Source organism: Sus scrofa, chromosome 17 (genome assembly GCF_054392235.1).
Source record: "Sus scrofa isolate SSC_HxYL_T2T_F1_AM1 chromosome 17, Sscrofa_HxYL_maternal_Yorkshire_Landrace_v2.0, whole genome shotgun sequence".
In the NCBI taxonomy this organism is placed as follows: domain Eukaryota; kingdom Metazoa; phylum Chordata; class Mammalia; order Artiodactyla; family Suidae; genus Sus; species Sus scrofa.
In genome coordinates, this window is record NC_139399.1 from 42245607 (window position 1) to 42496859 (window position 251253).

General features: G+C 47.2%; 6 protein-coding genes and 1 long non-coding RNA gene across 14 annotated transcripts; 4 read left to right on the forward strand and 3 right to left on the reverse strand.

The window, feature by feature from the left end:
* Window positions 1–10083: 10083 nt before the first annotated feature.
* On the forward strand, window positions 10084–16994 carry SRXN1 (sulfiredoxin 1). Its single transcript, XM_003134361.5, has 2 exons — window positions 10084–10320; window positions 14714–16994. The coding sequence occupies exons 1-2, from the start codon at window positions 10111–10113 to the stop codon at window positions 14915–14917; spliced, it is 414 nt and encodes a 137-aa protein (XP_003134409.3). The 5' UTR covers window positions 10084–10110; the 3' UTR covers window positions 14918–16994.
* A 37375-nt stretch (window positions 16995–54369) lies between these two features.
* On the forward strand, window positions 54370–60560 carry TCF15 (transcription factor 15). The gene is made up of 2 exons (XM_003134358.5): window positions 54370–54962; window positions 59866–60560. Exons 1-2 carry the CDS (start codon window positions 54444–54446, stop codon window positions 59938–59940), a joined length of 594 nt encoding a protein of 197 aa, XP_003134406.1. The 5' UTR covers window positions 54370–54443; the 3' UTR covers window positions 59941–60560.
* Window positions 60561–68992: 8432 nt separating this feature from the next.
* LOC110257457 (uncharacterized) lies at window positions 68993–121232 on the reverse strand. 2 transcript variants are annotated; one of them, XR_014832137.1, is made up of 4 exons: window positions 121033–121232; window positions 101938–102298; window positions 70070–70141; window positions 68993–69099 (listed from the first exon to the last, which is right to left on the reverse strand). It is a non-coding gene; the product is annotated as an uncharacterized LOC110257457 (long non-coding RNA). The 2 variants fall into 2 exon arrangements; XR_002340068.2 differs by lacking the exons at window positions 68993–69099; window positions 70070–70141 and adding an exon at window positions 86637–93150.
* A 59-nt stretch (window positions 121233–121291) lies between these two features.
* On the forward strand, window positions 121292–174844 carry CSNK2A1 (casein kinase 2 alpha 1). Of its 2 annotated transcripts, XM_005672820.4 has the most exons (14): window positions 121292–121438; window positions 123639–123883; window positions 150338–150547; window positions 152834–152945; window positions 158121–158222; window positions 158737–158787; window positions 160442–160501; window positions 161895–161978; window positions 166278–166388; window positions 167464–167565; window positions 168737–168837; window positions 170108–170256; window positions 171309–171395; window positions 173451–174844. In XM_005672820.4, the coding sequence occupies exons 3-14, from the start codon at window positions 150447–150449 to the stop codon at window positions 173564–173566; spliced, it is 1176 nt and encodes a 391-aa protein (XP_005672877.1). In that variant the 5' UTR covers window positions 121292–121438; window positions 123639–123883; window positions 150338–150446; the 3' UTR covers window positions 173567–174844. The 2 variants fall into 2 exon arrangements, with proteins under 2 accessions (XP_005672877.1, XP_003134407.1); XM_003134359.6 differs by lacking the exon at window positions 123639–123883.
* A 13865-nt stretch (window positions 174845–188709) lies between these two features.
* Window positions 188710–207596, forward strand: TBC1D20 (TBC1 domain family member 20). 4 transcript variants are annotated; one of them, XM_085002798.1, is made up of 8 exons: window positions 188710–188889; window positions 195661–195846; window positions 198779–201064; window positions 201458–202101; window positions 202256–202357; window positions 203547–203688; window positions 204645–204832; window positions 205098–207596. In XM_085002798.1, the coding sequence occupies exons 4-8, from the start codon at window positions 201917–201919 to the stop codon at window positions 205351–205353; spliced, it is 873 nt and encodes a 290-aa protein (XP_084858924.1). In that variant the 5' UTR covers window positions 188710–188889; window positions 195661–195846; window positions 198779–201064; window positions 201458–201916; the 3' UTR covers window positions 205354–207596.
* Window positions 207597–212360: 4764 nt separating this feature from the next.
* Window positions 212361–229564, reverse strand: RBCK1 (RANBP2-type and C3HC4-type zinc finger containing 1). Of its 3 annotated transcripts, none has more exons than XR_014832138.1 (13): window positions 229534–229564; window positions 228837–228927; window positions 227454–227598; window positions 223831–223924; window positions 223529–223727; window positions 221822–221943; window positions 221568–221741; window positions 220238–221081; window positions 218885–218996; window positions 215410–215589; window positions 214513–214611; window positions 214004–214147; window positions 212361–213043 (listed from the first exon to the last, which is right to left on the reverse strand). XR_014832138.1 is itself a non-coding variant. In XM_021078287.2 (13 exons), exons 2-13 carry the CDS (start codon window positions 228856–228858, stop codon window positions 212963–212965), a joined length of 1533 nt encoding a protein of 510 aa, XP_020933946.1. In that variant the 5' UTR covers window positions 228859–228927; window positions 229534–229564; the 3' UTR covers window positions 212361–212962. The 3 variants fall into 3 exon arrangements, 2 of the variants coding, with proteins under 2 accessions (XP_020933946.1, XP_020933945.1); XM_021078287.2 differs by having other exon boundaries at window positions 220238–220398; XM_021078286.2 differs by having other exon boundaries at window positions 220238–220449.
* Window positions 229565–236621: 7057 nt separating this feature from the next.
* Window positions 236622–247922, reverse strand: TRIB3 (tribbles pseudokinase 3). Its single transcript, XM_013983169.3, has 4 exons — window positions 247649–247922; window positions 244047–244337; window positions 241157–241449; window positions 236622–238917 (listed from the first exon to the last, which is right to left on the reverse strand). The coding sequence occupies exons 2-4, from the start codon at window positions 244335–244337 to the stop codon at window positions 238422–238424; spliced, it is 1080 nt and encodes a 359-aa protein (XP_013838623.2). The 5' UTR covers window positions 247649–247922; the 3' UTR covers window positions 236622–238421.
* Between the last annotated feature and the right edge of the window lie 3331 nt (window positions 247923–251253).

The following is a 251253-nucleotide window of genomic DNA, read 5'->3' on the forward strand; positions in this document are numbered from 1 at the left end:
ATAGTGGAGCCTATGACTGAGAGCAAAGAGCCTGGATCACCTTAAAGAATTGCAATTCAAATTAAAACTACACCTGCCAAACAAATACAACTCTGGGCCAGATGTGTCCCTTGACGGCCAGTTTACAACCTCTATATTCTTACCCACTTCATTCCCTGCTGCTCTGGCCAGGTTTCTGACCAGCCCTATTGGTCATATCTGCAGCAAGTGCATGCATGCGAGAAGGCTGACTCTGGCTCAGTAGACACTATTCCAAAAGTGAGCTGCCCCTAGAGCCTGTGAACTGTCCATCACCAAAGATGTTCAGGAAGACGGTCCACCCTCCTTGCCAGCTGGCTTGGTGATCTTTCAAAATATAAACCAATATAAACCAATCCCTACCTTACCAAAAACTCACCAGGGACCACCAGTACCATGCCCCTTAACTTCAACCCCCAGCACAGACTCGAGGCGAGGAGCAGGGGGGCAGTGAGTGCTGCGTGCTTTGAGCGCCAGATACCAGGCTGGGGGCTGGGGGCTGGGGGTGGGCCTACAGGCTAGAATCTCATCTCCCCTAGGGCCACCTTTCCATTTTCTTCCTTTCATAGGGACTCAACTCGTACACCCTCACCCTGGTACCTGGCCACCTCACCTTTCCTACACCTCTAAACAGGTTGGCTGCAGCCTGAGCTATGTGCTAGGCGTCTCCAGCAGTGCCAGCCATGTGGAAATCTCCCACAAAGTTCCCAAAGGGAGGGGCGGGCCCAGTCACTGGATGCCTTCCCTAGCCATCCACACACAGGTCTCGGTAGCTGCACACTGCTCCTGACTGGCTGCTGCATGAATTACATTTCTTTCAGGTCCAGGAAGTAGAACCCACTCTAGACCAGCGTGTCATGAATGGCTAATCCCCCTGTACTAAATCCCTTTGAAGCAGAACGTATGTAACCCAGGGAATTGACTGCTCACAAACTTGTTGAAAAGGGGTGAGACCTCAGTGGGACCCCCGGAACATCACCACAGAACTGGCCCACCGGGGAAGGACTGCCTCTTCCGCAGCCAGACAGGCAGGAGTCTGGAGGCTGCGCTGCTACTACTGAGTTCAAGAACACAGCATTATAGGTGTGACCCGGGGATCAGGAGGCCCCTGCCTCCCATTAGCTGGTGGCTCAACACTGTTAGAGAAAAACCAAGCACCTCTAAGGCCATCTTGCCAAGAGCAGGAGAGCAGGTGATAAGAAAATGGCCCCTATCCACTTCTGCCATCCAAACCCCAAGGAAGTGCAGAACCTAATTCACGGTGAGTCTCCTTGCTGCAAGGAGGTCTGAGAAATGTAGTGTTTAACTCTCTCACATGCAATACAAAAGACACCCTAGAGAGGTGGATGGATGCTGGGTGCCCATGGACTATATGCAGGCTGTTGCTGTGGTCTGTCACCGCCCCCCGCCCTCTTGATTGCCCACCATGCCATCTGGGGACTGAAGTCAGCTTAAGGGGTGGGCTTGACTGGTCTAAGAGGAATCGCATCCCCCATGGGATGAGAAATGGGCATATGGCTCAATTCTGGTCAATGAGACTTAAGGAAAGGTCCGCTGGAAGCTTATGGGAAACTGCTTCTTCCTCTCTCTTAAGAGAAAGGAAGTCAAGTCTTTCTCTCGCCTAAATGAACAAGGATGTGTGTCATCTCGTGACTGTAAAGGGAACCGCGAAGCCCACCGCCTGGACAGCAGAGCAGGGAGATGGGAAAGCCTGTGTCCCTGTAACCTGCAGCCCAGAGCACCTCAATTCACATGTTGCCAGTCTGCTCTTCACAATCCTCTCAAAGGAAGACCTCCTGCCACCCCCACTCTCCTCCGACCAGTCTGGCTGCTCCACCCAGCCGCTCTGCAGACTCACCTTCCTGTATCCAAGGAAGGAAGCCACTTCCGGTCCCTTCTTATGTCCCAGATTGTGCTCCTCAAAGTGCTCTCCTAGACGCCGCTTCTCACCATGTCCTCCCCTGACGCAATCTCATCACACCCAGGACTTCAACTGCCACCCACATGCGGATGACCCGTAAGTTTACATTTTCAATGTTGACCTCTCCGAGCTGTGAATCCATATCGGCCTGCAAACATCCACATGGATATCCCCGAAGTACCACAGGGCAGCCCGAACCTGAAGCCATGATTGGTCCTTTCCTGCCTCGTCTCCCCATCTTACCATCCAAGTCCGCAGGTTCTATTTATTTTCCCTCTTTGCCTTCTCGGTCTCCACCCTAGTCTCTAGCTCTTATCATCTCTTAGGTGGACAACTGGACCAGCCTGGTTCCATTCTGCCCCCACCACCCCTCCTCCTGTCTCCACAGTGACCAACAGGATCTTTTTTAAAATGCAGATCTGATCATGTCCTTCCCATTCCTCTTCCCTGTTTGAATGCTTCCGTGATTTCCCACTGTGTTTGGGAAAAGAGAAGCCTGCATTGGGTGACTTTTGAAGCCCTCCCTGGTCTGGCTCTTCCCACCACTCCAGATGAATCTTCAGCCATGGGGCCCTTTGCTCTTTGGGTTCCAGCTGCCTCTGTTTAGCAATTTTGTTCCCTCCTGTCACAGGGCCTTTGCATAAGTTGTTCTCACCACCAGTAACACTCTAACTGCACTGCCATCACCACAACTGTTGACTAGTTATTGCCTTTTTAACCTTCATCTCCCAGCTGGATGATCACTTCCTCAAGGACCACATGATCTTGGTTCACAGCACTTACAATCAATGTACACTTTTCCATTAATCTGTGTGATTATTTGGTTATTCTCTGTCTCCCCATAATCTATAAGCTTCATGAGAAAGGAACTGGCAGTGTCTTTTTGCTTATCATTAAATGTCCTAGGTCTAGCACAGCACCTAGCCAAGAGCAGATGACCAGTAAATATTTTCTTAAGTGAACTACGTACATTTAAGTCATAATCAATAATGGTGGTTTATGCTTTTTTTTAAAAAAAAGTCTTTGTCCCTCATGGCCATAGATGATTGGTTCAGATGTGGACATCTGACTAGAACTCGGAAATTTCCTTTCTCCCTCTCTCTGAGTCCTAAGACCTGTAACTTGAGAACTATGGCTCGGATTGTTCATGTCAACATCTATCCTCTCCCTTCTTAGTAAGAGAACTCCATTGTTAGCTGAGCACATTGCCACACAGATGAATACTACATATCCCAGCTGCCCTTGCAGCCAGGGGTGGTCATGTGACCAAGTTCTAGCCAATGACATGCAAGGGAAAGTGTTGGTGGAACTTCGGAGATAGCACCTAAAAAGGAGGAGGTCATATCTTTTTGCCTTTCCATTTCTCCACCCTCTTCCAGGCTGGCAGTTCAGCAGCAGTCTTAAACCAGGAGGTAACCCTGAGAATAAACACCCTACTCTAAAGTGATGGAGTTGACAGATAGAAAGGGCCTGTGCCTCTAGAGACCATGGAGTAGCCACCCCAGGTTCTCTTTCATGAGAAGAAACACATTAGGGTGCCTTAATCCTCTGTCGTCAGGCTTTTTTTACTAAAAGCCAAATATAATCCCTATTGATAGTCACATTCCCGTCATGTGGAGGTAATCCCTCTGCCAAGTGAGAGACAGAAAAGAGTCTCTGAAACCACTTTTCCCTGAGGCCCAGCTTCACCCCACAGTCAAAGAAGTAGCCAAGGGCTCCATTGTCATTAAGCTAATTCATGTTGGCTTTCTTCACTTGCAAACAAGAGTCTTGGCTAACACACTGTGGCTAGTCTGGAAGGGCAAACACAGAGAGACCTTTGAGATCTATTATTAATTTAAAATATAATCAAACAGCTCATATTGATTGAGCACTTACAGTGTGTTGGGCTCTGTTCTAAGGACTTTACCTACATCATCTCTTTTCCTTCTCTCAACAACTCTACAAATTAAGCATCATTGTGATGGCCATTTTGAAGGTTAGGAAACCAAGGCACAGACAGGTGACAGGCCCAAGGCCACACATCTAATAAGATGTGTATAATTTTCACCCAGGCAAGAATCAGAACTACTGGGAATGACCCATGAAACTCCCCCTCTCCTTTAGCTTTGGCTCTCCATTAGCAAAGGCTTGAGTGAAGGTAGTTTATTTGGGAGGTGATTCCAGGAGGCAGAAGTGAAAGGGCAAGAAGAATGAGACAGAAGGTGTGTTAGCGGGGTTGTTGCCACAGCTATGGGGCCAGTACTGGGACTTGAGCTAATGCAATCAGACCGAAGGGTCCAGAAGGGTCCTGGAATGCTTCTCACAATTGCCCAGCTTCTGTCCCCTTCAGTGAACACCTCAACACTTCTGGGATGTGCTTGTGCTAGAGCCTGTGGGTAGAGCTCCCACAGGAATGGAAGACATGGGGAGCTTGGGCTGGGAGGCCAGCAGTGCTAGGTGAGCTTGGGTTTGCACAAAACTTCCCACCACAACTTCAGCTGAAATCAAAAGTGGGCCAAGGGGGGAGTTCCTGCTGTGGCACAGTGGGTTAAGGATCTTGTGTTGTCTCTGCAGTGGCTTGGATCCACTGCTGAGGCGTGGGTTTGATCCCTAGCCCAGTGCAGTGTGTTAAGGATCCGGCATTGCTGCAGCTGCAGCATAGATCGCAGCTACGGCTCAGATTTGACTTCTGGCCTGGGAAATTCCATATGGTGTGGGTGCAGGGAAAAAAAAAAAAGTGGGCCAAAAGAATATGCCACTAACACCCAGGTCTTTGCTCCTCCCTTTCCTTATCAACAAAGTTCACATTTGTTCAGACATCCACCCATGACTTAATCTATCCAAGGGGCTCAAAGGAGGCTGACCTCAGGGGTGTTGCTAATTGGTCTTCTCCAAGCCAATCACGATCATCCCAGTGGGTGACAGGTTCCAGCACCCCTACTTAAGCAGCTCAGCACATGGTATGTTTCTGGAGCATGCTATTAATCCCGAATAGTCATGGGACTCGAGCTAATGCAATCAGACCGAAGAGAAAAGCTTTATTTCCATCCTGCTGTGGGAGAGGTTCTCTCTCTCTTTTCCTGGATGTGAACTGCTCTAGACTGAATGTTTATTCCCTCTAAAATTTATATGTTGAAGCCTAATCCCCACTCTGTTGGCATTTGGAGGCAGGAATTCAGGGAGGTGATTAGGTCATGAGGGTGGCACTTGCACGAAGAGGATCAGGGCCCTGAAGAGATCCCTGAGAGCTCTCTGGCCCCTTCTGCTGTATGAGACTATAGCAGGAAGATGGCCGCCTATGACCCAGGAAGTGTGCTCTCTCCAGACACCAAATCTGTCAGCACCTTGATCTCAGACTTCCAGCCTACAGAACTGCGAGAAATGAATGTTCGCTGTTTACGCCACCTGGTTGAAGGTATTTTGTTATAGCAGCTGGAGCTGACTGACATGAACAAAGGAGGAGGCTGCCCCAGCTGTCACTGGCAGTCATCTGGTGACCATGAGGAAAAACAGTTTAAGTGCAAAGCTGCCTCGAGGCCCCAAAGAGATGCTCAGCAGGTATCAAAACCGCAGAAGAAAAGGGCAGTGCATGAAACAAGAACAAGAACTTAGCAATTGGTAGAGGGGACAAAGAGGTGCTGGAGGAGAAAAGAGAAACTGAGAATGAGACCAAGCAACATGGCAGAACCCTGTAAGCCAAGCCATGGAAATGGACAAGAGCATTCTAGGGGCAGGGAAAGATTTAATGTAATGTTGCTACGATTTATGTCAAAGAGCAATCTGCCTATGTTTTCCTCGAGGAGTTTTACAGTATCTGGCCTTACCTTTAGGTCTTTAATGCATTTTGAGTTTATTTTTAAGTGTGGTGTTAGAGAGTGTTCTAATTTCATTCTTTTGCATGTAGCTGTCCTGTTTTCCCAGCAGCACTTATTGAAGAGACTATTTTTCTTCCACTGTATGTCCTTACCTCCTTTGTCATAGATTAATTGACATTGGTGCTTGGGTTTATTTCTGGGCTTTCTATCCTGTTCCACTGATCCATTTTTCTGGTTTTGTGCCAGTAGCATACTGTTTTGATAATTGCAGCTTTGTAGTATAGTCTTAAGTCAGGGAGCCTATTCCTCCAATTCTGGTTTTCCTTTTCAATATTGCTTTGGCTGTTTGGGGGTCTTTGTGTTTCCATACAAATTTTAAAATATTTTGCTCTAGTTCCGTGAAGAATGTCCTTGATAATTTGATAGGGACTGCAACATCTTTTCTGATCAACCTCCTAGAATAATGGTCATAAAAACAAAAATGAACCAATGGGACCTAACTAAACTGAAAAGCTTTTGCACAGCAAAGGAAACCATTTAAAAAATGAAAAGACAACTCACAGAATGGGAAAAAAAATCTTTGAAAATGATGCAACTGATAAGGGCCTAATCTCCAAAATATACAAACACTTCATACAATTCAACTAAAACACAACCCAATCAAAAAATGGTCAGAAGATCTAAATAGACATTTCTCCAAAGAAGACACACAGTTGGTCAGGAGGCACATGAAAAAATGCTAAACATCACTAATTATTAGAGAAATGCAAATCAAAACTACAATGAGGTACCACCTCACACCAGTCAGAATGGCCATCATTAACAAATCAACAAATAAATGCTGCAGAGGGTGTGGAGAAAAGGGAACCCTCCTTCACTGTTGGTGGGAATATAAATTGGTGCAATCACAATGGAAAAGAGCATGGAGGTTGCTCAGAGAATTAAAGATAGAACTACCATATGATCCAGCATTCTCACTCCTAGGCATATATCTGGATAAAGCTTTCATTCAAAAAGATACATGCACCCCTGTGTTCACTGCAGCACTATTCAAAATAGTCAAAACATAGGAACAACCTAAATGGCCATCAGCAGATGAATAGATTAAGATGTGGTACATATATGCAATGAAATACTACTCAGCCATAAAAAAGGACAAAATAATGCCATATGCAGCAACATGGATGCAACAAGAGATTTTCATACTAAATGAAGTAAGTCAGAAAGGGAAAGACAAATACCATTCGATATCACATATGTGGAATCTAAAATATGGCACATGATCCTATCTACAAAATAAAAACAGATCACAGATGTGGAGAGCAGACTTGTAGTTGCCAAGGAGGAGAGGGGAGAAAGTGGGATGGACAGATAGTTTGGGGTTAGTAGACGCAAACTATTGCATTTAGAATGGATAAGCAATGAGGTCGTACTGTGCAGCACAGGGAACTGTGTCCAATCTCTTGGGGTGGGCCATGATGGAAGACAATATGAGCAAAAGAATATATATGTTTGACTGGGTCACTCTGTTGTACAGCAGAAATTGACATAACACTGTAAATCAACTATACTCTAATAAAAAAAAGATTTAATGTTCCTTTTGTGGCACAGAAATCCTTTCCTCTTTCTACTCGGCAAAGTCCTCTGCATACTGGAAATGCCTGATACATAAGTTTTGTCAAAGATGAAAGCGAAGGGGAGGAGCAGGGCACCCAGGAGCAGTACAAGGAGAGCAGGTAACAGCGCCTTTGGTTGCAACCGACAAACATGGACTCCAGCTGGTTTGGACAGAAAAGAAACTTATTGATGTCCTGCCCCTTATTCCCTTGGGCCACCTCTGAAGCCAGAAGCTTTATCTTCCAGGTCCTCAGACACCTGCTCAGTTTGAGTACAGAGCAGCCCAGAAATGGCAGAGACCTAACATGCTTAGGCCACCCTCAACCAGTGAGGGACAGGAAATCAGTGAATAAAAGTCAGTGCAGGAGTTCCTGTTGTGGCTCAGCAGTAATGAACCCGACTAGTACCCATGAGGACGTGGGTTCAATCCCTGGCCTTACTCAGTGCGTTAAGGATCCGGCATTGCTGTGAGCTGTGGTGTAGGTCACAGACACGGCCTGGATGCCACATTGCTATGGCTGAGATGCAGGCTGGCAGCTGCAGCTACGATTTGACCCCTAGCCTGGGAACAGCCATATGCTGCAGGTGCAGACCTAAAAAGACTAAAAATATAGTTATAAATATCTCTAGCCCCCCACCCCACAGAGGGACAATTCTGATACATGACACTTCCTCACAGAGTCTCCAGCAGAGTGAGCCCCACTTAACCGCCATGTTAACCTGCTCATCCTGTCCCCCCATTAGCACTTCTCCTTTCCCTGGTCCTGCCTGGAATCACCTCCTACAGCAGACCATCTTCCAAAGATGGTCACAATAAAAGCTTCCTGTGGCAACAGGCTCTTTTAGAACCTTGCTACTTCTCTCCTCAAGGGATGGACTCTCTGTCCCTTCCCTTGAGCCTGGCTGGGGGTGGGGGGTGGGGGGATGAGGGTACAATCACTATGGAAAACAGCATGGAGGGGGCATGGAGACCGCTCCCACAGATAGAAATGATGTCACATGACTTCCATGACTAGACTGGAAAAGGCCATGAAGCTTCTGTCAGGTTCTCTTGGGACACTGGTTCTTGGAAGCCAGCTGCCATGCTATGAGGAAGCCCAGGCCGCAGGGAGGCGTTCTGGCTGACAGGTGGTATGGCCCAAGGAATGTGTAGGGAAATCACCTCCAGATGAGTCCAGCTCCAGCCATCAGGTCACCCCTGGATGTTGAGTCACCTCCCCACTGATGGCCCAGACACTGCTGAGAAGGGACAACCAGTCCCCACTTTGCCGTGCCTGATTTCTTGACCCACAAAATCTGTGAGGATTATAAAATGGTTGTCTTATGTTGCTACATTTCCAAGAGGTTTGTGCTACAGTGATAATAACTAGAACAGCTCCCAAATAAAGTACCCGCATACAAGTCCCAGACTTGGGATCTACTTCTGGGAGAATCCAAACTAAAACAAAAGGATATTGCATAGATCCTAGAATGTCTCCAGCTTCCAGTCCCAAACTTACATTAGCCCCAGAGAAAGGTACCTCACCTTAATCTCAACAGGAGGCTTAAGTCTCCATCCTGACATTGTTCAGCTACTTCTTCACCAGCCTTGGATATGCCTACCTCCAGACATCTTAATTATGTGAAAATACAAATCTTCTTAACGCTTATAGCCATTCTGAGTTGAGTCACAGGTATCTCAACATACAAACCAACAGTGGGTACAGAACACACTCTGAAGTCAGGCTGCTAGGATTCAAACCCTGGTCGAGCCACTTACTAGCTCATTACCTTAGGCAAGTCTCTCTCTCTCTCTCTCTCTTTTTTTTTTTTTTTTTTTTTTTGTCTTTTTGCCATTTCTTGGGCCCCTCTCAAGGCATATGGAGGTTCCCAGGCTAGGGGTCGAATCAGAGCCGTAGCCACCGGCCTACGCCAGAGCCACAGCAACGCGGGATCCGAGCCATGTCTGCAACCCACACCACAGCTCACGGCAACGAGGGATCCTTAACCCACTGAGCAAGGCCAGGGATCGAACCTGCAATCTCATGGCTCCTAGTCGGATTCGTTAACCACTGAGTCACGACAGGAACTCCCTGGGCAAGTCTCTTAAACCAAGCTGTGCCTCAGTTTCCCCCGTCTGCAAAATAGGAGTTAATCATACCTAGTTTGCAGAGTTGTTTTGAGGTTTAAATAAACTAATGTACATGCAAAGTGTTTAAGACAGTGCCCGACACAGCACCAGATTCGTCAGACTCGTAATATTACTGTTGTTGGTAGGTATTATTATTACTTCTACCGCTATTACCGCTAAGGCTCCAAAGGCTGGGCTGCCAAGAGCGAGGTTTTGCCAACTCACTCTCGCCGGGCAGATCTGGCCCCTTCCACGCCGCGTCCCCGCCCCCGCCTCCCGCGGACCTGAGTCACCCCGGTGTGTGACGCACAGCCATCGGCGCCCCTCCCGCCCCACGACCTGCAGACTCACCCTGAGTCAGCCTGCCCGGACGCTTCCACTCCCGGGACGCCGAGCGGAAGAGGAGAAGCGGTGCGGCGCCCCCCAGCGGAGAGCCGGAGCCCCGCGTGCATCCCGCGGCGCCGGGCGAGTGGAGCCGAGGTCCCGCGGGGACGCGCGGGGGATGGGCCGGACCACTGCGGGGCCGGGGGAGAGAGACGCACTGGCCGGGCCCCCCGCCGCCTGCGCAGAATGGTACGGCCCGGCCGGGGTTAAAGCCCTTGGGAGGAGGTGCGTCTAGTGGCGGCGGCGGTAGCGACGGCGGCGAGATGGGACTGCGTGCCGGAGGAGCGCTGGGCAGGGCCGGGATGGGCCGGGGGTCGCCCGAGGGACCTGGGCCGAGCGGCAGCGCGCAGGGCGGCAGCATCCACTCGGGTTGTATCGCCGCGGTGCACAACGTGCCGCTGAGCGTGCTCATCCGGCCGCTGCCGTCTGTGCTGGACCCGGCCAAGGTGCAGAGCCTCGTGGACACGATCCGGGTGAGGCCCTGGGGGAAGCTGACAGCTGGGAGGGCTTCAGAGGAGGGAGGATGCGCCGGACGCCAGACGGGACTGGTTCAGTCTCCCCCGCAGCTCAGCATTTGCTGTGTGACCTTGAGCAAGCTGCTGGGCCTCTCTGGACCTCTGTTTCCTCTTTGAGCAAGGAGATTGGAGGAGAGAATAAAAATAACAATCTCTGACTCCTATCAAGATGGTATTTGAAATGGCCCAGGAGCTCTTTTAAGTGCTTAGCTTCTTCATGCCAATCCTGAGAGGTTCTTTTACAGACGAGGAAATAAGGCACAAGAGGATTCAAGCAACTTGTCCAAGGTCAGGCATTTAAGAAAGTGGTACAGCCTGGCCACAGTGCCCAGCTGCATGGCCACCACATTATCCTAAGATAAGATGTGTGGTCACTTCTGGCTGTGGCAGTGGGACTGGGGTGGGGGTGGGGTCCTGTCTGCAGAAAGGGCCTTGTTTGAACTGGAACTGGGAGAGGAACAGGTCAGCCACAGCTCAGAGAGGATGCTGGAGAAGGCTGGTGTGATCCTGGCAGGAATGAGGGGGGAGGGAGGGGCCATAGGTGTCCTGCATGACATCTTGTCCCCCTCCCCCAGACCCTTGGAGGGTGGCCATGTGAGACCCTGAGGCCCCACCAGACACCTCTCCTGCTTCCAGGCATGTCTTTCAGTCCTAGACTTTGCACTGCTGGTAGTTCCTCCTGCCTGGAACTGCTTCCCAGAGAGCCTGCTGCCCCTCTGGGGTTAGGTCCCTGCCTCCCTGTTCTGTGGCTCCCCCCTTAACCCGAGGTATTTCTCCTTGCAGGGTTTGTGTCCCGCTGAGTTATTTTATACATTTGTTTGGGTTTTATTGTCCCTCCTCCCCACCTCGTGTGAACTCCATAGAAGCAGAGACTTGGTCCTATCTTGCTCTTTCCGTGACATGAACACGGTGCCTGGCTGTTGTTGAAGGATCTGGCCCTGTGTGCTCTCTCCCACCACTGGGCCTTTGCACAGACTTTCCACCCCACCCCACCCCTGGAAAACTCTTTCGTGTCTTTTTTACTCTTTCTAACTCCTCCTTGGTCTTCGGGTCAGTATCTTCCCTGACAGCCCCTACTGGGTTTGGGGCCTCCCATGGGCCCCCAGCCATCTGCATGCCTACCAGCAAACCTTTGATCCCACTGGGTTGTAATGGCCCCAGCCACCTGTCTTCTAGGCCAGAAACATATGCTCTGTGAGGGCAAGACCCTGGCTTGCCTTTGCTCACCATCTGCATTCCTTTTCTATAGCTACTGTAACAAATTACCAGAAACTTAGTGACTTAAAATAAAGACAGATTGTATTACTTTATAGTTCTATAGTTCAGAAGTCTAAAATGGGTCTCCCTGGGCTAAAGGCAAGGTATCAGCAGGGCTGCATTCTTTTCTGGAGGCTCAGGGGAGAATCCATTTCCTTGCCTTTCCCAGCTTCTAGAGGCCACCCACATTTTTGGCTCTTGACCTCTTTCCTCCATCTTCAAAGCCAGAAACATCAGACCTCCTCTTGTTCCTCTGTCTTCCACGTTTAAGATCCCTGGTGATTACATGTGGCCCATCTGGATAACAGGATAATCTCCCCATTGCAAGATCCTTAACTTAATTCCATCTGCAAAGTCTCTATGCCATGTAAGTAACACATTCACAGGTTCCAAGGATTAGGATGGGGACATCTCCAGGGGCTGTTATTCTGCCCACCCACCCACACCCCCGGGTGGCCAGCACTAGGCCTGCCAGGCACAGCGGCCCCTCATTCCAGCTCCCCCACTGGGCAGCCTCTGCTCTGTGCCTGGCACACACACATCAGCTCCCTGAGTTCATCAGCAGGATGTCTAAACCCATTTTACAGATGCGGAACAATGCCCAGTGGCAAGGCCAGTTCTTCAGCTCCCCACCCCACCGCCCCACCCAGCCCTTGCTCTTTGGAGGAGCTGAGATTCACATTCATGTCTGCCTGGTTTGGGAGCCCCTGTTCCTAACTGCTGGGCCTTACTGTTTAGTCATCATTTCTGGGATAAATGGATACATGCATCCATTGAAGCAGCCTAATAAGAGACCACCCGTGGGCCAGTGGCGGGAGGCCTTGTAGGCAGCTCACACCTAATTCAGTCTCCCCAGAGCACTCCACCCCCTCCCATCCGGCCCTAGGCCTTCCCTACCTAGAGGACCATCTGGCCGCTCAGGCCCCTCACAGGAAGTCAACTTAGATGCTCCTCTTCCTCTTCTCACGTTCATCCCTCCCGGGGCTCTATCCCCCTAAAGGTGTCCCAGACCTGTCCACCTCTCTCCCTATTCCCCCCCCCAGCCCCCACACACCTTCCCTCGGGCCTGCATCTTCTCCTGAATACCTGATTTGGCCCTGCCTCTGTCCTCCCTGCTCGTGCCTTTGTCCACCCCCCCCCAAGCCTGCTCTCCCATGACTTTCTAGACTGTTCCTCAGATCTTGTCACCCTCCCCTGTTTCAAACGCTCCAGGGCCTCCTAAGAGGTACAGACTTTTTGAGTTAGAAAATAAATGAGTCACGGCTGTGAAATGTCCAGTGCAGGAAATAGAGTCAATAAGTGTGTCATCTCTTTGTAGAATGGCAGATGGTAACTAGCCTTATCATAGGATCGTTTTGAAATGTGCAGAAATATCGAATCACCGTGGCGTGCACCAGGAACTAACATAGTGTGGTAGGTCAATTATCTACCAAAAACAACCAAACAGGGTCATAGAAGAAGAGATCAGATTTGTGGTTAGCAAAGGGTGAGGGGTGGGGGTGGGAGGCATGAGAAGAAGGAAAGGAATTATATGAAGGTGGTCAAAAGGTACCAACGTCCAGGCACAAGATAAATTAGGGATATAATGTATAGCAGGATAAATACAATGAACTCTGCTAAACATTATTTATCAAAGTTGTTAAGGGAATAAATCTGCAGCCTTATCATCGCGAGGAAAAAAAACCATTTTTTACATTTCTTTAATGTCATATCTATATGAGATGATGGATATTCCCTAAACTTACTATAGCCATCACTTCATGATGTATATAAGTCAAATTATGCTGTACACCTTAAACATATACAGTTCTGGGTGGCAATTATATCTCAATTAAACTAGAAGAATAAGATAGATAAATAAAACACTCCAGGGCCTACTCCCTGCTTCCTTTCTGACTTCTTTTATTCCTCAACCTGAGTCCACTCGGGTCACACTGGCCTCCTTGCCACGCCTGCAATACAGTGAACTTGTGCTGGCCTCAGACCTTTGCCCTTGCAGTTCCCTCTGCCTCAAGTGCTGTTCCCACAGGTTATACGCAATGTGTATTATTTTTTTTTTTTGTCTTTATTTTTTTGCCATTTCTTGGGCCGCTCCCATGGCATATGGAGGTTCCCAGGCTAGGGGTCCAATCGGGGCTGTAGCTGCCAGCCTATGCCAGAGCCACAGCAACGTGGGATCTGAGCCGCGTCTGCGACCTACACCACAGCTCACGGCAACCCCAGATTCTTCACCCACTGAGCAAGGGCAGGGATCGAACCTGCGACCTCATGGTTCCTAGTCGGATTCGTTAACCACTGCGCCACGACGGGAACTCCGCAATGTGTATTATTGGGCACTTTCCTGGGCCAGGTGTCTTTTGAAGCGGTTTATATCTATGAGCTCATTCAAACCAACCGTTCTGAGTTCTCTGGGTCTGTCGTGTTTATCCCCATTTGATAGCTGGGGCAGCTGAGGCACAAATAGCAAATTGCCCCGGGAGCTGAGATTTGAACCTGGCAGTTGGGCTCTCTCTCTAAACTATTCCATCTGTCTCTTTCCCAGGGGACTTCCCTGTGTTCAGGTCTTTGCTCCATCATCACCTCAGAGGGGTCTGGTGGACTCCCCTCTCTGTCATGTCAACCTGTGTTACCGTCTTCATGGCATTTCTCACTCTAACGTTCTCTTCTCCATTCCGTCTGCCCCACTAGACTGAAGCTCCAGGAAGGCGGGGACTGGGTCTTGACCTTATTCCCAGAGTCTGAAACGGTGCCAGAGAAGATAATATGCATGTGCTGTGATAATCTGTTAATAGCCTAGTCGGGGCGGGGGCGGGGGGAGCCTGATCTGTAGCATCTGCCCATGTCCCTGGTGTAAATACACTCACCATGGCTGATCTTCCTGCTGCCAAAGTGGTGTCAGCCCCCTCCCAGAACTCCTGACTGTGTGACAGTTGCCTCTCACAAGCCCGCACAAGAAATGAGGAATTGTGTGTCCGTTAGCCTTTGCCGTGCTGTGCGCACCTCAGAGGAGCTCAGCACAGGCTAATAGCATCTGCATTGCACACTGACTGGTGCTGTTCCAAGCTCATGCACCCTACACCCTCTTTCTCTGCAGGAGGATCCAGAGAGAGTGCCCCCTATCGACGTCCTCTGGATCAAAGGGGCCCAGGGCGGTGACTACTTCTACTCCTTTGGGGGCTGTCACCGCTACGCAGCCTACCAGCAGCTTCAGCGAGAGACCATCCCTGCCAAGCTTGTCCAGTCCACCCTCTCGGACCTGAGGGTGTACCTGGGCGCTTCCACACCGGACTTGCAGTAGCAGCCTCCTTGGCACCTGCCACCACTGCCAAGAACCCAGAAGTCACATCCGGCCTCCAGTGGGCTGGGCCATGCAAAGGTGCAACCGGGGTGCATTGTCCTTGTGCCTGGGGGGTGGGTCAGACTCGAAGTACCCTCTTTATTTAACTGCAGTGACCTTGGACTCAGGACTGAACAGCGTGGGAGCCCCACTTCCCACCTCTGTGAAAATGGGGTCGCTTGTGTGCTCTCAAGGGATGATTAAGAGGGTGGAATGAGAAAGGAGATGGTTTTGGGAGCCACATACTGCTGGCTCCAGATTCCCAAGGACAAGGAGCCTTCTGCGTGTCTGTCTTTATGTATCTTATTGTGTAAAGATGTTCATCTGTGAGTAAAGGGAAACCTGGGTCCCAGTGGCTTAAACAAAGAGAAGTTTGTTTTTCCATAGAGCATGAATTCTGGAGGCGGGTGGCTGATGGTATTGGTTCAACAACTCGGTGGAGTTAGGGGCAGGCACACATCTCTGTGATCCTTTTAGCCTTTCCTTCATTGCTTGTCACCCCATGGTCACAAGATGGCTGCTGTGCCTCCGGCAATCGTGGCTGGGTTCAAGGAAGAACGGAGTCGGGGAGGAGGAGGAAGGGCCCAGCCAGCTGGACCCGTCAACCTCTCTCATAAAGTCAGACCTTTTTCCAGGGCCTGTTTCCTGGTCTCTTCCCCTGCAGATTTCCACTTAGGTCTCCTTGGCCCGAACCAGGTACAGTTGCCACCCCTGGTTGCAAAGAAAGCTAATTAAGATGGCAGGAACAGAGTTGTCCCAGCTGAGTAGACCAGTCATATCCCCTCCTGGAACTGGCACACTGCCTCCTAAATAAAATTGGCAGTCCCATTACCAAGAGAGAAATGAGGAATTGTGTGTCCGTTGGCCTTTGCTGTGCAACAAACCATTCCAGAGCTTGGCAGCTGAAAACAGGTTGTTTATTTGCCTACAATATTGTGGGATGACAGTTTGGGCTGGGCTCAGCTGAGCAGTTCTGTTGATCTTGCCTAGGGTCACTCATGGGGTTGCCTGCAAACAGCTGTCACCCCAGATGGGGCTGGATGGTCTGAGAGAGCCTGACTCACTTGTCTGGCAGTAGGTAGGCTGCTGGCTGGGTGACTTGGTTCTTCTCCAGGGGTCTCTCCAGCAGGTTAGCTCAGGCTTAGTCATCTCATGGCCTCGGACCACCAAGAGAAAGAGAAGAAGAGAGAGACAGAGGCAGGGAAGAAGCTGCAAGACTTTTTTGGGTTCTAGGTCAGAATTGGTAGAATGTCACTTCTGCTCTTGATTTGTTCAGAGCAAATCAAAAGTTTGGCCCAGATTCAAGGGCTGGGGAAACAAACTACATCTCTTGGAGAAACTCCAAAAGATTTGTGGCATTTTTTCATCTATCACGAATGTCTTTGGATAAGCAGATAAGAGTGTTTCTCTCTCTCTCTCTTGCACCGAACCTTGCTCTGTCCAGGCCGAAGTCACTAAGATACTGTGCTGGCCCTGCCGAGGCAGGGGGGGTGATGGGGCAGTGGCTGGGTCTCTCCCAGGGCTGGACCCACTCTGGGAGGGGCCTTACTCATCATCTGTACTGGTGGCTTGGGGGAGGTCGGCCAAGTGGGACATTCCAAAGAGGCTTCTGAAATCCTAGAGCCTGGGGGGAAGGGAAGAGGTAGAGGAAGGGCTCAGAGTGAGCCCTTGCTCTCACCACCCTGCTAAGGGAACTCGGTCACTTGGCATTTTTCAAGCTTCCGTTTCCCCAGATCAGTAACGAAGACAACAGTTTCATTCTCTGTCCCAGTGAAAGATGACTGAGGCGACCAATTTAAAAGGGATGTGGTCTGAAATGCAGTGTGTTCTCCTGGATTAGATCTGGGAACAACAACAGTAACAAAAAATAATAACAAAAGGATGTTAGTAGAAAGTCTGGAAATCTGAATAAGTTCTGCATTTTAGTTAATAATATGTGAATGTTGGCTGGGTGCGGAATATATGGGAATTGTACTATATTTGCAACTTTCCTGTACATTTGAAAATCATTCCCAAATAAAAGTTTATTTAATAAAAAGGGAGGTGTAATTGCTTTAGACCAATGGTTCAGGTTCTCAGACGGGTTTGCTAAACACTGGTAGTGGGACCTCACCCCCAGATTTGCCATTTCAGAGGGTCTGGGGTGGAGTCTGAGAATTTGCTTTTTTAACAAGTTCCCAGATGATGCTGATGCTACTGTTCAGGGACCACGGGCTGAGAACCATTGATCTAGACTGTGTCAAGTATTTTTAAATATGAAGACAGCCCCTTCACTCCCAATGGAGAAGAAAGGCCCTAGGGCTGAGTCCCAGGAGATCTGCATTGGCTTATTCACCATTCACCCGTCACCATGCGACATTGGACAGGCCCTTCCCTGGGGCTTTTTCCCTAGCTATCTAACGGACTGTCTACCCCTGAGGTTTGTAGTGAGGGTGAGAAAGCTGAGGACATGCTTTGTAAACTGCCGTCCTGAGCTGCCACTGTCTCATGTTGAGTCATTGTCTCCTGCACTCACTGAGCTAGAGTGACAGAATGGTTGCCCCTTCCTGAAAGGACTTTTTCTTCCTGCAGATAAGGCTCAAACAGGCAGCACCAGGGTACTCCTATGCCGTGGGAGGGGCCTGCAGAACAGACTTGAAGTGGGAAGGGTTGGTCATTCTAAGGGAGAGAGGAGCTGGGTTTTGAAGGGTGAAACCTGGTGGTGGCTCTCAGTGGAGGCTGATAGATGCATTTCCCTCCTAGGACAGCAGGTGGCGCTGCTTTCACAACAGCCCCGCAGAGCAACTGCTGTGGGAAAGGAATGGATAGAAGGCTTTGGCTGTGAGGGAGGCCCATCAGTTGCCCAGAGAAACCAGGGGTCCAAGCAAGAGAAGGGAGACCTGGCTGGAAGACTGGGCTGTACTTGTCTGTTGGTGCTCTGTGGCCTTGCACACATCCTGGCCTCTCCGGATCTGTCTCCTGGTCTCTGCACAAGGGATGCTGGGCTAGAGAGTCTCTAGCTCAGCAAAGGTGACACCTCCTCCAAGAATCTTCCAGATTCTCCAGGCTGAGCTGCGCCTCTTCTGGACTCTCGGATCCTAATGCATGTCCCCTCCCAAACAAACCACTGCCCCTGGGAAGTTGGGTCCAGGGAAAGGCAATGTGTAGGGATCCCTTTATTTCCCTTACCGTCCTGAGATTTCACCATGGTAGATTTTTAAAAATTTTTTTAATTTCACAAGTTATATGTGAGTATATTCATTCACCTTTTAAATATTAAGACGGCAACATGTTAAATAATTAAATATTAACAAAGAAAAATATGAGAGACGGAGTTCCCGTCGTGGCGCAGTGGTTAACGAATCCGACTAGGAACCATGAGGTTGCGGGTTCAGTCCCTGCCCTTGCTCAGTGGGTTAAGGATCCCGCGTTGCCGTGAGCTGTGGTGTGGGTTGCAGATGCGGCTCGGATCCCGCATTGCTGTGGCTCTGGCGTAGGCCAGTGGCTACAGCTCCGATTCAACCACTAGCCTGGGAACCTCCATATGCCGCGGGAGCGGCCCAAGAAATAGCAACAACAACAACAACAAAAAGACAAAAAATAAATAAATAAATAAATAAATTGTTAAAAAAAAAAAGAAAAGAAAAGAAAAATATGAGAGGCAAGCTGAAGTCTACCATGAGCCCTAGTTCTGGTTGTCCCTTTGCCTTCTCCACTCTTGGGGCAAATAACCTTCATGAATTTGGCAGATACCCTTCCAGACCTTTTTCTTTCTTTCTTTCTTTTTTTCTTTCTTTCTTTCTTTTTTTCTTTCTTTCTTTCTTTCTTTCTTTCTTTCTTTCTTTCTTTCTATCTATCTATCTTTCTCTCTTTCTTTCTCTCTTTCTCTTTCTCTCTTTCTTTCTTTCTCTCTCTCTTTCTTTCTTTCTTTTTCTTTCTTTCTTTCTTCTTTTCGTATTGATTTTTTCCAGATCTTTTTCTAACTTTGTGGTGCGTGTGTGTGTAAAAGAGAGATTATGGAATTTAAAAGAATAGATTTTTTTTCTTTTGTAGATCGCATTTCTTCCCTGGTGATGTGCCTCAGCCACCCACGCCATTAGTGTCCTTGCTCTTCTCCCAGAGTCTCCCTCATTCTGGTCACTTCCTTGGAGGGGCCGTCCTGACCATGCTGTCTAAAACAGCCCCTCCCCCATCTTTTTCTCACCTTACTCTGCTTTATTCATAGCTTTTATCACCCTACCTGAAATTATCTTCCCTGTTTATGATTGTCTCATCCACTAGAATGTAAGTTTTTTTTTTTTTTTTTGTCTTTTTATCTTTTTAGGGCTGCACCTGTGGCATATGGAGGTTCCCAGGCTAGGGGTGTAATCCGAGCTGTAGCCACCCGCCTACGCCACAGCCACAGCAATGTGGGATCCGAGCCACGTCTTCGACCTGCACCACAGCTCACGGCAACACCGGATCCTTAGCCTACTGAGTGAGGTTAGGGATCGAACCCGCAACCTCATGGTTCCTAGTCAGATTCATTTCCGCTGCGCCACAACGGGAACTCCTAGAATGTAAATTCTTGATCTGCCTTATCACTGTAGGCCCAGGGCCAAGAACAGTGCCGGACGCATAGTAGGTATTCAATAAATATGTTAAATGGGGGCTCCCGTTGTGGCTCAGCTGGTCAAAGACCCCATGTTGTCTCTGTGAGGATGTGGTTTGACCCCGGCCTCATTCATTGGGTTACAGATCAGGCATTGCCACAAACTGCGGCATAGGTCACAGATGCAGCTTCGATCCCATGTTGCTTGCCAGGGCTGTGGCCTAGGCCTCAGCTGCAGCTCTGATTTGACCCTTATGGCATATGGGAACATCCATATGCCACAGGTGCGGCTGTAAAAGGAAAAAAAACTTAAATGAATAAATTGTATATAGGTCTAGCTCATTCTTTCAATTGCTGCATGGCGTCCCAGGGTCAGAATATAACCACTTATTAGTTATTCCCCTGTTAATGGCCCTTCGAGGGGGTTACTCTTATCTGCTGCTATGAACTCCTTCTGCCCTCACTCTGCACGCTCTCCGCTGTGTACGGAGGAAGGGGACAGCCTGGCCAGCGCACAGCTCAGTTTCCAACTTCTAAGGTGCTGGCAAATTGTTCTCCAAAGCGGGGCCGGGTGGGGGGGGAAGCGGCTTTCCAACTGTTGCTTCGTAACCTGCTTTGGGTCATGAACACAACTGAGAAGCCGAACGAAAGCCATGAGCCCTTTCTCTAGAAACACAGACACATCTTCTGGGCCGTTTCTGGAGATCCCTGGATATGATGGCTCATCCCCCAGCATCATCCCCTTATTGAATGTTTAGAAGCCTAGTTGTCTCATTGTACAGACGGGAATGCCGAGGCACACACAGATGAGGGTGTGAGTGAAGGAATAAATGGGATCTGGTTTTATGAGGTGAGGGTAGAGGAAAGTGTTCAGACCCTGATCTGTCTCCAGTTTGAAAAAACACCTGTCTGGGAGGGGTGGGGGCATCCAGCCCTGCTCTACCCTGGACCAGAGGGCGGGGAAAATGAGCTCCAGAGGCTCCTGGACCAGGTCTGGTCAGCCCCACCTGTCAGCCCTGGCAAAAGGTAGGCCAAATGTGGCATCCAGAGTCAAAGCTGGGAACCAGGGAGAGGCCTTGACTCCCCTGGACCAGACAGGGGCTGCAAAGCGTCCCTCCCTGCCTCCCACATTTGCCTCCATGTTCCCAGGCAGCCGTTGGGTTCGAATCCCGACTCTAGCTCCTCCATAGAGCGGGAGGGAACTGGGGAGTGCTCTTACAGAAAGGCCACCCACACCACCACCACCACCATCTGCGTCATCGTTGCTTCCACACTTGGTGCAGTGTCCCCAGAGAGGACGGGGAGGAAATGATCTTCCCTGTTGGACAGATGGGTAAACTGAGGCCCGAAGCGGAGCAGCGACCCGCCGCAGAGCCCTGGCGAGCGCGGCCCGGTTCATCGGGCCGCACACACGGACCCCCCGCCGGCCCATCCGCCCGCCCTCCCCGGCAGCCCCTTCCCGGGGCCTGACCCCCGGCGCTGCCTGACGGATGACCTCAGCTGCCGCCAATCCATTGGTTCCAGCTCCCGGGGGGAGCGCAGAACAAAGCGCGCTTTGTGGTGGGGCCGTCCCCTCCCCCGGCGCGGCCGCCGCCGGGACCCCCTCCGGAACTCCTCGCGACGCCCCCCGGCCGACAGCCGTGTAATGTCTTCCAGGCCGCGGCTCCTTCTAGAGCCCCCGAGCCGGCTCGCCTGCCCCGGGGGCCTCCCCGGGCGGCGGGATCGGGGGCGCCCCCAGCGGGAGGTTGTGCGGGCAGCCACCTTGTCCCCGGGGGAGAGCGCGGAATGGCAGGAGGGACGGGCGCCAGGGGTCCCGGCTGCGGGCGCGGGGCAGGTGCTGCCACCTGACAACCTTCGAGCTACTGAATGGGGTGGAAAAGGCAATTAGCGTTGCTGGTAGTGTTACTACTATTGTTGTTGTTGCCATTACTATTATTGTTATTATTCTGTGGTTGTGAAGGGGAGCCACTTTGGACAAACCAAGCCAAAGTTCGAATCTCGGCTGTGCCACCTACCGGCGGTGGGATCTTGGCGAGCACCTTCACCTCTCCCAACAACAGCAAGAGTAGCCAACATTTCTTTAGCACCTATGGTGCGCCAGACCCTACTAAGGGCTTAAAGGCTTTATTTATTTGTTTATTTGTCAATCGGCCACACCCGGGACCTATGCAAGTTCCCAGGCCAGGGATTGAATCTGAGCCTGAGCTGTGACCTACGCCGCAGCTGTAGGAACATGGATTCTTAGCCCACTGCACCAGGCTCAGGATCCTCAAACTGGTGCCTCCACAGAGACAAGCCAGATCATTAACCCACTGTGCCATAGCGGGAACTCCTTAAAGGCTTTATCGAACTCCTTTAGTCCTCAGGACAACCTCAAGAGGGAGGAGTTAGCTGCCTTTAACAGAGGAGGAAACCGTGGCTCCAACTGTCCTGGAGATAAATGCACCTCTTGAGCCTCAGTTTCCTTGTCTGTAAAATAGGCTCCCCAAGGGCTGTTCACTTTTTTTTTTTAATGATTATTATTTTTCCTTCATAGCTGGTTTACAGTGTTCTATCAATTTTCTGCTGTTCAGCAAAGTGACCCAGTAGCATATACATGTATGCACTCTTTTTCTCACATTATCCTCCATCGTGCTCCATCTGTTCAATCTTTCGGGTCTTACCTCCTTCCCGTGGGTGGCAGGGGTTTTGCCAGGAGGACCCAGCAGGAGTTCACCCCAAGGCCCTCCGTCTTTTGGGGTCTGCTGAGGCTGGCTCCTGGTGGGGCTTTCAGGGGAGGGAGGAATTGGGGGAGGGTCTGCCTGCAGCTGGAAACCTTTCCCCTGAGAGATAAGCGTCACTGTCCTGTGCTGCCCTTGAGGGTTGAGGGAGAGAGGGAAGCCATGCCCAGAGAGGGGACTGAGGGACCACAGAGGGGGCTGGGAGAGGTTGCCCCCCACCCTTCACACACTCCCTGGACCAATTCCTTCTATGGGCACCTAGTGGGCACCAGGCACTGCTCAGGAGCTGGGGCCATCGGAATACAAAACAAACAGAAACTCTTGTCCTCTTGAAGTGCACTGAGGAGAGGTGAGCAAGAAACACACATGAAACGTGTATAAAGTGTAACCTGCAAGGTCCAATGGTGATAAATGCTATGAGGGAGAAGCAGGGGAAGAAGAAAGTATGAGATGGGAAATATCAGTTTCCTTGAGGTGATGGCCTCTCGAAGGAGGCGGCATTGAGCTGAACAGAATCAAAGACCTGAGGAGAGAAGCCCTATAGGAGTCAGAGGGAAGCGTGTTTCAAGCAGAGGGAATAGCGCATGCAAAAGCCCCAAGGTGGGAGCCTGCTAGGAGTGTCCAAGAAACAGCAAAGGTGGCCAGTGTGGTGGGGTCACACTGGATGGACAGGGTGATGGGCAGGTGATGACGTGGGAAAGGGAGCCACCATCAGCTTGGGACTTTGGCCAGGAGCCTTGTGAGGCTTTGAGCAGAGGAGGGACCTGGTGGCTCTGGCTGCTGAGTGGAGTGGGGATGGGAAGAAGGTGAAGGAGGAGGCTGCCACTGTCACCAGGGCTCCAGGTCATGGTTGCTGGATTGGATCAGGGTGGAGAGAAGTGATCAGAATTGGATGTAATTTCAAGATGGAGCCCCAGAATTTTCCAATAGATGGAATTGGATCTGAGGTATAAGAGCAAGAGAGGGGACCCTGGTGACCCTCACACTTGATAATCCACCAGCTTTTTCTAGAACCTTCACTGGTGGAGTTCCCGTGGTAGCTCGTCGGAAACAAATCCAACTAGTATCAGTGAGGATGTGGGTTCGATCCCTGGCCTTGCTCAGTGGGTTAAGGACCTGGCATTGCTGTGAGCTGTGGTGTAGACTGGCAGCTGTGGCTCCAATTCAACCCTTAGCCTGGGACCCTCCATATGCTGCAGGTGTGACCCTAAAAAGCAATAAATAAAAAAGTTTCCTAAGATCCTGTCAAGAGCCTCCTTCACAATTTACTGTTTTTGAATTGTTAAATCTATCTGCTTTTGTTTTACTTAAATAAAAAAAAAATTTTAAGGAAATTTGAGATAGCCAAACGGAATGGAAAATCATTCAGTGAAATAACATTATGTCCACTGAATAGCATGTGACATAAATAATTCAGGCTGTTCATGTAAACAGTGTAAACTTAACACTGTTACTAACTTCCTCCAGGTCCGACTGAGGCTGGGCAACATCTCTCCCTCTCTCTCTCTCCTTCTCTCTCCTTCTCTCTCTTTCTCTCTCAAGTGCTTGAGAGACTCAGCCCCACCCCCACCCTCCCAATCTGGGACTCTCTGCAGGATTGGAAGACACTGAAAATGGATTAATCCGGGAGTTCCCGTCGTGGCTCAGCGGTAAGAAGCCACTAGTATCCATGAGGACACGGGTTCCATTCCTGGCTTCACTCAGGGGGTTAAGGATCTGGTGTGGCCGTGAGCTGTAGCACAGGCGCACAGGCCGGCTCTGATTTGATCCCTAGCCTGGGGACTTCCATATGCCATGGGCACGCCCTAAAAAGACAAAAAAGAAAAAAAGAAAAAGGATTAATCATCTTTGTGTCCTCACCATCTTTCACTTTATATAACAAACAGAAAGACCTTATGATGTTATTTACATGTTTTAAATATTTCCCCAAATAAAGGCATTTAATCCTCACAACTAACCGCATGAGGTGGGTCCACTTATTATCCCCAATTTGCAGATGAGAAAGCTGAGGCTCAGAGGGATGAGGCCCCATGCCCACAGTCACACAGCAGGGATGATGCAGAGCCAAGATTCAAACTTAGTCAGGCCCATTCTGGAGGCCACTCATTGTTCCTTGAAGGCATATCATTACCACTTTGGAAGCACCGAATTACAGGAACTAGAAGGGCCTTCGGTTCATTTTAATTCAGTACATGTTTATTGAGTGTCTACTAAAATGTAAGTCATGTCATAACACCATTTGCTTAAAAGTATTTGAGGATTGAATTTAGAAAACAATTCCCAGCTCCCCACCATCAATACCCTGCATAACTGCGCTTCCACGCTCATCCCATTCCAGCCAGACGCTGCCTCAGAGCTTCCAATTGCATTCTGACCTCAGGGCCTTTGCACTTGCTCTTGCTTCTATCTGGAATGCCCTTCCTCTGGTTCTTCTGGCTTCTTCACATCCTTCAGGACTCAGCTCAAATATCACATTCTTAGAGAGGCTTCCTTTTCTTCCTTGTTTCCCCAATATCCTCACCCTGTTTTCATCCTTCAAAGCTTGCAATCATTTCATTTATTTGCCTTGTACTTGTTTTTTTTGTCCCGCTGCCCTGCTATGATGTCATCTCTGAGCAAGCTGAACCTAGTGGGCAGAGCAGCTAAGCATCTGGGGTGAAGAGCCCAGAGAAGAGCAGACGGGGAGGGAGCACTTGGGCTGCTCCCCTTTCTGGGAGATGTGTCTGTGCAGCCACAGAGGGCAGGGGGTCACAAGGCAGATCAACTAAATATGAGGAGAGGTTTTTCACCTAGTCCTAGTGTTCGGGCAATGGAAATGTCATCAGGTAGTGAGCTCCCCATTACAGGAGCTATGCAAGTTGAGAAAGGACAATCCCTGATCAAGACCACCTGATATGTTGGGGCTGTATTACCATAAATGGGGTAGATATTCATTCGCTTGCTCATTTACCCGTTCCTTCATTTATTCTTTTTCCTGTCTATCCATTTATTCATTGACTCCATGTTTCTCAAACTGTGCTGGGTAATGGTCAACCTCCATTGACTTGGCCATATCCACAGGGCATCTGTGTTTAATCTCTTAAATATATGTTATGTACATAATATAATGTATATATTACATACAGCCTTGGGAGACTACTGAAATTTAAATATATATGTGTTTTTATTTATTTATTTATTTTTGGCTGTGCCCATGGCATAGGGCCAAGGATTGAATCTGAGCTACCAGCTATGATGGATACCACGCCGTGGCAATGCCAGATCCTTAACCTCTTGAGCCTCAGCAGAAACTATATGTGTTTGTGGGTTGGTTTGTTTCAGGTTTTATTTTTTTTCTTTTTTGGCCACCCCGAGGCATAAGGAGTTCCCAGGCCAGGGATCAGATCCAAGCTGCCTTTGTGACCTATGCAGCAACTGCATTAACACCAGATCCTTTAACCCACTGTGCCAGCCTGGGGCAGAACTTGTGTTCTGGTGCTGCAGAGACACCACCAAGCCCATTGCGCCACAGCAAGAACTGCTATATGTGTTTTTAAATCAACTTTATTCAAGTATAATTTACACATGATAAAATGCATCCATTTAAAGTGTACAATGCAATGCATTTTGACAAATATACACCCCCACATAACCACCACCTCAATCAAAACAGAGAACGTTTCTATCACTTTCACGAGTACCCTTGTGACATCAGGCCCCCAGCACCCCTCTGGCCCCAGATAATCACTTTATCAGAAAGTGCCAGCCCTTCTCCAAACTTTCCCCAGGACCAGTTTGCACTCCCACCAGCAATACCCAAACACAAATGAAAAATCAGAATCCTTTACCACAAATAAGAACTGACCTTGGAGTTCCCTGGTGGATCAGTGGGTTAAGGACCTGGAGCTCTCACTGCTGTGGCTTAGGTTGCTGCTGTGGCAGAGGTTCAGTTCTGACCCAGAGACCTCCGTGTGCCTGGGCATGCCCCCCACTGCCTCCCCAAAGAAGTAATTGACCAAAATGAGTAAAATGGAAAAAAAAAAACAATATTCTCAAATTTTAGCTGGATACCGTTGCCTGAAGTTCTGGGCCCAAGACCAGCTTTATCCAGGTGAGAGAGACAGAGGAAGAGGGAGAGCACACAAGTGATTCACAGCCGTTAGAAAGCTGTTACCAGCATCCTTGGAGACTTTCTCCTTGGCCTATTGGAAAGTCTGGGAGATACTACAAAAGGAATGACTTTCTCATTGTGAATTTTTGTTATTTAATACCTTGATGCTGTTCACCCACATCATCTTTGGCTCACTCCCACCATCGCCCCACCGTCGGGTCCACATTTGGGAAACATGGAAACTTCTCATCTCCCCTTTCATCCACTCACTCATTCATTCATTTTCAAACAGGTTTCTTAGTAGCCCTTCTGGGCCCACTGCTGGAGCTACAGAGAAAAACTCTCAGCCCTGAGGGTAGCATAGTGCCCAGCACACAGTAGACTTGGTAAATATCTGTTGAATAGCCTGTTGTGGAATGAAAGACACAAATACCCATATCCTCTCTGATACTCTAAGTGGTCGCTCTAACAAAGTCTTCCTGGGGCAATCAAGGAAGGCTTTCCTGAGGAGGTGGCCCTTGAACAGAAACTCAACCACCTTCTTCCACCCATTCTCCTTCCACTCATTTGACAGATCAGGAAATGGAGACACAGGGTGGTAAAGTGACTTTCTCAAGGTCACACAGGAAGAAGAGCAGAAATGAGAGATGGACAGAACCCAGCGCTCAGGGCCCCAGCTCACCATTTCTCCCAAGGGCTGGGCCAGGTCCCAGACCAGCAGACAAGAGAGCAGGGCTGGGGAAGGAACTCCTAGGGCCTGAGTCTGGAATCCATTTGCTCTGGCCCAGTAATGTTTTCCCAAGGAGAAGTAGGAGGCCCCGGCCCTGTCCCTCTCTGTCCCCCCCTTTCAACCATCTGCTCCCTGTTTATTTATTTATACTTAAGTCTCACCTCCCAAGCCTGCCGGGGGGCACCAAACATACCGCATCCCTGCGGAGAGGAGAATGAGGGGGGAGAGGCCCCCACAGCCACGGGAAGCTCCTCAGCCCACTACCCCTGCAGGGACCAGGCTGGATGACTGGGTTCAGATCCCAGCTGTGGGGCCTCCCTGTGGGACGGCTTGGTGCTTCTGTCTCCTCATCTGTAAAATGGGGTTAATAATAGCGGTTAATTACCATTTTTAGCAACCCTTCAGGGGTTCGGTAGTGAGGATTCAATAAAATGCTTTGGGCAGTGTCTGGCACAGACACGCTCATGGGTGTTTCTGTTGTACTGTGCCACCTTGAGCCACAGGCTTCCCCTCTCTGGCCCGTTCCTTCGTTTCTGCACTGATGGCTAGCCGCACCACCTAAGGGACTTAAAGTCCTAAGCCTAAAGTCCTAGGATTTGTGAGGACTACAACCCTGGCCCCTTCCCCAGGACTCACACCCCTGGCCCCAGGCGAGACGGGTAATTGATGCCTGCCCTCTGCCTCTAGTGAACACCGCCGTCCAACAATCCTCTGATCCGCAGGGGAGGCAAGACAGCCCCTTCCCCAGCCCTGCACGAGGCCAGGGAAGCCCCTCCTGCGACCGTACCTCGGTTCCCTGAATGTCAGCCTTTGGAAGGCTAGTCCAGGCCGCCCTCCGCAGAGGTGCTGCTGTGCTGATTATCGCTGCAAATGCAAATCCCAGGAAACCGGGACCCAGCTGCTCATTAAAGATAATTAGCTCCCAGCCTGTCAGCCGAGAAGGAGCTGTGGGCCGGGCTGCTCCCCAGGGCTTTGTTCTGGTGCCACCCGCCTCCTCCTCCCTGAGCTGCAGTGACTGTGGGCACCCACCCGCCCCAGAGTGATCCCTCCCTTTTCCCCCCATCCCCTTAGCTGAGTCTTCCCCCCCAGGCCCCATTCTCTTCTCTGAATGTGCAATCCCCGCCAAGCCCCATCTCCCTCTGTTCCGCCAGCCTCTCTCGGAGACACTGTCACCCTCACCAAGTTCCTGTGTGTGTCGCAGAATCCTGGTCCTCTCTCTGTGCTCACATCTGCTTTGAAGCCCCTCGTCTCTCCCTGAGCCCCACTCCTCTGCCCGCATCCCTCCCTCTGAGCCTCTTCCACCCCCAGCCTCTCCCCCCTGAGTCCCCCACCCTCTGGCGCACCACACCCTGCTCAGGCACCCACTTAGCCTGTGCCATCTAAAGGCCTTTGGGCCGGTCACAGTGCATCCCGTCAGACCCCTCCACTCTGAGGACCACACTGCCCTCTGCTAGCCACCGGGCGGCAGATTTCTGCCAAGGAGAAGGGAGGACTCGCTGGCAGGCCTGGCTGAGGGGCCACCACGTCAGGGAGTGAGAACCTGTCACCTGAGCCTCAGGGACAGAGACGGACTCATGGCTGTGTCTGGGCTCCTTCCAATGCAAAGACTCAGTGGCCCCCGGGACCTGTACCAGGACCCTCTGGGTCAGCAGGCCCAGCCCAGTTCCCTTTTCCTTCTGAGAAGGGGAGGTCGAACTGGGGAAGAGGTGGGGGGCTTCCATAACCAGAAAGGGATGATGGGTGTGAGTTTTAAGAAGCTGATGGGGCCTCGGAGACAGTAACCAGCCGGCCTCACTGCCTGGGAAGAGCTGCGGGTCTTTTCACAGGAGGGTCCCAGCTGTTATCAGGCAGGATGCCCTCCCTGTCCCCACTTCTGTCCACACCACCCAGGCCTCCCAGGCCAGAAGGAGAGGAGAGGAGGTGGGGTGAGCCCCGCCCCAGCCCCCTGGGCGGCCCTGCCTTGTGAGAGGAGGCTGGGGGAGCAGCTGCCCCAAGGAGGGAGGGGGAGGGGAGGCAGGTGTCTGTGGGATCCTCTCTCCTGGCCTCGGCAGGCCTCTCCCCCACCCAAGTGGGCCCCTGACCCCCCCCATCACCACCCCATTCTCATCTGGCCTCCATGTGCTCGGCCTGCACCTGAATACACACTCCCCGACGATCTGTCTTGGGCTGTCAGAGGATCAATGGGGCTCCCAAGGCCCAGCCCAGCAGGGAGCTGCCGGGAAGTCCCTAACGAGAGCTAAGAAGGCGAACAGGGACCAGAGCCTGGGTCTGGACTCTTGTTGGGGCAGCCCCTGGAAGGCCGGGCTCCCCACTGGAGAGACCCGGCTGCTCCTTTGCACAGGGGTCTGAGGCTGCTTTCCAGGTCTGCTTCCCTTTTTCACGATGGGGACTTGTCCCTTCCCCACTTTGGACCCTCCTTGTGAACGCATCTCAGGTAGAAATCAGGTTCTCATATCAGCAGGAGTCTCTATGGGCAAATATAAGATTGTCTCCAAATTGCTAAGTGGAAGAAAGCAAGCGCAAAGCAAGGTGTGCATTCAGCCACCGTCTGTGTGCACGTGTAGCTCGCAAAGAGGGGGCGCGTATGTGTTAGCCTGCCCAGTGCATAGCCTGCACCCAACAATTCTGGAAAGGATACGAATAACACCAGGACCAGGGATGGCTCAGGAGAGGATGGGGTGGGGGAGCGCCTCATCTTACCGTCTTTTGTGCTGTTGGATTATCGGTCCATGCTCATGTATTCCTGGGTCCAATAGGAATCACATTTTTGAATGTTTTGTTTGTTTTATTGAAGCGCAGTTAATTTACAAGGTTGTGATAACTTCTGCTGAACAAAAAAGGCACCCAGTAGTACATAGACATGTATCCATTCTCTCTCAGATTCTTCCCCCATGTAGATTGTCACAGATGACTGGGTAGAGTTCTCAGTGCTATCGGCAGGTCCGATCCCTAGCCACTAGGCCACCAGAGAACTTCCACCTTCTCTTCTTCACTCAGTAGCCAGAAGGATGATCTCAAAATCGACATCTGATTGTGTCTCTGCTCAAAACCCCCAGTAAGTGAGTGCCATTGAGGGGCTGGAGGTGGGGGAATGCAGCTCCTTTTTAATGACCTCCAGGTCTCTCAGGATCTGCTTCTCCACTTTTTTTTTTTTCCCTCTCCTCCCCATCCCCTCATTTACTCCACACCTGCCTCTCTGCTGCACCTCCAGCATGCTAGGCACTCTGCCACCTCAGGGCCTTTGCACTGGCCATGCCTCTTCCTTCCAGTCGGTTCTCACTTGCCAACTTCCCAGCGAGGCTTCCCCTGGCCACCCTACCCAAAAGTTGGCACCTTCTCCTCGGAAGTTTCCTCCTGATTTACTTATTTTTCTCACTTGTCTGTTACAAAGAGCCTGCACATTCCTTAGCTGTCAGGATACTTGTCAGTTTTGCTCATGGCTGTGTCCCCATTGCCCAGAACCGTGCTTGGCATGCAGTAGGCCCTCCGTAAGATTTGCTGAATGAATGAAAGGCAGGTCCAGAGCCTGGAACCAAGTCGAGTTTGGAAGAAAATGAACAAATTAAAGGAAGCATGGAAGGCAGCTAGGATGACAGGCTCAGAAGTCATGCAAAGGAACAGCAGAATCCCAAGGTGCCAGGGGCCCTTCGGGACTCATGTTCGGGACTTTCCCCCTAGTCCTTGGGGGGGCAGCCCTCCAAGGAGAGGTGTGATCCATACCCCGGGGCCCCCCATTCTGGATCCCCTGACGCCGAGGCAGATAAGACCACATACCCCCACCCTACAACCTGTCCCAGGGCCCAGGTGTCTAGAAAGACAGACACCTTTTCTTTTTTCTTTTCTTTTCTTTTTTTTTTTTTTTTTTTTAGGGCTGCACCTGCGGCATATGGAATTGCCCAGGCTAGGGGTCGAATCTGAGCTATAGCTGCCAGTCTACACCACAGCCACAGCAACACTGGATCTGAGCCGCATCTGCCACCTACACCACAGCTCACAGCAAAGCCGATCCTTAACCCACTGAACAGGGACAGGGATCCAACACATGTCCTCATGGATACTAGTCCAGTTTATTACTGCTGAGCCATGACAGGAATACCAAGAAAAATGAAGGTATACTGACAGACACCCTTTAGAATTCACCATCTTCCCCTCCTTTCTCTGATGCTCCTGGGGAAATACAAGGTGCTGGTTTGGAAAGACCCTCCTGTCCCATCGCTGGAGCGGGGCTGTGACCCCAGACCTCAGCTTCTGGGGTTTCATAACCAGACACCTGGTAGGAGAGGCAGAGGAGAGTGCTCTGAGCTGCTGAAGCCCAGCGGGACCCCACTGGGGCTGGGAGCTGGGCCAGGAAGCCAAATGGGGGGAGGCAAGACGTCTTGAAGCCATCAGGGCTGCGAGGCAGGGGGCTAGGGAAGGGACAGACGACATCAGGATGCTCTCTTTGGCAAGGCCCTCCAAAGAGTGGCTGTCATCCTCCCCTTTCCCTTCCTCCTGCCCCCGTCTTTCTCATTCTTCCTCCTCCACTCCCCACCCCTTCTCTAAAGCTGGGAGGCTGAGGCAGGGGTCCATGGTTCAATGGTCAGGTTCTGGAGCCCATCTCTGCTGGCTCAGATCGCGTTCCCTCATTCCCTAGTCCCATGATGAGTTACTCAGCCTCTCTTTGCTTAAGTTTATCCCTCTGTAACAAGAGGAGAGTAAGAGTATCTACTCCCGAGGGTTAGCGAGTGGTTAAAGTGAGAAAATGCCCGTGCCAGCTTAGAACACATCTGCTCAGTGAATGGTAACTCTTTCCAAACAAAATCTCCCATGGAGACCAAGCTAGGATGTGGGGAAAGAATGGGGGCTCTGCTGAAACCTGAAGGTCTCTCTACCTTGTGGTGGCCACAGAGGTCCTTCTCAGAAGCTGAATGAAAGTTACCCCAAAATTGATGGAAATTTTTTACCATGCAGATGGGGAAACTGAGGCCCAAAGTGAGGAAGTTATTATCAGCCATTCCTTTGGGGTTTTTTTTTTTTTTTTTTTTTTTTTTTTGGTCTTTTGAAGGCTGCACCCGCAGCATGTGGAAGTTCCCAGGCTAGGGGTGAGATCAGAGCTGCAGCTACCAGCCTACACCACAGCCACAGCAACGCCAGATTTGAGCTGCTGTCTGCAACCTACACCACAGCTCAGGGCAATGCTGGATCCTTAACCCACTGAGCAAGGCCAGAGATCAAACTTGCATCCTCACGGATGCTAGTTGGGTTCATTACCACTGAGCCACAGTGAGAACTCCTCTCAGGCATTACTAATACACCAGTTTTGTTTTTTTGGTTTTTTGGGGTTTTTTTTGGAAGGTCTTACTGTGTTTCAGGTCCTATGGTAGGTGATGGAGTGCAGGGACTGGGAGGAAAGCCCACCTTCTGGAGCTACTCTCCAGCTCAGGGAAAGGACCAGAGAGCTGAACACTGATCAAGCACCCTAGGTACCAGAAGGCAAAGTCAAAGAAACACCAAGAGAGACTGGCTTTGGGGAACCCTGTGGGGACAGAGAGCTTGACAGCTAGGAGGGGTGGAGGGCAAAGTGGCATCACAGCTGAGACTTTGAAGAATAAGAAGTTGCCACATGAAGGGAAGTAGAGGGTGCCTAGAAGTTACCGACACTGTTGTTTGTAATAGCAAACCCCAAATGTCCACCAGCATGGAGTTCTGGACGGTACACTTCGGTATATTAATACAATAGAATATAGCACAGCAGCCACAGACCTGCAGCCACCTGCCTCCACACAGACACATCTCCAAGCACATCATCAAAGAAAAGGTATGTGGGATGGATACATATTAAAAATACAAATTATGTATTATGTCCTAGGCATTTCTACATACTTTTGAGAACAAAAGACAGTCCTATATATTGGATAAGGATGTATGTCAATGTGGTAAAAATTAAAATATTGTTTGAATAATAAATAGCAATAGAGGGGTTCTTTGGGGTAAATAGGGAGACAGTTTATTGGGAAGGGACACCAGGGGCCATCTGTATTAGCTATCTAACCTTCCAGGGGGAAAAAGCCTTGGGAGTTCCCACTGTGGCTCAGCAGTAATGAACCTGACTAGCTTTCATGAGGATACGGGTTCGATCCCTGGCCTTGCTTACTAGGTTATTGATCTGGCGTTGCTGTGAGCTGTGGTGTAAGCTGCAGATGCAGCTGGGATCCCTCATTGCTGTGGCTGTGGCTGTGGCGTAGGCCAGCAGATGTGACCCCTAGCCTCATGGAGGGTAAGTTAATGCTAGTTGTCGGCTGGCTAGGGGTGTGGGGGAGGGGAGAGGAGAGGGACTCAGTTCCTCTCCCTGTGACCTGGATGCCATCACAGCATGATGAGTAGACTCCAAAAGTGAGCACCAACAGACAGACATCTGGGCTGAAGTTATATCCTTTTTTTGACCTAACCTCAAATTTTACTTCCACCCCATTCCCTTTACCAGAAGCAAGTCACCAAGCCCCACCCACACTCAAAGGTGGGGGAATTAGATGCCTTCCCCACCCTCCACCCAGTTCGAAGGAAGGAGTTTCAAAGACTTTGTGGATGTATTTTAAAACCACTACACTCCCCATTGTGTTTGATGTTTTCTTCCTTAAACTGGATGGTAAGAATGTAGGGTTTTATTATATTATTCTCTGTATTTCTTTGACTGTTTAAAAACACAGCTGGACAATCCCACTCCTGGACATCTATCCACAGAAAACCATGACTCGAGAAGACACATGTACTCCAATGTTCGTTGCAGCACTCTATACAATAGCCAAGACATGGAAACTACCTAAATGTCCACTGACAGAGGAATGGATCAAGAACATGTGGTACATATACACAATGGAATATTACTCAGCCATTAAAAGGAGAGAAATAATGGCATTTGCAGCAATGTGGATGGACCTAGAAATGATCATGCTAAGTGAAGTCAGTCAGACAGTGAGACACCAACATCGAATGCTATCATTTACATGTGGAATCTAAAAAAAGGACAAAATGAACTTCTTTGCAGAACAGATACTGACTCACAGATTTTGAAAAACTTATGGTTTCCAAAGGAGACAGATTGGGAGGTGTGGAGATGCACTGAGGGTTTGGGGTGGAAATGCTATAAAATTTGGTTGTGGTGATGATCGTTGTACAACTATAAATGTAATAAAATTCATTGAGTAATTAAAAAAAAAAAACACAGCTGGAGGAGTTACCATTGTGGTTCAGTGGAAACAAATCCATGTAGTAGCCACGAGGATGCAAGTTTGATCCCTGGCCTTGCTCAGTGGGTAAGGATCCGGCGTTGCCGTGAACTGTGGTGTAGGTCACAGATGTGGCTCGGATCCCTCATTGCTGTGGCTGTGGTGCAGGCTGGCAAATGTAGCTCTGATTCGATCCCTAGCCTGGGACCTTCCATATGCCATAAGTGCAGCCCTACAAAGCAAGCAAACAAACAAACAAAATACACCTGGAGATGGGGAGCGGAGAAGGGGAGAAGGGATGGGTGAGTGGTGAAGGCAAGGGAGGTAGCTGGTGAGGGCAGAGGGCGACCATGCAGGGTCTTGTCAGCCAAGGTCATCTCATGGGTGGGGCAGAGTCGGGATGGGTTCTGCTTTCCCTCTGAGCCCCAGCACCTGGCACGGCACTCCCTGCAGAAGATGGTTCCAATATGGGTGGTGATTCCTTCTCTGAAGACACCTCCTGGGTGCCACCTCTTCTGACACCTCCCATCCACTCCTGACACCTGGCTTTTTTCCCCAGAAGCATCCACTTGCATCAGTTTCTGCAATATTCTTCCATAGAGATACCAATTGTTTATAAACATTTATGCAAATACATACACCTGTATCCCCCCAATAGAGGCATATTCTATACATTGTTGTGTATCCCCTTTTCCCCCTTGTCAATACATTTTGATGATTCTAACATATTAGCACATAGCAAGCATCTCCATTCTCTTTCATGGCTTTGTCGTCTTGTCAACGTGTTGTAATTTATTCAACCAATCCCCATTTATAGACATTTACCTATATTATTGTGGTTTAAGCTTTAAATGTAGAGAGATGAGTTAAACCAACCAAACAAACAAAACAAACAAAAAAAACCACTCCTCAGTTCATGGCTGATTGTCAGTGCTGAAGCTTGCGTGCCCCTCCTTCATTTTATTTCTCTCTCTCTCTATTCCCTTTTATCCCATTTTCCCTTCCCATTTTCTGCACCTCTGAAGACCCGCTCTGATGGGTTCCATGTGTGTTCTTTGGGGTGTAAGTCTTCTTGTAGAACGTAGTGAGCCCAGTGCGCTTGTATGTGTATTGTTCCTTTCTATGTGTGCATTTTTAATTTATTTGTGTTCATAGTGTTCATTTTCTGTTTAATATCAATCCAGCTTGTGGATTGACCTGTGGTTTCCAATTGCTGCCTAGGACTCCTTGGTTGGCATCCACCATGTTTTCCTCTCTACTCCCCTGGTGATGGGCACCTAGGTGGTCTCTAAGTCTCCACCACCACAACAGAACTACCATGTCCTTGGATGGGCTGGTAAGAGAATTTTGTCTGGACAAATTGGAGTGCAGTACCCCTATGCTGGGTCATAGGGTATAACTATGCTGGTTATCTTTTGTACTGCAATAAATGACCCTCAGCCTAGAAGCTTAAAACAACACATTGTTTCGTTTGTGATTTTGTGGGTCAGGGATTCACAAAGGATTTGGCTCGGCAGCTCATAGCTGAGCCATGTGGTGTCAGCTGAGACAGCAGGAGCTGGAGGTTCCCTTCCAAGATGGCGTCTTCACTCACATCTGCAACCTTAATCTGCCTGGCTGCCCGAGCTCTCTTGTTCTTGCTCACTTTCTCTCTGCTCCCCTCCCCACCTTGGCATCTCATCCTAGGGGACACCTCTCCATAGCTACCTACACTTCCTCACAGTGGTTGGACTTCTTTCATGACAGCTGGCTTCTCCCCAAGCAATTATTCCAATAAAGAGAAAACGGAAGCCGCTAATCTTTTAAGATCTGGGCCTAGAAACTGACATAGCATCATTTCTGCCATAGTCATTGGTCAAGGCAGTCATGGGCCCGCCCAGATTCAGAGAACAGGTGCATAGACCTCACCTCAATGGGAACAATGTCAAGAAATTGGTGGCCATCTTTTATACACTCTGATACACACACACACACACACACACACACATATATGTATTTAACATGACATATTGCTTTCCAGATGGCAGCTCCTGTCCCCTAGCACTATCTCCACATCCTCACCCACGCTTGGCTCAATCCAGCCTGTTCAGTTTTCCCTTTACACGCAGCTAACACTCTTGTATGTGGGTCGTTTCCCCCATATGCAAGGATGGAGGTGGGATAAAGTCCTAGAAGCAGATCTGTTAGGCAAAGGATATATACACCTGCAATTGTGACAGATATTGCCAACTCTTCAATAAACCCTGAGCTCCATCTCTTCACAACAGATCCAGAATCTGAGCATTTCTCACCACCTCTACTCTCCCCACGCTGGTGCAAGTCGCCCTCCTCCTTGGGCTCCCAGCTTCTGCCCTGACCCCCACATCCATTCTCCACATGCAGCCAGAAGCATCCCCTTAAAACCTGAGTCAGGAGTTCCCCTTGTAGCTCAGTGGGTTAAGAACCCAACAGTATCTCTGTGAGGATGCGGGTTGGATCACTGGCCTCACTCAATGGATTAAGGACCCATCATTGCCACTAGCTGCAGTGTAGGTCATAGACGCCGCTCAGATCCGGTGTTGCTGTGGCTGTGGTGCAGGCCACAGCTACAGTTCCCATTCGACCCCTGGCCTGAGAACTTCCATATGCCACAGGTGCAGCTGTAAAAAACAAAGAAACAAAACCAAAAACACCCCCTGAGTCAGATCCTGTCCCTCCTCTGCTCAGAAGCATCTGCCAATCTCCCCCATGACTCAGAGTAAAACATTCTTGCAATGACTCTGAAGCCCTATGTGTCTGAAGCCATGACCTCTTTCACCTGGTTCCTTCCACCCTCTCCTCCATCCCACAGAGTTTTGAACACACAAGGCATGTTCCCAGGCAGGGCAGGAGTTTGAACCTCCCAGGCATGCTTCCATCCAGGGCCTTTGCTCTTAACGTTGCTTCTACCCGAAATGCGCTCTCCTCTACGTCTCCATGCATGGCTCATCCATCTGTGCCTCAAATCAAACCCCTCCCCTCCCCACGCGGGCTCCCCTCCTCACTCTGCTTTGCTTTCTTCCTGACGTGTTTTCCTTCGACGTGCAGTATATCAAGTTGTACGTTCGTTTATCGTCTGCCTCTTTACAGATCACAAGCGCGGGGCCGGGGCGAATCCTCAGCACCTGCTCAGCACCTGGCTTGTGTAAGGGCTCTACAAATACACCTTGGATATTTGTGGGATTCAACTACTCTCCATAGAGATTTGTGCCAGTTTGCACCCCACCAGCAATGTCCAGACCTCAGTAACTTAAATTAACCCCAATGCATTCTCCGATATATATCTTTCAAGTTCATTCTTCCCTTGCTCAAGAACCTTCAAGGACTCCCTACTACCTTGCTTGGTACATCTCAAGTTGGAACCCGAGACCTTTTAATACCAGGCCAAAATGTTTCCTGAGATCTCTGGAAAAAAAAGTTTGTGGATGAGATTATCTCAATGTTGAGTTGTTTCATTGTCCACTTTTCTAATGTTGTTGGCATGGACTCCCATTTAACTAAAAAAAAAATCCCTAAGAGACAGAAGGGGATAGCTTACAAACAGCAAGTTCGCTAGTTGGAGCTTCTAATGCTGTAACGAAGCTTATTCCAACTCAGCAGCAATAAATATTGCAACTGACAACTTGGACCAAGTGCATTCTCCTGGCTGAGCCTCAATTTACCTATTCATGAAATGAACACAGTAACACTGCCCAGTATGGTCTGCTCGTTGCTTGCTAAGGCCACACACAGTGCCAGGCACTGGACACGTTTTAAGTCACTCAATCCTTGAGGCAACTGTTCAAGAGGCTGATGCTATTATTTAAATTTTTTTTCTTTTATAGCTGTACTCACAGCATATGGAAGTTCCCAGGCCAGAGACTGAATCTGAGCCTCAGCTGTGACCTATGCCACAGCTTCAGCGACACCAGATCTTTAACCCACTGTGCCAGACCAGGGATCGAACCAGGGTCTCCACAGCAACCTGAGCTGCTACAGTCAGATTCTTAACCCACTGCACCATGGTGAGAACCCCAAGGCCAGTAGCACCATTACTCTCCTTTCTCAGATGCAGAAACTGAGGCCTTGAGCCATTAAATAACATGTCTCCATTTCCATAGCTGCAGAGTGGTGGGGCCTGGATTTGAACTCTCCACACCCCACTCCCAGGCAGGACACAAAGTCACGTGACTGCAGGTGTGCTGTGTCAAGTCCACGGTCCTCTCTGGGGTGTGAACCAAGGCTTCTGGGCCCCAAACGGCTTCTCAATAACATTCTGTTCTCTATCATCAGAATAGTTACTGTTAATAAAAGCTAACAACTATGGCATGTCTACTGAACAGGTAACGACTCTTCTATGCCTTCTGGGTGCTAAGGACTTGCTCTACATTTTGAATCTCTCAATAACCCTGGAAGTTAAGGACCTAACCCTCTTTTACAGGTGAAGAGACAGAGCTCAGTGGTGGAGCTGGGATTTGGGTCCCTGTGCCTCTACCCACTAATGGGTTCATGGAACATCTCTTTTGTGCCATGTTCTTTTTTTTTTTTTTTTTTTTTTTTTTGGCTCTTTAGGACCACATTCGCAGCATATGGAAATTCCCAGGATAGGGGTCTAATTGGAGCTAGAGCTGCTGGCCGACACCACAGCTACAGAAACATGGGATCCGAGCCGCGTCTGCAACCTACACCACAGCTCACAGCAACGCCTGATCCTTAACCCACCGAGCCAGGCCAGGGATCGAACCCACAACCTTGTGGTTCCTGGTCGGATTCGTTTCAGCTGCACCACGATGGGAACTCCTCGTGCCATGTTCTCATTTGTCTTCACAGTCACCCCTTGAAGTCCATAGTCCCATCATTCCCATTTGCTGACAAGAAACTCGAGGTGCAGTGCCTTGCTCAAGGCCATGCATGGCTCTTTGCAACCAATTTGCCCTGCCTCCCCTCCCCCAGTGGCATCCAGGATGTCACAGCTGGAAGGGACCCGATTTATCGCCAGGAAGGAGAAAGTCAAGGCCTCTGGGGCACTGGGCAGGATTCTCAGGCAGTTGCCCAGAGATCCTGTTTACTGGCAGGGCCGGAGGCTCAGCAAACCAGGAAGGAGGGGGGCCCAGGAGACGCCCCTTGTTTGCATCTTCAAAGCCTTGCCCTGTGCTCGCCCATCCTCAGGGCTTCCCAGCCAGGCAGCAAGCTGTCACTTCCATGGAATGTCCTCCTGTCCTGACCACACTGGCTCAACCTGGCCTCTCCACTCTGGCTTTTTCCTGAGCCCTGTCTGCCTTCCCCCAGCAGCCCCACGTCTGGGTTCCTGCACCTCAGCCATTCACTCAACAAACCACTACTGAGTAGCAGCTACTATTTTAGGCGCTAGGGATACATTCACAAATAAACAGTGATCCCTGCTTTACAGTAAAATGTGTAATGTGTTTGGCAGTTATAGGCACTGAGGCAAAATATAAAAAGAAAGAAAGGCAAGTGGTTGGGCAGTGGGGAAGGAGGGTCAAGGTGTGAAATAGGGTCAAGGTGTCACCGAGAGAGAGGGTGACATCTGAGCAGAGGCCTGAACCAGACAACCCCTGGAGGAAGTGCTCCAGGCGGTGGTGCATGGTCCACAGCACGTGCAAAGGTCCTGAGGTGGAGGGCGAGGGTTATGAGGAGTACCAAGTGGCCATTGTGGCTGGAAGGGAATCAGGGAGGGGAGAGGGTAGGAGGTAGGGCAAAGGGGTAAGAGGGTAAGAGAGGGGACAGATCACATGGGGCCTGTGGGTCACTGTATGGATTCAGCTTTTGCTCTGAGTGAGCTGGGAGCCACAGAGGGTTTTGAGCAGAGGAGGGTCTGATGTGTGTACTATCGGACATCTCTATTGTGTCAAGAGCGCGTGTCAGAGGGGAAAGAGAGGAACCAAGGAGCCCTTGAGGGGATCCTTGCAATGATCCTGGCAAGAAATGAAGGTGACTTGCCCTGCACAATAGCACTGTTCCAGTTACCATTGCTGCAGAACAAACTTCGCCAAAACTCAGTGCCTTAAAGCAACTACTATCTTATGATGCTCATGAATCCAGAGCTGGTGTGGCAGGGATGGCTTGTCTCTGCTGCATGGTGTCTTGAGCCTAAGATGGGGAAGACTCAAAGGCTGGATGGGAATTAACACCTGAGGCCTGGAATCATCTGGAGGTCCCTGGACTGGGACGACTTGGAGACTAGGACGCCAGCAGGAGCACCTGCATGTGGCCTCTGCACGTGGCCTGGGCTTCCTCATAGGATGGTGGTCTCAGAGCCTTTGGACTTCTCACACAACAGCTCAGGGCTCCAGGAATGGGCGCTCCAGCAAACAAGCTGAAGCTGCATCACCTTTTAGGATCCAGCCCCGGCAGTCACGGGGTCACTTCTGCCATACCTATTGGTTAAAGCAGTTACAGACTCAAGTGGAAAGAGTTACAGACTCAAGTGGAAAGGACATGTCCCCCACCTCTCCCTAGGGCCATGTTCTAAAGCCATCACAAGCATGTAGCATCTTCAAGGCAAATGGAAATTTCACGTGTTGGCTGATGCATGAGGCGCAAGGAAGTGCCACATCAGAATTTGGTTTTGCTCACCTGGGGCTCAAAGCCCAGTGACCAAAACAGTTACTTCTCAGGGCTGTAGCAGCCAGAGAGGAGCCTCAGCCCAGCCCAGCCTGGTTTATCAAGGTAGGCTTCCTGGAGGAGGTAATGCATGAACTGAGGTTTTTGTTTTTTGTTTTTTGGGGTTTTTCCATATGCCACTTCCTGTGGCATATGGAAGTTTCCAGGCTAAGGGTCGAATAGGAACTATAGCTGCCGACCTGCACCACAGCCACAGCAACACAGGATCCAGGCCATGTCTGCGACCTACACCTCAGCTCTTGGCAATGCCAGCTCCCTGACCCCCTGAGCGAGGCCAGGATTGAACCTGCATCCTCATGGATACTAGTCAGGCTCATTACCACTGAACCGTGATGGGAACTCCTGAACTGAGTCTTAAAGAGGGAAGAGGTCAACCAAGAGAAATGGGAGAGGGCGTCTCAGGACAGGGAGAATCGAGAAGCTCACATGGGGAGGCAGCAGCGGGAATGCTTGAGAGATGAGGTCTGGGTTTGAGTCCTGCTCTGCCCTCCTAGTGGGCAGCACTGGGCAGGCCCCCTCCTCTCTTTGAGCCTTGCTTCATTGCAAAATAGGGGTGATGAGAATGCCTTCAGGGAAGGAAATGCATGCAAGGCACCTGCTGGATAGAAAGAACCAACTGTCAGCTCTGACTGGGAAGTCACAGCTCAGGCTCCCTGAGTGCAAAGAAGAGAAAACTGGGCAGAGACTGGCCCAGTTCCAGCCAGCATGGAAGGGGAGGACCCAGGACCCACACACCTGCCACAGCCAGACCCCTCCCTGTTTGCTCTTATTCCTCACCCCCCGTCCAAGTTCACTTGGCGAAGCGGCTGTCACTTCTTCCTTGTAGATGCCCCCATCCAAGGAATCCCGTGAGGCCTTCGGAGGGACTCACCTGATCCAGAGCAGGAGCTTTGACACTGGGGGGTGGTCGTTGCTCTGATAAGGGCTCCCCCCTGCCTGTATTCGCCACATCCAGTTCAGCAGGAATTCCTCACTCCAGCATGGAGTTCCGGTGGGTTTTATGGGCCAGCCACTGCAGACAAATGGAGAAGAAAAACATCCCTCTGGAGCCCTGCTCAGCTCTCAAAATCTGATTTCCGTTCTGCCAGAAGGAGCCTGGGCTGCTTTAACCCTCTGTGGGAGGGGAGGACGGGGTCTGATTCAAGATCCTTCTAGCTGTCCGCCCTGCCTCCTCACCACACTGGCTCCCTTCCTTCGTCCTCAGGCCCCCATCCCACCCCGGGGCTCTGTCTCCACCCTCCCTTTGCAGAAAGGCCCCAGAGGCCCCAGACCCCAGTTCAGGATCATCGGCAGTGCATCCACCGGCTGCGAGCACACCACGAGCCAGGCATCTTATAAACTTGGGCTCAAGAGCTGTCTGGAGCAAGGTGGAGGGAACGTGGGCAGGAGACAGAAATGGGTTTGAGATCCAGCTTTGCCTGTTCTAGTTGCCAAGATCTTGGGCCAAATCCCTTCACCTTGCTGGGTCAGAGTTTCCTCATCTGTAAAATGGGCTTCCTAATAGGATCTATCTCACAGGATTGCTGGGAGGAGTCAATGGGATCAGGCATGCCAGTGCTCCGCATGTGGCCTTCAATAAATAATAGCTGTTGTTGGGGAGATCCCGTCGTGGCGCAGTGGTTAACGAATCCGACTAGGAACCATGAGGTTGCGGGTTCGGTCCCTGCCCTTGCTCAGTGGGTTGATGATCCGGCGTTGCCGTGAGCTGTGGTGTAGGTTGCAGACGCGGCTCGGATCCTGCGTTGCTGTGGCTCTGGTGTTGGCCAGTGGCTACAGCTCCGATTCGACCCCTAGCCTGGGAACCTCCATATGCCGCAGGAGCGGCCCAAAGAAATAGCAAAAAAAGACCAAAAATAAATAAATAAATAATAAATAAATAAATAATAGCTGTTGTTGGGAGTTCCTGTCGCAGCTTAGTTAAGAATCCAACACAGTGTTTATGAAGATGCAGGCTGAATCCCTGGCCTTCAGTGGGTTAAAGATTTGGCCTTGCCATGAGCTGTGGTGTAGGTTGCATACGTAGCTCGGATCTGGCGTTGCCGTGGCTGTGGTGTAGGCCAGCGGTTGCAGCTCTGATTCCACCCCTAGCCTGGGAAGCTCCATATGCCGCAGGGGCAGCCCTCAGAAGAAAAAAAGACAGGAAAGTTGTTGTCATTAGTACTACCCCTTCCCTCCACAAGCCCCGCAGGGTGGGCGTCATCACCCACATTTGACAAACGAAAACAGCAAGGCTCTCAGGACGTGCTTTCACCTGCTGGACTCCTCACTTTCTATAATTACTAATCAAGACAGCAAGTCCTGAACTTGTTACATAATACCATTGATCTTTACTATTTGGAGAGTCCATGTTGTGAATTTGCCTGTCCCCTAAAATTTATCTGTAACCCCCACATGAATACCCTCCAGGGGTTTCATGGTCATTCACGGATACGGACAGAGCAAAAACTTGTGTCACTGATACTCACTTTCCCAGCTGATCACACTGACACTCTGCCTTCTTTTTTCCACTCTCATACTGTAAACAAGAGTCCTGTTTGAGGTCTACTTAGCGCCACACTTTGCACTTTTGGGTGCTTTATTTTATTTTTTTTTTAATTTAATGGTTTTTTTTTTTTTTTCTTTTGAGGGCCTCACCCGCAGCATATGGAAGTTTCCAGGCTAGGGGTCGAATCAGAGCTGCAACTGCCAGCTTACACCACAGCCACAGCAACACCAGATCCGAGCCCCATCTGCAACCTGCACCACAGCTCATGGCAATGCCAGATCGTTAACCCACTGAGCAGGGCCAGGGATCAAACTCACATCCTCTTGGATACAAGTCAGTTTCGTCTCCATTGAGCCACAACAGGAACTCCTAATTTTATTTTTTATGGCTGCACCCACAGCATCTGGAAGTTCCCAGGCCAAGGACAGGAACCTATGCCACAGCTGTGGCAACCCTGGCTCCTTTAACCCACTGGGCCAGGCCAGGGATTCAACCTGTGCCTCCATAGGGACCTAAGTCGCTGCAGTCATATTCTTAACCCAATGGACCACAGTGGGAACTCCTGCACATTTTGGTGTTTTTTGGTTGGTGATGTCACAGTTTATAACGTCATCAAGCACAGTGCTGAAGTGCTGTCTGGTGTTTCTAAGCTCAAGAAGGCTGTGATGTGTCTTACAGAGGAAATACATGTGTTAGACAGATAAGCTTTGCTCAGGTGTGAGTTATAACACTGTTGTCTATAAGTTGACTGTGAAAAGAATCAACAGTATATAGTAAATAAGGTGTTCTTAAGCAGAAACACACATAAAACAAGGTTATGTATTGATCAGTTTGGGAAAATGTGACTGCAGGCTCGCAGGAAATTAACCCTGTATTTTTCTCTAGGAGTGATATGTTCAATATTTACTAATTCGGTGTGGGTGGTAACTTTATGGAATATAATTACAGCAGATAATAAGAAATCAGTGAAATGTTCAGGGTTTTGGTGTTTTCAGGTATGAGGATAACATTTTAGGAGACATTGCAATGAGCTACCGTACAATTAGCACGGCTGTGGGACAACAGACCCTACAAGATGATGCCTTAAAATGACCAGTTTCTCATGTTGACAGGTTCCGCTAGTTCAGGAGTCATGATAATGGGCACAGCAGGGAAGGCTTTTTGCTGCTCCGTGATGTCTGAGGCTTCAACTGGGAAGACTCAAAGGTGGAAGTGACTCAACAGCTGGGGATGGAAGCATATGAAGACCTTTTTGCTCACACATCTGTCCCCTGGGCTGGGAGGATGGGGAGAACAGCGCAGTGGATCAGAAGCCCCTTCGCGTAGCCTGGGCTTCCGCGCGATGTGGCGGTCTCAGGGCATTCGAACTTGTTACCTGGCGACTCTGAGCTCTAGGTAAGAGGGTCCCAGGGAGCAAGGCCCAAGATGTGTCACCTTTAGGACCCTCCTTCAGAAGTCACGAGGGTCACGTCTGTGAAATCCAACTGGTCAAAACAGTCACAAGCCTGTCCAGAATCAAGGGCAGGGGTCATAGACCCTAGCTCTTGCTGGGAAGAGGAGGTGGATATGTTTTCAAACCACCACAGCTAATAACACAGACTTGAGAACATTCGAGACCCAGATCCAAATTTCGCCTCTCCCCCCCTCCCAGCTGGTCAGTTGTGAGCAAGTTTCTTAACTCCTCAGAGCCCTTGAGTTTAAACTGCCCTAGAGTAGAAATCTTCCCTTCTTATCCCCATCATAAGAGATTTATCCAAGAATTCCTATCCACTCCCTAGCTGTGTGACCTTAGGCCAATTACTTAACCTCTCTGTTCCTTACTCTACTCATCTGTTAGATGGAAATATTAATAGTACTTAGCTCAAGGGGCTGCTCTGAGGATTAAATGAGAAAATGCCTGCAAGTGCTTAGAAGAATGGCTGGCATATAGTAACCCCTCAATAATATTATCCTTCCCGTTTTCTTTGCTCTTTCCCTGACAGAAGTGCCAGGAAACATGTTTTTCCCCAACATGTTATATTTCTAATGAAGTTTTGGTATCCCATAGAGAGTGGGGCTCCTGGAAAATGCCTGGAAGCCCCCTCTTGATCCAGCTCTGCCTGGTGACCAGCACCCACCTGCTCACTCTCGCCTCACTCCTATCCAAGAGACAATGGGATACTCATTAACACTGAGGCAGAACTCATTGCTAAGAGCTGGAGAAATGTCTGCCAAACTGTGTTCTCTGCTGGGGTTTATGGGGGGAGAGTCTGTGGTCAATAATCCTAGAAATGATGCTTAAGGAGTTTGTACAGGATTTATCATTTTCAATATAGTTTGTTTTGTTTTTAAGGCCACACCTGTGGCATATGGAGATTCCCAGGCTAGGGGTCCAATTGGAACTACAGCTGCCAGCCTACACCACAGCCACAGCAAGGCCAGATCCAAGCCTCGTCTGCGACCTACACCACAGCTCACAGCAACGCCAGATCCTTAACCCACTGAGCGAGGCTAGGATTGAACCCTCAACCTCATGGTTCCTAGTCGGATTTATTTCCGCTGCACCACAATACGAATGCTACATTTCAGTATACTAATGTCTGAAACTCTCTAGAAGGCAAAGGCAAAATACAGCTTCCCAGACTTTTTCTTATCATGGAACTCTGGGCATCTTCCAGACCAAGAATCCCCAGGAATTCACTCAAAAATGATGGTCTAGAGGGGACAGAGCTCTTCTGATAGAATCAAAGGCACCAGCTCCATGTCCAGAGGAACGACATGGGGTCAGTGAAGCTTTCTCATTAATCTGAACAGAACAACAGAACAAAACAAAACCTGGCATCTCCATGGAAGGACAGTTTAAAAGTTTACTTAACACACTCATTCAACAGACATTTCTGGATGCTTCTTATGTACCAGATACTGACCTAGGTCTTGATCTTGCTCTCTAAGAATTTCAATGGGATGAGGCAAGTGGAAAAAAATTGCTCTCAGGCCAAATTTCCTTCCATCACTTACTTGTTGTGTGATCTTGAGAAAACTTCTTATAAGGATTCAATGATGTTAAGAGCTAACACATACCAAGTACCAAGACTGTTACAAACGCTGTGTATTTTGAGTCATTTAATCCTCACAATAACCCTTTACAGGCAGGCTCTATTACGGTCCCTGTTTTCCAGAGGAGGAAACTGAGGCACAGAGAAAGTAAATTTTCCCAAGATCACATAGATGGTAAGTGGCAGAGCTGAACACAGGCAGGCTCCCGAATCTGCAGCTTTAACCATGTGACACTGTATGACCCCCCCGGAGATAACACCTGCGGCAGGTATCGCTAGCTTGTTCCCAGGGTCTATTCTTCCTGCTATACTAAAAGAAACCCAGTGTGCAGCTGGTGTCAGGCCACCTGAAATGAAGGCTGCATTTCTTAGCCTCCTTTTCAGTAAAGTATGGCTAAAGGACAGTCTCCCCAATGGTATGCGAGCAGAAATAAGGTTGTAAATCCCAGACAAGTGTCCCCAACAGATGACGTGTGACCTTCCTTCTTCTGCCTTGTTCTCCTTTTCACCAGTTGAGATGGAGACAGAATGGCTCCAGCAGCCATACTGGTCCATGAGACAACCTCAGGAGTGGGTCACATACCGTGGAGTGAAAAGATAGATAGAACCTGGGTCCCTGACACCATCTGCTACAGCTGGTTAATTTTACCTAACAAAATACCCTAAAGTTAGGAGCTTACAGCAGTTCCCATCCTGGCACGGCGGAAACAAATCCCACTGCAAACCATGAGGTTGTGGGTTTGATCCCTGGCCTTGCTCAGTGGGTTAAGGATCTGGTGTTGCCGTGAGCTGTGGTGTAGGTTGCAGACATGGCTCGGATCCTACATTGCTATGCCTGTGGCATAGGAAAGCTCTGATTGGACTCCAAGCCTGGGAACCTCCATAAGCCACAGGTGTGGCCCTAAAAAGCAAAATAAATAAATAAATGAATGAATAAATAAATAAATATTGTTGCAATTTTCCCTTAAAATACAAAAAAAAAAGAGCTTACAACATCAATGATTATATATTATCCTTGTATTTCTTTCTTTACTACTTTTCACCGTTCTTATAGGTTAGAAATCAAAGCTCCACATCCAAGGAAGCTCACCAAGTTGGTGCTGGCTGGGGGTGGGGGGGCTCAGTTCCTCTCTACATGGGTCTCTCCACAGGACAACCTGAAAGTCTCATGGCATGGTGGCTGCTATCCCCAGAGTGAGTGATTCAAGAAAACAAGGCAGAAACTCAATGCAGACAGACCTTGTTTTATTGTGCTTGGCTTTACTAGAGATAATGCATTTTTTATAAATTGAAGGTTTGTGGCACCCCTTTATCCAGCAAGTCTATTGGACCCAGCATGGCCATGAGCTGTAGTGTAGGTCGCAGATGTGGCTCGGATTTGGCATTGCTGTGGCTGTGGTGTAGGCAGGCAGCTGCAGCTCTGATTGGACCCCTATCCTGGGAACTTCGATATGCCTCAGGTACCAAAGACCTTAGCAGATACCTCTAAAGAAGGTATACAGATGGCAAATAAACTTATGAAAAGATGCTCTACATCATCAGGGAAATGCAAATTAAAACAACGATGATAGGAGTTTCCGCTGTGGCAAAGTGTGTTAAGAATCCGCATGCAATGGCTCGGGTTGCTGCTGTGGCTCTGGTCTGATCCCTGGCCCAACTCAGTGCGTTAAAGAATCCAGTGTTGCCTCAGCTGCAGGTAGGTCACAGGTGCAGTTCGGAATCAGTCCCTGGCCCCGGGAACCTCCATATGCCACAGGTATGGTGATTAAAAAAAAAAAAGATATCACTACACAATTATGAGAATGGCCAAAACCTGGTACACTGACAACACCAAATGCTCACAAGAATGTGGAATAACAGGAACTCTCATCTTTTGCCAGTGGGAATGCAAAATGGTACAACCGCTTTGAAAGACAGTTAGGCGGTTTCTCATAAAACTAAACATACTCAGAGTTCCCCTTGTGGTTCAGTGGAAATGAATCCGACTAGTAACCATGAGGTTGCTGGTTTGATCCCTGGTCTCTTTCAGTGGGTTGAGGATCCAGCGTTGCCGTGAGCTGTGATATAGACAAGCAGCTGTAGCCCCAATTTGACCCCCAGTCTGGGAACCTCCATATGCTATATGGGTGCGGCCCTAAAAGGTACAACCGCTTTGAAAGACAGTTAGGCGGTTTCTCATAAAACTAAACATACTCAGAGTTCCCCTTGTGGTTCAGTGGAAATGAATCCGACTAGTAACCATGAGGTTGCTGGTTTGATCCCTGGTCTCTTTCAGTGGGTTGAGGATCCAGCGTTGCCGTGAGCTGTGACACAGACAAGCAGCTGTAGCCCCAATTTGACCCCCAGTCTGGGAACCTCCATATGCTATGTGGGTGCGGCCCTAAAAAGCAAAAACAACAACAACAACCACAACAAACTAAACATACTCTTATCATATGGTCCAGCAGTTGCCGTCTTATTCATAATTGCAAAAACTTAGAGGCAACTGAGATGTCCCTCAGTAGATAAATGGATAAACTGGGGTTATATCTAGACAATGGACTATTGTTCTATAGTTAAAAAAAAAAAGAGCTATCTCATGATCGTTGTTGCACAACTATACATATAATAAAATGCATTGAATCGTTTAAAAATGCACTATCAAGCCATGAAAAGGTATGGAGGAACATTAAATACATATTGCTAAGTGAAAGAAGTGAATCTGAAAAGGTTACATACTGCATGATTCCAACCATATGACATTCTGGAAAAAGTAAAACTATGGAGACAATAAAAAGATCTGTGATTGCAGGGATTAGGGGGTAGACGAACAGGCAGAACAAAGGAATTTTAGAGCAGTGAAAATACTCTGTGTGCTACTATAATAATGGATATATGTCAGCACACATTTGTCCAAACCCATAAAATGTACAACACCAAGAATGAATCTAAGGTGAACCCTGGACTCTGGGTGATAATGACATGTCAATGCAGGTTCATCAGTTCTAGCAAATGTTCCACTCTGCTGGGAGGGGCTGATAACAGGGAGATTATTCGTTCATGGGGACAAGGAGTTTATGGGAAATCTCTTACTTCTCAATTTTGTTTGAACTTAAAATCACTCTTTTAAAATTGTCTTTTTAACACAACATTATAGATCAACTATACTTTACTCTTTTTTTTTTTTTTTTTTTTTTGCTTTTGTTAGGACCAAGGCATGTGGAAGTTTCCAGCCTAGGGTTCAAATTGGAGCTTCAGCTGCCAGCCACAGCCACAGCCACAGCAATGCGGGATCCAAGCTGCATCTATGACCTACACCACAGCTCACGGCAATGCCCGATCCGTAACCCACTAATCGAGGCCAGGGATCGAACCTGCAGTCTCAGGGATACTAGTCAGATTCTTAGCCCGCTGAGCTGCAGCTGGAACACCCAACTGTACTTTAATTTTTTTTAGATTGTCTTAAAAATAAAGTACTTTGGGGGGGAGGTCCTCCTGTATAGTACAGGCAACTATATTCAGTATCCTGTGATGGGGTTCCTGTTGTGACTCAGCAGGTAAAAGACCTAACATTGACCCTGTAAGGATGCGAGTTCGATCCCTGGCCTTACTCAGTGGGTTAAGGATCTGCCATTGCCAAAAGCTGTGGCATAAATCACAGAGGCAGCTGGGATCCGGTGTTGCTGTGGCTGTGGAGTAAGCCTTAGCTGGATTCCCCTAGTCCAGGAATCCCTATGCAGCAGGTGCGGCCGTAAAAAGAAAAAAAAAATAGAGTATTAAAAAAAGGGGGGGTCCTACTGTATAGCACAGGGAAATATATTCAATATCCTGTGATAAACCATAATGGAAAAGAATATGAAAAAGACTATATGTTTGTATAACAAATACTTTGCTATACAGCAAAAATCAACACAACTTTGTAAATCAATTGTAATTCAATAACATTTTTTAAAAAATAGAGTGGGTGCCCTGCGGGGAGAGGGAAAGGGGAGTGGGGAGTCAGGGACGGAAGCGACTTAGCACCAAGGTGGGGGAGGAGCCAAAAAACTAGGCTTCATTGAGAAATTACACTCAACTTTGGTGGAGGAGGGGGGTTTCTGTCTGGTCAGACCCGAAGGCATGGTCACTCCAGAAGACACGGGCAGATGGAGCGAGTGTTTCCACGTGGACAGATGGAACTGTAAGCGTTTCCACGGGACCGAAGGCCAGGGTGCCCTGGTCAGGAAGGCAGAAGGGCCAGCTGCTGTTCTCTCAGCCTGTTCTTCCCTCCTCCTCATATTGGGCAGATTCCTACTCAGCCTTCACACGCCTCTAGGCTGCCGGAGAGGCCACGTGGCTGGGGAAGACTGAGCGGAGCTCCTCTGCTGGCCCCTGTGTGACCTCAGAAGAGTCCCTTTTCCCTCCCTGAGCCTCAGTTTCTTCATCTGTAAAATGGGAATAGCAATACGTACCCCAGAAGGTTGTGATGAGGAACAAGTGAGATGAGCAAAATACAAAGTCCCTTCCCCAAGAAGCTTGTGTTCTCGTGGAGAGAGACGGCAGCTGGCAGACAGATAAATATGTAGCCATGTTTACTGCTGTATTCCTGGTACTCGGAATTGTGCCTGGCACATAGTAGGTAGTCAACGAACATTTGTGGATGATCGACAAAATGAATGAATGAAAGCAATGATAAATACTCTGGAAAGAGGGGTTCCATTGGTGGCGCAGCGGGAACGAATCCAACTAGTATTCCTGAGGGTTCTGATTTGATCCCTGGCCTTGACCAGTGGGACGGGGATCCGGTGTTGCCATGAGCTCTGGTGTCGGTAGCAGACACAGCTTGGATCCCACGTTGCTGTGGCTGTGGCATGGGCCGGCAGCTGCCGCTCTGATTCGACTCCCAGGCTGGGGACCTCCATATGCCACACGTGTGGCCTTAAAAATAAAAAAAAATATATCTGGGAGTTTCCGTCGTGGCGCAGTGGTTAACGAATCCGACTAGGAACCATGAGGCTGTGGGTTCGATCCCTGCCCTTGCTCAGTGGGTTATGGATCTGGCGTTGCTGTGAGCTGTGGTGTAGGTCGCAGACGTGGCTCAGATCCCGCGTTGCTGTGGCCCTGGTATAGGCCCAAGGCTACAGCTCCAATTTGACCCCTAGCCTGGGAACTTCCATATGCCGCGGGAGTGGCCCAAGAAATGGCAAAAAGACAAAAAAAAAAAAACATTCTGGAAAGAAGTAAAGCAGGGGAAAGAGGGGTGCTGGGGGTAGAAGGGGCAATTGCTGCTTAAGTCCCAGTGATCAGGGAAGGCCTCCCGGAGGAGATGAGATTTGAGGGAAGATGGGAAGGAAAGAAGGGAATGAGCTGTGGAAATTCTGGGGACAGTGGGTACCAGGCAGAAGTGGGCTCCAGGAAGAGGCCCGCGTGGCTGGAGCAGGGTGTGCAACAGAGGAGGGGAGGGGCTGAAGGTCTGGCGTGGGTGGGCTGAGAATGTGGCCGGAGCCCCCTCCCCGCTCCCAGGGACAAGGCCTAGGACAGAGTCCAAGCTGCTCCATCCCTTCCCAGGCAGGGTGCTCCTGGGCGGTGGGGGACACCCTCAGGTGCCGTGCGCCCTGTATGCCAGGCCCTGGCTTTATTGGCATAAACTCAGGGAACCATCCTCACCTCTAGGAATAGTACTATTATTGCTGCTCCGTTTTCAGAGCAGGAAGCTGGGACTCCAAGAGGCAGCTAACCTTGGGGCCGGAACCGGGTCTCTCTGATGCCAGGCCCTGGCTTGCACCGTCCACATTGTCCTGGAATTCTTTGTTTACAGCTCACCTTCCCCTCTGGGCTGCAGAAGGTCTGGCGTCTCATTCATGGTTTTATTTTACTCCCAGGGTCCCCCGTGTCAAAAGCTGCCCGAGGAGTGAATGAATGAACACGTCTTCCAAGGAAGGCCCTCCCCACCTTCCGGGCCCAGTTCACGCCCTATTTGGCTCCTCTGGGTCGTGCTGGAAGGGGAGGGGGCTGGACAGAGGAATTTCAAGCCGCCTGAGGGTCCAGAGCAGAAGAGAGGGGGAGAAGGGGGGGAAAAGTGAAAGTGAAGGGAGCCGGAGCCCCTGTGAGGAGGCGCAGACAGGGAAGGAAATCTCCCGGTAATAATTCATCGGCTCAGGAAGCAGCAGCCTGGCCTGGGGCTGCGTGTGGGGCTGGCCCTGCAGGGAGGGGGCTGCTCAGGCTCCTTCTCCTCCTCCCCAAAGCCCAGCCTGGCTGGGGTCACGGTCAAGTGAGGGGGGGTGGGGGGACAGCCAGGTGTGGCAACACCCTTTCCCGGAGCCCGGAGCCTGAGGATGTCAGGGACGGCTCTCCCAGCAGCCAAGGGAAACCCTCTGGCTCCCCGCCTCCCCCCTATTCTGGCCTGGATCCGGGAAGACAGGAAAGCGCAGCATGGCCAAGCGGGGAGGCATGGTCAAGAGAACGGACGCCCAGAAGGAAGATGGGGCCCAAATGCACCTCGAAACCTTCCCACTCCACTCCCTGTGCTCTCTCTGCTGCACAGGCTGGCTGCCATTTGGGCTGAAGAGAAAGTTATTTTCAAGGCCAAGTGAAGATAGGCTTGGCTGGTCCCCAGGATGGAGCTGGGAAGGGGGCATGGGGAACATGGGGACCCCGGCAGCCTTCATCAGCTCAGTAACTCTTCCCAGTGCCTCTGAGGACATGTCAGATGTCAGGCTGAACAATCCAAATTTTCCATGAGGAAGTCAGGCAATGAGGGAAGGCAGTTCCCCCCATTCTCCCCCCTCGGCTTTTGGGGGTGTGGGTTGTTGGCATTTCAAGCACCGGGAAAGGGACGGTGTGGCTTTGGAGCCAGGGAGGCTGCAGCAGTCCAGGATGGCATTGTGAGGAGTGAGGGAGCGAGGCTTGCATTTTATTGGGGTGCAGACAAGACAGGGGTGATAGTGAAGAGGAACAGTGGCGCCCAGTGTCCTCACTCACCCTGAAGTCCAGAGCTCTCTTAGCTGTAAATGATGGGTGCTTTCCCACAACTTCAGCCTGGCACAGTAAAGATCAGCAAAGTACCACCTCTGTCTGACACAACCATTTTGATGGTAGGACCTCAACCAAAATGTCAACCATGGGAAGGCAAATGTTTTGTTGTGTTCACATCTCTATTCTCACCTAAAATCATGCCTCGTCTAGCAGCGACTCAATAAATATTTGTTGAATGAATGGAGCCACTGGCAGTTGTGTGTGTGTGTGTGTGTGTGTGTGTTTTGTTTTGTTTGTTTTGTCTTTTCAGGGCCGCACCCTGGCATACGGAGGTTCCCAGGTTAAGGGTCTAATCGGAGCTGTAGCTGCCCGCCTACGCCAGAGCCACAGCAACCCCAGATTCCAGCTGTATCTGCAACCTACACCACAGCTCACGGCAACGCCGGATCCTTAACCCACTGAATGAGACCAGGGACCAAACCTGCAACCTCATGGTTCCTAGTCAGATTCGTTTCCACTGTGCGACGACGGGGACTCCTTGTTTTAAGTTTATGTCAGGGATGTGACACTATTGAGTCCTTATTTGGAAAGATGATAGTGTTTCTCCAACACTTCTCCGTGGACACCACCACCAAAAAAAAAAAAAAAGCTTGTTTCTCTTAGAATCCTCTTTCCGAAAGAGCAAACTCAAGGCAAGGGAGAAGAAGGGACTGGCCCGCAGTCCCCCTGTGGTCTAAGCTGAGGATAAGGGGTCCGGATCTGGGCAGAGCCCACCCCCTGGCGTTTGCTCTGCTCGTCCGCGGGGACCAGGAGCCTTCAGGGCGGGCCACCGGCTCGCGGGCCTCTTTCAACCTGAGGGAACGGGGGTGGCGGGCGCGTCACCATTGGCCCGCGCGCGGCGGAGGCCTTCCCATTGGCCGGGACGGAGCCCTCCGCCCCGACTGGGGCGGCCCCGGGACTGGCCCCTCCCTCGGCTATAAGGCGGCGGCCAAAGGGGCCGTGGGAGCGCGCGGGAGCGCACGGCGGGGCGCGGCCAACGCTGGGACTCCGCGCATCGCTGGACGCGGCCGGGCGCCCATGGCGTTCGCGCTACTGCGCCCCGTCGGTGCGCACGTGTTGTACCCGGACGTGAGGCTGCTGAGCGAGGACGAGGAGAACCGCAGCGAGAGCGACGCCTCCGACCAGTCGTTCGGCTGCTGCGAGGGCCTGGAGGCGGCGCGCCGCGGCCCGGGCCCCGGGGGCGGGCGGCGGGCGAGCGGCGGCGCGGGCCCGGTGGTGGTGGTGCGACAGCGGCAGGCGGCCAACGCGCGGGAGCGGGACCGCACGCAGAGCGTGAACACGGCCTTCACGGCGCTGCGCACGCTCATCCCCACCGAGCCGGTGGACCGCAAGCTGTCCAAGATCGAGACGCTGCGCCTGGCGTCCAGCTACATCGCGCATCTGGCCAACGTGCTGCTGCTGGGCGACGCGGCCGACGACGGGCAGCCGTGCTTCCGTGCGGCTGGCAGTGCCAAGAGCGCGGTCCCCGCCGCCCCCGACGGCGGCCGCCAGCCACGCTCCATCTGCACCTTCTGCCTCAGCAACCAGCGCAAGGGGGTGAGTGCGCGGCCCTCCAGCACTGCGGCCTCGGGGTCAGGGAACGGGCCGCTTAGGGAGCCAAAGAGGGGCAAAACCCCAACGAAGGGGCGGGGGGACGATGTGGAGTCGTCAGCGGTGCGTTCTTCCAAGCCCAGGGTTTGGTGCGAAACAGAACCGCTCACTTAAGGGCCCCCAAACAAGGGGCACAGGGAAGCCCAGAGCTGGGGCGTGATTGAGAGGATGGCGAGCGCTCATCGAGGAACCCCTCCTCCAGCTGAAGGTGTGTGTGAGGAATCATTACAAAGGCCATCATTTACTGAAAGCTTCGACATCCTGGCGCGTTCCTCGTCCTCTTTCTTTCTACCTTCACGAGAACCCGATCAGGCAGGTCATTCTGCTGGATTTATCACTCGTGAGAATCTGGGGCTTAGCGGGGTACCCACATGTATTCAGTTGGGAAGCCAGAATGCAGACTCTGGGTTTGCTGGGTATGTGTTGCCCTGAGCTGCGGGTACAGTAAAATAATTGTCCCACATCCTCTGATTGACTCAAGGTCAGGACAGGAAAGAAAAGGAAAGAAAGAAAAGAAAGAATACACAGCCCCCCAACCAAGATCCGGGGGTACCCAGCTGATGAGCAGCAGGAGTGAAGGGGGGGTCCCTGAGGACACCCAGCCCCTAAAGGGATGGAATGTTGGGGAAGGGCACTGTTGAGCCAGCAGGGCAGAGCTGGAGGTAAACTTCCCTGACCTGTTGTAAGTAAGGATGAGAACCGGGCTGGTAGGGGATGGAGGGGGCTGGGTAGCAGTTGCTGGAGGTGAGGGTGGGTGCGCTACTGGCTGAAAGCTCATTCTCCTCCTGCCCAGCCCCCAAGGAGCCTGCTTCACCCCCAAGCCTTTACTCCTTCTGGCCTGGGCTTTTCTCAGAGTGAGGAGGCTTGTCGGTGCCAGCTTTGGATTCCAGCAGCTACCATTTACAGCCGGACAAACTGAGGCTGAGAGTCCCTGACCTACATGGCCTTTTGGAAAATGAAGGGGTGGGGGGATTGGGGTCAGGCCTCTGGGTCCCCCGTCTTTGAGTCTCACCACTGCCCCAGCTCCCCTCTTCACTCTGTTCTTGGAGGCCTCTGTGTCCTGGCCTCAGACTGCCTGCTTCTGGCTCACCAGATTCCCATCCTGGCCTCTCAGCCCCATGGCTGCTTCAGTTTCCCTAAGTCAGAGCTCTGACCTGAACTCTCTCCAGGGTCCCTGTTAGTCCCATCTGTGGGCCCCAGTCATTGCTCCAGGCTGGGCTGGGAAGCTGGGGTTGCGGGGCACCGGGGTGGGGCGGGGGGAGCTGCTGGTGTCCAGCCTAGGGTGTGAAGGGAAGACTGGCTCTCGGTGATGCTCCTTGACTGCCTTTCACCCATTCACTCAATTCAGCAAACCTTAACTACTCAACAGCTGCTTTTTGTCGGCTCTGAGACCCTCCCAGAGGAGGTCGTAGGCCACCATCCGCCACAGTCAGGAACCCCCAGTGCAGGGCCAGGGCCAGGACCAGGAGGTGCAGACAGGGATGCTGGGGTCTGATGGGGTGGGGGCAGGGGCATAAAGGGACTGTCAGGGCCAGAGGAAGCCCCTGACTCAGGGGCTAAAGTCCTGATAGATGCTTGGGGACAAGGGAGGCAGATGAAGAAAAGGCGTTCTGGGAGCAGGGCACAGTAAGACCTGGGGTCAGAAAATGTGACACAGAGGGGAGTTTCCATTGTGGCTCAGCAGTATCCACGAGGATGTGGGTTCAATTCCTGGCCTCGCTCAGTGGGTTAAGGATCCAGCGGTGCCGTGAGCTGTGACTCGGATCCTGCGATGCTGTGGCTGTGGTGTAGGCTGGCGGCTACAGCTCTGATTGGAACCCTGCCTGGGAACCTCCATATGCCGTTGGTGCGGCCCTAAAAAGCAAGAGAGAAAGGAAGGAAAGAAGGAAGAAAAAAGAAAACATGACACAGAGAAGAAAAGGGAAGAGGTTGAAGGCGGCAGCACACAGAGGGGAGGCGACGATGGCCAGTGACAGCAGTGTCAGCAGCATTGATGATCACTGATCTCCTGTGCGAATGAATTGCTCTCCAAGTGTTATCGCTGAAATCCCCCAGGAGCTGGGGAAGGATGCGATGGTCTCCCTGCCTGCTTACCGATGCCGTCAGTGGTTCAGAGACCCCTCTCGTGATGGAGCCAGGATTTGAACTCAGGCCTGCCTGATTGGGAAGTGGGAAAGGTTACTGTGGGAGCGCCTGTAACAGCGGGCTTGAGGGAGAAGGTGTGTCTCTCACAGGTCCATTCCCACCGCAGGTAGGCTTGGGTTGGGGGGCTTCTCTGCCGGTCTTGGGCCTATCCCACTGATCACAAGGCCTCACCAGGGACTGGCTGCTTCCCTTGGATCTGTCTGCGAGACCTAGAACCTAACCAAATTTGGCTGCAGAAGCCCTGCTCTCAAGCCCACAGGCTCCTCTGGGAACAGGCGGAAGGGGTGATCCTGGCCGCCTCTGGCCCCTCAAAGACTCAACTGGAATAAAACTGGCCATGTTGGGGAGCTGGTGGGGGGCTTCCTTCTGAGCTTTGGGGACCAGAGAGTTCCAAGGCCCCAGACCCTATCCCTTCCCTCTGACCCACCACCTCCCTCCCAGGTGGCTGGTCTGGGGCTGGGGGTCACCAAGGAAACGGCTCCCTGCAGCATCGTCCCGTTTAAGGAGAGGTTAGACATGGCCCTCGGTGGCAGAGAGGGCAGGCGGAAAAGGTGTTCTTGCCTCTGCCATGTTTTCCTGGGCAGTGGAGAGGGATAGGAGTACCCAGCTTGGGCGCAGAGGGCAGTGGGGCCAGGAGGCACCATCACCAGAAGATGCTAGTGCTAATGTGTGTGAACATTCATTGGACACTTACTGTGTCCCTCACCCCGGGCTGAAGGCTCTGCTGCTCTTCACCTGTGTCATCCTCACGGTAACTCCCCTCTGTGGGAAACCAAGGCTCCATGACCTGAAGTCCCTTGCCTGAGGTCCAACAGGTAGTCCAAGACAGAGCAGGGATTGAAGCCTGGATCCACTTGACTCAACCACCCCTGAACCACGGTGCTTGCCAGAGCCGTTGGGACAAAGAAACGTACCTCGCCAGGGCCTCTTCAAGTCCTTTTGGCAGTTTACAGGCCTCTTTCACAGCTTCACTTGCATTGGACTGCACCCTGGGGTGGCAAGTAGACTCCTTTTGTCCCCATTTCATAGATGAAGAAACTGAGGTTCGGGGAGGTGAACAGTCCCAGGGTTCGCAGGGGACCCAGGTCTCACAATGACTGCCAGACTTGGGGTGGAGGTGGCTGTCCCTGACCCTGACGATTTAGAGTGACAAGGTGGGAGGCTGGTTTTCTGTCCTCCAGCCTCAGCACTCCATCCCCCGCCACCCCCATCCGCCCTTCTCAGCCACTGCTGCCAGAGTTTGTCTGAGAAGCCCAAGCCCCAGGCTCTGCTGGGACTGTGGCCTCAGCCCTCAAAATAGCCCTGCCTGTGAATGAACACGCTGTCCCTGGGCCTGGAGAGCCTCAAGGGAGGCTGGGCTCGCATCTGGATGGGATCTGCCCCAACCTGGGCCCAGGAGCGGAGGGGGGGCAGGGGGCAGAGCTCCCAGATGGTCGGCTATTTCTCCCTCGATGGCTGAGAAAAATGCCGGTCCCATCACCGCCTAGCCATGCTCGGGTGGGGGGCGGGGAGCATTCATGGTGGGATTTCAGACACCGTTGTGTCCTGGAAACAGGACAGGCTGTTGGACAACATGGATTTCTAGCCCAGCTCTTTTACCAACTGGCTGGGTGCCTCTCACCAGTCATGCAAGGCGGGGTGCTCTAATGTCTTTGACCTTGCCGGCTTACAGTGAGGATGAAACCCATGTGTCAGACCTTAGAATAGTGGGTAGAGACTTGCCCTGTGGCATGAGGGACAGGTGCCTCCCGGAGCTGCCACCATTAGCTCGTCTTCTAGTGGATGCACCTGATCCAAGCAGCGCTGGTTGGCAGCTGTTCCCTGGGCTGGGACTGGGGCTATAGGGTAAAGGGCCACCCTCTCACCTGAGAGCCCAGCCTGAAGGGGGAACACAGAGGAACCCCATCTTCCCTTCTGGGCTTTATCCTGGCGAAATGGCCCCAGAAAGGCAAGGAATGCTAGACAATTGTAGGAATAAAGAGATCTTCCCACAGTAGGACCAGAGAACATATTCCTGGCAGAGGGAACATCCTGAAAGAAAGCAGGGAGGCTAGAATTCCAGAATCCACTTTCGAGGTCTGTGAGGAGGCCAGGTGTGAGAGAACCACTGTAGGGGGTGTTCTGCCCTTTAGAGTAAAATAGTATGGAGTTCCCTTGTGTCACAGTGGGTTAAGGACCTGGCATCATAACTGCTGCAGCTTGGGTCGCTGCAATGGTGCGGGCTCACCCTCCGGCCAGGGAGCTTCCACATGCTGCGAGTGTGGCCCAAAAAAAGAGAAAAAAGTTAGAGTAAAATAGTATGACTTAAACTGTACTGGATTTTTTGAAGCAATAAATTACGTGGGGAAGAAATGAAAAAGGTAAAAAAAGTATATAGAGTAAAAAACCTGCCTCCCATCCTGTCTCCTCATCACAGTCCTCTCCTCTGAGGAAGCCCACCAGCGGCTCCGCGTGCGCCCTTCTCCGTGGACATCTCAGAGCACAGGAACACATGCTCGGTCCTCGCTTTTGCCCTTAAACATGTTATCTCAACATCACCCCCTGTTAGTTCATACAGAGCTTCCTCTACCTTCTGCTGCAAGAACTTGATTGTGGGGCTAACTGATTTGTCTATCAGGTCCCCTATAGCTGGACGCAGAGGTTAGTTCCAGTGTTTGTGGTGACCTGATCGAACCCCCTCTTACCTCTCTCTCCCTTCCTGCAGGGTAGCCGTCGTGACCTGGGGGGCAGCTGCTTGAAGGTGAGGGGGGTGGCCCCGCTTCGAGTGCCACGGAGATGAGCCTGGACCCCTGTGTCATTTGCTGCAAGCAGGACCCTGAGAAGGAGGCGAGAGGCCAGCCACTGGGAGAACAGGGGAGAAGACCCCAGGAGCCAAACCCAGGTCTCTTCTTCGTGTAGGGACCGGAGGACAATGGCCTGGGCCCATGACCCACTGAGCAGGACCCCTGGGACATCTCCATCCCACCCTGGAGAGCTGTGAGGACCCACCCAGCCGGCCCCAGCCCTGGCTGGTCAGAGACAAGGCAGAACTTTTGGAAAAACAAAGACTCTTGGTGACAAAGGTTGTGTGCGCATCTGTACGTGAGTGTGGATGTGGGTGTGTGTGTGTGAGACAGAGAATTGATGGGTTTAAAATAAAAGGTATTTTTAAGTAAAACATGTTGCCAGCTGAAGAAGGAAGGAGCCTGGGGACATCAGCGGTCAGAGGTGGCCCCTCTGCTGGACCTTGGAAGAGACACAGGTGTCACAGATGCTCCTGTGCCATGGAAGGGGTGGGGCTGGGGGAAGACAGGGGACCCCCCTCTCAAGAAGTCAAGATAACCAAACTTTCCTCACCATCTTGAGCAACTGTTGGGTGTCTGGTGTGGTTGGTTAAAAAAAAAAAAAATCTTAATTTTATTTATTTTTGAATAAGGAATATATTCATCCACATGGTTCAGAATTCAAAAGGTACAAGAGGGTGTGTGGTAAAAAGTCTTTCTCCCTCCTGCCGTCCAGCCACAGTTCTCCCGCTGCACGCAGGCTCGGCCACTAATTTTTTGTGACATCCCTATCCCCCGTGAAAAACCGAGCAAATACAAAAATATCCATATGTGTTTCCTTCCACTCTTTACACACACCGTAGCACATTGTACCTGCGTTCTCTGCTCCTGGCATTTTTCCCCCCTTTAATCTAGCTTGGCTGTCATCCCAAGTCAGTACATAAAGGTAAAGGGTATCTTCATTCCTGTAGTAGCCGTCTATTCTGTTTTGCAGATGTACCATACTTTAACCCGTTCCTTATCCGTGTCCTTACAGACAGGGCTGGGTAGGCCTGTGGTTTGCCACGTGTGCAAATGAGTGTGTGCTAACAGGAGGTACTCTTACCCCGGTTGTAGCTGAGATAATTTGAAGGAACAACGACACCAAAAGGCACATGGTGGGGTGACAGCATGACGTCTGCCCACCTGTAAAGTCCAAAGGGAGCCCCTTTCTTGCCCTGGATGTGCCCCAGATGGGGTGCCAGCCCCTGTGATCCTGATTATTCTCCCAGCAGCTGTGGGAGGTGGGGGCTGGCGTTTCCCCATCTCACCTGAGAAGGGAAATGGGGAAAGACAGGTCATCAGTGGAGCCAGGAGTTTGGGGCTCCCTCTGTGGGACCCTGTCCCTGTGGCACCAGGATCAAAGAAGCTGGGGAGGCAGGGAGAGGACCCAGGAGAGGTGGCAGAGCCAGGCAGCCACCCTTTCCTCCAGGTATATCCATATGTCTCTTTTTTTCATTTATTTTTTTAACAGACTTTTTCTTTTTTTTTTTTTTTTTTTTTGGTCTTTTTAGGGCCATACCCACAGCATATGGAAGTTGCCAGGCTAGGAGTCTAATTGGAGCTATAGCTGCTGGCCACAGGCACAGCCATAGCAACACCAGATCCAAGCCAAGTCTGTGACCTCCACCCCAGCTCACGGCAATGCAATGCTGAATCCTTAACCCAATGAGCGAGGCCAGAGATCGAACCTGCATCCTCAGGGATACCAGTCAGATTTGTTACCGCTGAGCCACGACAAGAACTCCTTGACAGACATTTTTATTTAGTGTTTACCAGCTGAAGCCTGGCTCCAGAATCCAGGCTTGTATCCATTCCGCTCTGTCACCCCCTGTATTTGACCCTCAGACTGAGCCTGAAGTGGCCCATTTTGCAGATCAACAAAAAAATCCCCCTTCAGGAGCTAATTAGGAAAGCATATTGTGCTCCCCAAACCTACCCAGGTCCCAGTCCAGGCAGCCCATGCCAAAGCCACAGGAAAAGGACTGTGACCTTGTCAATGGCAGGAAATCTGGGAGTGGGGACAGAGCAGACACTTGGGTGCTCTGGACTGGAGCCCCACTTCTGCCACCAGATTTGCTGTGCAACCTCAGAGAAGTTGCTTGACCCCTCTGGTCCTCCCTGGCCTAAGCCCTAACCAGCAAGAACAGTTAGGACAGAATAATAACTATTTGTTTTGCCTTGTTTAATAGACCATTTACGCACTGAGTAAATGACGCGAGTTGTATCCAGTTGTGTGCGGTGTAAAGTCTGCACCTCCCTCAGGCTCCTCCCCAAAGGCAACTGCTGTTAGCAGTTTCCTGTGTGTCCTTCGGGAAATGCTCTATACTGATTCCTGGTTCTGAAAAACTATTTATAGGTTTCTCTGCTTAGGTTTTCATTGTATAAACTAAATACATATGCTGACACTATAAGACCCTAGTAATCACCCATCCCAGAGACAACCAGTTATTCCTGTAATAATCTTGGAGTTTTTGTAAAACATCCACTTAAGTAATCTCTTGCAGCACACTAAATTAAAACTTTGTCAGAGTGTAACATGTGCAGGACAGTGCACAGGCTAAGTGTGCTTTCACAGGCTGAGCACACCTGCGCACCCAGCGTGCAGATTAAGAAATGCAATTAGGGAGTTCCCGTCGTGGCGCAGTGGTTAACGAATCCGACTAGGAACCATGAGGTTGCGGGTTCAGTCCCTGCCCTTGCTCAGTGGGTTAACGATCCGGCGTTGCCGTGAGCTGTGGTGTAGGCTGCAGACGCGGCTCGGATCCCGCGTTGCTGTGGCTCTGGCGTAGGCCGGTGGCTACAGCTCCGATTAGACCCCTAGCCTGGGAACCTCCATATGCCGCGGGAGCGGCCCAAGAAGTAGCAAAAAGACAAAAATAAAATAAAATAAAATAAAAAATAAAATAGGCTTTACCAAAAAAAAGAACGAAATGCAATTAGCAGCATCCTGGAAACCCCTCTTGCACACCTCCTCATACTGGGTTCCATCAGTTCTGTTACCTTTGAGGTAGATAATGCATTTACAGAGTTCACAGTTCAAAAGACATAAGAGCTAGGGGAGTTCCCGTTGTGGCTTAGCGGAAACAAATCCAACTAGGAACCATGAGGCTGCGGGTTCGATCCCTGGCCTCACTCAGTGGGTTAAGGATCTGGCATTGCCATGAGCTGTGGTGTAGGTCGCAGACATGGCTCGGATCCTGCATTGCTGTGGCTGTGGTATAGGTCAGCAGCTACAGCTCCGATTAGACCCCTAGCCTGGGAATCTCCATATGCCACAGGTGCGGCCCTAAAAAGATGAAAAAAATAAAAGACACAAGAAAGAAGAAACTGACAATGAATCTCCTTCCCCCCGACCAGCCACTCAGTGCCAGTTCTCAGAGGCAGTCCTGGTAAACAGTCTTAGGGATTCCTGCAGGGATAGTCTGAGACAACAGCAAATCACATCTATCTTGTTCTTCCATGCACGAGATAGCATTTTACACACTGTTCTGCTTTTGGATTTTTCTCTTAACACCTTGGAGACCCTTCATGCTTTTTCAAAGCTGCATAGTGCTCTGTTCTGCACATTTCGATGCTTGCCGTCTTCCCTGAGCCTGGTCCCTGGGTAATGGACAGTTAATGTCTCAGAGCCCTTATGAGCTACAAGGCCAGCCGCACCCACGTGACTCGGGAGAGGCACAGCTGTAGGCCAGTACCTCTGGGGCCATTTGCCTAACATCCCTGCCCCAACACGTAAACTTCCCACCTTCAGGATGGGCCAGCCCAGCCAGGCTTCTCCAGGCTGCCTGAGTGAGGGCCCACTTGGGGCCAGAGGAGTAAAGGAGCCCAAGGAGAGGAAACCCAGGGCTGAGGCAGGTGGAATGAGCAACTTTAGCCAGGCCACTGGGGACCCTGAAGGGGGGGCTTAAATATCCAGTCGCACCCTCTACTCAAACCTTCTTAGACACAAGAAGCATCAGCGCAAGAAGGATCTTGGCATCCATCATCTCACAATGAGAAGCTGAGCCAGAATAGAGGACGCCACCTGCCTGAAGTCCCTCAGGGAGTCCCCAGCTCTGCGGGGCTGCCAGGAACCCAGGTCTTCCCACTGGCCCCTCAGGGCTCTCTTCCCTAGTTCCACACTTGCAAGTGGGAATGGGGAAACCGAAGCCAAGAGGGGGGGCAGCAATGGGCCAGAGTAACACAGCATGTGAGGTGAGCGGGGCTGAGAAAGCAAAGCTGCTGCCTCCAGCCTAGGATCCTCCACCACACTGAGTTCCTCTCATTAGCCCCGGGGCACTTCCAGTTTATGAGGCTCCTAGTCGATTAAAAAAACCAAAAACACCATGGAATAGAATTCCCAGAACTCTGACATATTTAGCAATTAACTCTTTTGAAAAAAAAATTATTTCATCAAAGTATAGTTGCTTTCCAATGTTGTGCTAATTTTAGCAAGTTAACTCTTTTTTTTTTTCCTGCCACCCCCACAATATGTGCCTGGGCCTGGGATCGAACCCATGCCACAGCAGAGACCTGAGCAACTGCAGTGACAATGCCAGATCCTTAACCTGCTAAGCTACATGGGAACTCCATAGCAAGTCAACCCTTAGGCATCCACATGCCATCACAAGTAGGAGGCATTATCGTGAGAAGGCGAGAGGATTTACAAAAACACCAATCCATGGGACACCCATGTAACATTGAATATCTTCGTTCAATTGCATCTGCATCTCCTGCTACTGTGTGTTTTACTTCGTGTGGACCTGGTTTCAAAGGTCTAGACCTGGACGGTCACATGCAACATGCCTCTGGGCTCAATCCTGTCCTGCAGGAGGCTAATGCTGCAGAGGACATTACTGGGTGGTTGACAATATCGGAATAAGAACAACAGATTAAAGTAGTGTATCAATGTTACACTTTTTTTTTTTTTTTTTTTTTGTCTTTTTGCCATTTCTTTGGGCCGCTCCCGCGGCATATGGAGGTTCCCAGGCTAGAGGTCTAATCGGAGCTGTAGCTGCCAGCCTATGCCAGAGCCACAGCAACGCAGGATCCGAGCCGTGTCTGCGACCTACACCACAGCTCACGGCAACACCAGATCGTTAACCCACTGAGCAAGGGCAGGGACCGAACCCGCAACCTCATGGTTCCTAGTCGGATTCGTTAACCACTGCGCCACAACGGGAACTCCCTCAATGTTACACTTAACTGAATTTGCCAAGAGTTTGATTATGTAAGAGGATACCCTTGTGCTTCAGAAATACACCCCGAAGTATTAAGGGGTAGAGGACCACGAGGTAGGGGACACACGCTCAAATGGCTCAGAAACAAATCCTATGTGTGAGTGAGAGACGGCTAAAGCAAATGGGGCAAGCTGTGAAAACTTGGTGAATCCGGGGGAAGAGTATGTGGGAGTTCCCTGCACGGCTTTTGTCACTTGTCTGCATGTTTGTAAATGATTGCAGAGCGAAAAGTTAAAGTCGAGACCTTGGCCGGCTAGGATGTGAGGCCTGCCAGATGGGCTCCCGGCCCCCTCTGACCTGCCCTGCTTCAGCTGCCCCAGCAGAGGACAGAACACACCCCCAGTGGACCCAGGCAGCCCTGCCCATGACCCTCAGGCCCCTGTGCCCTTCAGGAGGCTAAGGTGGTCCCAGCACTGGAGCCTCCTGCCACCGTGATTTATGTCCCTGGGAGCCTCAGCAGCTGCGAGCTCGGGTCCCGCCAGGCGGCCTGCTGGAGGGGTGGGGGCAGCGTTTGCTTCTCAGCGTGTCTAATCCGGACCAGACTTGCAGACCCCACGGGCCTGGGATCAGGCTCCCAGGGGGCCAGGGTCAGAGGGTAGGCCGGCAGGGCCTGGAAATCGGGGAGGTGCTGAGGACGAAGTGGCTGGAAAGCAGGAGACCCCGCCTGGTCTAGCTCGGCCACTGCTCCTGTGGGACCCGGGGTGGGTGTCTACCTCCCTCTGGGCCTTGCTCTTTCCCTATCTCAGCACAGCCCTCACAGAGTAGAGCAGAAGGGCTCTGTACACTGAGACTGACCAGCCGTGAGGGAAGGAAGGCTGGTAAAACTTAGGAGTGGGTGTTTTCTTCTCTTTTCTTTTCTTTTTTTTAGGGTTGCACCTGTGGCATATGGAAGTTCCAGGCTAGGGGTCAAGTTGGATCTGTAGCTGCCGGCCACAGCCACAGCAATGTGGGATCCAAGCCACATCTGTGACCTACACCACAGCTCGAAGCAACACGGGATCCTTAATCCACTGAGAGAGGCCAGGAATAGAACCTGCATCCTCATGGATACTTGTCAGGTTCCTAACCCACTGAGCCACTATGAGAACTCCCTATGAGTTGGTGTTTCATGAACACCCAGACCCTCCAGGCTTAGAAAAGTGCCTGGCTTTTGCGAGGGCCTACTATGTGTCAGGCCTTGGCCGATGCACTTTACATGAGTACATACATAAGTTTATTAATGTAGCCTCTTCAGCAAGTGATTGCTTCATTTCATTTCATTCCTAGATGAAGCAACTAAGGCACGGGAAGTTAAAGAGCTTGCCAGCGTCCACTTGGCCCTTGGTAAGCGAGTTGATTTGAACTTAGTGCTCTGGCCACAGAGCTCCCACGGGGCTCTCAACTGCTGGCCCACGTGGCCTCAACAGGTACGTGCCCAGTCCTATAAGGGCCTGACTGAACCTGGCCTTCCAGAACAAGATAGAAAAGGTCATCCCCTTCTCAGCCCTGCCCAGACCCAGCCTGCACCGAGGGAATTGGAGCCTGTGTTTGGCTCCAGGAACCTACATCTTGCATGGGCTCCCAGCATTGCTGACTCTCCCAAAACTGGAGAGGCTCAACCACGGGCTCTTGGAGGGTTTAAACAGAAGGGCCTAGAGTCTATCTCCTCAGAACCCCTGAGGTATCAGTGGAGACCCCAAGGCCCAGAGCAGACAAGATGCATCCCCAGTGTCATGACACAGCAGGTCAGACATGAGCCAGAGCCCCATGGCCCTGGTCCCTGTTGTCATTGCTGGTGACACCACCCAGAGCAGCAATAAGCATGAGAGTTGGAGACACCGCTCTAGGTGACTTACAAGAACAGCCTCACTTAACCTTGTAACAACTCATGAAAGTAGGTACTGTTGTCATTGCCATTTCACAGACTAGAAAACCAGTTTCAAGGTCATCCAGCCCAGCAATGGCATAGCCATGATTCGAACCCAGAGGGTCTGGCTCCAGATCCCATGGCCTCAGCCACAGCAAGGAGATAAAACTCAGTAGGATGGCGTTTCTGTTGTGGCTGAATGGGTTAAGAACCCACCATAGTGTCCATGAGGATGCGGGTTTGACCCCTGGCCTTGCTCAGGGAGTTAAGGATCCAGCATTGCCACAAGCTGCAGTGTAAGTCACAGATGCAGCTCGGATCTCGTGTTGCTGTGGCTGTGGTGTAGGCCAGCAGCTGCAGTTCTGATTTGACCCCTAGCCTGGGAACTCCCATATGCTGCAGGTGTGGCCATAAAAAGAAAAAAACCCTCAGCAGGAGACATAAAAGAGAGTTTAACAGCATAGACCAATTTATGGTGGATGGCTTAGCCTGTCAGTCAGTCAGTCAACAAATGTGTATTGAACTGTTCTGTGGACCACATGAGGCTCTAGAGATCATCAGAGAATAAGATGGATGTGGTGCCTGTTCTCACAGAGACCGTGGTCTATCAGAGCAGCAGGCTCTGAACAAATAGTAAAAACATGACAGGTCCTTCCAAGGCACATGGGGATGCGTGAGGGGGCGAGAGTAGCGGAAACGTGAGGATGATGACTCTGAGGCAAGAAAAGGCTTTGCCAAGTGTCAAAGGTTCTGCAAAGTTATCTGGGCCACCCCTGTATGTTTGCATGATGGAGCACCTGTGGGTCCCTGGATCTCCCCTGAATATAACATCCCTGACACATCTCCTCTGAGTGCCCAGAGCTGCTCTGCAAAGTAGTCAAAGCAAGGTGCACCTCTGCCGAGAGAGGAGAAAGTAACAGCAAAAGTTTACAGAGCCCCGCGTCTGTGTCGGGCATGGTGCGAGCCCTAAAACTCACTTACTCCTCCCCATCTCCATGAGGCCGGGGCTGTTAGCATCCTCACTGTTCCCCCAGGTCATGCAGCCAGCTAATGGCAGGCCAGGATTCAGACCCAGGCACGCAGGGTCCAGAGCCCACCCACTTAAGCTTCCTCCTCGGCTGCCCATGCGCTCAGTGTTGAGGTTCCAAGGCAGGAGGACACAGACCCAGGCCAGAGCCTCCCAGGGCCTCCCACGGAGCCAGCAGAGCAAGACAGGAAAGGTCATCCCCCCAGCCTGGGGCTTTACCCCTGCCCAGAGCCCAGCCTGCAGCGAGGGAATCAGAGTCTGGGTTTAGGTCCAGGAACCTGTATCACATGGTGCTGTCTTGTATCCACTCTGCAAGGTGGATTTTACCCATTTCACGGACGGTTCTCAAAACAGGAGCAGGGGCTGGCTGGCCTGAGGTCGCATAGCCAGAAGTGCGTTTAGACCTCGAACCCAGCTCTGTGGTTCATCCCATCTGGAGAAACCCACGCCTAGAAGCGCAAAAGATACTGGCAACGGGCCTTCAGCCATAGAGGAGAGAGGGATGGGCCCAGAGCTTAGGGAAGTGAGAAGGCGCTGACCAGCTGGGAACTCCGTGGGAACATCTCTTGCCCCCAACCCCACCCCACCCCAGTGCATCCACCCCGGGCAGCAGCCAGGGCAGGGCGAGGAAAGGGTCAGGGAGGCGGGCCTTGGATTCCCAAGGAACACACCCCCTCCTGTCCCCTGTGGGGTGGTTAAGAAGCCAACCCTGAGCTGGGCCTGTCTGCAGCTCGAGACCCTGGCTCTTCTCCTTGACTCGGCCCCCTCCCCCCACCTTCCCCGCCTCCCCCCCTTCTCAGCCCAGACCCATCACCTCCCCCTCCCACCCCCCCACCCCCGCCCCAGCTCTCAGAAAGCCCTGGAAAGGCTGCTTTCTTTGAGACAGGAAGGTGTCCTCAAGTCTCAGGAAGGAAAAACAGTCAAGCTGAACCCACCAAGACCGTCTCCAAGGGGCCGGGGCTGGCACGGGGCCAGGTCTGACATCACCTGGGAACTGCCACGGCCGCAGCTGCAACACGCCTCCTGGGGGGACGAGCTTTTGCTATTAAAAAAAAGTAATAATAATAATAAAAAAAAAAACTGTTTCCAGTCTGGTGTTTTTAACTGTGCTTTTTATAGTGGGCCCTGGGGCGTGGGTGTTTTGGTGTCCACCCCCCCCTTTTTCCTCACGCCCTGATTTTCACGCCACACAATGTAGCCTTTGACCAATTCTAGCTAATTCCCGGGGGATTCTGGGTGGGACTCCTTCCAGTCTCTGATCCCCTCAGATTATCTTTTATCTATCTAGAGACATTTAATTTTAACTTAATATATATATATTTATATAAAAAATATATATATATAATATTTGCCCACAGTACCAAATTCAAAAGGTACCTAAGCTCATGGGATGAAAGTAAGTCTCTCCTCTGCTCCCCACCCCAATCACCTCCTTCCCATCCCCTGAAGCCATCCCTCTCTTATTTTATTCAACAAAATCTCCTCTAGTTATTACTATGCACCAGGCACTCTTCTAAGCAATTACCTAATATTAACTCATTTAATCTTCCTAAAAACCTTTTGAGATAGAGCTTTCATTGGCTATTTTCTTGTGAATATTGCCAAAGATATTCTATGCATATAGAAGAAAATCTATATGTATAATCTTACCCTCCTCCCTTTAAAAATAGAAGCTAATTATACAACCAGGTCGGCACTTCGCTTCACGTACTGAAAACTGTATCTTGGAATCATCCACATTGGTGTGTAAAGAGACTCCTCATTCATTCATCTTTACAGCTGCATGGTATTCCCTTCCATGGAATGATGTGCCATAGCATAATGAATGTGTCCACTCTTGGCGGACATAAAAAATATTTCCAACTTTTTCTCTTATGAATTATGCTGCAATGAATTGCCAAAGTGATCTTTGCCAAGCATAACGTGGACCTCATCCATCCAATATTCAAAAATTCTCCATCTTTATCTTTTATGCAGAAGGGCATCTTAAATGCAGGTGTTATCAGAGTTACCTGGTGGCCTAGCCATTAAGGATTTGGTGTTGTTGGCGTGGGGTCCATCTCTGGCCCAGGAACTTCTGCATCCTGTGGGTGTGGCCAAAAAAAAAAGAGTATTAAATGCAGGAGTTATCAAGATCCCTGGTGAGACTCTGATGAAAGCAATGAACCTGCTGTCTAAAAATAACTCATGGGCATCTGAGTTTCATATGAAGTTCAGAGACTCCTGGAAACCCCACTGTGGACACAACAATGCCAGGACACCTCCCCTGGCTGTGTGATGTGTCTATGGTTTTGAAGTGGGTACTCTGCACTGCCAGCTTCCTGGCTGCTGAGTTACAGAGAGCTATGAGAAAATTGCTGAATCTGCCAAGCCTTGGTTTTTCTCATCTCTAAAATGGGGCTAATTGGAGTTCCTGTCATGGCTCAGTGGTTAACGAATCCAACTAGGAACCATGAGGTTGGGGGTTCGATCCCTGGCCTTTCTCAGTGGGTTAAGGATCTGGCATTGCCATGAGCTGTGGTGTAGGTTGCAGAAGCGGCTCAAATCCCACGTTGCTGTGGCTGTGGTGTAGGCTGGTGTCTACAGCTCTGACTGGACCCCTAGCCTGGGAACTTCTGTATGCCAAGGGAGCAGCCCTAGAAAAGGCAAAAAAAAAAAAGACAAAAATAAAAAAATAAAAATAAAATGGGGCTAATTAAAGTGGTTTCCTCCTGGGATTATGAAAAATAAATTAGATGCAGACTCTGAAGTGTTTAGCTCGGCACATAGACGTCCTTAACCCAGGTTAGCTGTTATTGTTTCTGCAAGGTACATTCCAAATCCATTCATTTATTCAACAAACATTTATTGAGAACATACTATGGGCAGGGAACTGGAGGGAGTTCAGAGCGGTGAGGAAAAGAGACTGTGAAAAATTAAACCAAACCAAACAGTCATGCGTGATTGCTCTCTGGGCTCTGAAGGTGGAAGAGGCGCCAGGGGGTTGGGGAAACAGCAGAGGAGGCAGCCTGCGGGGGTTATGGTCGGGGAGTCTCTGCAGAGAGTGGTGCTGGGGTGGCTTTGGAAGGATTACGGGGGAGATTTGGTAGGTAAAGAGGAAGCTGTGTAGGAGAGGGTACATACAGCAGCCTTGAGGAGAGACAGTCCGAGGCAGCAGGGGGACCTCACGGGAGGCTCAAAGTGGCTGAAGTGGGGGCGGTGAGGGCGAGGAGAGAGGAGATTGGAGGGCTGGGAAGTGGGAAGTTGCGGCTTTTGCCAAGGGAAGGACTGGTCAGAGGGGCAGGTAGAAAAACACCCCAGTGACCATGCAGAGGTCCGGTTGGCAGAAGGCATGAAGGCCGCTGGAAAGTCAGTTGGGTCATCCGTGTAAAAATGATAACCTTGAGAGTTCCCATGGTAGCTCAACGGGTTAAAAACCCAACTAGTAGGAGTTTCTGTTGTGGCTCAGCAGTTAACGCACCTGGCTAGTATCCATGAAGATGTGGGTTCCATCCCTGGCCTCACTCAGTGGGTTAAGGATCCGGTGTTGTCGGGAGCTGTGGTGTAGGTCGCAGACATGGCTCAGATCCTGCGTTGCTGTGGCTGTGGTGCAGGCCAGCAACCGTAGCTCCAATTAGACCCCCAGCCAGGGAACCTCTACATGCCGTGGGTGTGGCCCTAAAAAGACAAAAAAAAAAAAAAGATAACCTCAACTAGGTAGTGTTGGTGAAAGGAGGCAGAGGAGGGCAGCAGCCCAGGAGAGAGAGTCAGGAACCAGAGGTGAATAACTGCTCCAATTAAGAGACTGCTTGACGTTAGCAGACATTTCTCCAAAGACATGCAGATGGCCAGTAAACACATGAAAAAATGCTCAACATCACTCATTATTAGAGAAATGAAAATCAAAACCACAGTGAGATACCACCTAATTAGTCTACAAGTAGCAAATGCTAGAGGGTGTGGAGAAAACAGAACCCTCCCACACTGTTGGAAGGAATGTAACGGATATAACCTCTATGTAAAACAGTATGGAGGTTCCTCAGAAAACGCTATGCAGAACTACCATATGATCCAGGAGTCCCACTCCTGGGCACACATCCAGACAAAACTATAATTCAAAAAGATCCATGCACCCCTATGTTCACAGCAGCACTATTCACAAAAGCCAAGATGTGGAAACAGCCTAAATGTCCATCAACAGATGCATGGATTAAGAAGCTGTGGTACATGTACACAATGGAATACTACTCAGCCATAAAAAAGAATGAAATAATGCCATTTGCAGCAACATGGAAGAAACTAGAGATTCTCATACTAAGTGAAGTAAGCCAGAAAGAGAAAGACAAATACCACATGACATCACTTATATGTGGAATCTAAAATATGGCAAAAATGACCCTATCTACAAAAGAGAAACAGACTCACAGACATAAGAGAACAGCCTTGTGGTTGCCAAGGGGGATGGGGGAGGGAGTGGTGTGGACTGGGAGTTTGGAGTTAGTAGATGCAAACTACCACATTTAGAATGAATAAGCAACGTGGTCCTGCTGTATAGCACAGGGAGCTATATCCAATCACTTGTGATAGAACATGATGGAAGATAATATGAGAACAAAAAAGTATATACATGTATGACTGGGTCACTTCACTGTACAGCAAAAATTGGCACAATACTGTAAATCACCTATGTTTTAATTAAAAATAAGTAAATAAAAGATTGGAGTTCCCATTGTGGCAAAGCAGAAACAAATCTGACTAGAAACCATGAGGCTGCAGGTTCGATCCCTAGCCTCACTCAGTGGGTTAAGGATCTGGCGTTGCCATGAGCTGTGGTGTAGGTCGCAGACGTGGCTCGGATCTGGTGTTGCTGTGGCTGTGGCATAGGCTGGCGGCTATAGCTCCAATTACTCCCATAGCCTGGGAACCTCCATATGCTGCAGTAGCAGCCACAAGACAAAAAAAGACAAAAATAAATAAATTAATAAATAAATAATTTTTTAAAAAAAGAAAGAGAGAGAGACTGAATAGAAGAGGGAAAAGTTGAGTAGAAAGGGCCAATTTGGAGTTCTTGTTGTGGCTCAACAGGTTAAGAACCCAACATAGTGTCTGTGAGGATGTGGGTTTGATCCCTGGCCTCACTCAGTGGGTTAAGGATTCTGCCCCTTCCCTGCCCAAACCTGCAAGGGTTCCTATCGCTCTTATAACCAAATCCAAAGTTCTCTCCCAGCCCATCAGCTCCTGCCAGTATGTGGCCTCATCTCCTTTGCTCTCTCTCTCTGGACCTCAGGCACACACCTCCCTGCAGTTTTTAGTTATACCAGGCACACCTCAGCCTCATGGCCTTGGCCTTTGCCATTCCCTCTGCCGGGACTGCTCTTCCCCCATGTATCCTCAAGGCTGGATAATTTCCTTCATTCAAATCTTTGCTCAAATGTAGCTCCTCAAGGAGGCCAGCCCTGACTAACCTCACCAAAATAGCACCCCTCTGCCCATCTATTTCTCTTTTTTTTAATCTTTCATTTATATATATATATTTTTTCTACTGTACAGCATGATGACCCAGTTACGCTTACATGTATACATCCTTTTTCCTCACATTACATATTCCACCATAAGTGACTAGACAGAGTTCCCAGTGCTGCACAGATCTATTTCTTTTTTATTGTGGTAAAACAGACATTACAGAAAAGTCACCATTTTAGGAATTTTAAGTGGACCATCAGTGGCATTAAGTACGCTGTGTACCATCATCAGCATCTGTTTTCAGAATATTTCATGATCCCAAACAGCTCTCCACCAACCTTCATCCACTTCCTTTACCCTAGTATTTCTTTGTAAGTTATTCCTACCCGACTTCATGAAACTCGTTTATCTATTTATCACATTGACCACCTGTCTCCTTGGACTAGAACTGAAGCTACCAGAGGGCATGAACTTTGCCTGTGTTGTCCACTGCTACCTCGCCAGCTCCTCATAACGTAATAGGTGCTCATGAAACTGTTATGGGCAGATTAACTTCTCTTCCAGAGAAGGAGGACACAGGCAGAGGAGGGGACTGAAACTGTGCTGGATTTGGGTACATTCCTCTTTGCCAGCCCCTCGACTACCCCTTCCCTAGTGCCCTCCTCTCTCCGGCCACGCCGACCGAGCCGTTCCCCACCCTCTTCCACAGCCTGAGTTGCCCCCCTCACTGCAAAGATCGCTTCTTCTTCATGCATCAAGAGCCTCTTCCCTCTTGAAAACTCTGCTCAAAGTCACCTCCACAGGAAAGAATTCCCAGACAAACCTTCATCACGCTCCCCAACCCCCAACAACTCTCCCCTTCCAACTTGCCCATGATGCTGTACTTCTGCCTGGAATTTGCCTGGTCTCTCTTGAGTGAAAGAGATCGAAATCTAGCTCAGGGTAGCTAGTGGAACAAACAAATAAAAAAGGTAAATTATTGGCTTCCAGAACTGAGTCCAGGGCATGGATTTCATGGCTAAATCCAGGTGGTATGATATCATTAGAATGTTCTCTCTCCATCTCTCATGCCTGCTTTCCTGGATGTCAGCTTTATTCTCGGAAAGTCTCTCCTCTTTGGGTGGCAAAGATGGCTGCCAGCAACTCTGAATTCTGACTTATCCTTTTATTTTATTTTATTTTATTATTATTGGTTTTTAGGGCCTCACCCGAGGCCCGTGGAACTTCCCAGGCTAGGGGTAGAATCGGAGCTGCAGCTGCTGGCCTACACCACAGCCACAATAACGTGGGATCCGAGTCATGGATGTGAACTTCACAGCTCACAGCAACGCCAGATCCCCAACCCCCTGAGTGAGGCCAGGGATCGAACCCACAGCCCTTTCCCTAGTAGTTCCAGCTAAAGTCCCAGAGAAGGCCCTCCATTGGCCTGCCTTGGGTCACATGTCCAATCTTGTGCTAATTCCTATGGCTAGAGAGACAAACTGCTCTGATTGGCAAGGCCTAGTCCTGTGCCCGTCTCTGAAGTGGGTGTGGGGTTTGCCTGGCCTGAGCTGTAGAACCAAGAGTGAGGGAGGGGTGGTTTCCAAAAAGAAATTGCCACTCGGTGGGCAAAAGCCCCAGATGTCACTAGCTGTAGATGTAACAACTGTGCCTCTGTTGGCGTACTCGCCACGTGGCCACAGGAACTTGAGTTATCTTTGTAGGCTGTGTCTTCCTCCTGAACCTGTGAGTTCCCTTGGGGCAAAATCCTAGCACAGGGCCTAGCTCATGGCCTCTGCTTGATGGACACCAGCGTGCTTCCCTCCTCTCCTTGAGGATCCAAATCCTCTCTGCGCTCAGTCTGTGATTTGGCCGGCATTAGAAAGACCTTGCCCCTGGCCAGTGCGGTGGCCAGATCCGTGGGAGTGCACATACTCCCTGACCTCTGCCCTACATCTCTGGCCCAGAACGTCAGGGGTCAGGAGGTCCAGTTCTCAGTCACCGTCATCTACGTGACCTTGAGCAAGTCCCTTCCTCTTACTAAGCCTCAGTGGTCCTTTCTGTTCAATAGGGGCCGGGAGAGGCCTTTGACCTGAGAAGCATTTCCTCCTTTTCAGCCCATCACGTCCCTCTTTACAATTTGTTCCATGTCTGGGTACCACCTGGGCTCCCAGTTACATAATATTTTTTCTTTAAATGAGCCATCTTTTAAAAACATAAATATATTCATTTCATAAGGGAACTTTAGATCCCTCCATAAATGGAAAACCCGTATCTTGCACCATAAATAGAAGGTAACCATAAAAATAAGTACAATGAAAACAAAACAATGTCATTAAATTCTTGCCAGATCCGGCTGCCTGCCCAGGGCTTGGAGGCAGAGGCCTGCTCTCTGTTAAAAAGGGAAGTAAGTGTTAAGAGAGGTGTTAAAAACACACCAGCATTCAACAGACTTTCTCCTTAATAACAAGCTGAGGGAAAATGAGAAAGGGAGGAAAATTCTGCTCTGGGCTCTGTGGTTCCTAAGCTGGGAGTGGCTCCACCTGGCAGCAGCTCAGGTGGGACCTGTCCCACTGAGCCCACTCTTAGAAAGAGGTGGACCTGGCCATGCCTTCCATGGAGGGGCTGCACCTCCTCTGCACACAGGCCAGGCTGGGGGCTCAGAGCCCCAGCCAGGATGGAGCCCAAGTGTGGGGCTCTGGTTCATGTTTCAGGGTCAGTGAGGGCTGGACAGACGAGTCATACTCAGTCCCCACTACCCCCACCCAGCATGGCCTGGGGGATACCAATATAATTTTTATTTGCATAAATTTTCTAATCTGGAAAGATCAGAAACTAATGAAAGTGATGGGAACCAGACAGATGGGAGAGGGAGTGGGAATGAGACTCTGCAGTTATCCTTTTTTATACTTTTTGAACCATATGAATATATTACTGACTCAAATTTTATAACCATAAAAACAGATTTTATTAGCACCTGTTACATAAGCAGACTTTGTGGTAGCCATTGAGTTAATTCATTCACTCATTCATTCAGCCTTTTATCACTGTGCTTCTGCCGCTGGCCCCTTTACTCGTCCTCAGAGACGCCTAACTCTTTTCTAACTCATCCTGTCCACTCTTCTTATAATGCTAGCTTCTTCTCATTCTTCAAGCTTCCTCTTTAATATCATCTTCTCAGGAAGGCCTTGCAAGACCACATTATTTAAAACAGAGATTAGCAAACAATGGTCCAAAACTGGCCCACCACTTGTTTTTATAAATAAAGTTTTATTAGAACACAGCCATGCATATTCGTTTACATATTGTCTATGGTTGCTTTCCCACTGCAGAGTGGTGACAAAGACTGGATGTCCCTCCAAGCCTAAAATATTTAATATCTAGTCCCTGACAGAAAAGTTTGCTGACTGCCATGTCTAAGCAATCTTTCCCTCTTTCCAAGTTCATCTTGAATGTATCAGTACAATTCTTTTTTTTGGTCTTTTTAGGGCCACACTCACAGCATATGGAGGTTCCTAGGCTAGGGGTCTAACTGGAGCTGCAGCTGCTGGCCTACACCACAGACACAGCAACACAGGATCCAAGCCATGTCTACGACCTACACCACAGCTCATGGCAATGCCAAATCCTTAACCCACTGAGTTAAGGCCAGGGATCAAACCTGCGTCCTCACGGGTCCTAGTCAGGTTCATTAACCACTGAGCCACGAAGGAACTCCCACACTTTTTTTTTTTAATTTCATGGCACCTAACAATAGTTTATAATTATCCCGGTTATCGTGTGTGTGTGTGTGTGTGTGTGTGTGTGTAATTGTTGTCTCAAAGAAAATTGAGAGACAAAAATAAAAAGCAAACAAAAATTTAAACTGAAAAGAAGTTTTACAAGAGGGTCCAGGTTTTAGAATGATAAAACACCAAATAAAAAACACAACAGAGGGTTCCTGTCGTGGCTCAGTGGTTAATGAACCCGACTAGTATCCATGAGGACGCGGATTCGATCCCTGGCCTTGCTCAGTGGGTTAAGGCTCCGGTGTTGCCATGAACTGTGGTGTAGGTCGAAGACACAGCTTGGATCCCGTGTTGCTGTGGCTGTGTTGTAGGCTGACAACTACAGCTCTGATTTGACCCCTAGGCTGGGAACCTCCATATGCTGCAGGTGCGGCCCTAAAAAAAAAGAAGAAAAAAAAAAGACAACAAAAAAACAAAAACCAGATAGTTCAAGGGAAAAAATTACCAAGGATTGGTCTGTCCAAGGTAGAAAAAAATATTTTCTCACTTGGTTATTGTATCTGCAAAGGTAATCACATATTTTCCGATGCAGATTTGAAGAAGTAAGACATAAAGTTGTTTTTGTTAGGGAGTCCGCAATTCTCAGGAAAGCCTCAAGGCTTGGCTTGTTTGGGGATTTAGAACTAGAGAGAGGAGCCCTGGTTTTCCTCAAGGTACAAAGTGCTTTCATAATCTATTAGGAAAAAAAAAAATGCAAAGACTCCATTTGGCTTCCAAAAACTGTCTGTTCCTCAACCCTCTGCCCCACTATTAAGACATAAGGGACCAACATTATAACATTCTCCCTGAGGGAGATACTGTGTCTGCATGGTTTACCTCTGCGTCACCAATACCTAGTACAGGTCTGCCTCACATCAAGGAAAACTCTTAGACTTTGAAATGACAAAAACAAAACAAAACAAAACAATAAAACCCACAAAGATGACTGGCTGTCCTACGGAATGCTAAGCCCAGTCGTCACCTCAAGTTAACGGATTCTATGGGGGTAGATGCCTTTCCTTACCTTTGAGTTATCCTACATCGATGTATGTGGTAACCAGATGATAGTGATACAAATAACTTGTTAATAGAGATGCAAAGAAGTTTTATCTGCTGGAGGCACAATAGATCTCCTCCCCCCACCTTTCCCATTCCTCTTGGAATTTGCATCTTCAGCAAATTAATTTCAGCATCTACATGCATCTGTATTCTCATGTGGAAGTTCCCAGGCTAGGGATGGAACCTGAGCCACAGCAGTGACAATACTGAATTCTTAACCTCTAGGCCACCAGGGAACTCTATGAATTAACAAACAAAAACTCTGATACATGTTCATTTTATTTTATTTATTCATTTGCTTTTTAAGGCTACACCCACGGCATATGGAAGTTCCCAGGCTAGGGGTCGAATCGGAGCTACTGCTGCTGGCTTAGGCCACAGCCACAGCAACACGGGATCCAAGCTGTGTCGGAAACCTACACCACAGCTCACAGCAATGCTGGATCCCCCACTCACTGAGCGAGGCCAGGGCTCGAACTCGCATCTTCATGGATATAGTTGGATTTGTTTCCACTGTACCACAATGGGAACTCCATTTTATATCTAAACCAGAGGCGTGATTTTATTCTTTTGCAAAAATTATCTTTTGACATACATAATCTCTCTTGTTACATTCTTTATATAATGAATGCTGGTGTGAACAGTGAATATGCTCTCATAGCATTCTGTACTTCTTGTAGCACCAATTTAATAAGTATAATTATTTGTGCATTCATCTGTGTATTAGCTGTTTCTCCTAACCATAAGCTTCATGGGGCAAAGACCTTATCTGACTTGCTTGCTACTGTGTTCCCCAAAGACTAGCATTGTACCTGGAAATAACACAGACTAGGTGATTATATAGACATATACATGTATGTTGTATGTGTGTATATATATATATATATGTATGTACATGTATACGTCCCGTGTGTGTGTATGTGTGTGTGTGTGTGTGGAGAGAGAGAATGGATTATTTGCTCATTTGATGCCCAGTTTAGAACAGACCTGAACTCCTCTTTAAAGCTCTCAATGCAAGATGGAATCCTTTCAAATTTCCAGGATAAACTGAATAAAAAGAAGAGAAGGAAGGAAGGAAAGGAGGGAGGGAGGGAGGGGGAGCGGGGGAGAAGGAGGAGAGGGAGGGGAGGGAGGAAAGCAGTGCTGGTTCCCTCAGACAGGAACAGGAGGGGCTGGTGGCATTCCAGATGCACCACACATCCCTCGCTCAACTTCAGGCACCATCTATCTTCACTGATGAAGTAGCAGAGGCCAAGATGCTATGAGGGCAGCTGAGCATGCTGCTGAGGAAGAGCTGCAATTACTACGCCGTTCCTTCCTCCCACCACACTGCCTCCTCCTTCCCAGACTCTTCTCTGCCCCTTCACCTAATCCAGCCTCTTGTAAGTCACCTTCCTGAGTCCCTCTATTGTTGCTGGCTGCCTCCCAGACGCCAGGCTTACCTTTCGTCCGCCCCATTTGGATCATCACCAAGCAGAAGCCCTCTAACCCACTTGTTCTGATTCCATCATATCATCAAAACTCTATCCAAGGTTGACAGGTCCTCCTTCTTAAGTCTGAGCTAGAAGCTGCCAGGGATATCAGGCCGTTTAACTGTAACCCCCTGCCCTCAGGTAGCTTGCAGTCTAGGGAGAGAGATAGGATCGCTCCCTAGGGAGTCTTCACATCATGAATACCGGTGCCCAGGAAGGAGATCCCACGCTCCTGGACTTTAACATTGTTAAAATGGCCATACTACCCAAAGCAATCTGCAGATTTAATGTGATCCCCATCAAATTCACCATGACATTTTTCACAGAACTAGAACAAATAACCAATAATCTTTATGGTTATAAAAGACCCAGAATTGCCAAAGCAATCCTGAGGGGTAGAGAAAAAAAAAAGCAAGAGGCGTAACTCTCCCAGACTTCAGACAATATTCCAAACCTACAGTTATCAAGATAGTGTGGTACTGGTATGAAAACAGACATACGGACCAATGGAACAGAAGAGAGAGCCCAGAAATAAACCCAGACACCTGTGGTCAATTAATCTTCAGCAAAGGAGGGGAGAATATAAAATGGGGGAAAAGACAATCTCTTCAGCAAGTAGTGCTGGGAAAACCGGACAGCAGCATGTAAATCAAAGAAACTAGAACAGACCCTTGCACCATGCACAAAAATAAACTCAAAATGACTTAAAGATTTAAACACAGGACATGACACCATAAAACTCCTAGAAGAGAACATAGACAAAACATTTTCTGACATCAACTGTACAAATGTTTTCTTAGGTCAGGCTCCCAAGGCAATAGAAATAAAAACAAAAATAAACAAATGGGACCTAAAGAAACTTACAAGCTTTTGCAAAGCAAAGGAAACCAAAAGAACAACAGAAAGACAGCCTCTGAAGGAGAGAAAATAGTTGCAAATGATGCAACTGACAAGGGCTTAATCTCCAAAATACAACTCATACAACTCAACAACACAAAAACAACGCAATCAAAAAATGGGCAGAAGACCTAAACAGACCTTTCTCCAAAGAAGACATATGCATGGCCAGTAGGTACATGAACATATGCTATACATCCCTAATTATTAGAGAAATGCAAATCAAAACTACAATGAGGTACCACCTCACACCGATCAGAATGGCCATCATTAATAAGTCTACACATAATAAATGCTAGAGAAGGTGTGGAGAAAAGGGAACCCTCCTACACTGTTGGTGGGAATGTAAATTGGCTTAACCACTATGGAAGAGTATGGAGGTAGCTTGATCCAGCAGTCCCATTCCTGGTCATATAGCCAGACAAAACTACAATTCAAAAAGATCCATGCACCCCAATGTTCACTGCAGCACTATCCACAATGCCAAAACATGGAAACAACCTAAATGTCCATCAACAGATGAATGGATTAAGAAGATGTGGTACATATACACAATGGAATACTACTCAGCCATAAAAAAAGAATTAAACAATGCCATTGCAGCAACGTGGATGCAACTAGAGATTCTCATACTAAATGAAGCAAGTCAGAAAGAGAAAGATAAATACTACGTGATATCACTTTTATATGGAATCCAAGATATGGCACAAATGAACATACCTACAAAGCAGAAACAGACATAAAGAACAGAGTCATGGTTGCCAAGGGGGAGAAGAGGGAAGGGAGGGGCATGGACTGGGAGTTTGGAGTTAGTAGATGCAAACTATTACATTTAGAATGGATAATCGATGAGGTCCCACTGTATAGTACAGGGATAGACCATGACGGAAGATAATATAAGAACGGGAATGTATGTATATATATGTATGACTGGGTCACTTTGCTGTACAGCATAAACTGGTACAACATTGTAAATCAACTATACTTTAACTTAAAACTTTTATAAAAGGGAGTTCCCATTGTGGCGCAGTGGTTAACGAATCTGACTAGGAACCATGAGGCTGCGGATCTGACCCCTGGCCGCACTCAATGGGTTAAGGATCCAGCATTGCTGTGAGCTGTGGTGTAAGGTGCAGACATGGCTCAGATCCCACATTGCTGTGGCTGTGGTATAAGCCAGCGGATAGAGCTCCGACTCAACCCCTAGCCTAGGAACCTCCATATGCCGCGGGTGCGGCCCTAGGAAAAAAATAAATAAATAAAACTTTTTAAAAAGGAAAACTGGTGCCAACACATCTACTCCTCATCTGTGGCAGAGACCACTGATTACCCCTCATACTCATTCTCCCCTTTTCATGTGGAAATAAAATCTCTGACTTATAGCTGGGTGCTTAACCACACAAAATAAAGACTCATACCCAGCTTTCCCCTTGCAGCTAGTCCTAGGCATGTGACTAAACAGTGACCAGTGGTATGTAAAAACAGTGCCGGCCACATCTTCTAAGTCTGGCTGCCCCTGGCCTCTCTCCCAGCCCACTAGCTATGGTCTAGATACAGGGGAGCCATCTGAGACCACAGGGACCAGGCAACACCCTAGGAATGGCAGAGGTACAGACAGGACAAGGCTGGGACCCCACCTCCATTGAGCTAGTCCTGGGTTATTTATAGCCAGACCTGAGAGAAACAAAATTCTATCTTCTTTTTTTTTTTTTTTTTTTTTCTTTTTAGGGCCGCACCCACAGCCTATGGAAGTTCCCAGGCTAGGGGTCAAATCAGAGCTGCAGCTGCCGGCCTACACCACAGCCACAGCCTCGCAGGATCCTCCACCTCCGCTCACAGTAATGCCAGATCCTTAACCCACTGAGTGAGGCCAGGGATTGAACCCACGTCCTTATGGATACTAGTCAGGTTCATTACCACTGAGCCACTATAGGAACTCCCAAAATTCTATCTTCTTGATGTTATCATGACTTAGGATTTGCCTTGGAATAGAGGAGCCTATATGCTCTATATTCTAGTTGGTCATTCATTTTCTTTGCAATAGAAATCAAGCCAGAACAAATGTTTATTGCCTACTATGTTCCAGGCACCGTTTAAACATCTGGGGATGCAGAGAGAACCTCCAATATGGTGGCACATACGTTTTGGTACATGAGTGATTTTGTCTGTCATGTATGATTCTCCTCTTCCTACTGCCCTTCCTCCTTCCCTACCCATTGCCATACTCATGACTGGCATAACTATGTACCGCGCCCAGAGAACAATGAGACAGCAGCAGCAAAGAGGAGCGGGAAAGACATGGCATTTTTAGTCATATGAACTAGACTTACATCCTAGCTTAACTTCTCAGAGACTCAGTTTCGTCACCTGTGAAATGGTACTAAAAGTAATAACTACTTCTTAGGGTTTCCGAGGGTGAGGAACAAAATGAGATAATGCATGGAAAGCTGAACACATAGTCTGTGCTGAATACAACATGCCTGTGAGAGTGTAACAGTTTTAGCAATTACCTGAGGAAAGGCAACGAGGAAGGGGTCTCTTTCCTGATCCAGCTTCATCTAAGACGGTAATGACTAAGCGTTCCTCCCTTCACCAGCTCCCAGTCTCCTTCCTCCCTCCCAAGGCCATTCTTTTCTTCCCTTTGTCAAATCTGTGCCAGGTCCTGGGATTTCTGCTGTCACCCCTCCCTGAATGGAGAGCTGAGGTCTGAGGCGATCCCCTTCTCCACCCCGTCTGCAGCCAGAAGCAAAACAGCAGCCTCTCCTCTGCTTTGAGATGGGTTTTCTTCACTTACATGTCTTCCTGGATTTGGGAAGTGAAAACAGCTAGTCCAGGAGACTTCAGGCCTCCTTACAAGTCTCTGCCCTGTTAATCTCAGCAAAATTTTGCACTCATTTCTCTGCTTCAGGACTCAGGTTTTCCACCACAAAAACTCCAGTTGAACTTCTACGCATCCTTCAAGACCCAGTTCAGGAGTTCCCACTGCAGCTCAGTGGGTTAAGGACCCAAAGATGTCTCTATGAGAAGACATCTCACGCAGTGGGTTAAGGATTTGGCACTGCTGTAAGCTGCAGCATAGGTTGCAGATGCGACTTGGATCCAGGCTTGCATTGCTGTGGCTGTGGGTTGTGGGCGTAGGCCCCAGCTGCAGCTCCAATTCAACCCCAAGCCCAGGAACTTCCATATTTGGGGAAAAAAAAAAAAAAAAAGCTCAGCCTCCTTTGTGACTCCTTCCCTCATTCCCTCATACAGAGCTCATGGCTCTCTCCTCAGTGTTCGCCCCCACAGTGCTTAGTATAACCATTCTGCTATTATAGCAGCCATCATGTTATGTCTAACTACTTCCTGCTGGCTTGTCTGTCTTTCTCTACTAGACTCTGAGCTATTTGAGGACAGGTTGTAGCTTATTTAGTCTGTATCCCTAGTGCAGACCACCAGGCAGGTAACATGGAAAATGAAACTTAAATGGACGGATAACTGGATGGATGGATACAAACGGATGACGAAATGTTTTGATTTATCGTGTATGGTTTTGTAGATGTCCATTGCATAGATGATGATAGACATGGCTCATAGATGATAGATATTTAGTAAAAGAAAGAATGAAGGATGGATGGTAGATGGAAGAGGAATGGATGAAAATAATCTGGCAAGTTGATGACTGGCTTGTGAATGACAGATGTGAGGAAATGAATGAGGACTTACATTGGATGAATATTTGATGCATGAGAAACAGTGGAAAGGCAAGTGACAAATGGAATAATGGATGGATGGACGGATGGATGAGGGATAAATAGATGCATAGGGAATGAGTGGATGAGGAACTAGTGAATGCATGAAAGATGGTGGATGGCTACTAATAGCTAGTGAATGGTGGGCAGATGAGTGATAGAAGGATGGTAAGTGGAAAGATGGAATTATGATGTCTGGCTGGGTGGCTGGCTGAAGGAATATATGGATGATAAATAGATTGATGAAGGATGGATATAGAATGGATGATAGGTAGATGGATAGTGGGTTGGTGGTGAATGCATGAAGATGGATCAGGAATAGACCGTGGGGGAAAGATGAATGGACATTTGTCTAGATGGACAGTGGAAGAGTGATAAATGAATTGTTTGAATTGGTTATGAAAATGGATGAATGATAGCTGGATAGATTGACGGATGATGAGTGAACAGTTCATGAATGGGTGTGTGTGTTACCATGGGTATTTTTTGAGGGTCCTTCAAGCCCTGTTATTCTGTGACTCCCTCTCTCCTGGGAGATAATGAAACTGATTATTTGATAATCTTCCATGAACTAGGCCTCTATATGCGTGCTTGACTTATGTCATCTCCAGTAATCATTGCCACAGCACTGCAGGGCAAGTATGGTTATGTTCCCTTCACAAATGAGGAAAATGAGGCCCAGGGAGAGGAAGAGATTTTCTCAAGCATGGCTCCACCTTGCTCCTGTGTCTCTTTTCTCCTTCTCCTTCCAGTGTTACCTCATCCCCTTTGCTAATTATCTTACACATCCCTGCACCATTCATGGCTTGCCACTTCCAAGTGTCTCCCCACAGGAGAGAAAAAGATCCTTCGGGGATTTTTCTATTCTACACTTGAATAGACTCCTCACTCTGCTCTTTTCTACATCTCACTGTTTCCCACCATGATTCACAATTCTCATCAATACAACCATTTATTGAGAGCCCCACATGGGCTTGGCATTGAGTTTGACACTCTACATACTATTTCCGTGAGGACTCTAAAGGTACGTATTGGAGTTCCCATCTTGGCACAGTGGAAAGAATCCAACTAGGAACCATGACGTTGCGGGTTCGATCCCTGGCCCTGTTCAGTGGGTTAAGGATCTGGTGTTGCTGTGAGCTGTGGTGTAGGCAGCAGCTGTAGCTCCGATTAGACTCCTAGCCTGGGAACCTCCATATGCTATGGGTGTGTCCCTAAAAAGACAAAAGACCAAAAAATAAAAATAAAAAATAAATAACATAAAATAAAGGTAGGTATTATTATCCTCTTTTTTTTTTTTTTTTTTTGTCTTTTTGTTGTTGTTGCTATTTCTTGGGCCGCTCCGGCGGCATATGGAGATTCCCAGGCTAGGGGTTGAATCGGAGCTGTAGCCACTGGCCTACGCCAGAGCCACAGCAACGCGGGATCCAAGCCGCGTCTGCAACCTACACCACAGCTCACGGCAACGCCGGATCGTTAACCCACTGAGCAAGGGCAGGAACCGAACTCGCAACCTCATGGTTCCTAGTCGGATTCGTTAACCACTGCGCCACGACGGGAACTCCTATTATCCTCATTTTAAATGTGAGGAAGTCAAGACTCAGAGAAGCACACTGACTTGCCCAAGGTCAGCAGCTAGTTAGTGATGAAGATAGGGATGAAACCCCAGTCTGTTCAATTCCAAAGCTTGTGGTAAACCTTGATCCTTTATTTCCTCTTGGCTACTGTGATGTTGGTTACCCACGTTCATGCAAGTGTATATATGTGTTTGTATGCCCATGTGTTTTTGTCTTGTTTTGTCATGAATTGGAACACAGTCACTTTATCATGCTTTTCCTGAATCCCTTCAGTATCAGACACAGAGAAGAACCATAGAACATGAATCATTGTAGAAAGAGCCACCTTGGATGTCCTGGCGTTCAACTCCTTTATGTTCCCAGTGTGATCAACCTGGGTCAGAGAAGTGATGCAACATGCTTGAGGCCATGCAACAGGTGGATGGCTGGGCTGGGACCTGACCTGGAGCCTTGGTGCTCAGCAAAAATGTACTGATGAAACTGCTGGAGAAATTTAGAAGAAGAAGGAGGAGGAGAAGATGAAGATGAAGACGGAGGAGGAAGAGTAAAACAGGTGTGTAACTCTCAGGCCACATTCAAAATAAATAGCCTCCATTCTTTGGAGTGCTAGAAACTTAATTGTGGTCAAATTTGGATCGTCTTTCACTTTTCTATATATATTTTTTTCTTTTTTTTATTATTCAAATGAATTTATCACATCTGTAGTTGTATAATGATCATAACAATCTGATTTCACAGGATTTCCATGCCACAGCCCAAGCACATTCCCCCCACCCTCGTCTTTCACTTTGCTCTCAGGTCACCTACTCCCCGACCTCCTTGTGTGTGCAGAAAGGCTCCTGGTCCAGGCGGCCTGCACACCTACTCAGGCGTCTAGGTTCATGGCTTCCTTAGGTTTAACCCAGGAGTGAGACTGTAAGTCCTGATCTCTGATCCCTCAAGGTTACCTGAGGTTTCCATATTGTTTTTTCAGAGTCACACACCAGTAGCTATACAGTCCGTAGTTTCCTATATCTGACCCTCTGTATTATTTGGGACGCTAATTCAGCTACGGTGATGCAGGCTAAACTATGACCTAAACAAGACAGAAGTTGATCTCTCTCTCACTAACCAGCGGATGGTAAGACATGCAGCTAATAGGGAGTCCCATGGTGTCAGAGACCCTGGCTTCTTCCATTCTGTTGTTCTGACACCCTTCACATGTGCCTTCCATCCTGTGGTCTGAGACAGCTGCTCCAGCTTCTGCCACCCTGTCAACCTCCAGCTGGCAAGAACAGAAGAGGAGTGGTGGGAGAATGACCCTTTTTCCTTTAAATACCTGACCCAGAAGTTGCACACACCATTGGGTCCACACATCCTTTGCCACAACCTGGTAATGCGGCCGCATCTAACCGCAAAGGATACTGGGAAATGTAGTCTTCAGTTGCATGGCCATCTGCAGCCACATAAGAAGGGGAAGTCCAATAATTGCATGAGGACTAAATATCTTTGCTACACTTCCTTTCTCCCCACCACCCAGATAATCTTTATCTCATTTCCTAAAGAGGAAAACCTCCAATTTTGACTCATGTACTCATCTCACTCTAGTAGTTATAGCATAAATTGTATATCCTCTAACTCCTGGGGCTTTTGACTATATTTCCATGATTCTTCCAAACCAAACACTTTGGGCTTGAGGCTCAGAAAAGAATTTCTTCCATTTCTGCCTCACTATCACCTCTCTATCTCTATCTATCTACGTCTAGGTGATGGAGGCCACAACAAACAGGGAAACGGGAAAGTTTAAAAGACATACAGGAGATCTCAACATTACAAAATGTTCACAGCTACAGACACAACCCACACATCTCCTGATGGGTCTTTTGGTGGCTTCTCCTGACCCGAGACTCTTAGTTTTGGCTTAAAGGATAACTCCCCAAAGAGCTGTTCTCTGCCTGCCCTATTTGTTTCCTTCATAACAGACTTCACAATATGTAAGTTCTAAGTATACACACATTTAATTTGTGAATGACACAAAGAAAGGGACTATGTCTGTCTTTTCAGCTGTGTGTCCCCAGTGCCTGGCAAAATGCCCAACACAGTAGATGCTCAACAAATATATTAGCTTGAATGATGAATATGTGTACCAGGCCCTTGCAAGGTGCAAAAAAATGCTCACATCTTTTGCCAGGTGATTGAAAGTGGAATGGCTGTGACTCTAGTTATAGTTAGTGGCCCAGGAGGAACGATACCTCTTTGATCCTAGCAGTGAAAGTACCAATGTGGGTGGGGATTTTCCCAGTGGATGCCAGTGAGGGAGGCATGCTGGAGGGCCAGATGGGCTGCTACACCTTGAGAAACACCAGACACGGATCCCACCTTGACCCCCGGCCAAGAGCAGGATGCTCCCACCCATCTAGGACTTAAATCAACACAGGAAAAAAGGGAGGAAGGGGAAAGCTTGACTCAATTTCATTCAAATCTGAAATGACTACTTTTTTCACCTCGATTTGATTGAAGTTTGCATTTTGGGGCACCAGGAAAAGCAGAAGCTCAGGAAAAGCAAAATCCTTATAGAAAATGGCATGTTACATTTCTTGCATGTCTGAGTACACGGCTGAGAGGTGTGTTTTGACCACGTTACAAGGATGCCATTCTGGAATCACAGATGGGTTCACTTATAAGAACTTGTAAGCAGCGTTAAAGTCATTCAATCTTAGAATCACATTAGGTTTTACAATCAAAAACAGTATTCAGAAAGAACGTTAGAGATTGTCTTAATTTGGATTCCCCTGAGAGCAGAACCTGAGACAAGGATTTGGGTGCCAAGGAGCCCAGGAAGCAAGATGGATCTGGGAGAATGAGACGAGGAAGGGAGGAAAAGGAATAAAAAGGGGAGTGACTGAGCCAGTGTTCAACAAGGGCGACAGGTGCCCTATCTCACTGCTGACTTGCTGAGTGGCCAAGGGGAATCACCTCCAGTGGATAAGCGGCTGAGACATTTCTCCACCAACTCCCACTCCCGTTCCCCCACCCCCACCCCATGGAGGGCTGCCCTTGGGGGTGTCAGCTCCTCCCAAGTCTTGGCTGAGAGTTCCCAAGGCTTCAGAAAAGCCAAATGACTGACAGGGCTTGAAATGGGATGCCAATCAGTGTGCTGGGAAGTGCCTGCTACAGCTCCAGGTAAAGTCTGTGGTGGGGATGAGGCATGGAACACCAACAAAAACTAATGACCCAATTTCACGCCAGAACAAGAAATCTCTTCTAAAGGTCTAGACCGTGGAGTTCCCGCTGTGTCTCAACGGGATTGGTGGTGTCTTGGGAGCACTGGGACATAGGTTCAATCCCCACCCGGCACAGTGGGTTAAGGACTGGCATTGCCGCAGCTGTGACTTAGGTCACAACTATGGCTCGGATCTGATGCCTGGTCTGGGAACTCCATATGCCGTGGGGAGGCCAAAAAAGAAAAAAAATAAAAGCAATAAAAGTCTAGACTGGGAATCTGCAGGTGACACCCGCTTGGGGGGTTTCACTTTGTTTCATCAGCACCTTGTTAAAATGAAATCAGAATCTAAAGGCTGCGAGGAGATGCGTGCAGTCTTCATTTTGCCATATACCCCTCCACTCCCCATTGCCCCATGCCTTCAGATTTCTGTTTCTGCCCAGCCCTCAGAGGCTCTTAACCTCAAGAGCCCTGCACAGCACCTCTCATTAGCTACCATGTCCTTAAGAAGATCTTTGTCTCACATCGGTATCTCCAGTTCCCTGACATAGCCTGGCTCAGGATAGGGCCTAATAAACCTTTGCCAGGGACTGGAGCCTCTGCTTGCATTTTTTCCCTGCCTGGAAGCTCACTCCTTTCAAGACTGCCTGTTGTATTGTCCACTACCTGCCCCCACCCCCTCCTGCCCGCCCCAGGCATTCCCAGTGGGGACTGGGGGTGAAACTCCCTGCTTGGGGTGAGCAGCAGGTTAATTTCCTCCTGGAGCTTCCCTCGGCAAACAATGAGACAATGGCGAGCCGGAGGTGGCCTGCGTAAGACAGCCACGGAGGGGAAGTTGTAATCTGTGCGTGAAGCCAGCGGGCGGGCAAAGGGGCGAGAAAAGCAGCCTGGGCCAGACCGGGCCCTCCACCCAGCCGGCCCCTGGGACCAACCTGAAGGTCACCTGAGTCGCCCTTAGGAAAACAGCCGCAAACCACCATAGCGAGGAGAAAACACGGATGGGTGGGGCTCGCCCCCACATCCCTTCCCTGTCCAGATGATTCTAGCTCCTCTCCACATCACCCCATCTGCCCACCTTCCCAGCCCTGCTGGCAGGGGGACGTCCCCAGACAGACACCCTCTTGACTCTGGCTGTGCTCTGGCGATGTGACCTTGGGGCGTGTTACTTAACCTCTCTGCGCTGGCGGTTTCTTATCTGTAAAAGGGGATTAATACTACCTCCTTCCTCCAGTTGTCAAGAGGATTCCTTTCCTCCATCATCCAACAGGCATTTACTGGGCATCAGCTATGGGCAGATATGGTGCTGGATGCTGGGGACACAGCTGTGAACGTGACAGCATCCCTGCCCCCATGGGACACACGGTCTTAACACGGAGACGGTCAATAAGCAGGTGATCGCACCATGAAATTACAGAAGTGACGGGTGTTATGGGGAGAGGAGGCGGCACCATTAGGACCGAGCAACATGAGACCCAACCTACTTTGTAGGTCAGGGTGGGCTTCCTCTGGGAAGAGGCAGTTAAACTGAGCTGAACAGTACGTGGAAGTTTACTGGGCCAAGGGGGAAGGGAATAAGGATCAATGCAGAGGCCAGGATGATGGAATAAAACTGGCGTTGCTGAATAAGAGCCAGGAGGCCTATGCACCTGCTATGGGAGTTTGCTCTTCATCTGGAGAGCAAAGAATGTCACTTAAGGTTCCAGTGGAGTGGAAGTGGCTTTACACGCTTCCACTGGCTTTACACTAATGCGTAGAAGGGCTGAGAATGGTGCCCAGGCAGGTGGGGTCCCTCCTCCTCCACGAGGGTCCTGTCCAAGCACCTCAGGGACAACAAACCCCTGCCTTTGAACCCTCCCATCACCACCAGGGCTGGGATGGGCTGTACTCACCTCACAGATGAGGAAACCGAGGCTGAGGGTGGAGGAGATGGGTCCCAGCCCCCTCTAGGGAGGGGAGAGAGTTGGGAAGGGCATCCTGAGACTGCTCAGATACTCAGGGCGGGGGGGGGGGGGGGGGCTAGCCTCCTCCACCCGTGCATCTCAACCCTCTTCCCTGCCCCCCAGAAAGGGACCAGGGCTGCAGACAACTCAGGGATCTCCCCATCCCAGGTCATGACCCCCCATATCCCCAGGAGCCGAGCAGCCTCATTCAAAGCCACACCCAACATACCCAAGTTCAAAGCCAGCCCTCATTACCGCCCAAGCAAGTGGCTTCAGACTCACAGAAAGAGCAGCTCCAGGGTGGAAAGCTGGAGCTACACCCTTCATGGTCCTTCCTCTTAGCCGCCTAGTGCCATGAGCACCCCCTCCACTCAGGAGGAAGCTGAGGCTTGAGGAAGAGAGCTCCCCACCCTCACTTGCAGAGTTGGGAAGGGGCTGTGCCCGGTCTCAAAGCCTATGCTCCATGGGCACTTCTCCTGAAGTTCCCCTCACCCCACCCCCAAGCCCTGTGGTTTATTTTATAGACATGACACTAAGCATGTCAGAGCCCTTGGTGACTTTCCATGAATGGAGCCAAAGCCCTTGCCTCGGCTACAAGCCCCCAGCATCTCTCTGCCCATCTTGCCACCCATGCAGGTGTTTCCCTCTTGGCCTCCCCTGCTCACACCTCCAGGCCTCCTGCACCCACTGCTTGCTCTGCAGCCAGGCCTGTGTCATTCACGTCTCAGCTCACTTCCCCCAGCAGAGCCCCTCCCTCAACTCTCGCACCCTGCTTTGCTTCCCCCATAGTACTCATCCCCTGCTGACCATACGGGGGCCTTCATTTCTTTACTGTCTGTGAGCCCCAAGAAGGTGACACAGACCTGGTCTCTTGTGTTCACCACTGAGCCCCAGTGCTTGGCACGATGGTCAGCGCTCAACAAATATTTGTCACATGAATGAAGGAAGGACGACAGAGGGTACCACACCTGCCGCAACGTGACCCCCAGACCTGCATCCCCAGCTTCCCCCCACACCTCACTTGCTGATACTAGTCTCTTGGTCTGAGAAGGGCTGGTGCACAGCCTTCGCCTCAGTGGACTTGGCAGGTGCTGATCACAAGCCCCACACCAAGGAGTGAGGAGACCAGAGCTCTGCAAGAACGTGTGGCTTGTCCAAGGTCACAGAGCCCCAAATGTCACAGAGCTGTGATTCCCTAGGGGGGCGACCCACTACCCCGACCTCAGCAGACCATCACTGAGGCAGTAGGTGCCTGTGCTGGGAGGGCCCGGCGGAGGGGGAACACTGAGGCTCTGGCCCACCCCCGTTCTCCAAGGAACCCGATTATGTTTGGGGGCGGGGTGCTGCTCTGCTGCCAGCAGCTTCCCTCCTCCCAGTGCTGGGACTCCAGCTCCGCATGTTCCAGGAAATCCAGGCCGCATTTCCCTCCAGGAGCCGCCGCCCAAAGGGACCCTCTGGGGAGAGATGGAGCATTTTTGAGGAAAAGGGGGGTGAGGGCTGCGGGTGTGGGAGAACGAGTCACAAAAAAATAAATAAAAAATAAAAAAAAAATAATAGTGGCTGGGCCAGGAATGTGCCTGAGTGAATCGGAGCCAAGCCTCCTGTCACATCCACAGCTGTGCCGGCCAAGGCGGGGTGCAGGCCACAGGCGGGGCCAGGTCACTCTGGGGACAGGACACCAGCTGCCAACCTGCTCCTGGAGGTCTCCCTGCCACCAGCCTGGTGGGGGAGCTGGGCAAGTGTCAGGACCCGGGGCTCTGCACCCCAGTCAGAGTTTCCCCATCTGTGCAATAATGGGGTTGGAGAAAATGCTGAGACAGGGTGACTTTTCAATAAGAGACGAGTGGAATAAAATAAGAGAGACAGCCGTACTTTTTAGCAAGGGTTCTGAACTTGGGTCCAGAACTCAGGGGCTCTATGAACTTGGATGGAAACAAAATAACTATATTCACTAACCTCTGACTGAAATGCAGCATGTCCTCCAAGTAGGGACGTGGACCGTGAGCCGTGCCAGGGTCCGCAGTGACCTGGTCACAACAGAAATTGAAGACACTTGCATCTGACATCGCAGGGCTTGCAGACCTTCGCACATATTGTTTAAGTTCTCTGAGACCCCAAACCTGCCTGCACACCTTTTATTTATCGTGGTGATGCAGAAGCTTGTCTATTACTGCAGCACAAACCCTTGCTGCTACTGTGCTAATAGCATTTCGGTATGATTGGCTTCCATTGTCATCCTCTGCACTTTATTTTATGTGCTTAAAAAACATGATTATGATGGGAGTTCCTGCTGTGGCACAGTGGGTTAATGATCCAGCTTGTCTCTGTGGCGTTGCCAGTTCAGTCCCTGGCCCCAGCTCGGTGGGTTAAGGATCCAGTGTTGCCACAGATGTGGTGAAAGTCACAGATGGAGCTCAGATTCGAGCCCTGGTCTGGAAAGTTCCTTATATCACTGGTGTGGCCGAAAAAGGAGAAAAAAAGCCCAGAAGTTCCCGTCACGGCTCAGCAGAAACGAATCTGACTAGCATCCATGAGGATACAGGCTCAATCCCTGGCCTCACTCAGTGGGTTAAGGATCTGGTGATGCCGTGAACTGTAGTGTAGGTCACAGACATGGCTCGGATCTGGCATTGCTGTGGCTGTGGCATAGGTCAGCGGCTACAGCTCCAGTTGGACCCCTAGCCTGGGAACCTCCATATGCTGTGGGTGTGGCCCTGAAAAGCCAAAAAAAAAAAAAAAAAAAAAAAAAAAACCAACCAAACAAACAAACAAAAAAAGGAAAAGGAAAAAAAAACCAAACAAACCATGATTATGAGAAGGGGCCCATCCCATTATCAAATGCCAAAAGGATCCATGACACAAAAAATTTAAAAGTCTCTGCTTGATATGAAGCCATTTTCATTTTTAAATGAGTTGAGCTTCTGGGATATTCTCAGATCCTCACATCCAAATCTACAGGGCAGCCAGGTAGCACACCTGAACCCCATGGACAAGGTTTACAACAAAACTAGGTGACAAGACAGCCCCACGAATCTCCAGGTACAAGTGGATGGAGACAAACCTGCACAAGAACAAGGTCTGCCTGGGAGGACCCTCCCACTGTACTTGTCTCGGGGATGCATGGATTAATAATAAAGTCTCAGTCCCTGCCCTAGGGCCAAGGGTCAGTGGGGGACAGAGATTGTTACAGAATATCAAATTGCAACTGTGACAAGAGTAATTCTAAGAGTGTCAGACTCTAAAATTATACAGCAGAAGCTGTCTGAAATATTTCGTGCTTAAAGAAAAAAAAAAAACACAAAGGAAGAAAGAGCTTGGTAGACTGGTAGACAGACAGAAGGACACACTGATAACTCCTCCTTTGCAGGCCCAGCTCAGTGGCCATGGTGGCAGCTGAGGGCAGCTGTCCACCCCCGTGGGCTGGAGGGGAGCTTCCCAGCCCGGAGCCCAGGCCTCAACACCCACTGCCCCCGTCTTCCTTCACGATGAATCACATGTTTGTGGACTGAAAGACAAGGTGATCCGGCCAGGAAGTCTGCAGAGTCATCAGAACAGACACGGCCCCTCAAAGCGGAAAAAACACAAGCCTTCAGAGGCTGGAGACATGGGTTCAAGTCCCAGCCTGGGCAGCAGAAGTCACGGCGTGAGCTCACAGAGATGTCAGAGGCGCAGAGAGATGATACCTGCCAGGTATCCCATGGCTTCACCTGTAGATGCCTCTAGACTCCCAGGTGGGCTCTCCAGGCCCTCGGCTCCCCTGAAGGGGAAGCTGGAGGCCCTGGGCAGCCACTGAAGATCGGGATGAGGAGGAGGGCAAGTTCTGCCCTCCTCAGGCTCTCCAGATACTCAGGCGGCATCGAGCAGGACAGGAACAAAGCCCTCGGGGCACAGCCACACTTCTCTTCACTCTCAGAGCAAGCCCAGCAGGTAGGTGTCCTTATCCCCATCTGACGGATGAGAAAACTGAGGCTCACGAGGGGAAGAAGGTGACCTGAGGTCACACGGCCCTATTGTGCTTTGACTCCGGTCACTGGATGGGGACACCTCGCCTCCCAGGGACAGCTCTGTCCTGGCGACCCCGACCTCACGCCCAGCCTGGAAGCCCGTTCAGGGGTGCGGCCGTCTCCCTGTGAACAAGTCTATTTTTAGTGTCAGCAGCAGGGGCTAGGGGCCAAAGCCAAGAGTGACAATGGGGGGAAGGGGGTGGGGCTGCTGGCGGCCGCCCCCGCACCCAGCAGCCGCCCCATTTCCTCGAGGAACCAGGCTGCGCACAATACAAGGAAAGCCGAGTGGGGAGCGGCTGGGGGCTCCCGTGGGGGGGCTGGCCTGGCCCATCAGGGCAGCTGGGGGCCTGGAGGAGGCCGCCAGACCTGGGGGAAATGGACCGTTAGTCCAGCTGCCAGGCCTGGGCAGGAGTGATCTTTCATGCTCACATACACACACTCCCAACCCACATTTATTTTCTCACACATATGCACACTCACCTTGATCTCTCTCTCACACAGACTCATTCTCTGTCTGTCTTTCACATGCACTCACCCGTACACACACACATATATTTTACTAACTCCTAGGCTAGGGCATGGCCTCACCTCTGGTCTCAGGCACAGAACTGGGCCCTGGGGACTCAATGAGCTGAGAATCCCAGAGAAGCCAACCAGGAGTTGCCATCAAGCCCAGGTGGGAAATGCCGTCACGAGCATCCCAGATCCTTTGCCGGATCCTGGCTTCTGGGGGACAGGTGTCCCTGCTGGGGAGGGTCCCAAGCACAAAAGGATACATGCTGTCTAGTTTCACTTATATGAAATTCCAGAAGAGGCAAAAGCGAGCGACAGTGATAAATCAGATTCGTGGTGGCTGGGGGCCAGGGGGTGGGCGTGACAGGTGAGGGACGCGAGGGAGATTTTGGGGGTGATGGGGATGTACTGCATTCTGATTGGGTGGTGGCTACACAGGGTGTATATTTGTCAAAACTCATGGAAAGATACTTTTATTTATTTTTTGCCTGCCTATGCGGCAGGCAGAAATTCTGGGGCCCAGGATCGAACCCAAGCTACAGCAGTGACAATGCCAGGCCACCAGGGCACTCCAGAAAGATATGCTTTAAATGGATAACATGGGTCCCTTAGGTTTTATATTAATTATTTCCTGATGCAGTTGATGTAAAAAATCAGCACCCTCCTCTCAACCTTGAGGATTTAAGATTGTCACGGGATGGAGGTGGACCGTGTTCTTTTTGGTGATGGAGGGAGCCTCCTCCCAAAGGGCTCTCAAGGCCCAACACTCGGGGTGCATTTAGGTCTCTGCTTAGCTTTTTTCCAGGTGTGGAGGGTGCCAAGCAGGGAAGGTGGGCTGCTGTTCATGGAGCACATGCTAAGGGAAGCGCTGACCTCTAGTTCTGGGTAATTCACTTCCCCCAGCCCCCAGTGAAGCAGGTGCTCTTAGCGTGTCCACTTTAACAGAAAAGGAAAAAGGTGGAGGGGGAGTGGGTCTTGCTCAAGATGGTACAGCTGGCGGCCAGGGGGAGGGGGCCTTGAACTCAGCTTGGCCCCAGAGCCCTGTACCCCACTCTATGCCACGTGTGAGAGGGTGCTGGGGCCACTGTTCAACCTTTCTGATGATTTCCCTCTTTGCTGGCCTGGAAAGTTCCCTCCCTCTTGGAGTTCCCATTGTGGCTCAATGCATTAAGAACCTGACTAGTTTCCATGAGGAAAAAGGTTCGATCCCTGGCCCCGCTCAGTGGGCTAAGTAAGGATCCTACGATGCTGCAAACTTTGGTGGAGGCTGCAGATGTGGCTTGATCTAGCGTGGCTGTGGCTGTGGTGTAGGCCAGCAGCTGCACCTCTGATTCGACCCCTAGCCTGGAAACTTCCATAGGCCAGAGGTGTGGCCCTAAAAAAAAAAAAAAAATCAATAAATACAAATTTAAAAAATAAAACAAAAAAGAAAGTTCCCCACTCCTTCCACAACACAAAAGCCTAGCTGGGGCACAAGCACACCCTCCTGGGAAGTCAGTAGTCGGTTTGGTGCCAATACGTGGGGGTGACTGAGGGTAACTGAAAGGGCTCGGAGCCCTTCCAAGGGAGCTTGACAGCGCATCCCTCCTCCCACAGCTGCAGCGGCTTGTCTGTCCTGTTTCCTGATCGGTGGCCTACCTGCCTGGCCTCCATGTGTTCAAGTGTAAAATGAGGATCAAAATATAGGTTTTCCTTTGGTGATGAAAATGTTTTGGAACCAGATAAAAGTGGCGGTCGTGCAACATTGTGAATATACTAAAGACCACTGCATTGTACGCTTTCTTTTTTTGACATTATTATGCAAAATTTTTTTTCTTGGTTAAGTGTATTTTCTGTATTACTTGCTTCTTAAAACTCGGCAAATGAGTGTTAGGTAGTACAAGAATTAAATAGCACTTTTAAATTTCTTAGCCAGAATCTAGAGAAGATTCATTTTCAAAGAGAGATTAAGCATCTAAAGGGAAAAATTTATTAAGTAAACTCCAAAAATATTATAAAGATTTTGAGTTGAACTGTACACTTTATTTATTTATTTTTTTGTCTTTTTGCCTTTTCTAGGGCCACTTCCGCAGCATGTGGAGATTCCCAGGCTAGGGGTCTAATCAGAGCTGTAGCCATCGGCCTATGCCAGAGCCACAGCAACGTGGGATCTGAGCCACATCTGCAACCTACACCGCAGCTCACGGCAATGCCAGATCCCCAACCCACTGAGCAAGGCCAGGGACAGAACCTGCAACCTCATGGTTCCTAGTCGGGTTTGTTAACTACTGCGCCACAACGGGAACTCCTGAACTGTACACTTTAAATGGTGACTTTTCCATTTGCAGCAACATGGAAGGAACTAGAGATTCTCATACTAAGTGAAGTTAAGGCAGAAAGAGAAAGACAAATACCATGTATTATCACTAATATGTGCAATCAAGAATAAGGCAAAATGAACTTATCTGCAGAACAGAAACAAGCTAATGGACATATAGAACAGACCTGTGGTTGCCAATGGGGAGATGGAGGGAGTGGGATGGACTGGGAGTTTGGGGTTAGTGGATGCAAACTACTGCATTTGGAGTGGATAAGCAATGAGGCCCTGCTGTACAGCACAGGGAACGATATCCAATCACTTCTTTTTTTTTTTTTTTTTTAATTTTTTTGTTGTTGTTGTTGCTATTTCTTGGTTCTTGGGCCGCTCCCGCAGCATATGGAGGTTCCCAGGCTAGGGGTTGAATCGGAGCTGTAGCCACCCGCCTACGCCAGAGCCACAGCAACGCGGGATCTGAGCCACATCTGCAACCTACACCGCAGCTCACGGCAATGCCAGATCCTTAACCCACTGAGCAAGGGCAGGGATCGAACCCGCAACCTCATGGTTCCTAGTTGGATTCGTTAACCACTGCGTCACAACGGGAACTCCCCAAATCTTATTCTTTTTTTTTTTTTTTGTCTTTTTGTCTTTTGTTGTTGTTGTTGCTATTTCTTGGGCCGCTCCCGCGGCATATGGAGGTTCCCAGGCTAGGGGTCCAATCAGAGCTGTAGCCACTGGCCTACGCCAGAGCCACAGCAACGCGGGATCCGAGCCGCGTCTGCAACCTACACCACAGCTCACGGCAACGCCAGATCGTTAACCCACTGAGCAAGGGCAGGGACCGAACCCGAAACCTCATGGTTCCTAGTCGGATTCGTTAACCACTGCGCCACGACGGGAACTCCCCCAATCACTTCTGATGGAACATGATGGAAGATATTATAAGAAAAAGAATGTGTATATATATATATATGTATAACTGGATCATTTTTTGTACAGAAGAAATTGACAGAACATGGTAAATCAACTATAATTTAAAATTTTTTTAATAAATAAAAATAATTTAAAAATTTTAAAAATAAATGGTGAATTTTGTTATGTGAATTTCACCTCAAGAAAAAAGAAAAAAGAGGAGTTTCCTGGTGGTACAGCAAGTTAAGGATCCAGTGTTGTCACTGCTATGGCTCGGGTCACTGCTGTGGCACACGTTCAAACCCTGGCCCTAGAATGTCTGTATGCTGCAGGTGCAACCAAAATAAAAGGGGAGGAGATAATCTGTGCAGATATAAGTGAACATTTGATTTAAGAAAACAACTACTTGTCTAAAAGTTATAGTGAGGATTAAAAAAGCAGGAAATATCAAGCACTTCAAATAGCACCTGACCCAGATTACAATTCATTTTCAGTCCATTGAAAGTTAGTGCCCTGATTGTTGTGACGACCAGCCAGCAGCACCAGCCTCCTCCTGGGCTCCCTGCTTTAGCCCTTGTTGCCCCAACTCCCATCTTTGCTCCAGTGGCGGCCAGAGGGATGGGGGCAGGGGAATCCTGCTAAAAGGCAAGTCACATCACACACCCCTCTGCTCGAAACTTTCTAACATGGAGTTCCCATTGTGGCTCAGCGGTAACCAACCCGACTAGTATCCGTGAGGACGAGGGTTTGATCCCTAGCCTTACTCGGTGGGTTAAAGGATCCTGTGTTGCCACAAGCTGTGGTGCAGGTCACAGATGCAGCTTAGATCTGATGTTGCTGCGGCTGTGGCATAGGCCGGCGGCTGCAGCACCAGCTTGATCCCTAGCCTGGGAACTTCCATATGCTGTGGGTGTGGCCCTAAAAAGACCAAAAAAAAAAAAAAAACGAAACTCTCCAGCAGCTCCCTATGTCATGTAAGAAATAGCTAAAGACCCTACAGGAGACTTGGAGGCCCTATGTGACCTGCCCCTTGATGCCACCCCTGCCTGCCCTCATCTTCACTACCCCTTCCATCACCCGCCTTTAGCCACACCAGCCTCCTTGCCATTCACTGTCCCCCACCCATGCCAGGTACGCCCCTATCCCAGGGCCTTGGCACTGGCCATGACCCCTGCCTGGACCACTCTTCCCTCAGATTCACAGAGCTGCTATGTCACGTCCTTCGGATCTTCGCTTAAACGTCACTTCCTCAGAGCGGCCCTCCCTGACTACTCTCATAAAACAGCTCTGCTCCAACCACTCATCATCTGCTCCCTGGCTTTACAGCCTGTCCTGATTTGCACACTAACTTGATTTCTGTGTCTTATTCATTTCCCCATGAGATTAGAGGCTCCTTGAAGACGAACTTGGTGTCTCTTCAGAAGGACCTCATTTCCTGTTAGGAGCCAGCCTGGCACATGCTGAGCCCTCCGTGGATGTTTGTTGAATGAATGAATGATGTGTGCATGCCTTGGACAGTGCCCATCTGTCCATTCAGATGAGCTTGGAGTCTGTGAGCCGCTGGGCGCAGGGGCTCTGGGCTCACCTTGGTGGCCCCAGCTTTGCCTAGCACATGCGTGAAGGGGCACCTGTTGAGGGAAAGCCTCTGCCTGGTCCAGGGTCTGGCCGCCTGTGGAGTGTGGGTGGCAGGGGTCCAGAACCCCAGGCCCAGGGCCTGGCCTGTCCCCAGCTCACCCTGGCCCTCTCCCCTGGGACTCCGGACCCTGCTTCCTCCCAGCAGCTGTTCCTTCCGCCCCCCAGCCTCTTCCTTTCCTCCTCATCTGGGCCCAAGCAACGTCTCCTCCAGCCTTTATCTTCCCCTCAGCTGCTCTGGAGGGACAGAGGCCCCTCCCTCCATCCTCGCCTTCCCTGCCTCCCTGGCCTGGGCCCTAAAGCCTCCCCCTCAGGCTCAGCGCCCCACCCAGCCTCTCCCCTCACCTCCAGCCACTTCTAGGGGCCATAGCGGGAAGCAAGGCCAGGTAGGAGTGGCCAGAGGAGGCTCCGGTCCCTCCGAAGGCCTCTGAGCCTCTGACTGGCTGTGTGGTCTCTCCACGCGGAGGCCAGCTCGGGGACCAGGCTCTCTGTGCTCCTGTTCCCACTCTGCCACTTGCAGGCTGTGTTGTTTTAGACAAGTCACTTGGCCTCTCTGTGCCTCAGTTTCCTCAACTGAAAAATGGGGGTCAAGACATCATCTCCTTCAAGGGTTCTGGAAGAGCACAGTAAAGCATGTCAAGCATTTAACAGAGCGCTTGACAGAGAGTTGGTCTTAACACAGGGTGCAATGCAACAGCGTTGACCCTTGGCTGGGCATGTTTTTGACCCAACAGACCCAGAACTCTGAGGGGGAAGCTCCCAGAGGCCCCAGATGTTCTCTACCATTATTATCCTTATCCTTACACGATCAGTAACCTCCTCAGGTTTCGGAACAGCCACGGTCAAGGGTCCGTCTCATTTATACAGGGTTAAGGTCACAGGGAGCATGCTAGAATAGCACCCCTCCAGCTAAGCCCACTGTCCCCAGGGGCCTCACAGTAATCCAAAATGGGGAGGAGTCATTATTATTCCTTTTTTTTTTTTTTTTTTTTTTTTTTTTGCTTTTCAGGGCCCCGCCCACAGCATATGGAAGTTCTCAGGCTAGGGGTGGAATCAGAGCTGCAAGTGCCAGCCACAGCCACAGCCACAGCCACAGCCACAGCCATGTGGGATCTGAGACATGTCTGTGACCTATGCCATAGCTCACGGCAATGTCGGATCCTTAACCCAGTGAGCGAGATCAGGAATCGAACCTGCATCCTCATGGATACTAGTCAGGTTCTTTACCACGGGGTCACAACAAGAACTCCTACAATTCCATTATTACAAATCCAGAAGCTGGAGTCCAGAGAGTTTCAGGTTGTCTGACCCCAAAGCCCAGGCCCAATTGCTGTCCCTGGCTGACTGACCAGAGTCCTGTCCAGTGTTCTACACCTGAGCTCCCTGAGACCCCTTACAGCTCCCTCACATGCCAGCTCACCAACTCCTCCCTCTGGCTTTCCCCAGACACTTACCTATCCTTCCAGGACCTTCTGACGTCGATCAGTCTGAGAAGAGCCAATGCCAGATCAACTGTTCTTTCCCTCCTGATTCCAGAACAAGAGAAGCTGCTGTCAATGACAGCCTGGGGGCCCTGGGCCCAGATTTGTTTGTAAATGTTACCAACAACCACCACATGGAAGAGGCTCTTATTTCCACCCAACTATGGCTCCGAGAATTAGGTGAGCAGTTTGCCAGAGGTCACATGGCTAGCAGGGTGTGAACCAGAGTTGAAAGTCAGGTCCATCTGATTCTAAAGGCTTGATGCTGGGCTTCCGAGAGTTCCATGACCCTGCGTGATATCTTTCCCAACTCTGGTCCTCAGTTTCCGCAGCTCTAAAATGGAGATAGAAAGATTGTGACAAGGTGACCGAGTAGAAGGACTTAAGCTCATCTGCTATCACGAAAACACCAACATTACAACTAACTGCTGAACAACCACCAACAAAATAGACTGGACACTACTGAAATGGAGACAGTGACACGCCATTGGTTGAGTTGTGAGAATTAAATCCGAAGAGTTTATAAAGTGCCCAGCAGCACTGGACACATAAAATGTGGCGTCGCTGAAGGACTGGGGGCTTGACGGTCAGGCTGACACAACTCAAGTCCCAGCTTCACCACTTTTGCACATGGAAATGAATACCCTCCCTCTGTGAGCCTCAAAAGACCCATCTGGAAAACCGAGCAATCGGTCTCTTGCACAAAGATGGTGTTTGTCCCAAAGCCTTACTTTTTAAAAGTTAAAAACATAGCTCTCATACAAATAATAAGTAAGCCTGTGCCAGAGTTATATGCAATCCATTAGCATTTTGCTGATCAGCAGGAAGGTGAAGCTGGTTCAAAGAGTATAAGAGAGTTTGAACTATTTCTTTCTTTTTTTTTTTTTTTTTTTTGTCTTTTTTTTGCTATTTCTTTGGGCCGCTCCCGTGGCATATGGAGGTTCCCAGGCTAGGGGTCGAATCGGAGCTTCAGCCCCCGGCCTATGCCAGAGCCACAGCAACGCGGGATCCGAGCCGCATCTGCAACCTACACCACAGCTCACGGCAACGCCAGATCCTTAACCCACTGAGCAAGGGCAGGGATCGAACCCTCGACCTCATGGTTCCTAGTCGGATTCGTTAACCACTGCGCCACGAAGGGAACTCCTGAACTATTTCTTTTTTCTTTTCCTTTTTTTCTTGTCTTTTTAGGGCTGCCACAGCATATGGAAGTTTCCAAGCTAGGGAATGAATCGGAGCTGCAGCTGCCAGCCACGCCAGGTCTGAGCCACATCTATGATCTCCATCACACCTCATGGCAACTCCAAATCCTTAACCCACTCATCGAGGCCAGGGATCAAAACTGCGTCCTTGTGGATACTAGCTGAGTTTGTTACCACTGAGCCACAATGGGAACTCCCTGAACTATTTCTAACCAGTGAAAGACAAAATGCCAAAAAAGGATTGTGGAGTGAAACTAGCTAATGTTCTGCCGTGCAAAACAACTGCACCTTCAGGGTGGTCTTTTCTACTGGACAAAAATCATTTGTAACATAAATCTACGCATAGCACAAACATTGTCTTATTTATCTTTATTTCCTTCCAGAGCACTCTGTCAGGGCCGGGACTGGGGTGAGGCAATACTGAACAGCACACAATCTATAAGTATCATTTACGTAGAAGTCCCCGGTCACCTGGCTCTCTGGTAGAGTCTGGAAAAAGGATTTAGTTTTATTTATTCAACAACAATTTCCTGGGGGCCTACCTGCCGCCAAGCACTGTCCTGGGTCCTTGGGTTGAAGCAGAGAGCAGGACAAACCCAGTCCCTACCTTGAAGGGCCTAGAATCTAGACGGGAGACAATTAACCAAGATAGAGGCTAAGCAATTACACATCGCCACAAGCACTAAAAGGAAAAGAACGGGGATGAGCAGGAGCAGAGCCACCAGCTTCCTCACTAGCAGAGGAGGCATGAGAAATGAGAGGATGCCAACCAACGAAAAGGTTGCAGGAAAGGCATCCTGGGTGGGAGGTACAGCATATGCAAAGGCCCTGATGCAGGAACCAGCCTCGAGGAACTGAGAGAAACAGAGTGGCCATTGTTTAGAAAGTGGCAGGAGATGAGGTGAGAAAGACACTGGGACCTGAATTGTGGTGGGGAAGGAGGGAGGGAGGGATCTGGTAAGAGACTGAGATTTAATTCTATATATAATGGGAAGATACTGGAGAATTTTGGTCAGACTCCTCTTTTACCCACCTGTGAAATGAAGGAAGTGGTCCTGGTTTCCACCTCAGGGCTCAGGTTTTGACACTGAGGTCCCTGAACCAGCAGCATCAGTATCACCCAGAACCTGTTAGAAATGCAGATCCTTGGGATCGAACACTCTGATCAAACACTCTGAGACTAAGACCCAGCAATCTGGGTTTTAACAAGCCCTGCAGGTGACCCTGATGATGTCCAAGGTCTGGGAAGGGGCAGCTCTGTCATCAATAACCTGAAAGTTACAAACACGACCTGGAGTCGCCACCTGGTGTTACATTTGGGAAACTACAGCCTGGCTGTCACACCACCAGCCCTTTTGGATGCCAGCCAGCAGAGGAAGGCCACTTTCCACCAAAAAGACACAGACCATGGTCATGGACAAGAGGGTGGCTTTAGAGTGTGCCTGTCCACTTTTTTTCATATGCAAGGACATGCTACGTAAGAGAGCTTCTGTAGTGAATAACTTCAAGTTTTCTCCGAGCTACACTTGGGATAAAACCCAGATTCCTTACACGCGGTCTCTCCTTATCTTCCTGTCCTCTCTTCCTCTCTCCTCTCTCATGGACTCCCTGCCAGCTCACTTCCTTAAACATACTCTCACCTCAGGGCTTTGGCACTTGCTGTCCCCTCTGCCTGGAATGACCTTCCCCACAGATTTGCATGGCTCGATCCTTTGCTTCAATCAGATCTCTGTTCAAATGCCACCTCCTCTGGGAAGCCTTCTTGACTACACTTACCAAGGAACTCTAGCCCTACTCCTTTTGATTCTGTCTTCTCTCTCTCCCCATATCTGTTCTTGGTATGGCTGTACCCGCTGCATGTGGAAGTTCCCAGGGGTCAAATTGGAGCTGTAGCTGCTGGCCTACACCACAGCCACAGCAACTCCAGACCCTAGCTGCATCTGCAAACTGCACCACAGCTCAGAGCAACGCCGGATCCTTAACCCATTGAACGAGGCTGGGTATCAAACCCAAGTCTTCATTACTCAGATTCATTCCAGCTGAGCCACAACAGGAACTCCTTCCTCCCTATATATTGATCTGATTTTTGTCTATCCTCTTTATGAGACCATGACTTCCCTGGTCTCATAAGGCAGGGGTGTTAGTTCTGTTCACTGTTATAGCTTCAGTACAAACAGTAGGTGCTCAGTAGCTATTTATTGGACAAGCGAATATACTCTGTGAGGCAGGTCTTATCATCTTCTTTCCCATCAACAGGGAGACTGAGGTGAAGTAAAGCAATGTGACCTAGTCAAGCTCACACAATGAGTAAGTGGCTGGAATCCATATTCAAAGTAGTTCTGGAAGCCGAGGACACAGTTCTGGTGAGCTGTGTCCATTGCGGCATCTTGGCATTCCTGAGGCTGAGGAGACTTTTCAGTCTGGCCACCTTGCCTCCATCAGCCACCTTGCCCAAGATCAGCAAGCAGACAGTTGTGAGTTCTAAAGGATGTTCTTCAAGGCCAAGGGACAGAGGGCAAGTGTCCAATGCCAGGATCCCAAGTAGAGCAGCACTGCCAGGAGCATTGGACAGCCACCAGTGACTGGGGTACCCCAGGCATAGAGCAAGAGGGGAGCAGGAACACAGACATCTGGCGACAGATTCCCAGTCCTAGCTGGTGTTCAAATGTCCCTTTGGTCATCAGCATAGGTGAAAACTTTGTTTTTTAATGATTTGAGCCTGGGACCAAATTCTCTTTCACAGCAAACACAATATATGGGGTGTTTGATTGGTTTTGTTCTTTTTTTTTTTTTTTTGGACTTTTTAGGGCCACACTTGTGGCATATGGAAGTTCTCAATGGGCTAGAGGGCCATTGAGAGCTGTAGCTGCTGGCCACAGCCACAGAAACAGCAGATCCCAGCTGCGTCTGCGACCTACACCACAGCTCATGGCAACACCAGGTCCTTAACCCACTGAGCTGAGTCAAGGATCAAACCCCCGTCTTCATGGATACTAGTCGGGTTCATTACCGCTGAACCATGACAGGAACTCCTGTTTTGTTAATTTTTAATAGGCTTTATTTTAGTTTTAGGTTTACAGAAAATTTGTGCATAAATTGTACCAAGTACCTTTATACTTCACTTCCCCAACATGCCTAGTTTCTCTTACTATTAACACCTTGCTTTAGTGTGATGTATTTCTTACAGTTGATGAACCAATACTGATACATTTTCATTCACTGAAGTCCATGGTTTACATTAAGATTCAAAATGCTGGAGTTCCCGTCGTGGCGCAGTGGTTAATGAATCCGACTAGGAACCATGAGGTTGCAGGTTCGATCCCTGCCCTTGCTCAGTGGGTTAAGGATCCGGCGTTGCCGTGAGCTGTGGTGTAGGTTGCAGACGCGGCTCGGATCCCGCGTTGCTGTGGCTCTGGCGTAGGCCGGTGGCTACAGCTCCGATTCAACCCCTAGCCTGGGAATCTCCATATGCCGCGGGAGCGGCCCAAGAAATAGCAACAACAACAAAAAGACAAAAGACAAAAAAAAAAAAAAAGATTCAAAATGCTGGTTGTAAGGTTCTGTGGGTTTGTTTTTGGTTTTATTTTTGGCCTTACCTGTGGCATGTGGAAGTTTCTGGGCCAGGGATCCAACTTGCGCCACAGCAGCGACCTGGAGCCACTACAGTGACAACACTGGATCCTTAACCCTTAACTGCGCCACCAGGGAATTCCAGTTCTGTGGGCTTTGACAAATGCATAATGTCCAGAATCCACCGTGACAAGTGTCATACGGAAGTGTTTCACTGCCCTAAAAATGCGCTGTGCGCCACCTACTCAGCCCTCCTCCCAAATCCTTCGCAACCACTGATCTTTTTCTGTTTGGCCACATCCCCAGCAAGTGGAAGTTCCCAGACCAGGGATCAAACCCAAGCCCCAGGAGCAACCCAAGCCACAGCAGTGACAACATCAGATCCTTAGCCTGCTGTGCCATGGCGGGAACTCTAACATTGATCTTTTTATTGTCTATACATTTGCCTTTTCCAGCACAGTATTTACTTGATCTTAACACAGAGTTGCATCTGCCAGGAAAGCATCCTCCACATAAGTTGGGAACAGACCAAGCTATGTTTGGTTCAGAAATTTACCTAGAGTCAGTTTTGGTGTTTGAGTTGCCAGAGCTACTGACTCAGCCCACAGTCAGGGTGATTCTGCCCACAGCCATGCCTCCCAACTGCAGTGATCCCTCAGCATCCAAGAGGGATTGGTTCCAGGACCTATTGGCTCCTGTCAATAGGGCATTTATGAAATTCATTTTAGAAAAGAAGCATGCCAAAATCCACAGTTGCTCAAGGCCCTTATATGAAATGGTATAGTATTTGCATATAACCTACACACATCCTCCTGTGTACTTTAAACCATTTCTAGATTACTTACAATACCTAACACAATGTAAATGCTATGTAAATGGTTGCCAGAGTGTGGCAAATTCATGTTTTGCTTTTCGGGATTTTCTGAAAATATAACTTTTCCCGGAATATTTTCAGTCCAAGGTTAGTTAAATCCCGGATGCAGAAGCCACAATACAAAGGGCTAACTGTACTCTGTGACAATATTGTGCCCAAATAGTTCTGTGTTGATCTATTCTAAGTTACTTTCAATTTATTTTTTATACTACAATTAGTGTATTATTTATGTTTAAAAGTATGTGTGTCAATAGGGCATTTATGAAATTCATTTTAGAAAAGAAGCATTATAATTGTTGTTAAAAGGATCATGGGGAGTTCCTGTTGTGGCTCAGTGGTAACAAACCTGACTAGCAACCGTGAGGATGAGGGTTCAACCCCTGGCCTCGGTCAGTGGATTAAGGATCTGATGTTACAGCAAGCTGCAGCCTAAGTTGAGGATGCAGCTCAGATCTGGTGTTGCTGTGGCTTAGCGTAGATTTTAACCACAGCTCTGATTCCACCCCTAGCCCAGGAACTTCCATATACCACAGGTGTGGCTGTAAAAAAAAAAAAAAAAATTCATAGGATTTATACCCACTGTTATACTGAATAACAATCACAGCAGCAGCATGCACTGCAGAGTAACCCCCCACCCCGCCAAAAAAAAGGCACCATGATAGGGAAGCGACTTGCACTAAGGAATTTTTACATCCACACAGTTCAACAACCAGGTGTTACACAACATGTAGAGTTACCCATTTTACAGAGGGAGAAACTGAGATTCAGCAGAATAAGGTCTCTGGGTAGAACTGGAAATTGAATCCAAACCCATGCTTCTCCCCCCCTCCCAGCATCCAGCCCTGGATTTCCAGGGCCTTCTGGAAATACCATGTTGTGCCAGCCAATCATCGTCACGTCTTCAGGCCAGCAAACAGTGGGGGCACACGGGGAAGCAGAGAGGTCAAGGGCACAGGTTCTGGCCTGAGTTCTGATGTTGGTTGTGTCACTAACTCGTGTGTGACCTGAGACAGTCATTCCTCTCTGAAGCTCAGTGGGCTCATCTCTAAAATGGGGATAATTTTCATCTGTACAATGGGGATCAGGTGCGGAAGGTACTGTCCCTTTCCACATTAGCAGCTCACAGAGGGGAAGTGTCCTGCCCAGGGTGAAATGAGGGCGAGGGGATGGTCTCCATTGCCCCATACCATCCCAATGGCTCTTTCAAAGCCCAATTCAAAACTCACAGGTCACCAGGCAAAGGTCAGGGGTTACCCATCCTAGCACCCACTGCCCAATCCAACCACCCACATGTGACCCCCACGAGGTAGAATGTAATAGCCCCCGGTGGGCTGGGAGAGCCGGGGGGCTGTCTGGGGAATCACTGGACCTCCTTTTCTCGTGCTGGGCTTGGGATCCAAAACAGATCCCAAATCAATCCATTCTTCTACTCTCCCCTACTGCTCCCGCTCTGTGACACCATCACGTCTCATGGGGTCCACCTCCTGCTCCCCTTCTTGCTCCCCACACAACCACCAAGGAAATCTTAATTTTAAGTGTTAAGTCAGCCCTTTGCTTAAACCTTCCACGGCTCCCTATTGTTTTTAGCCCAACGCCTCTGCGTGCTGCACCGGGCCCTGCCCACCTCCCTCACCTCATTTCCCCCAGAGTTCCCTCCACTCGCCCCCCCTCCGCATGTGTGTTCAGGCCCCACCCGCCTCCTCCACGTGCCTTTAATGCACCAGCACACTCCTATCCTGGACCTGTTCTCATGCTGCTCCTTCTCCTTGCTCAGCCCCATCCCGGCCCCCTCCTTGCTTCACAGGGCAAACTCTTCCTCCTTCCCTCCCCTGGGACAGCTTTTCCTGCTGAGCACGCTCAGACCCCCTCCCTCAACATACTAGCTTGTGATGACAGATTTTTCTGGTTACTTGGCATCTCCCCACTCGACTGAGGCCCACCCTAGTGGGGATGCTGACTTGCTTCCCCAAGGTACTGAGAACCTAGAAGTGTCTGCCCACTCTGGGTGATCAGGAAAAGTTGATGAAGGGCCACCCAAAGGAGAGGGGTGCATCTCCTCCAGCTTGTGGACTAAGACATTTGAGACCACCTGAGGAGGAACTTGGGAGTGGGGAGAGAAGCGGGGGATGGAGGGCAGCAGAAATCCCAGGCACAGTTCAGTCCACTGTTTGGCACATGCCAGATGCAGTGCTGTGAGCTGGGGACAGTATGTCTGCTGGGCTAGTGAGAGAACAAGCTCTGAGCCACACTGTCTTTGCTCACAGCCCAACTCATGACTCACTAGCTGTGCAAGTTTGGGCAAGTCACTAAACCTCTCTGAACCCTGGGGTGCCCAATTACCAAATGGGAGAAGTTACTGGCTTACGGAGAACACAAGCCTTAGGGCATTAGGAGTTTACATGCCCTTGAAACCAGTGTAGACCAAGCAGTTCTGTTGGTTTCTTTTTTTTTTTGGCCCTGCCCACAGCATGCGGAGGTTCCCAGGCCAGGGATCAAACCCGTGCCACAGTTACTACCTGTGCCACAGCTACAGCAATGCCGGATCCTTAACCCGTTGCACCACATGGGAACTTTCCTGTTTGGTTTCTCTTGCTGCATCACAATTACTCCAGTACTTAGTGGCTTCAAACAAATATTTTTTTTCCTCACTTTTGTGTGAATCAGGAGTTTGAAAGGATCAGCTGGACAGTTCCTGCTAGGTTACGGTCAGATGCTGGCAGGCCCCTGCACATCTGAAGGCTTAATGACTAGCTGTTGGCTGGGAGCACCAATATGTGGCCTTTCTACGCTGGTGGCCCAGGGCAGCCGGTCTGTCACGTTTGTTACCTGCACCCCCTCCTTCCTCTCAGTTTCAAGCAACCAACTCAATGAAGGTCACCTCTGATCCTGCCAGGGTGCTCTCTCCAGTACCTCCATGTCAACAAGCCTTCAGGCCCCCCCCCCCCCGGGACCTCTGGTCCACTGAGCCTACCACCTTCTCCTGTGTCCTCACTTCTCTGCTCGCTGATGAAAGCCCCGGAGCATTGTTATTCCCATGCACTGCACACCCTGGCGATGGCCCCACCTTTCTCTGGCTAAACACCCACTGACTGGCATCCTTTGTCCCTGTGCGCTTGTTCCCCTGCCGTGGAATGTGGCTGAGGAACAACACACCACCAGGGGGGCTGGTCTGACTTTACTTGCATGACGGCTAGTCTCGGTGGGGTCCTCAGCCCTGCCTGACAGTTATACTACGGCCCCCTCGTCCATTCATGCTCCCCAGGCAATCGCTTCCCACTTTTTCCTCAAACCTCCATCACCTTCTCCCCCATTCTCGCTCTTAGCGGAGGACCCTGCTTCCTATTCTGAGGGGAAAATTGTAGCAGTCAGAAAACACTTCCACAAGCTTCCACTACACAGCTACCCGCCTCTCTTCACTGGTACCCACTTATAAATACTCTGCCTTCTCTCCTGTGACCAGGGACCCACCCCCTGTGCTCTAAGCCGTGCTCGACCCTCCCCTGTGTAGAGACCTCACCCATCTCTCTCTCTCTCTCCCTCTCTCCCTCTCTCTCTGAGCCACTCTCTGCTCCTTCTTGCATCATCATTTCCAAACTACTGACTCATCCTCATCAACATAAAAACATGCTAGCATTTCTGCATCTAAGTCACTTCTCTTGATCCCACTTTGCTTTCTACCTACCACCCCATCCTCAGTCCCACAGCCAAACCGCTCAAAAACTGTCTATACCCACTGCCTCCATGTCTCCTTCCACTAGAGAAAAGGTATAAATAGCACAAAGAATAACCAAATACCAATCACCCAGATTTGACCACCTTTGCTGTACCATTCTCTCTCTTCCCCCCTCTCCTGGCCTCTTTTACAGTAAAGTGCAGACACGATTCCCAATACCCCTAAAAACAAGTGTGTATCTCCTAAGAGTAAGGACATTCTCTTACAATAACCAAACCAGAGAATTTTGCACTGATATAATACTATTATCTAATCTCCAGACCTTATTCACATTTTACCAGTAGTCTCACTAATATCTTTTACAGTAAATAACAACAATTTTTTTTTCCTGGTCCAGGATCTCACATCACACCTCATTCTTGAGTGTCTTCAGTTCTCCTTCATCTAGAACGGCCCCTTAGTCTGTATCTTACAACCCCAACATTTTTGATGAGTACAAGCCAGTCCTTCTGCAGAAATGTCCCTCAAATTAGATTTGTCTAATGTTTCCTCATGAATTAGTTATGCATTTTTGGCAGAAATACCACTAAGAGGATACTGCGTCCTCCTCAGCGCATCATAGCAGGAGGGACGTGAGGTCGATTTGCCCCACAACTTGGCGATGTTCACTTGGTCACTTGGTTGATGTGGCATCTGCTGGGTTTCTCCAACTGTGAAGTTACTATTTTACCCTTTGTAATTAGTAGGTATCTTGTGAGGAGATAGTCTAAAAACTGTGCATATATCCTCTTTCTTTTCAACCTTCACTCCACTATTGCAGCACCCCTATGACTCCATCCAGAAATAATTGTTACTAGAATTTCCATTTTCTCTATTTTTACATTTATCAGTTGGCTTTCTACTGTTAAGTGCTTTCCGTTTTCCTCATATGCGTATACGTAAGTAATTATACCTTCTCCTACGCCCTCTCAATCCCACTCCCATCAGGCTTTTGCACCCCCATTTACCCATCAAAGTCACAATGCCCTCCACTTGGCAAAATCGGTTTTTGGTTCTCATCTTCCTTGACCTCTCAGCAGCATTTGACACAGATCATCAATTCTCCCCCCTTGAAATGTTCTTGTTACTTGGATCCCAGGACACCTAGGTCACTCGCTGCTCCTTCGCAGGCTCCTCTGTTGGCTCCTTGCCCTTGGTCCTGCCCTCTTTCTTGTCTAGGCTCACTCCATGAGAGATTTCATCCAGACTCACGCATTTAAAACCCATGTCACAATGATGACTCCTGTACTGATCTACTCAGGCTTCCATAACAAGATACTACAGACTGGTGGCTTAAAAACAGAAATTTATTTTTTATTTCTCATAGTTCTGGAGGTTGAAAGTTTAAGATCAAGGTGCCAGCAGGGTCGGTCTGGTGAGAATGCTCTTCCTAGTTTGCCAACTTCTTCCTGTGCTCTCACATGGCCTTTCTTCTGTACACACACACACACACACACACACACACACACACCACATTGAGGGGGCACTTAGATGTTTCTTCCTCTTCTTATAACGGTTATTGAATTAAGGCCCCACCCTTCTGACTTCATTTAACCTAATTACCTCCTTAAAGGCCGTATCTCCAAACACACTCATACTAGGGGTTAGAGTTTCAACAAATAAATTCCAGGGAATATGTATAACTGGATCTTTTTGCTATATAGCAGAAATTGACAGAACACTGTAAATCAACTACAATAAAAAATTAAAAGAAAAAAATTCTGGGGAGACAGAATTCAGTTCATAACAACTCTTAAAATTTTATCTCCAGCCTGGGCTTGGAGTCATACATGCGACTTCTAAGTAGGCATCTCCACTTGGAAGTCTGACATGTGCCTCAAATTTAACAAGTTTCAAACGGAATTGTTATTCTCCCTTCCTTTCCCCTGTAGAAAATTTCTCCTCCTATAGCCTTCCTCATCTCGGTTAATGGCAAATTTCTTTCTTCAACTCTTCTGGACAAAAACCTTGGAGTTATCCTCAAATCCTTTCTTTCTCAAACACCTCATCTTCAGTCTGGCTTTCCTTTCAAAATAACCCCAGAGTCCAACTTGGGCTCAAACCATCGCCAACTTTTGTCTGGATTGTGGTGGGAACCACCCACCTGGTCTCCCTGCTTCAGCCCCCATCCACATTCCATTTATCCCATAGCCAACAGTTACAGGGAATCTGTAAAAATGCAAAGCTGGTCCTCTCCTCTCTCTGGTCAAAACCCTCCAATATGGCCCACCTCTCTCATAGCAGAAGGCAAAGTCCTTACAAAGACCCACAAAGGTGTGTAGGAACCAGTCCCAGAGGAATCTCCCTGACATCATCTTCCCCTCACTTAGTCAGCTCAGCCACCCTGCCTACTGGCTGCTCCTTAAACCCACCAGGCATAAGTCCACTTCACAGTTTTTGCCCAGCCTCTGCTTGGAACAATCTCATCCCATTTACCCTTGGGCTCCTCGAGAACCACTTTCCCAGCAAGGTGTCCACTGATTACCTATTTGAGTTTCCACCACAGCACTCCCTTCTCCTTTCCCTGCTTTATTTTCCTCCAAAGTGCTCATCAGCATGTAACAGAGCATACGTCACTCCACAAAACACGACATCCAGTAGAACAGGGACTGTTTTGTTCATAGTTGCACCCCCCCATAATAATTGCTCGCATTCATTGTACCCTTGCTATATATGCCAGCATATTTTTAAGGGCTTCACCCTGATTTAATCCTAACAAGAGCCTTATGTGCTGGGTATATCATAATAATAATGTTACATAAAAACCACCCCGATGTCTATGTCTTAACAGTAGCAACTACTGATCTCTCCTTCTCCCACCTGCAGTCATTTGTGGTTTGGCTGATCTTGGCTGGGCTAAGTTGTGCTTGGTTACAAAATGTGTCTTTCACTCCTCCGTATTATTATTATTATTATTATTATTATTAGCTTTTTAGGGCTGCAGCCTAAGCATATGGAGGTTCCCAGGTTAGGGATCAGATCAGAGCTACAGCTGCCAGCCATAGCCACAGCCATGGCTACGTGGGATCCGAGCCACATCTGTGACCTACACCACATCTCCCAGCAATACCGGATCCTTAACTCACTGAGCGAGGCCAGGGATCGAACCCACATCCTCATGGATACTAGGCGGGTTCATAACTGATGAACCCCAACTCTCTGTCTTTCATTCTTCTGGATCAGCCTGTTTGATGCTGGGGATTTGGATTGAAGCTATTGTTTCCCTACGTTGTCACAAATCATTTTCTTCCTACATATTTAGCTTTTTGACATTCAAAAGAGATTCTAACATTTTTTTTTAATGAAGACAGTTCATTTAAAAAATACAAATTTAAAATTTAATACAAACTAAACTACAAAACTATTCTTACCCCAAACTTTCCTATGACAACTTTGATCGGGACTCTGTTTCAAAAGATAGAATGCATTAATGACAGCCCCATCCTTACGGCAGAGGTGGAAATCCAAGGAGGCAATTGAAAACATGATTGATCTCTTAAGGCCTAGGGTGAACTTGCACATTATCGCTTTCATCTACATTTCAATGGCCAAACCAAATTGCATGGCCACACCTAATGTGAACAGAATAGGGAGCACCCACCAGCCCTGATTGGAGGAGAGACTGACAGTTATTGAATAGTAATTTAATTTGTTGCAAGATATGTTATGCTGCACGCCAATGTTCCTAGTGGCACTGTTTACCACAGCCAAAACGTGGAAGCAACTTAATTGTCCATCAACAGAGGAATGGATAAGAAAGTTGTATGTGTGTGGGGGGTGTGTATACACATACATATATGAATTTTTTGTTTTTTGGCCGTGTCTGCAGCATGTGGAAGTCCCTGGGCCAGGGATCAAACCCTCACCACAGCAGCATCGATCCAAGCCACTGCAGTGACAACTGCCAGATCCTTAACCCACTGTGCCACAAGGGAACTCTCTATATAATGGAACATTACTCAGCCATAAAAAAGAATGAACTATTGCCTTTTGCAGCAACATGAATGGTTCTAGACATTTTCAAACTAAGTAAAGTTAGAGAAAGACAAATATTATATGATATCACTTATATGTGGAATCAAAAAAATAGAAATGAACTTACTTATAAAACAGAAACAGGAGTTCCCGTCGTGGCACAGTGGTTAACGAATCCAACTGGGAACCATGAGGTTGTGGGTTCGATCCCTGCCCTTGCTCAGTGGGTTAAGGATCCGGCGTTGCCGTGAGCTGTGGTGTAGGTTGCAGATGCGGCTCGGATCCCGCGTTGCTGTGGCCCTGGTGTAGGCCGGTGGCTACAGCTCCGATTTGACCCCTAGCCTGGGAACCTCCATATGCTGCGAGAGCAGCCCAAGAAATGGCAAAAAAAAGACAAAAAAGACAAAAAAAAAAAAAAAAAAACAATCATATACAAAGAAAACAAATTTATGGTTACCAAAGGGGAAGGTGGGGGAGGGATAAATTAGGAGTGTGGGATTAACAGATGCATACTACCATATATTAAACAGATAAACAACAAGGATTTACTGTATAGCACAGGGACCCATATTCAACGTCTAGTAATAACCTAAAATGAAAAAGAATCTGAAAGAGAATACACACACACAATTGAACCATTTTCTCTACACCTAAAACTAACATAATATTGTAAATCAACTACATTTCAGTTAAAAAAGAGAAATCTGAACAAATGTAATCAGCATATGGAATCCTAACAGGAAAAAAAACAGATATGTCATGCTATACCCTCTCCCCTTTCTTTCTCCCTTTTCTTTCTTCTTCTCTTTCTTCTTTCTTAACAGATGAGGAAACTAAGGCTCAAAGAGGTCAAATAACATGCCCCAAGATTATCCTGCTAGTAAATGACAGCTGGAATCCAACCAAGTTGGGATCAAGCTCACACATGCCACATACACAAGGTCAAGAGGTTTGGACTTTCCCTGAAGACATGCAATGCCACTGAAAACTCCTGAGCAAGAAAGGACCATGGTAGTTAATAAACTGTCCTCCAGTAGCAGCATGCAGAGCACATGGGGCGGGGCGGGGGAGGAGAGGCGGGGCCCCCATGATAGTCACAAAACTTCAGGCCAGAGTTGATAAGGGACTGGGCTGGCGTAGAGTCAGAAAAGAAAACAACCACAACAGCCACCAGCAGATGCAGATACCAAATAGAAAGAAATGAGAGACATGATGAACATTTTTAAAAGGCTTATTTCTTTGTTGGGTGTTGAAATAAAAATTTACGTTTATTGTAAAAAAAAACAAAAAACAAAAAATTAACACAATGCACACAGCAATTTTTAAAGTAAAAGTTTCTTCCTCTTCCTCTCCTTTTTTTTTTTTTTTTTTTTTTTTTTTTTGTCTTTTTGCCATTTCTTGGGCCGCTCCTGCGGCATATGGAGGTTCCCAGGCTAGGGGTTAAATCGGAACTGCAGCTGCCGGCCTACGCCAGAGCCACAGCAACATGGGATCTGAGCCATGTCTGCAACCTATACCACAGCTCACGGCAACGCCAGATCCTTAACCCGCTGAGCAAGGCCAGGGATCAAACCCTCAACCTCATGGTTCCTAGTTGGATTCGTTAACCGTTGAGCCACAACAGGAACTCTTCCTCTTCTGAATTACCTCCATTAAGAGTTTGTGGTAAATCCTTCCTGAACTTTGTCTAAATATACATATGCCCAATTTAAAGTGTGTTTTTTGGGAGTTCTCTTTGTGGCTCAATGTGTTACGAATCCCCCAGTGTCCATAAGGATGAGGTTCAATTCCTGAGGGCTTCAACTCTTGCTCTGTGGGTTAAGGATTCAGTGTTGCTGTGAGCTGTGATGTAAGTCACAGATGCTGCTCAGATCCCGAGTTGCTGTGGCTGTGTCATAGACATGCAGCTGCAGCTCCAATTCAACCCCTAGCCTGGGACCTTCCATATGCTGCAGGTGCAGCCCTAAAAGGCAAAAAAAAAAAAAAAAATTTTTTTTTTTAAAATGTGTTCTCATCAAACTTTCGTCTCTTGCTTTTTATCCTATAATAGTACGCAAGGAGAGCTTTCCATGCCTAGAAATCAATGGTCCTCATCCCGTCTTTTGCTTTTTTTGTTTGTTTGTTTTACAGCTGCACCTGCAGCATATGGAAGTTTCCAAGCTAGGGGTCGAATCAGAGCTGCAGTTGAGGCCTACATCCACAGCCACAGCAAGGCCGGATTCAAGCCACATTGGTGACCTACACTACAGCTCTTGGCAACACCTGATCCTTAACCCACTGAGCAAGGCCAGGGATTGAACCCACATCCTCATGGATACTATGTCGGGTTCTTAACCCCCTGAGCCACAACAGGATCTCCAGTCTTCATCCTTTTTAAGAGCTTTGCCACTTGTTAGCTGTGTGACCTCGCACACGTGGTACACCTCTCTGAGGCTTGCTGTGCTTAATCTCTGGAAGGGGATAAACATGTACCTGTCACACAGAGCTGCTGTGAGGACTAAATGAGTGAACACACATAAAGCATCTTGTGTAGTGTCTGACATATAGTAAGTGCATATTAGCTCTCCTTATCAAGAGCTCCATGTTTAGCTCTACCACAATTTGCTTAACCAGTTCTGTACCCACGGTCACTTAGTGTGCTATGTTGTTTACCAAGATGGTCACAATGATCCACCCCCCATGCTCACACATCCTCATATAACTCCTTGCAATACGACTTTGATGTTTTTTTCTATCAAGAGACAGAATCTGTTTCTTGAATCTGAGCTGGCCATGTGACAGGCCAGCTCAATAAAATGCAATGAAAGTGATGCTACAGCACTTCTGAGCCTAGGCCTCAAGAGGCCTTGCTGCTTTAGTTTTTTTCCTTTTGGAGGCCATCACGAGGAAGCCTGAGCTAGTCTGCTAAAGAAGCCACATGGAGAAGAACCCAGGCACTCAAGCCAGCAGACCCAGCCACCTGGGAGACATGTGCATGAGGCCATATAGGACCAGTAAGCTTGCCAACATGCTAACTGACTGCAAATATAGGAGTAAGCCCAGGCAAGACCACTTATAGCAGAAAAGAGCTATTCCACCTGAGACATGGCCAAACTGCCAATCTATGCAAACATAAGCAAAAAAATTACAGTTGTTGGGGTTCCCTGATGACCTATCAGGTTAAGGATCTGACATGGTCACTGCAGCAGCTTGGGTGGCTGCTGTGGCGTGGGTTTGATCCCTGGCCCACGAATTTCCACCTGCCACATATGGGGGGGCGGCGGTGGGGGGAGGCGGAGTACTGCTGTTTTAAGCCACTCTATTTTGGAGTGTTTGCTTAAGCAACAATAGAAAGTCGACATGCTTAGGTTCTTAGGGCAGTGCCTATGGCCCAGGCTAGAATGCAAGCTCCATCTCTTGTATGTGACCTTGGGCATGTCCTATAATCTCTCTGAACTACAATTTACTGGTCTGTACTACAGGATACTTTTAGCTCCTACCTCATCCGGCTGAGGATTAAATAAGGTGCTGAACATTCAGTGAATGGCACGGAACAAGTACTGTGAACATTTTAACTGTGATTGTGGCTGTTGTTATTGTTGTTTGAAGGGGCTTTAGCCTGAGAGTTGTGCAGTAGAGGGTCAAGAAGAATAAGTATTGAAGATAACTGAACTGGTCTTTGGAGACTCGATAACCAGTGAACAGTAGAGACAGAAAGCTTTTTGGAACCAGAGACCTATACCAGGCTGGCCTGGAAGATGGCAGGGGTTGGGGTTGGGGTTGGTGTTCTGCACAGTTCGAAGCGTGGTATGAATGTGCCTGGGCGAGCCCTCTTAAGGATGTGATGGGCGGAGGCTGGAGTTGGGTGGAAGAATGAAGAACTGAGGCTGCAGGAGCAGTGAGATCCCAAGAAAGGTGTGAGGGCTAAGTCTTAGGACTGCTCCCATTCTTTTTCAGATGAAATTCCAGAGCTACCCTGGCCTCCTTCCTCAATCTTACCAAGCTCTCTCATGCCTTAGGACCTTTGTTCTTACTGTTTTTTTCTCAGAGGGACTTTCTGAACCACTCAACTGGAGGTTCTCCCCCTTTTTCATTCTTTTCCACAGCTATTTATCTTATTCCTTCATAGCACTTACTGCTACCTGAAATTATTTTGTTACTCTTTTGTTTACCTTTGCATTACTTATCACTTTAGAAGGTGAGCTTCATGAGGAACTGGTATCTGTCTTGCTCATACCACATCCCCAGCACCTAGCACACTGTCTGGTGCATGACAAGTGATTAACAGCTGTGAATTGAATGCGAACAAAGATGGGGGGGGGCGCGGAGGAACCACAAGAGCTGAAAAGAAGTGGTCCAAAAGCTAAGTGAAGGTGTCATTTCCTGGAAGAGGGCTTCACAGAAATCTTGGAATCATCTTGTCTAACTGCTTCAGTCCACAAGAGGGGAAACCAAGCCCCATAAAGGAAGAATAACCACCAGCCTGAGGGCACCTATAGTGCCATTTCGGTGCACTCTCAGCCCCCTGAGGTCAAATGCCACAGACCTGTCTGACAGACGAGCCCCAAAAAGGGTCATGGCCACTTCCTTGAGGCCATCACTACGTCTACAGCTGCCACCACCCTCATCCCACAGAGGAGGAGATTGTCTCTTTGGGAGCAGAGGTGCCAATCAGCTGACGAACTGTGAAAGGGGGACTGGAGAGGGTGGGGAGGGCCATCCCTGGGTCAAGCAGCTATTCTGAGGCAGCTCAGGGATAAGAGCTGGTACCAAAATAACCCAGCCTCCTCACCCTTGTTCCAGACCTCACACCTCTGTCTGAGGCTAACACTTGAATTCCTCTCAGTAACACTTAAGACACCAGCTTTTAGCAGGGCCTGCAGGGAACAGGGTGATCATCAGACTCAGCCCTGTCCACTGGGGGCTCACAGTCTGATGGAAGGGGCAGGTTAGGGTTGCTGAGTAACGGTGCCTAGGTCTGGAGGAACTAAAGGGAGGAAAGATCCACAAAGGAAAGGATCCCTGAATTAGTTCGAGTAACATACAGAAGTTAGCCGGTCCAGGAGGTGACAGGAACAGAAGTAACTGCCCGTGCAAAGGGAAGGAGGCAACACAGATAAGTTCCAGGAATAGTCTGCAGTTTTAGTGAGTGGGCGCATCAGGAAGCTGAAGTAAGAGGGGTAGAAGAGGCTGGGGATAGGGTGTGGGGAGTGTCCAAATTATGCAGGAACTTGGATGTCAAGAGAAGAGCTTGGGCTGTCTTTGCTGCACAAAGGAAAGCCTTGAAAGGTTTTCAACCAAGAGGACGTCAAGATCAGTTTTGCACGGTAGAAAGTGCCCTGTAGCTGCCTTAGGAAGATAGCTCAGGCAAGCGGGGTGGAGGAGCGGCAGATCGAAGGGAGAAAATTTATCCTGCATGGGCAGCTCTAACTAGGACTCCTGTATGAGGCAGGAACCGGGTCTCAATCTCTAGAGGGCTAGTACCATCACCTCCTCGACTCCTGCGCCACACCACTCCCGGGGTCCAACTTTCGTTCACTTGTTCCAGAACTCGAAGTCTGAGCAGAAAAAAAATGTGCTGCTAAAGCCCTGACCCTAAACGAGGGACCACAGCAAGAGACTTCAATTCCCAAAATGCTTCGCTCTACAGCTCTGCAGGTCGCGCATGCTTCTTTTCAAGAAAGGCGGGCCAGCTTGCAGACTGCTAGGACTCGCCAGCGGGGTGAAGTGCGGGAAACTAGGGACCGCCATCTTACCTTGGGTCAAACCAACTGTACACTTAGTGGGAGGTTCGTGTTCTCTCTCTCGTCAGTTCATACAGGCGCTGAAATAAAATGTGCTTAATTACTACAAGCTTCGCTTTTATGCTTTATGTCGAGAACTCCTTCCATTTTGCACCCTGGTCCGGAACTGAACCCCTAGCGTACAATAGGACATCCCACCATGGCCGCACTCTGCTACAGTCAGCTGGGGGCGGAGTCGGAAGCGGTCCCGCCCCGCCTCCCGGTCCGAGGGGGTTTCCGCTTCCGGCAGCGGCGGCTGCAGCCTCGCTCTGGGCCCTGCGGCTGGCGGCCGAGCCGTGTGTCTCCTCCTCCGCCGCCGCCATATTGTCTGTGTGAGGAGAGGGGAGTGCGGCCGCCACCGCTGCCGCTTCCACCACAGGTACCGTGGGAGTCGCCAGGCGAGGTCGTTGTGGAGTGGGGTTGGGCCCAGGATGGGGCAGTGGGGCGCGGCCGCCTCTCACGCTTCCAGCGGACTCCCGAGCGGCCCTTCGCCTTCCCCTGCCCCCCCCTCTACACACACACCAGCCGGGGCCCCTGCAGCCCATCGGGGAGGCCTGGGGCCATCCCCTAGGGCGGGGAGTGAGGCTGGGGGGCAGAGGCTGATGTGAGGGTGGGAACTGGCTCTCGAGAGTCCGGCTTATTGCTGGGGAGAGGGCTGGGTCGGGGCGGAGACTAGGGGGCAACTTGGAGGAGGGGGTCGCCAGAGGGGGAAGGGAGCTTGAGGGGTGGGGCCGCAGGGGGGATGCTGGAGGAGGGTGCCTAGGGGAGTGGTGCCGGCTGTGTAGGCTGGGGTGGGCCCTCTCGCGGAGCACAGCAGCTGGAGTGAGGGCCTACTAAGGTCCCTCTGGGCAAGGCTGGGCTTCCCACCTGCACACTAGAGTGCAAGGTGGAGGGACCCGGGGCGAGGTCACTGGGGATAAAGGGGAAGGGAACCACGTAGTGGGGCAGAACGGGTAGAGTTGAATGAAGTTAAGGGTTAGTTGGGAGCTTGGTGGAAGAGGAGAGGTATTTCGAATGAAAGGTTGACTGAGAGTATACATGTTAGTTTGTGACCTTTTGAAGAGTAGGACTTTAATTTTGTTTTTGTTTTTCGGTTGTTGTGGGGGGGGTTGTTTCGTTTTTTTTGTTTTTTGTTTTTGCAGCATTGGAACATTTCTAGCCTTGGCAGGTCATGGGTGGAGCTTATGTAGTTTGTTTTTGGGGAAGCAAAGTCAGGGTCAGGAGAAGTGGTTTCTTGGCTATCGCTCTTGTGGGAAGGCAAGAGTTTTGGAAAAGAGGTGGCAAATTAGGGAAGACTTGATTAACTTTCAACTGCTAAATTTTATGAGAAGGGGTCTTGGAGAGAGAAAATGAGAAGAAAGCTAGAAAAGGAAGATTTTTCTAAGAGTTGGAAGACCCCATTCCATCTAAGGAGTGGCAGTAAATATCTAGATTCTCAAATATAAGTGCCACTGCTACTTAGCTGTAAGCCTCAGTTTTCCTATCTGTAAAATGGGGGTGATGATATTTCCTAGATGATAAGTTTATGATGAGGAATAAATAAGATAATTTGTGTCAAGTGCTTACCACAGTGCCCTGCAGGTGGTAAGTGCTCACTTTTATTAAAGGAACTAAATGGTATATTTGAGGTTCCTCAATTCTAGGTAAAATTTATGGTCAGTAATCTTACAGGCAAGCCTTCAGAGTATTATATTTGTAGTTGTTGCAGTGTTTTTCTTTTGTTGTAAGTCACTTGGCTTAACTGGCTTGGTGGACCTTGGGCTGAAAGACCAAGACCAACACTAGTTCTTCCTCATTGTCATTTTTAAAAGTTTACCTGCAGTTTTACATAGGCAGGTTTTTCCCCCCTGTGACTGAAATACTTGACTTTCTTTTGCTACTGGGGAAGGGTGTATGACTTGAAAGAATAAAAATATTTGAAGTTTGCATAGATTGGTTGATCAGCTGACTACAAAATTAGGTCACCCTGGGGTAACATTTGTTTAAAAACAAAAACCAAACATGGCTAGGTGTATCATGGAATACGATAGAGAAGAGTATCACACATTTAAGGGGGAGCAGTAGGTTAGTTTCTGCCTAATGGGTTAATTGCCTTGCTATTGGGGATGAAACAAGTAGCAGCTTCTTTTTTTCAGTGTATTTTTAGTTCTCTTGTTGCCTAGTCACTCTCTTCCAGGGTGAGTCCTTGATTTTACCATTGTCTCTATCTCTGAACATACCCCTTCACTTCACATTCTCTTTTGGATAAAGGAGAGATTTTCTTTGGGAACTGAGTTTAAAGCCTTAAAACTTAGGGTTTGGTTTTGTAGTAGGCAGAATGACCACCACCACCCAAGATATCCAAACTCTAATTCCCAGAATCTGTAAATATGTTAGGTAGTAAAAGGGGCTTTGCAGATGTAATTAGGGTTAAGCATCTTAAAATAGGAAGATTATCCTGGATTTGTGGGTAGGCCCAGTCTAATCACATGAACTCTTAAAAGCAGAGAACTTTCTCCAGCTGGGAGTCAGAGAGTTGGGGCAGAAGGGGAAATCAGAGAGAATCGAATCATGAGAGGGACTCCATTTGCTGTTGCTAGAGGGGGCCACATGGAAAGCATGAGAAGGAATGCGGGGAGCCTCTAGTAACAAAGACCAGCCCCGGCTGACAGCCAGCAAGGAAATGAAGACCTCAGTCCTACAACCAAGAGGAACTGAATTTGACCAACAACCTGAATGAGCTTGAAAGTGGATTCTTCCTCAGTGTCCAGCAAGGAAAACACCTTGATTTTGGCCTTGTGAGACCCTAAGCAGAAGCCCACCAAACTTCTGACCTACAGAAACTGTGAGATAATAAATTTCTATTGTTTTAAGCCACTATGTTTGTGGTTTTGTTATGGCAGCAATAGAACACTAGTATAGATTTTGGTACCAGGAGTGGGGTACTGTTACCTAAAAATGTGGAAGTGGCAGAAGAGGCCAACACATTTTTGAGGAGCAAAATAGAAAAGGCCTACAACAGATTGATAGTAGTAGTGGGGGCTCAGGTGGAAATGAGGTGTGCATTGGAAAGGAGGAAAGAGAATCTTTGTTACATGGTGGCAGATAAGCTTAGAATTGTGTCCTGTGGTCATGTGGAAAAGTAAACTTACAAGTGATGGACCTGGATATCTAGCTGAGATTTCCAAGCAAAGTATTGAAGGTACAGCCTCGTTTATTTGTGGGTGTGAGTCTTAACAGTGACCTCATTTCATGTAAACCAACAAATTCGAGCAAATTCATGTAAAGCTGCTAGATTCTTGAGCTTTTTTTTTTCCTTTTCTTTTCTTTTTTTTTGCCACACCCATGGCATGTGGAAGTTTCTGAGCCATGGACAAGCCTGCACCATAGTAGCAACCCAAACCATTGCAGTGACAATGCCAGGTCCTTGACCTGCTATGTCACAAGGGAACTCCTTGAGCATTTTATATTAGCAGAAACAATGCCAGCTGGAATTGAAAAAGAGTAGGAAGTTAAAGAGAGCTGTCACATCCCGCCCGCCAATTTTACTGGTAGGAAGAAGGCTGGTGAAACTACTCAGATGTTAATGAAAAAATAAGAGTGATTCTGGGTGGAACCAAGAGCCTGGAGAGATGGAGCTGAAGGCCCCAGAAGAGTTTTCCCTGGCTTTGAAATGGAATGGAGTTTACCCAGGTTTTGAAACTTCTTTGGATTGGTGGATCTGCTTTCTCTTAATTTTCCCTGTTGGAACTGGAATAACTTTTTCCCTGTCTCATCATTGTATGTTGGGAGCAGATAAATTGTTTTGTTTGTTTGTTTTGTTTTTGTTTTTAGGACTTGAGCCCCAGGAGTTGCACCTATTGTATTATACCCAGAGCTTTAGCCATATTAGATTTAGATGGTGAGATTTGGGAGTTTCGAATTGAGGCCCTCCCAACACAAATGTCTGCTATAACCTCTGCAATCTGAATTTGTTACTGTTTTGTGGCAAAGGGGACTTTGCAGATATGTAACTGTGATTTAAGGATCCTGAGATAGGAAGGTTATTCTGGATTTTCTGTATAGGTTTAGTCTATTCACATAAAAGCAGAAAACTTTATCCAGCTGGAGTTAGAGAGATTTGAAGCATGAGAGGGACTTAACCTGCCATTACTGGAAAGGACCGCATGGCACAAGAAGGAATGCAGGCAGCCCCAGCTGACAGCTGGCAAGGAAATAGGGACCTTAGTCTTATATCCACAAGGAACCACATTCAGCCAATGATCTAAATGAGCTTGAAAGCAGATTCCCTCAACCCCACCCCCAGTTTTTACCAAGGATCACAGACAGCCCTGCAGACACCTTGATTTTAGCAGAGGATCCAGCCGAGCCTACCTCACCTCTGACCTATATCAGCCGTGAGATAATAAATTATGTTGTTTTATGTAGTTTGTTATTGCAATAATAGAAAACTAATTAAAGGGGTTTTACAGATTTTTTATTTAAGAATTTTGGGGGGATTATTTTCTAGAGAATAAAGGCAACAAAGAGTCTTCTATAAAGTGATTTGGTCCTGGAAGACTTCACAGAATAATGATGTTGAGTGGAACCTAGGATTCTTCTTAAATGTTTAATCATTCTTTTACTACTGTCATTAGATGCATCCAAGCTAGATGACCAGCTTGGTAAAATGTATGTTCTAGAGCTCTAGGCCACTTTGGTAGAATTACTGTAAATTGATGATTCTTGCATGCCTGTAATAAACATCTTGGACCATTCATTTTTCTTGGGTGAATAGAACATTGAGTTATATGACAGTGCTTTAAAGACTTCCTATTTTTTTAGAAGAGATGGAAATGACTGTTGGGTTTTTGTTTTGGGGGTTTTTTTGTTTGTTTGTTTTGGTGTTTTTAGGGCCACACCCACAGCATATGGAGGTTCCCAGGCTATGGGTGGCATTGGAGCTATAGCTGCTGGCCTATGGCACAGCCACAGCAAAGCAGGATCCGAGCTGCATCTGCAACCTACACCACAGCTCACGCCAACACCGGATCCTCAACCCACTGAACGAGGCCAGGGATCGAACTCGAGTCCTCACCAACACTAGTCAGGTTCGTTAACCACTGAGCCACAATGAGAACTCCCATGACTGATTATTTTTTATGAACTGATAACCACCTATATGCTGTAATCCGTTTTTTCCTGCCTCCCATCCAACCCAAAATTGTCGCAAGGTCTTTTCTCCCTGTCGTTATTTGAGGTTAAGAATAAGATTTGGGGGAGTTCCCGTCGTGGCGCAGTGGTTAACGAATCCGACTAGGAACCATGAGGTTGCGGGTTCGGTCCCTGCCCTTGCTCAGTGGGTTAAGGATCCGGCGTTGCCGTGAGCTGTGGTGTAGGTTGCAGACGCGGCTCAGATCCCTCGTTGCTGTGGCTCTGGCGTAGGCCGGTGGCTACAGCTCTGATTAGACCCCTAGCCTGGGAACCTCCATATGCCGTGGGAGCAGCCCAAAGAAATAACAAAAAAAGATAGACAAAAAAAAAAAAAAAAGAATAAGATTTGGATGTATGTATAGATATAGATCTAAAACTAAATGATTTTGCTCTACTCCTAAATTATTACAACGTTATAGATTAACTATATCTCAATTTTTTTTAAGCCAGTACAGTTAAAAAAAATGAGATTTGGTCATTAAAATTGCAGAATGGAGTTCTAGCTTTTAAGAAAGGTTTGTTGCTGTTGTTGATCAACATGCTATTGATTAGATTAATAAAATGTGGACTCTAAACTTCAGTAAGAGGAACTTCAGAGGATAGAAAAAATCAGTTTCTTTTTGAATTAGTTACCTGAATAGAAAGATGATTACAAAATGAGAGCATTCAGGGTATGATTAGCTGTTTGACTTTTAGGTTTAGATTAAAGGAAATTGGGCCACATGAAGCTTGGGCGACTAAACCAAGTATCTCAGCCCTACAGCTGGCCTAGAATTCTGGTCCAGGCAAAGGAGTTTCATGGCTTCTGAACTATATTCCCTGTGTACCACTGGCTTGTCCTTCTTCTGGATCTCTTTGTGCCTGTTTCCTTATGGGATCATTGTGAGAATTGATCAAGATAATGCATGCAACACATTTAGTATAGTACCTAACACAGTAAATGCCCAAAAGATGCTGACTGTTAGAACATTTATGATAATTGTTTGGACAATTGTGTGACAGCTTTTGCATAAATTTTACAGTACAGTTTGCACAAGTTCAAAAACTAAGAATATAATTTGGCGTTGGATTAGGTAGGGACTTAGCATTTTAAGGTAATGTTTGTGATATTTGATTTAAAATGAGAAACCAGATTTGATCCTTGATCTATCACAATTCATTGGGTGACTTAGGGGTAGATTGTTAAGCAAGAGTATTAGTGTGTTCGTACACCTAACTTTCTTTGGGCTCCTAAAATGGATAATTTCAGAAGTGGTACTATAATATGAGTTATTTCTTAATAGAAATCTAGGCTGGCTAACTTTTTAGATGAAATTTCTTTAGGATTATTAAAAAAAGGAACTCGTGTTGTTGTAATAAAGGGTATATTTACATCTCTTTATAGATCATTGGTAGTTTTTCTTAAGTACTTGGTATGCTGCAGGGTAGATTCCAGCTGTCCTATTTGTTTTTTGTTTGTTTTTTGTCTTTTTTTTTTTTTTTTTTTTGCCTTTTCTAGGGCCGCTCCCACGGCACATGGAGGTTCCCAGGCTAGGCATCCAGTCGGAGCTGTAGCTGCTGGCCTACACCACAGCTCACGGCAATGCTGGATCCTCAACCCACTGAGTGAGGCCAGGGATCGAACCCACAACTTCATGGTTCCTAGTCAGATTTATTAAATCACTGAGCCACAACGGGAACTCTAGCTGTCCTATTTGTTGAGCAAACTTTTTTTCCTTAACGTTGTAGAAATCAAGGATTGAGTCTAAAAGTTTAGTGTGAAAGAATTCATGGTATCATGCTAAGAGCGATGGGTCGCTCATTTTTACAAATTGTGTGTCTTTCAGCCTTGGATTTAAGAAACCTACTTGGCAACAGTTACTGTGGTGGGCAAGCTTTTTTTTTTTTTGCATTAACGTTGATAGTGTTTTCTTGCATGGAAAGTATTGTGTTATCTGAAGTGAGGGTTTTAGGGTTAAATACCAGGGACACATAGAATAATGTTTTATAATTTTATGTGTAACATCTTAAATACCTTTATATTGGCCACTTTTTTCTTTTTACACTTTCTGGTCTTGTGGATTTTTCTGACAGGTTTTTATTAGCTGAAACATTCTAATCTGCTTGGAAAGGTGAACACTTGAAATTTTTCTGAAGTTGATGACTAATGGGCATTTCTCAATTTAGCTATCCCATTAATATTCTATAAATTTTAAGAAAGCAACCTTGTTAAAAATGAATGGGTAGGAGTTCCTGCTGTGGTGTACCAGGTTAAGGATCGGCATTGCTCCAGCTATGGTGTAGGTCACAGCTACAGGTTGGATTTGATCTCTGGCCCGGGAACTTTCATATGGGTGCAGCCAAAAAAGAAAAAGGAAATAGAATAAGAAAATTATTTTCCTAAAGATATATCATGTCAGAAAGTACAAAATAGCCATTTGGAATTTATAACCAGTCATACAATGTTACTCTTTCTCAACAAACCCTGAGTGCCAGCTATATTTCAGGTAGGTGCTAAGGATCTCTAGCCCTGACCTCAAACTTAAAATTGAGTGACATTTTGTAATAATGTATATATCATTCCACAACTTAGTAGCTTTCTGGGGTGTTTTCTTATGAAGATGTACATTGGCTTTGTATCTTATAGTTTCTGAAAGAGCTGCAGAAATTTTGTGGGTAGTGGGTTGAGAATTCTCATTCTTAATGGAATTATTTAACTGAGATTGGGGGCGCAGGGAGGGGTTTGAAGGAAGGAGGCAGCAAGGAAGGAGGCAGCAGGGTAGTTGGAAAGAACTCCAGCTTTGGAGTGAGACCGACCAAGTTTGTGGAAGATTACTTAACCTCTCTCAAGCCTGGATTTTGTCCTCTCTTCAATTAGAATAACTACTACCTTGGGCAACTTACTCATTAGGCTTCTGTTTCTTCATCTTTAAAATAAGGGTCAGGGGCGTTCCCATTGTGGCTCAGTGGTAACAAACCTGACTAGTATCCATGAGGATGCAGGTTTGATCCCTGGCCTTGCTCTGTGGGTTAAAGATCCAATGTTGCTGTGAGCTGTGGTGTAGGTTGCAAATGTGGCTGGGATCTTGCATTGCTGTGGCTGTGCTGAAGGCTGGCAGCCACAACTCAGATTCAACCCCTAGCCTGAGAACTTCCATATGCCCTTCCCTGTCAGACAGTGTGTTCATTGGTAGTGCTGCCAGAAATGAAAAGTGATTTTCATTTTCTGCTTACAGGAGTTCTTGTACTGTATTGTTTTTGGTTTTGGCCTAGTCCATGGCATGTGGAAGTTCCTGAGCCAGGGATCGAACCTGTACCAAAGCGGTGACAACACTGGGGGAGCTCCAGAGGTTCTTATTTTTTAATGAGGCCTTTTGATCTGTACTTCCTGTTTCTGGTGTGGCCTGCTATGTGGGTGAGGTACTGAATTGCTGCTGCTTAGGGTGCGTCAGTATATAACTCATGCCCGTGTAGATTGCCTCAGTTACTCATCTACAGTGTGCATTGCCAGAGTGGTTATCTAGTCTTGAGGGATCTGGGGTTCTCTTGCATCTAGATAAAAAATAAACAGTCCCATCTCAGACCTGGGGAAAGTTCAAGGTTTGTTCACCTACGGACTTGTGAACCTGGGATCAGAGGTCTTATTCCCAGTGGTTATTTGATCACAGTTTGGGGATTGCTTTGTGTATTGTGTGTTAGGAATATGTTCGGAGAACTTTTTCCTGCATTAACATATCTCGTGTCCTGCTCTCTCAGGTAATCCACTTTTTTACTCTGTATTCTTAAATCATACACTCCTTAGGCAGAGCAGGATCAGTACCTTACAACACTATGTATTTATGACTCTCTACAGAATTTATACAAATAGCCATCTTCCTTGGGAGCTGTTCTTCCATCTTTTCAAACATGATTTTGTATACCACTGTGGCCTCATGGCCAGTCTATTCAGATAAGAGAATAATGAACTCACATCCCTCACCCCCCACCTTGCCTCCAAATTTAAAGCAACACATCTCATTGTAGTATTTATGGTAGGCTGTTGTCGAATCAGTGTGCAGAATTGGAGAAATAGTGTTTCTGTCTTTTGGTTCCACAAGGGTGTGGCCAGGGATAAAGTTTTAGATTGTGACTTTGTTTCGCTTGTGTTGCCCGGTAAAAAGATACGTAGATGATAACCTCTTTGTCCGTCTTTTATTATAGTTTATGTTGGAGACAGTACTGTACTTCAAACTTCTGTCAGGTGTTTGAGGGAGAACTATGTTACTACAAATCAAACTACTTGGGGTTTTTTGGGGGGGGGGTTGTTTTTATTCAAGTGTAGGTGATTTACAGTGTTTCAGGTGTATAGCAAAGTGATTCATATATGTGTGTATATATATATATATATAAATATATATATATATATATAAATATATGTGTGTGTGTATGTAAGTATTCTTTTTCACCTTCTTTTCCATGCCTGGGTATTCTTATAATACTTCCCTTAATTGGAAGACCTCCCACTGTTGCTATGTTATTTATGTAACACTGACACTTTGATTCCTTTTCTTGCTTTAAGGTGGAGAAATAAAATTCACACAGAGGGCCCAATTGCTGATAATTTTTGTTATTCCATACTTGCTGGTTTATTGTGTTGAAATGCTTGAGTGTATAGCCTTTAAACAAGAATCTTTTAAATTTTATAGATGGGACTAAAAAAAGGTTCAATGTGATACATTAGGATTATAATGTCTTGAAAATCCTGCAAGTTTACGCAATTAGTAACTTGATGAATTCATGAGTTATCAGGTGTTATTGTGAATATTTATGTTCTGAATTTAGACCCTTTACTGGATCAGGTAGTTTTCTCACTTATTCAGTATGCATTTGGAGTCTTAGGATTTGAGGATTGGAGTAGGAATGGGAAACTCAAGGAGCTATTTGTTAACCTTTTTGACCTGTGTATTCTTCCCCAATTAAAAAAAATAAATACACCATTACTTAATATGACAATAGTTTGATAGGTTTTTTTGTGCCAGTAGCCTCCAAATAGATGATCTCCTAGGAGAAATGATGGTATACAGTGGACTATGCTTGAAAGCTGCAAGAGGTGATCACATATCTCTCTCTCTCTCTTTTTTGCTTTTTAGGGCTGCACCCACAACATATGGGAGTTCCCAGGCTAGGGATTGAATCAGAGCCACAACAGCAGGCCTACGCCACAGCAACAAAGGATCCGAGCCACATCTGCAACCTACACCATAGCTCGCAGCAGTGCTGGATCTTAACCCACTGAGCGAAGCCAGGGATCAAACCCCCCCCCCTTACCACTGAGCCACGACGAAAACTCCCCGCACATCTCTTGAAATAAAGGGGAGTTATGAAATAGTTTTCTCAGCCCCCTGCATGGGTTTTGACTTTTCAGCTCATGATCTGTAGGTTAATTAAATCAGCTTTTCAGCCAGTGAACTCTTTCAGGGAGAATAACAGGCTGAGATGCTTGTCCCCTCAGCCTTTTGGCCATTCGTGCAGGGGTGTAGGGCCTCCAAACCAGTGACCTCAGGTCTGAAAGTCTTGATCATTTATCCCAGTCTGTCTATAAATATTATTTCTCTTTGTATTTTGACTTTTTATTTTATTTTATTTTTTATTTTTATTTTATTTTTTTGTCTTTTGTCTTTTTTTGTTGTTGTTGTTGTTGTTGCTATTTCTTGGGCCGCTCCCGCGGCATATGGAGGTTCCCAGGCTAGGGGTTGAATCGGAGCTGTAGCCACCGGCCTACGCCAGAGCCACAGCAACTCGGGATCCGAGCCGTGTCTGCGACCTACACCACAGCTCACGGCAACGCCGGATCCTTAACCCACTGAGCAAGGGGCAGGGACTGAACCCGCAACCTCATGGTTCCTAGTCGGATTCGTTAACCACTGCGCCACGACGGGAACTCCTGTATTTTGACTTTTTAAAAGGCTGTAAGCACTAAATTAGAAAATGCAGTAATTGAGTATTTTAACAGTTTTAAGATTCAAGAGGCTGCCTATCTCAAATAGTCTTGGCTTTGAAGTTCCTGCTGTGGCAGTAGGTTAGTGAGCCATCATTGTCTCTGGCAGCACAGGTTCATCGTGGTAGGTTAAGGATCCAGCATTGCTGAAACTGGTGTAAGTCACAGCTGTGGCTCGGATTTGATCCCTGACCTAGGAACTTCCATGTGCCACGGGTGCAGCTGAAAAAAGAAAAGTCTTGGCTTTAAGTTTAGGAAAGGCCATTTTAAAAGTATCTCTCATACCCCCACGTAATTCTCTTTCCACATATAATTAAAGGAATACACTTTAGAATGTCAGGCTCTAAATGATTAAAGTTTGGACACTTGTAAAGAAATTCAAGTTGTTTTTTGTTTTTTGTTTGTTTGTTTGTTTGTTTTTTTGTCTTTTTTTGCTATTTCTTGGGCCGCTCCTGCGGCACATGAAGGTTCCCAGGCTAGGAGTCTAATAGGAGCTGTAGCCGCTGGCCTACGCCAGAGCCACAGCAATGCGGGATCCGAGCTGCGTCTGCAACCTACACCACAGCTCACGGCAACGCCGGATCTTAACCCACTGAGCAAGGGCAGGGACCGAACCCGCAACCTTATGGTTCCTAGTCGGATTCGTTAACTACTGCGCCACGACGGGAACTCCTCAAGTTGTTTTTTAAAGCAGTAATGTGAAGCAGAATTGAAGTTCTTGTTTAAAACTAGTGTCCTCACCCAACTGACTCTGAATGCCACTGTATCTTTTCTGAAGCTGACAATTTGTTAATCATTCATCAAGCATGGGTCTTATGCTGGAACATAAATTGAAGCCTAGGATACACTGTCTTCCTCTCTTCCTTCAGAAAAGGATGGGATATACTTGAGAAATTGAATTGTTTAATATTTAAGTAAATTATCAAGTCAACCTTTTATTTTTTATTTTCTGGCCACCCCATGGCATATGGAGTTCCCTGGGCCGGGGATCAGATCCTAGCAATAGTTGCAACCTACGCAGCAACTGCAGCAACACCAGATCCTTAACCCGCTCTGCTGGCCCGGAATCGAACCTTCATCCCAGCATTCCCAAGATGCCACCTATCCCATTGCACCACAGCAGGAACTCAACTTCACCTTTTAAAATTGATATTTTACAATGTTTAAAATGTACCTTTCCTTTTGTCTAATTCAGTGGTTCTTAATTCTGCAGTTTACAAATTTCCTCCCAGCCTGTAATGAAAGCTGCAGAACTTTTCTTCAAAACATATACCTGCACATGCCACTTGTGTCTGCTTGCTTTTAGAGAGTTCATGGACCTCTCATCTTATTGATGAACTCAATTTTGAAATAATTTGTGTAGTCCAAAAAATTTCTTTCCCCTTTTTATTATTTTTTAATATAGTAACATTTGTATGATTTATCATTTGTCACAGTATTCTTTCAACAAATATTTTGAACCATTTTCTACCTATCAGCTTCTATGGTAGACTTCTAAGAATACAAAGGCATTATTCTCTGCTCTTGGAGCTTTATTTAGCTAACGAGACAGACGTGTAAACAGTACTTTGATGGTACTAGATGGAAGAGGTAAGCAAAGTGTGCTATTGGAGTACAGAAGAGGGGTCTTTTTTTTTTTTTTTTTTTTTCTGGCTGCCCTGCAGCATATGGAGTTCCTGGGCCAGGGGTCAGATCTGAGCCAGTTTTGACCTACACTGCAGCTGTGGCAGAGCAGAAACTCCCAGAGGAGGGGTCTTGACCATAAGATCTTTTCTATAAATCTTTAGTCCCATGTTTCTTTTTTTTTAATTTTGTAAAAAGTTTTAGGTTTATTTTATGGCTGCCCTGTGTCACATCAAAGTTTCCTGGGCCAGGGATTGAATGCCCACCTCCACAGCAACCCAAGCTGCTACAGTAGGATTCTTAATCCACTGTGCCACAACAGGAACTCCAAAGTTCTGTGTTTAATTGGCAAAAAGCATATTGCGTGCTACTCCAAGGTTTTGTTTTAAGTCCTAATTGGACTAGTTATGGGAACTAAATCAAGGAGTAAATGGTCCTAAATTGAGAGCTTAAATGTGCTTGCTGTTGCATCTGATAATGCCAAACATTTTCTTTGACCATATTTTCCCCCAGTTACCTTTTTAAAAATATGTAGTTTTTTATTATATATTTATAAATTTATTTAGTATAGAGCAGGGATTGCTAACGGAAATACCTGCAGGAGTTGGGCCAGTAAAATAAATGTATAGAGTTGTCCAGGTTTACCTATGGCATCTTCCAGTGGGTTGGTTTTAGAGCCCATTGGATAATCAGTCAGCAGATCCAGGTGATTTTGTCTGTAGGAATGCAATATCATTGTTACCGGAAAGACAGACCTACCTACCTTTTCTCCTTCCTTCTTAAAAGAGACTGAAGGTTAATTTTCTTTTAGTGTTGGCAACCAAGTCAAACTTAAAAATATTTGTTATGAAAATCTTTAACACATAATTCAACTTAATAGCTAATTCACTTTTTAAAACCACTATGTGGAAAACTTATATAAGAATGTTCATAGCATTATTTATAATGACTGTAAAGTGGAAACAACCCAGACGTCCATCAGTTGATGAATGATGAACAAAATGTGGTATATCCTTACAGTGGATTCAGCTATAAAAGGAATGAACTACTATAAAAGCTATATGATGGATGAATCTTGAAAACATGTAAATGAAAGAAGGCAGACACACAAGGTTATATATTGTATGATTCTGATTTTATGAAAGATCCAGGATAGGCAAATCCATAGAGCAGAAAGCATATTAGTTGTTGTTAAGGAGTGGGATGATATTGGGAATGACTAATATGGGATATTTGGTTTCTTTTGGAGGTACTGTTCTGGAATCACATGGTGATGATGGTTGCACATTATAACAATACTAAAAACCATTGAATTGTACACCTTAAGATGATGGATGTGATGTTGTATGACCTTTTCTGTTTTAAAATTGGAAGAAAAAATACTGTGTGAGCCAAGTCGGATGTATATATTTGCTATAAAGCAGAATGAATAGGCTGTAAATCTAGACAGAATACTTAAAATTGCCACCGCTCTCTCTAACATTGCAAAAATTGCTCAGATTTACCTTCTGTAAAATGGGAAAGGTATTATCTAGGTCTTGGACTTGTTAGGTTTAAAAGTGATAAACATAAATCCCAAGGAGCAGTGTAAGCATAGGCATTCAAACTTCTTTAGAACTGGAAGCCATATAATGATTGTTGCCCTTGATTCCAATCTGTCTTGTGTTGTTAGCGAGTCTAGGACAACCCACCCTATTAGTAATTGCTTACTGATCACCTGCAGGAAGTATGGTGGTCTCCTGCATAACCTACCTCCATGACAGTAAAGGAGGGGACGGTAGAGGAATTTTTTTTTTTAATTTGTATTTATTTATTTGTTTATTTTTGGTCTTTTTAGGGCTGTACCTGCAGCATATGGAAGTTCCCAGGCTAGGGGTTGAATCTGTAGCTACTTGCCTATGCTATAGCCATAGCAACGCAGGATCCGAGCGGTGTCTGCAACCTACACCACAGCTCACAGCAACACCAGATCCTTAATCCACTGAGCAAGACCAGGGATCCAACGTGCGTTCTGATACTAGTCAGTTTCATTACTGCAAAGCTAGGATGGGAACTCCGAGGATATTAATCTTTATGTTCCGCAGTTTCCTCATTGTAAGCAGGTATGTTAAATGACAGATCCAAGGTCCATATATGGCCTTAGTGGCTCCAGTATTTTTGTTCTTTCTACAACCACATGATTCATTATAAATCCAAGGTTCATATTTTTTCAGTAATAGAATACTGAACTGTTTCTGTAGCTCTATCAATGATTGTTGGGCACTGTTCTATCACATGGGTAAATTACATGGCCTCATAAAAAAGCTTATGGCTCCAAAGAAATCTCTCTTCACACATTGACTGGCTTCACCTCTCATTGGGAAGTGATAGTGTGTATGACTATTTTACCTCTGGTGTTAGTGATGGATGTGATAACATTTATATGTAAGACTGAAGAGCATCTTTAAAATCAGCTGCAGCTCAGATATCTGTCACACAACCACACTGCTTTTCTCACTTTTGAACAGGGGCAGGTCCATGTGCAAGCAAGTTTGATTTTTGCCAAAATAGTATCTATTACTGTCTTAATATTCAGTTCATCAAACATTTATGCAACATATCAACATGCTTAGGCAATGTGAAAAATACAGGGCATATACTAAGAGAAATAAATTATGGTTCAGGTCCTTGAATTAATAATCCAGTGGGGAGTGAGAAGTGTGTAAACAAAATGTATGATAATGTAATGAATATGTGGAGGTGTTTTGGCCCCGTAGAGGAAGTGCTTTGGTTCATTTTGGAGAGGTGTGGAAAGGCTCCATTGTGGGTACAGAACTTGTTGATTCTTGAGGGGTGAGTAGGGTTTCCCCTAACAAGCTGTATTGGAGGACATAAAGTATAAAGACACAGAAGAGGGGGGGCATGTGTTCAGTACTTGTTTGCTTAACATTTTTAGTTTTCAACCTTTAAAAAGGTGTTACAGAAATGTTAAGCTGTGCAGTAGGAAGACATTAGAATAGAATGGAGATGGTAAACTGATAGCCAGTTACCATACTGATTGAAATGGAAATGGTTATGGGACTATTCAGGATTTTTTTTTTTTTTTTTTTTTTGTCTTTTTAGGGCTGTACCTTCGGCATACGGAAGTTCCCAGGCTAGGGGTCTAACCTGAGGTGTAGCCACTGCCGGCCTTTGCCACAGCAACGAGGGATCCGAGCCTTATCTGCAACCTACACCACAGCTCACAGAAACGCTGGATTCTTAACCTGCTGAGCGGGGCCAGGGATCAAACCCACAACCTCATGGTTACTAGTAGTGTTTGTTAACCACTGAGTCACGATGGGAACTCCGGGATTTTCATTTCTTATATCAGTTTTGGGCTTTTTCCTCTAGCTATTTCAAATTTGCCCTTCATATGATAGGATTTTCCGCCTTTTGTGTGCACAGTTCTGTAAATTTTTTTATTTTATTTTATTTTTTTGTCTTTTTGCTATTTCTTGGGCTGCTCCCGCGGCATATGGAAGTTCCCAGGCTAGGGGTCCAATCGGAGCTGTAGCCACCGGCCTACACCAGAGCCACAGCAACGCGGGATCCGAGCCGCGTCTGCAACCTACACCACAGCTCACGGCAACGCCGGATCCTTAACCCACTGAGCAAGGGCAGGGATCGAACCTGCAACCTCATGGTTCCTAGTTGGATTCGTTAACCACTGCGCCACAACGGGAACTCCCAGTTCTGTAAATTTTAATGCAGAGATTGGGGTAACCACCATTACAACCAATACACAGAACAGTTACATCACCTCCCTCATATTACCCAGCCTCCCAACCACTGTTCTATTCTCAGTTAACTGTAGTTTTATCTTTTCAAGAATGTTATATAATATAAATGGAGTCAAGTAATATATAATATTTTGAAACTGGCTTCTTTCACTCAGCAAATAGCTTTTTGTTTTTTGGTCTTTTTAGGGCCGCACATGTGGCATATGAAGGTTCCCAGGGTCGAATCAGAGCTGCAGCTGCCATTCGCAACCGAAGCCACAGCAACACCAGATCCTTAACCCACTGAGTGAGGCCAGGGATCAAGCCCATATCCTTATGGATCCTAGATGGGTTTGTTACTAGTGAGCCACGATGGGAACTCTTTGGCAAAATGCTTTTGGGATTCATCGAAGTTGTGTGTGTCAGTGGTTAGTTCCTTTCCATTGTTGAATAGAATTCCACTGTGTGGATGGACTGTAGTTTGCTTATCCACACAAGATTCTTTGATGATTATGAATAGAGCTGCTGTAAATGTACGTGTTTGGTGTAAAGGCCTTTAAGAACATAGTGGGATTGCCAGGTTATGTGAAAATTTTTAACTTTATAAGAAACTGCCAAACTGTTTCTAGCAGGGCTTTGCTATACCATTTTGCATTCCCACTAGCAATGTAAGAGAGTATTCAGTTGTTCCACGTGCTGTGTTGCACCTAATATTGTCTGTATTTAACTTGTAGATTTACAGAAGAGGTGCAAATATAGAATCCTCATATACCATTCCCTCAGCTTCCCTTAATGTTAACATATCACATAACCATGACACTTTATTAAAACTAAGAAATAACATTGATGCAATACTATTAACTAAACTGTGGACTTTATTTGGATTTTACCAGCTATGTCCTTTTTCTGTTCTAGAATCTAATCCACGACACCAAATTACATTTGGTTATTATGTCTCCTCAGTCTCTTCCAGTTAGTGAAACTTCCTCAATCTTTCCTTGATTTTCAAAACTTAGTTTTGGAGAAGATGTGAGATTGTAGAATGATTTGTGGACATATATTAAAACCATCAGAGTAATTAATGAGTGTCCTGGAGGAGACACTTAGAGGCTGTGCAAATAACCTTTTCTAAGTTTTACTAACCAGTTTTAGCACTAGTCATTGGGTCTTGTCTGCAGCGATTACTGTGCTGATCTAATGATAATTTTCTATTTTTTTCTTTCTACATGTATAAGTTGAATTCTTGTGTAAGGAAGATTTTTAAAGTTTAATTATTTATATGGATATTATTTTGGGGGGTTATAATCTAATACTGTCTTTGTATTGTTTGGATTGTTCAAGCTTTTGCAGTTGGAGCTCTTTTGGGTTGGCTCTCATACCCCTTTGATTACATATTTACCAGGCTGTCTTGTATTTTCCCTGCCCCAATTTTGGAATCAGCCATTTCCCTAGAGAGCCCTAGGAGAAAGGTATTGAGAAACCAAGATTTGGGCACTAGTTACTTGCATTGACTCACTGACACTGCTTTTAGATGCTGTAAAGAAATGGAAACTGCACAGAAATAGGAATTTGCATCCAGTAATGACCACTCTTTGTGGTGTACAGTTCTGTGGGTTTTGACAATACTTAAGAGTAATAAATCTGCATCTACAATATTAAAGAGAAAAATTGCATTTCCATGAGTCAGTCACTTATGTTCTCTGTCTTCATGGTTTTGCCCTTTTTTGTATGTCGTATAAATGGGAACGTAGAATATCCAGCTTTTTGGATCTAGCTCCTTTACTTAACAGAATATATTTAAGATTCATGTCGTAGAAATCAATAGTTTCTTTTCTATTGTGTGATTACACAGCCATTTGTTTATCCATTCATCTGTTGGACGTCTTGGTTTCCTTTTTTTTTTTCTAATTATGAATAAAGCTGCCATCAACATTTGCCTACAGATTTTTGTAAGTAGCTCTGTAGTGTATCTCATTTTAATTTGATCCTTTGTGAATGTTTGTGTAGATCTTTTGCCTGTTCTTTAGTTGGTATTTCTTTTGTTGAGTTCTTTATATAACATACATTCAAGTCTTTTGCCATGATTTGCAAATATATTCTATCTATAGTTTTTTTTTTTTGTTTTTTTGTCTGTTTGTGTTTTTCCCATTCTGTTCAGTCTTTCATAGAGCAGAAATGCAGTATTGGAAGTTCCCTGGTGGCTCAGTGGGGTAAGGATCCAGCATTGTCACTGCAGTGGTACGGGTTTGATGCCTGGCCTCAAAACTTCTACAGGTGTGACCAAAAAAAAAAAGACAAGAAAGAAATGTTGTAGTGTTGATAAAGTCCAGTTTTTTAGTTTTTGCTTTGATGGATTGTGCTTTTGGTGTCATGTTAAGAACTCGGCCTAATCTCACATCACAAGATTTTCTATAAAGGTTTGATATTTTTACTTTCAGATCCACAAGCAATTATGAATTATTTTTTTAATAAGGTGTGAGGTTTAGATTGAAGCTTATGATTTTACGCATGGGTGTCCAAGTGTCCCAAACCATTTACAAAAAAGATCACCCTTTCTTCATTGAACTGCTTTTCTATCTTTGTCAAAAATCAGTTGGCCATATTTGTGTGGGTCTATTTCTGTACTCTATTCTGTTCCATTGATTTATGTTTTATCCTTTTTGCTAATCATACTGTTTTAATAACTGTAAGCTTTGTAATAAATAATTTAAAATTAGATAATATGATTCCTCCAGCTTTATTTTTCTTTTTCAAAACTGGTTTGGTAGGAGTTCCTGTTGTTGCACAGTGGAAACGAATCTGACTAGGAACCATGAGGTTTTGGGTTCAGTCCCTGGCCTCACTCAGTGTTGCCCTGAGCTGTGGTGTAGGCTGTAGGTCGCAGATGCAGCTCAGATCCTGAGTTGCTGTGGCTGTGGTGTAAGCTGGCAACTGTAGCTCCGATTGGACCCTTAGCCTGGGAACCTCCGTATGTGGCGGGTGCGGCCCTAAAAAGCAAAAAACAAAACCAGAAACCTGGTTTGGTAATTCTAGTTCATTTGGGTTTCTTTTTTAAACCAGTCCGACAGTCTTTTGTCTTTTACAAAGGGTGATTTGATTCATTTATATTTAACAAAATTAATCATATTTCAGTTTTTTTCTGTTTCTTATGTTCTGGGATTTTTTTCTTCTCTTTTTTAGCATTTTTGGATATTTATCATTCCATTCACGCACACACATCTTTGTAGTTTGGAACTACATGGTATTTTTTGTTCTATAAGTAGATATCATCATAAATATTATAACTTGGAGCCGTAACTTATCAAAGTATAATATTAATCATAATTTGGTATTTCAACTTTTCCATAAATTTTGCTCTTTATTTTCTCTTTCAACTCAGACCTTCCATATAGAATTATTTATCCTTATTTTCTTTGTTTAGAGATATTTACCGCATGTGAAATTTATTTTTGCAGGTTTTTTCCTTAGCACGCTGAGGAAACTGTCTTGGCTTCATTGTTGCTTTTGGAGAAACAACTGTTCTAATGTTGCTTCTTTAAATGCAATCTAGCTTCTCTGCTTGCTTTCAAATTTCTATCTTTCATTTTTCTTTTGTTTTATTATATGTTTGGTTGTGGATTTCTTTTTATTGATCTTGTTTGATAGTTGTTGTTTTCTGGAATGTGATTGTGTTTAGTTGCTTCAAGGAAGTTCTCAAGTGTTAATCTCTTCAACTGTTGCCTCTGCCTTGTCCCATTTTCTCCTTTTCTTCTAGTGCCAATTAAAAGTGTATCAGTCTACTTCACGGTATTATTAGTCTCTTATTTTTTCATAGCTTTGGCTTTTCTGCTGTACTATAAATAATTTCTAGCCTGTTTTTCACTTCCTCAGTTTTCGTCTTTGTTGAATCTACTATTAAAGTTACTTCATTTATTTCAGTAATTATTTCTAAAAGTTCTGTTTTATTTGTCTACATTTTGAAATCTGCTGTTTACAGGATGCTGTAACGCATCCTGTCCACCTCAAATATTCTGAAGCTTATTTCTATAAGCATAGTCAACCAGGTTATTTCATTGCTTGGGTCCAAGATCAATAGTCTCGGTTTTTTCTGTTCTCAAGCTGCCAGTTCTTACTCTTGAAGTCTTTTCCATCAATGCTTAAGATCTTTGATAACAAGCTGGATGTTGGATTTGAGTAATTAAAAATTTGTAGGATTGATTTGAGGACCATAGCAAGATACTTTTCACCATAGAGAGCTTGCTCCTGTCAGGTACGCGCAGACATTGCTTGTCCAGGGACCACCTTAAAACAAGCTTCAGATCATATATTCCCTCTGTAGGGCTGTAATTCTTCCTTGGATCTTCCACTCCCCGTTCACTCCCATCCTAAGGTTGTAACTCTCACGTCAACTTATTATGGTGAGGATCTCCTCTTTGTCCTCCCTTGCTTCCATTTATTTATTTTTTATTTAGTTCCTTATTATGAAGAAGAATGCCTCACCTTGTGAGAGCCGTGGGCTTTGTTTTCTGTCAGAACAAAATTCTAATTTTCAGGGGTCAGCAAAGACCGTTTGGGCTTCCTTGTTTGTTTACTTTTCTCGGTTCTCATTTTCTCTTCACTTTTGGGACTTCCCATGTGGCTCACATCATTTTCTCTTCACTTTTGGCTGTATGCTTGTCAGTCTTATTTAAGAATGTGAGAAAGAGTGTGTGTGTTCTCTTTGGTTCTCATTGTGAGAGTTAACCTACATAACCTTGCCCACTGTTTTACTGAAAACAGGAAATTACCTGCACAAATCTTGATTTCTTACTTTGAAAACTGAGAAACTATTACACTTTCAGGGATCATCCACACCCTCTAGCTGTTACTGTGAATTAGTTTCTGTTACATCCTCACCAGCTTTGGGTATTGTCGTTTTTTGTTTTGTTTTTTTGTTTTTTTTTGTTTTTTTAATTTTAGATATTTTGCTTTGTGATCTCAGCAGTTGAACTGATTTGTTTGAGGAGTGGAGAATGGAAGAGATGAGATCTAAAGTGCAGTGGTTGTGAATTAATCATCATTTGGGGAAAGAGGCGTACACACAGAAATAATCAAGTAGAGTGCACTAGTGTTTTCCACATCAGATATAAAAGGGTTGCTGATCTGATGTACTTCTTATAGGCGATAACAGGTTGTTCCAGCTTTTGGTCATTTTGGGGTACAAAATTTTAGATCTTCAAAATTCCTAATTTAAAGAATTGTGCTTTAGAAGTTCCCGTTCGTGGCACAGGGGAAACAAATTTGACTAGGGACCGTGATCCCTGGCCCCTCTCAGCAGGTTAAGGATCTGCGTTGCTGTGGCTCTGGCTTAGGCCGGCAGCTGTAGCTCAGATTCGACCCCTAGCCTGGAAACCTCCCTATGCCGTGGTGCGGCCCTAAAACAAACAAATCAAAAAAAATTTTGCTTTACAATTCCTTGCTTTGATGTTTTTCACCTGAAAGGTTCTTATGCATCCTTCAAAACTGAGCTTAGATGTTATTTCTTCCCTGACTGCCTTTCTCAAACATTGGGGTACTCCATAAATATTTGTTGAATGGACGATAATGGGTTGGTAGGTGACTTAAATTCCCTTCAGTTCCTGCAGAGCACCCTGATTTAATTCTTTCAAGCACTGATCACTTGAGATTATAATGGTCTGTTTTCTTTGTTGGAGGGCAGAGTTGCTTTCTCTTTATTCTCCAGGGCTTAAAGAAAGGATCCCTTCCTGGCAATGAAGCAGACATTTCCTGGTACATAATAAGTATTAGATAAATGCTTAATGAGTGAACATTATGCTCTTGATTTGAAAGGAAGAGATAATTGGAAATTGAGGGCAACCATGGACATTTCAAGCAAGTAATTCAGATAGTATTAACTCCTTATGCTTTTTTTGGTGTTCATTGACCTTCTAAGAAATGCCACTTTGAAAGGAGAAAGGGCAAGTTTGTATGACTATATGTTTATCTTTGCTTCTACCACAAGGCAAAAACATACACATAGTTATTCTCTCCCTGAGTTTCTTCCACAAATCCTCTTAACCAGTTTATGCTGCTTGATTGCTAAGAAGAGTTATTCTCTGTAGCAGTGCTTCAATGTTGCTTTTTTCCTTCATACAACTGCTATTCCTCATTCTTTACTGTAGAAGTCTTTGTCCTGTCTGGATGAATATGAGACCTTGTTCATTCACCATGATTGATCTAGGGATGGAAGAAGGATTTTTTTTTTTTTTTTTTTAAGATGGAGACCCTAATAAACATTAGGATTAAAAGACCTAATAAAACTGTATCACAGCTTGACGGTAGACTTTTTAAATTTAAAGTTCCAGAATAATCCTCTACAGTTTTAATACTAGAAAACTGATCTATAAAAATATGTTAGTTGGAGTTCCCATTGTGGCTCAGCAGGTTAAGAACCCGACATTGTCTCTGTGAGGGTACAGGTTTGATCTCTGGCCTCACTCAGTGGGTTAAGGATCTGGCGTTGCTGTGGCTGTGGTGTAGCCTCAGCTGTAGCTCTGATTCAACCCCTAGCCCAGGATCTTCCATATGCTGCAGGTGCAGCTATAAAAGAAATATAAAAGCACAAATTACTGATTAGATTTGTGCAGTTTTCTGATATTGGACCATTTACTTAATCTCTAATTTTCTTTTTTAGTTGCCAGATTGAAAAACAGAAATCACATGGAGTAGAAGAGATTAGAGGGAAAGATTGGCTGAAGAGGGCAAAAGGAGTTTTTATTGAAATTAATTAGTTCTGTTACATTTATGTCAATAAACTTATGGTTTTAACAGTACATATTTTAGCCTGGTGGTTTAATGAAGTTTTCATTTCCCTGCATTTTATTAAATAGATCAAGCAGAGCCATGTAATTGACTTTGATTGTAGGTGTGGTTTGACTTTAGTAGGGAGAATTTTGTTGACAAGATAACTTTTCAGTTGATTAATTGGCTTTTATTAGTCTAAGCATTGAACAAACAAAACTTAGCCATGTCTTCAGAGTTTGTCTCTGAGGGCTTTTAAAATAGAAGTAGTGATCTGAAATTGTTAGCCACGAAAATTACATCTCCTTTTGTGTAATACAGTAAGGACTAAGTAAGGTTTTTTAAAAGGAAAATTATTAGGAAAAGTAATGGTTTTTCTGTAAATCGTGTTTTCTTAAGTATACTTGTATTGCAAATGATGGATAGGAGAATTGACCATCAGGATATTCAGGACTCAAGTACTTTTCCCAACATTAAGATAATCCCTTGTAAAAATTGCTGAAGTTTGTCTAGTGTTCTCTTAATTTTAATTGTTGTGGGAGAAAAAAAAATAAGTCTTAACTGTGGCCCTATTATTTAACAGAAGAAGCTGTAACATTGGGATGGAGGGGAGAGAAGGGAAAATTACTCAAGAACTTGAGTTGGTCTTTTGATTTTCTTAGCTATATGTACCAGATGACTTGAATTGTTTAGGGATGCCCTACCTTTTAGAGGCAACTTCATTTTCATTTCATTTTTTTGAAAATAAACCACCATTGATTTGCTCAATAATATTTACTGAACTCTACAAAATGCAAAGGCAAGCTAGGTACTGTAAAGTAAAAAGGTGAATCAGATATGGATCTTGACTTCAAGGAGGTAAGGGCCTAATAAGGAAATTAAGGTTTGAAGACTACTGTGTGTGAGGTAGAAAGTGATAAGTAATATAGAGTGAAAAAACTTGAACCTTAGAGGCCAACCAACTTGGCTTTAAATGCCAACTTTCTGTTTTCCTGAATCTTTTCTTTCTGCCTGTCTCACACCTTGCCAGAGTAAACTTATTCAGAATGTACATATAGGTCACTTTCCTGCCTAAAACCCTTCAGTGAATTTCCATAGTCCTTAATCTACAGATAAAAATCTTAAAAGTATATTCATCTAACCCCTGTTCGGCCTTGCTTGATACTATATCCCAAAGGTCTAGCAGAGTATTTTTCCATAGCAATGTGCATATATCTAAGGGATGACTGAAGGAAGCAATGTCTGAAAGAACCAAATCTATAATTGAGAAATTTAGGCCATCACTGTTTCCTTAATCTTAGGCTGCATGTGAATATATATACATGCAGCTGTACAAGTGAAATAATATTTCTGAATAGAATAATGTTTATCCTCTTTTTTCTATCTTTTTGCACCCCCTCTTTTCCCCTTAACACCCTCCCTCATCCCTCCTTGAATCATTTTATTTATCTGAAGTTACTGAGCAGTAAATAGTTCAAGAACACACACCCTCTACCCTCCCCTACCCCCGTTTTCTCTTCCTTGCATAATTAACAAAGGAACTCCTGTGAATGGCTCTTACTCTAAGCAAATTATTTGATATGCATAACAGTAAAGTGAAGCACCTCTTTGGGGTACTACAAAACAACTAGTTGTACTCCCAGTAGAGAATCAAATTCACTAGTTCATAAATTAGGTCCCAACTGAAGAGGCAGAAAACTGCAAAGGTCAGTCAAAACAAGTACTTGAAAATCTCAAGAGTTTCATTAGTGAATAGTCTAGTTCTAGTCTTCTTAGAGAATGCTAAGGCCTTAAGAGAACAGAGGAAGCCTGGGCGATGAGTGTGATCGATTCGTGGGCTAGTAAATGGGAGTTGGGGAATATTTTCCATGTGAGTCAGATGATTTCCAGGCAGAAACGAGGTCTCATTTTGTAATGGCATGTCCACCCATGAGTTGGCCCTCAGAGGCTGGGAGTTAACCACAGCTCCTATAATTTTTGTATTTTTGAAGAAAGCTAAGAATGAAGACTGCAGCCTTTTAAGGCTAGGCTTCTACTTACTAGTTTTCACTAAAGAGCAATAGCATAGTAATCATTTAAAAAAATTTACATGTGTTTGGTGTTTCTGAGCCCTTTCTGGACTATCATCTCACTTGATCTTCCCTTCAGTCTGCAAGTGCAGTTAGGCAGGTTTTATAAGTGATGCATTAAAGCTGGAAGAAGCCCAATAGAGATCTTATAGCCAACTAATAAATTTGAACCCAGGACTCCACTGCTTGTTTCATCACCTCGTTGCATCTAATCCCAGTTATTAAATTTGTGCTGATTTCACAAAAAGTTCATAGGAGAAGGACTTTGAGAGCCACAGTTAAGACATTTTAATAAGTATCTGAATGATTTTATTGTTTTCTGGTTATTTAAATTTTCTACCTACAGACCCCTAGAGTTGAGCAGAGGCAAATTTTAGGGGGGCTTATGAATGGGAGAATGCATAAGTAGACACATGGATCTTTCGATCTCCTGTATGTGGGGGAAGTGAGAGTATCACTGTTGGTCACACTTCTGAAGTATAGCATTAATCCCCATCCCAGTGTCTTGCTCTTCCTCTGAAAGGTTTATGCCACTGAAATCATGGACATGAGGAGACATCTCTTCTGGCTCATCTTTTAGTGTGCTGGCTAAACTCCAGCTTAAATAGAACATTGGAAAGAACATGCAGATTGTTATAAAAGGGTCTCTTAGAGCTCTCAAATAGGCATAGTTCTAAACACTTTACACTCATTGAATCACCACAAACCTGTGAGGTGAATACAGTTCTCTCTGTTTTAGTCTGGTTGAATGTCAGCTCTCTTCTAGCTGTGTGTCCTTTGGCAAGTTACTTAAACTTCGTTTATTTCATTTTCCTCATCTGTAAAATGAGGATAATAATAACTTTTTCTTATCATTTCCTTGTGTAGTAAGAACTTAAAAAAAAGAATCTGCACAAGGCACACAGCGAATGCTGAGAGATGTTATTGTTATCTAACTAGTTTACTATTACGTGGCAAAAAAGATTATTGTCACAGGAATGGGAAGTTTGGTTTCTCATCCTTTGCTGTTAAGCAGCTATGTGATCCTAAGTAAATTTCCCTCTTTCTTGGCTGCAGTTTTCTTTTACCCATTTCCTAAAAACTTTTTACTTGGAAGTTACTTCAAATTTACATGAGGCAGGAGATCCCATTGTGGCTCCACAGTAATGACCCAGACTAGTATCCATGGGGAAGCAGGTTTGATGCCATGAGCTGCAGTATAGGTTGCAGATGCAGTTCGGATCTGGTGTGGCTATGGTGTGGCTACAGCTCTCATTGAACCCCTAGCCTGGGAACCTCCATATGCTGCAGATGCTGCCTTTTTATATATGAGACAGAAATAAAAATAGTACAGATATGACACCAAAAGCACAGACAACAAGACAAAATAGACAAATTTGACTTTATCGAAATTCAAAAGTTTTGGAGTTGCTGGTGGCTCAGAGCGTTAAGGATCTAGCATTGTCACTGCCAAGGCTCAGGTTTGATCCTAGGCCTGGGGTCTTCTGCATGCCTCAGGCACAGCCAAAGACAAAAATTAAAATTTTGTGATCAAAGAATCAGCGGAATAAAGGGCAACCCACAGAATGGGATAAAATATTGGCAAATAATATTCTGATAAGGGATTAATGTCTAGAATATATAAGGAATTTCTACAACTTAACAACCACCAAAAAAAACCCCAGTTAAAAACTAAAGGACTTGAGGGAGTTCCCTTCGTGGCTCAGTGATTAATGGACCCCAGGATCCATGAGGATGTGGGTTCGACCCCTGGCCTTGCTCAGTGGGTTAAGGATCCGGTGTCGCCATGAGCTGTGGTTTAGGTGGCAGACGAGGCTTGGATCCTGAGCTGCTATGGCTGCGGCATCAGTTGGCAGCTGTAGCTCCCATTCAACCCCTAGCCTGGGAACTTCCATGTGCCGCAGGTACGGCCCTAACAAGCAAAAAAAAAAAAAAGCTAAAGGGCTTGAATAGTCATCTCTCCAAAGAGGATTCATAAATGGCCAATAAACACATGAAAAAATGCTCAGCGTCACTAATCATTATTGAAGTACAGGTCAAACCACAACAAGATAACACTTTATATCCTTTAAGATGGCTACTATGTAAAAAAATCCATTATGTAAATACTGGTGAGAATGTGGAGAAATTGGAACATTTGTGCACTGCTAATGGGAATATAAAATTATGCAGCCATTGTGGAAGAGTGTGCTGATTCCTCAAAAAATTAAACAGGATTACCATATGATCTAAATTCCACCCAAAGGAATTGAAAGCAGGAACTCCAGAAGGTATTTGTAAATCAGTGTTCATCACAGCATTATTCACAGTAACCTAAAGGTGGAAACAACCCAAGTGTCTGTTGATGAATAAATGGATAAATAATATGTGGTATATATATATAGTGGAAGTATTCAGCCTCAAAGAAGAAGGGAATTTTGGCATATGCTATAACATGGATGAACCCTAAAAATATGCTAAATGAGGAGTTCCTGTCATGGCTCAGTGGTTAACGAATCCAACTAGGAACTGTGAGGTTGCGGGTTCTATCCCTGGCCTTGCTCAGTGGGTTAAGGATCTGGTGTTGCCATGAGCTGTGGTGTAGGTCACAGATGTGGCTCGGATCCTGTGTGGCTGTGGCCCTGGCATAGGCCAGTGGCTACAGCTCTGATTAAACCCTAGCCTGGGAATTTCCACAGGCATGGCCCCAGAAAAGGCAAAAAGACCAAAAAATAAAAATAAAAAATAATATGTTTCAACAACGTAAAAATAGTACAAAGAACGTTTGTATCTCCGTTTATTCAGATTTACCTATTTGTAATATTTTAACCCATGTGCTTGTGTGAGTGTACTTTTCCATATACCCTAATCTATCTAAATTCCAGTTGTGTCACTTGATCTGATAGTATTATTTTTTATAGCATCCCCCCCATTACAAGATTCAGTCTAGGGCAGGACGTTGTATTTAGCTGTCATGTCTGTTTAGCCTTGCTTTATGTTTTATAATGTTGACAGTTTCAAAGAGCGCAGTATATTGTCCCCCAACCGCTGACTTTTTAAAAATAGAAGTTTCCTCATTTCTTTTCCTTGTAATTAGATTGAGGTTACATAATCTTGGCCAGAAAATACATAGGTGATGTGTCTTCCTCAGGTTATGACATTTGGAGACTACATTTTTTTTTAAATCTCGTTGGCCTTAATCAGTGATTTAGGCATCATGCAGCATCCTGTCTAACAAATAGAAAGGTGTTCCCTCAGTACATTCTTAATTAAATGCAGAGTAAAGGGAATCAACAAATGCTATAGGAATCTCAGAAAACGGAGATAATAGATTGGTATGGTTGGGGAAGACATGATAAAGGAGACTTAGTTTAACAATTTGGTAGAAAGCATATTTCTAAAATTTCACCTGCTTTTCCTCTGTGTCAAATTTTGCATTATTTCAGCCAATATATATTACCAGTTTTTATTAAGCTTACTCATATTAAATAAATCAGAAGGAAATTACTGATCTCTTTTTCAGTGAAATCAAGTGTATGTTTCAAATGGTGATCACCAGTCTACTGATTTATTACATAAGGTTACCCAAATAATAAAATGACATTAAACTTTGATGTATGGGAACAAGTCTTTATTCCATTCCTGGTTTTATCAAATATTAAAATCAGACTTGAGGGGTTTTGTGCTCTTCACTATAAAGAACATCCAGACTTTAGGTTAGATGAGGAGGTCACAGGCTGCTTTGTAGAATAGAATTAAGGCCCGTTTATGTTTATGTATGTTTCTAGGGGGTTTGGTGGTGTGTGTTTGTTTTTTATTCTTTCCCCATGTTCTAGGAGGCACAGTTGGGATATATTCATTAGTTAACGGTAGGAGAGCCAAGGGGTATATTTGAAGCCATTATTGTAGAATGATTTTCTTTACTTCTCATATGCTTTTTTAAAGTGGCTTCTTGGCCTTTGTGTGTTTTGTTTCTGCAGTCTGAAGAAAACAGGTCTGAAACAAGGTTTTACCTCCAGCTGCCTCTTAACACGGTGACTGCCAGATCTCCAAACATCAAGTCCAGCTTTGTCCGCCAACCTGTCTGACATGTCGGGACCCGTGCCAAGCAGGGCCAGAGTTTACACAGATGTTAATACGCACAGACCCCGAGAGTACTGGGATTACGAGTCACATGTGGTGGAATGGGGGTAATAATTTCCATTTATTTCACTGTACTCACCCAAAGGGCTGACTCTTGTGGATTTGTTGAGTGATTTATGTCAGGAAGCCTCTCTGACTGTGCATTTATAAACTTCAAGATCGAACCCAATTTTTGTTTTCTTCTACAACAAAGAAGCAAGGTGTTGCTTTGGCAAATTAAGTTTTGATGGGTTTACCATTTAAAAATCATTTCAATCTCTTCTTTCCTCTGATATATATATTCTGTGTATAAAGCTTGCTCAACTAAGAGCTTTGCAGTTAGGTGAAAATTAATATTTGAAAGACTTTGAAAATACCAGGCTCTTATATAAAGTAATTTTGAGGTCAGAGAATGTTGTCCCATGATGATAGTGAAGGATGATGCAGTTCTCCAGAAAGGTGTCCTCTTTCTGATGAAAAGCAAAATTAAATTCTTAAAACATTTGCTCTTATCATGAGGCTAGCCCTGTGTAACATGGAATTCAGCACATATTCCATCCTGAACAGTTGCAGTCTGCCTGAACAGCTGTGTTTGCCCTCCTAATTCTCTGTGCAGTCTCATTTGGACGTTTTGTATTTTTTGTCCCACCATTATATGTATTTAACTAATCTGGTGACACCTTAACATTCAAGTGCAAGAGAGAGCAAAAAAAGAAAAACCCCCCAAAAAGATAGCAATTGAAAAACTCATAAAGCTGCAGCTCCCATAAACTACATTTTATGTCAGACCACATGTGATGTTCATAGACTAAGTGGTTAAAGATAGTCTCCAAAAATTGTCAGTATATTTTAATCCTGGTTGGGCCATGATTCTTAACAGTAAGTATCCTGCCTCTGTGTGCTTCAAAAATACTATTAAGAGGGAGTTCTCTTGTGGCACAATGGGTTAAGGATCCAGCATTGTCATTGCAGCAGCTTGGGTCACTGCTGTGATGTGGGTTCAACCCCTGGCTTGGGAACTTCCATATGTCAGGGGCATGGCCAAAAAAAAAAAAAAAAAATCAAGAACCATGGAATAAGGCCAATAAGTAATCATTATTGATAATCTAACAGTCTTCTTCCTCTTCACACGTTTTATGTGTGAATACCTGAGTTTTACTATTCCACTCTCTTCAAATTAAGTGATTAGGTGATGCTAACAAGCCTTTTGGGATTTTGTCATGGTGCTATTTGCTTACTGACATTTGTTTTCTATGCCTTCTCCTGGCAAGAGAACTCAGAACCAAGAGCTTCTTTCCCTAAGTCTGCCGTGATTATTACATTGTCCATTGTCCTTAGTACCTTTTGTCTTCTCTGTTCATTCACTTTATTTCTTTTTTGTCTTTTTCTGGGGCTGCACCCACAGCATATGGAGGTTCCCAGGCTAGGGGTCTAATCGGAGGTGTAGCTGCTGTCCTACACCACAGCCAGCAGCAGTGCCGGATCCTTAACCCACTGAGCGAGGCCAGGGATCGAACCTGAAACCTCATGGTTCCTAGTCGGATTTGTTAACCACTGAGCCACAACAGGAACTCCTGTTCATTCACTTTCTTTGTAGCTGCTTAAGGAAAATGAATGGCTGATTTTTATATGTTGGATTTTCCAGCAGGAGTAAATAGTATTTAGGCCTTATTGAAGAGACTATGTTTGTCTTTCTTTAGAGTAATCTCCTGAGTTGTAAGGAGAGACAGGGAGAAAATGTTGGCATTTTCCTTATTCTTTTTCTCCTGCAGTGTTGCATAGTAGTCTTGAAATGTGGGTAAAAGTAGAGCAGGGGGCACCTAACTGTGGTCTGTGATCTATAGTGTGGTTTACAAACTCCCATCACATGGATTGTCCTCAGAGCCTTGGAGGGCAAGAAGGAAGTTAAACCCATATGTCTGAAAAAGCCACTTATCTGCAAAGTGACCCACTTAAAATCAGCTGCTCCCAAAGTGTGGCTGAATTGAAATATTTTTACAGCATGTATTGACATTCTGCTAGATGCCAACACCAGGACAGGAATATGTAAAAATTATTTTCCAAGGGAAAGCTGTCTGTTGTTGGAAAGAAATGTACATAACAAACCCCCACACAGGTTAGCTGTGTGTAATGTGCCAACAGAGATAACATTTTGGAATTTTTTTAATTCTAGGATTTGGCACACACATTTTTAATTGGCCAAAGTTTTTAAAAATACAAAGAAACTAATTTGGAAATTATTTGAAATACCTCTTATTTCTTTTACTCTGCTGGTTATAGTTTTATAAGTTGAATTAGTGCTTAATAATTTGAATTTTTAAAGTCATTGTCACTTTGAATCATTTTGTTCGCAGAAATCAAGATGACTACCAGCTGGTTCGAAAATTAGGCCGGGGTAAATACAGTGAAGTATTTGAAGCCATCAACATCACAAATAATGAAAAAGTTGTTGTTAAAATTCTCAAGGTAAGTACAAGAGAGAGATTATAATTTCAGAAGTTTTGGGGTTTAGATTTTTTTTTTATGTAATAGTGATACCTTTTTTAAAGTAGCATTTGAAAGAGTTTTTGAAGTGCTTTATCACTTTATTGTTCCTCTGAAATCGATAGCAGAGATTATTTTTATTTGACAGATCAGGAAACTAAAGCAAGAGAAGTGATTTGACCCCAGTCATACAGCTGGATTGTTGTTATTATTATTTTTTTTTTTTGTCTTTTTGCTATTTCTTGAACCGCTCCCGTGGCGTATGGAGGTTCCCAGGCTAGGGGTCAAATCAGAGCTGTAGCCACCGGCCTACACCAGAGCCACAGCAACGCGGGATCCGAGCCGCGTCTGCAACCTACACCACAGCTCACGGCAACACCGGATCCTTAACCCACTGAGCAAGGGCAGGGACCGAACCCGCAACCTCATGGTTCCTAGTTGGATTCGTTAACCACTGCGCCACGACGGGAACTCCTGGATTGTTATTATAAGCAGAGGAAGGGAGTAAGGATTCAGTCTTCTCTCTCCTAGGTCTTGCCTAACACTGATTTCCTATTTCATATGTTTTAGTTATGTTTCATGCTTTTGTTTTCAATATATTGTTACTTCTACTGTTGTAAGGATGAGGAGTCACAAATGTAGGTTTTTAGAGGGCAGACAGATGACACTAGAAGATGTGAGTGATAAGAACTACAGCAAGTGCTCCAAGTCCAGTGTGGCTGATTCTGTTTTGCAAAAAGAAACTAGATATTTATTCTTGTATACTAATTCCCCTGGTTTTTAAATGTTAGCTCAAGAGTTTTTCTAAAATACTGTACAGGCCAGATTTGGCCAGTGGGCTACTGGTTTGCAAATTGTGATTTAATCATACTGTACTGTGTATGTCATATACCAGGAATGTAGTTCTTTGCCATAGGAACTTTTCCGTATTTGACACAAGAAGCAGAGGGTCCCAGATGTTCTCAATTTATAGAACCCATATTGCCTCAGTAACTTTCGTAGTGCCTCCAAGCCAAAAGAAATATTAAGTAGTGAAGTCCAAATAACTTTTTTAAAAGGTATTTGTATTTTAATGTGGTAGCCATTTTTTAAATTATGCAAATAAATTATAAGAAAAAAGTAGTTTTATTTTTATGTAATCATAATTAATTACTATTCAGATAAGCATACACGGTAGTTACTTCACAGCTTCTTAAATGTTGGAATCAGACTGGACACGAGCAGCCTCATTTCCTGTTGCATATTAAATTTTGCACAGTACTTGCTTTTTTTGTCAAAGTACCTGCTGAAAACCTAGCTTCATAAAAATATGCCATCAAAAGGAATGTAGAGTAATCTAATATTGAAACTACAGGCTACTTCAAGCTGGTAGTGTACTCAGTGACTGTCAGATAGCAAATACTAATTGGTATTTCCTGCAAAAATTAAAAATCCCATGGAGCCTTTGAATTTGCTGGGGTGTTTTGGCCATACCTTTTGGGAACCAAAGAGTTTAAGTACTTATATCTTATCCTGTGTAGAAAGAGAACTAGGCTGGAAATCAGGATGTTTTGGATTCTAATCCAAACTTTTAAAATAATTAGCCATACAAAGAAAAAAAAAAAGGAGTTCCCGTCGTGGCGCAGTGGTTAACGAATCTGACTAGGAACCATGAGGTTACAGGTTCGGTCCCTGCCCTTGCTCAGTGGGTTAACGATCCGACGTTGCGGTGAGCTGTGATGTAGGTTGCAGACGCGGCTCGGATTCCATGTTGCTGTGGCTCTGGTGTAGGCCAGTGGCCACAGCTGCAATTAGACCCCTAGCCTGGGAACCTCCATATGCCGTGGGAGTGGCCCAAAGAAATAGCAAAAAGACAAAAAAATAAAATAAAATGAAATAATTAGCCATGATAGTCCTTTTAACTTCTGTAAGACATGTTGGCTCATCTGTGAAGATGAAATAGTCTTACTTTGCCTATCTTTCTCAGAACTCTTAGGATCAAATATAAAATTGTATATAGAAATAAACTGGAAACTAAAGTTCTGTATAATTATAAATGATTTTCCTATGGAAAAGTATATGGTAGAATGAGGTGGCATATTATTTAGAGTCATATGAAAGGCACAAACAGTAAGTCCTACAGTTCAGAAGAGAGTGGTGGCTGGGCAAAGCTCCCTGGAGCTGTTTTCAGGCCCTGACTGGGGAAGAGGGTGTGGATCGTTTGCATGGGAGTGTGAAAGGGAAACATGGTCTAGAATATACAAGAAAAGAGGAAGAAATAATAATAAATGAGAGAAACATTTCATATGGAAGCTGTCATATGACTGTACATGGGAGGTAAACTTGGAAAGGGAGAATAAATTTTTTTTTTTTTAAATGTCTTTTTGCCTTTTCTTGAACCGCTCCCTCGGCATATGGAGGTTCCCAGGCTAGGGGTCTAATCAGAGCCGTAGCCACTGGCCTATGCCAGAGCCACAGCAACATGGGATCCAAGCCTTGTCTGCAGCCTACACCATAGCTCACGGCAACGCTGGATCTTTAACCCACTGAGCAAGGGCAGGGATCGAACCTGCAACCTCGTGGTTCCTAGTTGGATTCGTTAACCACTGCGCCACGACGGGAGCTCCAGGAGAATAAATTGATGATGGCCTAGAAAAGATAAATCTCCGCATTTCCTTCCAGTCTTAAAAAATATGATTTTCATCTCTTCTGGGTTGTTGGGAGCCATTGGTGGTCTTGAGTGAAGGGTGGTGTGGAAAGTTTATGGGTTTTTTTGTTTTTTTCAGCTCAGTCTTTTTTCCTAATTGTACTATATATGTTACTGTAACTATGTAGCTAGACGGTACAGTTATGAATGAAGTTCATTCCTAACTATATTTAAATCTCCCCTTATTTATTAAGACAAAATTTGCATTGATCACATTAAATTAGGGTTTAAGAATAGCTTTTTGCCATTGTCCAGCAGTTGGGAGATAGTGATTTAGTAGAAAACAGGAGAGAGATTGATGGAATAGTTCTTGGAGGATAGAAACATTTCCTAGATAATCTAGCAGATCAGAAAGATCTGATAGTTGAAGCAAAAAGAAAACTTATGATCAGCTTGTCTCCCAGCCAATGCACTGAGTTTTAATAGAAGCAAAGCTGAGGCCATGGATTGAATTAAATGTGGAATACACTATTAGTAAAAACAGCTTCCATTTATTGAATGTCTGCTCTGTACTGGGCCCTGTTCTAGCTGTGATATTTATATCACAATTCTGTAAGGCAAGTGTAAAGTTTAGAAACACTTAAGTACTTTTTCCAAGCTGCACAGCTATAAAGCCAGGTTCTAAGGATGGTCCATTTAGGACTTAAGATATGGTTAAGATTCTACAGGTATTGTTTGCTTGTTCCTAGATCATCAACCTGGGAAGTTTCTAAAAATAAATTTCCAGCTGCATTCTCAGAGTTCTGATTTGGCAGGTCTATAATCTATATATCGAAAAACCCAGGTTGATCATTAAAATTTAGTAAACAGTAGTCTTGTTAATGAAGAGATAAATACTTACAACAGTTAAGAAGAGGGTGCAGCGTGTCAGTAGTCTGAGGTGACCAATACCATAGGAAAGACTTGCATGGTCCACTGTAGCAGACACAGGTCATGTATGGCTATTGAGAGCATTTGAAATGTGAAATGTGGCTGATCCAAATTGAGATACTCTATAAGGATAAAATAAAGCAGGTTCAAAGGCTTAGAACAAAAAGAAACATAAAATTGCTCATTAGTAATTGTTATGTTGATTTATATGTTGATAAGATTTTTGGATATATTTTTGCTAACTAAAATTTATTATTAAAATTAATTTTCAGAGTTTGCTAGTGAAACAGCAGGTTAAGAATCTGGTGTTGTCACTGCTGTGACTCGGGTCACTTCTGTAGTGTGGGTTCAATCCCAGGCCCAGGAACTTCCCACTGTGAAAAAACGAAAAAAATAAAATTAAATGAATTTTTTATCTGTTTCTTTATACTTTTTAAATGTGGATGCTAGAATATGCAAAGTACACATGTGGCTTGTATTATATTTCTTTTTTAAATTTTCCACTATTTAAAAAGAAAGAGGCTGGAGTTCCTGTTGTGGCGCAGTGGTTAACGAATCTGACTAGGAACCATGAGGTTGCAGGTTCGATCCCTGCCCTTGCTCAGTGGGTTGAGGATCCAGCGTTGCCATGAGCTATGGTGTAGGTTGCAGAAGAGGCTCAGATCCCATGTTGCTGTGGCTCTGGTGTAGGCCAGTGGCTACGGCTCTGATTAGACCCCTAGCCTGGGAACCTCCATATGCCATGGGAGCGGCCCAAGAAATGGCAAAAAAAAAGACCAAAAAATTAAAAGAAAAAAGAAAAAGAAAGAGGTACATTTGGACCAAAGCCCTTCTCAGAAAAATCAAAAGGGTTTCAATACCAGAACAGATGTGGAAATGATGGCTGAAAACAAAGAAATAATGAAAAATATATCGGTTATATAAGTCTAGGCAGATACTATGTGTTATGTCTTAGCCATATTCACAGGTCTTTTCAGATACCTCATTTGATTCTTGCAATAATATGATGAGATAGGTACTCTTATTGATCATTTCACCTGTAATAAAAGGTTTAGAGAGGCTATATAACTTGCCCATATGCACACAGCTAACAGGTAATGAAAGTAGGATTCGCATTAGGCAGTCTGATTCCCAAGACCACATTCAACCCAGAAGGTTATACTGTACAGAAATGGTTTGGCCATCTTTGCTGTTGCTCCTGGTTTCCTTCACTTCTGTGGGGGTATTTATACGATTTAGAGGACAGGGTGGAAAGAGCCCCATGTTTCATCTTAATTAATGAAAAGATTTTTCAAGGTACACCCTTTACATTCCTAGTTTGTGTGGTTTTTTAAAGTTAACATAGTGGGACTGATGATTAGAATTAAATGCTAATTTACGGAGTTTTATTTAGTCTATGGAGTGGAATTCTTTTTGTTTCAATTCAGTATTTGCTAAGTACCTGCGGAGTACCTGGACAGGGCTAGGAGAAGGGGATTCAGAGATGAGTCTGACACATTTCCTTCCTTCAAGGAGCTCCTAAGTAAGCTGTTTATTTATTACATTACCTGTTAAAATATCCTGAAATAATGTATTTTAATGATACGCTTTTACCCTTTCAGCCAGTAAAGAAGAAGAAAATTAAGCGTGAAATAAAGATTTTGGAGAATTTGCGAGGCGGTCCTAACATCATCACACTGGCAGACATTGTAAAAGACCCTGTGGTGAGTATAGTAGGCGCTTGTAGGGCCCACCAGGGCTGATGTGGTGTTTGACCCTGAGCACATCTGGCCTCTTTCTGTTCCTCCCTCTACCGTTAAGTCCTGCTTTAAAAGTGCTTAATCAGTTATACCATTTAACTAGTTTGGGTCTTTCTTTCAAAGAGACCTCCACCCACAGACTATTTCTTATTCTTCTAGGCTAAGAGACTGATAGCACTGGAAACTGAAATGTGTTAATCCATTTTGCAAACTCAGGTCCGATGCCGATGGGCGATGGGCGCATTGTCGGGCTGCCTAGAGCCTGGTGAGACTTCAGCTCCATGTCTTCTGTTTGAAATCCATCCCCAAAATGACCTAAGTGTGGTGGTGATCAGAGTGGGGAGGGCTTGTAGCAATAGAGGGTTTCCTACTACTGAAGCGAGGACTGCCAAATTCACCACGTAGCGTCCGCAAACATTGTGCCCACTAAAGCTGCCAGGGCTATTGCTAATGTGAGTTTTCTTTTTCTTTCCCCTAGTCACGAACTCCCGCCTTGGTTTTTGAACACGTAAACAACACAGACTTCAAGGTATAATGTATAAGCAACCATTTCAAGCTGTTTTTAGATCATATAGAGAATCTTTTAGGGATATTACTGTTAGAAGAGCTTCTTTCTAACTTGCTTAAAAAGCACTTCTCATCCTTACAGGGCTAAATTTAAAGATGGACATACTCTTGTACAAGCAGTGTCCACTTTCCACATCTTGGTATTTTGCCCTTTAATTTGTTTAGTGCCCTCTCTTAGTGCCACAGGTGTGGCATATGAAAGTTCCCAGGCTAGGTGTCAAATTGGACTATTACCACTAGCCTATACCACAGCAGCCCAAACCATATCTGCCACCTACACTGCAGCTTGAGGCAATGCCAGATCCTTTAGTCCACTGAGCGAGGCAAGGGATCAAACCCACATCCTCCCATAGATATTTATATTAACTGGGTTCTTAACCTGCTGAGCCACAGTGGGAACTCCTGCTTAGTGCTCTTTTTAATAACCAATGTTTACTTCTCAGCACCTCTACCAGTTATTTGACAGTTTCTACTAATGTTAAACTTAATGAAAGCAACAGCTCATGTTCAGTCAGAATCTGGTCTTAGGGCATCTCTCTTTAAAAAAAAAAAAAAGGCAAAGTTCAAGAAGGAATGTACTGTGTATGTGAAAGGAAGAACAGCTTGCTTGTACCCTAGGGTTCCTGAGAAACTTGGGCTCTAAGAAGCTTAAAAAGAGATGGGTGGGGAATGGTGCGGTAAATTCTGCTAAAACAAACCTCTGCAGCAGATAGCTCTGACTTCCAGCCAGTTTCAAACATGTTCTCAATACTAGTACAACAGAAGAATGTGGGCACTGTCATGGGTTTTAACTTGTAAAAGTATTTGACTTGCCTTTGCGCCAGTCTAGTAGCAAGAATGTTTAGATATCAGTAAATGGGTGAGTTCTTTTGCTGAGAAAAGGAAAAAAGTAAGAATTGTTTTACAGTCAGAGTAACTTTAAGGAAAATGTCAGAGGACATCACTGACCATTTGATGACATGTACTTTTTTTTTTTCCATTTGGGAAACTGGAAATGATGCATGACAGATGTTCAAAGTTTACTTTCAAATTGGGACAAGAATAGGTTCTGTTAAATTGGCTCAACAAGATTTAGCTATAAGCTGTCTGTAGGTCCACTGATGATCTGCAGAACCTGTAACTGTGGAGGCCAAAGATGGGTTAATTCCCTACTAAGAAGGCTATGACCTTGCCCAAATGCCTTTTACGAGAAAATTTGGAGATAAATGAAAAACAAACTAGATTGCAAATGTGTATCAGTGCATGTTGCATGTATAAAATTGATATGTTCCCAAAAGTGGATTATAGCTTCAGAGATACGAGTTTAAGTAATTCTTTACTTTTGCACATAAAGACCCAAAGTATCTTTTTAAAGTTAGTGAGTTCCCTGGTGGCCTAGCAGATAAGGACTCTGTTGTCACTGCTGTGGCTTAGGCTCAGTTCCTGGCCTGGTAACTTCCTCGTGCTGAGCCCAAAAAAAATTAATGTTAAATTGGAGAAGAGACTGGTAAGCAGACAGATCTTGGAATAATGGTAAATGAACCAAGTCTTGATTCGAGTTACTACAAATGAGATTGAGAAAATGCCTTCTTACCAGTACTGTTTCATGGCTTAAATATTATATTTGTCTTTAACAGCAATTGTACCAGACGTTAACAGACTATGATATTCGATTTTACATGTATGAGATTCTAAAGGTAAGGGAACCTTGTATACTAAATATCTTTAGATTAATCTCCCTTTTGTTAAATAATCCAGATGACTGTGGAAAAGCCAGTGGATTGACTTTGTAAACTACATTGTGGGGGTCTCTCTATAGAAATATTTAATAAATAGCACCAGAACTCTGTTGATATAAGGGTTATGGAATGGGGTCTAATAAGAATATGATTGATAATGCTCTGGAAAGGGTATTTAGAAGAGAACTGGGATTCCTTAGCAAATATATGTAACTTCTCTCTTGCTCTTATGAAAGTTACAGTTAAATTGTCAAAACGTGTAAAAATAAGTTTACTTTATTTCACTTTAAAATTGAAGAAGTAAAACAGTAAACTTTAACTCAGGCTGTTTTCCTAAGGATTATGTAAATCTCTGCTTAGAGATTACTGATTTAGAATGAACTTTGGTTTCTAAAGTGGAATCGCCAAATATCTTGCATCCAGTAGTCGCAAGACCAGCTTTATAGATGAAATCACTAAGAGTTGCCTAAAATATATTACAAAATCAGAGTTGGTATAAAGCCTGAACCTGAGAAGTACCCTGAAGAGACTATGCCAGCAGAAATATTTGGTCTTTCCATTGGCTCATGCAGTCTTAGGGCAAGCAGGACCTCACAAAGTTAAGGATGTGTTTGCCTAACTTTGGAAACCATAGGAACCCAAGTTGCCCTTCAGGAAGGACAAGAACCCAGCTAATGACATCGCTGGCTTAAAGACTTAGATTAGCAAAACCAGGGGAGTTGATGTCATAAATCAGGAGCTAGAAAACTTCTTTACAGGGACAAACAGTAAAATTTTTGGCTTTGTGGGCCATGGGGTCTTTCTCACACTACTCAGCTCTGCCATTATAGCATGAAAACAGCCATAGGCAGCATGCAAACAAATAGATAATGGCTGTGTTCCAATAAAACATCCACAAAAACAAACTCAGGCCATGTTTGGCCCATGGGTCATTTTTTTGCCAAGCTCTCTTGTAGACTCTTAGGTGCTAAAGAATTATTCTTTGAATAAGAGGTTGATAGAAGTTTTCCTCTTTTGAGGAGGCTGTGTTTGTGAAAATAATCCAGGCTTTAGGTATAGGGGAGAAATTAGAAATAATGCAATTGTTGTATGGTTTGAAACTTTTTTTTAAACAAAAAAGGATGTTGAAACAACTGTGCAAGAATAGAACTTGGAGTTTAGAGGGCACTGGGTTTGCTTGACCATGGGACCTTGAACAAGACTTTGGAAAATACCTATGGAAGTGATTGTCCTAACTTTGACTCTTAGGAGTGTTGTGAAACTAGAAGGAAAACTATGGAGGAAAAAGTAAAGGTTAAAAAAATGACTCTCACCTGAGCTAACTCTTTCTTCTTGCCTGTTCCTCCCACAGGCCCTGGATTATTGTCACAGTATGGGGATTATGCACAGAGATGTGAAGCCCCATAATGTTATGATTGATCATGAGCACAGAAAGGTAAAGTGATAGATAAGTTCTCTTTACCCCTTTTTTTTTTTTTTTTTTTTAGGGCGGCATTCATGGCATATGAAAGTTCCTAGGCTAGGGGTCGAATTGAAGCTACAGCTGCCAGCCTACATACACCACAGCAGCACAGCATCCGAGCCATGTCTGCAACCTACATCACAGCTCACAGCAACACCAGATCCCCGAACCACTGAGCAAGGCCAGGAATTGAATCCACATCCTTATGGATATTAGTTTTATTTGTTTCCACTGCTCCACAGTGGGAACTCCAGTTTCCTTTATTTCTTTATGTATTTTTTTCCTGTGATAAGAACTCTTAGGATTTATTCTCTTAGCAACTTTCATATATAACATGCAGCAGTGTTAATTATATTGATCATATTGTACATTACTTATTAACTCAATGAGTTTTATTATATTTATAGTTGTACAACCATCATCACAACCCAGTTGTACAACATTTCCATCCCAAACCTCCAGCCCATCCCCCCAGCCTGTCTCCTTTGGTAAACATAAGTTTTTCAAAGTCTGTGAGTCCGTTTCTGTTCTGCAAAGAAGTTCATTGTATCCTTTGTTTAGATTCCACATATAAGTGATAGCATATGACATTGGTGTCTCACTGTCTGACTAACTTCACTTAGCATGATAATTTCTAGGTCCATCCATGTTGCTGCAAATGCCATTATTTCATTCTTTTTTATGGTTGAGTAACATTCCATTGTGCATTTATACCACATGTTCTTTATTCACTCCTCTGTCAATGGACATTTAGGTTGCTTCAGTGTATTGGTTATTGTATATAGTGCTGCAGTGGACATTGGGGTACATGTATCTTTTCGAATCTTGGTTTTCTCTGGATAGGTGCCCAGGAGTGGGATTGGTGCTGGATCAGATGGTAATTAACTGCTTTTAGTTCTCTGAGGAATCTCCATACTGTTTTCTATAGTGGTTGCACCAATGGATAAGTTTTAGTTATGAACATGATGGAGTTAACAGCCCATCTTTAACATTTTATCCCTAGCTTCTGTCATAGTTCTTGGTACCTATTAGGCACTCGATAAGTATTTGGTGAATGAACGAATTGACAAATCAGAAGGTTTAAAACATTATTCTTTCAGAGTTTCCTCAGTGGATTAAGGATCTGGCACTGTCACCGCTGTGGCTCTGGTTACTGTGGCACAGGTTTAATCCCTAGCCTGGCAACTTCTCCATGCTGCCCAAAAAAAAAAAGTCATTCATTTATATTCCTAAGAATATTATCAAAAATAAAATAGATTAGTATAGTGGATAAAACAGTTTTGGGCAGGGGGCCTAAGGGCTTTAGTCTTATTTACTGAAAAACTTTTTTTTTCTTACCTATACAGTGGGTATATAAGTAACAGTATTTGTCCTGAATGCCACTAGATTTTTGTGAGAATAAGTGTGTATAGTTGTGAAATGGATCAGATCTTTAGAAAAACGCTGCTTACTAGCAGATATCATGAGGCCTCTGAGCTCTACAACTACCTATAATGAAAGCCTCACTATAACATTTCTGGGGGGTTTTTTGTTTGTTTGGGGGGAGGTTGTGTGGGGTGTGGGTTTTGTTGTTGTTTGTTTGTTTGTTTTTTGTCCTTTTGGGGCCGCACCCGTGACATAGGGAGATTGCCAGGCTAGGGGTCTAATCAGAGCTGTTGCTGCTGGCATACACCACAGCCATAGCCACAGCAACGCCAGATCTGAGCCGCGTCTACAACCTACACCACAGTTCACGGCAATGCCAGATCCTTAACCCACTGAGCGAGGCCAAGGATCTAACCCGCAACCTCATGGTTCCTAGTCAGATTCGTTTCCACTGCGCCACGACAGGAACTCCCATTTAAGGTGAACCAGGCCCACCTCTTGCATGCAGTGATGGCTCTCTATTGTAGGCTTTGGGGATATAGGTCATTTGTTCATTCAATTAGTATTTTTTTAAACGTACACTATGTAATGGGTATTGTTCTAGAAGATGGGGGTATATGCATGAGACAAAAATAAACAAAAATTCTTGTCCAGAGGAGCTTGCATTTGGGGGCGACTGATAGGATAGAACTTTAAAAGTGATGTAGAAGAAAAATAAAACAGGAATATGGAGTATCAGAGGGTGTTACAGTTTTAAACAGGGTGGTAGAAGGTTTTTTTAGGAAGTTAGAGAACACGTGAGAGGAATCAGCCATGCAGTCTCAGAAAGATACAGCAGGTTCAAAAGCCCTCAGACAAGAGTGTGCCTAGCTTATTGGAACGGCACACATATAGAGCTGGAATAGAATGAACATGGGGAATCAGGGAAGGAAATGAAATCAGGGAGCTAAATAGTATAGTTTTTTGTAGGGTTTGAGCAGAAAGTAAGTTCTCACTTGCATATTTAAAAGTTCACTGGGAGTTCCTCTTGTGGCTCAGTGGTAACGAACTGGACTAGTATCCATGAGGATGCAGGTTCGATCCCTGGCCTCAGTGGGTTAGGGATCTGGCATTGCCTCAAGCTGCAGCACAGGTCTCGGATGTAGCTCAGATCCCGCTCCTAGCCTGGGAACCTCCATGTGTCACAAGTGTGGCCCTAAAAAGGAAAAGGTGGGGGGGAATCATTCTGGTTCCTATGTGGAGAATTGGGGGCAAGAGTGAGAGGCAGACCAATTAAGAGAAGTAGCTGTTGGAGTAAACAGGTATTAGTGATGGCATGGACCAGGTCAATGGCAGTGAACATGTTGATATGATCAGAATATGGTAGAGCTATCAGGATTTGTTGACAAGTTACATATGGACTAGAAAGGAGGCAAGAGTCCAGGGTGAAAATTTTTTGACCTAAATAACAGGATAAGTGGAATTACCTTTAAGATAACAAATGGGGAGGAGTCTGTGAGAGAAACAGATTTTGTAGGGAATAAATTCAGTTTTGAAATGTCTGTTAGGTGATGGCTGGTAAGCAGCAGGGGCTAGATAAGAGAGTTTAGGTGGGAAAAGGTAAGATACTGGGTATGAAGCCACGAGACCAGAAATAGTCATCTGGGGGAGTTCCCGTAGTGGCGCAGCAGAAACGAATCCGACTAGGAACCATGAGGTTTTGGGTTCGATCCCTGGCCTCACTCAGTGGGTTAAGGATCCACCGTTGCTGTACGCTGTGGTATAGGTCACAGACATGGCTTGGATCCTGAGTTGCTGTGGCTGTGGTATAGGCTGGCGGCTACAGCTCCGATTGAACCCCTAGCCTGGGAACCTCCATATGCCACGGGTGCAGCCCTTAAAATACAAAAAAAGAAAAAGAAAAAGTCGTCTGGAAATACTTACTGATGAGATAGGAGGCTCGGATACGGCTCTGGAGCACTGATATTAAAAAGTTGAAGAGGAGTTCTTCTGTGGCACAGTGGGTTAAGGATCCAGTGTTGTCACTGCAGTGGCTTGGGTCACCACTGTGGCACAGGTTCGATCCCTAGTCTGGGAACTTACTGTATTTCCCTTTGTTTACTAAAAGAAGACACTAATTAACAGTGAACTTTTGGAGATGGAGCTAGGGCAGTTAGGCATTACTCAGGCCCTGCTGCTCACACTTTAAATCTTGGTCATGATTTGCACAAAGAGCAAATTAGGTTGCCTCTTGTCCTTGTTACTGCTGTTTCCACTTTCAGGATACATTTTTGGTAAGAGCTATTTTGTGTGGCTTTTTTTCTTCATTCACTCAACAAATTTTTTAAATTTTCTTCTCTGTATTGTGTATTACACTGCATTCTAAAAATTAACAAAAGTGAATAAAACAGCCCCTACCCTCAAGGAGCTTATAGTCCATATTGAAAAAGAAAGGTAGAAAACAAATATACAACAAAGAGTTGTGGATTCTGTTAAATTTATCTGAGGTTGAGGGCAGGACTGACGACAATGGTTGGTTCAGTGGTTTGTTCAATGGTTTGTATAATTAGAAAAGACTTCATTGAATAGGCTTTCTTAACTCAAAAGATGAGATGTTCACCACAGTAGGAGTCTAGATTGAATAGTGGAGACATTCTAGTCAGATGAGCAGTTAAGAAATTTGCAGATGCACAGAATGAGATTGTTATCTTTCAGGATCTATAAGTCTCACTGGAGCAAAGGAACCTGGGAGAGAACTCAGTATGTCAGACTCTAAGGAGTTTGATTTTCATCCTAAAATGGCAATAGGTAGTCTTCAACAGAGAGTGAAATGGCTGGTGTTTTTAAGAGAGTATTTTAATGGCAGTTGGTGGGGGGGACGTAACTTGAAACATAAAATCATTCATTGTTATCTTTTTTTTCTTTCAGCTCCGGCTAATAGACTGGGGTTTGGCTGAGTTTTACCATCCCGGCCAAGAATATAACGTCCGAGTTGCTTCCCGATATTTCAAAGGTCCTGAGCTACTTGTAGACTATCAGGTAAGAAGGGCAGATAAAATCTTGGTCCTGTGTTTATTTTGCACATAATTTGCCAAAAAAAAAAAACCCAAAAATGTCTTTTTACACTTTTGAGTAGTCCATTTGTGCACATCCATGACTGTCTCTTTTATATAAATGTAAAATATGAATCACTTTAGTTCACCTGCTATCACCTACATTTATATTGTCATGTCAGTAGAATATGAATAGAGCTGCATTTGATCCTAACTGAAGAGAAAGTACACCAAAGACACTTTTTCTAATCAGAAATTCCAGAGCTGGTTTGAGCATTGTAAGCTAGATTTAACCAACCTTGAGTAAACGTCTCTTCTTAAGGAGATGTTCCTTCTATCAAAAAAGAAAAAAAGCACTCTCATAGAAACAAAATCTTCAGGAGTACCTTTCATGCCCCAGTCCTCCCAGGTGTTTAGGTTCAAGCTCTGTCCTAGAAGTTGTTTTTCTGGGGTCTTGAAGATATAATCCTGAGTTCAGAAAACATTTTATACCTAAAAAATTCCTAAAATTAAAGATTAAATTCTTAGAGTTCCCGTCGTGGCTCAGTGGTTAACGAATCCTACTAGGAACCATGAGGTTGCAGGTTCGATCCCTGGCCTTGCTTAGTGGGTTAAGGATCCGGCATTGCTGTGAGCTATGGAGTAGGTTGCAGAATCGGCTCGGATCCCGCGTTGCTGTGGCTTTGGCGTAGGCTGGCGGCTACAGCTCTAATTAGACCCCTAGCCTGGGAAACCTCCATATGCCACAGGAGCGGCCCAAGAAATGGCAAAAAAAAAAAAAATTAAAGATTAAATTCTGAAACATTCATGCAATAAAATAATGATACTCATTAACATAGGTTTCCATAGCCTAACAATTGGGGTGAAAAAAGTGTTTTAAAATTGTATGTATGCACAGATTGTTTTAAAGCAGGGATAGTGGGGAATTCAAAAAAAGACTGAAAAAAAGTACATGAAGATGTTATTGGTATTTAGACTTCTAGTCAATGGAGTGATTTTTTTTTCATCTTTAAAAAAGAGCATTTTTTTCATGTGTGATGACAACATTTTCTTTAATGCAGATGTACGATTATAGTTTGGATATGTGGAGCTTGGGTTGTATGTTGGCAAGTATGATCTTCCGGAAGGAGCCATTTTTCCATGGACATGACAATTATGACCAGGTGATATATGTTGTTCCTATTAGGAAATGTACTGGTCTAACCTAGCAATGGCCAGTTCGGCTTATCCATTAGAAATTGCAGTGTATCTTACTAAAATATAGATGCCCAGCCCCCTCCTGAGAGCTATATCGAATCTCCAAGAGTGTGGACCCTATAATAATTTTCAGTTCATGGCTTGTTCAGCCAATCCAACATTGATTCATAGATTGATGTTTTAGGAACTATTGGTTTAGCTTTTTGAAATTAGAGTTTTCCCCCTCATCTTTAATTTGCATTGCTGTTTAACTGTGAGATATGCTTGTAAGATATTTTATAAAATATGTAAAAGAATTATAGTTTAAAATAGCAGATGTTATCTTAGAATCTCCTGTTGTGAGTTTCCGTTAGGGTTAGGAATGTTTTCTCCAGCATGTTAGTTTATATGTGATCCTTTTGTCTACAACTGATTGAGTTGATGTTTGTCAGTAGAAACATAAATGGTATTTTTTATTCTGGCCATACTTCTTCCCCTTGAGATTGAGGGACCATTTCATTCAAAAAAACCTGGAGTGGTGCTAGGGCCTTGTGGCTCTTACTGTTGCCTTGTTTGAATGCAATGACCATTTTTCATATGAGTTGAAGAATACCACCTGAATTCAGTTAAAATCAGCAACTCTTTTATCAGGTGCCATGCAGGATTGAGGAGTATGGAAAAAAAGAAGAAAGAATAATCCCTCTTCTCAAAAAGTTCTTCATAGTCTATCTACTAAGGGAACCCAGTGTATAAGAGAGTCAGTTACAGTCATAAATGTCAGATTGGAAGTATAGACAGGGTACAAAAGGCAGTTGTAGTGAGAGTGAGTAGTCTGAGTACATGGGGAGCTTCCCAAAAGAAGTAACATCTTCAGCTGGGTTGTGGGGTGGGGTTGGGGAATAAGACTTCACCAGGGGAAAGGAACCAGATTATATAGTGGTTTGCTTTTTCTGTTTGATAGCTTCACGTTAGTAATAACAGGAAATTTTATGTGGGAATCCATTCATGTTGTAGAAAGAATTTTGAGGTAAACTGAGTGTAACATTCATAGCTATAGCAACGATGGTCCCTTTCTTTAATTCAGTTATGGTTAATTGTTGATTTAATCATGTAATTTGTTCTTGGTTGGTTTTTTTTTTTGTCTTTCTTCAATCCTAGCTGGTGAGGATAGCCAAGGTTCTGGGGACAGAAGATTTATATGACTATATTGACAAATACAACATTGAATTAGATCCACGTTTCAATGATATCTTGGGCAGGTAAGTCATAAAACAAAATTATGCATCTTTGCCTTAAGCACTTTGGGTGTAAACTGACCTTTGGATTCTCAAAATAGGTACATTCTCTTTGCCAACACTGCTATAGGATGCTGCCTAGGCAGGCATATGATAAAAAAACAGTGGATTGAATGGCCATTTTCCAAGATTCACTTACAGGAGTCTCAGTGTAGAGGTTATGGTCAGAGGAATCCTGGCTGTAGATTCTAGAAGGGTTACAGCTGAGTCAGAAATCAAAATTTCTTGATTTAACTGCCTCTCTAAATGACAAAACCCCTCTCTGAGAAAAAGAAATTGTAATAAAAAGTGCATGCTTCAAGACTGATATGCAAGCAACAGACTCTAAAAATAATGACTAAACACAGTAGTAATTCATTCACCACTCAACATGAACGGGTGGACTTTTTCTTTTCTTTCTTTTTTTTTTTTCCTTTTTCAGCCACACCCACAGCATATGGAAGTTCTGGGCAGGGATCAAACCTCCGCCTCAGCAGCGACCCAAGCCGCCACAGACAACGCCAGATCCTTAACACACTGTGCCACAGTGGAAACTGCCGGGGTGAACTTCCTTGATACAAAAACTTTTGCTGGTCAAGTGGCAGAGATGCCAGGAATGTTGGGGGTGGAGGGAGGCCTGGTTAGCCCAGTTACCTGACCCTCCTTGCTGTGCAGGAGCATTCAGTCCTATAAAGCAACCTCAATTCTATTTCTTAAAATTATGAGGATCCAGATTTTTCTTTAGAGCAGCACTGCTGTTTCCAGTCTCTCCAGTTAGTTGTGTGTTGTCTCCAGTGGCAGAGTGGTAGACTAGGCTCTTGTGGGTGGGGTTTTTTTTATTTTTTACTCCCTCCCTTCCTTCCTTTTTTTTTTTTTTTAAGGCCGCACCTTCGTCACATGGAAGTCCCCAGGCTAGGGATCAAATCCGAGCTGCATACGCCGAAGCCACACCAATGCTGGATCCAAGCTTCACTTGTGACCTACACCAAGCTTGCGGCAGCACTGGATCCTTAACCCACTGATCGAGGCTAGGGATTGAACCTGCATCCTCATGAATACTAGTTGGGTTCTTAACCTACTGAGTCATAACAGGAACTCCTCCAGTCTCTTGAGTTTTTATCTCTTTTCAATTGGCTGGTCCTAGCCACTAAGGAAAGTGTAGGAGTGAACTGTTGAGCTTAGTCCATACAGTCATACAGTGTACACAGTGAACTGCCCCTTGGTCCATATCTCATTCCCCCTTTTGACTCTGCAGACACTCCCGTAAGCGATGGGAACGCTTTGTCCACAGTGAAAACCAGCACCTTGTCAGCCCTGAGGCTTTGGATTTCTTGGACAAGCTGCTACGATATGACCACCAGTCACGGCTCACTGCAAGAGAGGCTATGGAGCACCCCTATTTCTGTGAGTTAAAACTGTTCAGTCCACAGACCCTGCACAGGCCTGCCCTCCAGACTGTGCGGGGTAGGGGAGAATATATGCTGTGAAAAAAGCTGTGTGTCAGGAGCCCTACAGAACAGAACTGGAATTCCAACCTTCCTTACTTAGCTTGTTGCAAAAGGTACTTCACCTGCAATGATTTCTTCAAAGGGGACAGTTAAGGCAACTGTCTTGCAGAATTGTTGGGAGGAGCCTTGTCTAACAGAGTACCTGACACATGTTTACTCCTAAATAAACTGCTTTTCTTACTGTGTGGGTGACACTTCTCTATGGCTAGTCTGGAGTTGTTGGATTAGAATATACAGCCCTGTATCTATCCTGTCTCTTAATCATTCATTGGAGAGAGCCAGAGAGGCTTAAAAATCTTATATGAACACCTTGACCTGGGTTTGCGAGTGTATTGTCCTTTGTGAAAATCCCACCTAGCCCCAGCCCATCCTCACTGTGATGTTAGCTTTAACTTTGGGTTGTTCCTTGGGTAATGTTGGGATAGGTTTTTAGTGAATCAATTACACTCTTGCTCAATCTCCTGTAACTGAAGCAGACTGACAGGCTGATCAAGATGGAAAGTGAAGTCTGGTTATAGCACTAACTTGCACAAACCTGTAGTTTTGGCCTACTTGGCATCATGCTTGACAAGCTGAGCTGTGAACTGCAGTAAAACCAATTCACTCTGATAATGTATTACTATCTAGGTCAGGGTAGATTGTATTGTCTCATTAAACCCTAGCAGGATCGATTATGTTTTAAATTAGCTCTGTGGATAGTTACCTCACCTTCCTGTCATTTAGTTTAAATAGTTGGCCTTTATCACAGTTTGGCAAGAAAGATAGTTCAATCTTATATTGCTTGTTTGATTCATGGTGAAGGCAGTTGACACCTTAATTCTATTACTAAGGCAATAATATGGAATATAAGTAAGATGCAAAGAATAAAGATGACTGCTTTAAGACCCCAGACGGTTAGTTTAATCTTTCAAGCATCGTAAGAGCCTAACCTTTTTGTTTCTTTTCTAGACACTGTTGTGAAGGACCAGGCTCGAATGGGCTCATCTAGCATGCCAGGGGGCAGTACACCTGTCAGTAGCGCCAATATGATGTCAGGTCAGTTCGTTGGTAAATTTATTTTTCAAAAAGAAAAGTCAATTATTATTCTTACTCTTGCTCCCTCTTCTCTAATAATTACCTTATTGACAACTGACCTGCGTAGTTCTCCCCACCAGGTTTCAGGATGCTTTTGAAACTTGATATATACCATAGTGACCCTGCCTTGAGTAGGGTATCATACAGTCTCTTCTAGGCCAGAATCCCAAAAACTGTTTGGGACTTGAAAGTCTCAACAAGCCATGAAGCATAAAAAAAATCCTTTCATCTCATAGATTAGAGTGACAAGTAGGTGGCATGGTCCTCAGAAGCAAGATTAAGAAAATGAGGGGAAAGAGAGGAGTTCCCCCTGTGACACGGTGGGTTAGGGATACAGCGTTGTCTCTGTGGCAACATGGGTTCTATCCCCAGCCTGGTGCAGTGCTTTAAGGATCCATTGTTGTCTCAGCTGTGACTCAAACTTGATCCCTGGCCCTGGAACTTAAACATGCTGTAGGTGTGACCCAGAACAACAACAACAACAAAAAATGGTTCTCTGGGAGTTCCCTGGTGGCCTAGCAGTTAAGGACCTGGCATTGTCCCTGCTGTGGCTTGGGTTCTAAGTGATGATGCCTCAACAATAAAAAATAATTTCCAGAGTTCGCCTCTTGGCTCAGCAGTTAACGAACCTGACTGGCATTGCTGAGGACACAGGTTCCATCCTTGGCCTCGCTCAGTGGGTTAAGGATCCAGCATTGCCGTGAGCTGTGGTATAGGTCTCAGACGCAGCTTGGATCTGGCATTGTTGTGGCCCTGGCGTAGGCTGGCAGCTACAGCCCTGATTGGACCCCTGGCCTGGGAACCTCTGTATGCCATGGGTGTGGCCCTATAAAGACAGAAATACCAAAAAATAATAATAATAATAATTCCCTATAAACCATTATATAATCTACTAGGCATATTGTAGTTGCTTCATTAAAACTCAGAAGTTTTGTTTGTTTTGATTTTGTTTGTTTTTTATTGTTTTTGTTTTTCTTTGTTTTGCCATGTCTGGTATGTGGAAGTTCTTAGGCTGGGGATTGAACCCAAAGGAGAATTCTCACTGTATACTCAATTTTCTGCTATTTTTGAATCGTATGACTGTATTACTTGTTCAAAATCTATAATGTTTTGAAAATTTAAAGAACCAGCTGGTCGAGGGCAATCTAGCAGGTACTTAGTCATTGGGTGAAAGAAACTAAATGGAAGTAAATTCTGAAATAACATTTTAGCTTAGAGGGAAGTGAGCCTTTTTGCACTGACCGTGCTGGCTAACTCTAGGCAGTGTGGTCATGAGCACATGAAGTTTGACTCCAGCCTTCTGCTGTTCAGATTTAGTGACTAGGCGCATGTGGCTAGTTAAATTAACTAAAATCAAATGAAATTTTAAAGTTATTTGTTTAGTTACACTAGCCACATTATCAGCACGTATCAGTATTCACATGTGGCTGTTAGTTTGGTTAAATAGTGCTGCCCTAGATAGGCTTGGGTTGGAATCCAAGCATAGCTGTGACATTAGACATGCACTCTGGACAAACAGCTTAAACTCTCCAAATTTAAGATTTCTTAACCTGCCTACTAAATTTATTAGAACTTGCCATTTTCATTTGTGAATATTTAATTTGAAATTAGATTTAATTTTGTAAAAATCTACAACTAGGAGTTCCCTTCCTGGCTTAGTGGTTAATAAACCCAACTAGGAACCATGAGGATGTGGGTTCAATCACTGGCCTCACTCAGTGGGTTAAGGATCCGGTGTTGCCGTGAGCTTTGGTGAAGGTCGAATACATGGCTCGGATCCCACGTTGCTGTGGCTGTGGTGTAGACCAGCAGCTGTAGCTCCGATTAGACCGCTAGCCTGGGAACTTCCATATGCCGCAGGTGTGGGCCTAAAAAGAAAAAAAAAATCTACACCTAGGCCTTCAATAAAATGAGAATTATTATCACGTCACTTTTGAGATAGGTGCTCAGAAAAATAGGTGACTTAAGATTTCCATGGTTGTTGTCTCTGGCTCACTGTCAGCTGTTCTCTTTCAGGGATTTCTTCAGTGCCAACCCCTTCACCCCTTGGACCTCTGGCAGGCTCACCAGTGATTGCTGCTGCCAACCCCCTCGGGATGCCTGTTCCAGCTGCCGCTGGCGCTCAGCAGTAATGGCCCCTTCTGTCTCCTGATGCCTGAGCAGAGAGGTTGGGGAGTCCACTCTCTCCCTTGCTGCAGCTTGCGCCTGGCGGGGAGGGGTGAAATACTTCAGAAGCACCGTGTCTGAACCGTTGCTTGTGGATTTATAGTAGTTCAGTCATAAAAAAAAATTATAATAGGCTGATTTTCTTTTTTTCTTTTTTCTTTCTTTTTTTTTTTTTTTTTTTTAACTCGAACTTTTCATAACTCAGGGGATTCCCTGAAAAATAATCTGCAGGTGGAATACTTCCCGGACAAAATTCTTTTCTCCCCTTCCAAATTCAGTTTCTCATCACTAAAGAACAAAGATAAACCAGCCTCAATCCCGGCTGCTGCATTTGGGTGAAGAATTCTTCCCATGCCCACAATCACTCCCCCACCATGCCACACTTGGGGGGTTTGTATCTCATGCTCTTCTCCAGAGATTACACAAATGTAGCTTCTTCAAGGGAGGTGGGAAGGAAGGAGGAAGGGAGGACCCAACCTATAAGAACAGTGTACTGCTAGTCACTTATATCACCTTACTCCAAAAGTGCTTCAGTGGGGTTATCCTGGTGAATCTGTTGGACATAGGTCTTAGTTAACGTTGAGATGCTGAAAATGTACCCCAAGTGCAGACAGGTTCTGAAAAATTCTGTTTGGTGTGAATCATGTCTTATTGACCTAACTCTAAATTCAACTCACTTATAATTTAGTTTCAGTTTAGTTTCAAACTTTAATACTGTACCTCCCAGGCTCCTTACCTTAGTCCTCTCCCCTTTCATCTCCCAATACGCTCTATAGCTGGTAGGAGAGGGGAAGGCAAAGTCTTTCAGTTTTCTTTGACTCAGCCATTTTGATTTCAATTAGTTACTGGGCATAACTTATTGCTTTTTACAAAAGGAAAAAAAAATCATCTATGTATGTTTCATGCTAGCAATTCTTTAAGAGCTAATGAGAGATGTGGCCACACCGAGTTTTATTTTAGGCTTTCTACCTTCTTTTCCTCCTACCTTCCCCTTCCCTCACATGCCACATCCAGTGAGAAGACCTGCCCCTCAGTCTTGTAAATGTATCTGAGAGGTAGGAGCAGAGCCACTATCTCCAGTGAAACTGAAATGGTAGACCTGTAATTGTGGGAAAACTAAACTCTCTTGTTACAGCCCTGCCACCCCTTGCTGTGTGTATATATATAATACTTTGTCCTTCATATGTGAAAGATCCAGTGTTGGAATTCTTTGGTGTAAATAAACGTTTGGTTTTATTTATCAAGGTTAGATTTAAGTTCCCTGTGTAAAGGTCTCGCTGGGTGGGTGTCTCACGTTCACATCTGAGGGGCCTGCAGCCCTGTACCGTGGAGGCTTCCCAAGGCCCCCATTTTTATACACCCCTCGTTCGACCCATGGTACCGGGCAGGGCAGAGAGGCCTTAAAATAGCACCACAAGCCAAAGCGTCTCTGGGGATTAAGGATCCTTTGCCATAAAATTCATTTTGTGTCTCAGCAGTGCAGGGATTGGGGATGGGAGAAGTCGCCAGTTTTTGTGTGTTTGTGTGTGTGTGTAAAGTGGATTTTCCACTGTAATCCAACCACCTAAGTTTATCAGGTGCTTCACTGAGGAAGCCTAGTTTTTTAAGCACAATAGCAAAACCATCAGCTCTGTATTTTCTCTTGGTATTTCATTATAGTAGCTGCTTGTGGGGACTAGGAAAAATTCTTCCAACATGCTTTAAGGCCTGAAGTCTTAGTTCCCCATTCTCCTACCTTTATAGATTCACAAGCCTTTCTCACTTGGGCCTCATAGATAAACATAATTGTTTGAGGAGTTGAATTTAATGAACTTACCTAACTTTGTAACCCATCTTGGCTCTAGTAACTTTATCAAGGTGGCGGCTTTAGTAAATATAATGGTGAACTTTAGAGGAAGCTAAAGCCTCCTTTTATAATGCTTCTCAACCATAGGGAAAACATTCTGTGTGGCAGGGTGATTTTCTTCTTTGTGGCCACTTACAGTGGATATTTATTGTTCTTGACCCTTTATGCCCTAGAATGCTGTGGGGGGTTACCATGTTGAATTTGTGCGGAAGCTCAAAGCACCGGATGTGCCAGAGATGCAATTTGTGATTATGTTTGCACTGGATTGTGATTTGAACAGGACACTTATGACTAATGAATTCTTTTGAGGTGGGGAGGAGGGTTATAAATCAGGACTTCACATCCCACCCCTTGTAGCTCAGAGAACCTAGGGTGTAGCTGAGGTTGATGCAGGGAGCTGCAAACAGCTGAGCCTCCTGACATGCATCAGACCGTGTAAGAAACGGAAGGTGAATGCAGAGGACTCTGAAATACCACCCAAGAGCCTTTTAAAATAAATAAAAGTTTTTAAAATGCTACATAAGGAGTCACTGCAGAAGCATGAAAAAAAAAAAAAAAAGACCCAACTGGGTGGGTGGGTGGGGGGCAAGGGTTTACAGAGTAACAACTTCTGTGTTGTTGTAAATTACCTCATCTGTATACCTTGTATTGGGACACTTCATTTCTCAGCACTACCTGTGTCTACATTGATTAGATGGCAGGAAATGGAATGCCAATCTAAGACAGTTGTGTTGGCAACTACTCTGAAAGGTTTTTTAAGTATTTTTTAACTTTGAAGTGCCCCCACCCTCCTTTTTTAAGTTTGAAGTCGTAAGTTCCCTCTCCCCATTTTGATGATTTATTGGTTGTAATTGTATTGTAATTGGTATAACTAAAACATAACTGTGCTGGGAAGAAGTTGTGCCATGAAGGTCTTTAATTTTTTTTAAATAAAAACATTTAAACAAATAAAATGTCCCTGCAGCCTGAGCAATATGCTTCTCCAACCGACACCGTGTGATAGATCTTAGTTCTCATGTGCTTTGAAATTTAATACTGGGTTGACGGAGATGTGAAGTGGGATATGGATTAAGGCTGGTTGAGGAGCACTGAAGTCTTGGAGTTTTTGACATTGAGATAGAGTGAAGAGAGCATGATGTTGTTGCTGAATAGGACTGGTTACTTCTGAATCTGTTTCATCATCTGTAAAATGGAGCCACTGCTTCTTTGGGATTGAATGAGAGTAAATGTCAAGTGTCTGGCATCTGAGGGTTAGTTCTTCGCCCTGGCTTCGCAAATAATTCACAGCATGATCTCTGGATTTCTCCGGACTGTGTGTTCGTTCAGTCGGGAGACTGAATGAGGTATCTTCTGAATTCCTTTTCAACTCTGACACTGATTTTAGAAACTTCTAGGTGGTGCACAAATCATGTCCATGGAGGCAGCTTGTTTGTTAGCAGAAGAGACCAGTGTTCAGTGAATGGCAGTCAGCCCTGTGGAAGGTCAGCTTTGGAGATACCTCCAGTGCAGGAGGCAACTTGCAGTCTTGGGGCCTGGAATGCAGGTGTGTTGGTGAGCTTATGGGAACATACTTGGCAGCTTAGAGAGAAACTGTCAGAAGGGCTGGTAAAAGAGGTGAGGCAGAGTTTACTTTCTTATTAATGCTAAATGAGTAAATTCTACACAGTATATACTTGAATTACCATGTATTCTTTGTCATTTTACCACAGTTGAAACACTGAAATCAGGAAATAGCTTTTATCCTGAATTTCTATTCCTTTAAGTGTTCAATGCATACTATTTTATGGCATCCATATGTTATTAATATTGGGAGTTGAGAAGCATGATTTAGATAAAAGGAACCCATTGTATAAAATCTTGTATCTGAAATGCTTAACTTACATGAACTTTAATATATAACGTTTATTCTTATTTTACACGAGGCAGATAGGAAGATTAAATTGTTAGTGTGGGCTGATTAGAAGAATATATTTTGTAAAGTTAGATATTCAGGGTAGGAATTCCTGCTGTGGCCCTACAGGAGCAGTGGTGTCTCTGCAGCGTCAGGACAGTGGGTTAGAGGATCAGACATTGCCACAGCTGTGGCATAGGTCACAATTGCACCTCGGGTCTGATCCCTGACCTGGGAACTCCATGTGCTGCAGGATGGCCAAAAAGGTCAGGGTATGTCTAATTACTGGAGTCCTAAAGTAGTGAGAAAATTGGAGATTGGTTGACAGGTTTCGAAATGCTTTTCTCCTCTCAATCTTTAAATTTCATCTTGTTTCACCTATTGTCAAATGTGGTTACAATTAGAATTGTCCTTTTTTTGGAGTGCCCGTTGTGACTCAGCAGGTTAAGAGCCTGAACAGTATCTATGAGGATGCGGGTTCGATTCATCCCTGGCCTTGCTCATCGGGCTAAGGATTCGTCCTTGCCACAAGTTGTGGCTGTGGCCAGGGATCGAACCTGAATCCTCATGTAGGTTAACCACTGAGCCATGATGAGAACTCCCGAACTTTTTTTTTTACGTTATTTTTGTCTATCTCTCCTGCCTGCGTGTAAACGCCTTGATGACTTTGTATGTCTTACTAATCTGTGCATCCTCATTTAAAAAAAGGGTTTCTTTACAACTACGCCCGTGGCATATGCAAGTTCCTGGGCCAGGGATTGAATCCAGGCCACAGCTTTGACCTTTACTGCAGCTGTGGCAACATTGGATCCTTTAATCCATTGTGCTGGGCCAAGACTCGAACCGGCACCTATGTAGCAACCTAGCCGCTGCAGTCAGATTTTTAACCCACTGTGCCACAGCAGGAAGTCCAACTTTTTTTTTTTTTCTTTTGAAGTGGGTTAATGTCCCTCAAAATTGATGAGGATCAAATGGAGTAGCATAAGGAAAATGCTTAGCACCATACCAGGCTCATAATAGATGCTCAATAAATAGTAATTCCATCCTCCGGTCCCAGTTTCATCTTCCCCCTCTCCCACACAGAGTAAGTTAGTGGAAGTATTGTTGAATAAACAATGTCTCAAGAAGAACCTCGTTCATAGGTTTGCAGCTGTAATTATAAGCCTCAGCCAGACTGGATTAACATAACAAAATATTTATTTATTTAGTGAGCCCTTGGTGAAATCTTAAGTGGCTGAAGGTTGAGCAGTGACCCTGACCAATTTAATAGACTGAAATGCTGCAATATCCTGCTTCCCACCATTTGTATATAATAATAATATGGAACTCAGGCTTTTCTCCAAGTAGAACAGATATATAAAGGGTAACCTGGTTCTGGAGTCAGTCTTAAAGTAGACAATGCTTTCTAGATTTTTTTTTTTTTTTTTTTTTTTGTCTTTTGAGGGCCGCACCAGCAGCATATGGAGGTTCCCAGGCTAGGGGTCTAATCAGAGCTGTAGATGTCAGCCTATGCCAGAGCCACAGTAACATCAGATCTGAGCTAAATTTGTGACCTACACCACAGCTCATGGCAACGCTGGATCCTTAACCCACTGAGTGAGGCCAGGGATGGAACCCACAACCCCATCGTTCCTAGTCGGATTCATTTCCACTGTGCCATGACGGGAACTCCTTTCTTGATTTTATAAGCCTGTGATGCTGTGCTTAATTTAACCACTTCAGAGAGGCAACCTAGTAGAACTCCAAATGCTCTGGTTCTGATGAGAGTTCTTTCTGGCTGTGCAGTTTCGGATTAGTAGTTAACCTCTCTGAATCTTCACAAGTGATGTAAATTATTGTAAAACATTTTAGACATGTACTAAGTTGTAAAGAAGCTGTAACACCCGTGAACCCACTGCCCACTTGATGGGTAAGTTCCCATTACCAATACAGACGAATCCCTTTTCGCCCCTCTTCTTTTCCTTCCTGCCCCAGAGGTCCAATATTATCTTCATATGTAAAATCAGGGTACAAATACCTATTTTGTAGGGTTGTTACTCAGATTAGATGATAAATGTTTGGAAAGTCTGACATGGTAGAGTTGTGCTAAATGTTCGCTTCCACTCTGAACTGTATAGTTGTGCACATTATGTGCAAAAAAAAAAAAAAAGATGCCATGTCTATAGGAATGCCAGATTTGTGCGTTTATTTCTATAATTTTACAGTAGATGGCAATAAAATATCTTGTTCTAAAAGAAAAAAGTACATGCATTAAGTATGACAGTTTTTCAACAGATACAGGTTAAGTTTCTAATTCGCATGGAGGCCAGCATTGCCTTGTTCATACCCCTCCTCACTCTTCCGCTCTAAGAGTCTTATCACTCTGTCTCTTCTGAATTTTTAATTTCTCTACCAAAAGCCAAATATTTTTGCACTGTAGCAAATTACAAGCTGAATTTGCCTCCCTGTGGCCATAATCACCAGGGATTCTTAGTGGCTTCAATGTAAGAAGCTCTTCCCCAAGCACCCCCAGATGGGAGTTTATAGGATGGCCAATCCCTTTCTTAGATAAGTTCTTGAGGGGATTGGGTATTTCTCAATCAGCCTCATTCTTGCATTACCTGCTTTGACAGAATTTTCTTGGCTCCTCTAATGAAGAAAAGGAAAAGTCATAGCAGCCGGCAAGTGGCTTCCTGATTCCACCCTATGAGTCAGTCTCAGCTATAGATAAACATTTTTGTAGATTTATCTAGAAAAGGAGGACTTGGCTTCTCTGTGTTGAACAGTTCTGGGAGCTCCATGGTAAACGTCCTATGAAGAATGTCCTTTGAAGAACCTGAATGCCCACAGGTCTCCAGACCCTGAGATATATACCTCATTCTCTTCCCTGCTCACCCAGTCAGCTCCATCCCCTCAGCCCAGAATCACATTTCCTTATGAACTCATCTTCTTGACCGGTCATTCCAGAATTCATTTATTTGTAAAGTATTCCCCTCAACAAACATGTGTTGGTGCCCATGAGCTTGGTCCTATGCTAAACACTGGCAGTTGGGAGAGATGAGACACAAGACCATGGGGAAATGTGTTATTGTCAAATAGAATAGCAGGAGACAAAATTGTTCCCCAGGGAAAAGTCACGTTGATAGTCAGGATGCAGACTGAGCTAACTCAGGTAGTTCCCTACCTCCTGCTCCAAATACATGGGATGCTGTCTAACATAACGCAATTTACTTTCAAATAAATAGCCAATTTCAAAGAAAGAAGTGGAAATTCCCAGGCTGCTTAAAGGAAGACAGAATTCATCCTAAAGGTAAGTGGGTATTGAAGTCACATTGGGCCCCAGGACACCAGACTTGGATACAGATGAGCCTCAGAGGCTAGGGGCTAGGATTTGAGTGCCCCCAGGGAGATAGGAGTCAGCCTTGGTGACTTTGAAGGTAAAAACAAATAATCCCCTGCCACTTGAAAAGGCTGCTTCCGGAAAAAAATTAGAAGAAAACAAAATATTAGCTACAGTTATTTCTGGGAGGTAAATTTTGTGATAAGATGTCAGAAGAAAAACTCCTTAGGAGGAAAGTACTTAGCTTTTGAGGGAGGGAGAATGTCAGGAAAGCCTTTCCAGAGGAGAGACTGCTGGAGCTGGCTTGAGAGAGGCCCAGCTGCAGCTCCAATTTGACCCCTAGCCTGGGAACTTCCATATGCTGCAGGTTTGGCCATAAAAAAAGGGAAATTTAAAAAAGAATTCTCGGGAGTTCCCATCGTGGCGCAGAGGTTAACGAATCCAACTAGGAACCATGAGGTTGCGGGTTCGATCCCTGGCCTCACTCAGAGGGTTAAGGATCTAGCGTTGCTGTGAGCTGTGGTGTAGGTTGCAGACGCGGCTCAGATCCCGAGTTGCTGTGGCTGTGGTGTATGCAGGCGGCTACAGCTCCGATTCGACCCCTAGCCTGGGAACCTCCATATGCTGTGGGAGCGGCCCAAGAGATGTCAAAAAGACCAAAAAAAAATAATAATTCTCAGAAACTGTGCAAGCTAGAAGAAATAGGAATGTTAAAGGAAGTGTTCAGGCAGCAGGACTATGCCAGACAGAAACTTGGGTCTACAAAACAAAATTAAGAATACTAGAAGTGGGAGTTCCCTTGTGGCCTAGTAGCTAAGGATTTGTCATCACTGCTGTGGCTTGGGTTTGATCCCTGGCCCATAACTTCCACATGCTGTGGGTGTGGCCAAAAAAAGTACTAGAAATAGAATAAATGAAAATAACTTTTTTTTTTAATTACCTTTAAAAAATTAAGTCTAAAGTAGGCAGCAAACCCTCTGTAAATGAGCAGATAATTTAGAGGGGTTTTTTTGTGTGTTTTTTTGAGTGCTACAACTAGGTCTTTGGAGCCACCCAAGGAGCCAGAGCTGTCCTTCATGTTCCACCTCCTATTGCAAACAATAGAGCCGTTCACACGATAAAAAATAATAAAATTTTAGAAATTCCCCTCATGGCTCAGTGGTTAACGAAACCGACTAGAAACCATGAGGATGCGGGTTCCATCCCTGACCTCGCTCAGTGGGTTAAGGATCCGGTGTTGCCTTGAGCTATGGTGTAGGGTGCAGAAGCTACTCGGATCCCAAGTTGCTGTGGCTGTGACGTAGGCCGGCAGCTATGGCTCTGATTGCTGGGAACCTCCATATGCCTCGGGTGCAGCCCTGAAAAGACAAAAGACAAAAAAAAAATTGTAAAAGTCATTGTCAGCTCATGGGCCAAACAAAATCTGACAGCTGGTTTTGGCTTACATGTGTGTCATCCTTTGTTAACCCCTAGTCTAAAGCAAAAACATGAGCAATGAATTGTGTACTTCATGAAAATATATATGTTAAATGCTAGCATAGGAGTACCTTTCGTGGCTCAGTGGTCCATGAGGACCAGGTTAGATCCCTGGCCTCACTGAGTAGGTTAAGGATCCGTGAGCTGTGATTTAGTTGCTGGGATCCCTTGTGGCTGTGGCTGTGGCGTAAGCCAGCAGCTCTCTTTCGACCCCTGGCCTGGGAACTTACATATGCTGCAGGTACAGCACTAAAAAGGAAAAAAAAAAAAAAATGCTAGCATAAGTTAAAAATACAGATTCGTTTGAGTAATAAAAAAAAATTAATTTAAAAAAAATTTTAGGGAGTTCCCGTCGTGGCGCAGTGGTTAACGAATCCGACTAGGAACCATGAGGTTGCGGGTTCGGTCCCTGCCCTTGCTCAGTGGGTTGACGATCCCGCGTTGCCGTGAGCTGTGGTGTAGGTTGCAGACGCGGCTTGGATCCCACGTTGCTGTGGCATTGACGTGGGCCGGTGGCTACAGCTCCAATTCGACTCCTAGCCTGGGAACCTCCATATGCTACGGGAGCGGCCCAAAGAAATAGCAAAAAGACAAAAAAAATAAAATAATAAAAAATAAAAATTTTTTAAAGTTGTGATCATTATACAACTACAGATGTGATAAATTCATTTGAGTAAATAAAATTTTTTTAAATATGGATAAATGAATTGTAGTATATCCATATGACGAAATACTAACCAATAAAAATTAATAAATGGGAGTTCTTTGTGGAGTGGCAGGTTAAGGATCCAGCATTGTCACCACAGCAGCTTGGGTTGCTGCTGTGGTGAGAGTTCAATCCCCAAAAAATAATAAAAGATAATAATTGTGATACATGCAACAACATGGATTAATCTTAATTATGCTAAGTGAATACCAGACAAAAAGACTATATACTATATGATTCCATCCGTATAATATTCTAAACAGTGCAAACCAACCTAGTGACAGAATGTAGTCAAGCAGTTGTCCGCAAGTACCTGGTGAGGGAGGGGTGGGGTAGAAGGGGACGAGAAGGAAGGGATTTAAGAAGCAAAGCAAAGCGTGTAACAGCAGCATGAAGAACAGTGGGAGGAAATGAGAATCTACTGTTGTGAGGTCTTTATACTCCCCGTGAAGTCAGAGTATTATTGGAAGGCAAACTGGGTAATTAAAGATGTGTACTGTAAATCCTAGGGAATCACAAATTCATTTCCACATCTTTCCCATTCTCAGCCCCAGAGTCTGGGGACTTTCCTAGGAAGCGCTGAGACAGAGGGTTCAGCTGTATTTCACAGGGTCAGATGAAGAAAGTATGTGAGGCTGGGAGCTGCCAGAGTCATGTTATAAAACCCGAGGCCTGTGGGAGAACGCAGTCAACGTGAGCAGATGGGCCCCTGAGACATGGAGAGAGAGGGGCCACAGAAGGGCAAGAACTTTTTAGTTATGTGAGCCAGTAAGTCTTTGCCTGAGCTTTTTTTGGGGAAGGGGAGAAACTTTCAGTCACTTGGCTGTGTAAACAAACTGTCACAAATTCATTAACGGCCTGTATGAGAATGTCTAGTGCTTTGAATTTCTCCAAGGAAGGCATTACATCTGCAGAATCATATAAGATCACCAAGTCATGAAACTGAGATTCCATTACAGTCACAAGTCCTGCTCACACTCAAGAGGAAGGAATTATTGAGGCATGTACACCATGGTGTGGGAATTTTAGGGACCATCTGAGAATCCTGCCTGCGACAGAGACCTAACAGATCCCCCACTGTTCCCTATACTCAATCATGAATCTCTTGGATTCTGGAATTTTCCACGTTCTCCCAGACTTTTAGGTTGCCCTCTGTGACCTCTTTTCATTTGGCTTTACAATTAATTGCCTGGTTTCTCTCGTCTCTTCCCCTTTAGAAGTTGAGCAATTCAACATTTGTCACTACACCCCACCTCACAGCCTAGCACTGGTTTGGTCTATAGACATTTGTTTATGGATAAGTGGAAGTGACTCCTATATTGGAGACAAGAGTTTATCTCCATGACATCAAAGACCACATAGTGGCACAGAGGAAACAACCTGACTAGGAACCATGACGATGCGGGTTCCATCCCTAGTCTCACTCTGGGTTAAGGATCCAGCGTTCCCATGAGCTGTGGTGTAGGTCGCAGACACGGCTCGGATCTGGTGTGGCTGTGGCTGTGGTGTAGGTCAGCAGCTACAGCTCCAGTTGGACCCCTAGCCTGGGAACCTCCATGTGCTGCGAGTGCGGCCCAAAAAAAAAAGAAAAGACAAAAAAAAAAGACTGCATTCAGTGCTAAAAATCTTTAATTTCACCCTGCTGACTCCATCCAGTCCAAACTCTTGTGTATGGTTTAAAAGGTCTTGCCTGATTTGTCACTTCTCTGCCCTCACTAGTATCAAAGTTGAACTTTTTCATACTATGCTGTAAGCCACTTCTAGTTTCTAGACTATGATTTGCTTTTTCTAAGCGTCATGATAGTATCTGCTATTTTCTCAGACTAGGATGTTCTTACTTACATTGAGCAACTTATTGCTACCCATCCCTCTACATAAGGTTAGAAATCACTAACCCAGAAGGTTTTCCTTCACCACTTTTGCTGCCCTTTTGCGTGGTTGGTGCCCCTCTTTGGGCTTCTACAATCCTCTAAGCTCTTCCCTTTCCTAGAACTTGTCACCTCTTGACGAGTCCATTTCCCTTACCAACCTGAGCTGTCCTGGAGAGCAGAGAATAAAGCTTCATTTTGCTGGGTCCCAGCGTGAGCTAGGTCTAGGGAAGGACCAGGAATATTTGTTGACCAAACAAGTCATTTCATTAATCTTCATGTTTGTGATTTGGGGTCTTCCAAAATATTGATGATTCCTGGTGTCCACGGCAGGCCAGCCCAGCAGGCTCTGGCTCACCTACAGGTTTCAAGCCCAGGCCACAGGGCAGTGGGCATGTCCATCACAATGATTTGAAATCATAGGTTAGTTTCTATTCGCCCAGAAAAGCTTTGTAAAAATTCCACTCATGGAGTTTTCCCTTTGTGGTCAGCAGGCTAAGAACCTGAAATAGTATCCATGAGGATGCAGGTTTGATCCCAAGCCTTGCTCAGTGAGTTAAAGATCAGGCATTGCTGCAAGCAGCAGTGTAGAGTCACAGATGCAGCTCAGGTCCAGTATTGCTGCAGCCCTGATTCAGCCTTTAGCCTGGGAACTTCCATATGCCACACATGTGGCCATAAAAAAAAAAAAAAAAAATCTCATCTACCACCTAAGGCTTCTTTCAGAGAGAGTGGGCATGGGGAATTATGAGGCAAAATGACTGGCATTCCTGGTCATCCTGACATCCTCCTTGGTGATGAACTAGAAATGGGGTACCAGCCTGGGATAGGAACTGTTTATCTCCATGGGACATCCTGTTCTTCATCCTGCTGAGCACTTGACAGTAGCTTGACACTTGACAGTATCTTTTTTCCCTGAGGGCCAGCCACTTTCCAGTTTTTACAGAGGATGCAAGCTGGTCCAATCCTCACAATAACCACACACTGTTTAGCCCTAGACTTGTGATGGTGGAGAGGGGAGCCAGTCACTGTCCCATCACTACTGCAGGGAAGAATCCAGACAGCTCACTGGCCAGCACAGTAATGAAGAAGGGAAAAGGAGTTTCCATTATGGTTCAATGGCAACAAACCTGACTAGTATCCATGAGGATGCAGGTTCTATCCCTGGCCTCTCTCACTGGGTTAAGGATCCGGTATTGCCATGAGCTGTGCTGTATATCACAGACATGGCTCCGATCCTGTGTGGCTGTGGTTGTGGCTGTGGCTGGCAGTTGCAACTCTGATTTGACCCCTAGCCTGGGAACTTCCATATGCCACATGTGCAGCCGTGAAAACCAAAAAAAAAAAAAAACAACAACAAAAAAAAAAAAGGAATAAATGCCCCAAATTGCTTGAGTGTGTTACTCCCAAATTAAGGTGACTTTATTCTTCAAAGCAATTAATTCTTTTCAATCTCAACTATGATTTAGAATAAAGACTAGAAATGTTTTAAATTCTCAATGTTGATATTTTTGCATTAAGGAATCCATGCAAATGTGGTACTTTTAAAAAGGAAGTAGAGGGAGTTCCCATCGTGGCTTAGCAGAATCTGACTAGTATCCATGAGGACGCAGGTTCAATCCCTGGCCTCGCTCAGTGGGTTAAAGGATCTGGCGTTGCCGTGAGCTTCAGTGTAGGTCACAGATGCGGCTCAGATCTGAAGTGGCTGTGGCTGTGGTGCAGGCCAGTGGCTATAGCTCCGACCTGACCCCTAGCTGGGAAACTCCATATGCCGCGGGTGTGGCCCTAAAAAGATAAAATAAAAAGGAAGTGGAAATTCCCTGGTGGCTCAGTGGGTTAAGGATCCAATGTTGTCATTGCTGCAGCTCAGGTTGCAGCTATGGAGGAAGTTCCATCCCTGGCCTGGGAACTTTTGCATACTGCAGGTGCTGCCAAAAAAAAAAAAAAAAAAAAAGTAAAAAGGAAAGTGAATTATTACATTTATATATGCATTTTCAAATGTTCAAAGGAACTTTATAGACCAGATTTATTAATGGTTCTGTTAACAAACCAGACTTTGGTCCAGATGCCTGTGTGAAGTAAAGCCAATCTACTGACACCAGGTTGTGGTGAAGGAAAGTGCAGCATTTATTGCAGGGCACCAAGGAAGGAGTCCAGGCAGCTGGTGCTTAAAGGATGGAACTCCCAGTGGGTTTCAAAAAGTGGTTTTGGAGGAGTTCCTGCTGTGGCTCAGTGGAAAACGAATCTGACTAGCATCCATGAGGACTCAGGTTCAATCCCTGGCCTCACTCAGTGGGTTAAGGATCTGGCATTGCCATGAGCTGTGATGTAGGTTGGCAGCTACAGCTCTGACTTGACCCCTAGCCTGGAAACCTCCATATGCCACCAGAGCGGCCCTGAAAAGCAAAAAAACAAACAGACAACCCCCACCCCCACCCACACACAAAATCAGTTTTTAAAGACAGTGAGGGAAGAGTATTGCATTGCAGGGTTCACAATCAGCTTGTGTACATTCTCCTGACTGGTTAGTGGTGAGGTAATTGAGAGTCAACATCAACCTTCTGTTTCCAACCAATCTAGGGTCTCCGTGCTTGTGGGCTTCTTCTCCGTGCTTCTTCCTCCTAATGGGGGTTTCAGTATCTGCAAAACAACCCAAAGGATATGGCTCAGAAATATTATCTATAGCCCTTGAGGAGGAGCTAAAAGTCCTTCACTTTGTTCAATGGCTAAACTATTATTATTTTTGTCTTATTTGACTATTTTCCTTTATTTTTACATTTTCTCACTTTTCTTATTATATTTATTCTTTGGAACTCAGGGAAGGCTTGGGAGGCTAAAGTCTCCCTCCAGGCAAGAGGCAGACAGGGGCCCTGGGGAGGGGAGGGTGTGGGGCAAGGGAGGTTCTGTCCTGGGAAGGCCCCATAGGGTCCTGCTCAGTTACAGTACCAAAAAGTGATTGTTAAAATTTACTAGATTTCTGAATGGGATTGTAAAATTTGTCAGTTGAAATTAAGGAAAAACTCGACTTGGGGATTTCTAATTTTAATAAATTGAACAAATTAACTTCAGAGTCTTTTCTGCTCATGAAAGCTACCCCAAGGACCCAAGGACCTTTTTTAAAAAAGACTTACTATCTGATGGCGGACCACGGAACCCGAATTGGGCAGGATGGGTATGAAATCAAGAGGGGTCAGCAGTAATGGATTCCATGGGTTAGAGGCCTCGGAATAAAGAATTACTGTTCAGGGTCATCGGGCAACTAGAATCATGAAAATTTCCGTGGGGAGGGGAGGGGTGCCTAGCATTGGAGATTTCAGAGGCGGGGCAGCCTCTGGCCACAAAAATAGGGGTTTGACGGAGTGAATGGGTGGCCTATATAAGGGAGAGAAGAGAAAGGATTGTCACTGGAGACGGAGAAGGATGGCAAAGACTTGACAGGACAGATGGGCATTTTGGATGAATGGCCAGTTTTGTACAACTGAAAGGGAATACTGGCTATGTGAACAGCGGCTCCTGGCATTGTGCTGTGCCCAACCTGCATAACCATAAGCGATGGTTCTGCTAAACCCTGAAGTCACCAAGTACGATGATGGGAGTACCTGTGGGGAAACGAGACTGGAAGTAAAATTCTTGGTAAGCAAAAGATACAGCGAAAAATTGTAGTTACTATATGCTTGGTACTGCTCTAAGCACTTTCCCAAGACCTCTTGTAAGTTCAGGGGCTTATCATCAGTTCCATTTTATAGATAAGGAAAACGAAACAAATGATAAAATCTCCTGAACACATTGTTCGAGGGCGCCACACTCCAAGAAGTTGAGCTGGAACTAACTCTGAGGGGTGTGCTCCCTGCGCGCTTCCGCTCGCCGCTCAGGGCGCCTGCGTGCGGGTCCCGGCGACCGCGGCCCTCCCCGCCGCCACCCGCCCCAGCGCAGCGGATGGTCACGTGCCGGCACGGGGCGGGGCCCGCGCGGGGACGCCTGCGCGCCGCGGGCTGACCAAGCCGAGCTTGGCCCGCGGAGCCGGCGCCGAATCCCGCGGCCTCAGCTGCAGCCGCGCCTTCTCTCTGCTCCGCCACCAGCCGGGGCTCGGGCCGGTGCCCGGGCCCCCGGGACATGGCCCTCCGGAGTGCGCAGGGTGACGGCCCCACGTCTCCTCGCTGGGACGGCGGCGCGGAGAAGGCAGGTACGGAAGCCGACGGGGAGCCGGGGAGCGGCCTGCGAGGACAGCCGCAGGGGCAGGGGACGGCTGCCGGAGGAGCGGGCCGAGGCGCGGGCGGCACCCGAGGGGACCGCGGGATGGGGGCCCCGAGACGAGCGCGCGGGGTGCGCCCGGGGCCGCGGCCGGGGTCGGGACAGTGAGGGAGGAAAAGGCGGACGGCCTGGGTCACGTCTGAAGGGGAAGAGAGCCTGGCATTGGGAGTCAGAGGATACTGAGGCGACCCGACGAACCCTGGCGGCAGACTCGGGTCCCCCGTGGGAAGGACGAGGCGGGGGCCCCGAGTCCGGCCTCGTCACATCTGGAGAGGAGAACTGGCTGTCCCTGAGAGCCGAGGCCAAGCCTCGTCCCCGGCCGGCCGAGACTGTCGGGCCACGTCTGCAGGTTCCCCGGGCCGCCTCCCTAGTGGTCAGGCCGGTTTCCCAAACTTCAGGTCTGGATCGACACGGCCTCCCTGGACCACAGATTTCTTTTCATTACCACGAAATTCACTCTTTAAAGTGTCCAGTGCAGTGGTCCTTAGTACACTGGCAAGGTGGTGCAACCATCGCACTGTCTTAATTCCACAGCATTTCTAATTCCAAAAAGAAAAGCCATCAGTCCCCATAGCCCATTCTCCACAGCTCCTGGCAGCCACCAGTCTATTTTCTGTCTCAATCTTGTGCCACCTCTTGTAATGTTATCTAATTGTGTGAAGAACAATTCTATTTTTTGTAATGTCTTACACTAAACAGTAATTTCCATGAAATCATGGTTTCTCTGGGCACTGTATTTTCCATTATGTTTTCCATACTGTTAATACAGGACAGTTCAAATTATTGTTTCCTCTTTACCAAGCAAAATACCCTTTTTTCCCCTCCCTGGGTTGGACTAAGGTCATTTTCCCACTTTTCCGTCTTTTCGTGGAAAAGATAATAGAACCAACCACATATTCAGCCCATGGTTTGATGAAGCACCAGGTATTCACATTTTGTCTCTGGGTTCATTCTGTTATCCCTCTTTTCTCCTGTTCTAATCCTGCATGGAAATGGGCTCACTCCTCATATTACTTCTCTGGGTCCTTTGGCCTTGTAACCCTTTGCTGGTGTTGTGTGACATCTGTCCTCATGGCATAATAGTCATTGCCCCAAGTGGTATGAGTCTTGTGACCTGTTGTAGTGTAAACCCTGTGCCTAGGCTGTGAGGCTTTTCCCCCTAGTTTCCTTGATTTTGCTTCTCTGGCTAAATGAGAGGAATTTAGAGATGAGAAGGGGTTTTCTTGTTTGTTTTTGTTTTGGGTTTTGTTTTGTTTTGTTTTGTTTTTTGCTTTTTAGGGCCACACTCTCGGCATATGGAGGTTCCCAGGCTAGGAGTCTAATCAGAGCTGTAGCTACCGGCCTACACCGCAGCCACAGCCACAGCCACCCAGGATCTGAGCCTCGTCTGTGACCTACATCACAGCTCACGGCAATGCCAGATGCTTAACCCCCTGAGCGAGGCCAGGGTCGAACCCGCAACCTCATGGTTCCTAGTTGGATTCGTTTCTGCTGCACCACAGCAGGAACTCCTTGTTCGTTCTTGCTTTGTCTTTAATCATGCTGGAGAAATGGCGAAGTTACTAACACTATAAACTCTCCTCTGTAAAGGTTATGATCAGATTGGTTACTCTCTAGAACATTTTTCTGCATTTTGGGGGTAAGGCAGTCTTTCTTCATGTGTTCTTGTCTTTATTTCTTAGGTAGTTAATGAATCTCTGCTGATTTGGGTACTGTTTGTTGAAACTAATTAGGACCTCCAAAACAGTTTGTTTTGTTTTTATAGGGATCTTTCTCAGAATAAAGGATTTCCTCTTCTACTGTCTTTCTCTGGTATAGATACGAAGTTCAAGCATAATTTTTTTTTCAGGCATCAATTTTTAAGTTAATTTCCAGCATCAGTATCAGGAGTTGAAGGGGGTGTCTTTATGTCTGGGAGGCTGTCCCTCTGACTGGCTTTTCCATTGTTTTGATTTAGGCCTCAGTTTGCTTACTTAACTTCTATTTGAAGACTCAGAGTTTTCTTGAGATGCAAGCTTAAACCAAATAACCATTATGCAATTTTGTACTGTCACATCAGGTTCGGTTATTAAGTATGTGGATCATTTGCCTGATCTAAGTCACTAATATTGTTTTTTTCCCAATATGGAAAGACTTTTAGAGAAAGTAAACTAGTGCTCATTTTTAGTCGTTGTCCTTTCCGGTATATTAAGTTCCGAAGCCAAATGCTTTTGGAGATGCCTGTTGCTTTGAGGAAGGAGAAATCTTGACCTGGGTTCCAGAGCCAGAGTTGAGAGGTTTGAGACAATAACAGATTCAGCCATCTTTTTTTTTGTCTTTTTGCCATTTCTAGGGCCACTCCCGAGGCATATGGAGGTCCCCAGGCTAGGGGTCTAATCGGAGCTGTAGCCGCCGGCCCACGCCGGCGATCCAAGCCGCGTCTGCAACCCACACCACAGCTCACGGCAACGCCATATCCTCAACCCACTGAGTGAGGCTAGGAATCGAACCCGCAACCACATGGTTCCTAGTCAGATTCGTTAACCACTGAGCCACAACGGGAACTCCCAGACTCAGCTATCTTTATCTGAACTGTTAGGAACTATTGTTTCGGTGCCTCTTATTTAAGTCATCATTTTGATGGAGAGCAGGCCAAGTAGGGCGTACACCACTCGTTTTTCCTTTGTTGAATGAAGTACTTTTCAGATGATTTATTTATAGCAGTGTCTTATATTTTGCAGCCAGCTGTAGGGTAGTCCTTCCATTCTGTCATGGTTATAAAAGCCAAGACCTTTACTCTAAAGGAATTTGGAAGATAGCAGCTTTGGAGTATATAAAATGCATCTGTCATATAAGTGGGGCAATTAAGAAATTGGAGAAGAAGGGATTCATGTATGCTATCTCCAGATGAAATGTAGGCTTTTATCCCAAGCCCAAATATAGCATTCCAAAGTCCAGAAACGTGTCCTATCCCAAAATCCATATCTTAAATGTCTTTTAAAATAGATAACTAGACGTTAATTTTTAACATTTTTTCCAAGCATCCCAAGCATAGCTCTAATTTTTTTCTTTCCGAGGTGAAGAGGATATGTGTAAATTAGTTGTTCACTTGAGACCTGCTCACTTTTTCTCCTTCATTGTGTAGTTTAGCAGTTGACCTTATCGCTGTGTAATTTATACACCTCCAGCTCGCTTGAGTTTTCTATTTTCTCCTCCCTTTTTGTGTCACAGTGAAAGCCTGTACATTAGGTGCAATACAATATTTGGTGTGGGGGCGGAACATGTAGGAATGCCTTCTTCATCTACCACTAACATTTAAATCACTAAAATATGGGACTGCAGAAGATGATCTGAACAGACACCAGCTAAAATCCACAGTTGAGCAGCATTCTACCCTGAGAATCACCAGTGGTTTTAGATAAAGAGCCTACAAATCTATTTAGAGTTGTACGGTGAGGGTATTCTTAACAGTAGTATGGGGAAAATAATGTCATTTACTCTAGGCCAGTGTTTCCAGAGGAACAATAGCTACGCTAAATTATATATTGAGTTCCCACAGAGCATTGGAATCAAGAAGATCGTAAATTTGAAATGCAGGAGTTAAATAGAATCCAGAGCATTTAGAGAAATAAGTATCAGAGCTGCAATGTGGGTTCAGAAGTACTTAAAATTCTGACATATTATTTACCAAAACCCACCGGAAATCCAGCTGATTACAAACAGTGTTATTTCCCCCAAGACACAAGCGAACGATTTTCCTTTTCCCCCAGATTGCTGAATAGCTTAAGTGAAAGAGGGGCAGGGTGGATATATGTCTAGACAAAATGAGGAAAATTTTCCATACTCTTAGCAAATAGGTTAATAAGATTTCTAAATGTCAGCTTACTCAAGAAATATTTAGTATTACCGCTTAAATGTGATTTTTTTTTTTCTTTTTAGGGCCACATATGGATGTTCCTAGGCTAGGGGAAGAATTGAAGCTGCAGCTGCCAGCCTACACCACAGCCACAGCAACGCCAGATCCTCTCCACGTCTGCGACCTACACCACAGCTCTCGGCAATCCTGGATCCTTAACCCACTGAGCGAGGCCAGGGATTGAACCATCCTCATGGGTGCTAGTCAGATTCATTTCCGCTGAGCCATGATGAGAACTCCCATTTAAGTATTTTCAATTTATGATGTGTGGAAAGTACCAGCACACTCTTAAGTTAAAAAAAATTTTTTTTAATATGTAATTTTTTCTTTGTTGGAAATTATCTCAATTCCTGCTCATATTTTGTCTCAGACTTTATATATGTTGTTATATAAAGTCTTGTTTGTTTCCTATTGTGTTCACGATCCCTCTTTGAAAACGTACAGCCTCCTCTTCCAAGGGATGGCCCTTTGACCCTTCTTCCCCTTGAGTGTGGGATAACCAGACTTTCTGGAATGCTCTCCCTTCAACACACGTCCTTGTGCAAACTATTCTTTAAGGAGGTACCAGAGTATATTCTTGGTGAAGCCTTTTCTGATTGCCTCAGAAGTAGTCATTTTTACCTCTGGATTTTTATATTTCTTTGTGATTCTGTTATGCATATATAGTAACTGTGCCCCCCACCACCAACTGTGAGCCTCTCAAGGGCTGGGAGGGAAGGAGTCATATTCGTATTTTTATTCCCAGTACAGTGCTTACTACAAGTAGATGCACATTAGTTGGGGGGCTGATAAATGAACGGATAGATTAATGGACAGGTGGATGGATGGATGGGTGGATAGATGGATGGATGGATGGCAGGCGAGACATGCCCAAGCCAAGAACTTGAAGCACTTTGTGAAGAACATTTGACTCGTTAGGTGCTGTGCTGACAGAGGGAATTAATTGGGACTTGATTTTTCATGATTTCTAGGTAGAGTAACCATTTAATTTTGCGTCCAACTCGGGACATTTTTGAGAGTGCAAGATAGCAGAAGGGGTTTACTCTGAATAGTTATGCCAGAACTATGGCTATAAACCAGAAATCTCTCAGACAAGCCGAAACAGATGGTGACCTGCTAGGTCACCAGGAGAAATGACAGTCTAGCCAGGAGAACAGGTTTACCTGGGTGAAAATGCACCTGCATTATTTTCCTGCCTGCACTTCCAATTGCAGGTTAATTCCAAACCAATCAGTGCCGCTGGTTATGTAGTTTATATCACAGCTGTCATATATAGGTAAACACGGCCATTAGTTCCAAGTTTTATTTGTGTTAATAATGTGCGGGTTTGTCAGTCTACAATTTGTAGACTGTTGCCTCAGAATAAAACATTACTGGAGTTCCCGCTGTGGCTCAGCGGAAATGAATCTGACTAATATCCATGAGGACACAGTTTCGATTCCTGGCCTCGCTCAGAGGGTTAAGGATCCGGTGTTGCTGTGAGCTGTGGTGTAGGTTGCGGATGTGGCTTGGATCTGGCATTGCCGTGGCTGTAGCGTAGGCCAGCAGCTACAACTCCGATTCGACCCCTAGCCTGGGAGCCTCCATATGCCTTGGGTGAGGCCCTAAAAAGACAAAAAAAAGGACATTACTGAGGAAAGCTGCTTAGTATCTGTCTAAGACTCATCTGCCTTCCGATGTTAGTCCCTGCTAAAGTCTAACATACTTCCAAAGATAGTCTTCCCTAAAACCTAGCCTGCCTCCCAGTGTTATCTTCCACTTTACACTAGCCCTAGTACCCTGCATCTAGTATGTGCTACATAAACATTTTTTAATGAACCCACTTACTGTTTAATGAAAGAGCCTGTGTTTCCTGTCTCCATGTCTTCCTTCTGCTCTCCCAGCCTCTCAGAATCCTACCCTTTCTTTGGAAATTGCACTCTTGCCTTCTCTGATTTGCCTGACCCACAGCAGTCTCTGAGTTCTTTGCTGTCTGCACATACCTTTTTTGGGCAATTATAGTGCACTGCTTTGTGACATCTCTTTGGTGTTTTGTTTAATTTTTCTTGTGTTTTCTGTTCCTTATACTAGACTTTCTGCATGAAGTCTCTGAGAGCCTATTACCTCATTATTTTTAATAGAAAAATTATAATATGATGCACATTAACCACAAATTCTCAATAAGTCTCCCAAAAGAGTAATTTAAACACAGTAAAATGCCTGTGTATAAATAACAAACTACCATATAAGTATGTAAGATGCTTAAAACATTACTTCCTGATCATCCATAATTAATATGATTGTTAAGAAACAGTTACTTTTTTGAGTTCCCTGGTGGCTCAGCAGGTTAAGGACCTGGTGTCATTGCTGTGGCTTGGGTCACTTCTGTGGAGTGGGTTCAAACCTGGCCCAGGATGTTCTGCATGCCATGGGTGGGGCCAAAAAAGACAAAAGAAAAAAACGTAGTATTGAATTTTGATGATACACATGTATATATTTTTCTTCTAAAAACAATAGGGAAAATTATATTAGGAGATATGTATGCTCTGTAAAGTTTAGTTTTAAGAAAGCCACAAGCATTCTATTAGGAAAACATAAACAATAACCGTTAGATATGCCTGAATGTACTGTGCATTTATTATAATTCCTTGTGTGTTATTTATATGGTATATCTCCTTAGTGTTTCACACACTGTATGCTAATTAAATATCAGTAAATTCACTTTAAATATACCTATCTGTACATCAAACCAAATAAGGAGATAGAGCCCTGAACAGAAAATGTACACATGCTGAATATGTGCCTAATGCCCTTTTCCTTGTTTTGCAGACTTTAATGCCAAAAAGAAAAAGAAAGTGGCAGAGATCTACCAGGCTCTGAACAGTGACCCCACCGATGTGGCTGCCCTTAGACGCATGGCTATCAGTGAAGGAGGGCTGCTGACTGATGAGATCAGACGGAAAGTGTGGCCCAAGCTCCTCAATGTCAACACCAGTGATCCACCTCCTACATCAGGTAACGCGGGAAGGGAGTGCTATGAGGGGAGCTTGTCTAGGAGGCAGGGAAAAAGAAGTCCAGGGTCTTTGTTTTTTATGCTCATTTCAAAGCAAGAGTAGATGAATAAACCTAGCATTTTAGGATATACTTGGGCCTACTCTGAAAATAAGACCAAACTGCTATGTAGAATTTTATTAAAAAATGGAATGAGCCTTTATTAGGTAGGTGAGTAGGTAGCTTTTACTGGCTAGGTAGGGGAGTTTATTAAAAATGCATATTCCAGTTTACATTCACTTAAAAGTGGGTTGTAGGAATCTAGAGTTTGCACAGTGGCTCAGCAGGTTGAGAACCCAATTAATATCATGAGGATGCAGGTTTAATCCCTGGCCTCACTCAGTGGGTTAAGGATCTGGCATTGCCACAAGCTTGGAGGTAGGTCACAAATGTGGCTCGGATCTGGTGTTGCTGTGGCTGTGGCATAGACCTCAGTTGCAACTCTCATTGGACCCCTGGCCTGGGACCTTCCATATGCCTCAGGTGTAGCCCTAAAAAGGCGGGGGGTGGAAAGTGGGTTGTAGGAATCTATATTCTCACAAGCACTCCACCTAATTCTGATGCAGATGGACTACGTTTTGAGAAATATGGACCTATGGGGAGAGATAATACCACTCCAGTCCTTTGAAAAAAAAAAAAAGCTTTTTGTAAGGAAATGCTAAGACCATTTTGAATTCTAAAATTCTATAATTCTGTGAAAAGCTATTACAGTTGGCCCTCCACATCTGAGGATTCCGCCAACCATGCATCAAAAATATTGCAGAAAAAAAAAAAAAAAGAAAACCTCTAGAAAGTTCCAAAAAGCAGAACTTGAATTTGTCTTGCTTTGTCAACTGCTTACATAGCATTTACATTGTATTAGGTTTTATAAGTAATCAGGAGGTGATTTAAAGTATATAGGAAGAGGAAGCGATTAACACATACTCATTACTATGTGTAAAATAGATGACTAACAAGGACCTACTGTATAGCACAGGGAGATCTACTCAAAGTTCTGTAATGACCTGTATGGGAAAGTGGATATGTGTATGTATATAACTGATTCACTTTGCTGTACACCTGAGACTAATACAACATTGTAAATCAAATGTACTCCAATAAAGTTTTAACTACTAAAAATAAAGTAATAGGAGGATGTGCAGGGGTTATATGCAAATACTATACCATTTAATATAAGGGACTTGAGCATCCATGGATTTTGGTATCCTTGGTGGTCCTGGAACCAGTCCCCCTTGAATACCAAGGGACAGGTGTACTTATTTGCAAGGCCCTTGTACTAAAAAAAATAGTTTCTTAGAATACAATGCAAAAAACAAAAGGAAGTGCTTCCAAACAATGAATCCACATTGTCATTCATTCACTCCGCAAACATTATTGCTTTCTTGGCAAAAGTCCAGGTGCTAGGGATTCTTTCATTCATTTGGCAAGTACTAGCTGTGCTCCTAATGTGTGTAAGTACTAGAGATGATTAAAACAGCCTATGCCGGGAGTTCCTGTTGTGGCATAGTGGAAACGAATCTGACTAGGAACCATGAGGTTGCAGGTTCGATCCCTGGCCTCGCTCAGTGGGTTAAGGATCCGGCATTGCCACGAGCTGTGGTGTAGGTCACAGACGTGGCTCAGATCTGGCATTGCTGTGGCTGTGACGTAGGTGGGCAGCTATTGCTCCAATTAGACCCCTAGCCTGAGAACCTCCATATGCCTCTGGTGTGGCCCTAAAAAGACAAAAAAAAAACCCCAATAGCCTCTGCCAATAAAGTTCACACTGTCACAGTGTCGTGGTACAGCTGAGTAGATATTTTAAGTTGCCACTTATTATTATATTGTTGTCGTTATTGTTATTATCTTTGGAACCAGGCTGCCTCAGAGCAGTGAGCTTTTGGTTGGAAGGAAAAGGCATTGCCATACTCATACTGTAAATCCTGAGATGCTGTTCTGTCAGATTCCAAATTTCCCATATCTTTATAAGATGAAGTCTGTGTGTGAAGCCTGTATTGTACAGGCTCTTCTAGTGAGTTTTGATTTCAGTTATGAAGGAAATGTATACTCATTATACAGGTAACAGCTAGAGCCCGCCTCCTTACTTTCACCCCGTATTGGGCTTAGCACCTGAACACAAGTAGTCTCTCCTGTTTTGCAGTGTCTTAGTTTTAGAATTTCAGAGTTTATCTGAAATTTTTTTCTTTGTCGTTTTAGGGCCACACCTGCAGCATATGGAAGTTCCCAGGCTAGGGGTCTAATTGGAGCTAAAGCTGCTGGCCTACACCATGTTTGCAACCTATACCACAGCTCATGGCAAAGCCAGATCCTTAATCCACTGAGCGAGGCCAAGGATCGAACTCAAGTCTTCCTGGATACTAGTTGGGTTCGTTACCGCTGAGCCACGACAGGAAATCCCATAGAATCTTTGAGTTTACCTTAATACTCCTTTCTGAACAGGTCAGTGCTCTGTAGACTTTACAGATGTTAGAATTTTTCCAGTGGTTTCCACATTCATTATCTTCTTTGATCCACATAATAATCTGAGAGGGCTCCACTGCAGAGCTACACCATTTTACAGGGTGGGCTTTGAAATTCAGGGCAGCTCCCAGTGATACACAGTGGCAGCCTGCACTGGGCTCCTGGCTTCCTGGCTTCAGTGCCGCTCTTTCCACCTCATTCTGTTGCCTCCTGGATAAGCTGTGCTCCCTCCTCTTACTGTCATCATGACTTGCATGAAACAGCATGTTTGGAACTGAACCAAGGACTCCCTCTTCAAATGTGTCTTGAGTCATGTGCTCTTCAAGAAAAAGCAGCAGTGTGTCTTCCAGCCCTCTTGGGTTGTGTCAGAATGTTTTGCTCCTTAATTCGACTTCCCAGACGTTCCAGCAGTAACGTGTGCCTTTTCCTCCAATAGGGAAGAACCTGCGACAGCTGAGCAAGGACTACCAGCAAGTGCTGCTGGATGTCCGGCGGTCTCTACGGCGGTTCCCTCCTGGTGAGACGTGCTCTGGGTCTTCCTGGGCGGGGGGCTTCTGTCTCAGTCGCACTCACTTGCCTGTGTTGGTGATTGCTCGTTCCGGGAAGTTTCCATCCCAGCACAGAGCATGACCACATGCAGGATCCTGCCTCCCAGGGACCTGTTGTGCTCCCAGTCTGCTGAGTCATTCTTGCATTAATCCAGTCTGTTGGACCCCCACTGTGAAGGCCTGAGCCAAAAATAATTTCTCTTAGCCTAGAGGTGGTGAATGAGAAGAGGGGGTTTCTCCCCCACTTCAGAGCCACAGAAAAGACTTTATAGGAATTGAGACAGCCATTAGTCTGTCTGGCTTTAAAGAGCAGAATGGTTTGGAAGTGGTCACTCACAAGAACTATTAATATCTTCATTTGCTTAGATTTATAAATAGTGATGTCTTACATATACATATATTGGGGCCCTTGGCCTGGACGGAAAGCCAGTCACTACGTGGTAGAGAGTCTGTGCCTAAAATTGCCTCCTCGTTCCCAGGAGTAATGAGTAATTACTTTCACAATGAAGGAAACCAGGCAGTAAACCCGTGTTTTTTTGTTTTGTTTTTTTACTTTTTTTTAGGGCTGCACTCATGGCATATGGAAGTTCCCACCCTAGGGGTCCAATCAGAGCTGGACCCAGCTGCTAGCCTACACCACAGCCACAGCAACACCAGATCCGAGCCGCATCTGCGACCTACACCATAGCTCACACTGGACAAGGTCAGGGATTGAACCTGCATCCTCATGGATACTAGTCGGATTCATTTCTCCTTGCTACAGTGAGAACTCCAGTAAACCCATATTGATAATCAATTTCTCTTCCTTTGGCAATTCCACCTTTAGGTCCATGAAGAAAGGAGAATTGCTAGAGAGAACAGGAGCCTCTAAACCCACTGCTTCACTCTTCTGAACCTAGGCTGTAGCGCTGGATTTTGTCTGTTAAAGGGTCTTCTCTCCTGCCTACACCCTTGAGCCCTGGAAAGGCCCTTGTATTCCAATGTGGTCGAACCATCTTGGTTGTGATAAAGTATATGCCTAGGGTCCAGTCCCCTTTTCCTGTCCCACTGGTCTTGAGGAGACCTCATAGGACAGATGCATCCCATATTTTTCCCCAGGCAACCTGTTTTCTCTCTGAACCCTTTATTCCTCTTCCTTTTATGTGACATCAGTCTATGATCTTCCTGTAGGTTGAACTTCCCATGTGGTTTCATATTCTTTTCACATTCATGTTCTGAGCTTGGCTGACCATTTTTATACTGAAAATTCAAATAAGGTTTGATTTTTTTTTTTCCTCTTAGTACCTGTCCAAGTGCTTGGTTTATTCCATTTTCTTTTTTATCTTTTAGAGTATGCCTTTTTGAGAAGTGGTGGGGCAAAATATGGCAAGAGATGAGCTTTACTTCCACCTAAAAACCTTTGTTCAATTTAGTCTGGGCCTTGCATTAGCTCTTTTCTCTCACAAGATCTATTTTTGACTGGAAAACCTAATGGTGTAGGAAGGCTGTGCTGTGTGCCATTCTTCAAACGCAGGTCATGAGGCCTGGGGTCGGCGTTTTTATGCTGAAAGCCAAGTGAGCTGAGGAGCCATGCCGACCACTGCCAGAACTGGGTGCATTCTCAGAAAGGGCTCCCAGGATGGGCTCCCCTGTTTCCAGCTGTATCTTTGGATCAAAGAGATCAGTACTAACTGTGATATTTAGTTTGGTTCTGAGGGGAAAATGCATCTCAAATTTTTTGTATTTATGTCATTTTATAACTACAGAAAAGTTACAAAAATAGGACAAAGAACTCCCCAGGTAGCTTTTACCCAGATTTCCTTCTATGTTTTTACTCTATTTGCTTTAGTATTGCTTTCTCTCTCTCCTCCAAACACACGCATAATTCTTTTCTGAACTATTTAAGAATAAATTACATACACGGTGCTCCTTCATCCCTAAATACTTCAGGTTTGTTTTTTTTGGTTTTGTTTTTGTTTTTGTTTTTTTTTAACAAAGCTCTTAGGAATTCCCTGGTGGCTGAGTGGGTTAGGGATCCGGCATTGTCACTGCTGTGGCATGGGTTCAATACCTGGCTTGCAGATGTGGCCAAAAAAAACCCCAGAGAACCCCGACTCTTTTTTTTTTTTTTTTTTGTCTTTTTGTCTTTTTGCCATTTCTTGGGCTGCTCTCGCGGTCTTTTTAGGGCTACCCTGGCGGCATATGGAGGTTCCCAGGCTAGGGGTCTAATCGGAGTTGTAGCTGCCAGCCTACGCCAGAGCCGCAGCAACGCAGGATCCGAACCGCATCTGCAACCTACACCACAGCTCACGGCAACGCCGGATCCTTAACCCACTGAGCAAGGGCAGGGATCGAACCCGCAACCTCATGGTTCCTAGTCGGATTCGTTAACCACTGTGCCACCACAGGAACTCCAACCCCGACTCTTATAATCACGCTTGGAGTTCCTATTGTGGCTCAGCAGAAATGAATCTGACTAGCATCCATGAGGACCAAATTCCATCCCTGGCCTCGCTCACTGGGTTCAGATCTGGCATTGCTGTGGCTGTGGGGTAGGCCAGCAGCTGCAGCACCAATTCAGCCCCTAGCCTGGGAACGTCCTTTATAGTTTATGCTAGGCCAGTTATCATATAAAGTTTCCCTCAGTTTGGGTCTGTCTGGTATTTCCTCCTTCAAAGATTGAGGTGTCTTGATAGGAATTCCACTGACACGAGGCTGAGTTCTCTTCACTACAGGGCATCAGGAGGCACATGCTGTCCAGTGGTCACACCACTGGCAGTGTGAACTGTGGCGACTTGGTTAAGGTGGTGTTGGCTGGGTCCCCCGCTGTCAGGTTGCTGGTCTGTGGATCTTTCCTGTGTGCCAGATGGTATCAACAGTGTGTGGACCTGGAATGGGTTGCCCAGTTGTAATTTATTGTCTTTCATTGAACACTTTCTCTGCAAAGCCACCAGCGGCTGTCTTCCTAGCCTTGCCAGCGAGCTTCCTAGCCTCCTAGGCTGCCTGCCGCATTCAGGTGCGTCTCCCCTGCCCTGCCCTCCCCAGGCATGCCAGAAGAGCAGAGGGAAGGGCTGCAGGAAGAGCTGATCGACATCATCCTCCTCATCCTGGAGCGCAACCCTCAGCTGCACTACTACCAGGGCTACCACGACATCGTGGTCACGTTTCTGCTGGTGGTAGGCGAGAGGCTGGCCACATCCCTGGTGGAAAAATTGTCTACCCACCACCTCAGGTACCAGCACAAAGGAGCTTCGCTCCTCAAGCCCCCCTGGCGGTATCTCTTCAGCCCGGCCCATTTTCTAGTTCGAGGCCCACTCCACCCTGCCGGCCCCCACCCCTGATTTAATGTTTGGTCTGACCAAGCTCGTTGGATTGTCTCCCTCTAGGGATTTCATGGACCCAACAATGGACAACACCAAGCATATATTAAACTATCTGATGCCCATCATTGACCAGGTGAATCCAGAACTCCATGACTTCATGCAGAGGTATATATGTGTCTGCATTTATGTGTGTCCACACACATGCGCACACACCCCCCTCTTCAGCTTCCTCCTCGCCTTTGTTTATTCCTCACAAATCTAGCTCAGTTGTATCATCCCCTTATGTTGATTAGTGTTAAGTTCTTCCGAATTGTCCTTTCCAGTTACCAGCACTCTGGATAAGTCAATTCTGTACACAGTCTTGGAACACTTTGTGGGTGCTGTGCTCTTTAAGGGATACAGGAGATGTCACAGCTCATGCCCTTGAGGAGTTTACATCTAGTGGGGAGAGGTGGACAAGGTAAGTATGCAGAGGTAGACTTTGAGGTTATTGCCGCCAGAGAAGCACAAAGTCCTGTAGGATCCACAGGTGAGAGAGACAAGGTGAAGGTAGTTTTCTTCACCTCATACCAAAGAGAAGAAATACTTCTTTGCAAATCTTATGTGACTTTTCTCTTCTCTTTAGTTGGAAATGTGTCCTTGGCCATTGCCTGCCTCTCTCTCTCTTCTTTTAAATAATGGCTGTGTCTTAAGGTGTTTCAGTCATCTCATGTTTACTATAAAATTAACACGGTTTTCAAGCCTGAGAATATTGCCTGTGTCCTCCCAAAAGGGAGCGACTTTTTCAGAAGGAAAATCATGGTATAATCTCTGGAAACAGCTGATTCCTGTTCCTGTAGTTGACATTTTTGACATTTGTTGGCCATTAGGAGAGCCTCCGGGGAGATAAGGCAACCTGGGCCCCAATGTGGTATGAGTGTCATAATGTTGGGTATATTGTAAGGACACTTTCTTTTTTCTTTTTAGGACCGCTCCTGTGGCATATGGAAATTCCCAGGCTAGGGGTTGAATCGGAGCTACAGCTGCCGGCCTACACCACAGCCACAGCAACAGGAGATCCAAGCCGCGTCTGCGACCTACACCACAGCTCACGGCAAAGCTAGATCCTTATTGAGCGAGGTCAGGGATCGAACCTGCATTCGCGTGGATCGTGGCGGGTTCATTAACTGCTGAGCCATGAAGGGAACTCCTATTGTAAGGACTTTCTATTTTGTGAAGAGAAGATGCTTGATTTGTAGGTGGCTGAATTTTCCAGAAAGCGCATTTCCCAAATGCACTGAGGACAAAGAAGGCGCAGGGAGGGAGAAGGCTTGACGCAAAAGGGAAGCTAACATCTGGACTTCCTTGCTCCTAGTGCTGAGGTGGGGACCATCTTTGCGCTCAGCTGGCTCATCACCTGGTTTGGGCACGTCCTGTCAGACTTCAGGCACGTCGTGCGGTTATACGACTTCTTCCTGGCCTGCCACCCGCTGATGCCCATTTACTTTGCAGCTGTGGTAGGTACAGACCATGAGCCAGTCACTAGGTGTGCACCCCCCAGGCCAGCTTGATCATTTTCCCTAAAGACATGCCCAGTGGTTATGGAAAGATGCAAAAGACAGCACTTGGCAGGCTGGCGTCCCTGGGCACTGTTCTGTAGAATGGCAATGGCAGAGTCATGGGAGAAGAACGTCTTCTGTGTAAAACTAACTTTGGGAAATGCTGGTTAACAAAGTTAAGCAGATTTGTTTACTGCTTGATTCTTCTGAACCTTTAAAATGCTCATGTGCGTTATGAATTATCAGTGTTTCTTTTTTTGGCCATGCCCATGGCCTGTGGAAATTCCCAGGCCAGGAATTGAATCCGAGCTGCAGCTGCGGCAATGCCGGATCCTTAACCTGTTGCACCACAGCAGGAACTCCTATCAGGGTTTCTCTTGACATTGCCTGGACCTAGTAGAAAGGGCCAACTTCTGGGTTTAAGAAAAGAAGTGTTTAGGTATTATGATAGAAAGTTGAGATGTCTTTTATCAGGGTTGGGGACTTCCGTTGTTAGAAGGCCCTGAATCGTCAGGCATGAGGCTGGAGGTGGGGGCTCACAGCGTTCTTCATTGTTCTTTAAAGGGAGCAAGACCATTCTCTCTATGTTGTTTGAACTGCTCCGTCTGTGCTGGAGTTCCAGGAATCTCCAGTAATCCCTCTCCTTCCTTCCTCCTAAAAGATCTGCCTTCATGTAATTAGGTCAGCCTTTCACATCAGAGGGTGGAAGTTTTGCCTCTTAGCAGGAAGGTCTAGCCAGTGGGAGAAACACTCAGATACGTACATCATTACTTCCCAGATGGATACAAGACTTTGCTGAATACTTGAAGTGAGCCCTGCTCATTACCAATTTAAATTCATCTTTAAGGAGAACGAAATGAAGTGGCCAAGGCCCTGTATGTTCTGGTCTCTGATGCGAGCCTCGCTCCCCACAGATCGTGTTGTATCGAGAGCAGGAAGTCCTGGACTGTGACTGTGACATGGCCTCGGTCCACCACCTGTTGTCCCAGATCCCTCAGGACCTGCCCTATGAGACGCTGATCAGTAGAGCAGGAGACCTCTTTGTGCAGTTTCCCCCGTCCGAACTTGCTCGGGAGGCAGCTGCCCAGCAGCAGGCCGAGAGGTGAGTGCGGCCGAGGCCCAGGTTGAACAGGGTGTTGTTAAGTGAGCAAAAATGTGGAAGATTGTGTCGGGTGGGGACAGGGCTGAGGGTGCTTGTTTCCAGAGACCTGTGCCTGAGCCAGCACAATCCCCACTCATGACTTCATGGGCCTTTTAAAGAAGAGTTTTCGGAGCAGTGGATGGCTCTGCCCTCAGACTGTTTAATCTAGGTTTTTTCCTTCCTCTTTTATCCTCTTTCCTTCTTTCCGTCTCCATCTCCTCTGCAGAACGGCAGCCTCTACCTTCAAAGACTTTGAGCTGGCATCAGCCCAGCAGAGGCCTGACATGGTGCTGAGGCAGCGGTTTCGGGGACTTCTGCGGCCTGAGGATCGAACAAAAGATGTCCTGACCAAACCAAGGACCAACCGCTTTGTGAAGCTGGCGGTGATGGGGCTGACGGTGGCACTTGGAGCGGCTGCTCTGGCTGTGGTGAAGAGTGCCCTGGAGTGGGCCCCAAAGTTTCAACTGCAGCTGTTTCCCTAAATGCCAGAGAAGACACTTCCTCTAACATGACATCAAGGTCTCACCCTTCCATGGACCGACTGGGAGGGGGTGGAATTTCCTTTATTAAAAGGGTTTCTGTCGAGGGTTTTCTATTCCTGCCACCCTTCCCCCCACCCCATCCATGGTTGCCTTTGCTTCAGAGGCCAATTGCAGAGCCTGTGTGACGCGGGCACCTGGGGGCCTGAGCACAGAACTCTTTCTCACTCACAGTGGGCTTCTGAGCGGGCGCTCCACGGCCTCCTCTTGTATTGGAGGGAATGGGTTTCTGTAGCTCACAGCTGCCTTTGGAACCCACTGGGCCTGGTCACCGGGGGGCATCTTAGCTGGACCACTGAATGCCCTTCTGGCGGCTCCTTCTATCCGTCCTGTCTGCTTCAGCTGGACAAAGAAGTCAGACCTTGGAGTGAAGGCGAGGGGGCAGAGGAGACTAGCCCGGGAGCAAGATTGGCCCCTTCTGAGAATAGCTCCACTAGCTGGTCAGAAATCTAAGCGACATATGTGAACTAGGTTACTCGGTAAATCTTATTTTCAGCCTAGAACTCACTTGGGTGTTTCCAGTCAGACAAAAAGGAATGTTAAGTTTTAGGGCCCAGACATCAGCTGGCTTTGCCTTTTTTTTTTCTTTCTATTCTCTTCCACAAGCCACACAATGATGCTTATAAAAGACACTTTTACTACTATTTTTAGAACTACATACATCCAACATGTAAAGTGCTACTATTTTTAGAATTATATACAGCCAACATGTAAAGTACCCTCACTTTTAAATAGTTCCTTCTGGAAAAAAAAAAAAAAAAGAAAGAAAGCTCTCATCAGAAAGATGAGCTTCTGAAATGCTGAGTTTCTTTTCTGCTCAGTTGTGTAACATCTCACTTTAGCCAGAGTCACTGTTTATGAACAGCCCCCTACTTCCTTGTCCAGCTTTCCTTCCTTCCTTCCTGTTTCCTCCCGTTTTTCTCTCAAGTAGGCACCTACTTACTACTTTGGCTTGTTGTGGGGGTTTGACTCACCTCCTCAACTGCTGGTCTCTCCTTCCTGGTTGGAAATGTCATTGGGAACTTGCCAGTGCCCAGAAAGGGACAAACTGCAGCCTGGAGAGTGTGTTGGGAGCCAGGGACAGCCAGCTTCCTACCACAGGCTTCCTGAGGACTCTCTAGGCCTTAGGGAACAAGACGGATCATTCACTTCTTCAGTACAGCTTTTCCTGTAAGCCAAGCCAGGTTTGTTTTAGATTAACTGTGGCTTTAAAAAAAAAAAAAAGTGCCTTTTGCTGCTTTGAGGAATTGAGGTGTACAGTATGAAGCAGCCGTGTACTTTCGTTTTCCGGTCTGTTGCGGGCACTGTTCTCTCTTGGCAGGTGTTTTCTTAAACGTGCCAGAAGCACACTACCCACCACAGTCAGACCTCTGCTTCCTCCCCGTACACCCATAGTGTGCAGAGTGGAGGGCCTTTGGTTTGGCAAGAGCCGCGAGCCCAGAGTGCTTAGGAGAGGCGTCTCTCTACCCTTGAGTTACACTAAGCACTTTACAGCCAAAAAAAAAAAAGCTCAAAGTGATGGATCATTCTCCATAGCAGGAGTCCCAACTGGGCTGAGTGTGATGCCGATGATTAATCTAGAAAATGGTAGATTCATCAAGACAAAGGAAATTCTGCTAGGATCCAGATGATGTGACAGGTTCTCCCACAGTAAGTTTGTCCTCACATCCTCTTTCCAGACGGACAGCATCAGCCCCCCTGCCGAAGACCCTTGGGCCTGTCTGTAAATAAGGAATTGATGGGGAAGAGGAAAGGGGGTGCATGTGATCAGGAGCCCAAGGCCACAGCTTTTTGTTTTTTGTTTTTCATTTTATGGCCACACCCGTGGCATATGGAAATTTCTAAGCCAGGGATTGAATCCGAGCCTCAGCTGCAGCAACCCTGGATACTTGCCGGGCTGAGGGTAGAACCCCAGACCTCTGCAGCAACCCATTTAACCCACTGCGCCACAGCAGGAACTCTGCCAGGGCTTTTTGGATCCCAGGAAGCAGGTGGCATTTGCTACCGTTGTGGCCTAGGAAGGAGAAAGTTCACTTGTTTCATAGCTTTGCTAACCACAGGATTCTCCCCTGCCAATGAGAAGAAAGCATTATCTTTTTACCTTCAGGTGGTTTACTATTCTGTAAAGAATCTGTGTAAATATTTTGTACAGAGCCCTGTATGAAATAAATAGCCATGTATGGTTACTGATCTCTTCTGTTGTTCTTGTTGAGAGTGGCTTGATGTCCTTTGCTGTCCACCCTGACCTGGAGTTGTGCTATGCTCTGTGGACTCTGGGTTGGCTTTGACTTGTCTGAGAGCTTGGACAATACCTGCAGTCCTGTTTCTGTTTCACCTTCTTTACTGTTTCCTTGACCCAGAGGGGAGACATGAGGGGGCTGAAGGCTGAGCAGGCATCACTCATTTCCTTGACCGTGACTCACCACCGCAGGCCAGCTGCCTGTGCTGTCCTTTGGTTTGACTTGTGGAGGACACAGGGCTGGCCAGGACAGCAGTGAGGTGCACTAAAGGGGCAGTTTGTTTTCAGTGGCAGTTTCATAGAAGTTGAGAATTTTGATAAATGGAAAACTGAAGGAAAGGTGTGTGTGTGGTATAATAAATATTTGGGTTTTGTCCCCAGTTCCCCTAAAACTCTTAGAATTTCCTGAGTGATGCGAGTGTCTTTTGTTTAAAATTTCCTTTGAATCCTACCTGAGTTTATGCTAATGAGGTGACTTAAGGTAGGACCCCTAGATAACCTTAGGGTGGGACAGGTCACCAGAGAGAGCAACTTTCAGCCCCATCCACTGAGCTGGGAAGGGAGGGGAGGGGAGGTTGGACATGGAGCTCTGCAAAACAAAAACTCCGAGTTGAGTTCCAAGATTCGGAGAGCTTCTGGGTTGGTGAACAAAACAAAGTGCTAAGAGGATACAAAGCCTGAGAGGGCTTGGGGGAAACGCACCCGCTTCCCCCATCCTTGCCTTATTCATCTCTCATTTGGTTGTCCTGAGTTGTGTCCTTTACAATAGATCAGTACACATAAGTAAAGTGTTTTCTTTCTTTCTTTTTTTTTTTTTTTTTTTGTCTTTTTAGGGTCACAACCACGGCATATGAAAGTTTCCAGGCTAGGGGTCGAATCAAAGCTACAGCTGCCGACTTACTCCACAGCAACTTGGAATCTGAGCCGCATCTGCGACCTACACCACAGCTCACAGCAACACCAGCTCCGTAATCCACTGAGTGAGGCCAGGGATCGAACCTGCTTCCTCATGGATACTAGTTGGGTTCATTACCACACTGAGCCACGATAGGAACTCCAGTAAAATGTTGTCTTGAGTTCTATAAGCCCTTCTAGCAAGTTGAACACAAGAGGGTTTTGTAGAAACCACTGAGTTTGCAGCTGGGCATGCAGCAGTGTCAGGGGTCTGGGCACCCCATCTGCAGGTGGGTCTGAAGTGGGTCAGCCTTGTGGGCCTGAGCCCTTTAACTTGGGGCATCTGATGCGAACTCCGGGTAGTTCGCATCAGAACCGTATTGAGTTGTTGGACACCCAGTTGGAGAATTGAAGTGGTGTCGGAAAATACTGCACAACATGCAAGGCTGAAGGGAAAATAGTGTAAAAATAGTAGCTGAAGTTCCCTTTATGGCTCAGCGGTTGGCAAACCTGACTAGTATCCATGAGGATGTGGGTTCAATCCCTGGCTTTGCTCAGGTGGGTTAAGGATCCAGTGTTGCCTTGAGCTGTGGTGTAAGTCACAGACGAGGCTCAGATCTGGCTGTGGTGTAGGCTGGCAGCTACAGCTCCAGTTCATCCCCTAGCCTGGGAACTTCCATATGCTGTGGGTGGGGCCCTAAAAAAATTTTTAAAAGAAAAAAAAAATAATAGTAATAATAGCTGAATAAAAAGTGGGTGTTTTGTTGAGAACTGGAATGGGCAATGCCAATGGAAAGGTACTTGGGGTTCAGGCCGGGGAGAGCTTTTAGCTCCATGGAAGGGAGTTGTGATTCTTTCTCTGGGCAGTTTGGGGGTGAGGATGGGCCGTGATCAAAACTGAGTTTGGAGAGAGGGTACTGGTGACAGGATGGCAAATATATTCCTTCCTGGCTGTGTGAGCTTCTCCAAGTCACTACATCTCTAAAATTCATTGTCAGTGGCCATAAAATAGGGATAGTTCCATCCCACATGGGCAGTTTAATGAACTGATGTTTGTGAAAACGCTTTACAAACTGAAGTTGTGCGAGTGGTTTTGTTCCCATTTCAGTGAACATCTTTTGATCTATAATTGCCTTGCACTTGGGCCCCAGATTACGTGGTGACTGAAAGAAGAATAGGCTGGAGGCTTTTGCCAAATCGGCCTGGCGTGCTTTCTGCCCTTTGCCCTACTGTCCCCTCTATGTTTGCTGCTGGTGGCTCCTGCTGCCTTTCCCCCGTCCTCACAAAGGCCATTTACTTGCTAGTGTCTTTTCTCCAGACTTAGATATGGTGGAATCTGCCCAGCAGCCTTTGAGAGCTGGCAAGGCCGTGGGCTGGCCTCCAGCTTCCTGCATTATAAGCGAGCGGCTTTCGTGGCAGCCCCAGACACTAGAAGACACGTGTTACTCTGGCACGAGCTGCAGGGCCCACACGCCACTTCCTGCCCACAGCAGCTGCTGTTTATCTGAGCAACATGCTTCCCCTCGCCTTCTGCCCCTGGAGAGAAAGACTTTGTGGTACAAGAACATTTGGAACCTCCTGCTGCTTCCTCAGCAGGCCCCGGTCCAAAGCCCATGGGGTTTGGCTCAAGTCTGCCCTGGGGAGTTGGGGCTGGGGCCTGGCATGGGGTGACCCTTTGGGAGTGGGAGGCACCTCCGCTTGACACAGCAGTAGGGAGCACTTGTGAGCCTGCCCATCTTTCAGCTGCTGGCATGGCACCAAAGGCTAGAACCCCGGGACAGCTCTGCACCCCTCCATTTGCCCTCCTGACCCCCAATCTGGCCACAGCACACACACACTCACTGCCCACCTTGATGTGAATGGAGTGTGCCAAGGAAAAGGCACAGCCCACGTGGTCCCCTCTCTGCTGGTCTGGTCCTCACTTTTCATCAGCCAAGGGTAAAGAAATGCGTCATTAATACCGAGTAGTCACTGGAAAAGGAACAGTACAAGGGCGCTGGAGTGCTCGAGGGAGGAGTGGGCCGGGTGAAGAGGAGCATCACGTGACAGGACCTGCCACGTGGAAACGAGGACCGAGAAGCTCCGGACTTGGACTTTTTCAAGAGAAGCTAGGAATCTAGATTTTTTTTTTTTTTTTTTTTTTTTGGTCTTTTTAGGGCCGTACCCGTGGCATATGAAGGTTCCCAGGCTAGGGGTCCAATCGGAGCTGTAGTCGCCAGCCTAGCCACAGCCACAGCAACACAGGATCCAAGCCACGTCTGCGACCTACACCACAGCTCACAGCAACGCTGGATCCTTAACCTACTGAGCAAGGCCAGGGATCAAACCCGCAACCTCATGGTTGCTAGTGGGATTCATTTCCACTGCGCCATGATGGGAACTCCGGAATCTAGATTTTGATGTAGCCGCTCCAATTTAAAAATATTGGCAACTGGAGTTCCCATTGTGGCTCACCAGCAATGAACCTGACTAGTATTCATGAGGACACAGGTTCAATCCCTGGCCCCACTCAGTGGGTTAAGGATCTGGTGTTGCTGTGAGCGGTGGTGTATGCGGTTCACAGACACGCACTGTTGCTATGGCTGTGGTGTAGGCCAGCAGCTGCAGCTCCGATTTTACCCGTAGACTGGGCACTTCCATGTGCTGCAAGTGTGGCCCTTAAAAGATAAAATATGTATTTATGTATATGTGAACGTGTGTTTGTGTGTATTGGCAACCAATTCAAATTCTGAGACAACACTGGGTAGACTGGTTACAGCCTGTGGCTTACCAGTTTGCATCTGTGCACCGAGAGAATGGTCTGTTTTCCTCCTGCGCAGGCCCCTGAGGGACGCTGACACAGGCCCTGGCAGGGGAGGGAGGCGGGAGGAGCCGCTGAGAGCAGGGGCCCCGCACCCCCCTGCAGCCCCGCTCTGCTCGGCCTGCTCTTTCCTCCGGTCAGCGGCCCTGCCTCGTTCTTGCTCCCCAGGTGGGGATGCCCTTATCAGCCAAGACCGCCGAGCAGGACACACTCATGTTCTCTGATCTCTGCTCCCAGAGCCTGGGGTCCAACTCTTTTGAGGCTTGGCTCCCAAGGACAGAGGCGGTACCTTTCCAGGGTCTAGAAGAAGCCCTTCCCCACCTCCCACCTGACCAAACGACATGGCCCAACTCCTGGAGCCTGGAGTCCAGACCTTGAACTGCAGAGACGCCTGTTGTAGTGATGACCCAGATCCAGCTCAGACAGCGTGCTGGCCTTTCAAAGACCAGATCTCAACATGGGCAGGGGGCGTGGGGAGGGGGGAATAGGAGGGGTCTGAGAATGACGTAAAAACTTACAGAATGGACACCCAGAACTGTGTCATTAATCTCTGAGTGTGGGCCTAGTAAAGAGTCCCGGACCGATACCAGGACTGAGATGTTAAAAATGAGGAGGACGACCTCACCCCGCAACTGCAGCAGCTTCAGCTCTTCCTGAAATAGCTCTGTTCTCCAGCCCTGGATGCCCACGGAGAGGCCAGACGTGCGCTGCAAGCCTTTCCTGCCAGCCTGAGCTGCTGCCTCAGCCCCTCCCTCCCCTTGAATCCCAGGCTGACTGCACACCCTGCCTTGTGGGCTCTCAACCTCTGCAAGTCACCTGTCCAGGCTAATGCTGACCTCAAGAGGGCATGCAGGTGCCAAATCCGGCGCAAGGACCCCAGTGCTTAGCCGACCCTCGTTCTGCACTGACAGGACCAACGCATCATCTGTCGGCTGCAGTTCCCGGAGAGCTTGGGGAACCGTGTGTAGAGTCCCAGCCCACGACCCCTTCACTGCCTCTCACAACATCGCACATCCCTTCCTGGGAAACCATTTTAATTAGCTTACACAGGCGGCAGAGACGGAGCCACGGAAGCCGGACCAGCTATGCTGTGCTTTGGAAACTGCCAGGTCTTCCTCCTGGCTCTGAGCAGGATTAGCAGCAATTCTAAGAGGCCCCAGGCCTCCAACAGCAAAGCCAAAAAAAGTCACCCCCAGAAAGCTCACAGGGGAGGTGGCGGGCTGTGAATGCACAGGGTTCAACAGACAAGGGGGTGGATGGGGGCTGTGGACTCCATCCAGCAAGGCCTCTGGCCAGGGCTGTGTTTAAGGCTGGGTTAGGCAGAGTGGGAGCTGCAGAGAGGAGATGAAAGGTCTGGCTGGCAGGCCCCTGGGGAAGGGCAAAGGCACTGGGACAGATGGGGCTGTGGACAACGGCCAGCTCAGGCAGGCCCCCCACGACGCCCACAGCAAACAAGGCCATCCACGCAGCTCAAGGGCCCGGGCCTCTTCAGGGCTCCTGTCTCAGCCAAGAGCAAAGGCACCTCCCAGGCCAGAAATCAGAGCCAAAGCACCAGCCCTGTCCCACAGCAGCCTGCAGATGTGGGGCTGGGTCAGCATGGGGACCAGGCCATCCTCAGCTCAGTGGCAATTCTGACAGCTGGGGTGGCAAGGAATCCCATTCACCCGGCAGCGGCAGCCCGCACTGGTGTCTCCGGGGCCCTAGAGGATGAGCGGGGAGAAGAGAAGGTCAGGGCAGCGAGGACAGCGCCCCATCCCGGCACTCCATCACACCCCCAAAGTGCACACTCCCACCCTGGGCCTTTGCGCCGCGCCTCCTGTGAGAACGGCCCTCTCGGCTTCAGCTACTGGGTGGAAGCAGCTGTTAAAGCCTTTCTGGGCTCCCTTAGCGCCCCAATGAGGTAGTCTCCATCGAAACACCCCTAGACCCAAAGCCAGAAAGGACCTGACGGATCTTTGCATCTTCAGGATGGGTCAGCACACTGGCTCTTTCCGCCTCCACCCGTCTCACTGTCGCCTGCATATCTGTCCGCCACACTCCCACGATGACAGCCACCACGGCCATGTGTGCCATGTGACAGGCACCATATGTACTAAGTGCTGCTCTTATATTATTTTTCATTTGATTCTGCCAGTGAGCCTGAGCTAGGCCTTGCTCTCATCTCCATTTTACAGATAAGAAACTGAGGCTCAGAGAAGGGGTAACAGCCTAACCGCACATCGGCGTGGGCCTCAGCCAGGAACCCTCTCCTCCACCTGTGACTCCCGCCCCGCACCCTTGGCCACTGTCCTCCAGGGCAGGGCTGGGCAGACATTTCTGTAACGGGCCAGACAGTTATCTAAGCTCTACTGGCCTGGTGACCTGTGCCTTTGAAGTGCAAAAGCCGCCACAGACGGTCTGCAAATGAATGAGTGGGGCTCCCATAAAGCTTTACTTATTGGACACTAAAATTTAGGTTTCATACAATTTTTACAAGTCATGAAATAGTCTTTTTTTTTTTATATGTCCAACCATTTTTTAAAATGTAAAAAAAGTTCTTTGTTCAGGAGCTGTACAAATGCAGGTGATGGGGTCAGATTTGGCCAGTGGGCTGACTTGTCCCTACTCCCCGGGCACCCTCCCCACAGCACACCTGAGCCCTCTGCTCCCCGGGGACTCACCCCAGGGCCCCAGCGGGGACCCTTGGTGACCCAGCAGATCTCAGTGTGGCAGACAGTGCAGCGGATCCAGTCACAGCCGTCCTTCTTCTGCACCACGATCTGGCACTGTGGGCAGTGCATGGCCTCGCCCTGCTGCAGCATGGTCTAGAGCAGAGCAGGTGCTGACCTTGGGCCCAGCCTGCTCCCTGGCCCCTGCCCCGCTGTAGAGAGAAACCTGCCACCCTCCTGGATCTCAGAATCACTCTCCAGGCTGCGCCGCCCAGGCCTGGCAGCATCCCACCTCCTCTCTCTGCATCTGCAGCCTCCTCTCTCCCCCTCCCTCGGCACTTTTCCTGCTGCTCGCCACCTGACCGCTTGTCCTGAGTCCCATCTCTGGATGGAATTGAAGCCAGCAGGAGCTCAGAGTCTCCAGGGCTGTGTGAAGCACAGCCCTTTCTGAGACGCCCCCGTCTCTCCCAGTAGCTCCTCAAACTCAAACCCCCCAGCCCTCAGCCCTGACCCAGCCTCACCCTCAGCATCTCTGTCGTCTGCCGGGCAGCCACGTCATTCTGAGCCCGCAGGGCCAGGTCGTCCTGGTACTCCTTGCAGTTCATCTGCTCGTGGATGGCCTGCAGCAGGATGAGGGGCTCGAGGTAAGAGGATTCCCCAGAGGTTAGGAAGCCAGGGGAGGTGAGGGCCAGAGCAGGCATCCACACAGTCCTTAAGGCCTCCAGTTGCTGTCAGTGACAGTCTTCCTTTGTAAACCACACACCCATTTTAGAAAAGAGGACACTGAGGCCAGGAAGGTGGAGTCATATGATAATAATCACATATACCTATTTATGCCAAGTCCTGATGGGCACAGAAATCCCTACATCACCCCCTCCCCAGGACTGCAGCCCCTTGTCCCCAGCCAGGTTCTGCCCCCGTGGCAGGCCTAACACTCTTGAGTGTGCGCTTGCTTAGGCTGCAGCCAGGCTCCGTCCTGTCTATTTGCCAGAGACCAGTCTCTGTAGCGGTCACCTGCTGAGAGGCAGGGACGGGCAGGTAAGGGTCAGGCAGGGCTCAGTTCAGGACAGTGGTTGCCACTCAGTCTGGAGCCAGGGTTGTGGCTGGTCTGTGACTGAGATCACGGTCTCAATCAGAGGCCTGGTCTGGGGCTCAGTCTAGGACCAGGGTTTTTCAGAGGGGCAGGGCTCAGTCTAGGTTGAGATTCCATCAGAGGCCAGGTGTGGGCTGGGGGCAAGGTTCAAGTCCAAGGCTTAGGCTCAGTTCAGGGCCCAAGCCAGGCCCAGCTGCTAGTATGCATCTCTAAGTCATGGCAACGAGGTCAGTGGGATAGCTCCCATCCCAGGAGAACGAGCAGGGAACTGCTGTGAGCTCCAGACAGAACCAGAGGGACCAGGCAGTGTGGTCCCTGTCCCCACCTTGCAAAGCAGGCAGTTGACGTGGAAACACACAGGGCACGTGAACTCATTGACATCATCCTCGAAGAAGCACCACCCCTTGCAGTCCGGGGTCTTGCAGTGGTAGCTGAAGGCGCTGCGGTTTTCCGCGATGGAGATGCCCAGGTCCAGAAACCGCTGGTAGTCCTCGGGGCTCAGGAGCTGCCAGCAGACCACAACCTTGGTGCTCGGGGTTCAGAAGATTGCTCTGTGCCCCCTTACCATCAAACCTCCCTCAGGAAGCCCCCAACCCATAAAGTCCAACCCAGCAGTGTTTAAAAACTCGATTCAGAAAGTGGATTAATGGAGTTCCCGTCGTGGCTCAGTGGTTAACGAATCTGACTAGGAACCTTGAGGTTGTGGGTTCGGTCCCTGGCCTCGCTCAGTGGGTTAAGGACCCGGCGTTGCCGTGAGCTGTGGTGTAGATCGCAGACACGGCTCGGATCCTGCGTTGCTGTGGCTCTGGCATAGGCTGGTGGCTACAGCTCCGATTCGACCCCTAGCCTGGGAACCTCCAATATGCTGTGGGTGAGGCCCTAAAAAAAAAAAACCTCTTGAGATGGAGGGTGGTGATGACTGCATAGCAGTGTGACTATACTTAATGCCACAGAACTGTATACTTCAAAAGTGCTTAAAATGGTAAGTTTTGTTATTTATATTTTGCCACAATTTTTTAAAGGGACAAAAATAATAAGTGATGCTGGAAGATATGGTTAAACTACACCTCCTGGTACACTGCACTCTGAGAAAGCCGTGAGGCAATCATGTTTCAACTGTCCCAAACTTTCCTGACCCTTTGAGACTTATTCTACTTCTACAAGTTCATCCTGGGAGTTCCCTGGTGGTCTAGTGGTTAGGATTCACACTTTCCACCACTGCAGCCCGGGTTCAATCCCTGGTCTGGGAACTCAGAGCCCACATCAAGCCGCTGCATGCCACAGCAAGAAAAAAAGAAAAAAGAAAAAAAAAAAAAAAGAAGAAAAGAAAAGAAAAAATCATGCCTCTATATCCAGATTGGGTGGTAGTCATGAGTTACATTTGTCAAAACTCACATAACTGCATGCTCGCAAAGGATGAATTTTATTGTGTGTAAAGTATACCTTCATAGCTGATTGAAAAAGAAAAAAAGCCATGTCTGCCCAGAGGCACCAAAGGAAACAGGGGAAAATGCACAGACTGTCTGGGAGGGCAGCTTGTGGGTGATTTCCTTTTGATTTCTGTTCTGGTTCCCTGAGGTTTAGGCATGTTTTTGGTAAAAACAACCTTTACTGCATTACTCTGCTGGTCCCTGCCCCTTTCAATCTCTGCTACACCTGACCATTCTCTGAGGCTTGGGTCAACTCCCAGGGGCTCCAGGGAAGCCTAAGCCCCGCAGCTCCATGGCCCCATCACAATGCCCCTTGGCAGGGTGGATGGATGCCAGGATGTATGGACCTACGGATGTATGGAAGGGTCTTGGGGTCTCCCATAGAAACCTCAGCATCCACCCAGAGCTGCCCTTCTCAGATGCCCCACAAATAGCAGTTAAAAATGGGGCTGCTCTTAGTGTAATGGCTGGGAGTTCCAACAGTCTACCCTCTCTGTCGGCCCTTTTTCCCCTGAGGCAGAATCCCTTGGGCTCCAGGAAATACTTGCTAAAGTTTGGGGTGGGGGGTGTGCTTCTAAGCAGCATCACAGAAGAGAGGCAGAAGTGAAGTGGAGAAACCGCGGGATCTTCCATTTGCACCTTGGCCACCTTTGGCTCTGCCTTCGTGTTTTGGTCTGGAAATCCCAAGATGCCCAATTCTGGGAAGGCCATTCTCCAGCAGTTTAAAAAATCACTGATCAAATCTAACAGTCCACTTTACAGATGGGGAAATGGAGGCCTAGAGAAGGGAAAGCACTTACTCAAGACCACAGCAATCAGGGGCATAAAGCTCAATAGGAACATTAATAATAACAGCAGACACACACATGCAGACACATACAGCACTGTGAAAGGTGGCTGGAGAAGTGGCCCCAATTTATACATGTCTCCCCAATTCCACGTCTTTGAGTGGTCCCCTCCCATGCAGACGCTGGGCCTAAGCATGTGACTTGCTTTAGCCAATGAGAGAGCAGCAAGTGAGCAGCCTTGGGAAGTGCTCTTGCATTGGCTGCTCTTGGAACCTTGAGACACCAGCATGTGAGGAGCCCTCGCCAGCTTGGGGTGGATGAGACCAAAGAGGAAAGGGGCCCCAGCATCACAGATAAGACCATCAATAACCAGACCACCACAGTTAGCCACCAGTTAAGCCCAGAGGAGCTCAGCCAGGACCAACCTGGACCAGACGAAACATCCAGCTAAGCCCTACCCAATCGCCAACTTTCGGATTCTTAAGCTAAATAAATTGTGGTTGTTTTAAATCTGGAGTGACTTGTTACCCAGCAACAGCTAACTGATACAAGAGCTTACCATACATCAAGCAATACTCTGAAATTTTTTTTTTAGTTTTAGTGGAGTATAATTGACTTTCAATGTTGTATTAGTTTTAGATGTACAACAAAATGAATGAGTCATACATATAAATGTATCCATTACTACTTTTTTTTTTTTGCTTTTTAGGGCCACACCCATGGCACATGGAGGTTCCTACACCTGCCAGCCTACACCACAGCCGCAGCAACGCCAGATCCGAGCCATGTCTGAGACCCACACCACAGCTCATGGCAACGCCAGATCCTCAACCCACTGAGAGAGGCCAGGGATCAAACCCACAACGTCATGGTTCCTAGTCGGATTCGTTTCCGCTGTGCCACAATGGAAATTCCACTCTGAATTTTTTTTTTTTTTTTTTTTTTGTCTTTTTGCCATTTCTTGGGCTGCTCCTGTGGCATATGGAGGTTCCCAGGCTAGGGGTCAAATCAGAGCTGTTGCCGCCAGCCTACACCACAGCCACAGCAACGCGGGATCCAAGCCTCGTCTGCGACCTACACCACGGCTCATGGCAACGCCAGATCCTTAACCCACGGAGCAAGGCCAGGAATCGAACCTGCAACCTCATGGTTCCTAGTTGGATTCATTAACCACTGCGCCACGATGGGAACTCCCCACTCTGAATTCTTTATAAAAGTCTCCTACTATAATCGTCACAAGCCTTGAAATAGAAATAGAATAAAAGCTAACTCTTTGACCCCAAACAAGATGAGAAAACTGAGGCACGGAGAGGCTGCGCATCTGACCTGAGGTCGCCCAGGCCACTCTGGCCCCAGAAATCCCCTCTGTTAACAGCTCTGCTCTCTTTTCTGCATAAGGCTGGTTTCCTTACTACCTATTTCCCCCAATTCCTGTCCTGCCCACTGCTTGAACCTCCAGAGAAGGTTCACAGAGAAGGCTCTTAATAAGCATTTTGAGACTGGGTCTCCCAAATCAGTTCCCATGTGCCAGGTCAGAGCCCAGTTCCCCGGGCCGGGGCTGTGCCCCCCGACCCAGCCTTACCGCCCGGATCTCCCTCTCCAGCAGCTTGCCCGAGCACGAGTAGGTGTTATCAATGAAGGGGCAGGCGACCTCGGCCTCCTGGCTGTTGCGGATGGTGCCCTGCAGACACTCCCTGGAGAGGGAGGAGGGGATGGGGTGAAGGTTAGGGTCGTCTGATCCCCATCCCCCAGGAATCCACCCCTCACTGGTGAGGCCGATTCCAGGTCTTCTCCTCAAAACCTCCCTTCCTTTTCCTGTCCACCGACATGCCACCAAGACGTTCCCTTCTGTCCACTGCACTCTTATCGCTCTGGCCCAGGTCCCATCTCCCCTCACCTGCGGGACTACTGGCGCCTCCTCACTGGGCTCTCTGGGTCTACCATGTGCCCCCCACCCCTGCTATCCAGAGCAAGCCCAAGAGCCCCGGGGCTTGCCCTCCCTATTACCTCTCTGTCCCCATGCCCGACCCTCTCCGTCCCTCTGCTTCAGTCCCAGTGAGGCCCTGCTGCGCAGCAGCCCAGGCACACACCCACTTTGGCCTCCCTGGTCTGCTCCAGTGAGGCCTCCTAGGGACTTTCCTGACCCCTTCCTGGGGCAGGGTCCCCGTTGCTTTTATCATAATCCAGTGGTACTTAGCTTTTTTTTTTTTTCTTTTTGGCTGCCCCATGGCACATGGATCGCCCCAGCCAGAGATGGAATCCGAGCTGGAGTTGTGACCTATGCCACAGCTGCAGCAACGCTGGATCCTTTAACCTACTGGGCAGGGCCGGGGATTGAAGCCACGTCCCTGCCACTGCAGAGACACTGTTGATCCCCTTGTGCCACAGTGGGAACTCCAGCGGGGCTTTGCTTTTGACACGATTTACGATTACATCAGTGATGATCTGATTAACACGGGCCCTGCCAGTGGGAATGTAAGTTCCAGGAGGCAGGAACTGGGGTTTTTTGTTCATTCGTGGATCCCCAGGCTCAGCCCAATCCCTGGCACCCTGGAAGCTCATCAAACGTGGGCTGTGAAGGGAAGCGCATTCTTCACAGCCCAGGGCCAGCAGCGGAGCCTCACAGGGCAGACTATCCATCCACCAGCGAGGTGTGGGGTGGCGACGGCACAGGTTGTCAGGCTAGGGCCTCACTGGCCTTGCATGGGCCTGGGAAGGGCACAAGTCCTGCCGCCAAAATCCCTGAGCTGTGTGGCTTTGAACAGGTTGCTGGCCTCTCTGCACCTCACAGTTTTCCTCCGCAAAACGGTGAGACCGCGCCTACCTCACAGGTTTTCGTAGGCATTCAAAGACGGCCGAGCCCCGCCCTCTTTCAGCCCTGGGTAACCTGTGGCCATGAGGAGCTAGGTCGCTGAGGGTGGGGTCGGGGCCGCACCTGCAGAAGGTGTGCAGACACTCGCGCAGCACCACGGCCTCGCCGGGCGCCAGCACCGAGTAACACACGGGGCACTCGGTGGGCTCGGTGTTCAGCACCAGGCTCCGCTGATCCAGCTGCACGTGCTGCAGGTAGTTCCCCTCCTGCTGCTGCTGCTTCCGCTGGGCACACGGGGGCAGGGCCGTGGGACGGGTCAGGGTCAGGGTCAGGGTCTTAGGGGCGGGCCAGACCAGGAAGGGGGCAGGACCAGGGGATGGGTCAGACCACTCAGCAGGGGCAAAGCTGGAGGAAAGGCAGGATCCTGGGGTGGGGCTGGGGCTGGGCAGGCAGTGGCAGGGGCGGGCAAGGGGGCGGGCCAGGCACGGGCAGGTTAGAGCTGCAAAGCCAGGCGAGAAAGAGAGAGAGAGACAGAGAGAGAGTGTCGGGAAAGGAAGGGGGTCTGGGCAGAGTCAGGGGTAGCAGGGCTCCCATCCCTGCCAAGAAGCAGGGCAGGGCTGGAGCCTGGGGGTGACGGCAGAGCCACGTCAAGGTCACAGAACAGGACAGAGGTATGGGGGGTGGTGATAAAGCAAGGGAGCAGAGCAAGGAGGGAAAGGTCGAGGTCCGGGCCAAGGTTGTAGATGAGACCCGTGAGGTCATGGCGAGGGTGGGACAAGGGCAGCACTGGGTCCAAGGGAAACACAAGTGAGGGGTGGGGGCATCCGATCAGAATGGGGGAACGCTGGGGGTTAGGGATCTGAGTAATCAGTGCGTGCGGCTGTCATGGTGGGGGCGGGGCTGTGTGAGGGGCAGGAAGGGGGCGGGCTCAACCTCCCACGGAGCCGACCGGGCGAGGTCCAGGGTCCTAGGAAGTCAGGGTGGGCCACAGCAGGGGAGAAGGGGAGGTAGGAATAGTAGGATTCAGGGTAAGGTCAAGGCTGAGTGGGGCAGGAGCCAGGTCACAGGCGGACAAAGGGGTGGCAGATTGGGGCGTGGTCAGCGTCTCAGCCAGTGTGTAGGGGTCAGGGCCAGGTACTCTGGTGTGCACAATGTGTAAGTCAAAGCCTCGGGCGAGTTAAGCCAAAGCCAGGGGCGGCCCCACGGCTCACGTGGGGGCGGGGCACGAAAGCGCGGATGTGCATCACTCCCAGGGCGCAGGGTCTTAGCGATAGGATGACCTCGGAAGAGGCCGGTCGCAGTCAAGCACAAGGTCACCACCAGCGGTGTGATCAGGAGGGGACGGCCACGGGGGAGGGGCAGCCACGGGCGGCCATGTGGAGGTGCCTTCCTTCCCGGCCTACGCCTCCCCCGTCCAGTTTGCAGGTGTCTGTCCTGGGACCTCCGCGCCCACCTGCTGGTACTGGCGCAGCGCCTCCTCCTCACCGGCCAGGCGCGCTAGCTCCTCCTCATCTGGCTGGTACGAGGCGGGGACCTGGTAGGCCTCGGGCCGCGCCCGGCAGCACATCTCGCAGCCCGGCCGCGTGGGCTTGTTGATGAAGGTGCAGCCGGGGCACTGCCAGCCCATCTGGGGGCGGAGGGACGGTAAGTGCGGGGAGACCGAGACCAGCGGGTCAGGGGCGCAGAGGCGCGCACGGGGCGGCTTACCGGCGGGGGCTCCGGCGCGGCATCGGGCTGCCCCCGCCCGGGCTCCTGGGGGGCCCCGGGCTTCGGGGGAACCGGCTCCAGGGGGCCCCGTGGCTGCAGCGTGAGGTCCTTGAAGCCCAGATCTGGGGAGGAGGGTTCAGGGGATGGCAGATCCATGCAGCCCATTTCATCTACACCCTCTGCCAGCCGGGAACCGCAGCCCTGCACTGACCCCGCTACTGTCCTCTCCCTCCTCTTGGAGGAATCACCAGCATGCTCCTGACAGGTGGGCCCAGACCTGGCTGAGTGTCCCGGCTCCTACCGGGTTAGAGTCCCTCCTCCACCCACGAATCCTCCAGGGTCCTCCCGGCTTAAAAAACCCTGCTTGGAGTTCCCACTGTGGCACAGCAGAAACGAATCTGACTGGTATCCATGAGGATGCGGGTCCCATCCCTGGCCTCGTTCAGTGGGTTAAGGATCTGGCGTCGCCCGTGAGCTGTGGTGTAGGTCGCAGAAGGGCTCAGATCCCACATTGCTGTGGCTGTGGTGTAGGCCAGCAGCTGTAGCTTCAATCTGACCCCAAGCCTGGGAACTTCCATATGTTGCACCTGCGGCCCTAAACAGAGAAAAAAACACCTCTGCTTGAAAACCCATCTCCTGTGCTCCTAAGTGTCACACCTAAAGGAACAAACAAGACTTCTGAGATGGTCCTGCCAAAATACTGAATCTGAATCCATTCAAGAGGACATAATGGACAGAAAAACAAAAACCAAAACTGGCTTGGACTCTTCGAACATCAGGCTAGTCAAGAGAAGACAGGAGACCAACGATTGAGAAAGACTAATAGACACCACGGCCGATGGCCTGGTCTTTTGCTAGAAAGGTCATTAGTGAGACAACTGGTAAAATGTGAGCAAGCTCGGTACCTGAGATAGTAGACTGTATCCATGTTAGCTTCCTAAACACGATACTGTACATAGTAAGAAAATGACCCGTTTTTAAAGGAAGTACACGCTAAAGTATTTAGGGAAAGAGGGACATCATGGCTGCACCGTACCCTCCAAACAGTTCCTCAAAATTATCTATGCATATATAGCTTTATACAGAGGGAATGAGAAGGCAAAGCTAATATGATCAAATGTTAGTATCTGGGGAATCCACATGAAAGGCACACGGGAACTCATTATACAATTCTTTGTATAATTTTGCAACTTTTCTGTTAAGTCTGAAATACTTCAAAATGAGAAGTAAAAGTTTTATTTATTTATTTATTCATTCACTCATTCATTTTTGGCCACACCTTCAGCAGGTGGAAATTCCAGGCCAGGGGCTGAACCCGCACCATAGCAGTGACAATACTGGATCCTTAACCCGCTGAACCACCAGGGAACTCCAAGAAGTAAAAAATTTCAGAATAAAAACCAGCTATTATCATCATATCCAATTTATAGATTTAGAACACTGAGGAGCAGAGACAGGAAGGGACTTGTCCGAGGTCACACAGCTGATAAATGGCCAGGCCCAGGACTGAACTCAGCCCCACTCCCCAAGGCTGGCTGTTCTCTAAATGGTTCTCGAAATGAAAGCCCTCCTGGGATGTCCTTTGTCCTCTCTTCCCCACAACGGACAACGTCCTCCAGGCAAGTCCAAGTCACTGGGCTCTGCTCCCTGCTCCCTCTTGCCCTACGACCTCAGGTGAGTCCAAGCCACTCAGGAGCAGAGCCTCACCTTCCAGCATCCGCAACTGCCGCTCCCGCTGCAGCTCCTGAGGGTTGAGTGAGGTGTTGCAGGCTGACAGCAGATAGAGGTAGGCGCTGTCCCCGTTCCGCCGCACCCCGTGGGAGTGCAGGGTCTCCTGGTCCCGAGCCAGCCGCTGCCCAATCACCCACTGCTGCAGGGTTGGCGGGAAGCCGTAGTCCAGGAACACCTGGCAGGGGAGGAGAGGGAGCGTGGGGGACAAGTCCAGAGCAGAGAGACCAGGCTAAGAGAGAACCTCCGCCCCGATGTCTCCCTTCAGCCCCCTCACTCACCATGTCCTTGAGGGAGGCCACCGTCATGTCAGGACGCACTGTGAGCCAGATAGTGACCGTGTGCATCTGTGCATCCTCCACGCTCACCCACAGCCTGCGGAGAGGGCAAGGGCTCTGGCTGCAGGTCCCACCTCAGCCACCAGCTAGCTCCTGGATTCCCACGCCCCTGGGCCTCCTTCTGTATCCGAACTCACTGCTTAGGCCCCTGAAACGGCTCCACTCGGCTCTTAGGATAAAATCCAAACTCACTGTGCCAGACAGGAGCCTCCACGCTCCGGCCACGCCCCAATCTCTCCAGTCACTTCTATTACCCTCTCCCTCAGGCCTTAGCCAAGACACAGCAGTTAGTATTAACTCTATGCCAACTCTCCAAAGCACTTAACCTGTATCAACTCATTTAATCCTCTCAATGAACCCATGAGGCAGGTACTGCGCTTACCCCTATTTCACAGATAAAAGCAGAAAGCACAGGAGTTCCCCAGTGGCCCAGTGGTTAAGGATCCAGTGTTGTCACTGCTGTGGCTCATGTTCCACCCCTGGCCCAGGAGCTTCCATATGCCTGCGTGAGGGGCCAAAAAAACAAAAGAGGAGGCACAGAGAGGTGACACTGACTCTGCCAAGTACACAATTATTAACTGTTAGATGCAGAATTTCAATCCAAACAATATTATTCCAGAGAAAGTGGTTTAAACACCAATCTTCTCAAAGATGCTCAAACTTTTTTGGAAGAACAAAAGCACGAAAAGGGAGGGCTAAAATGAAAAAACAGAACTGACCCCAGGAAACAGAAAAATTAGGGTACAGAACAATAACAGTCAAGTCCACATAGAACCTCCAGATTGATCTGTGAAAACGCTGCACCCATAAAGCAAGAACAGCAAGAAACAGAAAATGAGGAAGAGTTCCTGGAAATTTAGCAGTAACTCCCAACTAACCTAACCTTTAGATCCAACTGCAAGTTTACAAGGAAAGTGAGAGATAATAAGTGACACCATGAGGAGATAATTCATAAACTGAGAATGTGGGAAAATTCTGGGAGTCAAAGACCAGGTTTCCTAAAAAACTAATGGCACTAAAAACAGGGAAGGTGAGGAATTCCTGTCATGGCACAGAGGAAACGAATCTGACTAGGAACCATGAGGTTTCGGGTTTGATCCTTGGCCTCACTCAGTGGGTTAAGGATCTGGTGATGCTGTGAGCTGTGGTGTAGATCACAGACACAGCTCAGATCCTGTGTTGCTGTGGCTGTGGTGTAGGCTGGCAGCTGTAGCTCCAATTAGACCCCTAGCCTGGGAACCTCCATATGTTGCAGGTACAGCCCTAAAAAGCAAAAAATAAATAAATAAATAAATAAAATAAAATAAAAACAGAGAAGGCAAATAAAAGAAACTCAGACAATATTAAGAAACGCTATGTGTCAATCTCATCTGGCTCCTGATTACCAGGAACCAACTATAAAAAAACAAAACAGGAGCTCTGTGCCAAGAACAGAAAGAAGATATATATTTTATATATATATACACACATATATCAATCATATATATGCTATATATATATACATACACATACATATACACACATATATATACATATATATATATACACACATATATACATACATATATATATATATATATATATGTATGTATTTTCTTGGCTGCACCCATAAGTTCCCAGGGCCAGGGATTAAACCCGTGCCACAGCAGAAACCACAGCCACAGCAGTGACAATGCCAGATCCTGAACCCACTGAACCACCAGGGGACTCCTAGATTTCTTATTATAAGTCACAATACCTTAAACGAACTCAATTATATCTCAATAAAACAGGGAAAATATGGCCATATGAAAACCTGGATACAGAGTTCCCGTTGCGGCACAGCAGAAACAAATCCCACTAGGAACTATGAGGTTTCGGGTTTGATCCCTGGCCTCACTCAGTGGGTTAAGGATCCAGCATTGCCGTGAGCTGTGGTGTAGGTCACAGACATGGTTCAGATCTGGCGTTGCTGTGGCCGGGGCGTAGACTGGCAGCTGTAGCTCCAATTAAACCCCAGCCTGGGAACCTTCACATGCTGCGAGTGCAGCCCTAAAAAGACAAAAGACCAAAAAAAAAAAAAAAAAAAAAACCTGGATACAAATGTTCATGGCAGCATTACACGTTAGCCAAAAAGTGGAAATGATCCAAATGTCAATAAACTGATTAATAAAGAAAATGCAGTATATCCAAAGGCTATTATTCAGTCACAAAAAGGAATGAAGTTCTGATACATGCTACAATATGGATGAATCTAGACATGATGCTGAGTGAAAGAAGCCAGTCACACAAGGCCATATAGCGTATGATTTCATTACATGAAATTTCCAGAACAGGCAAATCTCTAGAGAGAGACAGGAAATTATTGGTTGCCTAAGGTTAGGGGGTTTGGGAAAGGCAGCGAGATGAGGAGTGACTACTAATGGGTACGGGGTTTCTTAATGGGGTGACGAAAATGTTCTATAATTGGGTGTGGTGATGGTGTGGTGAATACACTTAAAGCTTTGAACTCTTTAAATTGCTGAATTCTTTAAACTGTTAAATATGTCAATCGTATCTCAAAAAAATTGTTTTTAAAAAATCAAATGGGCGGAGTTCCCGTCGTGGTGCAGCGGAAATGAATCCAACTAGGAACCATGAGGTTGCAGGTTCGCTCTCTGGCCTTGCTCATGGTTTAAGGCTCTGGTGTTGCCGTGACCTGTGGCATAGGTTGCAGACACGGCTGAGATCCAGCGTTGCTGTGGCTGTGGTGTAGGCTGGCAGCTGTAGCTCCGACTTGAACTCTAGCCTGGGAACCTCCATATGCTGCGGGTGCAGCCCTAAAAAGAAAAAAAGGAAAAAAAAAAAAAATCAAATGGGACCTACCAGTGAAAATCAGAAACTGTAAAACTACTGGCTTACTATGCAGCAGAAAAAAATAAAAAGGTAAATCAGTGAAATTAGGACATGGCCCCACATCATGCAGAGAAAACCCCACCAATGTTTATTACGTGATTAACACGTGTTAAGTGTTTCAGTATCAAGTTTAAGCCTCCCAGGGCAGACTAACAGTGTCCATTTTCCCTTGCTGCCCTTGCTAAGAGAACCCCTGAATTCTAGTTCACAGCCTCTCTTCAAGCTGAGAGTGGCTGTGAGAATAAGTTCTGGCCATGGGGGTTCAGTAAAAGAAGTGTGTGCAACTTTCTGAGAGTGGGTGGAGGGTGCCCTTCTTCCCTTCTTCCTTCCTGCTGATAAGAATGTTGATGTAGGGAGTTCCCGTCATGGCTCAGCACAAACAAATCCAACTAGCATCCATCCGGACACAGGTACAATCCCTGGCCTCGTGCAGTGGGTTAAGGATCCGGCGTTGCCATGAGCTGTGGTGTAGGCTTGGATCCCGCGTTGCTGTTGCTGGGGCTGTGGCATAGGCCGGCGGCTACAGCTCTGATTAGACCTCTAGGCTGGGAACCTCCATATGCTGCAGGTGCAGCCTTAGAAAAGCCAAAAAAAAAAAAAAAGGAAGAAGAACTGTTCTCTAGGCAAGATTATAATGCAGCCCATTGGGGTTCAGGAAGCCCTCAGTCCCTGGTCAGCCACACACTCCTCACCTGATGTCCTGTGTCGGGGAGACCTCAGGCTTCAGTTGCACATTCAGGGGCACCCGCTGCTCTGCCAGCCAGATGGCACACTGCATAGCTACCTGTTCATCCCCACCAGCCACTGCTCGGGTGAGCCTCTGGGCCATCTCCTCGGCTGAAATCCACAGAAGAAGCAGGTTAGCACAGGGTTTATTTTTTAGGAGCCAGGGATAAGGAGCTGAGGAAGGATGTGATCCTTGGTACATGCTGCTTCCTCTGTCTTCCTGGTAAATTCCCACATATCCTTCAGCATCCAGCTTAAAAGTCCCTTTTCTCTGGGAGGTCTTCTCTGATACTCCCCCACTCCCTCCCTGCTCATTTAGTTCTGTTTTCCCTTCATACTCCAGGTTTCCCACACTTACACTCATTTATCCAACATTTTTTTTTTTAGTACCTATCTTTGTATTGTGCAATACCAGTTTTATTGTATTTTTTCTTTTTGGCCGTGCCCGTGGCATGCAGAAGTTCCCTGGCCTGGGATGGAGCCTGTGCCACAGCAGTGACCCAAGCCACAGCAGTGACATCAGGTCCTTAACTCACTGCATCACCAGGGGAACTCTCCCAACAAACATTTATCGAGCTCTTAATGGATGCATCAATGCCTCAGAAACTAGGATTCGGCAGTGAACAAAATAATAAGGGTCCCTCTCATGGGTCTCCCAGCCCAGTAAGCAATTAACAAATTGAAGAAGGAAATGAACAGGGTGAGGAGATCCGGGAAGGCCTCTAGGAGGAGGTGACACTGAAGCTCAGACGGAAAGGAGGAGAAGCTGGATATTCGAAGACCTAGTTGGGGAAAAGCGTTCCAGGTGGAGAGAAAGGGAAAGGTCTTGAGCAAGAAATGGGTGGATTAGAACAGAAGCCCTGGGGCTCCAGCAGAATAAGAGGGGAAATGGGAGGACCCTGAGGTCAATGAAGCTAGCAGGCCTGTGGGCTATCCAAAGGCCCTGGGCCTTGTCCTAAGAACAAAGGAACACAGGGGGGTACATGAGCAGGACGGTCACATGACCTAACTTAAGTTCTACCACAGTGAGCAGAGGGGGCCAGAGAGGAGGCAAGGACCCCCAGTATTCAGGTAATAGAAGTCTGTTCCCCACAGCAGGGGAGGTCTCCTGTCTCCTCGGATAACTCCCCACTCCCTTCTCAGCATAGCTGGCCCAGGAGGCCTCAAGAGGCATCAAATAAATGAATGACAAGATGCCTCCGGAAGCAACCGGGCCCCAAGGGAGGAAAGAGAGGGGCAAGAGGGCAATGGGAGGGGAGGTTTAATGCCCTTCTGAGCAGGGGAGGCCTGGTCCTGGCAGGGCCCCCCTCCCACCCAAAGTTTCTCAGTCGCCTCCAGCCTGTGCCCACCTTTCTTGATCTTCTCGTCCATCTCGCGTGATTGTGCCCATCCCCCCCAGGCGGGGGCTGCAGCTCCGGGGAAATGCTGTCCCTGGGTCACCTGGTAGAGGACAGGCCACCACGAGCAACTCAGCTCCGGCCGGTGGCCTCTGGCGCGGTCCGAGCTTTCTTTGTGCTTCGGTGTCCCCGGGGCCAGTCGGGTAGCATCACTCTACCCGAAGGCTGGGGATGGGGGCCTGGGATAGAGAACCGGCCGGGTGCCCCCGAGTGGGAGGTGAAATGGCAGAGGCACCAGGCTGAGCCTGCAAAGGGCGACAGAAGAAACAGGCCAGGCCCGGCGGGGTAGGAGCGACGCCGCACAGCCCGGGTGCTAGCCGTCCCCGGAGAAGAGCCCCTTTTCCCTGCTGGGACCAGGAGCGCCCCCCGGCGCCCGGGATTTTAGCCCAACTCCCTCCCCTCCGGGCGGCTCCTGTCAGTCAGGAGAGAGAGCGGAGCCGCCTCAACGGAAAAGAAAGTGAAAGTGGCAGCCCCGGAAGTGCCTCGGAAGCTTGTCTCGGGACCCGCGCCCCTTCGCCCCGCGACCGCCCGCTGGCCACCCAGCAGCTGCTTCCGCCTGGGACACAACCGTCCGGAGCGCTCCGTCCCGCGAGGCCCGGCATTCCCACTCCCCTCCCGGGCGAACTCGGACCCCGTGACCCTCACTCACCCGCGCAGCCGCGCTGGCATCCCTGCGGGAGGGGGCGGGGCGGGGCCGAGGGCGGGAGGGGGCGGGGATTGGGCGGAGGGCCGGTGGGGCGGGGCGCCGAGGCCGCCCCTGTGCAGCCCCGCTGCCACCACATTTGTGCGCGGGAAGATCCTCGCTTCTTTTGCAGGAGAAATAAAAATTCTGTTGGTTTCTGACCTGCCTGGGGCCAGGAAACTGAATTTCAATCCAGGTCGGATGGGCTCAGAATCCCACCCTTAGGCAGCCGAACACCGCTTCTCGGCGGTTACTCTCCACCCTTTGATTAGGCCACTAATGAAGTTTGCATTCGCTGAGCACAGCTGGAAGCTCTTTGCATCCTCCAGTCTCCCCGCGCCGAAACTTTTCCCCACCTCTCATCAGCAGATCCTATGGCTTGGCCTGGAGAACAGATCCAAAATCTGTCACCTCTCATCTCCTCCAGGTCCCATCCCACTCCATCTCCATCCTTCTCGTCAGGTGTCCTGCACCAGCCTCCTCATTAGGATCCTTGCTTCCCCTTTTGGCCACTACAGTCTATTTTATACCCAGGTGCCAGAGGTCTTGTTAGACTGTAAATCAAACTATGCCACTCCTCAAAACACTCCCAGTAGCTCCCATCTCAAAAGTAAAGCCGAGGTCCTCCCAAGGCCTACAACCTGCCCCTGCTGCTTCTCTGACTACTCTCCTCTTGGCGCACTCCACTCAAGCCCCACTGGCCTCTAGGTCCTGGAACAAAGCAGATACACTCCCACTTCAGGTTCTTTGCACTTGCCATAGCCCAAATATCTTCATGGTTTTTTCTTGCCCTTTATTGTGTGTGTGTGGTGGTGCCCAAGGGCATGTGGAAGTTCCTGGGATAGAATGCACACCACAGCAGAGTGACAATGGCAGATTCACCTTTTTACGCAAAAGTCTTCCCTATCCACTCTGAGATTTCACACACACACACACACACACACACACACACACACACACATCTAGTCTGGTTTTTTGTTTGTTTTTTGGGTTTTTTTGCTCTTTAGGGCAGCACATGCGGCATATGGAAGTTCCCAGGCTAGGGGTTGAATGGGAGCTGCAGCTGCTGGCCTACACCACAGATCAGGGCAACACCTGATCCCTTAACCCACTGAGCGAGGCCAGGAATCTAACCTGAATCTTCATAGATCCTTTTTGGGTTCATTATTGTTGAGCCATAACGGGAACTCCATCCAATATTTTATTTTATTATTATTATTTGCTTGTTAGGGCCACACCCATGGCATATGGAGGTTCCCAGGCTAGGGGTCCAATTGGAGCTGTAGCTGCTGGCCTGCACCACAGCTCACAGCAATGCCAGATCCTTAACCCACTGATTAAGGTCAGGGATCGAACCTGCGTCCTCATGAATGCTAGTCAGATTCGTTAACCACTGAGCCACGATGGCCACTCCTCCATCCAGTATTTTATAGTCTCTTTCCAGGCTTCACTTTTTCCCAAAGCATGTGTTACTATTTTAACAACATATTTTACTTCTTTATCTTTTTTTGTCTGTTTCCCTCCTCTAGAGGGTGGAGACTTTTGCCTGTTTTGCTCATTGCTGTGTCCTGGTGTCTAGACCAGGACCCAACATAAAACAGGTGCTCAAGGATTATGCTAAATGAATGAAAGAATCTCAGACTTTCATCTAGGACCACTTATCTCTTGCCTGAAATATGTTCCAAAGGACAGAGGTTCTCAGCCTGAGCTATACAGTTTGAATTACATGGGGAACTTATAAAAATACTATACCCAGGTCACATCTGCAGTCAGTTGATGCAGAGTATCTAAGGTGGCCCAGGCATCAGGACTTCTGAATGTTCTTGGATGAATGTAATGAGAAGCCCAGTTTGAGAATTGCTGTTTCAGAATTCTCTGTAGGGTGACTCTTCTGGTGACAAACCTTCTCAGTTTTTGTTTGAAAAGTCTTTATTTAGACCTCATTCTTGATAGATAGTTTTCCTGGGTATAAAATTCTAGTTGGCATTTCAGCACTTTGAAGATAGAGTTCCATTGTCTTCTGCTTCCATGATTGCTGTTGAGATATCATCATCTGTCAATCTAAACACTGTGCTTTCTTTAAATAGCTTTGTTGAGACATAATTTATATACTATAAGATCTACCCATTTAAAGTGTACAATTTAATGGTTTTTAGTACAGTTGCAGAGTGGTAAAACTATTACCAATATCTAATTTTAGAACATTTTTATCACCCCCTAAAAAGCCCTATACCATTCCCTATCTCCTACTGTCCAAACTCCCTGGGAATAATCTATTTTTGGTCTCTATAGATTTTCCTATTCTGGACACTTTAGTTTTTTTTTTTATTTTTTTGTCTTTTTAAGGCCACGCCTACAGCATATGGAAGTTTCCAGGCTAGGGGTTGAATTGGAGCGGTAGCTGCTGGCCTATGCCACAGCCACAGCAATGCTGGATCAAAGCCTTGTCTGCAAACTACACCACAGCTCGTGGCAATGTTGGATCATTAACCCAGTGAGGGAGGCCAGGGATTTAACCTGGGTCCTCATGGATACTAGTCAGATTAGTTTCTACTGAACCACCGTGGGAACTCCCCTATTCTGGACATTTTAATTAAATCTTATAATATGTGACTCTTTGTGACTGGTTTCTTCCATTTAGCACAATGTTTTTGAGGTTCATTCATGTTGTACTGCTGTTCTTTTGCAAGTCATCTCTCTGGGCTTTTTTTTTTTTTTTCCCCTAAGGGCTTTTAAGATTTTTTTTTTCTGTGATGTTTTGCATTTTCATTATGATGCGAATGTGTGTAAAAATTTATGGAGTCTCTTGAATCTGTGATTGATGTTTGCTTTCTATCTCACTAGTTCCCTCTTTTAGTCACACCTAGTCTATGGTTTAACCCATCTGTTGAATTTTTTATTTTGGTTATTGTATTCCTTTTTTTTTAAATTTTTTTATGGCCACACCTGAGGCATATGGAAGTTTCCAAGCCAGGGACAGAATCTGAGCCACAGCCTCAACCCACGTCACAGCTATGGCAACACTGGATCCTTAACCCAGTGCACCACACCAAGAACTTCTGTGTTTTTTGCTTTCGAAATTCTGTTAGGTTTTCAAATCCATGATATTACTTGCTAGTTTCCTATACTTTGGCCATAGGTTCAAGCTTGTTCTGTATTTATTGAAACATGCTAAACCTTTGTTTTATAACCTGTCTGATAGTACCGCTGTCTGAACTGAGTGTCTATTTCTTCTGGTTTTCACTTCTATGGCCTTGTTTTCTTCTGCTGAGCCTGTTGGTTTATGATGGTCATTTTTCTTTCAGCCCTGAGGTCACCTGCACCAGTTTGTACTGGAGGCAGATATATTCTCTCAAGTGTTCTGGTCTTAGCCTTGGCCCTTTGAGGGCAGAGCTGGCATTCACTTTGCACATCCTTCACCTGAGTGAGTAGACTCTGTAATCATTCAAACCTTCAAACCTGTGTTCAGCTCCACAGTTCACTATTTTGTGACCTTGGATAAAAGATTTCCCCCGGGCCTCAATTTCTCTCTCTTGTCAATGGCAATCATGATTGTCCCTCCCTCAGAGCTGTTTTGAGGACCTGTATCAGTTATTGTTTTCGTTGAGGGGGGAAGGGGGCACGCCGAGGCATTTTAGGGCTGCATCCACAGCATACGGAAGTTCCCAGGCTAGGGGTGGAATAGGAGCTGCAGCTGCTGGTCTACGCTACAGACCCAGCAATGCAGAATCTAAGCCAGGTCTACCACCTACGCCACAGCGCATGGCAATGCCGGATCCCCAACCCACTGATTGAGGACAGAGATCAAACCCGAGTCCTCATGGACACTAGTTGTGTTCATTACTGCTGAGCCACAATGGGAACTCCCTAATATTTACTTTCTAGTTAGAGTTATATTGCACCTCATGTTTTTCGTTTTTTGTTGTTGTTGTTGTTTTTTTTTTTTTTTTTTTTTTGTAATTGAAACACTCCCTAACACCCCTTCCCTGAAAGCAATCTTCTTTCCAGAGAAAAGGTCAAGAAATGATAGCCCCGAAGACAATGAGAAACCATCACTGGACCGACTCACGCTGAATTTGATAACTCTGAAATGATCTATGGATGAAGAATAATATAGACATCTTAATCAATAACCCTGTCTTCTGAGCTAAACCTATAAAATCCTTTGCCGTCCCCTCTCAAGGCAGGACACAATTTTGAGGCGTTAGCCTGCCATGGCCTCCTTTGCCTGGCAAAGCAATAAAGCTGTTCTTTCTGCTTCACCCAAACCTCTGTCTTCAAGACTTAATTGGTGCCAGTGCACAGAGGCCACGCACGTTTCAGCTACAAACATATCACAGATAAAATGACTTTCTTCATTTGTGTGGCAGTCTGTGTAACATCTGTCTCCTCTGTTAGACTGAATCCTTGAGGGCAGGAACTGTGTTGTTTCACAAGGGGCCTGCCCAACAGTAAGCATTCTTTTTCTTCTTTTGACTGCGTGGAAGTTCCCAGGCCAAGGATCCAAACTGTGCCACAGCAGTAACCAGAGCCACAGCAGTGACAACGCTGGAACCTTAACCTGCTGCACCACAAGGGGACTCCCCAGGTGTTCTTAACATTTGTTGAATTGCTGATTGAACAAATGATCTGTTAGGCCACGTTGTGGTCTTTTGCAATTAGCTTCCAGTTGCAGAGAAATTACCCAATTCCTTTTCCTTTTTTTTTTTTTTTAAGGACTGCTCCTGTGGCATATGGAGGCTCCCAGGCTAGGGGGCCAATTGGAGCTGTAGCTACTGGTCTACGCCACAGCCACGGAAATGCAGGATCCAAGCTGTGTCTGCGACCTACACCACAGCTCAAGGCAACACCAGATCCTGAACACACTGAGCAAGGCCAGGGATTGAACCCTCAACCTCATGGTTCCTAGTTGGATTCATTAACCACTGAGCCACGATGGGAACTCCGAACCTGCTTCTTTATGGATGCTAATCAGATTAGTTTCCTCTGACCCAGGATGGGAACTCCCCCAATTACATTTCTAATAGTTCCTCTCTCCCAGTAATACATATGTTTTACCTTTGATGCTGTAAAACACTTATATGGTGATCAATGAATACAAACAGAGCATGAAATCCCCATTAATTGCACTCAGGGGTATGATTACATGCATTACTTGGTGAGAGTGGATTTGAAAATTTTTTTTTTAGCTGTGCCCTAGGCACATGGAAGTTCCAGGGCCAGGAATCAAGCCCACCCCACAGCAGCAACTCAAGCCGCTAAGCCAATGCAGTGACAACACCAGATCCTTAATTAGCTGCACCACAAGGGAACTCTGGATTTGTTTTCTTTATTTTTTAAGAAAGAAAACCCTGTCCAGGGGTTGAATCAGAGCTGCAGCTTCCAGCCTACGTCACAGCCACAGGAACACTTAATCTGAGCCACATCTGTGACCTGCGCTGTAGCTTGCAGCAATGCCAGATCCTTAACCCACTGAGTGAGGCCAGAGATTGAACCTGAGTCTCACAGACACTATGTCAGGTTCTTAACTCACTGAGCCATAATGGGAACTCCCTGGATATGTATTATTATTTGAAAGTTTTCATGCACCTGCCTCGGAGTGGCCTTGTCAAAATTTCCTCCTTCAGGAGTTCCTATTGTGGCTCAGAAGGTTAAGGACCTGATGTCTCTGTGAGGATGCAGGTTCAATCCGTGGCCTCGATCAGTGGGTTAAGGATTCTGATGTTGCCATAGCTGCAGCATAGGTTGCAGATATGGCCCAGATCCAGTGTTGCTGTGATTGTGGTGTAGACATCAGCTGCAGCTCTGATTCAACCCCTAGACTGGAAACTTCCATATGCCACAGGTGTGGCTATAAAAAGAAAAAAAAGGTGCTGTGTCAAGGCAAAACCAGATGAGTTTTTCTCTCTGTGAGTGGTCTTGGACCAGTCTTCTGCTCTCTCTCTAAACCTCAGTTTTCTTATTTGTGAAATGACAAGAGCCTCTGTCTCATAGGGTTGTCAGGAGTTGTAGATGAGTCTCTGTGTGATGCAGATAAAGATCTGCCACTTGGAAGCCCCCATGTTATATGAGTTGTCCCTCTGTCTTGCCCTTGTTCCCTGAGCACCAGGGAAAACACAGCTTACAGTGAACTGGGACAGAGTCTGTTGGAGGCTGGGTGTGGGGAGGGAAAAGGTTGGGGGCTGCTCCATGAGACTCTAGACTCAACTGGGCCCTGTCTACGGGATGCTGGGTGCACAGAGATGAGGCTGACTTGTCCCCATCTGTATCGGATAGTGTTTGCTGTATAACAAAACACCCAACACTTAATGCCTTTTTTTTTTTTTTTTTTTTTTTTTTTTGCCAGTTCTTGGGCTGCTCTCGTGGAGGTTCCCAGGCTAGGGGTCAAATCAGAGCCATAGCTGCCGGCCTATGCCTGAGCCACAGCAACTCGGGATCCGAGCCACATCTGTAACCTACACCACAGCTCACGGCAACGCTGGGTCCTTAACCCACTGAGCGAGGCCAGGGATCGAACCTGCAACCTCATGGTTCCTAGTCAGATTCGTTAACCACTGAGCCACGACAGGAACTCACTTAATGTCTTAAAACAGCAATTTTACTGACCACATGATTCTGTGGGTTAGCTGGAGAATTCTGATCTGGGTCAGCCTGACTGAACTCTGCATTTGCTATCAGCTGGTGGTTCCATTGGTGGCTGGGTGATCTAGGGTGACCTTCCTCACCTGTCTGCAACTAGCAGGCTATTGACCAGGGTACCTCTGCTCTCTTCTTCATGCTTTCTCCCACTACATCCTCCCTCTCAGAATTTGACTTTGTTCAGGCATCACTTCCCATCCTCCCACCACCCCCCAACATGTAGCATGAGACTCAGCTAGAGAATTGGTGTGATAATTAACATATATGCATTTCTCTTGCTGATGATTGGTCAGGAAAGGGCATGTGGCCCAGTTCTGGCCAATGAGATATATGGGAAGTCTATTAGGAATGCTCTTGGAAAAGGTATCCCCAACCCAGGAAAGAGCTTTAGAAAGAACACAACTAACACTGAGGGCTTGTTACGTCAGGCACTGTTTATTCTAAGTGCTTCAGATAAAATAACTCATTCAATTCTCTTGAGTTAAGTACTATTATCCCTCATTTTACAGATTAAGCATTTGAGGCACAGGTGGTAAAGAAATTTGCTGTCAAATAGCTGGTGAGAGTTGGAGCCAAGATTTAATTCCAGGCAGCTTGACTCCAGGGTACAGAGTCTCAAGTACTGCCATGCCACCCACCTTCTTCCTCTGGTCATGGATCTCTCTAATGTGACACCTGGGACTGCTCTAGCCATTGTGCCAGCAGTTACCTGGGACAACAGAGCAAAGTGACAGAATGAGTCCAGGGAGCCAGGGTCCTTGCTAACAGTTCTGAGAGTTGAATCCGCCAGACCTGAAGCCCACCCCCCACCCCAGGCTGTTGACTTCTTGCTCCGCATGAAATCCTTTTTTTCTTTTTTCTTTTCTTTGCTTTTTAGGGCCGGACCCATGACATATGGAGGTTCTCAGGTTAGGGGGCGAATTGGAGCTAGAGCTGCCAGCCTATACCACAGCCATAGCAACACCAGATCCCAGTTGTGTCTGTGACCACACTGCAGCTCGAGGCAATGTCAGATCCTTAACCCACTGGGCCAGGCCAGGGATTGAACCCACATCCTCATGGATACTAGTTGGGTTTGTTACGACTGAGCCACAACAGGAACTCCCCTTTTCTTCTTTTTTAAGCCACTTCGACTTAGGATATCAGTTACTTGCAGCCAAAAAGTCCCCTGAGACACTAAGACACCCAGAAGGAACAGAGGGAATGAGGGAAGGCACACTGGCTCTTCTGTTCTCATGAACCACTCAGCTGAAGTTGAGACACCAGGCCTCCAGCTTATACCCTGGGGCTGGTTCTGGAGGCAGAGAAAACTCATAAGTGGTGGGGGAGGAGAAGATGGGTGAAATATCCAGGAGAAATGACAGTATTTCATAATTCCTCTATCAGGCGCATGGTAACAATACGTATTCATGACATCTCAAATCCCATAGTGTTGATTTAGGATCCTGGACCCCAAGCGTCCCCAGAGCAGAGCTTGGGACTTCCAAGACCTTGCCTAATCCTGCCCCCCAACTCTGGTGCTCAGGTCAGGGGCCACTGACATGAACAGGCTTGACCCCTCATTCCAAACCATTCTTTAAGTTAGATGAGGTCCAGCCTCGCAGTTTATACTCTTGACCTTCCAGCCTAAACTCTTGGCTCAGGTCTGGATGGAGAATCCCTTGACCAAGAGGACAGAGCTGCTGGGAGCACAATTCCTAGCATAGTCTGAGCTCTAGGGTCCTGAGTTATGGGAGAGAGGCCTGGAGCCTTTGGCACAGTGATGCTTCCCTTTCTCTAAGGAGGTGCGAGATACAAAGGCAGCTGGGTTGTTTGTGAAAGGGACTGTCCCAGGTCAGAGGTGCCTGGGCACCAGCACGAGTGGATGCTGACACCTGCACTGAGGGAGCCACCCACAGTGTATAGACACTGACCCCTGGACATGGAAAGTGTTGTCCACTCTGCAGGCTGGAGTTCTGTCTCTGTCATTCTCTGTGTTTCCAGTACCCAAATCACGGCTTGGCACAGTGAGCACCCAAAGAGGACCCAGCGAGGCACGAGCTCAACGGCACAGGTGTGCAGAACCATGGGTTGTGCATCTGGCACGCTCCGTGCACACCTCCTCTCTCTCCCTCCCAGAAGGCACTTAAGGTTCAGCTCGGTTCAAAGAGGCGGGAGAGAGCGTGGAGATACCCCAAACCCAACCCGCCGAGTGCGGCTGAGAGTCTGTGCGTTAGTTAGCCATAGAGACCCACATCTCTTTCTGCCTCTTCCGCCTCCTCCGCCTCCTCCAGTCCCGGCCCTTCGGGGACCACCTGGTCAGCCTCCCGGAGGCGAGAGCTTGAGGGAGCCGTGGGGACCGCATTCTGCCGCAGCCAAGGGTGCAGCAGGATGCCCGGGGCCGTGAGCCGTTCAGCGGGCTCCCGACGGAGGAGGCAGCGGACCAGGCAGCGGGCAGGAGCTGAGAGGCCCTCAGGCAGGGCGAAGGCCCCACGGCGGATCTTGCCAAAGAGCAGGACAGGCTCTGAGTCCTGGAAAGGGTAGTGGCCGGCCAGCATGGTGAAGAGCGCCACACCCAGGCTCCAGACGTCCGCCGCCTTGCCTGAGTAGGATGCCCGGGAACTGAGGATCTCGGGGCCCACGTAGGCAGGGCACGCGTGCTTGTCCCACAGGGAGTCGTCAGGCCCCGTCAACACACAGGCGTCGTCCAGGTTCTCCAGCATTAGCTTTGTCCTAAAAAGCAAGGGGAGAAGCAGAGGGGTTCGCTAAAGGGACCATCATGCCACCACCCCACACTGTCACCCCCTTATTGTTTTCTTTTTTAGGGCTGTACCCATGGCATATGGAAATTGCCAGGCTAAGGGTCAAATGGGAGCTGCAGCTGCTGACCTAGCGACAGCAACGCTGGATCCTTAACCCACTGAGCCAGGCCAGGGATCGAACCTGCATCCTCATGGATCCTAGTTGGATTCTTAACCCGCTGAGCCACTATGGGAACTCCCTACCCTGGCACCCTTAATGGCATCTACCTCCCAAATGCCTTCTGGCATTTGCCAGATTGATTGAGCCAGTCCTGTGAGGCTGTGTCATTGATCCCATTTTACTGATGAGGAAGTCTAAGCTCTGAGAAGTTAAGTCATTTCTCAAAGTCATGGAGCAATTACATTTGAACAGGGACTCTGGGAGGAACACATTTCCCAATAGTCCCTGGGGCAGGGGCGCTGAGGGGGCTGAGGGCATTAAGCCCTTCTTAAACCAGAGGCAAACTTAGGGTCAAGGCAGGTGACAAAATGAGAAAAATAGGATATGGAGATTGTGTCAAACACCTCAACATAAATCCTACCTAAAAGGCCCTGCTAACAGCATTCGGCCAATATTTGGAGTGTCCATTGTGTACCTGACCCTGGGCTAAGCTGGTACCTGGCTCATCTCATTTCACGCTCATACAACCTCTGAAGACGATGCCATTTTGCAGCCACAGGAAGCAGGGCTGGGATGTGAACCTCACTCTCACCCACCCAGAGCCAGTGCTATGAGCCACTCACATGGTTCCCACAGTAGCTCTGGGGTCCCATTTTGCCTCAAGAGAAGCCCAGAATCATTTTTAATGACAAAAATCTCAGTTTTTAAAAAGTGGGCAACCAACTTCAATTAAAAACACAAACAAAAATGTAGGTGAAAAAAAAAAAGTGTGTATAGTCCCCATTTGCAACTTCTACTTAAAACAGCTCCCACAGAGCACTCTAGACTACTTTAAGAGTCAGCATTCTATTACCACTGCTATTAATCTTATTCCTATGACACCACTTCCTGGGTGCCTGTCTGAAAACGCTGACCAGTCCTGTGACTCACCGCACAGAGGGTGGGCTGAGGTGTCAGTATTATTGGCTCATTTTACAGATAAAGAGATCAAGGCTCAGGCCAGTGAAGCCATTGCTCAAGGCCAAAGAGCAAGTTAAAAAATAGAACCAGGAGTTTTCTGGTGGTGCAGTGGGTAAAGATCCGGCAGTTGTCACGGCTGTGGCTCAATTCTGTTCTGTCTCTGGTCCCAGAACTTGCACATGCAGCAGGCTTGGCCAAAAAAAAAAAAAAAAAAAAAAAAGGGAGAAACAGAATTTGAACCCAGGTCTGTCTGACTCCACTGTCCCTCATTTACCAATGGTGCTTCTCAAACTATTGCCTTGAAAAGAGAAGAAAGCACTTTTTTTAAGGGCCACACCCGCAGCATATGCAGTTTCCAAGGCTAGGGGTCTAATAGGAGCTACAGCTGCTGGTCTACCCACAGTCACAGCAATGAGGGGCCCAGCTGCATCTGGTACCACAGCTCACAGCAACGCCAGATCCTTAACCCATTGAGTGAGGCCAAGGGATCGAACCCACATCCTTATGGACATGAGTCAGATTTGTTACCGCAGCCACAACAAGAACTCCAGAAAGCACTTCGCTCACTTCTGGGAAGTCTGGGGCATTGAACTTACCCTAAACTCAAAATTACCTGAAGCTGAGTATTATTAGCTTAAACATCGTTATAAAATTTACATTTTACTTCTTACTAAAAACATGTTCATTTCTGTATGAAATGTAGAAGGAAATAGAAAACCACCCTTAGACATCATGTGAATAACTGCTACAGACAGAATGGACGGCACTGAAATGAGTGAGTGAAAGTTTGAGGAGAAATAGAATATCCATCCACAAGCAAAGCCTCCATGTACCTCAAGCCAGTAATTCATTGCTTGTAATTAGGAAGTAAATGAGGAAACTTCCAAGGGGAGAAACTCCACACCTTAACTAGAGATTGAGGTTCTGTCACAGAGATGGGTATCAGCTTCTTGTATCTCCGGGTGCAGTGGGCCGAGGAGGCCTTATGGCTTCTGCCATGTTCTTGCCCCAAGTGCATCACCTCCGTCTAACCATGACCAGAACATCAGTCAAGTCCACACTGAGAGGCTTTCTCTGTGGCCACACTCACCTGTCCCGGTCGCTAAAGACGAAGCGCCGCAGCTTGAGGTCCCGCAGGACGAGCCCGTGCTGGTGGCAGTGCGCCAGGGCGGAGGCCATCTGGCGGAAGAGCGCGGCGGCCTCCGGCTCGGGCAGGCGACGCCGGAGGCGCACCAGGCTGTGCATGTCCCCGTGTGGCCGCGGGAAGAAGGCGTAGAGCTGCCGCGTGCCCGCCAGGACCTCCGACGGCCGGGCCACGTGCGGGTGGCGGGGCAGTCGCGAATAGGGCTCCAGCACCGCCAGGGCCTCGCAGGCCGGGTATACCTGTGGACCGAGCAAGGCGTGAACACAGGTGGGGACAACGGGGTGGGTGGGGGGCAGGCCAGCCTTGGGGACACCACGGTGCCCTGTGCTGAGCGCTGCAGCCTCACTTCACTCAACTCTGACCAAGGAGGGCCAAGCAGCCCGCAAAGGGCAGAGCTGGGATTTGAATCTATATCCTCTGTCATCTGTGCCTTCTTTCTTTCTTTTTTTTTTTTCTTTTTCTTTTTTTTTGCCTTTTCTAGGGCTGCTCCGGTGGCACATGGAGGTTCCCAGGCTAGGGGTCGAATCGGAGCTGTAGCCACCGGCCTTCGCCAGAGCCACAGCAACAGGGGATCCAAGCCGCGTCTGCGACCTACACCACAGCTCACGGCAATGCTGGATCCTTAACCCACTGAGCAAGGCCAGGGATCGAACCCACAACCTCATGGTTCATAGATGGATTCGTCAACCACTGAGCCGAGACGGGAACTCCTGTCATCTGTGCTCTTAACTGTGACCTTAGATGGCCTTCAACTTCAGATAATTCAAAAATAACAGGTAACCCAAAGAAAAATAACCCCCAAAGCAGGGGGAATGCTGATCACCACCATAGTTACCATTCTCTAGAATCCACTGCCCACCCACCCTTTCCTTCATTCCACAAGCAGGCAATTGAATGCCAACCTGTGCCAGCCACCGGGCACTGGCTCACCTGACTGACAGCAGTGGTCCCTGTCTTCCTGGTGCCCACAGTCCAATACATGAGACGGCAAACGAGCCACAAAACTAGATATTTACAAATTCTGGTAAGCAGTGCAAAGGAATGCTAGATGACAGAATATTTTGGAAGGAGCACCTATTTGAGAAAGTGTAGTCTAGAAGGGACTCTGGGGAGGGGACCTGAATGATTGAGGTACCTGAGGAATCACCTTTTCAGGCAGGAGGCATAGCAGTAAAAAGGCCCTAAGGCAGGATCTGCTCTCAGCCATGACACCTCTTGGCTCTGTGACGTGGCCAGTAACCACAGCTTTCTGTGCCTCAGAGCCTGTCCCTTAGCCATCAAATGGGCCCAATAAGAGGAACCACCTTATGACTGTGTGAAGATTAGAGGAGATGATGCAGACTACACAAGCAACACAGTTCCCAGGGGCACAGTAAGTACCTACTATTATGCGTTCTCATCCCTGTCCTTGCAGGCTCTGGCCTGGCAATGTCCTGCATGACTCACTTGCCCCTGCCCGTTTCCTGGATTCTTCCAAGAACCCTGATTTCTGTCAGGAACCCTGGACCTTGCCCTAGGATCCAGGTCCGATGCCATGTGGCTTCACGGCCTGTCTCCTCTCTTGACCTCAGTCTCTCCATCTGTAAAATGGTCCCGAGTAGGCCCAATGACCTCTGGGGTCCCAAGAGTTCTACCATATCTTGCCCTTCCCTATGTAAATACTTTCAGTGGCTCCCCACAGCCTAGTGAGGGCTCCTTCCCAAGGCTTTTACAGCCAGTGACTGCTAACTGTCATCTCCCGGTCTGTTCTGAAACCACCCTCCACCCCCAACCATAATGAAGTTCTTCTTTTTTTTTTGGCTATGCCTGTGGCATGTGGATGTTCCTGGGCCAGGGACTGAACTTGTGCCAGAGCTGTGACCCAAGCCACAGCAGTGACAAGGCCAGATCCTTAATCCTTTGAGCCACCAGGGAACTCCATGAAGTTTTTTTTTTTGCTTTTTAGGGCCGCACCCACAGCATATGTAGGAGTTGAATTGGAGCTGCAGCTACCAGCCTATGCCACAGCCACAGCAACACCGGATCCGTAACCCACTGAGCCAGGCCAGGGATGGAACCCACATCCTCATAGATACTAGTCGGGTTCATTACCACTGAGCCACAAAGGAAACTCCTTTTATTATTATTACTATTTTTATTTTTTTTTTTTTTGTCTTTTCTAGGGCTGCACCCATGGCATATGGAGGTTCCCAGGCTAGGGGTCCAATCGGAGCTTAACAGCCACAGCAATGCCAGATCTGAGCCGCGTCTGCAACCTACACCACAGCTCACGGCAACGCCGGATCCTTAACCCATTGAGCAAGGCCAGGGATGGAACCTGCAACCTCATGGTTCCTAGTCGGATTCGTTAACCACTGAGCCACGATGGGAACTCCTTGTTTTGTTTTTTAATTTTTTTTTTTATGAAGTTCTTTTAATTCGATGAGGTGCCACGCCCTCACTCCCCTAGGCCTCTGCACAGCTGTTTCCCCTGCCCGGAACTCCCTTCTCCTGCCTCTCTCTGGCTAACTCCCACTCAGCCTTTTCTAACTCTGCCTTTGAATATACTAGAGGCTTCTCCGTGCTCTCTTGGCCCACAAGCTCCACCCTGGCAACATTTATCACACTGTGGGGCCTAAGCTGAGAATGCCCCAGGGCTGGACCCATCTGGTTAACTTCTCTAGTTTCAATCTAGCCTGGGGCTTGACAGAGAGTTGAGGACTCACTGGTTCCTTCCTTAATAAACACAGAACTAAATTAATATCAGGACCCCCTCAGCCCAGGCAATCCTTTAGAACCAAGGCCCTTGCCCGGCCCCCTGTGATGCATGTACCAGAGTGCCCCCTGGGACATGTACCTTGCAGATGTACTCGGTGCCTGTGGGGCAGTGCAGGGCCCGGTAGGTCCGGCTGCCTTCCTCGGGCTCTAGGAGCACATAGGGTCCAAGCCTGGAGGTGGCGGTCACAGCAGGGGTGTGGGTTGGAGCAGGAGGTGGGCTCAGAAGCAGTGGACAGGGGGTCGGCCTGGGCTGGGGCTCACTTCGAGCTTGTTTCCGGGTGGGGCACTCAGGGTCTAGGTCATCATCCAACTCCAACCGCTTCTTCCTGGAAGGGGCTCCAGTGGAAACAGCCAGAGGTGTGGCTCGCATCTAGAAAGAAGAGGAAAAAGGCCCTGAGGCAAGGCTGTGTGGTGGCCCCTCTCTTCCTCTGCCAGTGGGAGGATGCTGGCACTCCCTTATGGAGGGCGACTTGGCAGTGTGCATGAAACCGACAAGTGCACATACCCATTTGCCTGGGTGGCCCACTTCTGGGAACTTACCCTCCAATTAAAAGACTCATCGAAAAATGGAGTTCCCGTCATGGCTCAGCAGAAACAATTCTGACTAGGATCCATGAGGATGCAGGTTCGATCCCTGGCCTTGCTCAGTGGATTGGTTAAGAATCCGGCGTCGCTGGGAGTTGCGGTGTAGGTTGAAGATGTGGCTGGGATCCCAAGTTGCTATGGCTGTGGCGTAGGCCGGCAGCTACAGCTCCAATTAGACCCCTAGCCTGGGAACCTCCATATGCCTTGGGTGAGGCCCTAAAAAGACAAAAAAAAAAAAAAAAAAAAAAAAAAAAAATTAAACATGTGAGAAGTTCCTGTTGTGGCTCAGTGGGTTAAGAACCCACTTAGTATCCATGAAGATGAGCTTCGATCCCTGGCCTCATTAGTGGGTTAAGGAGCTGGTGTTGCCATGAACTGTGGTGTAGGTTGCAGGCATGGCTTGGCTCTGGCATTCTGTGGCTGTGGTATAAGCCAGCAGCTGCAGCTCCAATTCGACCCTAGCCCAGGAACTTCCCTATGCTGCAGGTGCGGCCCTAAAATGAAAAAGAAAAAAGGAAAAAAGAAAAAAAATTAATTATGTGAAAGGCTGTTCATCAGAGCCTTGTGTCTAACAGCAAAAAGCAGAAAACACGCCCAAATGTTCAACAGTAGAAAGCTGGTTAAAATATCATGGTACAGTGGCACCGTGGAATACGATACAGCTCTGAAAAAAGACCAGGAAGCTCTCTACATACTGATGGAATGATGCAAGTACAAGGTTATTCCTGCAGCCCATATGATAGAAACAACTGAATGTCAATCATTAGGGGACTGTTTAAATACATTCTATTTCTTCCATATGTGGAAAAGCTGTAGCCATTTAAAAGACTGAGGAAATTCTTTCTGTGCTAATTAGAAAATCTCCAGAGTGAACTTTTAAGTGGAAAAAAAAAAAAGTAAAGTGGAGAGATAGACTTGATGGTTGGTGAGAGGGAAGAAAAGAGACTTTACAGGGAGTTTCCATTGTGGTTCAGTGGGTTAAGAACCCAGCTAGTATTCATGAGGAGGGGGGTTCGATCCCTGGGTTTGATCGATGGCCTTGATCAGTGGGTTGAGGATCCGGTGCTGCCACAAGCCTCGGCATAGGTTGCAGACATGGCTTGGATCTAGCGTTGCTGTGGCTGTGGCTTAGAGCAGCAGCTGCAGCTTCTATTTGAATCTTAGCCTGGGAACTTCCACATGCTGCAGGTGCAGCCCTAAAAAGACAAAAAAGAAAAAAAGAGACGTTACACTATGTCTGTTGAGTACCGTGTCTATCCCTCCTATGAAAGGGGGAGAAGGATGGAAGGTGGAGAGGAGGAGTATGGATGACAAAGGATGATGAATGAAGTGTACACTGAATGTACATATGAATGTTCTGGAATGAATATATGCACTGTCAAGTGAATAAAGCAAGCTGCTGAACGATATACCTGAGATCTCTTTTACATATAAAAACCCACCATCATATAAGAGGATGTATCTCCATATTTGTATATATAGGTGTAGAAATGCACAGGAAAAGGTCTGGAAGGACTCAGACTAAATTGGCCACAGTAGCTTCTGGCCTCCTGGGAGATCCCAGGAGAGGAAGGGATTTGGTAGGGAGGCAAGGGAATTTTGAATTTCAGTATTATTATTATTGTTATTATTAATAGCTGAATATGCTGACGTGCCACCCTTGGGAGTCTCAGAAATCTCTCCAGGGATAAGGCTAGGATGACACTTCTCACTGCAATGGCTCTTTGGAAAGTAAAATGATTCCTGGCTGTGTGGATGCTTTGTGCCCTGCAACCCACCCCTACGCACCCCACCTCCTCCTGTGGCCACCTCAGCACCCTAGGCTGCTTTGGATTTATCCGGGGCTCAGAGTCTGGTACCACCTGGGAGAAGCTCCACTGGACAGGTGGGGTAACTGAGTCTATAGATAAGCAAGGGAAATTTGCAGGTCATGAGGCAAGACTAGAATCTCTGCAGCAGGATGCAGGCATCCGCTAGTATCAATCTCTTGCTGTTCTCTGACGCTCTCTGGAGAACAAGGGCGGGTCATACCAACCGCATATAACTCACATGACTCAGGGCAGACAGGTGTACACACGCCCCTCAGAAACACTGTCCAATCCAGCCAGTCAAGGCACACATGCAGGTCAGAGAGGGGTGCACACATCATTAAGTGACACACATCTCGCCCTCCAAGGGCAGATGTGCATACACAAGCCAGCAAAGCTCTCATAACTATGTACTCACGACTGCGGGACAGTTACCAAGGCCACACGCTTCGTCTGACCCTCCCTCCCCGCCACGACCCCAGCGCGAAAGAAGTAGGTGGCCTCGCCCCGGCCTGGGCAGCTGGGCTAGTCTCGTGGGAGCGGAAGCGGCGAGCGTCCCGGGGCAGAAGGTTCAGCGGGAGCCGAGGGTCGGCGGCGGGGCAGGGACCGGGCAAAGGGAAGGCGACTGGGCCCCGGGTCTGGGGTAAGAGGCCTCGCTCCACCCTCACCCCAGAATCCAGGTACAACACACACAGTCGGCAGGAACGGAATACGCACGCACCGTACAGCGTGTGAACCAGGGCCTCCAGGCGGAGCGTACCTGCGAGCCACGCCCGCACGCCGCGCGCCGGCAGCCCTTGACCCTGCGCCTGCCCCGCTGGCGAGCACCCCGGCCGGTCTCCGCACAACTCCGCCAGCACCTGCCGCGGGCGCCCAGGAGACACGGCCTCATCAGGACCCCACTGGCCCACGCGGACTCAGATCCGCACCGGCACACCCCACAGTTACAGAGGCCCCCTGGCCGCCAGGGACCCCACAGACTTCCCCGCACCCAACCACACAGCTCCCCAGCCCGCCCCACACTCCAGCAAACGCAGACACTACACACCCCTGCGGGGGCGGCGTGGGGCCAACACAGTCCCCACTCCCTCCGTCCCGGCGACACGCTGCCACGCCCCGCTGGGGCGCACCCTCGCGCCCGCCCGCGTCGGCTGCACTCGGCGACCCTACGCCCCGCGGGGCCGCGTCACCGGGTCCGAGCGGGAACACTCAGCCCAGATCGCCCCCCGGACCGGACGGAGGCTCCGGGTCGCCCCTCTATCCACCACCTCCCGCTCCCGCCAGGTACCTTGCCCTCGCCAGCGGCGGGGTCCTGGTGCCGGCCAAGCTCAAGAGTCGCCAGGCACCCACGATGGCCCAGGCCGCTCGGCCCCGGCTGAGGTCGGCTCCGGATGGGGCTCTGGCCCGGGTCCCCAGCAGCCGGAATGTGTGCCGAGTCGCCGCCGCTTCCGCCGCGAGTGTCTCGGGAGCGCAGGGAGCCGGGCTTCAACTCCGGCCCGGGTGATGTAAACCTGAGCTAATCAGCCGCCGCCTGATGCCCTCCGGCGGGGGATTGCACCATCCCCTGCGCCCCGCCCCCTGAGGTCCCCGCTAGAGCGCGCCCCGCCCCGCTCCTCGTGTGTGGTCCGCAGGCGAGCCACCGACTTTCCCTTTCACCTTGGAAACAGCATTTTGCCTTTCTGGGCCTCAGTTTTCCCACCTGTGAAACGGAAGAACATCCTACCTTCTCAGGATGGGCCTGAAGAGAAAAAGAACAGTGATAGTTTCCTGCGTGCTTCCCGGGTTATAAAGCACTTTCCCGCCATTGTTTCATTGCAGTATAGGAGAACCTTGGGCGGGCAGAAAGCTCCATTCTCCCCATTCTACTAAGGAGCAGCCTGAGGCCCAGCTACAGGGTGGGGGGGTAGCTCTGCAAAGGCCGTGGATTTAGGAGCTCAATAGAACAATTGTTGTGCCCCGGGGAGAACTAGGGTGGGGTAGCCTTCACAGCATGCATATAATAGAGGCACTTCAGCCGTGTAGTTAAGAAAAGTGGGCCAAAGCGTGCCCACTGTGTTACCTGAGGAAATAGATTGAATAAATTAACACATGTTAAACGCTTAGAGCTGTGCCGCCCGGCACCTGGTAGATACTAAAGGAGTGGAAACTGGAGGCTCAAGGAGAGCCGGCACCTATAACAGGAATTGCACGCTTGGCCTGGGAAGCCCTGGTGCCACTAGCTGTTTGGAGAAGCATCCCTGTGCAGCCCCAAGGGTCCAATTCCCTTTAGGCCTTGATGTCTGAGTTCACCAGTGTCAAAAAATAACTCCACCAGACAGAGGTTAAGGGAAGGTGGGTGGAGTTAGCTTTGTTTCCCCGGTTGCAGAACCTTAGGGATCAGCTCCTCTGAGTGTGTGTGTGTGTGTGTGTCAGAGCCCTAGAGCATACCAGGAGGTTCTGGGATTTGATTTAACCCTGGAGACTCCCCCAGCCTGGAGCGATGAATGAACTCATTTTCTACACCAGGAGCTAGACTGACTGGGCTCTCCTACAGCCATAAGAGGCAAAGAAAGGCAGGATGTTGTCTCTCCAGGGCCTCACTGAAGCAAGACTGTGCTGGGTTGACTTATGCATTCTTAACTGCTTCATGTTGTGTCAGACCCTGTTCTAATTGCTGGATGACAGTGGTGACAAGCTTGACTCACCCCCATCCTCAGGGATCTTATAAATCAGTGGGGAGACAGAGCACTCTCAAGAAAATAAAATCAGTAGGCCCAGATAATTTCAAATAGATGATGTGTCATATATTTTCTTGAATAAATAGCATAGATTTATTCTCTATAAGATATGGCTGGGAAGTAGCTATTTTCAGCAGGGCTTATCAGGAAGGTGATGTTTAAACTAAGATCTTAAGGAAGAGGAGTGAGGAGTGCAAAGACATGAAGGGAGGAGTTCCTGTTGTGGCTCAGCAGTAATGAACATGACTAGTATCCATGAGGACCTGGGTTTGATCCCTGGCCTCACTCAGTGGGTTAAGAATCCAGCGTTGCCATGCGCTGTGGTATAGATCGCTGACACAGCGCAGATCTGGTGTTGCTGTGGCTGTGGTGTAGGCTGGCAGCTGCTGCTCCGATTCGACCCTTAGCCTGGGAACCTCCCTCTGCTGTGGGTGTGGCCCTACAAAGAAAAAAAAAAAAAAGAAAAGATTTGAAGGGATACAGAGGAAAAAGTAAGTGAAAGGGTCCTGGGGCACTTAAGGAACTGTGAGATGGGCCATGTCGCTTCTATTCTATGAAAGAGTCAAAGCGAAAGGCTTACCCAAGACCACCCAGCTTATTAGATGAGGCAGATTTGAGATCTGAACCTGGGGCAGCTGACTCCAGTGCCCACAATGTCCAAGGACATTTCACAGTCTTTTCAACCCAGCAGCCTCCTCTGAGACCTGTGGGTGTGGTCACTGCAACTGCACCTTGGGCATGGACCCCAGGTTTGGGGACCTTATCACAGTTAAAGGTATCAAATTCCAATTCTCTAGACCAGTGCTTTTCAATAGAACATAGGATGAGCCAAATATTATGTTCTGGGGGGGCATCGTTTGTTTGTTTTTTGGCCATGCCCATGGCCTGCCAAAGTTCCCAGGCCAGGGATTAAACTCACACCACAGCAGTGACCTGAGCCACAGCAGTGACATTACTGGATCCTTAACCATTAGACCACTAGGGAACTCCCTAAATACGCAATTTAAAAGTTTCTAGTTACACATTAAAGAGGAAGAAAGGGAGTTCCCGTTGTGGCGCAGTGGTTAACGAATCCGACTAGGAACCATGAGGTTGTGGGTTCGGTCCCTGCCCTTGCTCAGTGGGTTAACGATCCGGCGTTGCCGTGAGCTGTGGTGTAGGTTGCAGACGCGGCTCGGATCCCAAGTTGCTGTGGCTCTGGTGGAGGCCGGTGGCTACAGCTCCAATTCAACCCCTGGCCTGGGAACCTCCATGTGCCACGGGAGCGGCCCAAGAAATAGCAACAACAACAACAACAAAAAGACAAAAATAAATAAATAAATAAATAAATAAAGAGGAAGAAAAAGAAACAAATGTCATTAATTTTAATAATATATTCTGGAGTTCCTGTTGTGGCGCAGTGGTTAACGACTCCGACTAGGAACCATGAGGTTGCGGGTTCGGTCCCTGCCCTTGCTCAGTGGGTTAAGGACCCGGCGTTGCCGTGAGCTGTGGTGTAGGTTGCAGACGCGGCTCGGATCCCGCGTTGCTGTGGCTCTGGCATAGGCCGGTGGCTACAGCTCTGATTCGACCCCTAGCCTGGGAACCTCCATATGCCGCGGGAGCGGCCCAAGAAATAGCAACAACAACAACAACAACAAAAGACAAAAAGACAAAAAAAAAAAAAAAAAAAATCTAAAAAAAAAATAATATATTCTATTTAACCCAGTATATATAGCATATTATCATTTCAACAGATGATAAAAATTGTTGATGAGGGAGTTCCTGTCGTGGCTCAGTGGTTAACGAATCCGACTAGGAACCATGAGGTTGCGGGTTCCGTCCCTGCCCTTGCTCAGTGGGTTAACGATCCGGCGTTGCCGTGAGCTGTGGTGTAGGTTGCAGACGCGGCTCGGATCCTATGTTGCTGTGGCTCTGGCGTAGGCCGGCTGCTAGAGCTCTGATTAGACCCCTAGCCTGGGAATCTCCATATGCTGAGGGAGCAGCCCAAGAAATGGCAGAAGGACAAAAAGACAAAAAAAAAAAAAATTGTTGATGAGATAACCTAAATTTTTTCTCATACACATGTCTTCAAAATTGTTGGCATGGCTGGCTAAAAATCAGCATGGAAGCTACATTGTCAGTGGCTCAAGTAAAATGTCCTATCAAAACAATTAAGTTGTGTTTAATGGAGAAA

Coding starts and splice junctions, on each gene's coding strand:
- SRXN1 (XM_003134361.5), top strand. CDS start 10,111: ATGGGACTGCGTGCCGGAGGAGCGCTGGGCAGGGCCGGGATGGGCCGG. Junction 10,321..14,713: donor GCCTCGTGGACACGATCCGG/GTGAGGCCCTGG, acceptor CTTTCTCTGCAG/GAGGATCCAGAGAGAGTGCC.
- TCF15 (XM_003134358.5), top strand. CDS start 54,444: ATGGCGTTCGCGCTACTGCGCCCCGTCGGTGCGCACGTGTTGTACCCG. Junction 54,963..59,865: donor TCAGCAACCAGCGCAAGGGG/GTGAGTGCGCGG, acceptor CCCTTCCTGCAG/GGTAGCCGTCGTGACCTGGG.
- CSNK2A1 (XM_005672820.4), top strand. CDS start 150,447: ATGTCGGGACCCGTGCCAAGCAGGGCCAGAGTTTACACAGATGTTAAT. Junction 150,548..152,833: donor TCACATGTGGTGGAATGGGG/GTAATAATTTCC, acceptor TTTTGTTCGCAG/AAATCAAGATGACTACCAGC. Junction 158,223..158,736: donor ACATTGTAAAAGACCCTGTG/GTGAGTATAGTA, acceptor TCTTTCCCCTAG/TCACGAACTCCCGCCTTGGT.
- TBC1D20 (XM_085002798.1), top strand. CDS start 201,917: ATGCCAGAAGAGCAGAGGGAAGGGCTGCAGGAAGAGCTGATCGACATC. Junction 202,102..202,255: donor TTGTCTACCCACCACCTCAG/GTACCAGCACAA, acceptor GTCTCCCTCTAG/GGATTTCATGGACCCAACAA. Junction 202,358..203,546: donor CTCCATGACTTCATGCAGAG/GTATATATGTGT, acceptor CCTTGCTCCTAG/TGCTGAGGTGGGGACCATCT.
- RBCK1 (XM_021078286.2), bottom strand. CDS start 228,858: ATGGACGAGAAGATCAAGAAAG. Junction 227,599..228,836: donor GGACGAGAAGATCAAGAAAG/GTGGGCACAGGC, acceptor TGTGGATTTCAG/CCGAGGAGATGGCCCAGAGG. Junction 214,148..214,512: donor AGACGACAGAGATGCTGAGG/GTGAGGCTGGGT, acceptor GCTCTGCTCTAG/ACCATGCTGCAGCAGGGCGA.
- TRIB3 (XM_013983169.3), bottom strand. CDS start 244,337: ATGCGAGCCACACCTCTGGCTGTTTCCACTGGAGCCCCTTCCAGGAAG. Junction 241,450..244,046: donor GCACCGAGTACATCTGCAAG/GTACATGTCCCA, acceptor CTCGGTCCACAG/GTATACCCGGCCTGCGAGGC. Junction 238,918..241,156: donor GTCTTTAGCGACCGGGACAG/GTGAGTGTGGCC, acceptor CTTGCTTTTTAG/GACAAAGCTAATGCTGGAGA.